Source organism: Oenanthe melanoleuca, chromosome 2 (assembly GCF_029582105.1).
Source record: "Oenanthe melanoleuca isolate GR-GAL-2019-014 chromosome 2, OMel1.0, whole genome shotgun sequence".
NCBI lineage: Eukaryota > Metazoa > Chordata > Aves > Passeriformes > Muscicapidae > Oenanthe > Oenanthe melanoleuca.
The window spans coordinates 58574448-58815770 of record NC_079335.1 but is presented as its reverse complement, the minus strand read 5'-3'; the positions used below and the strand labels follow the sequence as shown (position 1 = coordinate 58815770).

General features: G+C 40.6%; 5 protein-coding genes across 6 annotated transcripts; 3 read left to right on the top strand and 2 right to left on the bottom strand.

The window, feature by feature from the left end:
* The first annotated feature begins 33992 nt into the window (after window positions 1-33992).
* On the top strand, window positions 33993-85545 carry RIPOR2 (RHO family interacting cell polarization regulator 2). The gene is made up of 22 exons (XM_056483833.1): window positions 33993-34191; window positions 50601-50727; window positions 51826-51981; window positions 52618-52696; window positions 52910-52933; window positions 53958-54011; window positions 56762-56911; window positions 57810-57873; window positions 61461-61504; window positions 62755-62880; window positions 64235-64383; window positions 65433-65562; window positions 67584-68273; window positions 70902-71086; window positions 72827-72995; window positions 74393-74528; window positions 75407-75568; window positions 76526-76684; window positions 77699-77901; window positions 79372-79455; window positions 81357-81447; window positions 82583-85545. The coding sequence occupies exons 1-22, from the start codon at window positions 34104-34106 to the stop codon at window positions 82681-82683; spliced, it is 3171 nt and encodes a 1056-aa protein (XP_056339808.1). The 5' UTR covers window positions 33993-34103; the 3' UTR covers window positions 82684-85545.
* An 840-nt stretch (window positions 85546-86385) lies between these two features.
* GMNN (geminin DNA replication inhibitor) lies at window positions 86386-94386 on the bottom strand. Of its 2 annotated transcripts, none has more exons than XM_056483832.1 (7): window positions 94273-94386; window positions 93725-93789; window positions 91991-92089; window positions 91526-91655; window positions 91048-91130; window positions 90862-90972; window positions 86386-89300 (listed from the first exon to the last, which is right to left on the bottom strand). In XM_056483832.1, exons 2-7 carry the CDS (start codon window positions 93779-93781, stop codon window positions 89097-89099), a joined length of 684 nt encoding a protein of 227 aa, XP_056339807.1. In that variant the 5' UTR covers window positions 93782-93789; window positions 94273-94386; the 3' UTR covers window positions 86386-89096. The 2 variants fall into 2 exon arrangements, with proteins under 2 accessions (XP_056339807.1, XP_056339806.1); XM_056483831.1 differs by having other exon boundaries at window positions 94295-94375.
* A 6125-nt stretch (window positions 94387-100511) lies between these two features.
* Window positions 100512-109843, top strand: C2H6orf62 (chromosome 2 C6orf62 homolog). Its single transcript, XM_056483693.1, has 7 exons — window positions 100512-100608; window positions 100737-101107; window positions 101698-104508; window positions 106409-106585; window positions 107130-107252; window positions 107942-108076; window positions 108549-109843. The coding sequence occupies exons 3-7, from the start codon at window positions 104380-104382 to the stop codon at window positions 108672-108674; spliced, it is 690 nt and encodes a 229-aa protein (XP_056339668.1). The 5' UTR covers window positions 100512-100608; window positions 100737-101107; window positions 101698-104379; the 3' UTR covers window positions 108675-109843.
* Window positions 109844-116553: 6710 nt separating this feature from the next.
* On the bottom strand, window positions 116554-122794 carry ACOT13 (acyl-CoA thioesterase 13). The gene is made up of 3 exons (XM_056484680.1): window positions 122333-122794; window positions 119395-119579; window positions 116554-117255 (listed from the first exon to the last, which is right to left on the bottom strand). Exons 1-3 carry the CDS (start codon window positions 122708-122710, stop codon window positions 117099-117101), a joined length of 720 nt encoding a protein of 239 aa, XP_056340655.1. The 5' UTR covers window positions 122711-122794; the 3' UTR covers window positions 116554-117098.
* Window positions 122795-123826: 1032 nt separating this feature from the next.
* On the top strand, window positions 123827-127916 carry TDP2 (tyrosyl-DNA phosphodiesterase 2). The gene is made up of 6 exons (XM_056482806.1): window positions 123827-123867; window positions 124808-124975; window positions 125630-125721; window positions 126160-126278; window positions 126644-126814; window positions 127635-127916. The coding sequence occupies exons 1-6, from the start codon at window positions 123827-123829 to the stop codon at window positions 127914-127916; spliced, it is 873 nt and encodes a 290-aa protein (XP_056338781.1).
* The last annotated feature ends 113407 nt before the right edge of the window (window positions 127917-241323 follow it).

The following is a 241323-nucleotide window of genomic DNA, read 5'->3' as shown; positions in this document are numbered from 1 at the left end:
TTCTTTTAAGTTACTCTATGAATGAGATTCTCAGCTTTTTGTGCACTTTATTTTCCTGGATTGCCAGAATTCTGCTGATGAGGAAAGTTGCTGAGAGTTTATTTTGTAACGAGAGGGCACACAATGTAGAATACACCCTGGGATTTGTGTAAGGCGGCTGAGCACAAGCTGCAGTAATTTGTAGTTATTTTATTGTGTCATCTTTAAACATTTTTCCTGCTCTTTAAAGACTGAGTTACTGTCAGGAGAAGAGCTAGAAATCCATCCATTCAATGCCGTGGATTTGTCTGATGACAAACCTTTTTGGGTAAACCTGTTCCTCAAGTGTCCCTGGGTTTTCTCAATTCTCAGATATTCACAAAACGGTTATGTGCTGAGTGTTTGCTGGGGAGATGCAGTTCCATGCATGACCCCAGTTTTCAGATCAAGAGGAAATTATGACTGATGATGGTTTCTGCCTCTACTGGTAAACTGCTTAACTTCACTGAGATGCTACAAATGTCTTATCAGAAAGTTATTTGGGATCTTTTCTGAGAATGAAATTTTCACCTTCAGGTGAACTACAACTTTCATTTAGGGTTTTGGCATTTCTTTCTGTCAGGAGGTGTCTCTCTCAGGCCTCTTATACAGCTACTGAGGCTTACCTGGACCAGGGGCATAATTTGGCTGATGCTACACAACCAGCTCTTCGAACTCCTTCCTTCCTTGTCCGTTTTATCTTCATCCTCTCCTTCAGCAGAAAGGTACAGCAAAGATGTATCCAGATGTAGCTACAGTACCTGGGGGTCTTTCTCACTCTGCTTCTGCAGTTCTATAGTCCCGTGATTTATCTACAAATTACAGATTGTGTTCCTGAAAACCATATTTCCAGCTATAACCAGATTAAGTGATTGCATAGCCAGTAAAAGCTGGTGTTTGGCTAACAGTGATTTCATTGGATTGCTCTCCAGCATAGTATATTTATGTTAGTTAAACTTGACCTTTTCAAAAGAAAAGTTATGTCTTCTATTCTTAGATAAGATTATTAATTGTATACCAAAATGATGTATAGCTCTGTATTCCCACCATGGGCCTTTTAGGGGGTTCTTTTGTTGGGGCTTTTTGTTGAATTTTTTTAGTTGGTATCCTTTCAAAGTGTTGCAATTGAAAATTTGTCTTCAGAGTCTCATTCCTGACACCAAAGTAAAAAATTCTCCCCACTGTTTGTTAGTAGGAGAGGGAATTTCCTTTGATGAAGTTGTGCTCAAAGAGCTATACCAATATACTTTTATTTCTCATACAGTTTAAAGTTTCACTCCTTTTAATAGAGCTGTTTCCCAGGCATCACTTCCCAATTACTCTGGGGTGATTAAAGAGACACATATCCCAACTCTTTCTGCTGTCCTCCTTCCCTCCCCATGACACAGAAAGCCATAAGAGGAAAAGTTGTTTCTCCACCCACCTTCAGTCTGCTGGCAGCCACGAGGCTGTTTCATACCCAGTGGTTGTGGATGCTGCAGTCAAGGGTGTGATGCTGTGGCTTTCCATGTGCTACTCTGGAAGCAGCTGAGATGGATGCAGCCACCATCCTCCCGTGACTCTCAACAGCTTCACCTGCTCCTCTCTGCTGTAGGCTGTGCGGCTTCTCAGGGTGGTGTCTCAGTTGTCACCACTGCTGGACTGCCCTGAGGAATGTCACTGGCACCTTGTTGAAAGCCTCTGGCTGAGGGATTTTTTTGCTGTCTGCAGTCTGCGTGGTGTCCATAAGTGCCAGGATGGGCTTGGAGTAAAAGCTGAGTGTGGGAGACCAAGACTTCTTCCTCAGCCCAGGAAAAGCCAGGAGGCTAGCCCAGAACCAAAATGCTGACAGCTGTGTGCATGGTGCATTACTTTTGGTGGGACTAGTGTTTTCTCAGTTTCGATCTACAGTGGTTTGTGTCTGATGGTTCCTTGGCCTATGGCTTGGGAGCAGAGGAGACACCTTAACTGTAGCAGCCAGCGTGGATTTTTGGTGCATCCTGCCATTAAAAGCAGCTATTTCTGTGCAGCTTGGGATGTGAAGCTTGCAGGCTTCCCAGCCTCAAGGGAGAACTGAATAAAGGACGTTACACTCTCGGATCTTCCTCAGCACTAAGATACTCAGCAAAAGAGCTGTGCAAGTAATACTTTGAGAAACAAAGTGCCACAATGCATTAAAGAGAACATTGTGAACATGATCAGAAGTGAAACCATGCAAGCAAAGCAGAGGAAAGCTCTAGGCAAAAATAACTACCACTGAGTCCTTGGCTCTGGCAGTGTGTTTCTGCCCAGGGCAGGTGGCAGCAGGGCTGTGGGGCTCAGGCAGAGGTGTGAGGAGCAGAGGGAGAGCCCAGGGCTGAGCACAGAAGGGTTGAGCATACAGTGAAGGCATGCAGGGCATTTTCTAGCCATGCTCCCAGCAGTACATTTCCACAGTCTATCCCCGGGGACACTGGTGCACAATACCTCCAGTGCCTCCCAGGTCTCTGTGACTGACTGCTGAATGAATGAATTGGCCATCTGGAAAAGAAGTGCTTTCTGCCTAAGAGTGTTGCCATCTCATGGCTATTTGGGTCATGCCCATCTGACTGTTCCTCCCATCTCCATGGTTCTGAGATAACTGTGCAGGTCCTGGCAGTGCTCCAAGCAGCGCCATCTTCATTTTGTTCTCTGTTCCATGCCCAGGCAAAAGTCTTGGTACTGCCTGCAGGTACCAATATCCTCCTTGACAAAGAATACCAGTCCTATTATTACATGTCTGTCACCCTGCAGTTGCTGAATGCCAGCCACACGATCACCTTCAGAAAGGGCAGGTTGTTTTATCAGGTGGGTTGGGGTTTGTGGGTTTTTGGTTTGGGGTCTTTTGGTGAAAGGGCAGGATGAAGCTGTAGGACTACAAAGAAACTGAAAAGATGTCTCTTCATTTATCCCCTTTTAAACCTGAGTGAAACTTCTGACCATCTCACCTGGTTTTTAAGGCCTGTACTTCTGTCACAGACAGAAACAAAACCCTGAGTGACAACATTCCTGAACCAGGAAATTTTGAACTCTATATTGCCTATACCCAAATGTAATATCTTCTAACATTTCATTTGAATTTGAACAGCAGATAGTAGACAGGAAAACAAACCCAGTTCTTTAAGGTAAGACTCAGATTAAATCTTTCATTTTACACTCTGTGCAGATTTTATCTCCTAAATATTTTATGTTATCCTTTAAATGCCTACTTCCTGGCTCTTCATTTTGCATGTGATGAGAACATATCTAGTCTAGCAACTCTGTATCTTCTGAATACATCACACTGTATGTGCTTGTGCTGGCAGTCATTGCTTCCTCGATGGAGGAAATTAAAGGAATGAAGTTTTTCACCATCTTGGTGATAAGAGAAATTCAATACCTTCATTGCCTACGCAAGCAGAGAGTCTCTTTTTAATCACAAAGTACTAAAAGCAAATGAGTTTACCTCCAGATCTCCTACCATGGATTCATAACACATCCCACATTCATCACATAGAATAATGAATAAATAATGTAGGAAAAATGCTTCTAGCTATGAGTGGCATCCTTATTACAAGAGCACACAGCATTTCAGACTCAAGAAATCTGAGGAAACTCACTGAAATGACTTCTAAAATAGCTGCCATAAAAATTCACAGAAGGTTGGTATGAAATAGAGGTGGCTTCTTCCCACCAGAAGTATCAGCAGGCTCCGAGCAACTGGAAAAAAACTACTGTCACTGAAACACAGAAACAACAGGAGTGAGATCCAGCAGGAGCACCTCACACCCTGTTCTGCTCCTGGCTTTGCTGGGCAAAGGGCAAGAGCTCACTTCAGTCCTTGCTGTGAGGCACCAACCCAGCTGCCAGCCCACAGTCACACAGTAGTTGGGCTTTTATTAATGCATTTTAATTACAATGTGCTCAGAAAAAGAGAACCTCTCCATTCCCTATTTTCACACCTGCTGGATGAGGGAATGTCAACCTCACATGAAAACTCCCTGGCTTTAGCCTCAACAGTGGCACCAGGAGCCAGTGCGTCTGGCTTTTATTGGTGTTTTTAGGTTGTGATCTGGGAGCTGCATAGCTGTTTCAGCTTTGGGCCTCTCTCAGCCCCTTAGGTGACAAGTGGGTCTGTCCCTGGCATGCACGTACTGCTGGCAGCTGGTCTGATGGGGCAGAGCTGAGGAAGGCAGGGTGCAAGGAGGCGCTGCCTGCGCAAGGAAGAGTTGCTGTGTGCATTGCCCCATCACCTGATGCTGAGCTGTAGTGCTGTGGCAGGACTTGCCAGGGATGACAGAGAAAGCAACAGAGTGGAAGCACTAAAAAACCCAGTCACAAAATGAATGCATTGTGTAGAGGTACTCATTTATCTGCTGTTGGGTTTTGAGCAGTGAAACGAATAAAGACAATAGATGAGGAGTGAAATTTAGTATAAGTAGTTTGTAAGTCATTCAGTGAGAATCCTATGTCTTTTTGCATGCAGAAAAGTTCTCATAGTAACCAGCTTTGTAGCACCACCCTTGATCACTAAGGTTTTGTGTATTTTCAGCAAATCTCATATGTCTTTTGTTGGTTCTCTTAAACTAACTGTTGCATGTAGGCATCTTCCTGACACAAGCAGAGCTGTTTCACTGCCCTCTGCCTCGCATAGTGCTGATGAAAAAAGTTATTTGTCCCTAGCTAGAGTTATTTGAGTCAGTTGTCCCAGGACAATGAATCCTTCATGAACTTCCGTTTGTATTTAGGTAAGTAATCAAAGGAATTATTTAGCTGTTCCCAACGCTTGCAAAGTAGCAGCAATACCGTAAATCAACCATTCCTGCCTTAATACACTTTAAATATTCAATTTCCCAAATACAAGTCAACTGTATATAAAAAGGGAGCAACACCACACATGAGTGCTCATTGTCAGTGGAAATGAGTGGTATGACCCTCTGGGATGCTGCAACTCTGGCTGAAAGGATGAAAGACGTGGAAGACCATTCCTAGTTGCAAAGTAAGAGGAAAGGACTGAAAAGGGATCTGCTGCTTAGTGTATTCTGTATTTTCTGCATAACAAATTGCATTTTTGCTGAGTATAGTCCCCCATCCCAGCAAGGGGATTGGGTCATGTTGTCTGAGCCTTCTGCACAACAGTCTTTGGACTGAATCACCTCAGTTTTCACTTACAGACTGTGAGAATCCAAAAGGCTTTTTATGTCGTTCCAGTTGAAATAAAACCCTCTTCTTGCTGAAAATTAATTATTGAGTGTTCTGCTGCTTTATAATATATTTATGTGCTCTTGGGAACCTCTTTCTTTTAGAGCACAGAAAGTAACATCTTAAACGCAGCTCAGGCAAGAGTAGTGCCCAGCTCTGCTTTGTGATGCCTTTTCTGCACACAGATCAGGAGGTGATTCTATCCACAGGCAGTGGACACTGCCCACCGTGGGTATGCCTGGATGTCCTGAGTACTGGCTATGAAATGGAAGATAAAGAGAACCCTGATGTTCAGGATGGGCTGCTACTCCTATGCAAAATGCTTTGCTCTATGGGCTTCTCTCAGATTCAGTTAAATGAGCACTATGCAAGCCTGCAAGGAGCTGTATTCTGTTTTCTGCTGAGGTTTCCAGATGGACTCATGCCCATGACAAGTGCACGTTCCAGGGGTGTGACAGGCACTGTGGTTGGCAGCTGCCATAGTTCCCCTATTCTTGCTTCCCATCCCCAAAGGGACAAATGGGTGAAGTGGAGTGTTTTGGTGACGTTTTTACTCCTGGCTTGTGCAAGTTTTTTTAATGAATGTAATTTTACTGTAATGCATATGTTAGGGAAGGCCAGCTAACAAAGAGCAGTCTGGGCTGGGACTGAGTCACAGAAGCTCACCAGCTCTTGCAGCAGTCTTCTCCACCAGCACGAGCCAGCCACTGAGGAATATGTGTCCCTGTCTCAGGTGGCTTTGCTCTGCTCAAGGGGCTGTGGAGCAAGCAACTGAGAGGTGAGAGCTCACCCACAGACAGGTCTCACAGATGGAGGCTATCCTGTGCAGCACAGCTTTGCTCTGCCTTCCCTATTTCCAGAAAAGAGGGCTTGAGCAAGCAAGGATTCCTCACCCTCGCTTGCTGAGACAGGCAGAGTCACTTGACTGACTGAAGGTGGGAGATGAAGGAACAGGAGAGCATGGGCTGAAATCTCTGTGTATTGCTGCTCTGGTAGCTCACTCTCACTCTCACAAAGCAATTTAAAAAGTAAAATTCACAAACTCATAGGGCTAGGTCAGTCCTTCTGTTGCTGTTATGCTGTTATGTTAACATATTTTGTGATCCTCCTACGCTGAATTTCTTTCTTCTTATGCTTAACCTTGACCTCGAAGGAAAAAAATCATCTAGAAACTTCAAATCCAGTGATTCATTCCACAAGTTACTGCATTTTCTAAATCACAATCTACCCTGAAGTCCAAACTGCAGGCTTATTGCCTGCCTCAAAAGTTTGTTTTTGGCAAAAAGAAAATGGAACAACCATATTCAGGCGCACTTACAGAGCTGGGCCTGGAAACACAGCAGTGATGGATTGCTTACCTGAATGCTAAAGCAACTGGGGACCAGAGGGGATTTCATTAAAACCTTCAAGAGGAGGCCTTTTGCTTTGCTTTAATCAGTCACAAATCCTCAGGTGTGGCACAGGAACAAGTGGGCACTCTTGAACAAGTGGGAAGAGGTGTTTGGGTGAATTGGTATTAGGCAGTGTCCCAGCCTTGTGGTGCAAGAAGAGTCAGAATCAGGCTATCACTCTGACAAGGCACTCAGAGGGCAAAACTCAATAAACATGAAGAAATAAAGATTAAAACTCTGTGGATGTTTCATGTATGAGAAGGCTTGTACATGTATGAGGAGTTTCCTTCCCACCTCCAGTTCCCTACTGCCACCAGCAACATCCTCCCTGCATCTTGTTAGCTCCATTCATCATCTCCAGGCTGGATTAGCATACTTTTTTGGCTGAAAAAAAACATTGCTCAGATGCTAAAAGGAAAAAAAATCATTGTTTGCTTTTAGGAAGGGAAACACAGCAAAACCAAAGGGCTTGGATTCACTCAACTCTTTATTCAAAATGCAAGCTCTGAATATCAGGTTGTGAGAGTAACCAGATTTGGTTCATGGCCAGCTGCACAGGCCTGGCTGTGTTTCAGCCAGGGGGCTTTGCCTGCTCCCCCTGCACAGAGGAGGTGTGTGCCTCTGGAGGAGATCCCCCCATGTTTCCCACGGCAGTCTCTAAATAACTTCCCAGGCAGTGCTGGCCACACCTGGAAACCCTAACATAAATTTGTCTCCCTAGCATCTTTCTTTAGTCTCTTCTAAGTCTTAAATTTACCAGAAAACTTGCCAGCAAGATTCAGAGACCAGATTGAGATTAATTTAAAATCTGGCCGACAAAAGAAGGCTCAGACGGAGCCAACGCTGCACTGAATATGTCACCAGCTGCCTTTCTTCTCTGCTCTGCTCCAAGAGACAGCCTATCTACTTCAAACAGGCAGCCTTCCTTTTCCACCTTTCTCAGATGTTTTTATGCAACCTAGTTTCACTGGAGAGCAGTCCATGGGGGCTGGGGTTTCTTACTTTGAAAATGTGAGACCATCAGCTACCAGGAGAGTGCCAGTCACCAAAAGCAGGAGGTTTTGGAGGGTTACCAAAGCTGCTGCAGAGGCAATTCTCCACGGGGAGGAGAGAGGTTCAGAAATTGTTCTCAGCCAGCTTGGTCCACATTGTGAAACCCTTGTGAAAAGGAAATGGTCTTCCTATGTGTCAGTTTTGACATTGCCATCCTGTTTCTTTCTGCATTTCAGCATGCTAATTGCTTGGAAAGGTGGGGGGTAAAAGATCTTATACTTAGATCTTTGTGTAGGTGCTGTTGCTAAGATGCATGATGGAAAAAAAAAAAAATCCTTTTTTCTTTTGATTTTATTCCCATCCTGGCCATACTCTGCAGAGAAGCAGGGAGGAGGGGTACCATTCCCTTGCACACCAACCCAGGATCTGGCAGGAGGCAGACACGCTGTGAGAGGTGGGGAAAGGCTTTTCCTGGGGCTCTGCCTTATACCCCAGTGATGGCAAAGATGAGCTGCTGTGTCCTGGGCAAGGTCCAGCGCTGCTCACCAAACCAATCCTCACTCAGCTGCTCCATCCTTGCCATCCTCCCTGTGCAGTATCATCTCTCTGTCCATCTCTAGGACTGTGAAGTCAAATAGAGATTAAATATACTTTCCCCTCACCCCCAAGTTTTTTCAAAAGTTTTTGCAGCAGTCTGCACAGAGTGCTTTTTACTTCATTATCACCAGTTTCTTCTGCACTTTTGAAACCTGTGTCAAGGCTATTAGATCAACCATAATGCTGTCCTGTCCTGAAAGAAAGACCTCCCCACAGGGATATGCTGTTTGTTTCTGGTTTTCCTTCTTTTTGGCCAGTTTATGTTATTTTCTATCAGCCATGAATATTATTTCTGAATTGTCCGTTGTGTAAAATACTAAAACTCATTAACATCAGACTGAGCCATTTCTTGCTTCCTGTGAGAAACTAACTCCATGATACACTGCTGTTTAGAAGAACCTCATACTAGCTTCAATATGTGCGTGTGTCATCTCTAAACAAGAGTTAAACTTGCTAGAAAAAGAAAATTCAGGAGATGCAAACAGGAAGAAAAGTAATTGCATGAAGTGCCACATTTTGCAGAAATTCTTGTTGCTATTTTTACTTTTCTGTGTTGTACCACTCTCTCTGAAGTTGCTCTCTCAGCAAACAAGGCCAGGATGAAAGACAGGCTGATTAGCAAAATCAAGGCTGCTGAAGAATCACTGATGCAGTGGGTGGTGATCCTTCCCTGAGCTAGCTAAGCATTAGTGCAGCAATGCAGCAGGAGGGACCCAAAATCCTGGCAGTGTACAGACAACGGAAGGTTTTAGGTACCTTTTATGACTGAAGTTTGTTTGGGATACCACAGCCAACAACTGCCATTATTTAAAGGTGGAAAATCTGTTCTTTGCTTCCTGTGTATGACTACTTTATATTTTCAGGGTAGAGGACTGCAGATGCATGCAAATGTTTACAGAGGTTTCCTCATTCTAAGATACTCTACAAATGCTGTCATTGTTTGTCCACCCAGCTGCCAGAATTTCATCCTGAAAGATGTGGATGTGACTTTTCACTACTTTCTCTTGAAGTGAAGAGTCTCAAGTCCACATTCCTTCAATTAACCCCCTATGCTTTGCAGAAAAGGGAAAACTCTTACTCTTCAGTTAAAAGCAACCAATTCCAAAAATGCCAAATAAGTCTGCTATGGGCATTACACTATTTCTGAGCTGCTAAACACTTTAACAAATTTCAAAAAGGGAGACACTGTGCTAAACAAGTCCTCTTTTCTGCCCTACTTTGTAGGATCAAAAATGAAGCAATCCCTGCAGGAGAGCTATTACCAGCCCTGTGTACATCAGCCCCTGCACATGCCCTGTGCCACTTGCTCAAAGAGGAAGGCGAACAGGGCGGGGATGCCTTGCAGTGCGATTTCCTTTACCACAGGTTCCGTTCTCAGCTATGCTTTTTTTCCTAGGGCTTCAGATAAAGGAGAAGTAAATCCTGCTGTTGCAATTATTCGGAGAACTCGATCCCAGAGTATTACCAATGTACCAAGAGGCTGCAAACACAAAACAAGGACATTTTTCAGAACAATTTCTCAAAAAGCTACCTGAAATACAGAACAGAATAAGCCCATCTCAATTTAACCTTATTTTGTCCTTAACAAAATTGCTCTCCTCTGCTGACACATGCACAATAGGCAATATGAAAGTTTATCCATCCTTTGGAAACAACTCCTTGTTTTTCTAAAGCCAAGGTGCTCCAGTTTTAATACAACCCCTCTGCTGACTGTGCCATGGCCACCTGCAGTGTATGGGCTGGAACTGGGGAAAGATCAAAAGCTTGAGTGCTCAAATTGCCACTATGTAGGATTAAATGCTCAGAATCCCTGCGAGGTGACATGTCAGGGACACATGGCCTAGGGAGACCTAAGTCAGGGCCAGTGTCAGCAAAAGTTTCACAGAAAACAGACTGGGCTTGAAACCAAACAACCTCACTGGTGAAGCTGATGTTACACCACCTTTGTCATTACCTGTGTGAGCTCCAGTGAAGTGATGCCTGCCAACAAAACAGAGGAAGTTCAAGGTTTAGGGCTGTTTCAGCTCTTGGAGATACAGAATCTGTGTTAATGAAACTTTCCCACCTGGCCATTCAGATGCCACTCTGACAGTCACAATCCCACTGCCCAAGATTTTAACTGCTAAGACCGAAGTCCTTTCGCAGGGGGAAGTTCCACTGAACCAGTGGGTCTCCCATCTGACTTCATCCACACACCTTTTGCTTATCCCTTCAATCCTAAGTATCCCATAGCAATATGAAGCCATATCTGGCTTCTTTAAGTAATTTATTGTGGTGCTGTGGCATGGTGACAGCTCAAGCTGGGGGGCAGGGGGATCCTAAACAAAGAAATTCCTGGACTTTGATACCCTTGCAGTGTATGCACCCACTCTTCACACTGCCTGAATTTCGTACTCCTGCGTGCAGCTTTATTTGCAGCAGCAATTCCTTATGTCCACTAGTCCCTGCTAAGTGCTCTGCAAGAGACATGTTAAACAGTAATTTATAGCATTTTAGGGACTGATGAGAAAAATGCATTGTAGGCAAGGGTAGAATGCTGAGACTTGGCAGTATGCTGGAGATGGAAGCAGCTAAGTCAGACTGCCTGAGAGAATTGCATGCTGGCTCCTTTGGGAGCAGCCCTAGGCAGGATCTGAGCCATCTCACAACTGAAGCTGCCCATCTCACCCACAGTTTGCTAGAATATGGGAGAATGTCTTTTAAAAAACCCCTTTGGCAAAGGAAAAAAAACCCACACTGTCTTGCAAAATACCCTAGATCAGTTCAGCAAGAACACTGCTGGTTGGAGCTGGAAGAAGCAATGACTAGGGGAGAAGGCCAGCTCCTGAACTCATTCCAGCAGCTGGAGAAACAGTAGTAATTTTACATTTTAAAATTTGTTCACACTGACAAAAGTATTATCTAGTTGATATCTGACTCTTAGTAAGACACAAGGTTTCGATGCTTAGCAGGATTGAGCGTAGTTGTTGGTTATGCTGGGGATAGCAAGCTCCCATATTATTATGGTATGCAGACTGCTTCTCTTTAACAATTTATAGAAAAAAATCTGAGGTACTTTTGAGAAAAACCCATGGGATTTAATCATCAAAGGATGAAAAATCCATCCTCTATTCTTTGCTGATGACAATGACCTCACTGGATTATAGAGGAATAGGTGACAAAAAAACTAGGAAGAAAGAATAAAGGCAAAAGCAACCAGACATGAAGACTTCTTACAGAAGGAGAAAGATAGTAGGGATACTTAAGTTGCTTGAAATAGCAAAAATATTCCCATCCCAGTCAAGAGCCACTGGAATGTGCTGGACCCCTCAAGCAGTGGGAAAATTTAGCACTTGGCTAAGTGTCACTGAGAAATAAATTTAACAAGTAGAAATCCAGTATTACTCAATAGCTGCTCTAGCAAAACAGCGCTGATTCTAACCTCAAGAGATCTCCTATTCCCACTACCCTCCCCTAAGCCAGAATCAACCATTCTTATATTATTCCCAACAGCTACTTTTCTGTTCTGTTCTTCAAAAGTCTTGTACATGCTTTGTAGGTTAAAGCAGCACTCTGATTCACTCAGCACTGACTCACCCAAGCACTGTCTTTTGCTGCTTCTCTGTCTTGGCTGTTGGAAGGTGGCTTTTCCTAACTTACTTCTTCCTATTCTGCAGTATCACTTCATGACACCTTGTTTACAACGAAGGTTAAGAAGAGGGCTTGAGTACTGCTTATCTCCTGTATTTGTTCTCTCTCCCTCAAATGAAGTAGCTACAGTTTCTCCAATTTTTTCCTTAAATTCCCGTTTCCTACCTCTCAGAACAGTCTGGTTGTTCCCCTCAGGAGCATCACCAGTCTCGACCCCCCTTGAACTGAGATGTCAGAAAGCGGTGTCCTGCCTTGGCAAGACGCCTTATTAACCTCAAACACTGCCTGAACTGCTTTGTGTCTCTGCCTTTGATCACACCTGATGGCAAGCTGCCTGCTGGTTTTGGGTTCTGTTGCTGAATCCCCTTCTGCTGCCTTCTGCCTTCTTTCTGAAAACATGCTACTAAAGTAGCCATCCCTCAGCTTGCATTTATAAGGATTATTCCTGCTGGAGCATAGTACTTCACAGATCATTCTCTTGCATTTAATTGTTTCCAGACTGCTTCTCCAGTTTGTCACTATAAGCTTGAATTTTGATTCTGTCCTCCAGTGTACGCATGCTGGAAAGCCTGGCATCTGCAAGTGTAATGAGTGTGATCATATCTATTCTGGGATATTAAATATCATCTAGGATATTAAAGTATATATTGAATAATACCAGATCCAAGGCTGAGCCCCGCAAAATCGCGCTTGACCGTTTTCTTATCTTTTGATAATGAGCCACTTGGGAACTACTTAACTGAGCACAATTTTCAAGATTATATTCATTCTGTAGGGGTTTCATCCAGTATGGTTTGCTTCCTTCCTTTGAACTGAAATAATATTTTGCTAAAGAAGATAATAGGCCAAGTGATACTGAATGAAAAATGTAGAATGAAAAAAGGGGTACACGATGGGGTCTCTGCTCACAGTGGGGTGGGGAGCATGAATGGACACCAGTAGGGCACCAGCAACATGAACAACACGTGTGCCATGGTGCCTTATGTACTACAGGGGTCCTAAGGAACAACTGTCCTGTCTGCTCTGTGGATGGTTCCTGGAGCCAGCCCTTTTTTCAGCTCTCCAAAATACATGGTGTATATTTCACAGCCTTGTGAAAACTTGTGCACAGGACTCTTAATGTCTGTGAAGTTGTTTGCAGTGAGTCATGTCTTCTACTGGCCTGGCCTGCTGACTCTCCTTCTGGACAGTAAAAGGGAGAAATTCTCCTAGGTTTTCCCTGGAACTGAATATCCCTACTTAAAAAAAAAAAAAATTTAAAAAAAAAAAAAAAGTGCTTAGATTTTTGGCAAAAAAGTGCAAAAAGTTTCAAGAGTTGGAAAGAAAAAATTATACTAAGCTCACTTAGACACTGACACAGACTGTCTAAACATAATCTAAGTCTCTGGAGTCCCTGTAACTTGCAAATGAGTTAATAGCTAGACAAGTTATTTTAACTCTATTTTTGAGGTTTCTGAGGAGCATGTTTTGCTGGAGGACTGACACTGCACCAATACCCAGAGCAAAACTTTTACAAGTACTCCAAATGCATATGAGCACTCACTTTCCCAAACTGACCAGTGTCAGCCGCCTTTTTCTACGTTCTCTTTCATATTCCACCTCAGAGTCATCTGCCCTTCCTTTATCACTTTTTCCCCTCCTTGTTTTCCATGTAGCAAATGGAATCTTCACTCCCAGAATAGCCTCAGAATAAAGTAGGGCACTACCTACCCCTGTGACCCTCAACTTTCTGTATCCTGCGAATCTTTCTAGTGCTGCAACAGGGGGAGATGTGAATAGGGCAGAGCTGTTTCAGACACAGAAAATGGCCAACTCATCCCTCCTGCTGCTTATGGAGGTGTTGGTAATTTAAGGTAGGGCTGCATTAAAACAACTCCAAAACTTCTAAATGGCACAATTTTTACACTTCTTTTTCATTAGGAATGGATTTAGACTTGTATTTGAAAATAAAACATCAGAACACTTGACTTTTTCCTGGATCAGAAATTTTAGTAAACTAAGTTGCAGGGAAGAAGGGTAATTTTGGAGTAATTTAAAGAAGCTGCTGTAGAAGTCTCCTTTTGCTTGATCCACCCTTGTTTTTGACATTTCCCCAGTCTCCCCTATTTTTTGTTGACAGGTTCTTAGAAAATGGGTGGTGGCTTTTTCTGAGAGCAGCATCAGATGTGGTTACATGAAAAATATGCACGTGAGAGTTTTGCAGTGGATGCAAAATTGATTGGGAGGTTTTATTTTTGGTGTGGAGTAGGTCTTTATAAGCCAACAGGTGAAAAGAACTCACTGTTTTTCAGAACAGATCAACAAGAACGAGAAGAAAATACTTCTTGTGGTTACAGAAGGGGAAAACCCCAGATGTGCTACAAAACAAAGCAGGAAGGAGGTTGCTTTGTTAGGCTGCTGGTTGAGATCAGGAAGCAGCAAAGACACACTGCCAGGACAAAATCCTGCTACCCCAAAGGCAAAGATCCAGCAGGGAGAAGGGGAACCTGGGCATCCATGTGAGGTGGACTGCTTTTGTCTGTGCTAATTTATCCTGTCTAGAGGGAAAGAGCACTGTGCTCCCCCGGGGGACAGGTCTCTGGAGGAACATCACAAGCTGCAAGCAGTGTAGGTGAGGCTGCTGTCAAGGGACAACGTGGCAAACGGGAACAAGTCAAAGCAACTCCTCTTTGTGCATCTGCAATGGAGGCTGAGTCATTACCATTCATCACCAGCTCGACTGGTGTGTTAATTCTGGTGACAGTTGTTTTCGGGAGAGAGGACAGCTTTTGATGCCTTTTAATTCCTGAAAATAAAAGAAAAAAGGGCTGTCAAGGTAACAGGCATCCGGAGAGGCTGACTGAAAACAGTGGGTAAGGAAACAGCTTTAAGTCCCAGGGAAATGCAGCATAAAAGGGAGCTGCCACAATAACCAGGACAGTGTGGCTTGCTCCTTCATGTTTCTGAAGGAAGGGGTAAATGGCTAAAACTTCCCATGCCCAAGTTACAAATGAGTTCAAATTGCAGGACAATGCAGGAAAGTTAGCACTGCTGTATTTTCTCTGTGATTCTTCCTGCTGGGCTGTCTGTCTGGTTTGAGTATTCACATCTGTATTTCTAGTATCATTCATCTTGAAACTTACTCTAACCAAGCTCAAAACCCTTCCTCAACAGAGCAGAAGCCTCTTATGGCCCATGTCTGTCCTCAGAGACTGACAGGCTCCACAGAACTCTGGGGCAGTTTAGCCATTGGCTTTCCAATGGCTCAAGATTTCTGCCAACTACTTCCTGCTGTTTCAAGGAAACCATGTGCAGCAGCTGCCCATTGCCAGGAGTAGGTCTTGCCAGGAAGCTTTAAGACAAGATACACCCTGTGGCTGTCTTTCCTTCAGCACTTCTCCTTTCCCTCAGCCCCAGAAATTATTTTACATGCTGGCCCCACCAGCCTCTGCAAGCTCAAGGGTTCTCAGCCCTGACCCTGGGAGGCAGTGCCTGGAGAGGTCCCAACCTCCTGTGCCAGCATTCCTTCTCTCCAGACTGATGCTTCTGCTCTGCAGCTTTCATGTCTCTTACTATTCCTCTTTTTATACCTTTCTCTCTTGCTGATCCCCTCTTCTTCTCTGCTTCCCCTCATCACCCAATAATGGTGTTTCTCTCTTTTTATGACCTTCTCCATCTACTCAGCACCATGGCACAAAGGCTGTACTGAGGCAGAGAGGGATGCTTTTGTTGAGCATGATATGGAGCAGTTACCATCTAATCAGAGATTTGAAAAAATAATTTCAAGTAAGCAGAGCAAGAAAAACAGTGAGGGAGTATGTCTGAAAAAGGATGAGTGACTTCCCCAACGCTGTCCAGCACAGAAACAAGTCCTCTTCTCTTGCCTGTTGGGCCAAGCCATCATGTCTGTGGGGATTTGAACATGTGTAATTTTAAAGCAAAGCCAAGTTTGAGGGGGGTCTATTGGAATGGAGTTCCTTAGGGAGTCTTGCTGTCATGGCAGAGAAACAACCCAGTGGGAAAACTACAATGCCCCACTAAAAACCAGTCCCGGATGGTCTTGGCTTCAATCACATCCACCTAGGAAAACACAGCTTCCCAACCCTGGCAAGGCAGCAAATCACAGTTTGTTGTGCAACCAAGACGCCTGACACGACAGTGAGGGGGAGGCATGAATAAGTGGGATGCAGCATCACTTTCCAGGGACCCTGCACCCAGAGGAAGGCTGTGCCTGAGCTGGAAAGGGTCTTTTCACCTTCCTCTAATGACCAAAGTGCCACCATAGGCTAATGAACATGGTCTGGGCTGGGGTGAGACCAGGTGCTTCAAATGGACTTGTCTCATCTTTAGTTCAAGTTGTGCAGTGCCTTGCAGACAACTCACTGGGAGAGCTTTAAAAAATCCCAACATAATAACTAGAGAAGAGCTCATTATATCTGTGACTCATCTGCCGGAAGCTGCAGCGAACACGGCTGCTGTGCTGGGAGTCTCTCTTCCAAGGGTGTGGTGACACATGCAATAATTACTAGACTGAGTAATCACTGCTCAGTTCAGGTTTACTGTCATTACATTCTAACTTCTGATTAGAGCTGTGGGGGACTGTCTGTGCTAGGCCCCACAGTGGACAGACATATATATGAAATACCCCTGAGTGGACCGTTTAAGACAGCAGGGCTATGCAAGGCCCACACACTACCTAAAGGCCAAACATATTTTTGTACAAGCTTAGAGTAAGTTAGTTTGTTGGTAAGGTCCTCTCATAAACTGACAGACCTGACACAAAGGAATCAACTTGCTTTATAAAGTTCAAAAAACACCGTGACAGAACAGACCAGTGTGATGCTGAATTAGTAGTGACAGAGATACTCAAATAGTGCAGACAGAAATGGCAGACAGCAAGTTTTACTTTGGTGTTGTTCTGTTGTGCACTTGATCAGAAAGGTCCTTAGGTTTTGTAGTGCACCACAGACTGTGACTCAGATGAGTGTAACTGAGAATCATGTCCCTGCCCAGGCATCTGCCCATGGAACCATCACCTATGATTTTCCAGCTTGTCCACATGTCCATTGCTTTGGGCCACTCTAGAGTGGGTGAGAAAGGGATGCCACTGCCACCGTGCTAAGAGAAAAATTAGTTCCATAAACTAATGACAGTGAGAGAGCCTGGGGGTTTCCTCATGTCACACTGTCCCTGGGGTGAAAGGGAGGTGTTGCTCTGCAGTCTGAGCAGGGTGAGTTGTGTGAGTTGTTCCCCGGCTCTGCCTCTGCCACCAGAAAACATTCCCATTCATATGCAAAACTTTTAACACCCCGGGCTGACAGGGCTGCCGCTGCGCAGTTATGGCACTCAGCAACAGGGCAGGGTGCAGCATTTCGAGCCTGTCCTGTCTCCTCTGCTCTCAAAATCAACTTCCCTCTCAGCAGTAAGGACACCCCACCTCAAAGCTCATCTCAAAGGCTGACTGTAAAAACAAGAGGCGTCATTTCTATGAATGAGATTGTTTTTGTAAGAGCAGATGCGGAAGCTGTTACCACCAAAATACTTAGGAAACTGGTGAAAGGAAACAGTCGAGCTGTAGCGTAGGAACAGGTTCAAGCACTCGGCTCTGGCTGCACCCTGAGCTGCGTCCTTGCCACGATGCAGCACTCCCAAGAAGATTTGACTGCACTTGGAGAAGAAGATGATTCCTTTGGGGAAGGTAAAGTCATCTTTTATTAAACTAATGCTTCTCCTGCTCCGACTAGAGACCGGTTACTAGCCCGGGTGGTATTTCTTGTGTAAATCTGAAGTTGTCTGTGGGCTTCAAGGTCACAGGGTGACCAGACTCTTTTTCTCCTTAGAGAATGGAGAACAAAGGGACCAGAGATACAAAAAAATACTTTCACACTGGTTCAGCAGCTTCAAGGAAGTTGCTGCAAAAGAAAGCTGGGGGGACATGCAGTGTATTTTCAACAGTGGCCGCACTGTGCAAAGTAGCACATTGGGCATTCAACAGCACAGGTGCAGCTGTCATTACAGTAGTAGGGGCTCTTAACAGGGGCTAAACTTGACTTGATGTTTAAATTATCTGAGCAGAATTAGCGTCCTCCTCTCCAACTGCCACAACCTGGGATACAAAGCCGGTGTCATAATTTCTTATTCCTAAAACTGCTTCTGCTGGTGCTTAATTCCTCATTGTTTGCATCCTGTATCATCATTTACTGAGTGCTATCAAGTCAAAATAGCAGAAACCCAGATAAGGAGGTCCAGATGAGGAGGAGGAATCTGGCCCATGGCGCTCAATTTCTGCTGCTGCTCACTGCTCCCCTTTGCACTTGAGCCGGGGGGAGAACTTGCTCATGCAAATCTCCCAGCTCCCAGCCCTACACAGTTTCTAAGGGAGTTAAAGGCACAAAGAGCTGCCTGGATCCACTCCAAAGACCGTGAACCTTTAAACTCACTTTCAGCACAGCTTCAGCAAGCCTCTTTTAAACAAAGCTCAGCTGTGGTTGGTATGGAAAACTTAGCAGTGAATAGTGCCAAATCTAGTTATCTGAGCCCCAGTGAAAGGCATCAGCTCAGAAAAGAAAGCAGTTTCAATGATGTTCTCTCTGTATTCGAATACATTTCTCACGTCTCTATGCCCCCACTTCTCACCCTGTTTCCCAGTCTGGGCTCAGAAGGGCAATGAATTTGCAGAAAGGAGAGGTCACTGCATTTACATTGTGGAAGAAATCCTGATAGTCCAGGAAACACCTCATGCCAGTGGGCAAATCAGCTGGCATTGAGAGTATCCCATTGCATTTGCTGCATCCTGCATTCAACACAGGTGCATGCTGCTTCCCAGGATAATCATCCACATGCTCTGACTTGATATGGATATATGCAGGTGCTCTGAAGAGCCAGTGGGCTTTTAAGCTTCTTTGCTGTTTCTGAAACCTTTAGCCCATGTTCTTAATCAGAAATGTAGAAGGAAAGGAGAGAAACACGGGCAGGTTAGTTGACATATATATTGTGTCATCTGAAGGGAATGATACACTGTTGGAGAAGATGAAACTGAGGAATCTTGCAAATATGAATGCTCAGATTCTGGGAATGTAGAAACCATGGATGAAATAGAAATGAAAGCCACGTTTGAGATACCAAGCCCTAGTTACTGAATAACCAGGTATACAATGGGATGGCTCACCGAAGCCAATCCACTCTTAACTAAACAATGCTTTTGGCCAGAGGGCAAGGCCAAAAGACACAAAAGACTGACCCGCACCCAAAGACTAGATCTTAGAGTTTAGAATGTCACATGCTATGCTAATGTAACATTTCCTATAGGCTGTATGTAAATGCTATAGAATTAGTATTTTGTATTAGATTGGTTTTTAGGAATTAGAATATTCATGATGGAAGTGGATTTATTGTGTTACAAACGGGAAGTCGCCCTCTTTTCTTTTCCTCTTCTCTTCCTCTCTTTACCCTCCTTCTTCTCTCTTTCTCTCCCCCTTTTTATCTCTTTAATCTGCACGTGGCTGTGCCGGGCAGCTCCTTGCAGACTCCCTTATAATAAACTGCAACTGTAGCTTTTAGCATTTACAGAGCGTCTGAGTCTTGTTCCTCGCGTCCACCCTGATACAAAGAATCCAGGAGTCTCCCGCAATACACCACTTCAAGAATCTGTTCCAGCCTTTCAGCTAAGTTGTTTCTGGCAGGGCTGATCCAGAAACAGCTTAGAGGAGGCTCTGCTTTTCAAAGGCAGGAACATTTTAAAAACCTCTCCATGACCCTTCTTGGAGCAGGAGGTTGAAATAGATGATCTTCTGAGGTCCCACCCCACCTAAGGTATCCTACAAGTCAATGACTTGGTGACACCCTCTTCAACTCACCTACACATAACAGGGAACACTTGTATCCCAGCTGCTCTCTCAGACAGAGGGATTGTTGGCTCCCAAACCTGCCAGCTGGAGAGCCCAAACAACACAGGCACAGTGCTAGACTTCCCCTTCAGCCCCCTCTCCTCTCTCTCGAACGGGTTAGCAAGGAAACATTAACTTTTTGGCTGCTGTTTCTGGAGCGCTGCTGACCCAGGTCAGTGCAGGGCACTCCCTCGGGCTGGGTGGGATCCGAGCAGGGAGGAGCAGGGCCCGTTTCGGTCACAGGGCAGCCCCCGCCCCGCTCATGCTGCGCACTCAGCGCCAGCCAAAATTTAGTCCCGGCCAATGCTTAGAGGCAGATTTTCAGGCCGGATTGAGGCATTTGTCAGGCATTGAACTTCCAGCTCAGTGCAGACCTCAGCTCTTAGGGCATGGGCTATTTTTTATTATTTTCCACATCCAGCTTGATTTGGAAAGTGATGATGGCAAATCTCTGTCCACCCTTTTAACTCATTCCAAGGCTTAGCTACCATCACAGTTAAAGGCAGTTACATTTTATTTCTTCTAGCACTGATCTGTCTACTCTTTTGGAGTTAGTTTCCCTCCTGTTCAGGAGAGCTAAGGTTTCACTATTGCTCGTGCATATAAAAATCTCATATAACTATCTACAGGCAATATTCAGACCATTCTTATCCTTTGCCAAGCAGACTGTTATCAATGACTGTTTCCTTGTAAAGTTTTAATCTGTTAAGCATTTACATGGTTCTCGAGACCAGTCCCTTGGAGAGATGTGGACACCAGCATGGAGCCCACTGCTCCAAAACTGTTAGACCAGGGACAAATCCAGAAGTTACATGATATGTTTACTCATACTTTTAAAGTATATATATAATATATCAGGATCAGTTCAAGGATCTGCTAAAGTCCTTTCGGGTTGCAGCATCACATGAGGGTCTGATCTTCTCAGATCTTTCTCTTTAATCCTCAAATCTTTCAGAGTCAAATTTCTCAGGACAAAGTCAATGCTATCCTGTTAAGATGGCTTATCTTCTTTGCTCCCAGCTATGCCCATACTAAAGCCAGATGAATCTATCTCACTTCTTCAAGTAGTCTGTTTTCCACTTCTTCAGACATTGTGCCATCTGCATATTCAGTCAATCACTGTTTAAAGCTCCCTTTCGGGACACTGACATAAAAATAGTTCAATCCCAGGGAGAAGAACTAATCTTTGTATGTCCTCCCTAGAAACTGGCATCCTTGATGATTTCTCAGCTGGGTTATGTATGTATAGATCTCATGCAGCAGCAAGTTTTATTTGTTACTAAAGTCCAAATACACTATCAATACAATTATTTTCTCTAAAATATTGCTTATATGTCTTCTACATCAGCTATTCCTTGATGAGGCCAAGACCACTGCCAGGCTATCACATCATTAGTGACACATCATTAAATTACAGCTCTCTAGAATTCCTCTGGTGTTTCAAGTTTTCTGAAATGTCAACATGAAGTTCCTAGGATAACATTTCTTAAAATTACTGTTTTAAATTCTCTTCTGGAAAAGATCAAGGGGGAAGTATTTTCCCATTGATGTAGACTGTCAGATGGCACTGATATTTTTCCATATGCAAACCAAAACATTTGTTGAAAGCTTCAGTGTTTTCTTCAGTATAATTCATAATTCCACAATTTTCACTTGTTCTTCAATGGGCATTGTTTTTCCTTGCTATACATTGAAATCTCAAGTCACAGAACTGGGTGTGACAAAATAGGCTAGAACTATCTTCACAGAAATGCAATAGGTATTCAAAACTTTGAAATGTTCATTCTCAAAGAAACTTTGTTAGCTCTTTCCCTTGTTTTGTAATAACAGTGCCTTGCACTGACATGGTGCCCTGTCCTTCCTAGGTTTTGCAGAGATTTTGCAAGTGACTGTGCTTAGGTTCAGTGAAGCACAACTCCCTCTCCCCTGTGACATTGTCAGTGTTGAACAGGTGCAGCTGTAGTGTGCAAAAGTTTCAAAAATAAATTCTTTTAGCCTTTTGAAAGCATAGGGAGTGATAGATTTAATTTCTTTTAAGCCTTACTCACTGTGTTAACTCAAAGCAAGTATCTTCAGTTAGTCTTACAATTTTGTTAGGTCAAAACACCCACTTTGGGGAAAATGCTGTTTAATTTTTAGTGACTCTAAGTGCATGAGATTATGATATTATATTTCATCAAAAAGAAATCCCTTCCACTAGCCTAGGCTTCCCCTCATCACTGCAGCCTGCAGTGATAGTGTGGATTTTCTCTGACTCTAAGATGAGGAGCCAAGCCCAGAGAGTGAGGGAGATTTGAGCAGGAGTCAGCTTTCTTGGCAGACCCTGGTTTCCCTGGAAGGAGAGCTGAGGGCTCACACGGAGGCATGAAGTCATTGTACCAGCACAGCCTCTGAGTGGGACCACAGGCTCAGCACACAGGAGCTCCTAGATCAAGCAGACACATCCATGAGCAGAATTTGCAAGCAGACAGCAAATATGGCCAGCATATCACAGAGTCATAGGATATGGTGAGTTGGAAGTGATCCATCAGGGTCATCAAGTCAACTGGCCCTGTACAGAATACCCCCAAGAGTCATACCTTGTGCCCAAGAGTATTGTTCAAATGCTTCTTGAGCTCTGTCAGGCTGGTGCTGTGACCCCTTCCCTGGGGAGCCTCTTCCTGTGTCCAAGCACCCTCTGGGTGAAGAACCTCTTCCTTATATCCAGCCTAAACCTCCTCTGACACAATTTCATGCAGTTTCCTTGGGTCCTGTCACTGGTCACCACAGAGAAGACATCAGTGCCTCCTCTCCTCTTCCCCTCACAAGGATGTTGTGACTGCAGTGAGGTCTCCCCTCAGTCTTCTCTCCTCCAGGCTGACCAGACCAAGTGACCTCAGCTGCTCCTCACACGGTTTCCTCTCAAGGCCCTTCACCATCTTTGTTACCCTCCTTTGGATGCTCTCTAATACCTTTTTTATATTATGTCACCCAGAGCTGCCCCCAGCACTGGAGGTGAGGCTGCCCCAGCTCAGAGCAGAGCAGGACAATCCCCTCCCTTGCCTGGCTGTGATGCTGTGCCTGATGCCCCCCAGAACAGGGTTGGCCCTCCTGGCTGCCAGGGCACTGCTGGCTCAGATTCAACCTGCCATCAACCAGGTCCCTTTCCACAGCTCTTCTCTCCAGCCTCTCGTTCACTAGACTATGCACACAACCAGGGCTGCCCTTCCAAGGGCTTGCTTGGTATTCTTTTGAGAATATTTTGTTAGCACTGACCACCCTATCCAAACTAAGAATGCACAGGGAAAGTAGAAATTAAGCTGTGATTCATTGCAGATCTTTTCATGCTGCTCTACACTGACCTATCCTCACACCTCCAGTTCCCACCTCCTTTATATGCCCTCTGGTTCTACATGGGGCAACCATAACCTCCCTCTCAGGTCAAAGCTGACACAAAATCCCATCAGTGTTTCCAAAGAATTCCCCCATTCTGTCTTTTTCATTACATTCATTAAGTGTGTGCTCCACTTCAGTAGACCAGAGCCCCATTTTAGATGGTGCACTGCACAGTGTCAGAGTCCCAGTGCCCTTTCCTTGCCCAGGACTGACATGCTGTTTGTGGCATACAGATACATTCCAGCACTGCTGCTCATAAAGGCTCCCAGGAGAACAGTAGCTGCATCAAATGTTTAAGATGTGCTTCAAAAATGTACCAGATGCCTTTCCATCCTTGTGAAGCCTGCCTGTCTTTTATAAGAGAGAACAGAGCTTTAGTTCTGGGGTTTGGGACCAGCTTTGAGGCTTAGTTGAAATGAAAGGTAGCTGCTGTACATGGTTATGTGCACTGCCTGCACATAATGAGGTTAGAGATGTTAGAGAAAACTGAGGATGAAGCCTTGGATGTTAACTTATAGTTGAGACTCTTTATTCAGCAACAATTCAGGTTAAGCAACTTTTCTCTTTCCCTAAAGCAATACTGTGCTTTTCTCGGACATACAACTGCAGTGGCTTGTCAAAATGTCACACAGGGACATGCATGTCACAGCTTGTCTATGACCCATGGGACCAGGTTTTTTTCCATGTTTCCAGGTTTCTAGCCCTGCTGTGGTGAGACCCCTCAGGTATAACCCCTCCCCACAGAGTGCATCAAAGTGGTGTAACTTTTACAGAATTATGTCTTTTAAGGATAGTGACGTGTTCATATCAATATGGTATTCTAGCAGATGCCTACCTCAGAAATATACAGAGATACTGTTTTTCCTGTGTTTTTACCCCAAAAAATTTGACATCGCTGCTTTTTATCCAGCATATGAGTTCCCATGCTTCAGGAGGCTGTTGTAAGGATGAGCAGCTTTGCAATGTATCAAGCGTGAGAGCTTCTCTTTCCTGACTGCTGGGAGACTGCTGATCAGTGTCCTGAAAATGTTTACAGGTCCCACCAGCCCTACTTGTCCTTTTGGCTTATCTCACATTCCTGGAAAAAGTGTGTGCTATACTCCCTGCAGCCCAGAGGATGAGAAGTCCCGTCACCAAGGCAACAGTGTCTGCTTCATCCAGATAGGTGGACTGAAGTGAGATATTTGGCCTATAAACTCAGATTGAAGCACCTTTCTGCAAGTGCATGATCAGACTTATTTAACATGCAGGGCAAGGATGGCAAGGAAAAGAGGCTGCTGTCATATGGAGCATTTTTGTTATTCCTATTTAAATGCTCCACTCACCTGCTTCTCACAGCTGCTTCATTTTGGTTGTGGTCCATGGGCGGACACAGAGTTATGCAGACAGGGGAGGGAGCTTTTTGTGGTCAGAGGAGTCAGTGTGAGACGCCCATCCCCACCCCAGGCGCCCCCACACTGACCCACCCGCAGTGCTCTGGCACTTCCAGCTGTCCTGGGCAGCTGGAGGGTTATTTTTAACAGGGCATCGCACTCCATATATGAAGCAGAAAAGTTTGAGCCTGAGAGGTCCAAATGAAAAATAAAAAAAAAAAAAAGAGAGAGAGAGACTTTCTGCTTTGTTCTCTCCCTATTTTTTAATTGAAGACTTTTGATCTTTTTGGTGTTTCCTTCTCTGTTTCTGGAAGGCAGCTTTTTTGGTTCATATCTGTTGACGATATTTCTAGATCACTAATAATAACAACAGTGGGGGGGGAAATCCAGGTCGAATAAACAAGTGGCATTTAACCAGCCCTCAGAGAAAAGAGGAAGGTATTACAAGCCAGATACAAACCACTGATCAGGTGTGCTTGGGGCACCTTCTAAGCTTGCAAAACAAGTGCTGCACCAAAGGCTGAAGCAAAATTGCCTTTCTTTTCACACATTTCCCCCCCACCCTTGTTTTTACATAGCATCTTTACGAAGTTCCAAGAGACACAAGCTTTTTGTCACTCAGTCCCGTCATTGAATTCACAAAATAAATGTGTCTTGGCTAACGTGAGTGGGTGGCGTAAACAACTTCACCCCTTTAATAATTCGAGGCATAGCTCAGCCGCCTGTGAAATGAGCTTCCGCCTGCCTGGATGCTGAACCAAAGCCTTGTGGTTGGTGCACCATGGGTGTGACAGGCACAAAACAACCAGGTCAGGAAGTGCAGAGTTAAAAGGCGAGGAGTGAAAACAGTCTGTGTGCATGGATGAGGGGGGGAGAGAGGGGGAGAGAGTAGTCAAGCACTTGACAATGTCACAGAGGCACTAAAAAGTCGATGGTGGGCAGATTTCCCAATAGTAGAATTTCTCCTATATCTCAGCATTGCTCGTGGGGTTGAGGGGGATTATCGGGCCACACAGAATTTTAAGCAGTGTGGTGTTGTTCTGGCATCTGGGAGCAGGGAAATGGTTTGAATCAGGGGTTTATGCTGTGAAAGATATTCCTGTGTCTTTGGCAACCAGAAAACAGGTGAAGCAAAACTGCTGTGGAAATCCTGAGCATAAAAGGCTTCAAGCTGTGTAACTTATGGGGGCTGGCATTGGCTTACTCTGGTTTAATTGCAGGTAGTCTGGAAGTTGGAAAGTTCAGAGATGCAGAGCTTGGAAATGATACCTTGAGTTCTAATAGTTGATAAAAGGGTTGGAAGACAAGAAGTGAAGTAGAAAGGAAGCCATAGAGAGTGAGAAAATAAACGGGTATTTTGGGGGAAAGCCCACTGTGACCAGCCCTTGCCTGAACAGATTGTAGTGGATAAACACATCTGGCTGCACCCAAACTGGGGCAGTTTGAATGATCTCTGTTCCAGCCTTCTCTGAGATTTAGTGTTCTAGCTCCTCAAACTGGTTACCTTATGCTCCTCTTAGTCAATAGTGAGTGTGTGTGAGAAGGAGAGAGGGCAAGGGTGGAAACAAGAAGCCCCTCCACATGCCAGTTCAGGGCATGGAAATAGGGATCCTTCACTCCTGGAAGACCTGAGCTCTTTCTCTGACCATGGCAGTCCCCTGGTGCTAGCAGTGGGCACAAGTGTGGCTGGTGCCCATTGGGATCCACAGCCCAGCATTCCCACCCACAGGGCAGCAGGAGGCAGATCCACTGCAGGAGACTCATCTTTGTGACAGCAGGTTCAAGGAGGAAGACCTGCAGCAGCTGCTTCCCATTAAAGTGATATTTACTTGGGTTTTGCCTCTAACCAGGGCACAGTAGCTAAGGTAATGCCCAGACAGGCCTGGGTTAGGTTCCCCCAGTGCACAGAGATGCTTTTAGTTATGCCCCACTGGGAAAACTGCCTGCACTTGGTGCTGCTCTGTTGCACTGTGGTGGAGGAGCTCAGCACCCAGGCTGCTCCTGTAGCATCACTAACCAGAGCCCTGCCTTATATTTACTGCCCATATCATGGCATTGCATGAGCCTGCCTACAATTGACCACAACCCATTCCACAGAGAAGAAAGGACACTCAAGATAGTCCAGTGAAATAAATGCTTGAGCCCAAAATCCCAGGTGAAATGACCACCCTGGGAAGCAAACCCCAAAACTGCCCCAAAAGCTCAGACAGAGCTCTCTGAGGTACCTATAGCAGTGCACACAAGGGGTTGCAAAAGCTCCCCTTTCATCACACCAGGCTGCCCCCCAGGCCAGCCCTGCCTTCCTGTCCTCCCTGTGCCCAGCTCGAGGGGAAGTGACCTGCAATGATGAGCTTTTGTGCAACTGATCCTCTCTTCTTGCTGTGTAACACCACAGTGAAAAGCCCCCAACTCTCCTCACTCCCTGAGGAGTGCACCTATGGTTCAGGTATGGCAGCAGCTGAGTGGTATCCAGGAGGTTCCCTGGAGGGGTGTCACAGCCACCTGGGCAGAAGAGAGAGGGACAGCCCCTCTGAGGGGCTAGGCATGACGGCTAAAAGCACTGTGAATATATTCAATATATGTCATTAACACAGACATTAAATTTTCAAGGATGCCTGCAGGACCTCAGGGAGATGAGCTTATAAAATCTCACACATGAGCCCCATGGCTTTCTCAAATTTGTGATTAAGATGCCAGTAGCTAACAAGGTTGGCCAGCATTCAGGCTCCATGGCATAAATGGAGCTTTGTTCACATCCTTCTCATTTCGTGGTAGCTCAGAGCTGTGGAAGAGCTCTGTTGTGAACGTGGCTATTGTCTACAAGGCACTGTGCTCTTTTTAGCAGCTGGTTGTGACTGTGGAGAAGTGCAGTTTGCCAACTGAGAGCTTCTGTAAGTTTTGGAGTCCTGCTCCTGCCTTCACACTGAAATAACAGATTTCCTTTTCTTGAGGGTCTTGGAGAAGAGAGATACTTTATAGATGTATATAGATTTGAAACCAGCTAGCATCTCTGAGGTCCTTCTACAAACACATGCAAGGAGTGCCACACTAGCAATCCCAGCACACACTTAACAAGGGAGGCTCTTTTTTTTTTATTGAGAGGGGTGGGAATGTTGAAAAGAATCCATACAAAATATTCTCAAAGAAAAAGAAAGCCACAGGAGGAGCAGAGCACTCCAGCACTGCTGAGCTCAGCTCTGGAGTTGGATGTCAGTAGCTTTTTTTTTCTAATTTCCCCATTGAAACACAGGCAGCTCGGGAGGTCCTGATGTGCTCTGACTCTTCTGTCACTCTAGGGAGCTTCCTGCCCACTCTATTCCTGATGCCTGTTGTGAGCCAAGGAAGAGTTAGCTTAATCAGCAACACCAGCCTCTGAGTAGTGCCAAGTTGTTGTCATTAATCACTTCAAAAATCACTGCACTGAAAATAGCACACAGGGTCAGATGTTCAAAAACTGGCATGCTTTCACTGGTGTCATTTAACCTCAGCCACAAAGCCAGAACACACCCCTAAAGAAACTCTTCTTATTTGCTTTATGTATTATTTGTGAATTTTAAATCCACTCACACAAAGCTGCTTTTCACCTTTCCTAGAGGAAATAACTGCTGTGAGTGGTCAATCACCTCCAGGTGAAGGCAGGCTGGACCAGCAAGGAATGTGTATCCCCCCAGGAGATGGCTGGGGGTACTGGTCTGAGGGTTTGGTTGGACCTTCTCTATGCTACAGACCACCCCCTCTCCCTTGGAATCTCAGTCCAAATATTTGGCAGATGCACTTGGGGCTCATTGCATTACAGAGGCAGCATGTTCATTGCGCTCCCCCGAATGGCATTTTGTGTGCGCTGCACTTGTTTTGTATTTGCTATATTTAAGCCACAGAAATATGCACTGGGGAGGAAAAGAGAGAAGCGGAGGTATCTTGGAGGCAGGGAGGGAATGAAAATTATTTCTCAAAGCTGCAGAATTCAGTGCAGAATTTTGGCCCACAAGAAGGAAAGAGGAGCGCAGGGTCTGCACCAAGGACCTCGCCAGGTCACCCATACTGCAGTTTATCTGGGAATGATTACAAGGCTATTCTGGTGTTACACTAATGTAAGTAAGGATGGAAATTGCTTGGAGCCTTTGCACCTGAGGACTTTTTCTGAGTTTCTATTACGAAACTGTTAGGGACATGCAGGAATACAGGTGTGCAGCACTGCAGGATTCATACATGGAACTAGATTTTTAAACATGTCTGGCATTATTTGCCCCTTTGCTTCCTGCTTCCACCCCATCCTTTGTAGCCTTCTTCTACCTGCCCATCATTTTTCCCAGACCATGCTCACCACCCCTGCAGCTCCTCCCCTCCTTGCCATGACCAGTGGGGCTCACAGAGCAGCAGGAAGGCAGGGCCTGTCTCTACACTGCTGCTGGGAGTTGCAGCAAGGCAGGCCAAAGTCCTGGCTGCTCCTGACTTGCTCTTTTAATCATGGACTTAGGATATCTTTGATGTTTGCTGACATGTCCTATAGTGTCTTGCCCCATCCTTCTAGGCCAGTTGTCTGCTTTATATCATGGGGTAGAGGAGAACCAGAGTGTGCTTGGGCATGTATTAACAAAAGTTTTCTCCTCTTCTGTGCTTTAGAACTTCCCTAAAATTTACCTCTCAAGTGCAGGTGAGGGTGCAAGGGGAGTATGGAGGTGGACATGGGATGGGACATTTTAACTCTAGTCCTGATGTCAGCAGCAAGTTTTAGCAGCAGGCATTACTACTTGATAACATGGGAAGAGATGGTCCCAGTGCCTAAGAGAACCCCGAACAGATTCAGAATCTCAGCCTGCTGTCATTATGGATGGTGAAGATTGTGACAGGGAGACAGGTCTGGGCATTTGAGAGCCAAGAAACAAGTAAGAGGCAAGAGATTACCTAATGATTCCAGAGGATCCCAGTGAGGAAGCTAGGAGCATATTGACTTCCTGTCTTCAAAGCTGAATCCATTCCTGGAGATGGTCTAACAGCTCCTTCTTGATCTTAAGCATGTTGGTTGTACTAAGACAGGCAGGAATCTCCCATGCTGCAGACCCATGGAAAGCAATGTGCTCCACTCTCTGCACTCCTTGGGGCAAGTTGGTTCCATGGCTGTCCAGCAGCAGGACTTCAAGCCAGCCCATTATGAGCAGCATGAATGACATTGTCCTGCAGTCATGCTCCCAAAAAGCAGGCTGGTAACACCATACCTCTCTCTCCAAGTATCCAATCCCTCCTGTAGTAGCTCTGATCATCCCATAGTGTAGCTGACTTTCAGCTGTCCAGGAAAGTAAAAATTAGTTTCCAGCTGCTTTTCAGGTGCCTTAACTAGAAAACAAGGAATGATTTTCAAAAACAAGAGACAGGGAAAATAAGGCTAGAGCTGCAGTACTAGACACACAGTCCATGCTCTTGGTGTGCACTTAAAAGCAGCTCAGCCAGCACTGGTTGCTAAGCAGTCTGAGAAACTGGAATGCGCTGCTCTCTCCAACCCTGCATGAACATTGCCACACAAAACATGCCCAGAAGAGGCATCAGTGCTGATTTTGAAACAGGTTCTGGGGGAAAAAAATGCAATTAGTGGCTCCTTCATCCTGCTCTCTCAAGTTATTTACATGAGGGTAGGTAGGGTGTATGCACAAGCATACCCTTCCAAACATCAAACATTGCCAGAGGTACAGGCCATTGTGAGAAGTGTTCTTGATCTCAAGACAACTATCTCAGACCACCATAAATGCAGCCACGTAGGACAAAGAGCAGATAAAAGAAGGATTAGTATCCTAGGGAAAGGGTTATCTCTGTGGTACATCAAAAGCTACAGGTGACTCCTCTTTCTGTCCCTGTCCCTCTCCCTCTATATCCATATCTGTTCCTTGGCATAGCAAGTGTGTCCTGACGTGCCACAGGACACAACCACTGCATTAAGCTTCAGTAATTCCTAAAGATCCAGCAGTGCTGAGCATCTGGCCAGAAGTCCCAAATGGAATTTGTTCCTGAATCACTGCAGAAGCAGCACTAGTAACTTTTCCTCACAAAGTGCCCCAGAGGAGCAAGTGGAAAGACTTGCAAAAGCACCATCATGAGAAATGAGGAACTTGAGGGTGGATCTGCAATATAGTGATGGGAAGTAAAAGGGGGGAAGTGATTGCACAGTGGTTAGAGGATAGAAAAACAAGTGGGTATCCAACTCTTCTAGAAAGAGAGCAAGTGTTACAGGATGACATCAATGTCCAACAAACTGGACAGAGAAGGAATAAGGAATGGAGTCAATCCAAAAAGCAGCATGGGCAGGGTGCAGTAGGAGAATTGTGGCAACACTTTAATATGTAGAGTTGGAAAGAGTAATGGCAAACCTGCAGAATTTTAAAGCTCACATCTTGCCCAGATTGCTCATGGAAGGGGTCAGGGTCTTGTCTTTTATCTCTCCCCTAAAAGCTTTCCTAAGTGTTGATTCCAGTACCTGCCATGTTCCCCACTCTCAAATATGATCATTCACTTATATTTTTGGACCAAGATCCCCAGGTAAGAGCAGTCAGGTTTGCACCCTGTGTTGCCACAGAAGACTTCCCTGAGTGTGATACCTGCTGGAGATGTCCTGTGGGATATCCATCAGCAATATGCCTTGTGCATCCCTTTTAAGCATGGGAGTTACACAGAAGCACAGCAAAGACAAGTTACATCAGGAAAAAACAGGTATAAATTGTCTTCCTTAAAGGCTAGGGCAGGCCTGATCTACCTCAGACACCCAAAGCTCAAAGCTGTGGTCTGCCCAGCCATCCTCCACCTCCTTTGGCCTCTTGCTGCTCTGAACATGCTAACAAGAGACCTCCATGCAAATTGCTGTCTGCACAGTCTGCTGAGCACTGCCACCCACCACCAGCCCTTGCTTTCAGGTGAATAAAGTCACCCAGGCCTGAGCTAAGTCTTTGTATCTGCATAACAGACATACATCCCCACAGCAAGCAGGGAAATTTCAACAATATCCCACTTTTCCAGGGAGGTCTTTCCCGTATCTTATGAGGGAAAGAGTTTCCCCTGGATCTTGTCCAGACTATTGGGTTGTGCTCCCCTTTCCAGGTTTGTCTAGGTCTGCAATGGACCTGAAAGCCTGCTGCTCTCTTGATTCAGGGGATTCAGTGGGCTGGAGTCTGTATGGCAATGGGAAAAGGTGAAGTTACTCTCAATATACCCACCCCCCAGAGCGAGGTGTAACTGATGCATATCAGCCAGAAAATCCTGCTCAGCCCTTTCAAGAAGCTTTCTGAGTGCCTGGGAGGAGCAGAGCATTTAGGTATTCTCAGACTATAATCTCTTCTCTGATAATCCTGATTTACTCTTTGGCCTGGAAAGCAAAGGCTAATAGAAAGCAAAGTGCTTCAGGAAAGCTCAGCAGGTAATTTAGTAGCTCTGGTTTAGTTGTCTCAAGTATAATGTGGGGTTACCATTGCTGAGAATCAATGTCTGTGAAGGTGCACTGGAGCTGTCACAGAGATAGAAGTACACCATAACTGTCAATTACTGTTTTGAAAAGGTCACTTTTTTCTGGAGACAAAGCTAAAATCAGCTGTTGTGACTTAGAATTTCACTGGGGACACTCATGATGACCTATTTTTAACAGAACAGACGATTACACTGCAATAGCGTGAATAATTTATAGGCATGGTAACATGATCACAGCCACAACACAATGGCAGCTTCAGTTCCTGCCTGATGATGGAGGGAGACAGAGCTCTCTGGCAATTTCCACTGAATTAGCAAAACGAGACACACGTGGAACGACTGTCCCAGCCTTTCAAAAGCATGTGTGTCAGGATGAATACATGTCCAGAAGGACTAAGTGGGGCAAAGATTTTATCTAGAGCATCCATAAACCTACTCAGTCTCCCAGCTGTTTCAAAAAGGGCTGGGGGCAGAGAAGTGGGAGTGTGTGTAGGGCTTGGCATGATGGGGAGGAGGAGAGTAGCCTTCTGCATTTGCTATGCTAAACTATATTGAGAAACCAAGAGAAACAGCTCATACATCCCTATCACATGTATTTGCATAGGATAGAGGATATTTCCTTGAAAGAGGAGGCTGCAATATGAATGAAGTAATTTGCATCTGCAACCTGAAGTTCAAAAAATCTTCTACAAGATAAGATCAAAAAGGCCAGAGGGAATTGGTAACAATTGACCAGAACTGTGGAGGCTCCAGGTTGAAGTAAGATGTTGCAATTAGTCTAAGGCACTGAAAACCTTTAACACTTTACCCAGGCTTCCACACTGAGAGCTGCCACCCCCTAAAAGGCTGAAATGGGCTCAAACACATATTAAGTGTGCATGATGAGACATTTATAGCTTTCAGCGTTGCCACAAATATTTCCTCTCCTCTTTCCCTGGCATTCCATAGCCCAAAGTGCACAGCTGCTTTTTCCAGAAAGCAACTCCTCCGCCTTTGCCTCAGAGTTCACATCCTATGTGACACACATGAAATGGGGCAATAGTTGATTCAGTCACAGATGTAGAAAGGTCACCCTTAAAATTTTGCCTTGGAGCTACAGCAGTGACAATGTGTTGGCAACAGGCCCTACACATTTTCTAGTGGAGAAATGGGTGCCTCTGGAAATACCACAGCCATGATTTCTGTAGAGCCCATGTGAACTCAGAAACCTTGGAAACGGCCTGTAGGCCCCAGAGGTCTGCACACCAGTGTGAAGAGCATCCTTCTTTCCTTGTACTAAAACTGGAGTAATTTTCTCCCATTTCTACTTTCTCAGGCAACAGGGTTTATTTTTGGCATACAATATAAATAACTCTTGTTCATTATTCCTGCTGAAAATTACTTAAGATGATAGGTCATCTAGAATTGGCAGCTTGGATTTTTTATTCAGGGACAGTTTTGGGGGTTTTACGTGCACAATGCTCTTTTAAAACCTAGCTCTGTCTTTCTTGTCATTTGCTTAACTTTTTCATACAGTATCATTCTCTGTGGGATAAGTCAGTGTACTCAATGAAAACATTTGCATTCGAAGTGGTGAGTCTACCTATTCTGACCCAAATGGGGAAAGATACAGGGATATGGGGAGGGTATCAGCATTGACTTCTCAAGCCTCCTTCCAAATTGTGTCCATTTACCAAGAAACCCTTGCAGCTGCACAAGAGGCACAAGAGAGAGCTTGTTGAAGGACCCTACAACAGCTTTAAATGCTGGCAGAGGAACAGCAAATAGTATAGAAAATACAACGTGTGTTTCGTACTTCTGCTGGCTGTTGTAAAGTCCAATATTAAAAAAAGTCACAGAATAGAAATGAAGTCTTAAGGGTATCAGAAAATATATGCAAAATCCATCTTTCTCTAGAGAGATATATTGATAGTAAATAGGACTACACATTTTGGAAGGAAGACTAAATTTGAAGAAAATACCTCACAGTCTCTGGGAATATACAGTATTCTTGCCTTTTTTTCTTGGGGTAATAGAAAAGCTTCTTAAAGGTCCATTCATTGCAATGTTCTTTCATTTATATTCGCCTTTAACTGCTGTCTTCAGCCCGCCCAATATCCAAATTTAGAGCTTTCACACACACGCTACTGACGGCAACGGAGGCTGCAGCGGGTGGTCCACGGGCCGCGGGGAAGGCAAGCGACGGCAGCGCGTTCCCTGCCCCATTCCAGGCGGGAAGGGTCAGAGGGATTTTGCCGATGTTCCGTCTTTGGAACAAACGGCCCGAGGGGCCAGACGCATCGAATGGGAAAACAGAAGAGCCGCACGGCCGCCTCTCCCAGAAAGGTAGGGAGGCACGGGCAGCGCCGGCTCGGCCGCATCCCGCGGGGTCGGGCCGGGCCCGGGGGCTCCGCAGCCTCGCAGTGCCCGCGGGCGGGGGCGGGCGGCGGCCGGGCAGCAGCACCGCCCCCGCCCCCGCCTCCCTCCCTCCCGCAGCTCCGCAAGGAAAAGCCGGCAGCGGCTCCGCTCCCTGCCAGAGCGGCGGTGCGCGGCGGCGGGGGGCGAGCTGCCTCGCTTCTCCTCGTTTTTAGTTTTTAATTTCATTGAAAAACTTTAATTTTATCCTTTTCCAAAGCGTTATTATTCGCCGTTTATTAGCTTTCCAGCTGCGGGCGCTGCCGCCCGGGATGGGGCACCGCGGTGCCCGGGGAGCGCTGGGCGGCGGCGGGCGAGCGGCGTCCCGGAGCGGGCTGTGAGCGCCGCCGGCAGCAACAGGTACCGGCGGTACCGGCGGGGCCGGGCCCGGGGGGAAGCAGGAGGGAGGGAAGGGGCGCTGCCGAGCGGGGACGTGGCCGAGCCCAGCTCCGGGCTGCGGTGCTGGAGAGCCGCGCTCACAGCTGCGGGTCCCGACCCCGCTCATCTGCCGCCGGCGGCAGGGTTTTGAACAAGGCAAAGGTGATATTTTGGGGCGTCCCGGGCATGGTTTTAGGCTATGATTGTGCAGAAAATCTTGACCGTGGGTGTTCGCTGAGGGGCATGAAACTGGCTTGATATTTTCGCACAGAGCGTGGAAGTGCTTAGCCCCGTTTCCATAAAAAAGTCTCGGCGTTTCCTTAGGTCTTGTCTTTCTATTTCCAGCGGGCTTTTATGGTATTACTGGTTAGAGGAGAGCTTAGACCCTCTTAAGTTCCCTTTCCAGTCCTCTGGCTCGTTCCCAAGGACTGATGCGAACACATTACACACTGGCATTGCTCTTCAGTGTACCTTTGAATGCCCTGGTTACAAAAGGTCACTCTAATCCTGTGACTGGTCTTTCCATTGCTGTGTTAGCCTAGCATTTTGCTGTCTCTCATTCAAAGTTTCAAAAAGCTTTCTGGAAACTGTGTGCTTGTGGCCATTCTGCCGTTGCACCCTTTCATCCATCTCTGGGAAGAGCTGAGTGTATTCCCAGTGTAATTTCAGCATTCATTAATCTGGCCATGCATTCAGCCACGCTCGTTTTAATTACCGTGTTTGAGCTGCTGTCACGCAGCTGGAGCCCGGGGCAGGGAACACGCTCCCAAACAGAAACATCTTCTCCGGTGGTTAATTACGTTTCACAAGTATCCTCTCCTGCATAAACAAAAGCAGGAGCATACCCAAACAGAGAGCTTAAGGAACCAGACAGAAGGAAGAAGGTGTATTTCCTGAAAGATTTCTGTGCTGGTTACCCAACTGTCTTGGAGACCTTTGCACGCTGGGAAGAGACAAAACGTGATCTGTTTTTTGTGGCCAGACTCAGAAAGGTATCCACTGGGATGTGTTCAGAGCCCTGCTTTATAACCATAGTGGGCAAATGTGACAGCTTGTTCCACGGTTAAATGAGTGTGGGTGGGTATATATGTTGCACAGTGGGAGTCTAAAGGAAGCAAAGTTTAGCTTTTTTTCCCCATAAATCCAGCGTTTTCTAAGCTTGTAACTGAAGATTAGGACAGTCACTTAAGATGGTATCTGTGCTGCTTGCAAGTGCAGATAAGCACTTGTGCAATGTGAACTTTAACAATCCCAGCATCCATTACCTGATGTTGGTTTAACTTTTGGCATCCAAGCAATATTTCTTTGACAAAGTGTGGGCCTCGGGGGTTTTCTTTGTTTTGTTTTTAAGAAGCAACGTGTTTAATTTCTTTCCAGGATCCTGCATAAGAAACCTTTGCCTTCAGCTTTGCCTTGTTGCTACTCTTCTCTAGAATGATAGTACAGCTATACCTTAGAGGTTTTTCTGCAGCAGAATTGGTATTTCTTACATGCTTGGGAACGTGTGAGTGGAGAAATGTGTGGTTTGTGAAGGAGCATCTGTAAGTGATAAAGGAGTTTTTCTTCCCTTGTGCTTTCAAGGCACATGACCGTTTTATTCACCTGTATCACAGAACAAACACTTGGGCTAAGAGTGGTACAAAGCACGGCCTCAGAGCTCATAGTGCCATGTTTACATGCCATGCAGGGTTACCTCTAGCTCTTTGATATTTTTAAACCTGAACAGGCAGAAGGGTAACTTCCACACAAAGTGCACTGCTGGAAAAGGTCCGGGGAAGCTGCCTTGTTTTCCTGCTGGGAGAAGTGGGTGTGAAAACTAAAGGCAGCATTGGCTTTTTCCAAAAAAGGGATGGCTGGTTTGACACTCTTTTTTTTCCTGATGTGGCAGTGACAAGCTGCTCGCAGACAACCCACTTAAGTGGGGTAGTTTTCATCAGGCAAGCTAGGCTGTGAGCAGCAGGGAGATAGACAGCTTGTGTCTGTGGCCATTCAGCCTGCACGGAGCATCAGCTGAAAGCAGACTGGGAAGGAAGTGAGGACAGCAGTGCCTGAACACACGCTCCTGGCACAGGCTTGTTGGAGAGGGCTGGGATGTGAATTAGTATCAGATAGGGGCCTGTCACATCTCTTTCAAGCTGTGTGGTTCCTGGATGACTCTATTAACAAAGTGGGAGGGGAAAAAAATGGTTATTTTCTCACTTAGCAGGAGCTTGGAGGTCATTGTTTTGTTCACTCAGCTTAGGGTACCTGCTGATTTTCTGAAAGGGAGGTTGCTAAAGAAGTTTCTTAGAGATTTTCAAAATTAATCAGGAAGAACACACACTGATTTTTTTTATTTTTTGTTTTCCCCTACACTAGTTTTGCACAGATTGTTGCATTGACTTTAAGATGTGCTTACCCTTTTAGGAGGCAGAGAGAAAGAACTGGGCCCACTTGGAATTTAAATCAAATATGAAGTCTTTTGAGAGCAGACACAATTTTGCCCTGGGAGACTTTACAAACTGTGCTGCACTTTAAACACATAACAGAGTCAATGAGAAGGGCAGTCTGTGAGCAGGGGAGCCAGGCTGCTGGAGGAGGAATGGCAGGGTGGGCTTTGCCAACTCCCCCTGAGAGAGCTGCAGGGAAATTGGCAATGGAAGCCAACCCTGGATGCAGTAAACTGGATCATATTATATCTCTCTGCCTAATGTCAGGGATGGCTTAGCTAAGGCTGGGCAGTCAGCTCAGTTTGAGCTCCACAACTGTCCTTCCCAACATATCCCAAATCAAAGCAGAAACTGCATTTTCTTGTCCACAGCTGTTCTGCAGCTTTATTTCTGCTCCTCAGTGCAAACCCTGCTCATGCCTTCACTTATCTGCACCCACGTGGGCTGTGTGGCTGGTCTGGGGCTGACTTAATCCTGTCCTGTCCCTTTCCATAAAGCTGCTGCTCTGACACCTGAAATACCTCCAGGCAGGTATTTCAAGGGGAGAGGAAGCAGTGGGTACCAGGTAATCTTCTCTGGGAATTGGCATTATCCCCATTTGGCAGCCTAGGGACAGGCAACCTTCAGCTCTTGTTTTACAGCAAGTGGGCACCAGTTTTCTCTTTCAGCCTTCACAGAATCATATAATGGCTTAGGTTGGAAGGGACCTTTAAAGGCCACCTAGTCCAAGCCCCCTTCAATGAGCAGGGACATCTTCAAATAGATCAGGTTCCTAAGAGAACTATCCAACCTGACCTTAAATATTTCCAGAGGGGGGGCATCTACCACTTCTCTGGGCAACCTGTGCCAGTGTTTCACCACCCTCATTGAACAAAAAAAAAAAAAAGTACTCTCATGTCTAGCTTAAATCTGGTCTCTTATAATTTAAAACCATTACCTCTTCTATCACTACAAGTCTGCATCCAGGGGATTTGGATTAAATCCCTTGAATTTTTGCTCTTCAGCTCTAGCTTTGAAGTATTTTTGCTGCTGGGTCTGGTGCTGTTTGGAAGAAAGAAGGTTCTCTCTCCCCAGTCCCATCCAGGTTAATTAAGGAGCTGCAGCAAGTCTCCAGGGACCAAGCCATGATCAGAAACAACAATCCCAGTACATGCTGTACATGTACATGTCTGTACAGCATGTCAGTACATGCTGCCCCATGGGATTTGGTAGGTGTGGAGAAGGGCGAGTTCCAGGTGTACTTAAATTGCTTTTTGGTGACCATAAACACAGACCTTGCCTTATTTTTTACATGCAGGCACTGCACCCAGTGGCCTCAAAAAGCAAGTCCTCTAAGCAAGAAATAACTGGCCTTTTTTTCTTAAAGTTATCTTTCTCTTATGTCTTTTTATGTTGCAAGGATATCCTGGAATTTTTACTTCCCGACCAACACAAAAGAAATGATGGATTAGTGCAGAAGTATGTGAGCATCTTTCTTCTTTTCAATGGGAGGAACAAATTGAAGCTGACAGTTCCCTGGAACCAGTGCAACACATGAAGTAGTCACAATAATACATTTTATCTTCCAGCCTTTTTAGAGCATCAGAAGCTCTCTGGTCTCTGATGCCTCTAGTAAGCTGACCTTGGCTGGCAGAGCCAACCACCTCATTACTGCTGTCCCACTGCTCACAGCCTGCCCTCTCTCCTGCCTCTCAAACAGCCTGATTAGCTGCAGTAGCAGCTATTACTTTCCAGGTTGTGCAGCCTGCTGGTAACCCTTCAGTAATACCAGAACTGTTCAAATAATCCCTTCTAAAATCAGCTTTTTTTTTTTTTTTTTAAATTAAAAAATCTCATCTAGCTGCAACATCCAGATATTTGTCTTAGATGATTTTATCCTGAAAAGCCTAATCAACAGGAAAACTTCTAGTCATCCATTAACTCCAAAAAGCAATTGCAACAGAGAAAACCTATCTGGTCATCACTGAGGTTCTGGTTTTAGCTTGTGCCTTTACCTCTAAAAAACACCAGTCTAGACCAACCCTATCTTTTACTATTTAGACATTCCATTTGAGCTGACCAAAGGAACTCCTTTTCAGTGAAATCTGTAGGAGATAGGTAAATAAGAATCTGTAAATAGTGGCAGGAGGTTTATGTTTCAACAGACCGTGCAAGGTTGAACACCAGAGCTTCCGTTCTCTTTCCCCAAATTAACATCTTGCTGTCTGAACGGCCAAAGCTGCTTGATTTGTGCCTTAATGAGGTGTCTTTCTTCACATTTGTCTTCCATCTACTAGAAGACTGAATCTGAACAGATGAAAAACATTTTTGCTTGTAACAAATGCACCCTTTGAGGATGCCTTAGGAGCCTTGAGGATCAGGGCTTGTGTTTGGGGTTGAGATGGTGACACTGGTCTGTGATCCTGCTGCAGGCAGATAGGGTAGACAGTGTAGCTTTGTATTCAAAGTCTGGTAGGCATAGTCTTGTGTAACGTGAAGGAAAATGCCTTTTCTGTAATTAAGCAGCTTAACATCTTCTGTTAGTATTTAATATTAAAATGTTCGTTTTTAAAGCTTTTTAACTCTAGTGCAGGAGTAGTGGCATATGTAACAGCTTTGTGCAATAATATCCTGCATGTAGTCCTTGGGCAGTGCATCAGCTAGGGTATGGACACACCTTTTTCTCTGCTCACCCCTGCAAGCATCGCTGGATCATGGCGGCAACACCATCCCTGTGCACTTTCCCAACCATACAGGCACATCAGTGGGTGATGATGCTGTTGCCAATGCTCAATTAAGTGTATAATGTGTTGCCCTGCATGACTGACTGCCCTTTCCTGGTCTCATTCAGTACATCCACAAAAGTGTTCTGTTAGTTCAAAGAAGGTCTTGGGTTTTCACAAAGAGGTGCTGGTGGCATTGGAAGAAGTTGGCTGTGAGGTGCTCTTTGATCCATGAGGCTTTTTCTTACATTGTGTGACACTTGCAGGCCACATCTACTTAGATATGTCTTGTATATAAGAAGAGATGTTTGCTAAAATAAGCAGAGACAAATGTTTAGCTTATTAGATGCTTGGATTAATAAAGCCAGGAGCTGGAATTGCTCACTGCAGTAACTCATCTGTGCTACACAAAACCAAACCAAAGCTATATTAAAAATGCCAAGACTCAGCTGAGACCAGAGAATAATCAGCTTAAAATTCTGCCTGCATAAAGTAAGGTTTTGATTTCTTTGAAATCAGAGGGGGACGTTGTCATCATCTCCCCAGGTGACAGCTGCACCACAAAGCCTTGTTCCATCATGCAGGTGCTGGACTGGAAATGCTTTCAATACATTTCATTTTCGTGCCTTACACTGAAAACAGAATCTCCCTGAAGGTTAGATCGCTTTTCATATGCAGTTATCCAGCAAAAGGTTGCTTTTCCTCCATTCTCTCCCAGCTCTACACTTAAAAAGAAAATAATCTTCCTTCCTAGTAGAGAAGGTGGCAGCGCTGGATCCAGTGTAATAGCTCCTATCTTAAAATGAACCCTGTACACAGAGTTCCTCCAGGCACTGGACATGTGGGCATGTCATGTTGCCACCAGCTGAGGAAGACAATTGCCTTCACTGGCAAAAGGGCAAAATAGTTTTCTATCCTCATGAAAAGCCATGATATCCTCCTTTTCCTGTATCCTTAATGAGGTCTGTTAATATGACGTGAGTTGGAAAATGCAGAAATCAACAGAGAAGGAAAGGAGAAAGGAAGGGCAGCAGAGGACATGCTACTGGGTCATTCCTCAAATCTTGTCATTAGCCTGCAATGGCCCCAGTAAGTCTTTCTTTTGAATGCCATACTGTGGAATAGCAGGGATTTGCCAAGATACGCTGCCTTAATTTGTGCAATGAAAAGTTACACAAGATAATTACCTTGTGACAAAAAGTGCTGGCAGATCTTTTTGGGTCATGCTTGGGTTTATCTGTAATGTCTCTGTCTCAAAAACTCAAATGGTGAATAATCCTATAGCATAGCTGGAGCATATGGCATTTTAAATTCAGAATTTGGGTTTTTTTTTAATGTCCACTACAAATTAAATTTACCAATTAACCCTGGCTAGGTCTACCTGCTATAGGCTGAAGGGTTTCATCAGGTTTGCATTGGCATTGTCTGTGACAAACTTGTATTCTATGCCTTCAAGAGGTTTTTAAAGCTTAAAATACTGTAGCCAAGAGAATAATAAACTCTGCCATAACTTTAAATAAAATTTCATATATGTAAGAAGATTGAAGTTTTGAATTTGAAAAGGAACTGAAGCCAAGAGAGTTGCATCAGAGCAGACAGCCATTCTTGGTTGTGCATGGACAATGTTCAACTTCTTGATTTACTGGAAGAGAGCTTCAGACAGATGCTATAGCCAAATGTAAATGAAGTAACACAGGACTTTTATGGCAATGCTCTTTAAGTGGCCACACTTGTAAGGTGTCAAAAAGATTAAATAAATCTACTTCTGCAATGCTCAAGTCAGATCTTCATCCTAGGATATGTAACGGTGTATCTTCAGCAGTATTTTAGTGAGCAGTGTGCCATTACGACACTCCTGGAAATAGAACGATCACATAAACATCCATGGAGCTTTAAGTCACCCTAATCCCCTGTATTTAAAGAGGAGCAGCAAAGCGTTTGTATCTCATTAGTGGCTGAAAGGATTTGACAACAATGATGTTTTACTTTCCTTTCAGGGATGAAAATCCTGTCTTACTTGTTTAATTTAGCTCACTCATGCTTATATTAGAGTGTACCTGGAGTGGATACTGAGAACAGCTAGTTTGTCTGCCTTGGCTGAGGCAAAACAAATAATTTCTAGAGCAGCCCACTGGTTACCTAAACCATCCTGCATGTATTTACTTGCATTTACTTTTCTGCAGATTTAAAGAAGTGGTATCCTCAGCTTGCTGTCCTTGCCCATGTTGCTGCCATCTGTGTTAAATGAGGGTTGTAAGCAGAATAAATACTGGTGAAGAGTAATGGAAGAAATCAGTGTTCTCAAGGACAGCTTTGCTAGCCATTGCTTTTTTTCTCCTGTCACGGAGAAGATTTTTATATTCATTCCTTGCACAGTCTGAGAAAGTGAAGCCACTCTGTACTGCTTACACTTGACGTGCAAATTTAGGTCACTGCTCAGATTCATCATGAATTTTGCCAAAGGACTCCCACTGGAGTTGCTTTCATTGACATCAGAGCTGTCTTAGCCCACTTATGCTCAGATGTTACTCCTTGGCTTGCCCAGATATTACTGTTGGTCAGTAAGGGTCAGAGGAGACCACCCACAGCACTCATGGGTTCCTAGGCCTCCCCTAACACTAATTCTTGCCAAAATGGGCAATAAGTTGGCCACTTTTTGTGGTCTGAGCTAAGAAATTAAAATTCCACCCAACATCTGTGGTCAACCAGGCATATGCTAAAAGAGGTAGAGAGGTAGCCAGGCTACTCCTAGATGGAGTTGTTCCCACAACCTGTTTTGCATCCTGCTAGTCTTACTACTGCTCACAAGATTGCTCCTAGTAGTTAATCTCCTGTTGCAGGGCTAGATAACAGAGCTGCCCAAAGTCTTGCACCTTTATTACTGTGCAGCACTGCCAGAATGCAGTGTGGTTAGATGTGTGCTCAGGCTGCTCACACTGAACCGCTTCTTCAGGATTTTGTGCAAGGTGGATTTAAAGCATGTGAGGATTGTTCTCAGCTGGGTTTCAGAAGTGTTTTTTCTTTAGATTATTTGCCAGCATTTGAATGGCAGTGGGACTTAGTTTTTAATTAAATCTTACATTGACATAAAGAATTATCAGTGATGAGTAGAATTGGAGTTGACTTCTAATCAAAGAGAATTCTGCATACTGGGGTGGGTTTGAGATGAATGAATGTCAAATGTAATTAGATGGTCAGATTCTGATCCCTCAGCCACGCTCTTAAGTACAGTTATAGACCAAATTTTGCTTATTTATGCTAATGCCAGCTGAATATGATTGCCCTGTGTCTCTAATGCTCTAGGGAGCAAGATTAGGGAGAGCTCTATGTGGGCTCCTGCGCATGCTCACCCTAGCCACCAGTGTGAAATAAATGTTGGAACTGAAAAAAAAAAAAAAAGGAGGTCAGCTGCCACGAACCCATCTGTTGTGTGCAGAGCCATTTAGGATCAAGTTTATTTTCCTTGGGTTTATTACAGTGAAATAACTCATTTGCATTTCCCTCTCCTTAGATTTTCAGCTATACCAAGGGGAAGGTGCAGTGTAGGTCTTTCTCTGAGGGGAGGTTAAGCAGAGGCTCCCTGGCAACAAAAATAGAGAAACAGGAGCATTGCACTTAGAGCTCTGATGAAGGAGTAGCTGCAAAAAGGGGAGGAGGAAAGCTAACTGTGGTATGAGACAAAGCTGCTTTCACCTTAGCCACTGCCAATCCTTATTTCTGTGTTCTAGTAAGATGATGAGAATTAGAGCCAAAGGCATGTTTTACAATGAGAATGAAATGAAATGAAATGAAAAGTCATCACACTGACTATAGTATCTATACTGGTGTGAGAGATGACTTACAGAATTTATGGAGCTATATTGCAGTGGGAGCATCAGCTATCAGGTTCTATGCATTTACAGTCATATCTACTTTACCATTTTGCTCTTGACCTGGATTGTTAGCTTTTTCCTTACTGTTACTATTGCTTTTTGGTTTATGTACATCATCCAGTTTGGGTAGGAGGAGCAGAACAAACAACATGGGCTGTTCCAGATGGTAGACAATTTGTATTTCTGCTCAGGGTGTCTAGTGATGAGCTAGCAAATACTGTAGCATTTGAATTGAAAATGCCCTTACATGCAACATTAAAAATGTTCTTAGAGAAATGAGACCATAAAGTATGAGCCTTGCTATTAATCTTTTTCCTAAGGCTTGATACTATTTGAAACAAAAGCTGAAATTTGGTACTAAAATACTACATTTATTAGAAACAGGTAATGGTACCTTGTGCCCACTTGCAGGGTTTTCTGTGTGTAAAAGTAAAGCTCCCAGCTGTGGGCTTAACAGCTATAAAAGATGCATCACTTGCATAAACATTTTTTTGTGCATTGTAAAAACTGAATCCACCCAAATAGAAGGTACTGAAATCCAGCTAATGATAGAATGACTGTAGGTGTCCCTGATGGACATAAAGTCATCAGGGAGAAGTGCACTCAAGCCTTCAGAGAGATCCTGCTGGATAATCGGTGCTGAGGCTGTCCATGGTGGGAATTGACCACCTCAGCAAGAGCAGGATGAGCTGCAGTGGGCTGGGCTAGGATCCTTGCTGCTGCAAGAGATGGGGCAGAAGTTTCCCTTCCTGTGCTGTGGCTACCAATGGCTTTGGTGCCCACCCAAGTGTGTCCCGTGTGCTCCCACATCTCTTTGGAAGAGAGGGCTCCATCTCAGCTGCATCTGCTCCTCTGTGCAGCACTGCTGTCTGCAGCCTCAGGGGTGAGCCCACGTGGCTCTTCCTGTGTGCTAAAATTACCGTCTGAGGCTCACGGATGCGCTGGCCTTTCACCGGCTGGTGCAGGCTTGGGAAGTGAGCTTGTCAGTGTAGCCATATGCTGCTGTTTAGGAATATCTCTAAGCCTTGGGCTTCAGGGGAGCAAATGCACATGATTTTATTCTGGCAACCAAGAATAGTCCTTCAGATGGAGCTCACGTGTCTGTACAGCTCTAGCAAATGCTGCTCTGCACAAGGGAGGAGCAGCCCAATCACTGGGAGCATAAAATGTGCCATGGAGTTTGTGATTTGTGTAATTGATTGAACAACAGAAGACACCTCTCTACAGGTGCTTCCAGGAGACCCCCACCCCACAGAAATCTTCCTGACACATACAGAAATTATGAGCCTGCTTACTCATGCCTAAGAGTTTTTGTCCTGAAAGTGTAAAGACTCTTGTGCAAGAATTAAATTTCTTGTGAAAGTTTTTATAATGCTTCTGAGCACTCTTACCTGCATATCACTGTCAAATTTTTGTATTAAAAAACCCAAAAGGATATCTACTTTCTCATCCAAGATGTATACCTCTGTTCCTTCTAGGAGCCTAGGGAATATGTAAATCATAAATTCCAGGTGGTTATTTGGGCTACTGGCCATGCTGGCCTTGTATTGTCAAAGTGATTCAGCTAAATCAGAAGGAAGAAGTTGGAAAATATTAATAATTAAAAGTTACTAGACTTAGGCTACAAAAGCAAGCAGCATAAGTTTAAAGTGCACTGAATGGGCTTGGCACTGAATTGAACATGTGTAAGTTTAGGGCTCTTTGGGCTTATGAGTGCAAAGCAGAAAGAATTGGCTGGTTGGGAGAAGGACATGACTTCTAGGGCATAACAGTTCTTCCCTTATTGTGGTTGTCTTTTGGAGAAATGCGTGGTCCTAAATGTCATCTCATAGCATTTAGAAGTTCTTGTCTTTGTAGGCCAGCCAGCCCAATAAGCAGAATATAGGCCTTGGCATAGATGAGAGAGGAAAATGTTTTTTTCTTTCATTAGTCACAAGGATATCAGCTCATTTGCCAGACATACCCCAGGTTTGCAGGTAAGAAATGTTTCTAGCCCACCAAACAGAATCAGTTGACCTTTGTAGCCATCCACTCATATTAGTTAATGGACCCCCTCAGCTCACCTTAACCTAAATTATTATCACTTAATTTTTAACAGACAGTCTGTGGACCATCATAAATCAACAAAAGAATCACATACAAATCATCTCACTGTAGGGATTACCTCTCCTTATATCCAGAACGGACCTTGAACCATGTGTCACACAAGAAAATAATATAGGGAAAAAATATTATCAAGAATGCTTTCAGTCACTCAGTTCTACTCCACATTCCCATTTAATCAGTGATTATACATAATCCCGAAGTGTCCTCAAAACCTCAGCTGCAGACAGCTCCCTAACACCTTACAGCATATTCTGGACCTGGAGCTATCACTGTAGCTTCTACAAGGAGAAAACAGGAGGAATTAAGGGCACCATCACCACTGTATATTGCAGCTTTACACGATTGCTAACACATGTCTAGCAAAACCAACTTCCCCTCATGTGGAAAGCAAAAAATACCATCTCCAAACAGGCCATGGGGAAGAAGCAAAGAAAAAAGTCAGACTAGATTTAGCAAATGTGTTTCTGCCTGAATTTCCTCTCTTAGCTTGATTCAAAGTCCACACTATTTATCAAATATTTTGGCACTGTGGGAGGTAGAGGTCTGTGCTGAGGGTGATAAAGAGAGGGCAGCCCTGTGGATGTGATTGTCCCTTCCCCACTCATTAGCTTAGGCTCAGCTGTTTCCCCATTTCCAGTCTGAAAGGAGAGCTGAGAGAGGGGACTTTTATTTCCCTGGGGACAGAGACATCATCAATTATCTGCCATTCTCTGCTGCAAGCTGTCAGCGAATAGGGCAGAGGAGTACTGATAGGATTTCACCTTATCCCTTGACTCGCTGATGGGCTCATCATTCAACGGCTGTGCACTTAGCATGGGCAGTACTAATTATATTAATTATACTTCTTACACTTCTACACAGAGCCTGCTTATATTAGCAGTAAAGAGACTGTTTTTTTTTTAATGAAACATCCTTAGTTCATTAACTGTATAGATTTAAAAGTGTAAGTGTAGTCATATCTGCTGCTGAAGTGGATCTCTCAAATCACAGAAGCATTTAATATCATTTTAGATATGCAAGTTGCATTACATTGGGAGCAAAATTTATACTGCATGTAGAAGACAGTAGCATTATATCACATAACTGCTAAATGTGGACTGAGAAACGTGATCTCTACCTTGGCATAGCACCAGAATCCCCGTAGCAGTGTTTGGCTGTGGGGATACCCATCAGGCCAGTAAGAGATCTGGGTGAGTCTTCATGGGCTGAGCCTTACTGAAATTGTACTAGCAACTGCATCCATGCATATCATCAGGATACTGCTGCAGTATTAAATTCAGAAGTAGGTTTATGTAGTTGATAGCAGAGAGAGCTGTGAGTGGCTTAAGAGGCAGGAAAAGAAACCCCTCTCAACAAAGGATATCATAAGAACATGACAGATATCCAACTCACAAATACACTTTGAGTGATGAGTATCATTAATAATCCATTGATGCAGTGCCCATATGCAGCCATTGTCTCTGCAAATCTGGGCCAAGGGGGTTGATGCAGAGTCTGCAATTTTCTGAGGTTGTGAGGAAGTGTCTGAGGTGTCATATTATGAATATTGGTTTAAATCCTAAGAACAGATGGTGTTTGTACAATAGTCAACCTTTAACCTGACCAATGGAAAATAACTGAACAGAACTGTGAGATTTCACCAGTTCTGACTCTGTTACCTCCTTTTATCTCAGCTTTCTTCTGTACAGAAATTAAACATACATTATTCACCAAGATTATATATAATATATAGGGAGAGGCCACCAGCCTATCTGGGCTCTGAGTTCTGACCATTTTATGAAAAAGCAAAGCAAAAGTAGCTCCAGGCAGGTCTTCAATTTGCATTTCAATTGCATTTCTTGCACATTTTTTCTGGTATCTTGGGGAAAGTCTTAGCTACTAAAGCCTTTCAAAGCCATTGGAGTGCTTGAGCAAAATAAAGAAAATAAATAAGTACATTCCTTTTCCAAGAATATTTATTTTTTAAGTTTGCCCAAAGGAAAAGAAAAACAAAACAGTTCCAGTGTTTCTGCACAGTCAGATCTGGACACTAAGATTCTGTTCAGAGAGAAAGCCATTCGTATTCTGTTCATATTAATAGAGAATCATGCAGAAGATCATGCATTTTCACAGAAGTTTTGAATCTAAAGCCCTCGTCTTTTCATAGCCAATGTGGTTGTGATTAGCACCCAACTTCAAGTTTTGTTTTATCTCTCTTATTTTTTGAGGGATGGTTGATGTTTATGCAGCTAAATTTCCTCTGACTGTCAGTGTTTTTTAGCTCCTCCTAGATCTCCAGATGTTGTCAGGGTGTCTGTGTTAATCATCCTGCCAAGCGATGCAAGTGCTGAACACTTGCAAGGGATTTTCTGCTCCTTGGCTCTCTAGACCTGATTTTTAATGCAAATCCTTGTATGGGAACATGCAGACTGCAGCCTAATTGTCTAAAGGTTATTTGCAAACCCGAAGGGAACTTGCTGTGCAGACCCCAGAGTACTGTGGTGGGTGGTTTCTGCTCTGTCTCTCAGGATGTGGCTCTCTGTGGAGTTTGAGCTGTTAGGCATAAGCTGGCACAAGGGAACTCTGTACCATCTATAGGGTTGTGAGGTTTGACCCTGTAAGCTGCAAAATGTCTTCTGGCAAGTGCTGTGCCAGATATCAGCAAGCCTGAGCACAGCTCAGCCCTGCAGAGGTGTGCTGAGAGCCTTAGGGACATAGGGGTGAGTACAGAGCCAAATTTGGGCTCTCACTGACCAAAGACTCAAGTACCTCCAGCTGTGGCTGAAGTATGTTTATCCCTGTATGAGTTAGCCAAAGTGCATCCTCACTGTGGTATCTTCTGAGTTTGTGAGGAGCAGCTGTGCAGAGCCTCTCTGCTCCTCCACCCTCTCCCCTACCCGTGGGTTTCTGCCCAATGCAGGTGCTCATGGTCCTGGTATGCCTGAGAGCAACTTCTCTGTCCCAGGGGTTTGTCCTTGCTGTGGTTAAACTCTGAGCTCTGAGCTGGGTGGCTGCACCTGGGCCAGGCCAGGGACACCATGTGGTGTCTCTGAGGCTGTTCAGTCAGGGGGGCAGCCCTCGTTTCCAAAACAGGAAGATGTACTCTGGTTGGGTTGTGCAATAGAGAAAATGTCTCATTAGCAGTAGTGCTGGCAATCCTGGGACTGGAAGAAATGTTTCTGGCAGAAGTCTTGCAGAAATATTTCTGAAAAAGCAGCTCCTTGGACTGTGCAGTCTCCTCCAAAGAGAAGTAGTAGTTCACCATGGCACCTACTGCCCTCCCAAACAGTATTTGCCTAGCTGAATGCTGCAAATTAAAGATAACTAAACAGTGCACAATGTTTCCCCACATATTTGCTTTCTGCAGTGCATGTTTGCCATGCAAGCACCATGTACTCTGGTGCTTATCATTAATAAATATGTTCAGTTGTGAAGGCTCACAATGTAGATATCTGGCTTTCACAAATGGCTGGTTTTTTGGCACTTGCAAGCATTCCTGCTCTGTGGAGATGAGAGAGTGGTTTAGACTTGCTGTCACCCCCTCAGCCCTGTAGGTCAGAGTTTCACAGAACATCAGCTCCACTGCCTGCAGGCAGCTCCAGCCCCTGCCATGCCATCCTGCTTCATTACCAAGCTCATCCCTCAGCCCAGCTACTGGAGTGAAATGAACTGAGGGCATGGGGCAGGCTGGGTCCAGCTTTTAAAATAGATGGAAAAAACCTGCTAAAACTCCTCTTTTTCATTTTCTGTCAGGTTATTTTTAAGCTGGCCTAGTTTCTCAGTCCGTTTCACAGCACACTGGTGTCATCAGCTGAACTGCCATCCCAGGAAGAATGGAGGTGGTGAGAGGATGGGTCCTGCAGGATGAGGGAGCTGTGTCTGGCAGTACCTGCTGACCAGCTCCCTCTTCTCCAGCATCCCCGTTTTCCTCCTTCTCCCTGCCCTGCTGCCTGGCCTTGTTGGCCATGGTGGTCCTCACAGATTGTGGGGCATCCCTCTTACCAGAGCAGCACAAAACCAAGCCAGCAGAAAAATCAATTTAATTGTCTGCCAAGGGCAGAGACAAGAAAAACAGTGGATTAAGGAGAAAAGGAAGATAAAGGCATCCCCCTTTTCCCTTGTGGCAGCAAACAGAGCTGCTGTGAACCGTAACACTTCTCTGCTATTTATTTGTGGATGGATTGAAATCATCCTAGTTTAGTGCAGATGCCAAGCTGGGCATTGGAAATGAGCACACAGAGGGCAAGGGCTTCCTCCCTGCTGAGGCCCCCTGGACACATGAAATGCAGAGCATACAGTGCCTGCAGCTTGTTTCCTCCTTTCTCTTCACAGTGGAGGGCATCCCTCTCATCACAGCTTGTCGTGGCTGCACATGCACCCACTGGGTCTTCCTTCTCAGCAGCCCCTGGGCTGAACAGCCATGGCATCAAGGATCAAAGGGGAGCTGCAGGGCGTTCCTGATGTATCAATCCTTTTAAAATTATTATTGTATATAATCACAGTTAGCAGTGATGGTGAGTGCCTCCCAAGAGCTCTGCCCGCTCCCATAATAATTCCTAGGACAGATGGGAACACTGGGGCTGGGGCTGAAGCATGCCAGCAAAGGCAGAAATTTCTAGTCCCACATCCAGCCCCTTTTTGTGTCTCTGTTACATTTTCTGTAGACCCTGGGCTGGAAGTCAGAAGTTAAAATAGGACTGCTTTGGTTTTGAGTGGGAATGTTTGGAAATGCAAACAGGTTTGTGCCCTGGCTTGGAGCCCGTCGCGGGGTTCAGGTACCCCTGAATGTCCCGGATGGACACCAGGCTCTCTGGCCTCACTGCCTGCTTTTTACCGGGACTCCATCCTCACTGACTGCTCTCTTTGTCTTTCAGGAATATCTCCGAGGCTCCCTGACATCATGTCAATAGGATCACATTCATTCTCCCCAGGAGGTCCTAATGGGATTATTAGAAGCCAGTCCTTTGCTGGCTTCAGCGGGCTTCAGGAAAGACGGTCCAGGCAAGTCCTTGCTCTCCAGGGGGAGTTTCAAAATCAGGCTGTGAGGGAGTCCTGGGCTTTAGGGGATGAAGGGGGAAAGGAGGTGAAGAGGACTTTCTCTCTGACTCTCTGCCAGATAGTGTCCTAGGCTAAAATGTCTCTATATATTGTTTGTATAACTAAGCTGTTACCCTCTGCCTGTTTGCCTCTCCTCTGTTAATGCAGGGCTTCCTCACATGCCTCAGAGCTGTGAGAGAATTTCAGAGAATCATTTTAACTTATGCAGTGATCTTTTCAACATGTGAAATGTGCAAGAACACTGCATGTGATACACTTGCCACCACTTCCTGTTTAAGACTACTGCTGCCTAAAAGACAGTTTTCTCATTGCTGCACCATTACAAATTCAAAATAAAGCTGTTTCCCCAAGTTATGAAGCCTTCCTGTGCACCTTCCCTTAGCTAGACAGCACTTAGGGCTTTGAGTCAGGCATGCCCAAGCCATTCAGTCCTAGGTGCTCCCAGAGGCATTTTAACTTGTGTAGTCTCCCAGTGCCAGACCACCAGTTAGCAGTTGAGGAATAACAGAAGGCAAAGGGTTGCCTCCCACTGTCACGCTGTTAGATGCTGACCTACCCACCAGCAAAGTCCCCAAAGAGGCACCTGTGTGCAGCACAACTGTTCTCACTTTGCCATACACTCCAAACTCAACACCAGTGATGCTGTTCTCCAGAAACTTTTTCAAATCCCAATCTTCCTTTATGACCTGCAGGCTTTACGCCTGAGATTATCTGGGCTCCCCTTTCTTTTCTGGATATAGCTCAGCTCTCTCATGGGTTCTCTAATGTGGGTTAGGACAGGCATAGTATAAGACAGAGAAATGTCTAATCAGCCTCAGACTTGGCCTTGCATTTCCAGACAACCATTTATGTCTGGGGAAGCACATATCCCAGGCTGTTCAGATTCTTAACCTGTAAAAAATGCAGTCCTTTAACTGGCAGGCACAGAAGCAGATTCATTTTTCCTAGCAGAGATAATATCAGAAGATTTCTTCAAGCTACACTCCTTTGAGATTTCTATGATTTATAGGGATTTCTTCCTCTTTGATGTTCATTTTGCAGGTGTAACTCCTTTATTGAAAATTCCTCGGCACTCAAGAAGCCCCAAGCAAAGGTGAAGAAAATGCATAATTTGGGCCATAAGAACAGCACCACGCCCAAAGAACCCCAGCCTAAAAGAATGGAAGAGGTCTACCGAGCTCTGAAGAGTGGCCTGGAGTAAGAGCTTTTATCCTGTTTGTTGATTGAAGCTTTCTGTGACATTTTAGAGTCTAAAGAAATAAGAACAGGGATCCTTCCTCATAAGAGATGAACTTACACCTTTGAGGTCTGGATTGTGATGCTTAGTCTCTAAAATGTTTGTATGGGAAACAGGAATACAAGTGGCAGAATCCCATTTCTATTTCCATTTTGAGAAAAGTTCCCAAAGTCTAGGACTTCAACATCAGATTTTTTTTTTCACTCTGAGTTTCCTAGAGTCCTATCAAAGGCTTGTATTGCCTTTCAGATAACATCCCAGATGATAACAGGGTTTTTATCAGCCAGATACAGGCGCAGAGACTGAAAGGCACCAGCCCATAAACTAAGCTGCAGATTAGCTTACTTGAAACTGGTTGTTCAGTGTAAAGAGAACACCAAACTCTTATACAGAATTAAATAAGTGGGCTCCTATTTATTCCCAAAAAGGCAGCAGGGAGCTGCTTTTAGGACAGATCAATGGTAATGAGTTTTTGTCTGTAAACACATCCAGTGAGGAAAAGCAATTTGTCAGGCAGATTTTCTTTTAGGATGGTCATCAGCCAGCTTGGTATGTGCTGCAGAGCTCACACATTGTTCTCTGGTTTGTGTTTGCAGTGAGTATCTGGAAGTTCACCAGACAGAGCTGGATAAGCTGACTACTCAGTTGAAGGACATGAAAAGAAACTCACGCCTGGTACGTGCCATGCTCTTTCATGGTCTAGATGCACAGTGGCCTTCTTGAGGTGCTGGAGCCAAGGGATGGGTGTGGAATACAGGGAATTTGCACTGATGCTTTTCTTCCCTTCTAGCCATGGTCTTGTTTGTGATTTCTGTTGAGTGTCAAACACTACTTTCTCGTGGTGCTGTTGTGTTGCAAAATTAATCAGTTTTGTGTTCTCTATTGCAGGGAGTCCTGTACGATTTAGATAAGGTATGCTGCTCTCTTTAACACTCATTTTGCAAGGAAGCATCAATATCCATACAGTGATCATGGAAACCTTTCTCAGAGGGATCTGCTAGCCATGCCAACACCTGCATTTTCAGAGGAAGAAGTACCACTCCCCTCCTCTTCCCAGGGGCTCTGGTATTGCCCTCTAATGCAGCATCAAACACAGTGTGCTCACTAATCTGGCATCAAACATATTCCACCAGCCCTTTTACTGAGGTCTGCTAGGTCAAACTGGCTCTGGGATAGGCACAGACAGAGAGACAGAACCCTGCCAGGCAAGGAAGGAAGGAGGCAGAGGAGAGACTTCCTTTTTCTGTTAGCTGACAGCCATTAAATCCTATTCCATGTGCAAATTCTCTCAGCCAGCTCCAATCAGATGGGGGCTGATAGGGCTGCACCAAGGGGCTGGGGGGATCCAGGGCAAGTCCCGGTTCATTCCTGCTCCTGCCAATTCTGAATAAAGAAAAATTGAAAATATATTTTCCCTGCAGGAAATTTTGGGTGAAAAAAAGCCTTTAAAAATGTTTCCTGAACAAGTCTGACTTTTTTTTTTTTTTTTTCAGTCAAAATGCCAAGCTTGAGTTTATTCTCAAAACCAGCTTCTTAAGGAAGACAATGGATCTTGAAATGCAAAATCTGATTATTATTTTTTATGGGATTTCAAAATACTGAAAATATTATTTTTTTAACCTAAAAAACCTCTGCTTTCTTTTTTTGTTGTTTTTTTTTTTAAATAATAATTAGAAAAACTTAGAGAAATCCCATAAAATAAAAATTCTTTTTAAATTTAAAAATATGCATTAGGTAAAGAAGTGAAGGAGCTCCATTGTCAGCAGTAGTTTAACAGTAGTAGGGTGGGACAACTGATTCCAGATTCGTGGTCAAAGAAATCAAAGTGTTTTGAGGAGGAGTATCTCAGATCCATGGGGACTAGCAAATCTAGCATGGCAGTGTCTTGCTGATTTATTGAAAGGTACCTCACCCTCTGCCTTTTCCTTTATTTCAGCAAATCAAAGCGGTTGAGAGATACATGAGAAGGCTGGAGTTCCACATTAGCAAGGTAATGAGCTCTCTCCTATCAACTTTCTTCTGCATCTGTTCCTATATTATTGAGGAAACAAACCCTTGGCCTCCTGCTAGCCCTTTGTGCTGGGGAGGCCACTCCCAGATTTGCTGGTTTTTCCACGATAGGCTGGTGGTCAGAGCCCACATAGACCCCAAGGTTCAGCCATGCCCCAAGACACTCCCACATGCTTTTAAGTACAGAGAGAACATAGGGTTGGAGACTTGCTGGGGAAAATCTATCTCTCAGCATGCTTATTGCCAGACTTTAGGTAGAAAGAGAGTTGCATCTGAAAGCAATTTAATTCAGCAGTTATCTCTAGCACACACAGCAGCTAGTTTGGATTTATTCCTGGATTTCACTGCTAATGCTTTTGCTGCGTGGTCTGGGGCCCACAGCCACTTGAAAGCATCGGTGAGAATATCAGTGGAGGTAATTGTGATTTACACTAATACATTTTAGAGCTGGACAAAACCCATGGCATGTATTTTCTTACTTATAAACATATCTGCTAGTGATTAGTTGCTTTTTTGAGCCTGACAAAGGAGTGAATTATTTTTGACACATGAAATGTCTTTTGAGAGTCTTTTGAAAAGCATTTGCACAGCTTCAAGTCCTCTAATTACGACAACCTATCCAAACCTTTTAATTTCAGTCCTCTCTTACTCTTGGAGCTGAAAATAAAAATATAAATCATAAGGCGATAGACTGAGATTTGGTTCCTCAAACCTCCTACTCCCTTGCTGGCAACATGAATGGCAAAAATTAGTACTTAAGGAACATGTCCATTCAAATCCTTCCCACTTCAGCCTGTTCAGAGCTAATGGTTTCTGGGTTTATAATAAGAGTGAAAAGCACCAAACGCAAGAGGTAATGCCGGTCGGTGTTACTCAGGCTTGCCAACTCCAAGAGTTCAATCTCTGTAACCCACGGCAACAGAGACAAAAGGAGCTGAATGTGTGGCATTAAAGCCCACAGGCTTGGGCAGGTGGAGAAACATCTTTGTTTCTAATGATAGAGAAGGTTTTTTTTCTGCAGTATTTGATCAGGGACACAGAGATGCCTTCTGTCTTTTACCTGCCACTGCTCTGTAAAGGAAGCAAAGCAGGGAAAATAGGGTGCACAACAGCAGATCCCACATACCTGGGGAGCAGATGAGCATGTCCTAGCCACACTCACATGGGCAGGAATAGGACATCAATCCCAGACCAAGGCTCCACTCCGATGTCAGAAGTAAATACCAAGTGACAGCTATTTATAGTGGCTGCAAGAGAAGCAGGAATGAGTACAAGTGCAGAAAGCTTTTTTCCTAATTTCAAACTGGCAAAATGCTCCCTATGTCTTTATTACCTTACTCTGAACTCTTTCACTTTGCAAAGCATTCCCTTTTGGGTAGGGTGCTCTCAGATCAGAGGCTTCGGCCACCAGTTACCCAAGATAGCCTTGTAAAAACTGACCTAAGGCTTTGAAGCCATCAGGAAGACAAGTCCTGTTCCAAACAAATTAGCAACAGCACTTTTTGTTAGAGGTTAAGCAGGCTTGGAAAATGGGATTTGGAACATGCCTGGATTGTCACATCAGGCTCATCTCTAATGCAGCACACAAAGTCATAGACTGATGAAGCAAAGGTGCTGGATGCTTTCATTGAGAGAAATTCTGCCATGAAAATCCATTACTGAGCAGGAGCACTGTGGGACACAGAGTGACCTCTTGATTTCAGAGATAACAATGGAAAGAGTTATTTTATGTAAACCTAAATACCATCATGTTTTAGGAGGAATGTTAGAAGCAGAAAGAAGAGACAGCTTTTTCCATTTCTGTCCTCCTCACCCTGATAGTCAGGTTGGATAGCCCACATCTCCTGTATCTGACAGATTTAGTTTATGAAAATATAAACCACTCTATATAGCTGGTGTATACATGTACATATATTACTCAGTTGGAGTAAGTGTATACATTCAGTACAGGGCTTGGAGACAAAAGGGAAACCAAAGCACAAGGCATGTAAATCCATTGCCCCTCTGAAGCTAGATCCAGGTGAGACTTCAGTGTGTGACTATGTTTTGCAAAGCTTTCAGAGCACTTACAATATGTTGGGTCCCTAACTTATGTCAAAGGAGTGTAAGAAGATGACTAGATGTAAATATCTGGGGCGGGGGGGGTTGAAGTTCAAAATACTTTTTAAACTTGATGTCAGCTGTTTGTAAGTCCTTTACTTGTGCTGATTCCTTGATTGGCTCCCAGTTTCTGAAGGATGGACAGTAAGAGTTCAAAATATCACTCTCATCTTCCAATATTACCTATTAGTCAAATATTGCAACAGCCTTGATTCATTAGGGAATTCATTAGCCACTGCTGATCCTGTTAAATGTGCCGTTTACCACTTCCAGTCACACTGGCTCTGTGGGCATTTTAAAGAGTTCTTCCACAGTGAGAAGCTGGCTGCATTCCTGCCTCACTGTTACAATGGGGAGAATGAGTAGCAATGCTTAGAGGCACACAGGGCAAGCAGGTGAATTGCTGGCATCTACTGGAGCTCTATTGAGATTTTTACTGTGGAAGTTACTTTTATCTTGTGTTTCTTTTCCACTGACTGTAACACTATCACAGCTTCACTTCCTTAGTCCCTCCATTGAATATAACAGTTTGGCTGAGTTTTCTTTTAAGGCAAATTACTTCATTGTGTTGGTTTTATTTTGCTGGGTTTTCTGGGTTTCTTTTCAGTACACTTTCCTTGTTCCCACTAGGTGGATGAGCTTTATGAAGCTTATTGTATCCAAAGACGTCTCTGTGATGGTGCCAGCAAAATGAAGCAAGCTTTTGCAATGTCTCCTGCCAGCAAAGCAGCTCGAGAGAGTTTGTCTGAAATCAACAGGAGCTACAAGGAGTACACAGAGGTACATCCTCATCAGTTCATTCTTTTCTCTCTCACACTGTTTGAAAGCCATGGGAACATTGCCATTAGTTTTAGGGAGAGTTTCACTCAGAAGAAATAAAAGTAAACTCAGCAAAGGAGAGTTAGTATTTGCTTTTCTTCAGGTGAATACCTGATTACTGACAAAGACAGGTTACATAGGCCCAAAGAGTTTCTTGAAATAACAGTTCAGACTCTATGAGAGCAGGGTTGTAGCTAGGAACATCAGCACAAAACCAAAAACAGAAATCTGCCCCAAACCTACTTAAACTTCAACTGCCTCCTTCCCACCTGCAGGTTTAGGGATGGCAGGTTGACTGGAAACCATGTGCCTGCAGACAAATGCTGTATCCTATGTGTTGTACTTGCTGTGATCAAAATCTGTTTTATTAAACAGGCAGTAGATGATAAACAACAGTCTAATAGTGTTGCAAACATTCCAGCACACAAACTGTGACAACCTTCCAAAATCTGAAGGAAGAACTGGAGAGGGTTTGATACCCATTCTCTCACAGTCTTCTTTCTTAAGGTAGTCCATGTTTCTTGAGAGATTAACTCATGCAGGGAGCCACTTTGGTATAGAGTTGCTGCTGTTGTACGAGTCCTGGCTGGAGAGTACCAGTACAGTGAGCAGGTTATGCTTCAAGGGCCAAAGCTTCCATTTTGCCATCAGGATTAGCAGCAGAGAGACACAGGGTTGCAGTGTCAAAAAAAGCAGGTACAGCTACCATTTTTAAGGGCCAGACCTAGCTAAACAAGAAGGATGGCTCTGAGTTTGATTTTATAGCAAAATATCTTGAATCTATCCTTACAAACAGACATTAAAAAAAAAAAATCCCAAAGAAGGTTTTTTGACCTCGCTGTTCTCTTTTCCAACACAGAACATGTGTACCATAGAAGCAGAGCTGGAAAACCTACTGGGGGAGTTTTGCATCAAGATGAAAGGTAAGTGCCTTTTCACCTTTCCCTTCTTTCTCAGAAACAGTAGCAGTTTCTGCACACATTGGTGAGGGAATTGAGACATGCTGTGTGACATGCATTTATGAGAGGTGGGGTTTCCCACACCCCTCAGTGCTGAGCCTTCAACTCCTAATTTACACCCTTGCTCTAAACAGGAGCACCAATGCTTTCAGACTTTCTGAGATTCTGGTTTTTGTTTTATAGACTAATTACCTCCCACAAAGACTCCTCCCAACAGCCAAAGCAATTCAGTTTTGAAGGCTGCTGTAATTTTTCCCTCTATTTCAGTAATTCTTTGAGAAGGTGATTAGGAAATTCTCTGAATCTCCATGGAGCTGAACTTGAAATTTAAAATAACTGCTTAATTTGACATCAGCTATTTCTAACTCCTTTACTTTTGTTCACTGTGACCAATACTATTTTTGACCAAATGTAAAAAAAGCAAAAAGCTGGGGATAGTTTTCCTAGATAACTCTGTGATGGCATTCACCTTTGCATTTTATTCCTTGTCTTTATGACAGGGGAGTTTATGGGTTTGAATACAATGGAATCAGTTTTACTTGAAGCCTCAATGGATCATCAGATATTGCTAATGCTGTTATCCATTTAAGACTCAATGTCTTAAAGAAGAGATTGGGAGGGGATATCTTTTTTGGATCTTCAGTCACTGGCGTAAGAATAGTTTTATAAAACTATAAAGCATATAAATATTCATGAACTCTTAATTCTTCACTTGATATCTTGCCATTTAAAGCATCCACAGTATTGCTGGTGGACTTTTGAGAGCTCACAAATCTCATACAAGGTTTTGATTCTGCCTGCCTTGTCACAGTTGTTTCCTATGATTGCATTGCATAAGATTAGTATTAATCTTAGATTAAATTAAAATAGCTATCCTGCGCTCTCATATTGGAGAAAGCAATTGCAGCAGATGTTGGAGTTCTAACTCCATCCCTCAGGTTTTAGATGAGCACACAGAGACTGAGCCAGATATTTCTGTGCCCACAGCAGAACCACAGTATGGACATGCTGAACAAAACAATGTCACAGTGTATAAAGGGACTTTCCAGCTCCCTTGGAGCATTTCTTTACTTGCTGTAAATGCAGTGCACAGTTCCTGACAGCAGGACATGTTGCAGAAGGTGTCACAGTGTCACAAATGTCTTGGCTGAAGAGGTCTGGCCCCTTCTCTTTTGGATGCCAAATCCTCTGGCAGAGCTCAGGGGCTCTGGAAAAGGCAGGTACTGCACTCACATGTGGGAGCAGAGCACAAAGCACAAGCAGCAGCTGCTTCTGAACACAATTTGCATCACGTAAAGAAGCCCAAATTAGAAAACAGCAAATAGAAATGCTGTATTAAGTGTTCTCTAATTAGGGCATCTGAGATTTCTATCTAGATAGTTTTCCCTAGGAATAGGAATCCTGTAGGACAATACAGCCATCCCTATTACTAAGGCTTGCAACAGCTCTGGGACAAAAGCCTGCAGATCACACAGCAAGTTTCCCCCTTAAGATATACTGCAGCATATCTAGCTAACTTTAGGATCTAATTTAAAATCAAAACATTCCTCTCCCCAAAGCTTATCTGTTCCTAGCCATTCCACTGAAAGTTATTTTTATTTTGTGCCCTCTGTCACTTACACTGAAAGCAAGCCAACCTACACAATGCTGTCAGGAAGCAGGGGAGCTACATAGAGCTTTTATGACTGATATTTATAGAAAAAAAAAAGCCTAATCATTTTTCAAAATCAAGATAATAAGTGTGGCAGCAGGCTTAGCTAACTGGTCAGGATTAATCAGTTGTTGAAATTTACCAGGGAAACCAAATGTGGAAATTCCTGTATGGAATCTGGGTGTCCTGCTGTGATGCACAGGAAATTGTATGATAGAGCCATTGGTTCCTGCCTCTTTCTTAGTCCCCAAAAGCCATTTGTCCACCAAAAACTTGTTCCCTGTGAAAGTACTTATGCCTTATTGTCAAATCAGTACTTAGCCTCCTCTTCATCATGCTGAAAAGTCTTGACCAGCCTGGTTGGGCCAGTCACAGCTCACAGACCTTGATATCCATATGGAGCTTTAAGATGGAGTTTCCTCACCCCTTCACCCCATCCACTGGGCAAAAAAAAGGACCTTTTATTTTCCTCACATGCTTTTGGTGATGTGTCCCAGGAGAGATCAAATTCGTTTATAAAGCATGCCTGGGGAGAGAGAAGCAGTGGTGGAGGGCTAGCAGTCTTAAATTATTTATAAACAGTAAATAAATTAGAAAGGAATCGGTAATATGAGCTCTATGCAAGGGCCTCTCTGCTCTACTAAACATTAAGATGAGCAAAGAAAACTATTTTCTGGTCAAAGAAATGGAAGAGGCAGATAAGTAGATCATGGGTACAGTCCATGACTGCATGCAGGGATAGAATTGCTCCTACAGTACAGCTAGCAGGACTAATTCATCCCTGCAAATACAGCCAGCACTAGGGTTCCTCATATTTGCCTTGATTTTGACACACCCCTGTGTGCAGCATCCCTTTCTCTGCCACAGGCTTTGTATGTGGCCTCAAGATGGTTTTTTTGGGCACTGCAGCACTATGGAGGCATACATTTATATTCACACAGGCAAAGCTGGGTGAGTTTTTATACCAAAACAAGCGCAATGGCTACATACTGAGGGGATCTGTGAGAAAGGAGCAGCTCTCTCTGTGGGAAAAACAGCCAGTTGAATCCTGTAGAAAAGCAGGTCAGCAGGCCAGGAGAGGGGTGGTAATTCCCCTTGGATTTTCTGCTTGGATTTCAGCATGGTCCCTCAGGCAACTTTTGTTTCATATGCACAGTGCTGATATAAAAATAGCATTGTTATGTCCTACCTCAAAAAACCTCAAAACCAAACATAGATTACAAGTGCTTTGCTGTGCTACTTCTCCCACTCTGGGGAAAAATGGGATTAATCTGGTATTACAGATGTCAGTCATATTTTGTGATGCACTTACTATTGAAAGACACTGATCTATTATGAGAATGATAATGTTATGGAAATGCCAAGCAGAAGGAGCCCCTATTGCTTGCTGTGTCTCTCTGAAGATGCACTAAAAAGGAATCTGTGTTAAAGCACGGAGCTCAGTTGGGTCAGGCTGAGCAGCACTACACAGGGATCAGCAGCTTGCCTACACCTCACCATGGGAAGGGCTCTCAGCTGAGTGTCTGAAGCCAGATGACATCAGGAAGCAGTTTCTGCTTTTTCTGTAGTTATTATATAAAAGGAAACATGAGGCTCTCATAGGGAAAAAGCTGGAAGGTATAAATCTTTCATGTGCAAGAAAGCACAGCCCAATGAATTTTATACAAAATAAAGAAGAGAATAGAAAGTTAAGATGGTAGGCTGTCTTGGTTTGGAGGGTGCACAGGCAGCAGTAAGAGGGGGGATATAAACAGCAGCTGGGGGCTGCAGGAGAGTCTTGCTCTCTTCTGTCCAAGTGTGGCAGTGGTAGCCCTGGGCACCCCACTGCACCCCACTTCTGGGCTCAGCCACGCTTGGCAGCCCAGGCTCTCCCACAGCCCCTCTTATCTTTCCTTCTCAGGTCTGGCTGGCTTCGCTCGGCTCTGCCCAGGAGATCAATACGAGGTATGTCTGCATGAGTTTATTGTTTATTAAACAGCAAAAGAATCAAAAGGAAGGCATACGTCTGCTGCTTTTTACATCATGATGAAGAAAACCTTCTCACATGAGCACCTCAATAAACAGCTATTATTTTTCCCATATGTGCTCTGAAGAACCTTGCAGTTTTCTGTATGTCTGCTTTTGTCAGGGCATCTGTCAGAAGATGTGGATTTTACATTCAGAGAACTGAGTGATGGCTATTCAAAGAACTATGAGCTTTTATTTTTAACTTTTAAAAATCTTGTTTGTGTTATCAAATGTTTATAATTCCCCTGGAAAAAAGCATATTTCCCATCCCATGCATGGAGGGCAAATGGAACACATCCTTGCAAGCATCCTTTAGTGAATGCATAGGCTGTACTTCATCACAGATCTAAGTAGCAGAAAGACACTGAATAACCATTTCTCGAGACCCAGATGCTACCTGCTGTGAGGCTGCATCAGGATCTCTGGTCATTACAGTATTTCAGTAGAGATTATCAGGAGTGTATTAATTAGAGATGGATTAAAATAAAAGCCTCCAGCTCTACCAGAACAGAAACAAATTTACAGTAGATTGGTAGTGGATCCCCTCAACCAGTACTTCCTAGCTGCCTTGATCATAGATTCATTTGTTCCTGCTCTCGTTCCCTGTGACAAGTTGCTCCTGCTGCTCTCATTCCTGCTTTCTCTGTGGGGTCAGTTAGTTGGTGCTGGTGTCTCCCAGCTGGCCCGAAGTCTTCCTGCTCTTGATGCTTCAAATTGGGTTACTGCACTATGGATGTCATTCATTTCCATCATCAGCCTGCCAAAACCTAGCAGCTGGGGAGGTCTCTGATAGGGAATGAGCTGAGAGTCACCTGCCTGGGAAGGCAGAAAATCCAGCAAGTTGTAGATGTTAGGATAGACCACAGGTGTTCTCATCCTGCTCTCCCAAATCTCTCTTGTCCTGCCACTTTCCCTGTAAATGGAATTAAATGCCTTGCAGCTTTGTTATGAGTCATCAAGTTACATGAAGTTAAAAACTTGGGTGAGGGGTACAGTACCAAAAGGAGCAATTAGGAGAGCTGAGAAATAGAGATCCTCCAGTAGGTTTTTCCTTCTGACTCAATGGGAAGTGGAAGGGCAGCACCTGTGCCACTAACTCTTCCAGCCTTTCTCAAACCCCTTCTCCAGTTCTGTTTGTGATATTTGTGCAGATTTCTTGAGAAAATAAGAGGATTTTTCATGTTTAGATTTTCATGCGTTACGGTCGCCAGCGATGGAAACTGAAAGGCAAAATAGAAGTGAATGGCAAGCAAAGCTGGGATGGAGAAGAGATGGTTTTCCTCCCTCTCATTGTTGGACTGATCTCCATTAAGGTATGCATGCTGACTCCTTTGCCTGCAAGCAAGGCAGGAGTCAAGAACCTGCCTTCTCTCATGCACCACAAGCGAAAACACAGAAGCAGATCACTAAGCTCTTTAGAAATGAGCCATAATTAGTATTTCTGACACACATACTAAAGTGCTGTACTATTGTCCAGTTTAGATACCACAAGACTAGTCAGTATGTGAGAGCTGTGGGAGAGATTTTCTTCCCAAACTGGAGTCTTTCCATCACTGTTCCATCTCTTCATTGCCCCCAGCTCCCAACGCAGTTTTCTCCTGGCTGGGAGTCCATATGCTTTCTTTCCAACAAGCCTCCAAACTAGGGATACCCATTCTCTGACCCCTGTCTAGAAATTGCTGCTAAAAATCATTCCAAATATCCTTGGTTAGGTAGCTTAAACAGAATAATGTCTTGAAAGTCTGAGGAGAAATGGCCCCCTTAGACACAGCAAAGACTTTTTGAAAAAAAATACAGGTGATTACAAAACCCACAACCAAAATAATCCCAAATGTGTGAGACAGTAGGTTTTCAATGAAAGGCAAGTTGTGACACATGGTGAGTCACTCTCCTCAATCTAACACACAGATTTAAGGTGGAAAGTTAGGAGAGAGCCCCTTTTTTTAGTGCACAAGAATCCCAGTATTATTAAGGTTAATATGTATATTCTCTTCCCTTTTTGGATTCTGTCCAAACACTTTCACATAAAAGACTCAAGAATTGACTTTCAAGCAAACAGCCAAAGGCTGGTTTGTGTAGGAGCTGCATATAGAACTGTCACTCTGAATTTACAGCCAAATATATCTCTAAATATGAACAGTGCTCTACTCTTACTGTAACAACGAACACTGAGGTGGTTCCTCAACAGTAGATCTGTGAAAGTCCTCACCAAAGGCAATGGTGTATCCTTGGTTACAAGAGAGAAATACCTGGAAGAGAGCTCCCTTGGGAATTATTAATTAGGCAAGCTACATCAGGAGATTCCCAGTCAGGAATCTGTCAACTGCTGAGACACTCTGTGCCCTTCCTGTTCTCAGTCTTCCCTTGGGTTATGGTGCAAAAGATCAAATGCAAGGCTAGACAGACCCTTGGTCTGAGCCAGTATGGTTGTTCTCTTCTGATTCCTGTAAAAAACATGAAGAAAACATGGAATCATGATCACATGGAACTATGCATTTCTTAAAAAACCCAAAACAAAACCACCACCAAACCCTAGATTTTTCCTTAAGTAGTGCAACAATCAATGTTTAGCAAGGGGGCCAGGCCAGGCAATCAAAACTATTATCTTGGGATTAAGCATTGCAATGCCTTGTGTGGTCCTGAGCACTCTGTTCTTGTCTCTTACAGGTCACAGAAGTTAAAGGGCTTGCTACTCATATCCTTGTGGGAAGTGTAACCTGTGAGACAAAAGACCTGTTTGCAGCTCGGCCTCAGGTGGTTGCAGTAGACATCAATGACCTTGGCACAGTAAAGCTGAACCTTGAGATCACCTGGTAGTAAGTAGAACTCATTGGTCAATCAATCAATCAATCAATCAGTCAATCAATCAGTTGTAAAACTTCAGCCTTAGAAAAATGGTTCAGCCATGTGGGTCATTCTCTCCATATTTTTCCCTGCCAGGGAAGATTGTGAAGGAACTGTGACCCACATTTTATATATGAGAAGTAGGTCATGGTCAGCCACAGTTTGCCTGCTTTTCCTGTGGTAAAGTGGGTTGTGCCTAGTTTCAGCTGTTAAATTAGGTTTGGTAAGTGCTGACATTACAAGGTATGGGAACTGCTTAGTGATGATAGCCTAAAGCTTACTTCAAAGCTTAAAAATGGGATATAACTGAGTGCTCATATATATGTATATATATATAATATTCTAAAAAATCAGTGCTGGATTTATGGATTTACACTAGCATAGCAAAGTTCAGGAGTTCATGCATATCTTAATGGCCATCTAAAAGCTGGCTTTTAAGGGCTTCATACACCACAAGAGTGATGGGAAATCTCTTGGTGTTTTCTATTCACATTGGTCAGCATAGGTGAGCTGGAAGCCTTAGGACACAAACCAAATTCTCACTGCATTTTTTATGAAATAAGTAAATGTCATTTCTGAAGAAGCATTGATGCATTTAACTTTTTACAGTCATGTGTGCTGTTTCTTGTACTGCAATAAACATGAAGCCAGCAATAACAGCTCCTGGTTTCCTTTATAATGCAACAGCTCTATTAACAGTTGAGCACCTTTCTCATTAGGACGTGTGACACTTGGCAACTCGAATCCAAGAATACTTTTCATGTGAGAAGAATAACATCAGACTACACTACATAAATGATTTCTGAGGGAACACTTTCATCAGAACTGAAAACCATGCTTCTGAGACTGCTGTCTAATTAACAGCATTTTCTTTAAACACTTCAGTTTAAAAACTTGTTACCTCTGGGTTTTGATGTGCTAATAAACCATCCTTTCAAAAATGCTTTCTATGGACCTGAAAGTCCCTCTTGCTCAGCCTAACAACCTTTTATTTTCTCCCCTCTTGCTTGTGTATCCATAGTCCCTTTGATGTTGAAGACTTGACCCCATCCACAGGAAATGTGAGCAAGGCATCTGCTCTCCAGAGGAGAATGTCCATGTACAGCCAAGGCACTCCTGAAACACCAACCTTCAAGGACCACTCATTTTTTGTAAGCTCTGTTTGGCTTCGTGTTTATGTAATGAGAAACCTTAGAGCAGTTCAAACACTGCAAACATTTCATTGCTTTATGTGTCTAAGCTTTTTTTCCCCTGGTGGCAGCAGGTTACCCTTACAAATACTTATAAAGCAAGTGCATTCCTAGCTGCTGATCCTAAAAGAAGGTGACCATGATCCTGGCATCTTTGAAACTATGTGGCCAATTAATACATACCTATCCTTCCTGCCTGACTGCTGTGACACTTGAATAATCTTTAAAAATGTGTTTTCATTTTGCAACAGTAGTTAAACAACCATTATAGCACAAGTATTTTTAAGTATCCTGTGATAAAATTTGCCCCTGTACTGCAGATATTCACAGGGTGTTCCTACATTTTGCATGAATCGAATTCTGAATGCTTAATCAGGCCATCTGTACAGAGATTAACTTTACAAGTGCTGCATCCCATGCCTGTAATTTAGTACTCTGCTACAAAGCATTCATTTAACTTGCCCTTCCTCACACCCTCTCTGCTTTAACTGTTGAAGAAATGGCTGCATCCCCTGCAAGACAGGCCAAAGTTGACAATCTTAGATGCTCTTCAAGACACTTTCTTTGACAAGCTTCGTCGCAGTCGCTCTTTTAGTGACCTGCCATCGCTCAGGCTAAGCCCAAAAGCAGGGCTAGAGCTATATGTGAGTCCTGGTTTTGTTTGCTGAAGGATTTCTTTCAGTTCCTGTGTGGCGTTTCCATTCCCACGCATGCTTTGTGTCTTGCTCTCTGTTGCAACTCGCTCATTTTGCTGACTGATTAGAGGGCAGGACATAACTGTGAGCCCATGCAGCTCCTATTAAATCAAAATTCCTCTTGGTTTCTACAGAGATAATGATCAGAAGTCAACTATCTGTGGGCAGAGAGCAGGGCAGGAATACAAGGCAACAGTGTTATTAAAAATCACCTGCTACACTGATTGACGCTCTACATTTCCCTAGTAACATGACTTTCAGAAGCTAAAAGCATACCCATGTCAAGGGCAAGAAGAAATATACCTTTGACTATGATTATGTTTAGGGGAAAAAAGGCTGCTAATAATACTAGAAAAGAAAGTCAAGTTTTGGACATGTAAACCTTAAGCTTAGCAACTTGTGAATGTCAACAGTTCTTTCCACCATATTGTCAGCAAAATAGTAGTTGCCTTCCACCTGTGCCATGCATTTCCATGAGCTGGCCACATTACAGAGCAAGGTTGTAGGTCAGATAGGTAGATTGTGACTCTTAGAGTGATTTTTTTTTTTTTTTACCCAATGTCAGTCAGAGATTAACATACATATATATCTGCCCTGATGAGTCTGGAGTCTGCATAGGCTAGTTGTGCTTCTTAAATGATCAGAGTCCTGCACCATACACCACCAATTTTGCTGACTCATTTCAGCAGAAACTCATATTGGATGGGACTCCTGTATAACTCTTGTTCAACAGTTGTTACAGACATCCATGTCACATGCAGGAGATTGGATAAAAAGCAGTAGCACAGTACTATCAACATTTAACCACTATGACACTAGAGAAACTTCTGGAGCAAACTGTTACATTTTACAGATTGCTACTTTACAAGTCAGGAAATAAATAGAACAGAAATCTATAATAAGGAGGAAAATGCAGACAAGCTGGCTTACATACAATCCCATTAAAGAGAGTCATGGTACAGGAACTAGAGCAGTACACGAAATGCTGTTTGAGAGACTATAGTAGGGTGAGCAAAATTCGTGTCTCTCTTCTGGAGATCATTTCCTAGAGCTCTCTATTTAGCAGAGAGATGCTGAGCCCAGATTCTCCAGCAGTTTTCATGCTGAAATTGAGGAGCTGTGCCAGGTGAAAGCGGAAGTTTGATTTGAAGTCTTTTTTTCCATCTCTCAAGTCTTGAATGCTTCTTTAATCTTTTTCCTCGCCCTTTTCTTTCCTGGGCACATGCTGCATTTTTTTCCTCTTTCCAATGCTGCATGAAAAACATTTTCTCCCTGTTATCTTTTCAGTCGAATTTGCCAGATGATGTCTTTGAAAATGGGACAGCAGCCACTGAGAAGCGGCCTCTCTCCTTCACTTTTGGTGACCTGCCTTACGAAGACGCCGTGCCCCCTGCCAACTCAGCAGAGTCCTCATCTGCTCATGTCAGCTCCAGCCCTGACATCACTGTGACCCCCACCCAGCACCGAGCCCTCGAGTCCTCCCAGAGCTCGAGCCTGGACTGTAGCAGCAGCGACTCCCGCAGAGACTCTGTTGCTGAGCCAAAGGACCTGCCATCCCACGGAGAGGGAGTGGTGGCTGAGAACAAGAACACCCCGAGGGCAACTCCTGAAGTTTGCCAAAAAATCTCTGATGCTGGCAGCGATCATGTCTTTGTAGAAACGAGTGTCCCCGTGTCTCTCCTGCAGGACACGGATGAAGGTTCAGAACTCAAGCCTGTGGAGCTGGATACCTACGAGGGCAACATCACAAAGCAGCTGGTCAAAAGGCTGACATCAGCAGAGACACCCCTGACCCCAGAGAGGCTGCCATGTGAGGGATCCATTAGTGGGGAATCAGAAGGATATAAGTCTTATCTCGATGGAAGCATCGAGGAAGCCTTGCAAGGGCTTCTCTTAGCTCTTGAGCCACATAAAGAGCAGTATAAAGAGTTTCAGGACCTGGATCAAGAGGTGATGCATCTAGATGACATCCTAAAAGTGAGTACATTTTCAGAAAATACTACCCCTCAAGAAAATCTGAGCAGGTAGAATCTCCTTACCTGCCTCACAAACATCAAAATAGGCTTTCTGGAGAATGGCAGAATTCCCTGGAAGCAGTAGCCTTGCTCCTGCTTGGAGCATCCTTTCACAATGTTGCATTTTTAAACTTTTGTCAGCAATGTGCTTATCACAGCCTTGTGTCCTCAAAGAACAGATCTTATATCAAAACCTGGGGGAAAGAGAAAAAGGTGCTATGGCAGAAGGGTAATTAAATTATACCCTTCTCTGAACATTTTGTGAGCCATTGTGAATCACCACTTGTGAACCCATTGCTTGTGCCATAGTGGAGATCAAATATAGCCAAACTTCTACCTTTGAAATCTATGAGTCACATCCTCGGTGGCTGTACTTTAGCATATTAGCCCTGAGCTCTGTGGAGCTGTGCAAAACTACACTAGCTGAGGATAAGGCCCTTTAGCCATAGAAGCTGCATTTTCTAAATTGCCAAAGGGGTTTAGAAGCACAACTTTCACTGAAGGTTGCTGTCCCTGTGTCACCTAGGCATGGCCTTTTCCTTTTTCCCCTCATCCATTTACATAATGAGACACCCTGTCATTACATCAAGATGCAGAGAACAATGTTAAAAATTGGAAGGGATTTGCATGAGTGTTGTTAATATGTTTACTGTGGATCACTGTTACTCGTATCTCCCCCATGAATAACAACTCATGACACCTTACTCTGCAAACAGTATTATATGGGAAATAATCATTTCAAATACTTCATATTCATATGCAAGTTGGTCTGCTAGTCATTTAAGCCTCACCATTCAAAATCATGGCTAAGGAAAAAGTAGGGAATCATTCATTCTTCTGCATTATCTTTTTACAAAGAAACTTTGTTCACCTCCTTATTTCCACTGGTGTTTACAGCTGCACAGTACTTTCCTAAGTTTTTTTTTTTTTGACAGCCTGCAGCCCCTGTTCCTTGTATTATTTATTCCTAAAGAGGTTTGAGCAGGCAAAGGTACCATTAAAATGATTTTCTAATTTGGTACAAAGAGGTCAACTATCCAAAGGGCAGAGAGACAATGGAAACTGTTTATTTAGGCTGCTTTGATCAGAAGTTGCAGACAGACAGACATGGGATGGGGGCAGAGAGGATGGACGTGTGCAGACAGGATTCCTGCACACTTGAGATGGATACCTCTTCCAGATTTTTGAAAGTCTGGGTGTCACCTATTGATCAGCTCGCAGACTGACACTCAGCATCACCAGCAACCATGCAGAAAGGGGCTGCTCTTGCAGAAAGGTTGAGCTGGAATCCAGCTGTGGCTGAAGAAACCTCTCTTGGTCATATTACATGAGCGAGAAAATAGCCCACATGTTGCTGTTTGCATTTGCTTGAAGAAGGTGCACTACCAAACCCTGAAGACAATGGAAGCTGAAACTGTTGGTGCTGCACAAGAAGCAGGATACAGCACTCATCCTTGTCACAGACGTGTTGGGAAGTGTGTTTGATCAGCTAATGACTGTACAGTCAGTTTAAGGACTCAAACATCCTAAGTGCAAATGTATGACCATTAGTATTGTGTGCAAACGAATTGCAAATGGAGCTCCAACTCCCTTTGGCACTAGAGCAGCTGGTGCTGAATCTGAACTCCTTGGAGGCCAATGTGTTTTTCTGTGAGCTGAGACAAAGTCATAGCTCCTGCTTGGGACTGGAGGATGTGGCTTGTGTAATGGCACCACTGGCTCATGTCTATTTCTGATCTAATAATCACATAGTGTGAAAGATGCTGAAGTCATTGCACCAACCAATAGAGATGAACCCTCAAGTCACATCTGATTCTTCAGGATGACCCTAGAAGCAATTCTGTGGATGAATTGCCACATGGGGCCAGGATATTTCATACTTCCTACAGCAACAGCAAGGTTTCCTTTGCGTTTCTTCCCTGCAGGGAGGTGGGATGGCTTCCCCCCATCTCTCTAGTACTGTTGATTTCTGAGTTACAATACTGCCTTTCTCTGTCACCTGGAAATCTGATGCCTTATTGGCTTTTCCTTGATAATGCATTTGGCTTCAAAGTTCACAAAACTCCTCTCATTCCATGAATAAATGTGCAGCTATGGGACCAAATTCATTGCTGGCTAAGGTCTGTTAGAGGTACGTCTGGAATAAATCAGGTAGTGCCATTGGATATGTATAAATTGGCTCGTGTAGCTAGAAGAGCAATTAAGGAATGCGCCTTCCCCTTTCAACTTCCATTGCATTAATTCCCGTCGTTCCTTTTGGAAAATGCCGAGAGCTGCAAAACTTGGATTCAAGAAGTACTTCTCATTTTTATAAAACACGCTGAATTTTGCCTTTGAGGATTTTCCTTTGGGGAAGAGAGTGGGTAGCATGAGGAGGGGAGGAGGAATGAAAGGCTTTTCCCAGTTCTCAGGCTTTGATTGTATATGCTATGAATATGAAGGCTTGAAATGAAACACCCAATAAAATGAAGTTTTAAAAATAAAATGAAGAATTTGAAGTTTTAAGCTTTATCTTTTCTTTTTTTTTTTTTTTTCTTATCTTGTAGTAGCTAATATCTGGGGTTTTCATTGGTTCGTTCTGCCTTTGCAGTGCAAGCCAGCAGTAAGCCGAAGCAGGTCCTCCAGTTTAAGTCTAACAGTTGAAAGTGCTTTAGAAAGCTTTGATTTCCTGAACACCTCTGACTTTGATGATGAGGATGGTGGTGGTGTGGAGGTTTGTAATGGTGGAGGAGGTGCAGACTCGGTATTTTCAGATACTGAGATTGAGAAGAATAGGTAAGTTTGTAGTACCTGCCAGCTGTGCTTATGCCAAACTGACACCTTGGCTTTGTCGCTAACAGGGGATCCTGGTGCACAATTTATTCAAGGAAGACTGACTAATCCTTGATGAGTTTTAGGGTCAGAGGGCTCCTCATGGCTGCTGCTTACAAAATCTTTAGTTTCCAGGACCATTTTTTTCCCCTGTTCAAATACATGCAATCTGTCCTCCAAAGGAGAAGGGTAAATTAAATTAAGCTGACCTCAATACTGGCAGAGCCTCTTCCTTGACATAGGTTTGGACCTGGCTTTCCTTGGATGTAATTACTAATTCCTCTGTGGTTTTTCCCCCCTCCCTTTGTCTTTTCTCTCTAGCCGAATGAGTCTTTGCAGTGGATTAAGCTTGTCAGTAACAATAACACAGGGCCAGATTTAAGCAGCATGATGTAGGTTGCCTTTGGAATGTAAGAGTGATGACTGGTACTCTGTTCATGGCCCTGCGTGTTACCTGCCCTTCTTTCATCACTTTTGGTCTTTCTGAGAAAAAAAAAAAAAAAGAAAAAAAAGAGAAAACAAAAAAGCTGTGGTGTTGTGCCGTGGCCTGCCATTGTTGTGTGACTTTAAGATGCTGTGCTTCAATCATTAGATCTTAAAAGCATGTTTGCATCCTTTGAGCTGACACGATGCCCAGCAGGCACGTAAGCGGCACTAGAGCTGGAAAAAAGGAAAGGAACATGGTTCCCTCCCTGCCTGCACTTTCCAACCAGGGAGCTATACTACTCACAGCTTGCTTAAAGCAATTTGAGTGCAGCAAGCAGCCACCATGCAGTTCCCACCATCTCAAGTCCTCATTCCAGAATAAGACTTGGTGGGAAAAAAAATTTGGGAAATTGTGTTGCTTGCTAAACCGGCCCTCTAACCTCAGTCCAGTCGGTGCTGATTTAAGGATCTAGCTTCAACCAGTTAAAATAGAAATTAAAATCTCTTTTTTTCCCCTCTGGCTCATCCCCAGACAGTGCAGATTCCCACTTCCATTTTTAGATGTGTAAGTGTGTGACTCACTGTAAAGATTGCAAGTGTTGAAACTTCTGAACTTGCAGCCAAACACACTTGCCATCTGGGGACTGACCTCAGGCTTTGCATTTAAACACAGGGAGGATCATTTGTACAGCAAGACAATATTGGAAATGATGATTTAAAACACAGTAAGACTAGCTCTACACTCTTGCAGAAACAATTGGCAAAGTAAGCTGTACACATTGTGTCTAAAACTGCATATGAAAACATCATGTCTCTTAGTTCAGCAGTGGTTTTCCTTTCCTTCTGCAATGAGCTTTAAATTTGGCAGCAGGAGGTCTCTGAAAGCACAGAGCTGCTCATAGCAGCTATGTGCATGGGGAGGTACAAATTGGCATGGTGCTTAATCCAGAGCAACTGGCCAGGTGATTCATCACGATGGGAGAAAGCTGTCATTCCAAGGGACAGTAACCATTGGTTAGCAAAGCTTGCTGTTGAGGGCATCACATCACTCAAGACAAGCCAGTCAGGGGACAGGTCTGTCCCCTAGATGGGTATGTCCCTGCTGGACCCAAGCCAGGGTGATATGATGTGCTCATCACCAGGTTTCTGGGTGCTTTCAGCTCTTCTGCCGTGCTCTTTGCTCATCACCTTGTGTGTGAGTGGGTGTGTGGGTGTGGGTGTGTGTCTGCTGGGGCAGCTGCCAGCCCTGCACTGACCTGCTCCCTCCCTCCTCCCCAGCTACAGGACGGAGCACCCAGAAGCCAGAGGCCACCTGAGCGAAGCTCTCACCGAGGACACGGGCGTGGGCACCAGCGTGGCTGGCAGCCCTCTGCCCCTGACCACAGGCAACGACAGCCTCGACATAACCATAGTTAAGCACTTGCAATATTGCACCCAGCTCATTCAGGTACCTGCCTCACTTGGGGCATTTCTTTTAAAATCACTCCTGCCTGCAGCTCGGGTACAAGCAGGCTGGCAGGTCACTCTGCTCCTGTGAGGCAGTGGGAGCACAGGGCTGGGACAGGCACCCTGCTGGGCTGGGGATGGTGACACCCTCACCCCAGCCACAAGGGCCTCCATCGTTCCCATCCTGGCCCTTTCCAGAGCAGACCTGTGAACTATGGGGCACTTGGCATGAGCTGCCCAGGGGGTATAGGGGCATCCCCTGCTCTGGGTTACAAACTCCTGCTGGCCTTGCTGGGAGGTCCTCAGTGGAGTTGGTTCCAGTTAAAGCAGCCCAGAGGTAAAACAAGCACTCTGTCTCCACTGCTGAACTGAGCTTCAGGTGAGCCTGCAGCATTCAAGGGCAGAGATGAATTTTTGCACATGAGGCAGAGATTCTGTCTGCAACAGGTACAGTGCAAGCAGCATGAGACAGCCCCCCTGGGACATCAAAATTGTCAGTTCATGCTCACAACTAGAGGGTTTTTTCTGTAATTTTTTTTTCAGAGCCCATGCACAGCAAATGCAAATTTAAACACCCACTAAGTGAGGTCATCAGGGTTTTCCTGACGAATCGAAACATGCTGCAACTTCCTCTTCACAATTATTTTACTCTTCCATCTTAGATATAATTAGCTTTGTTTCCCCAAAGGTTCCTTGAAGCAATAGAGCACGAGCCTGATTCCAGCACCCTTAGTGCTGAGCTGGAAACTCTTCAGACTCACAACTATGAGAAAAAGGGAGGTTTTTTAGTTTCAGTAAAGAATACACAGTAAATATGCAGCTGAGTGAGGTGAACTTGAACCATGTCCACACACAGAGCAGATTTGATATGAACATTATTTATGTAGACTGCTGAAGAAGATGTGGATATCAGCAGTAGGGAGTATTAGCAAGCATTAATTAATTAATAAAATTAATAATGGCACCTAAGCAATTGATCAAAGCTGAAATGGAGTGGAGAAAGAGCAACCTGTGGTCTTCCTCTATGCAGGTTGTCCTGAAACTTTGCAGCCTATGTTGCGTGAAAGACTAATATTCTTGTCTGGCTTTAAGTCTTGTGGTGATGGGTTTCTTTAACATTGTGGAGTGTGTAAATCAGAAATTAGTTATGCAGATGGGTATGTGGATACAAAGGCATTTGGATCTGGATGTAGATATTGAAGGTAGAAGCAATGATGAATATCAACTAGGATGAAAAAATATCCCAAAGACAAGGAAAAATTTAAGGAGATTCTGTGGTTCCAGGCAATGAATTTGTCATTGCACTTCAGGTGTTCCAGAGTTTTTTGGTTTTTCTGAGGCTGGGTTTCTTTTTGGTTAAATGACTCCTTTTTGTCTATTCCCATTTGTCTTTACCAGCAAATTGTGTTCTGCAGTAAAACACCATTTGTGACAAGAGACCTCCTGGATAAGCTGTCCAGGCAGATCCTTGTGATGGAGAATATTGCAGAGATCAGCACTGAGAACTTGGGAAACATCACCTCTCTAACTGATGGTAAGAAACAGCTTAGGGGCTTTTCTTCTGACAGGGATGTGCCTGGGCACGTGTGTCTGCTGAAATAATCACTGTGCAGAGCTCTCCAGCAGTGCAGGAGATGCCACTGTGGTGAGGGCTGGCTCAGGGTCACCAGGAGTTACCACAGCCAGGCAGGTGTCACCTACATCCCTCCTCAGCACCGGTATCCAGAAACATGCAAGTGAGAACAGGAAGAACTTCTTATCCAGCTTGATGTGCAGAAGATGGACAGATGTCATTGTTTTTATGGGGTGGGGATACTTCCACCTCTAAAAACCCAAATTCTTCTTTCACCTTTCTTCCCTGAGGAAAGGAAGGATTTGCATTACAATATCAGAGGCATAATACAACTTCTTGAACATTTTCATATTCAGTCATCTGTCTAGAGGACTTCTCTTTTTTTTTTCTTTTTGCATCTATTTTAATACTTGGAAGAGTTTGACAAACAGATACTTACCCTCATGTCCACTTTGACAGAATAGGTAAATACTACAAAGTATATCTACTATATCAGAAAATTGGGGCAAAAATTGAGTGACTTACTTGAAGCCATAGAGCAGTGCTAGGACAGGGACCAAACTTTCCCCTAGTATTTTGTTCTATTTAGAAGGAAGAGGCATCAATGCCAAGAACTGAATCAGGGGCACATTTTCTCACATTACCGTGGGAAACAGAAAGAACATGTTACAAACCTGGGGTGAGCACATGGTCATGCTCTGTGAAGGTAATGGCTCAGGGAGACCCAGCAAACAGTAACTGTTATCAGTGGGATAAGGTGAGAGTTCCTCCATTCTTCTTTTCTCAAAGTTGTTACTTCTAGCATGTTTTTGTTTCATCATTCATTTTGTCTTCCCCAGCAATTCCAGAGTTCCACAAGAAGCTGTCACTGCTGGCTTTCTGGATGAAGTGTACTGGCCCTTCAGGAGTGTATCATACCTCTGCAGACAAGATGATGAAGCAGCTGGATATAAATTTTGCCACCACTGTGAACGAGGAGTGTCCAGGACTTGCAGAAACAGGTACAAACTGCTGCAAAAAAATGTGTCAGCCATCAAAATGGAGAACAATTGTGTACTGAGCTTTGTTTTCCAACCCCTTGGAGATCTGTTTGGCCACAGTTCCGAGATCTCATTTGAAAACTAATGCTACAACTCTTAAAAGAATTTTGGCCCCAGATAATGAAAAAAAAAGGTGAGGTTAACAGAAAAGAAAATACTGTTTTAAAGTTTATGAGCTAATCAGAAAGAAAGTCTATTCCCAAATATAGATTTGTAAGTGATTCAGTGAATCAGAACTCTTTGCACTTAATTTTGTGTATCTGTAGAATTACAGTGCACTGGGATGAAATTAATCCCTGTTCAAGTGAGTTTATCTGAGCACAGGTTCTTATCTTGCATGGGATGTCCCACACCTCAAGCTCCAGCTATACTGACTAGCTCTCCCTTGGACAGAATGGGGAAGAGGCTGATTTGCCCAGGTGTGGCCACCTGCAATGTGGATACCTGCACAGGCAGTGTCCTCCTTCCTGCTCCATGCTGCAGCTCTCACAGACAGCCTCAGATCAGCTTTGTGCTTGCCACAATACTGCAGGAACATAAACAGTAGCAAAGCCAAATTCTGCCTCAGTGCACATCTCCCCTGCCTCAGAGGTACTGTGGGGATGTAACAGACAGTGCATGTGGAGATGGGTTTACAATTCAGGACATTGTTTAGGTAGAAATGATGCTGTATTGATTGCACAGGAAGCTGCACTAGCCATCTGTAAGCTGGCAGAGGCTCATCCTTACAGAGATACTCTCTGCTAATGAGACCAGACAGGGAGAAGCCTGCCCAGCTTCTAACCTAACACAGTTGAGTTTAGAAACATTGGGAGGTATGTGGCCTTGCAGTTCTTTCTGGTTTTGAAGTGGAGTGCATGATTTTGCCAGTGGCTTTTGCTCTCACTAACCTGTCCCTTTGTCCATGGCTGCCTGCAGTTTTCAGGATCCTGGTGTCTCAGATCCTGGACCGGACAGAGCCTGTCCTCTACTCCAGCATGTCCTCCGAGACCATTACTGTCTTTCAGTATTACAACTACTTTGCCAGCCACAGTGTCAATGACCTTGGAAGCTATTTGCTGCAGCTTGCCAAAGAAGGTAGGGGATACAAATTCTGCTGGCTACTTAGGGAGTACATCCCTGTCCTTCTGGGCTCAACACAAAGCAGTTCAGCCCTGAGGCTGGTTTTACAAAAGGAGAAAAGAGACAAAGAGGTGTCCTGGCTATTAAGTGAATGCACCTGAACTGTTGTACATGTCAAGGGAGAGGAGCTGATGCAGATAGACCCTCAGTCATTTCTATTTCCATATTCAAATGGGAAAAAACTGCTTTGAAAGCATTGTTTCTCAGGAAATGGCTGATGGTGTTGGGCTGAGCCCAAGGTCTGGGAAGTTTTCTGTGCCCACAGCTTGGATGATGTCTTAGTCTTTCACCATCTGTTACAGAGTGCTGAGCAATTCTCAGGAACCAAGGGATCACAGCACCTCAGAGTTTTGCAGGATCTGCCACCAAGAGCTAAAGAGAGAAGCAGACTCTGCACAAAGTGTGCTGGACTGCAGCACATGGAAAGCCAAGTCTCTATTTGAGAGGGAGTTTGAGGAACCTTGCCTAGTTTTCCTTTTTATTTGGGCATACTGGGGAGCTTTTGCTCAAAAGCCTGGAAGCAAAATGGCATTTCAACTCACCTCTAAAACATATTAGCCCTAGCTCTTGTTGGCAGACATCAGTCTGTCCAGGAAAAGCTCTCACAAAGATGCTCTGGAAGTCAATACACTGGCAAGGATATTTGGTTTCACTTGTTAGAGGGAGAATTTACATCTTCCAGCAGAAGGTAGGGCTTTAGCTCTGGGTAGGCCTAAGTGCTGCACTATCCCACAGCCCATCTACTCATCTCCTCACTTGAAGAAGGTCTAAGAAAGTGGCCCAGCTTAAAGCCCAGACAATTCCCCATGCAGACACATTGCATGCTACAGTTGCTCAGATGGGGATATTTTCATATCCTCAGTGTGTGTAGTATAAATCATGGATTGCTAGCAGGAAAGGATCAATCCAAAATAGGGTTATTAGGAAAGGATAAAGTAAGTAACATGGACATTTTTCTTGCACTTCTAGCATCTGTGGTTCAGGTGCTGCAGTCAGTGAAAGATGGAAAACTGCAGCAAAATGTGTCCAAAATAAACTCCAACAACCTTCTACCACAGCAGGAAGTTTTGAGAGCTTTGGCTTTACTTCTCAATGAAAATAAAAATGAAGTCAGCGAGACTGTGGCATCACTTCTGACAGCAACTGCAGAAAACAGGCACTTCAGGGAGAAGGTAAGTGGCAGAAAATCACCTATCTCATGAGAGACCTGTGTCATCATGACTTTTTTCTACCTGTATGTCTCAAATGTCTGTTCAAATAAAATAAATTATCCAAGCTTGATTTAAACTGACACAGAGGGACATCCTGTCTAATTTTTCTGCACATGTGCAGGTCTTTTTCTGTCTTTATGCGAGTCTGCTTCTACCTGTTATTATGCTAAACAGGTACTAACCCAAACTGCAAATATTTACTGAGTGCTGTTCTCTCCAGCTATCTTCCACACTTCAGTATTTTTGCTGCCCTGTCTCAGACTTGGCTTCAGTCCAAGGCTTCAAGGGAACAGTCCCCATCAGCACCAACATGCAAAGACGTAGGTCTCCGATTTTTTTTTTTTTCCAAAGGAGTCTGCCATCTCTGGGACTTCCCACCATTTCTGGAGAGGATGGGCTGCCTTGGGCAAACAGCTCAGCTGTGAGAACTAAGATTTGAGTCTATCTCTGATACCAAATGCAACAAGCAGGGCCAGGTTAAACACAGAAATTAAATAGAGGGGGGAAGGAGGAGTAAGAAGAAATCAGGGGTTGGCTCCTATCCTTTCATGGCAGACCTTTCCTTACTATCCTTGTTCTATGTCAGGAAAAAGAAAAAGAAAAGGTGTCTGGAAGAGGAAGAGTGGCAGAAGGAAGGCAAAGGGAAGAGAAAAAGGAACTCAGTCTTTGCTTCTCTTGTCTATCAATCCATTTCTTTATTTGCTTGCCCTCCCACTTCATCTTCCATTTGTGCAGCCTGTTGGTATTTCATACCACCCTTCTCCATCCCCAGCTTCCTGGAGGCAGCATCTCAGGGAAAATGTAACCTTCTCCTGGAACAGGCATGCATAGCTGATACCTGGTGGTCCACTGCCTGCAGGCAGGACCACAGAGTGGCTTCTGTAAGGGTATTATGCAGCCTTATGCTGCACATGAGTTCACTGTGCAGCTGAGTGCTGCTGAGATTTGCTGCTCAGTAGCAGCTACTAATTTCTAGGGTCAAGAAGTAAAATGGTCTAGCAGCTCATGCTGACATTGTAATCATTACTTTGAGTCTCCCTGGGGTCTATAACAGCTAGTTCATTATTATCCCTACATTAAAGAGACAGTCCCAAGGCCACCTCTTGAGATATTTAGGCTCCAAGGCCCATTCAAAGCTCATTGGTGATGTATGGTGAAAGGCCTTCAAAGTGAGATGCCAGATGTGCATCTCACTTCATTGTGAACTTTCCCTCACCAAAAGCTGGCCTGAGACTGCTGATCTATGACTAGAAGTCTGGCCTGGATCTGCTGTAGGGAATTATCCCACCTGTACCATCCCACATGCTCACTGTCAGGGAGGCAGGCTGCAATTGCTCTCCCTTTAACAGCAGGTAGCAATACCTCCATGCTCCACACTCCTCCATGGAGGCACAGGCATTTTAATTGCTATTCTTCTTTATTTGTTTTCAGGCCTTGATTTATTACTGTGAAGCACTAACTCAGCCCAACCTCCAGCTGCAGAAAGCAGCTTGCTTGGCTCTAAGATACCTCAAGGTAAGAGTCAAGGAATACACTGTGGTGCTTGGCTTTGCTTTATGGAAAGGACATCTCATAGGTACAAACAAGAAAATAGAAATTGCAATAACAGCAGCAGTAGTGTTTTTGTTTTGTGTTGCTGCGCTCCATTATTTTCCAGAGAAAGGCTTAGAACCTTCTAAACCACAAACACCTGGGCTCTGTGGCCTTGGCAAAGTTTTATCTTTTGCATATCTTTTCCTCCCTCTCATATTGGCTTCAAGAGACTCAGTTCCACATCACAGAGAAAAAAAACGTTATTTCCGTGAAGTACTGACTGGGAAGGATAAACAAATGCTTTCCCAGGATGAAATGAGCTCTAATGCATGTAGGCTGCAGTACCTGGAAAGAGAGATCACAGCTTGTTTTGTGACAAATAACTGGTACATCTGGGCACTACAGCTTCAGCTAGCATCTGGTACCATCTTTGCACTTTAGCCTGTGACAGGATGTGAAAAAGCACTTTTGTTTTGGTTGTATGGATCCATGGGGGACAGCAGCCACCCAAGCCTGGATGGTACAGGACAAAAAATGTGTTTCATGAGACAGGTGCACTTTTGACTGACTATTTCTCTCTCTAATCAGTCCCCTGAAAGGCAGCTCTAAACTGTAACTTCATCCCAGTCACAACTGATGCCATTGAACAAATAATCCAGTATTGTTTAAATATGGAAAAACTTTTCCCTTTAATGAAGCTAGCAGGCATCCCTGGGAGGCAGTAGTGGGGGACATTACATCTCTGCTGCATGCATGGTGCAGTGGAGTTTTTGATTGCTCAGGAAAACTCAGACTAGGAACCAGGGGTGGGAACTGGTGCTAGACAAGTTTAACTTGAGTAGTGTGGCTCCAATGAGTCTTGAATAGTGAGAATGGCAGTGACTGGGGGCAAAAAAAAGCTACTGAGGAGAAGCACCATCATTTAGGATCTTCAAAGAAAAAGCTGAAGCTGGAAGTGACTACTTCAGAGATGGAAATGCTGCAGTGGTTAGGTGGCTCTGGATGGTGTAACCCAAGGGCAGTTTAATCCACATCACTTGCACAAGGTCCCACTGAATCTCTGAGGGTTTTTTCAGATTGCAGCAAGCTCTGTGTTGCTGTGGCCCCATCACTCACAAGCATTTGAGCTGCAGTCATCAGTGTGCACCAGTGCAGCCTTACCCAGAGTCACACACAGGTGACCACACTGAAGACAAGGTGGTGAGATTCAATGGCTCTGGCAGCAAAGCCCTCATTCTGAGCATGTAAACCAGACCTTGTGCCCCTTGGATCGACAGGGCTTGTACAAATACTGACTCTGTGGCTCAGTGCCTCTGCCAGGTGTCACACTGGGGCACTTCCTGCCCTTCCTTTCACTCACCTCACTTTGAATAGTGAGCCAGAGACACTGGGACAGCTGCTCTCCCCAAAACCAGACATTTTTGTTTCACAGAACAGGATTATTCCTTGCTTTCTCCCCAGAAATAGCAGAGACAAGGCAGAAATCTGCAAATATGGTAGAGCACAGGCTTGACATGCTTTATAGGAAACCAATTCACTAGACCCCTGTCTCCTGTTCATTTCCCTGCTGTACCTTTACCTTGGCATTTTATGGCCTTGGTCCACAGCCCATCACCTATCCTACAGTCAGAAGTGGCAGACACAGCTGGTCTGCCAGATTTATGTATGTGTGCATGGGGTAGGAGAATTAAAAAGGGTCCACACAAGCAGCAGAAAATATACCTCCTCCAAATGCTTCCCTCAGGGAAACCCCATTCCTCCTGCCTCCACCAAAGCCTTCTGCTTGGAGTGGGAAGGGCAGTGCAGAGGATGGTCACTATTTCCATGCAAGGACCCCAGAGTGTACTGTGTGGTGCTAATGCAGTTCTTTTTGCACTTCCCAGGCTACTGAGAGCATTAAAATGCTGGTCACGCTCTGCCAGTCTGACAATGAAGAGATCAGAAAAGTGGCATCCGAAACCCTGCTCTCCCTTGGTGAGTTGCCTGGTTTAGAGCAGTATTTAATTTTATTTTTTAGCAGAGCAGCATGTAAGACACCTGAGTTATGTGAATGTGAGACTGTAAATTGAAACAAAACTTTACAGAGAGACTTAAAACAAGTCAGAAAACACAAATTCTTAAAAATCATGCATTTTGAAAATGAGTCAAAAAGAGAGAAATTGAATTGTGTTAGTGTGGAGGGGGAAGTAGTAAAAGGAAGGATAGCAAAGGAGAGGTTGAGAAACAGAAATAATTGATAATTAATCTGCACAGCTTCCAGGCACCAGTACTTGAGTGGCACAGAAAAATTGTGTTTTTCTGGCCTTTCGACTAGGCATAAATTTCTACTCCATAGGGGAGGTGTCCTTGTGTGATTTTAATTATGCAAACCCTTCAAATATGTTCTCTTCCATTCACCACTTCAACAGGAATTCAGGTCTGCCATTGGACATGTTATTGCTCAATTTATAAAACAACTAGCCTAAGGACACTTGAAAACTCTGATTGTTCTGCCAGTCTTCTAGACAACATACAGAGACCATTTTTGGTTCCTAATGGCCAGTTCAGCACATTAGGCTCAATGCTATCTTCATTAAAATGCATATAGATGGCAGTAGCTAAGGAAAAAGGGTTTGAAAGACACAATTATATTTAGCAAACATACTGCTTCCTCTTTTTCAGTAGTATAAAAGTAACTTCTTTAAAGTGCCAGGGAGTGGGAGGTGAATAAACTTTATATTTTCCAAGCTTGAAGTGGATAAACATCATTTATCTCAAGTACATCACAGCAGCAGCAGCTGAGACCTTGACAAGCACAATAGGTCATTCAGTAAGACAAGTGTGCAGATACTGTTTCCTAATCCTATAAGTCACATCTGCTTCTGTTTGGCTTTAGATAACCAAGCAAGTTACATGGGAAAATAAAATTTTAAAAAAATGAAAATTTGAACATTCAGACCATGTTTTACTTTTCCAAATAATTTCTGAAGTCGCTTCTAACAAGATAAATTTTAAGAAGGGGTAGAAGTTACTGGCCAATCAGTACTTTCTAACAGCAGAGGACCCAGTATTTGAAATGTTCTAGGGCAATAACATAATACATTATTATGCTTTATCATTTTGCATTCAGGTGAAGATGGGAGACTGGCATATGAACAGCTGGACAAATTTCCCCGGGAATTTGTTAAAGTTGGAGGCCGCCGTGGAACTGAAGCTGCCACGGCTTTTTAGATGGAAAAGGACCTGCTAATATTTAACAGGCATTTAAGTAGGATGGAGCTGCACTTCAGTGTGGGAAACAGAAGGAGGACTTTAAAGAATTCTATGAGAATGTTCCAAAATGTAGCAATTTACACACTTCTCAAAGAAAAGCAAAACCTAAAATCCAGCTTAAGGGTTCCTATTGGCTCCTCGTTGCAGCTCATGATGGAACAGTTGGATGCTGAGGAACAGTTCTCTCTTGACTGGTTCTAAACAAATAATGTAATTGCAGTTATTCAGCCTCAACAGACTTCTGTGAGGTTTTTAGAATTTGGCATCTCCATATATTTTCCTATTATATCTGCTTCCTTGAAGTTGTTGTGAAAGCTTGAGACGTGTGATACCGTACCTAACAAGGACAATCAGGAGGCCATCTGAGCTGGCATGCAAAGAAGTTTCCCCTTGAATCCCAAATGAAGTGTCTGCTGCCATGCAGTGTCCCCAGCAACGCTCCAGTGGCAGGAAACACTGCTTAGCTTTCTCAGTTGTGTCTTGGTAATGAAATACAGGGAAAGTTCTACAAGTTTTGCCTTGAGAAACAGCAAGGAACAGCGTGATGTAAACCCTGGGAGGCATCACTTTGGTGACTCATTCTAAATGCCTCCACTGGTCTTTTATTCCCTTCTCCTGCCCTCCAGCAACAAACCATCATTAATCATGGTTTCTGAAAATCATGTCGGTTTCTGAAAACTAAATGAAAAGGTAAAGTGCATTTATTTATGCTGAGAAGGAGTGAATACCGCTAATTGCACGATCCCCGAAACCATTTTGTCCTGCAAGTTGCAGGCAGGATTGGATTTCATACCTTCTAATTAGAGGAGCAGAGTTTCTATAGAGTGATTTCAATATGAAGAACAGAACAAACTCAAGTGGACCTCGGAGGCAGTAATAAACAGAGGGGGAAGTGAATGCACCTCCCCTCCCTGCACTGCAAGGTTGAAAGACAGTGAGAGCTTCAAACCGTTGATTACAAGCCTTAAGTTAACAGAGGAGGTGAATAGAATTTAACAGAAGAGTGTTCCTGTACTGTGTTCATTATGCATGAAATGCTATTTAGATGTCAATTGAAGTATCCAAATTTGCATAGACAACATAGAAAATATTGCAAACAGTTCACATCAAAAGGAAACCTTGTGAGCCAAACACTTTGGCAGGCAGGGGTCATTTGTTTTGTTTTTTTACTGTGAATGTTACAATAATGTACATATCTGTATATTTATAAATATATATATTCTCCCTTTAATTAAAGAAGTACATTTTGTACAGTGCAAAATGCTTACTTGTTTACTGAGGGATATAAACTCTTTTTGCAGAAGGTGAAATAGCCATGTTATGGTTTTTATACTACACCTGTCCCATCAGTTGAATTCTTTCAAGGTGTCCTTTTGTATCTACTTTTTTTTTTTTTTTATTTTTTTTTTCTTTTAGTTTTGTGGCATTTGTACTCACCATATTTCCTATCACATTTAAGTTATAATAAAATTATTTTTAATTACTAAGCACATCAGTCCATATGTATAGTCACTCTTTCCATCAATAGTCCCTTCACAATCCGGCTCATAGTTTAAGTTCAGAGCAAGCCAGTTTTGTGTATCATTCAAAATACTTATCAAGAAAGGCTCCACAGGGACTACTAAAATGTGCTTTAGAGGCTCCAGGATTGTTACCAAACTTGCACTGATTACTCCTCCCTTCTGTGAAGACAGACTCTCCTCTGACAGAGGACATTCCTTCCATTAATTTTTCCTTTTCAAACATTCAGGCTTGCAGCACACACCATGGGGAATGTAGATCTGCCTATGGAGCAGGGAGTCAAAGCTGCAGAGAACAGGGGGCAGCTCACACAGAGAGGTACTGCATCAAATGGAGGGTGTATCTCATCTCATTGTAGTTTAAAGCCACCCTTTGAGAAGTTTATTAGCCTAAGGCTGATCTGCTACATGATTATAACCATTAAAAAATCATGCTTTCAGTTCAGAAGAACCAAATAGGAGCAAATTATGCTGTGAATAAAGTCATTGAGTAAATGTGAAAAAGTGGATAGACCTTAAAGCTTCCAAAACCTGAAGGCAAATAAAAATGACCAAACCATGTGCCTCATAGCTTGTACATTTTTATGCTTGCAGAGCTGACAATGCTGCCTTTTCCTGGCATGTTAATGCACTCCTTTGCAAAGTAGGAAAAACCAGGTGAGCATCACAAGGCTCATGACCACCAACTAGTAAAGGAAGCAGCAGGCAGTAATTACAAAAGCTCTTAGGGCTGCAGCAGGCTTACTTGGGCAAATTTAAAGGCCAGGGCCACCCCAGGAAAATATGCAAAATATGCTCAGAACAAGGTCCCATACCCAAGCAGCACACAGCAGTGCAGGTGGAAGAGATGGGCAGCTCACTAAAAGTGCACTTGGGAAGGGGGTTTATCTGCTGGTAAAGGTATCCTTACTGTATGCTGTGGTGGTTCTTACTACCCCTGCCATGCTGTCAATGCCTCAGCATTTGGCCCCATAAATAGAAACCTGTAGCAGCCCTAGACTACTGCAGCTACAGCAGCAGCATGTTAGGCTGCCCAGTTTCACACTGCTACTGGCAAGGCTGTTGCATCCATCAGACCTTCAAAAAGTTATCCTCTGCAGCTTCACCCTATCCTGCAGTCTGTGACACACAGATTAATGTGGACTTCAAAATCCGGAGTCAATACAATTGTCAGACACTGTATCTTAGGTATGGCTCCCTGCTTTGCAGTGGGATTGTCCTGAGGAGAGGATCCACAGCACCCAGCTTCAAATGGCTGCAGTGCTCCCGAGGGTAGGGTTGATGTGTCCCCACAACTGATCACTTTGCATTACAGTTGTCAGCAGTTCAACTAACAGCAGCAAATTAAGGTTCCTCATAATGCCATTATCAGTTGCTAAACAGCTTTGTGTTATTACAAGAATGGAAAGATAAATGAGTAACACAAACATTTTCTACTGATGAAAAACATTGACTATGCAATTCAGTCTTAAGAACACTGGAGTGCAGGAAAAGCACAGCCTTGGCAAAGTTTGCACATCTTCTTATTAAATTCTCAAATCCAGTTCTGAAAACAAGCTGAGATGGCCCTTGAGGAAAAGTAAATTAATATGCATCACACATTCTTAAAAAAAAAAAATTAACTTATGACTAACTTCATTACTTATGCAGAGGCCACAGCATAAGCTGGAACACAGGACAGTGCTGCAGGCCCTCACATAAGCAATCCAATGCAAAAACCCAGTGAGTTTCAGCTGCCCAAGCAAGTAACTATTATGGTCTAATTAATTTCTCCACACACTGTCCTAAGTACAATGGGTATTTAGCAAAAATAAAAATTTTTAATGTAAACCAGTTACAAGTTCTTCCTCACACAAACAAGCCACCTGCCCCATGGTTTGCCCTGCACAGCTGCTCATTCTTGAAACATCTACAAGTGATCCAGCTCCCCATACTTTACTCTTGCATGACTGAAATTCAGCCCTGTTCAGCCATGCACGTTTTCTGGGAGAAGTGCTAGGACACTGTAGGTACACACTTCCACACAGCCTGAGCCTCTTCAGTGAAAGACAAGATCGTGTCTGTACCCTCTGCAGTAAAAAGGGGTCAACGTGCTGGCTGCACAAATGCATGACTTCTTGAAAAGAAACACATTCTGTAGTTAGGTTCCAGAACTAATAATTTTATTGTGCTAGATAGAATGTTCTCTCTCATTTAGCTGGATACAAAGGTTGTGTTTAGTGATGTTGATTTTCAGCTGCTACATAGCTATGTTTCAGTGATAAATGAGTTTCCCTATATCCTTAAAATGTCAGATGGTTTTAAGAAAGTTAATCACAAAAAAATCTCTGTATAATTTCTACACCTTTGACAAGCTGCTAGCACATAAATACAAAGTTCCTAGACTTAATATATTGAACAGTGCAACTGCATGCATGTTCAAAAAAAAGCACTCAGGAATTTTCAGAACAATAAACTCCATCTTTTCAGAACATTTTTAAAGAGCAATTATTGCAGCATCCTAAAACTGCTGAGAACATTTCCATACATTAATGTCTGATACAACAGGCACAGTCAATGTCTGATCAAGTTCAATGCACCTGTGACAAAGTGTGTATATAGGTTTTATTACTATGGCACAGTTTGGCTCTCACACCTGGGCTTCTCTTGCATCAGTTTTTTTCAGTTTATTCAGCAAGCTATCCTCTCTGCTAACACACTGCACTTAATAAAACCATAGTAGTCTTACAAACATTAGTATGTATTACTGAGTGGCACATGCCTTTTTGATGTAAAAATTTATTTTATTACACATGGGCCAAATGCTGCAATACACCCATCAGCCTACTTGCAGAACTTCCATTATTTATTTGTACACAGTTAATTCAACAGAATGATCCAGCATAAAGGGACTCTCACATCTTTTATTTAAATAAAATCAATCCAGAAAAAGCATTAAGATTTAAACCTAATAAGCATTCTTCTTGATCAACCTGAAGAAACATAGACAGATACCAAACACAAATTCTAGATTTGTCTCTTTCTGGCAGTTCTGTTCCAACAACAGCAGTTCACAGAGCAGGAAGTGAAACAGTGGAAAAGCTGTACACTTGTCTCATTTTGGTGTGCTAGTTATGCCACAGTCCCCTCCTCCCTTCTCCAGCCTCTGCAAATGCAATATGCCTGATATTTAAAAATAAAGCCACCTCTAAAAAATTTAGATTTAACAATTAGTAACTTAAATTGAACTGCAAAAACTAATTGTATCAAAACAAAGTGTTTTCTTATTTACTAATGTTGAACTACTTTAAGAAAGTTGCTTAGAATCTGAGATAGGAGAGGTCTGAGTCACTTGACAAGCATTATCCACTTCTCCTTAACAGAAAATCAAGGTTGCTCTACAAAGCATTTGCCCAGCACACAGTTTTCTTTTTTCTTCAAGGCAGCATCAGTGCAAGATAAAGGATACACTTTTATCACCTCTTCATCAGTGATGGAAAGGAATGTGTCCAAGCACCCTCTGGAGCACACACTGGAAGATACAATCTTGTGTTTACAAAGTTCTCAAGAAATTATGATGCCTCTTTTTCTAGTTAGCATGCTTGAGGTAAAATGGCAGCCAGGAGTATTACCACCTACAATGGTTTCTGACATTCCCTGGATGTCACAACTGAAATCAGTTGTAAAACATCTGTTAACTTATCAACAGCCACAGGAAGTAAAACAGAAGGAATATAAAGGTGCCAATATGATAGCTCCAGAGTCATTCACACATACCCTGAAGCAATGGATCTTTGACCAGATAGATCCATGAACCAGAATCCTTCTAATCCCTTTTGCCTCCTGAAAGCCACTCAACGTTAAGCTCCTCCCAAGATGTGGCAACAGGCACCAGTGTCAACTCTCTCCTTAGAGGACCTTGGTACAGAAGAACTGCCCAGAGTTCACTCAGTAATGGACAATCTGTAAGGCACTGACTCTCCTGTTCCAGCACACCCCATGCAGATGCCAGATGAGGTGCTCAAAGTTTTAAAGGCCACTTTCTATTCCTGCAAATCTTACAGGAGCTAAGTACCTTGGTAAAAGGGTGTCTCACCTCTTGGGAAATACAAGAGCAGTACCTTGAAAACACTGAGCTTCCTCTCAGAAGAACTCTGAAGTATAGGCTGCTTTGTCTCCACCTAGTTTTCAGCATAGCTGATACCAGGACTAAGAACACATCACCTTCTCGCTGTAAGTCAATGGAAGTATTGCTAAAAGAAATGGTCTAATATTTCCTACTTAAGCTCTCATTACACAGCTTACAAAATGGTTTCTTAGAAGGCAGAAGAAATTTTAAAAAAATCTGAAAATCATAAATCTGACCTTTAGATTGACTCTTATTACCCAATCTTGACTTTCTGAAACCTAACCAACAGCACAATTTTTGCTTTTCCCTCCCCTCTATGCATCAAAAGAAAGCAACTTTGTTCTCCAGAATTCTGTAAAACAAAAAACTTGAAAGCTTCCATCTACAGTAGTCATAAGTGATTTAAACCTAGGATTAGCCATTCCCCTGCCAATTAAGAGGCTGTTTTGGTAATGCAAAGATTTATTTATCAATTTTCATGTATTGTGTCAGACAACTGATAAGAAAGATATTTACACAATAGTTGAAATACACAGTATTTGTGTTTCATACAAGCAACTACATGCAGCCTGTAGTAATCTTCCATGCAGTATTCAGATATTCCTCCCACTGCTACATAATTCCAGTTAAAAATACCAATATTTGTAATGTTCCCACAAGAGTTTCTATACCTGAGGTTTAATATATCCTTTCAAGAGGAAGTCTGCAATTAAAAGCCACATACATAACCTATTTAAAGGTTGTCATTCCAGTTGCAAACGGCTTGCTTCCTCTGAAGGAACATCTGATCTATTCTCCCTTAAGCCAGACAATACTTCTGATGGCTCTTCTTCAGAAGGGTTGTCTGCCTCATCTCCACAGTTACGCTCTTCATTTTCCTGTCTGGATTCCTCTAGAGCCAGACTCTCCAGTGTCTCAAGATTGTCAGGTGCTTGTCCAGTTAGCCTCTACAAGGAGACAGAAGGCAGTGCATTTAGTATTTTTTCTACTTTACTATGAAATAATGAAATAAGACTCTGCATATTAACTTAGGCAAACAAATTACCTTCATTTGGGGGTTGTTGATATAATCAAAACATTCCTCAGTTACAAAAATCTTAAGACACAAGTTCAACTCAAATTACTACCTCTTAATTTGCAGACCACATTTGCTTTGTTAACTGTGAAGTTTTTCTTAGGATCTTCAGTAGGACAGGTTTTATCTCAGGCAACCTAAAATACGGGAAACTCGTTCCCAATTTAATTATTTACTATAGTTCCATATAGGTTTAATTTTAGAAAAAATACTGTATGACCAATTTATTCCATTTTTAAAGATAATGAAGCTACATTCATCTAGATGAACTTGAAGATGCAGCAGTCTCTAGCACTTGAGCAACCTAAAGTTCCTCACCTAACCTGATCTAAGGAAGACAAGCAGGACTGTAAAGAGCCTGGTTTTGAAGCTTCTGGTTGTTTGATACATCCCTTAAGGCTCATTTAAGCCTCAGAAGGGAACAGCTTGTAACTAATAAGTGATCATAACTGTTGATAAACTGTAGAGAAGTTTCCAACTACATTAGTTCAAGTCCTCAAGTAATGTAATTTCTGCCCATGGGTTTATCACTAGCAAGCAGTACTCCCTGAATACCAAAAAATTCAAGTGTAGCACAACAGTAGTCTTTCAAGGCAGATCTAAACTCCACTAACTGAAAATTAACTTGAAGTTTCTTTCTTGATCAAACAAGTTACTTGTAATATTTCGTTTTGTTTCCACCTCCCACTCTAGTCATCACAGAATCAAAGTATTTGCAAGGCACCCAGCTTCATATCTCAGCTTAATGAGAGCTTAATCCCTGCAAAAACAACCTGAAAGCCAGAACCAAGGTTGCACAGCTATCTGTATTTATTACAGCTTCAGAGGCTCTTGCAAACAATCCACTTCTGCCAAAGGAGCCATGGAATTAGTGACACAACTACTTGCATCAAGGAATTCTCAGAGGGAGCTGTTAGGAAAGTTACAAGTTTATGAACCTTAGGGACTTCGTGTACAGCCCTGGCACTGCCTTGACAAGAAAACCTTGACCTTAAAGCAAATAGTGCTCCCTCTCGCCACTCTACTTTGTGACTGTTTCAAGTTTAGTTTCTCAAAGGACACAGCCAGTATCAGCCTATTAAGCACATAAATTTAAGTCATCCCAAAAAAATTGAAAAACCAACTCTTCCTTCCCTTATCACAATCTCCAACATGCAAATCCTGTTCTGTTAAGAGAGTAGGCTGAAGCCCTCCTTCAGAAAACATGCATCTTACTACTCTCCACACTCCTATAGGCTCTAAGATGGGAAAAATCCAGCCCCTAGGAGCTATATGACTCTAGAATTGGAGCAATCCTGCAGGAAACAGGTCAGATAAATTTAAAATGACAAGTCATGTGAGCACATATAACAAAAGTCATGATTCATTATAAATACCTTGGCTGGTTCTCACTTTTTTGTTCTACAACATTAACTGAAAATTGCTTTAAGTACCTCAATCACACTGGTCATATAGTGCACATGCTCAGCAAGGGACAGGAGCTCTTCATTTTCTTCTTTTAGGCGGGCAATTTCACCATCCTTCTGCTCGATTTCTTTGTGCAACTGAGTTCAAATAACAACATGTTAGAAGAAGACAATAGCCAGTGATGAAGCAGTTAGTTATCCTTGAGTAGCTACCTTTTCATTTTCTTGAAGCACTTCATACAAAGCTTTCCTCCTTTCTTCAGCCACTTCTTTCCAATACTGAGATGAAGGACTTCCTGAAGTTAGAGGCTATGGTAAGTCTGTGGTAAGACTGACTTCTTAAGAGCACCTAAAGATATCTAACTTGCATACAAGTATTCAGAACAGGCTCTCATTTCAACTTAATTATTAGTCACTGAAAAACTTATTGCCCAGCCAAATTAAACTACAAGACTCCTTAATACTGCTGCACACAATGCTTCTCAGCCTCTGGTTAACATGAACTCATTCTTAGATACTAGATACCCTTATTTTATTTAATATAGGGATCAGTATCATCAACTCCTGCTAGACATAATGAAAACCCCACAAAGCCTTTATCTAAAAGACAAAGGAAATATGTTCCAAGTAGTACTCCAACAGCAGCATAGCATTTGAAGTGCAAGAAAACACTTCAGGAATTACCACATACCTTTCATGAGATCTTCAGCCTGAATAACATCATTCTCATTCTCTTGCTCCTTGTCCACAGACACCTCAGCTTTACAAGCCTTTGAGGCAAACTTGTTATTCCAGAGTTTCCTTCTGACTGAAGACTTCTTCTGCATAAAACATGGGCAGGTTTCAGTTTAGAGTAACACCTCAGCCTTCACAAAATTCAAACTTCTAAGCCTGCACACTCATGACTGCAAGTAAGTCTCTAAGTCCTTTCTTCACATTACAGTCCTAGTTCAGAAATCTTTCTTAATACCCAAAGAACTCAGAAATTGCTAGTTTTTTTATTGTTTATTACTAGAACAGTAGTAAGCTTAAGTTGCCACATTAGTTAGCACATTTTATTTTTTTCAAATACATTAGTTTTCCAGTTAAAAGCTCAAAATCATTTCACTATGACTAGAAAAAATTCCATATCTACAGATTATCTTTTAGTTCATACCTCATTACGTCTGCCAACCAGGCTACCTGCTGCTGAAGGCTGAATCATTTTAAGAGTCTGTCTTGGGGCAGCACTGCATGTGGTGTCTGTGAGGTACTTCTGAAAAGACAAATATGGTTCAGACAGTAGCCACTCTTCTTTACATAAACTGAAAATTAGGAATCCCTCACGCTTCCATTAAGGTAATACAATTCATCTTTTCAAGAAAAAAAAGACACTATACTATATTAAGGCTTTTGTAAGGAAGGGGATCTAATTATTTGTAGCTGAGACAGATCTTAATCACATGAAGCTGCCCTCTTAAGAAACATTTACTTTTCATAAAGGAACTTGAGCAGAAACACTCTGATTAGATTTCAAGGCCAGTGACTTTAGCTGGGACTCTCAAAGTTGAGTCTGAGAGCAGCAGTCTCAAACCCTCGAGGAAAGGGACAGAAGTGACAGCAGTTGCAAGGTTAGGTGGTAAAGGCACATCACTTCAGGCAGCCGCTGTTTTTGTAACCTGTGAACACACCATCAAGTAGCGCTCATTTAAATAGATGTGTTACTTTGATTATCCATTAAAACGGATAAAAGCTTCCTTGCTTCGATCCAGACAGGCTATTGTTTTGTCTAACCGGACTGTTTGCCACCTTTCCTATCATGCATAAATACCTCTCTCCCGCATCAAAGCCTTCTGATTGGGCTGGTTACACTGCCACCATCGGATAGCAAACAATGGCAGACAACCAAGCAAGAACAGCCAGGATACAATGCCACACCAGCGTGAGAAAGTTACCGATTCACACCGTACTTCCTAGGACAAGAGCTCGCCTTTCCCACGGTAGTTTCTGCCACCAATTATCCTACTGTTCCACTAGAGGACAAACATTAACTGCTGTGGGAACAAGAATCACACCGTGTGACAGACACTGCTTGCTACAACTTAGGATTAGAGTTAAGTCTACTCTGCCAAGAAATTACTGACCAATACTCAAGTCAACCCATGAAAGTGCAAAAAGCCATTCAGAGCAATTTATACCCTAGATACACTATGGGACAAAATTGCCATAAATCAGACCTATCAATTGGCAATTTTCATTAATACCTGAGTTTTCATTCCAAACACTGTGCCTCATCATACAAGAGCTGCTAGTCTCTGTTCTATACAGTTTCGTACCATTCTGATTAGGGCCTACATTAAAAGGTTTACCAAGAAAAGTTACTAAGGTTTGTACCTAATCACTTAGCTCTTAAAAATCTAACTTAAATATTTCCACCAAATCCAAGGCAACTATGATTTATGAGGGTGACTATAGAAAGTGAACTGTCTGCTCGAATACTTCAGTTCAAACATGTTCAACACAAAACAGATAACTATTCAAAAGTTTCCCACCCATAAAGCACAGCCTACAAAACCTACTCTACAACCCCTAAGCATAAGCCAGACAGATTCAGTAAGCAAAGGCACATAGTCAGGACAAACAAACCAAACCAACTCTGAAAAATAAATGGAGGGACAGTAAGCTCAGTGTCAAAGTAAAAAGGACCTGCTGAGCAATAGGAAAAAAAGCAGTCACAAGCCCAAGCAGGACAGCATGTTCCCAAGCCACCCTGTCTGCCAGGAGGTTACTCAAGCCAAATGGACATAAGCCAGGTGGAAGCACATTGCAACAGATCCCTTTATATTCCTTCAGTGGACAGAGAAGCTTGTGGCAGACAGAGGTACTAGCTTCAAGGCTTTAAAGCCTATACCTGCAAAGATCCTGAGGACTTTTCTGCGTCCAGCTTCTGTTTCATTTTGGAATTCATAAGATCAACTGCGACAGAAAAACAGTAAAATTAATACAGCATCCGTCTACTGCTGAAGTTCGGGAAACACCAGTTAGAGAAGACTACAATTTCGGATTATTCTACGGCAGCCCTGAGTACTCAGCCACGCACGGCGTGGCCAGCGGGCCCCTGCTGAGGCTGCACCGAGACACGAGCGGCGGGAAGGCCTTCCCGCGGGGATGGACACCCGAGAGGGCCGGGGGGAGCCGGACACCCACCCACACCATCACCGGGCCCCGGCCCCGCTCCCGCCGCCCGGGCCCGCGGGCCCCTCCCTCCCCGCGCGCCGCCGCGGCCAATGGGCAATGGCGAGGCAGGAGCCCGCCAACACCAAACCCGGCCATGGCAGCTTGCGGCCCGGCCCCGAGACGGAGAGCAGTCCCGGCCGAGACGGAGAGCGGCCCCCTCTCGCCCTCCCCGCCGCTCTCCCAAGCCCGCCGGCCCCGCTCTCTCCCTCCGGCCCCGCTCACCGCCGGCCGCTCCCACACGCACCCGCAGCGCGCGCTCCCGCACCCAGGCACCCTCTCGCGCCCGGCGCGCGGCTATAAGGAGCGCGCTGCGTCACGTGACCCGGGGGCCGCTCCGAGCCAATCAGCCGAGGCCGCCGCTGAGGGGGCGCGCGCCGCTGCGCGGTGCCTGTCGGGGTTTGCTCGTGTCCGCTTTTTGGGTTTTGTTTTACTAGTAAAGGAGTTGTGCCAAATCAGATTTAATCACGTCTCCGCTTGTTCTCATCACTCCTATCTAAACACGGTGCAACCTGCAAAACCGGGGAAGAAAGTTAGCAGTGTTAAGACACAATAACTGCTAAACAACATTAATTTTATGCGTGGTATAGACTACAGGCCTTATTAATTATGCCTAAGGCGTGCTGTTAAATTTGTTAGAAGCCACTTGACAATTATATTCTTGCAAATATTTGCACACTTATCTTTTATTTATACTAACAGTATCTTCTGCTGACTTGTCAATAAACATTTTGTCGAGTGAAGGACACATTCCTTGCAATCGAGGTCTCACAGAACAGCTATCAACATTTTTCCCAGGCAATATGATGGAGCTATTAGAAATCAGGATAATTACAGAGAGAAGTATTTATTTAGCCTGCCATTCTGTCAGTCTCCTGTTTGGAAATAAATTCTGTGGCACTTACGAGAATGTTTTAGGTAGAAGGACATGGTCCAATGAAAGCAAGAAAAGCAGAACATAAGAAAAAGATGCATTAGGAAATCTTTAAACAAGGATAGGGAAATAAAGCTGATCTCTCTTGCATAAACTTGTTCAGTCACTCATTGACCCATTTAAATTTTCATTGTTCACAATATCCTTTGGCGAGTACCTCTAGAGCTCAAATAACCTTTGGTTTGAAGAACATGATCCTTTTTTTTTTTTCCTTTTGAACCTGATTCCAATATTGTCACTTGATGTCCCCAGTCCTTGTACTGGAGGGGACAACAAACAACCTGCCCTCATCGAGGCCACTGTAACACAGACTGCTCTCCAGCTCTCTCTCCCAGGCCCACTGAGACACCCCTGACACGAAAGCTTCCCCATCTTCCTGCTCTTTTGTGAACTGTATGGCATTCCATTTGCCACTGCTCAACACTGGGCTGGCACTTCTGTGCAAAAATCTGCCATAACTCAGATCTTATTCTTGAGTGATGCTTAGTTCTAAGTTTGTCATTCAGTGCATGAAATTAAGATTTTTTTTTTTTCTTGTGCATTGAATTTCATTACTGTATTTGCCCATCACTCAATTCCATAATGTCCTTCTGCAGTTTTTCAGTCAGGTCCCTTCTCGTTATCTTGAATAATATAGTGTCACAAGCAAGCTGTCACCTCACTAAGCTATGTCTTCTATACAGAAAATCAAAATAACACATGCAGAAACGTCATCTAAACTAACATTGTTCTGTTACAGTATTAAAAAAAAACCAACTTCATGCTCTTAAGTTAGTTTGATTCTTACTGATTCTGAAAAAAATGTGAAATTTCCACCGGCAGATATGCTTAACTGATTGTATATGCACACAATTCCAGCATTGAATGTCCTTTCAGAAAAATCTCAATACAAGTAGCACCTATATAAGCACAATATAAAAACATTCCTATTTTTATATTTTTTCTTATTCAGAAATTTAAAAATCCAATAAAAACTATACTAAGCATTTAAATCTATCATAAATCATACATAAGAGGCACTTTGTGCATTTTATGGCTGCAATACATAAATCGTGCATCTTGTAAATATTATGTTTTCAAGTTAATCTTTCTCAAACATCACCTTTTAGAAATGCAGGTTTAATTCATAAAAAGTTTTCAGGTGGATTTACAGTTCAGAAGTGGAATAATTGCTTTTGGAGATGTCGGTAATTGGAAAGGTCCAAGGTAATGGGAAATGGGTAGTGATGGGATAGTCCTGTTTGTTTTTCCTTTTAATTTGTTCCTTGCTGGAGGCATACAATCTGGAGGTTTATTACAAAGCTGCCATTCCTTCAATTTATCCAGCTGAAGAATGTGTTTTCTTACGAACCACCATGTCCCAAAGCTCAGTCTCTTGAGTTTGAAAGGTTTCTAAAGAACCCCATCTCAGAAAGAACACGGAGACTTTATTATTAGAAGCTTATTCATAGCCTCAATTGTGGAAAACCAGTATAATATATAAAAAACCTCACAAAAAAAAAAAAAAAAAAAAAAAAAAGCTTACTTACCAGGCTACTTTACTGTAATATTTCCCCTTTATGTAGCCAAAACTTTAATTTAAATAGGCATTCAAGAGTTTTTACATGCAAAAATCTGTCAACCCAATGCTAGCAGAATACACTTTTCTTCAGGCTGAGTGCAATATAATGCATTTCAGCTTGTTTGTTTCAAAAAAAAATAAAACCCTCTGTCATGAATACTTATGACTATTTGCACTTCAAGTGAGCCTAAGCAAACATGCAGAGGTTCCCACAGAGCTCGGCCAATTTGTTAGATTATTCATAGCAGCAGAGAATATGTACTTTTTAGAGCTTTTGTACTCCGTTGCTGTTGATAAATGTTACCAGTTTTTACAGAAATGACAACTTTGAAAAAAGCTCCTTGGAGAATTTCATGTGCCTGGGAACATGGGAATAGGTGGGTCTCCAGCAGCTTGGGGGTCTTGTATTGCTTACATGCCAGTGGGTGAAGACTTCCTAAGCATTGCAGTGGGACAGTCTGCACTTGGCTATCTGAATCAAGTGCTGGCAGAGATGCATTTGTACTTGACAGTCACACCGTGCCTTTTGTCAAGGCCCTTTTTGTACTCTGCAGATAATGATCTAGCTCTGCGTTGCTTAAAGGCTCTTTATTTCTACCTGCCACATTAAGCACAGGCAAACCACATTGTGATTTTTTAAAATTTTGTGTCCTATGTAATTACATAAAGATAATAAATGAGCTGCTGTTTGTTAGCATTTACTGTAAAGCAACGACTGTGTTTGGGATGCAGAGGAACACCCTGGGAGAGGGTGTTTGGAATCTCTGGATCAATTAAGAGCTGTGGCTCTCCGGGTCCCTCGCTGATGTTCTCTCGACCCTCCTGCCCAATATTTATTTCAGGGATGTCACCTGCAGTCCGCCGGGTGACAGTAGGTGGCAGCGTGGCATCACACTTCCCCTCCCTCTGCCTCTTGTTTTTCTGTAGTGCTTCGTGTGGCACCGACAAGAAATTCACGGTTTGACTTCTTTTCCCTGGGTTAATCGGCATGGAAGGCTGCATGCTAATGAAACTCGTGGATTATGTACACGGCACAATCCAGGTATAATTCTTAAGGCCAGCTGGGTTTCGATAATGGCCACTGTTAAAAATTAGATCTCTACAGAGAGTACACAAATTTCATGTACTAGAACAAAAGATTGTCCTGTGAACCGTAATCCTGAGTGCCTCAGAGATGAAAAGTTAAAAGAAAAATCTATATCTCATCTGGTTATTTTTTCCCTAGTTAAGTACTGTGTGAGCCACTAAGACATCCCTTGAGACACTTTTAGATCCTAACTCACAGCTTCAAAAAAATTGTTTATAAAAGTGCTTAAATATTTAAAAATTAAACATATAGCTCTATAAAGGCTACAAATTAATAATAAGCTAAAGCTACTGTTGACTGCAAGTATTTAGAATATTATTTACAGGCTGAACAAATAAAATATTTTTTTTAAATTTTACCCTTATTCTTGCAAGCATCTGCTGATCAAATACAAACCCTACATTATTTAGAACCAATACCTCACATGCCCAAGAACTTATGTCCCATTTTTTGACCACAGCCCCATGAAACTAGAAGTTTCATAAGGAAGTGCTAAATTAAGCTTAATATTGTTGCAACAGCTGTGCAGTAATGTGCTGGTTTTGGCAGGGGTAGAGTTAATTTTCTTCTGTCCACTTCTGTCCATCACAAGAAGAGGTGGACAGGGATGGACAACCTAAGTCCTTCTATGATTCTGTGACTCTAACTGGGTCCAGAACATGATATAAGCAACATTGTACACATTAAACACTGATATTTCTTTGAACAAAAGCATTCCTGTTATGCCTTAGAAACGAATGTTTTCTCTGAAGGCAGAAAAGAGTGAATCAGTATGTTCTGAAGTATATGAAAGAGTTTTAATTGCCACCTAATTTGTCTTGTTTGAATTTACAAAGAATACAAATTTTTGTCTGATGCATAAATATTTGGCACTGAATTAATCATAGTTCTGTTTTTGAAGCAAGTAGCTTCAGGGCTGATTCTACTTCTAAAATACAGTACAGTATGTACTGTATGCACTGTGAAACATATAGAAGAAAGATAACAGAATCTATCTAATCTCTTCCTAAATTTGTCCATAGCACACTTAACAATTTGCAGCAATCTACTAAAAACTACTTATTAACACAAAATTATAATTTTTAAGTAACTAATCATTAAGCTGGAAATTAAGAGGAGAAGTGTTAAGAGTACAATCTTGCTCACATGCTTATGAGTAAACATGTAATTCTGAAAACAGGTATTAGACTCTGAAATTACAGAAATTTTAAGAAAAAAGAAACCCGAAACGACAAGGTATATCTATAAAGTTATCAAATCTTTTTAATTTACAGAAAAAGCACAAGTTATGCAAACAAGTCTTTGATTTCACTGAAAACAGTGAGGATATGATAACATGGTGACTAGAAAATGCCAGTTCTTTAGAGAAGGATAGTCAGCAACCAGATATATTTAAACTTTCAGTGCTTCTCAAAATTTCATGATTCACTTTCTCTCCCAAGGAATATATTTTTGCCACAAGGTCCTTCCTACCTTCACATGGGTTATTGCCCATGCTGCTGAGTCCTCCTCACTCTGGGGAAAGCCTCAAGGACACCAGCTGATTTGTCTGTGCAGTGCTAACCAAGCAGAAGCTGACCTACTCTGCTGGCTGTTTTGCTCAGCCTGGATTTAACATGCACAAGAAACACGATTTTTGCTGTGTTAATGGGATTTAAGCCTAAAAAAGACAGAACTATTACTGCATATAATGCCACTACCTACTTGTCAGGTTTGTTTTGTATAACGTGCACATTCCTCTCTTCTCAGTGATAAACCTCATATTATTTTACAGCAGATTTGAAGAGAAGCAGAGAAGCAGTCTGTCATTGGATCAAGTGTTATAATTGCAAAATACACACCCAGCTTCCAGGGCCACAAGCTTCTCTTATAAATGATGCAACATTGCATAACCAGAATGAAGCTTAACAAAAACATGCAAGTACGTAGTCAATTAGAATTATGTAGTCCATAGAATTATGGATCAATAGCATACAAATACTTACTTTGCTAAGTCTTAACTCTCCCTTCATTAAGAGATGTTAGTTTTTAACATATGTTTTAACTAAGATGATGTTTTTCTACCCTACGAACTTCATCATTGTGCATGATGGAGGAAAAGAAGCACAACTATATAAAAGTAGGACAAGACTCAGCCATTACTTATTAATTTAATAGTGCAAATATTTCTGCATGTAAATGTATAATAAACATACTTGGGTTGGTTAATTTACTCATTTGTGTAAATGTTGTCAGGGTACCTTTACTAGATAATGAGCCAAAAGGAAAAAATTATTGTCTTTGAGCTTGCTAAAGAAAGGAAGTTATCTATATAAGAAGGAGCAGCAGTCTTTACAGAAGGAACCTGGAGTGATTCCAGCTCCCTATCCCTTTCTGAAAGGATTTGAGCAGCCTGAGTTTGCAGAAGACAGGTGGTGGCTGCTTAACACGTAACACTTTGTACTTGATCTCCCTTTTCCTTTACACACAGAGACACACACACACACACACCTATATATGTACATGTACATTTAATCTAAGTATATATATTCCTCTCCTCATAGCTCTACTATAAAGCCCTCCAGAAGAAGAAGTGCTTTTACACCAGCACTACATTTGACAAAATTCGTTGGGATGCATTCCTCAGCCTGGGGCTGGGAGCTGCCCGATCCCTTGTGACTGCATCCCTAAGTCAGAAGGGCAGCTGGAGCCCTGGAAGCTGGAAGAAAACTCCCTCCGTTCCCCTCGGCAGGAGGCGAGGCGCCAGCTCCCCCGGTGCCCGGGCAATCCCCGCTCGGGCGGTGCCACCACCGAGGGTCACAGGCCAGGCGTGAGTCATGGCTTAAAATAGCAGCGGGAGCAAAGCTGCGGCACAAAATGTCGCACAGGGCAGCGTGGAAAACAAAACTGGACCGAACTGGCTGGAAGAGAGACTGTCTCCTTGAGGACAGACTGGTGTTATAGTCAAAAAACTCAGTCGGAAATAGCCACAGAACTAATGTAATCCTCCTATTTACCTGCCCTTTTTTTTACCACCAAATAAAGGGTTATTGCCCTTTAGGACTGAACAGCGATCTCTAAGTAGGTAAAAATTACCTCTTTCTGTTCTGTTCTTGTTCAAACAACAGAGGAATGTTCTGGGCAATGCCCGCGCCAGGGAAGGCAAGAGGACTGTTCGCACCGGAGGGTCTGACTAGCACCCGGGGAAAATAATGCGGTCCTGGAGCTCAACACTGCTGCTGCCTACAAGACAGGCAGGGGAGAGATGTCCGAGGGAAAGTACGTAAAGAAAGGCGTGCTAAAGGAAAATAACTAATTTGAGGGTCAGGAGAAAAAAAAGGGGATCGACAGGGATCAAGTAAGAGACTGGGGGAACAAATGTGGAGTTACTGGGGAGTGTCATTGCTGTGTTGCATGGGCTTTGAAACACGATCGAGTGAGAGAGAGGTGCCCGCACTTGTCTTCTGCCTGGAATCTCCGTAGTATCGCTGCTGTTCCGGTGAGTCACAGGCGCCAGCTTCCAGGGAAAGGTGGGAGACGCGCTCACCCGCGCTGGCAGCCCGCGCCTTGCCGCGGCACAAGCCAGCCGGCCCGAAACCACAAACCAGCCCTGGGCTCCCGCACCAACCCGCGCTGCCGGCTTCGGGAGCGCCCCGTGTCCGGGCATGGTGGGCAGCCAGGTTTCCCTGGCACACAGGGAAACGTCCGGGCCAGCGAACGGCCTGGGATGGCGATTCCTCTCATTTCTCCTAGGCCCTGGGCCTTCCCGCAGGGAGAGCGCCCAACAGCAGGCTGCGTCCTCGCTTCGCTTCCACGCCATTCCTCCTTCCTTCCAGGGAACGGGGAGGGAAGGAGGGCATTAGCCTGCCTTGTAGCGCAGAAGTAAAACCGCTCACTTCTCTCCAAGGATTAGTTAGTGTCTCTGGAACAGCAATCCCTTATTTATAAAAGCTAGCCAGCCTCCTCGGCCGCCACGGAGGAACACGGACTGTCACACTGTCTGCTGTGGCCAGATCCGTGCTGCACACAAGCCCCTCGCCATGTCAGCTTTGAACACATGTTGGACTTTAATTGTTGTTTTATTTACAGTTGTACTTCGCATACGTGGGATGGGCTGAATACAAACCCCGACGGACCAAATTACACAAAATACGCCACTACAAGACTTGTTTACCTATAACGTCACCACGCCTAAGGCTGGAACAAGTTTAAGTATTCCCGTAAGGTGACGGAATTTGGGGATCAGGCTGCCGTCGGCTGGAGGGCGGGGACCTGCCCCGGGCAGATACCACCTCCTGCGGGGGCTGGGGGGGCGATGTCCCTCCCTCCCCTTTGCCTCACACCCTGCCCGTCGTCCGTCCCCCCGCCCCCGCCCCGAACGGCGTTGGGCAGCCCCATCCGGGTCCTTGTCCCGCGGGCCCCACGCGGGGCGAGCGGGCGGTTACACGAGGCGTGACCGCGGGGGTGGAGGGGAAGAAAGCGCAGGACAGTGCGGATTCATGGCGCGGTGAGAGCTCGGAGACGCTCCAAGCCGCTGTTGTACTTTGCTTCCTGCCGTTCCCGACAAGACGTGTCCACGGTGGTTACCGAGGTTGAGTTCTACTGCCTCGACCACAACAGTGCCTCGCCCCCCCGGAGGCACGAGCGCTTGGTACGCGCCGGCGGTGCGGGTAGGGCGGCGCCTGTGTGACTCAGGCGCTGCCATTTTGAGGGGTCCGTGGTGGCTGCGTAGCTGCACTCCGCGCTCCCTCCGTGCCGAGGCACAGGCACTCCCGCTCCCTCCTGCCCGCTCCTGCCGTCGCCCTCGAGGACGTCCCGGGACCGCCTGGGCGAAAAGAGGCTCTTCTCAGCCCTTTCATCATTCTTCCCGGCCGTCCCGGTCCTCCTTCGACGCCGCTCCGGGATCTATGCCCGCCGCCCTCCTCCGTAGGAGCCGCTAGCGCAGGGACAGCGTTCTCTTCCTCCTCCTCCTTCCGCCGCCGTCGCCTCTTCCTCCTCTTCCTTCTCTCTCCGCCACCATTTCCCCACTCCCCGGCCCCGGGGCGCTGAGCTAGACTATGGGGACCAGGTCGGGGCCGAGCAGCGGCAGAGCGGGCGGCCCGGTCACCGTGTCCCCTGCGGCAGGGATGGGGGGGCTCCGCGGCTTCGTGGCTTTATCTTGACATGGCTCCTCTCCGTGCTGCCAGCACCGCCGCCGCCTCCTCCTCCTCCACTGCTCCTGCGCCCGCCGGCTGCGGGTAGCGAGCGGGCCACGGTCCCGGGCTCTCGTCGGAGCCTCTCAGTCTCTTGCTTAACTTGGGGGGAAGCTTTGGGAGGGGTTCCTTTTTTTTTTTTTGTTTTTGTTTTCCTTTGTTTTTTGTTCCTTTCTCTCCAGAGAGAGAAGGGGGAGAAGTACTTTTCTCCCCCTCCTCTTCTTAACCTGGTCCGACGAATTTGCTAACCTAAAAACTTTTTAACCCCGATTAATCAAACACCTGGGGAGGGGAAAAAATGTCTGGAGAGAGGAAGAAAATAACCTGATAATTGGGGATTTGCTTTTTTTTTTCGGGAGAGAGTGATTTTGAGGTTTAAAATTGCAACTTAGATTGCAATTTTTTTTTTAAAAAGACCAAAAACCTCGCAAAAAATTCTGTCACCGTAAAGCAGGAGCGAAACGCACTCCATGTTTTCCGAGTCGTGGCCATGAAGTGAGAGGGGAGAGAGGCGGTGCTGCTGTGGGTGTCCCGCTGCCCCGGGCGCGGCCGCCCTGCGCGCAGAGAGAAGCCGAGGGGAGAGAAAGCCAAGAGCGCCGGCCATGCACAGCCTCGGCTGACCGCGCTCGCAGCAGGGAGAGAGGGAAGGATCTCCGGGGATCAGCAGCCCAGGGAGTGCAGGAGGTGGGGGATGTAGGGCTCTCCCACTGCTAGGGAGCCCGCGTTTGGGGCACTGATTCAGGTGTAAGTCTCTCGGTGAGATAGTACTGTCCTTTGAACCCCTGTCCGCCCCTTGTCAATGGCCATCATGATCCCTCTCCTCTTCGGCAGCAGTAGCCTCAGGGCAAGGATGAGCAGGATGAAGTTAGAAATGACTCCGCTGTCTTTTCTCTTTGCTCCCCTGCAAACCAGCGCTGTGTTGTCTGTAGTTGATTTTGTTGTTGTTGGCGGCAGAGAAATGTCATACTTCCCGGGTTGTGCACTCATCCTTTGCACCCTTTTCTCTGCTCTCCACCAAGTGTAATAATTCTTAAGAAAAAGACGGGTAACATAGCAATAGTGGAAGGCTGAGAATAATAATCAGTAGAGTCATGAATCTGGCTGGGGTAAAACGCAATTTGTAATTTCAGCTTCGGGTTTTTTTTTTTGTAAGCAGAGCAAAAGTACCCCCCCATGGATTGGGCTTGTGCCAGTTGCTTTTTATTGTACACATAAATTGTGATAAGATTTGTTTGGGGTTTTGTTTTATTTTCCTTCATTCTTACCCACTTATTCCTGCGGCTAAACTGTTCAAATTTTTCTCTTCGAAATTCTTCGGGGTTTTTTTTTCTTGATTTATTGTAAAACCTCTTGTCCAGCCATGGCTGGACAACTACTTTCTTTGTTTCTTGACCCCTCCAATCCGCCATTCTCGTAAAATATTGCCTGAGGTGCGGGTTTGGGTTATATTAGCGTTTGATCTATTCAGTTGTATTAGCAGGAATCAAACGACTTGTTTCCGTTGTACTTAAGTCTTACGAAAAGGTGCCCATAGTTTAGCGACAGTTTCCAAAGGCTTTAGTACCACCTGTATTACAAAATGGGGGACCCAAACTCCCGGAAGAAACAAGCTCTGAACAGACTTCGTGCTCAGCTTAGAAAGAAAAAAGAATCTTTAGCTGACCAGTTTGACTTCAAGATGTACATTGCCTTTGTGTTCAAAGACAAGGTAACTTGGTTTTAAAGTGTGTCTGTGTGTTTGTTGCATTTCAGATGTCCTGTGCAAAGTCTTGCTGCCTAATTGCATCAGATGTTTTGTCCTTAACAGATTCCATTGACTTTTAATTGTTTTAATTGCTAATTGCTATAATGCTCCCTTAGTTCGTGTTTGTCATTTTGGCTCTTTGTATTTTGTGGTTTTGTAACGCAGAGCGTTCCAGTGCCTCATTAAATGATTACTTGGTAACTTCTGCATTGGGTAGATGTTTTCCAAAGTTAACACTGTAACTCGTTAAGCCTAATTGGGGCCTGACCTGCGCAATTGCTGGCTGTGAACAGTTGGGCTGTGAAGGGAATCTGGCTGGGGCGATTGCTGAGCGTGTTTATCTGGTGAAAGCAGAAGAGAAGACCTAGCAGTTGAAGGGAGGAGTCACAAGATGTGGTGTGGAAATGGCCCAAGTGCGCAAGCACATGTGGAACTCCTGCTGTCATTTTGAAATGGAGCGGGGAGGGCGAGGAGGAAATCTTCATTTGCTTGGCTGCCTCCTCTGCTGCTGGATGCTGCACATCTGGGTAGGGGTCCGGGGCTTTCTAAAGCCAGCTATAGACCCGCAGTTGTGGGAGAGTTTTTATCCACAGAATGTTAAGGAAAGTAGGTACCTAGAGGAAGTAAATGTGCTGAACAAATGATGAGGAAGTGAAGGTAGAAGCAAATGGCAACAAGTGCGTAATGCACAAAAAATGCATGTAGATGAGCTCTGAAATAATTTAATCTCCCCACATGTATAGACTTTGCATTTGCTGTAATAATTAGGTGTTTTGAATGAAGACTTTTCCTTGAAAAGCTTCTTTAAAATTCCTGAGTTCAGTTTGCTTTTGTTAGTCAGTTCTAGTGCTAGGAGAGATGGATATATTGGGGTATAATTTCTGTACTGTGTCATAGTAACAGAGAAATTAATGTTTAAGCAGTGGCAACAGTTAGATTTTCTTAAATGACACAGCTTTAACTCTTTTAGTTGGACTTTGGTATTACTTTCTGGTTGCTTTGTAGAAATTCATTGCAAATGCCTGTTTAAAATCCTGTTATGTTTGCTTATATCACTGTGAACTGAAGATGTCCATCCCATATCAGTTTGCCTAAAGTAGGAGTTTAACTCAAGTTAGCTTGGTCAGCAAATAGTTGCCTGTTACCTGTGTTCTGATGGTGGGGAAGGGAAGTGGAGCATTATTTGGTAAAATGTACTTTGTCTCTTAAATAGATCAAGACTTCTAATGAGCTGTAAGAAAGCTGTTGGAAACAGACATAGAACTTCAGTGATTTTACACGCGCATAATATTTTGGCCTTGCTTGAGAGATGCTTAAATATTTGTAATGAGTATAAAAGTGATTTATTTAGCAAATGAAAATCGTCCTCCTTTGAGAAGATTATAGCTAACTTCAGATGCGATCTCAATCACCTGCTGTCACCAAATGTGGCATTGAAAGATTTCATTTTTCATAGAAGGCCAACTGTAAAAGGACAAAAAACGTGTTATTTGATTGATATTTGCAGAGAGAAGCTTGTAGAGGTTCTTGGTCATCCCAGAGTCATGTACTCCACTTGAAGAAGGAGGAATTCTGTTAATATTTAAATATTTAGACAGAATTTTAGTATTTGCAAGATTGATATGTAAATCTGCATTTTTACTGACTACCACAACTTGTTCAACTTTTATAAAAGTTGTCAGTCTGATTCTGCTTAATTTATAAAGTTTTGCATGTAAATTTTAGCATGGTTTGTGTCAAAGTCCTACCCTGTGTGGTGTGTACTTTATACATTTATACAGAAAATCACAAATCCCAAAATAAACTGTTACCTATAGTTTTCTAGAAAGGATTATAATCTTAATGCAATCTCTGCTTTTTTTAGAAGAAAAAGTCAGCGCTTTTTGAAGTGTCTGAAGTGATACCAGTCATGACCAATAACTATGAAGAAAATATCCTGAAAGGTGTGCGGGATTCCAGCTATTCTTTGGAAAGTTCCTTAGAGCTTCTGCAGAAGGATGTAGTACAGCTCCATGCACCCCGCTACCAGTCCATGCGCAGGGTAAGGCTCCTTCTTACGCTTGCTGAATTATACTTTTTCAACACTTGTACTTTTCCTTGGGAATCTTAAGGCTAATCCTGCCTTTTTGTTTTCTCCTTTGCTGCATGAGGGCTCTGTGGACCTATATGGGGTAGCAGTGGGGTAATAACAGTTCTGAAACTGTTTAAATATGTAGTTCTTAAGTTTTACCTATCATTTCAGAGATGTGCCTCAGGTATGCCCATCTTTGTCCTTTAGGAGGCTTCTGTTAATAATTCTTGCAATGACTGCTGTACAACTAAGTGATTTTGCTTTGTGAATATTGGAAGACAGACAGTCTAATGTTTTCTAAAAGTTGTAGTTTATATTAAGTGGGTACTAAAGTGATACTAAAATTCAGTGGAAAGCAAGAAAGACCTCAGTTATGGTATAAGTCACACAAATGGAAAATCAAACAAATGCCGTATAAGTATCACCTCTGAAGTGTGTGCCTGTATAGATAAGTTGCTTATGTGTGTCTTTGACCACTGGAGGGAATGTAAGTAGAGAACTTTACTGCTCACAGGATGTGATCGGCTGTACCCAGGAGATGGACTTCATTCTATGGCCTCGTAACGATATTGAGAAGATAGTCTGTCTCCTGTTCTCTCGGTGGAAGGGATCTGATGAACCCTTTAGGCCTGTTCAGGTATTTCGTTTTGGGTTTTGACTTCAGTAACTAACTTGCTCCTGGGGGGAGTGTTTTCTTTAACCGTTAAGTTGATAAGGTATGCCAGTTCTGTGGATGTTAGAAAAATATGCTGTCTGGTTTTATTTGTAAAGCAAGTCAGTTTTCCGAATGCCAAGTTCTGTCTCCTGTCCTTATGCACCATTGTATTAGCCCTTCCAAAATATAAGTTTCCAAAGGGCCTTTGCAAATGGCACAAATGTGTAAGTGCATACAGTGTGTTTGTATAGGTAAGAGTGGATTACACGTACATCTTAGTACAATTGAATCTTTGTTAAATGTGATGCTGTTGTTAAGGTTGTGTCAGTATTCCAAATTGCGGTATTTGATTGGATGGAAGAGTGAGATGGATGGGAACTTTGCATTATAATTTTCCCTGTAAATTGTTGCACAGGGATCTTCTGCCACAGGAAGGTGTAAATTGGGTTTTATGTATGCTGCAGGTAATTTGAGATGTTTGCAGAATGAAGTTAGGGTATTCTTTAAATTGTGTCAAGACCCTGCCATGGTCCCCAGTTTCTGTTTTTCAGAATAGATCAGAAAAGGAAAAAGCAGAAGTGGTTGTAAAGCCCCAGATTGAAGGAAATTAATGGGTTACACATGAGCTTTATCTTGAAAAATATTTTATTTCCGTGCCTCACACCATGCAGGCCAAGTTTGAGTTTCATCATGGTGACTATGAAAAACAGTTTCTGCATGTTCTGAGCCGAAAGGACAAGACTGGAATTGTTGTCAACAACCCTAACCAGTCAGTGTTTCTCTTCATTGACAGACAGCACTTGCAGGTAAGTTACTTTTGTTCTGGTCTTAACAAGTGTAATTTAATCACAAAAAGCTTTTTCTTCTCGGTAACATCAGTGATTTTGCTGCGAGTTACTCAAGTAGAAAAACTGATCATGCATTCATGATTGCATTTTGGCAGTTTCAGGGAAAATGCTATAAATAGGACACATACGTGCAAAAACTATGGGCCGCATATGTGTTCGCATAGAATTAACGTTCTTGTATTAAAAGTTAAATAAGTTCTAAAATAGGCCTAACAATGTTTAAGAAAAATTAAAGTATTGGTTTGGTAAGGGTGACAATATGGAAATAGTGAAAACATTTTATGCATTAGAGTTTGCAGACTGACTTTATGCTCAAGCTTTTTATATGTATGAAATAGTGAATTTTAAATGTCTTGGGGGGGGTCTTCATATTAGTCCTGAGTTAGCTTCTAGGCTTAATACCTTTTATTTGGGTTTTCTTTGCCTCTAGACTCCAAAAAACAAAGCTACAATCTTCAAGTTATGCAGCATCTGCCTGTACCTGCCACAGGAGCAGCTCACTCACTGGACGGTTGGTACCATAGAGGATCACCTCTGTCCTTACATGCCAGAGTAAGGTACTGGCCAGCAAAATGGGGAAGATCACAGAATGCAGCAGTGGATTTTCACTTTCCTCACCACTTTATTCTTTCAGAATTTAGAAGAAAATGGACTCATGTTCAGAACACTATACATTGTGAAACTTGATCATCCTGGATTTTTTTAATCATTTGTATCTCAGAACTTTGCAGTTGTTTTTTTTTTTTTAGATGTTTTCTGCATGGACCTTGTGAAAGAGAGGATGCTCTGCACTCTTCTGCACTGCATCAGCATCTTACTAAAATGTGAAATGAAGGGACTGTACATTGAAACAAATGTATCCGAAAGCACAAGGTGATCGTTTGTGGTGGTGTTCCCATTTGTGCTGGTCATGCCCCCTACCATCTCTAATGTTAACCATCAGTATTTTGAGGGTGAGAAGTGAATGTAACGGGTATAAAAGCCTTATAGCTTTGCTGTTAATGATTGTATCGAAGAGCACTATCATTCATTCTAATGAATGAAGAAGTGGCTATTACAATAGGAAGTGTGGGAAAGAAGTCTTTCTTTAAAACAAAAAAAAAGGCATCTCATTTAATGTATAGGCATTTTTTGCCTCTTATTTTGCTGGGCCATGTCTTAAGTTTACTGGCACTTCTGTTTTGGATCTCTTTCCCCAAGTTGCTGTATAATTGTATGAAGGTATTCTTTTGAGTTGGATGTATTTATACAGATGAGGCAAACCTGGAGTCTGAAGTTGCTAAAGCAGCTCAAAAAAAGGGTAAAATAATAGCTGCAGAAACAATGTTGGTAGAGGATTATTTTTTCTTGAGAGTTGAGACTTGTAAACTTGCAGGTGAACTGTGCAGGAAATACTGGTTTCTAAAACATTTCTTATAAAAACCCATCGAGGTTTGTTTTTTTTTCATTTGGAATAGACATTATAAAGCAATGTAAAATAGTGTTTGGAGTGTCAAAAGTTGGTTCTGACAGAACATTTTAAGATTGTGCAATGATAAAAGGAAGACTACTGTATAGTTTTGATGACAAAGAACGCTCTGCTTAAGGGTTGAGTACTTTACTGGAGTAAAACTGCATAAGCCTACTCCCTTTGGATAAAACTAGTGCTTACCTGTTTAAAACTTGTATTTAGCTTTTGTTTGGAATTGGAAAAAATTGGAAATTAAATAAATTAGGTGAAAGATGGCTGGTGTTATTTATGGAAATCCTATAAATTGGATCTTAGTAGCATCTTGCATCTTAAGAGTGTCACCCACTACAAACACTGAAAATGTACAGACTGTAAAATGTTAAGATCAGCAAAGATCAGTGGCAGAGGTGTTGTTGCAAACGTAGGCCATGTTTTGAAAAGTCCTGGTCAGAAATAATGGCATTACTAGTGTCTTGCTGTATTGGTACTGAAGTATTTTTACTTCCTTGATTATAAGTTCCTACAGGTTCCTAGAAAAACACCACCTGAAAGCTCCAACTTAATTTTCATGGTTGCCTTAAGTTACAAAGAAATATCTTGAAAATGCTGCTCTTCAGAATGCTAAGACTTTTTAAAATATTTAGTAACCACCATACCTGCTAAGAGCACTGAAAATTTCTCAACTTTAAGTGTTTCTTTGAATGATCTGTAAGACATAAAATATCCACATGAAGCTTGAGCTAAGTTTCATAGGGTCTGGAACATTCAAGTTTCAGGAGTTTAGAATTTGCTTCCTAAGTGCTATGCTTTGTTCTTAATCTGTCATTTTGGACATCATCTCACCACAGTGAGAATAGGGCTATAGTTAACCTTGATTAACAAACAAGTGTCAGTTCTTGCATTAGGAATTTTGGTTGTCTTCAGTCTGATTTCTCTTAGAAGATGCCTCAAGATGTTGGCTAAGTGGCTGTGTACAGTGCTTTCCAAGTATCAGTAATCATATGGATTTTAACTTTAATTCTCTGTATTACATGAAACAACCTTTCATTTAAATTCATTTTTTAGTTCTGTACAGGGTGTGTAAGATAAGATGCTCATTTGTTCATCGTGACAAACCATACCATGCTTCCTTGGGAGAGCATTGGATTAGAGGAAACAAAAAATTGGAAAACTAATTTTGTTAAATGTGGTCTATACTCCCCAACTAGCAGACCTTCTACTTTTGCTGTGCTATCAGAGCAAGTTGAGAACACATCTGCATTGTCTAAGTAGTGGGGGAAAAAAGATAAAGGGGACCAATAGGTTTCAGAGCATGAGAATGTTGAGGAATATGTGAGTTCTTTTATCATTTGGCATCTTTGAAGAGTTTCTCCCCCCCCTTAAACAGGACAGCTTTTGAGGGAAGAGATTCTTCTTGTTCCACTTTTTCTCAATGGAACTTCCAGTTCAATCTCAAAATATTCTTCTATTAAGTTACTTCAGCAAAATGCTCTTCAGAAGTGAATGGAAGTAGTTCGTAATATCTAACTTCTGGTTTCAGGCCCTCTTTATATCAGCTTAATAGCTTTTTGGTAGTCTTTTTTCAAAATGTAGGCTTTATCTTACAAAACTAATTTTCCAAAGTACAGTTTGTGATAGTGTGCGCCTCATTTTTGGAGCTGTTTGTAAATACAGAAAGGCTCTCTTATAAGAATTTTAGTTAGAAATTTACTACCTACTGTCAACTGCTTTTGTGGCTCCCTTGGACATACTAATACCAAGAATTGAAATACACTCAATATTGCACCTGAATATGGGAGTTTAACTGGGCTGTTGCTTAAGGATTTGTCATGTGACCTTGGTAACTGCCAGGGGGGCAGGGATAAATTAAGTAGACAGAAGACCGTTAAATGTTGAATGCATCTCAGTGAATTGTCTGGTGAAGGGAAGCTTGTGTCAGGTGCTTCCTGGATGATAAGCTTCTTAAATGTTACAGTCTGTACATGACTGTGAAGCTTCTCTTCACTTCTCAAGGTTCTTCGGCTGTGCAGGAATTACCAAAATATGGTGAGATGGTCAGAGCTACTGTACAGGTACTGCCAAAATGCAACAGGCCTGTAGTCAGTTGGGAGTTGATGGCATTTGTCATATGTCTCAAAGTATAAGTTTCTGCTCAAAAGCTATTTTATTGAATTAGTGTTACTTTATAAATGTGAAAATTTATGTTAAGTGTTACATCAGGTAGTAGAAACACACTGGGATTAGTCAGTGCTCCTCTTAAAAAAAGGAAAAAATGGGTTATTCGGTTACTAATCTCTTGAGCATTGAAAGTTTTAGATCAAAGGTACTGATCTCTCGCTGCAAGTTCACTTTTTTCATTGCAAAATGTTATTTCTGCTAGAAAAACAGCAATTGGAAAGATGAAAATTTGAACTTGTCAAATGACCTAGACTTTTAAAAAATTGGCATTTCCAAAAGACCTACTTGATTGTACTTTGAAAATACAAGCCCGAGGATCAGCCTGCACTATAGTAAGTGCCTGTGGTCCTTAGGAATGACTGCATCTTTCCCTTGACACATAAGGTGCAATGTCTTAGCTCTGAAATTACTTTAAAACATCATACAAATGCCATAAACACTTGGGCCTTGCACATACTTGCAGCTTGTGAGCTCTGCTGGCATCCTTCCCTTCCCAACCCTGTTCTGCCAGGAGAACGCTGCTTTTTCTTGTGCTTGTGTGCTGAGTCATTTAGGCTTCTTGCAGTTACTGAACACCAGCTTATGTTGAATCAGGATTTGTGGGGTTGAACAGTGAGAAGAGTCACTTGAAGGGTTTTTTTCCTCTTAATAGTGAGATTAGTCTAATGGACTGTTAGAAGTTTCATTTAATACTGCATTAATGTTACTGCCATTGAGCATGATACTGAAGTCCAGAATGAGTAGTACATTTACATTCACTAAGCAGATAGAGATGCCATGTGAGTTTACTTAATTGCTATTTACTTTTATTTGCCTGGAAAATCATCTCAGATTTTTCATTTTGCATTTATTGCAGCAGTAAATTCACAAGCTGTGTAATCCTACAGATTCTGGAATAGCTTTTTGGAGTGAAGTAAAGAGACAAAACATTATTAAAACCCTTTAGGTCTGCAGCAGCTGTTTTCTGCTTTGTGCCCCACAGCTGGGAGGGAGCTCAGGAAGCTCACTGGGTAGTGCACGTGCTGTGGAGAGAGGGCTGTATCAGCTCTACAGGTTAACTGAAGCTAAGTGTAATTTCTCTTCTGCTTGGGTGACAAATGCTTTTTAGGGCTGAAGATATCCGTGGCCTACTTCTGCTTGGAAGGGATTTACATATGGAAAGGTCCCTTTATTTAAGCACAATTACTGTATGCCAGAGCACCCACTGAACAAATTGCTTTTCTGGACTCCTGAAATCTCTTCAAGCAGCTACTGCTTTTAAGCAAAAGAAATCAAAGATCCAGAATTTTACTACAGTGTTACAAGCCCCGGGTACTGTCTTTATTAAACAAAAATAGGGGTCTTTTTGTTTGGCTGAGTTAATTTATTTTTGTTTTGTTTTTTTTCTGAAGGATAGCAAAAGTGGTAAAAGCTGGCAGGTTATTTATTCTGTTTTAAGCGAAAACTGTATATGCTGCTGTGTCCCACAACCATGGCAGCTTAGGATCCTAGTCTGGTGGTAGCAGTGGTTCAATGAATGCATTGCAGAATCATGAAGGTGGTAACTGTTGGCCCTGAACTCAAGTAGCAAAATAGGCATCTAAGTGATTCTTTTTTTCCTTAGCATGGACTATGAGGTAAGGGAAAGGCTTGGGGGGGTTCTGGCTAAATGTTTCTTTTTGCAGATGGAAATTCTAAAATTGTGAATGATATAATGCAGTTGGAAATTCTTCCGTGTGCCCTGGCTCAGAGCCAGTCACTGAAGCTGAAGAGATTTGAACTGCTGTTCAGAACAGTTACTTAACAGCCTAATTCGCCTCACATCCCTGCCCTCCCTGCCTCATCCCTGTTAGGTTTGTGGTTTGTGAATTTGAGAATTTGTAAACTAGCAGCTCAGCCATGAGATCCCTGTGATGGGTGGCTCGACCTAAAAGACTTAGAAGGAGTTCTGATAGTTCAACACTTGGTTCAGCAGTGACACCCTTCCTTACGCTCTCCCTAGTTTATCACTGACATCTTCCCAAGAGCTGAAATCCTTAATGACTGAACCCCTTCTCACTGTGTCTTAATCTGTGATCTGTATCTGCCCTGATTAGCATCAGCACCCCTGGTTCCAAATGCCAGTGGGAACAAGTCTGTTCTGATTCCTTATTTTCTCTAGGCATCTGTAAAGCACAGCTGTACATAGTGCAAGCCCGTGGGTGTCAGTCTGAATGCATTTGTGCAATAGCAGTGATGTGAAACCAGCATGAAACACTTGGCTGGACGGGGCACTGCATGAAGTGGCAAGCTGAAGTTACTTTCACTGAGAGAGATAAACTGTTCCTCAACGTTTTGTACCACTACCTGACCTCCATAAGAACAGACATCTAGACATAAGTATAACTTGGGTGCTCAGTGTATTTAAAAGAAAACCCCAAAACACAACAAACTGCAGTATGGGAGGGCTGGTCTCATTTTTAGCTGTTAAGATATGGAACTTGCAGTTGTCATCAGTTAACTGGATACGTAATCAGGTATACTACTAAGACTCACAAGATGAGCTCATGAAATCACTTTATTTTCTTGCTTGTAAGGGAATTATGCCTAAATCTGCAGTGATGGAACTAGGTCAACCCCACAGGAGGTCTGTTTGTCCTGATGCCAGGTGGAGCCATGTACCACTTGTCCTTATTATGGTATTTTGTTTCCATTACTTTGAGATTCAGCTAACGTAAGATACAGATTTTTCAACATGTAGGTTAGAGTGAAATCAGTAAAGAACATTTCCAAGTATTAAGTCTGATGCTTGACAGTTTACTCTCAAAGCTAGGCAAGCTCAATGGTGGCAGTTCCTTCTACGATCATCTCTGTGCCTGAGTTTGGTTGTGAAATAAATTACGAGGTCAACATACTGCTGCGGGTGAAGGATAACAGACAAGGTTGTCTTAAAATAATCCATTTAATTAATTGCTTCCGAAATAACTGGCCTGCATATTAATGATGTCCCTCTTATTAATTAGGCAGTACGAAAATACTGTCTTGAATAGTCTGTTCTAAGGGAGAAGAGAATTCACTTGTTATTGCAGGAAGTTTTATTTCTGTTTCCCTCACAGCCTGAAACAGTCCTTGCCAGCGTTGAATGGGAGCAGGATACTGTTGTTTCCGTGTTGAGGTCTGCCACTCTCAATTGGCCTGGACGCTTTTCAGTTGTAATTATGTAGATATGATGAATGCTAAGTGATAGAATGGGACCACTTAACTCTGATAGGTTCCTGAGGCAGCCAGTGCTGATTGAGGGAAGTCATGTTAAGTTGCAGTGGGACAGTTACACAAGGATAGAGTGGCCCCAGCACACAGAGCTGAGAGTGTTCTCAGTATTTTGGAACATACTGAACTTGGCATCTCCTTTGTTCTCACCCTCTGCCTTTTATTTCAGGTAATAGTCAAAATCACTCTTGTGTTCCAGTGAGGGGAATGGGCTTATAGCAATTGAAGGGGAGTGGTTTTAAATATTTTCTTGCACTCTACTACATGAGTAACCCACATAAGAAAACTGGTAAACTTAAGAATGAGAAAAAAGATAACTGGAGATGCCAGAACATGTTCATAGGAAGATAACCAGAGCAGTAGTTGCCAAAGTCAGTAAGTGCATCCAGTTGCTTTGGTGGTTCCTCTCTGCTCGTCCAAGTAACAGCAGAGATGCTTAAGACTCCAAACAGTGCTCAAGGCTGAGGGAGCTGTAACATAATTTTGTACAGTGCAGCATCTAGCTCTGATAAGCAAAGATTTAAAACAAAAAAGGTACTGCTGTAGTATGCACCTTTGCAGAACTTTTAGCAAAGCATTGTGTTTCTTTAAATGGGATTCAGAAATGATTACTGAGTATGAGTGAGTGCAAGTGCTGGGGGAAAACCAATCATGAGTGTACTGCTAAAGAGAGCATGCTACTATTAATAGTTCAGCTAGCCACAGGCACATAAGCTGTGTATGCTTCTGAGGCAGCCCCAGAGAAAAAGCTTTTCTGAGAATGTGTATACCATGAAAAACTGTTCTAAACTTGCAGCAAAAACACACACTGGTAGCCTGAGCCCACTGTAGGTATTTTTTTAGAGAACTTCCACTGAAGGGTTAGTTATCTGCTCATATTAGTTATTTAAAAGTAATTTTGGAAAGATTAATGACACATTAGTAAACCTGTACAACTGTATTGAAATTCAGTCTGCATGAACAGGTCACCTAATTCAGTGAAAATTGCTTCTTTAGGTTTAGGAATGCACAGAAGGAAACCCTAACTGCTCATCACAAAAGTCAAATGACTGAAGACAATGACTCAACTTCCACAACAAAAAGGACTTACATATGCCCTTTACTACTGTAGATTAGCTTTCTACTAGGAGAAAAACATGCACTGCATATGTGGCATTACTGTTCTTATTGCAGCTTGAGAGCCTTGCAGTGGCTTGTTTGTCAGGAGTTTGAAGAAAGCAGTTAGTGCAAGAGGAAATCAGGCTTCAGCTGATGAACAGCAGCTTAACTTTACCACATTCAACCCTGGTGAGATGGTCTACAGCCTTAGCCTGAATGAAAGCTCACCAAAATTACTTTTTTACATCTGTAACATGCATCTGATGGATTTTAAACAAATATAACCACAACCTCAGGCAGGGAGAGGTGAAAAGCCCACATGATATAACTGTATTTTCACATTCAGGGATCAGAGGGAGATGATGACATCTCAGGTGAATTTGTGTACAAGGGTTCCACCACACCCTCTCAACCACTCCATGCTGGCTAGCTTTTAATTAGTGCAAAGAGGCTACAAAACTACAAAACAATCTTTAAAAAGGTAGTTTCAGAAAGCTTTATTGAATACTTATTGATTCGTTACAGCATCAGTAAATTACATTTTACATTAGCCTCCTTTACACTTTCAAACCAGTTCTGGATGATGTTATAGGAACTCTGTACTACCATCTTGGGGAACAAGTAGCTTGTAAGCACTTCTAGTGGTGTGTGTTTGACTGTGACAGGCCTGAAGAAGGGTTGCTTTGTCACATGACACCACAGGTAGAGAAAGCAGGTCTCTTAAAATGCCGTCCTGCTGGTTAACCATATGGCTGGTCCAAAGGCTCTTCCCTTCTGCTATCTTGACCAAAAAAAGACAGGTGCCTCCCTAGGCTGTCACACTCTTGTTGTTCATCTCAAACCCAGGTTTGTAGCATTCTGGTGGTAATTAAAAAGTCTGTTCCTTTTTTATAGAAGTGAGACAAATTCACTCGATAGAGACTATCACAACTTTGTGCAGATGATACTGCATAAGCATCATCTTATGAAAATAATTCTATACAGGATTCTGAGGTCCAACATTAATATTTAAAGTACTTTTTCATATTAATTGCCTATGAACTTTGTATGTCTGCCTTGTGCAATTAACTTTCCTGTAGCCTTATTTGTTAAATCCACGGTGGCAAATGCGAGATTTTTTCCTTGCTTCAAAATCTGAGCTGTAATCAGTATCTCTTCTCCAATCTTAGCAGCAGAAGTATATCTTCAAGGAAGAAAAAAAGGAACAGGTAAGAGACTGTATAGAGGATAAATCCAAGCATATTCCTGCATTTTACATTACTATGAAGGGAATAGCAGAAGTGGGTAATAAAGACACATCTCTGTCTGCCTGCCTATTTGCAAACCCCCACTTAATGGATTTTAGCTTCTCTATCTACTGGAAGTGGTAAGTATAAGAGTTCTCTGAGAAAATGGAGGCTACAAAGAAACCCATTGGCTTGGTTCTGAGGAAAAGTCCATTTTAGAACAGAAACAAGGAGGTATCTAAGACTTCAGTTAGAAGTTCAGCTCCAAGTTCTATTCCAACCACTGCTGGTTTCCTACAGCCTCACTAAACTAGTCTGGCTGCTTTAGCTGCAAAATGTCACTGTTGCTAAGGCTCCAGAAGGTCATTTCTGTATGGAACTGTAAGCATAGGTTAACTCTTCCCATGCTCTGGTTAGAGGAAAGTCATGGAAATCTGGGCAGCCCTCAAATGTTGCTTCCATTCATTAGACAACTCTTTGTTTTTATTTACATGGGCAGGAGGGTGTGGTTTTAAAACACACTCTTTGGGGAATAGGAAGAAATTTCTGCACAAAGAATTCCCCTGGAAAGCATTAGGAGGAACAAGATCCAACAATGATCTGAGGTAAGGGAACACTATTCACATGTTAGAGCTGGAGAGGAAAAAGAAGAATTGCTGGATGTTAATCTTGCTGAGATAAATTTCATCAACCAGTCCATTTTTATACACAACACCATGTCACAAGAATGTCAGTCACACCTAACTCTGGTGTAGCACCAGCTCCATTGCTTGACAAGGACAGGATTTCAGCCTTGTCTCATTTCCAGAAGCTGCTGCTGATCCTCTTGTGGTTACCAAAAAAAATTCTCTGTTTCTCTCTGTTCTTTCCATTACTGAAATAGCTTCCTCATGACAACTTTTTAAAAAGCTCCTTCCCAAAAAGGAAAAAAGTTCTTGTAACAATATTTGATACCCAATCTCACTTGTTCTATGAATGCAGTAGTCCAAGTTAAAAATGCTATTAATATTGCTTCATGTAACATTGCTTAAAGGTAATTTTGGATCACCTCCAGAGAAAGCACTTTCTTCAGATTTCAGCCCTTATGTAATTGGGTGGACATAACTGTTAGTGTCAATAATTCAGATGTTGGCCTCTTGTTATACTACTTCAGGAAAAAACCCATAATGACAGAAGTAGTTTAGGTTTTAATTTCCAGTAAGATCCTAGTCATCACAGTGGTAGCATGAAGCTTAAATAGCTCTTTAATCCCATCTGCCCAGTGGAGAAATCAGAAGGTGCTGGGAGAGAAAGGTAGGAACCTGGTAAAGATGCAGACCACTCCCCACACACTTTTAAAGTTGTTCTTTTTTTTTTTTTAGGCAGTTCTGATGCAGGGTTACTTTTCTAAGATTTTTAATGCTCTGTGTTAATTATTCCAAGTAGGATTACTTTAGTTCCAATTGGTCATAATTATAAGTAATGAAGCAAAGCTGACAAGCTACAAAAAAGAAAGTTTCAGAGCAACTGTTTTTTAAAGACACCGTGCTTTGAATATTAATTACAGGAAGAACTATTTTCAGTGTAAAACTACCTTAAAATTACCTAGAGCAAAGGGTTCTTCCACTGAGAAATTCTGATTCAATCTGTAATTTACCCTCTATATGAGCACACAACAGAGGTAAACTCTTTCCTCCTTTAGTATTTTCTCTGGTTTATAGAATAATACTAAAAAAGTGTATAGACAGCTGCTTACCCTAGAGCTTGGGTTTTGAGGAGACATTAACATACCTGCACAAGCAAAAAGTGAAATCAAACCAATTTTTTAACAGTAAAATCAACCATATATCAACATCCCTTCATATTCTCTGAGAGAATGGGCACTGTCTTGTAAACACATGTAAGAAAATCCTAAGGAGGTCCAACTCAAAATTTGAAACCAAATGGCAGTCTCCAAAAACACACATGCAACCCCTTTAATTTATCAAAACAGAACTTCTGAAACCAAAGAGAACACCCATTTTTAGTGAGTGCCACAGCACAGAGAAGATGTACAATGGAGTCAGTAGGGGAAGAGAAGTTAGCATGTTTTGGTAACCACAGTGGATGATACCTACGTGATGTTCATGTCCACACTGACCCCAGGCATTGCTCTCTCTGTGTACAGCAAGGCTGCTGTTGACACCACGTCCACAAGAGTGGCTGTCAAACCTCCATGTAACGTGCCACCTCTGTTTGTATGCTCCTCCTCTACTTTCATTTCACAAACAACTTTTCCAGGAGCTGCAGATTGAAGTTTCATCTGTATAAGCAAAAAAGGAATAAAAAGCTTAGTGACAGTAGTACCAACACCAAATATTGCCCTCAATAAAACTGAAAGTAAATTTTTCTGACTCTGGACTCATGAGAGAAATTAAAAGATGGAAAATGCAGTAATTCAACTGTCCCATTAGGTATTTCCATAAATTTTGAGCAGAAGACTGTTGCCTTAGAATAATCTGTACTTCTACTGCAGACAAATATTTAAACTGACAGTTTAACAGAACTTCAATACGTGCTATGCTGTCAGGAATTCCTTAGGAGCAAACTGTCTTCAGTTTTCCTTTTGCTTTAATCTGTAAGTGAAAGACTGTATTAGAGGGAGCACAAAACTGCTCTAAGTATCTGTGTGTACCATAGTTGTGAAGGCATATTTGTTAGTTCACAAAATGGAAAGGAGACCACAAGTAATTATTTATTATATTAGAACAACCTCAATAAAAATCAGTATTTTGAAATGAGCATTGGAAATACTAATCAGATTAGCCTCCCTGACTGTAAATTCATATTCATGAGTGGAAGTATCCAAGGCTGTATCACAGTGTTACAGCATCATTATCTGCATATACAGTTTCATTCCACTCCACAGGTGGTAAATCCAGAATTACAGCTCACCTATGATACCATGCTTCCCCCCATAACCAATACAAAAGCTGGAATTTTGAGACCAAGAAGTTACTGCAATTCAGTATTTTAAAATTTCTAGTTAAATTTCTTCAGTCAGCAGCACTATATTCAAAATCTGAGTGCAGATGCAAGACTGGGCTAAGATTCACATATGATTACATGCATAACCAGGACTTTGAAGTGCTTTTAGACTATTAAAAGTGAAATGTGGACATATTTATTATATTTATTCCTACTAAATTTCAGGATTTTTACAAAGGCTTTTTTAAACTTGAATGTTTCCATTCTGTTACCAGCTGAGTTGATTTAAAACTTTTTTTGATCTTAAAAGGTATTAAGGTTGAAATATTTCAAGTTTCATTGTTCCTTATTTATAATACAGAGCTGAGTTCACCCTTTCAGATAAACCGAAGTTTATCCAAATTTTGCAGACAAATGATACTAAGATCAATGATGATGTACTACAGTCTTCTAATGGAAAAACTGGTATTAAACAGAGTGGAAATTACTGAGGCAATGTCCTGACATAGAAACAGCATCTGTATCAATGAAAAAAACCCAAGTCCTAAATCAGGCATGCTACACTGCACTGGAGGCCTAAGCTTCTGACAGAATTCCTGAGGAGAACTTTACTGATGCTCAACCCTGGGAGCAGATGGCTTCCACTCTGTCAGGGACTGGTGCTCCAACCCACCAGCACGGTGAGGAAAGCATCTGGTCCCATTTGTCATTGCTCTGATCTGGCACTACATGCCTGCTCTCCTTGACAAAAATAGTTCAGTACTCGAACACTTCCAGGACCTACTCAGCTAGAGCCGCTGGTCTGTGCTTGTCCCAGCCCCGCTGTGCTTGTCCTCCCACGCGTCTGCCTCGGGAACAGCACACTGCTCCAGCTTCCAGGCTTCAAACACACAGCATTAAACCTGGGTAGATACCACACTGGAGTCAATCCAGAAACTATGTCTGGGGCTGGAGGTGAAAGGTTTCAGACTAAAATGTCTGGAATAAGAAAAACCTTGAGTCATTTACTCATGGTAAGAGATTCCAGGTACCTCCAGAGAGTCCAGGCTCACTTCCAGCCAGCTACCTTTACAAGCTGAAATGCTAATATTTGCTCACCACTTACCAGGATTTAAAAGGAGTGTACAGTTATCACAGTGGAGTGGTGACTATGGACTCTACATCTTTAAGCTTTATACATTTTTAAATAACTTTATACTCACCAACAAGTCTTGGGAAAACGTGACTGTAAGAATTACTTTGCGAACAGTTGATTTCTATTAAATGTATCAGATCACAGAGCTGTCAACGAACGCACTGCTTCCATTATAACATTTTCTCCTCCACAATGCAAAGGATATGAATTTTTACATGGTTGATTTTCTTAGATATATTTACGCCATCACTCCATGTCACAGTTACACAACCAAACAAAAATTAAAGGGAAAATTTAATGAGAACACTGAAACTGCTTCACAAGAACTTTCCTACACAGCAGCTATGCTACCGCATACTACACAATTTAAAGTGTAAATGAACAGTAGCTTTAACTTTTTTTGGAGCATAATGCAGTACGACCGTGCAGCAGTACCAGTGAATTACATTTCTGTACACCAGAAGGTGCAGGGAAGGCACAGTGCAAGGCTAGAGTAGAAATTCAGAGAGCACTGGGGCGCACACTGTGCTTTCAGTCTGACTTCAGGCTCAGGTGCGAGATGTCATAACGAGGTATCTTTCTCATTTTAAACAGGGAAGAGTTTATTTTACGGTCCTAGAAGTTAGTGGCTTCGCACGTACTGCGAAGGAAAGGACGCGACCTGCTGAATGACTCCTGAAGGTTATTCAGTGCAGGCACCTTCAGGAGCTGCAGGAGTATTTAACGAGAGTTATGGACAACAGTTGAGTTACTACTGTTACAACAACTGTGTACCCGGTGTAGAAAGGGTGCCGAGGGCTGGAACGCGGGGAAGCACCGGCCCCGCCGGGCTGGGGCCGTGCCGCAGGCTCGGCGCTCTGCATCCCCGCGGACCGACCCCTCCGCGTTCCGGAGGGCGCAGGACGCCCCACAGACCGCTGTGCCGGCGGGCCCTGCCCTCCGAGGGCCCGTACCTTGCGGAGCACCCGGTCGAAGCCCTGCGACTCCAGCATGTACTTCATGGCCTCCCTCAGGCTCTCCACGGTGAACCCCATGCCGCAGCCCCGCTGAACGCCGCCCGCCGCGCCCCGGAACGGCAACCCGGGCGGGCGGTGCCTGCCGCCGCCTTCCGCCGCAGCCATGGAGGAGCCGGCCGGGGCAGCGCCGAGCCCGCCGCCCGCCGAGCACCCGCGGGAGGGTGAGGGTGAGGGTGAGGGTGAGGGTGAGGGTGAGGATGAGGAGGCGCTGCACGTCGCCAAGCGGAGGAAGGTGCTGTGCTCCGAGTTCGCCGCCATCACCAGCAGCGACGCGGCCGTGGCGCGCCGCTTCTTGGCCAGCAGCGACTGGCACATGGAGGTACGGCCGGGGCCGGCGGGGCCGCGGGGCTGCCCGGCGGCGGCCCCTCCCTGCCAGCCGCCCCTGTGTTTCAGAGGGCGCTGAACGCCTACTTCGACCCGCCGCGGGACGCCGAGGCAGCGCCGGGCGGGCCGGCCCCGGCCTGCGCCGACACCGGCGGCTGGTAGGTGACGGGGACGGGGGACGGGTCCGGGGAGGTTCCCCTCGGCGGGTAGGGGGGCAGGTTCCCTTCCTCGGGTAGGGGGGCAGGTTCCCACACGCTGGGGCTCCCACACCCGGCGGGAGCCATGGCCGGGCCGAGGCGTGGCTTGGGCAGCAGCGCTCCCCTCCCGCCGGGCATCGCACCTGGAGTAGCGAGGCAGCGGGTTCCCCTTCCTTTTCTGCAGCCCACCCTTTCCCGACGTTTCTCTCCTTTGGAGAGGCTCTCAGGCTTTTGGGCTGCATTTTCCCTCTGTGGATCCTCTGGAGTGGTGGATTGTGAGCCTTTTGGATAAGGCATTGGCACATTTCCGTCTCGTTGCTGTGTGTTCTGCAGCAATACATATGCAGATTTTACCGTACACACATTTGTGTATGTGTAAATTAGGCATATTTGTATAATACCCGATGTATGCATTTTTTTATTATTATAAATAAAATCGGCATGTACACACACACACACACACACCTTGTTAAATGTACCTGTGAAAGTTAAGATGCAAGATCTGTGTCTTACATGCACCATCTCACAGCATACCTGGACAATGTACTGAGTGTATTGATCTGCATGTGGAATTGAACTTTCCAGATCCCCAGATACCAACTAAGTAGCATGCACCCACTCACTTGGACACCCTCACATGTCACCAACCTCTCAGTGGGGTGGGAAAAAGAATTGAAAAAAAAGATAAAACCCATGGGTTGAGGTAAAAGCAGTTTTAGAGTATAAATAAAATTAATGATAATAATATTAATTGCAATGGAAATGGAGATAACAAAAAGAGAGAGAGGAATGGAAGCCAAGAAGGATAAATGACACACAGTACAATTGCTCACCACCCACTGACTGATGCCCAGCTCATCTCTAAGCAGCAGTTGGCTCCTCCAATTCCCTCCAAGTTCATTCATTGAACATGAAGACCTATGGAATGGAATATTCCTTTTGCCAGTTCAGGTCAGCTCGCTTGGTCATGTTTCTTCTGAGTTCCTTACGCACCTGGCTGAGCATAGGAAGCTGAAAAGTCCATTAATTTGACCAGGTTTTCATGTCAAGGTTTTGGTAACAGGTGGCTACTGGAGTGGCTCCTGTGAGGAGCTGCCAGAAGCTTCCTCTGTGTCCAACAGAGCCAAGGTGAGCTGGATTCAAGGCAGACCCGCTGTGAAACAGTGTGGTAGTGCCCTGGGATAATGTACTGAAGGTTAAAATGCTGCACAACAGCATCTGCAGCGGAAGAGAGAACTGAAAACAGCCCTGCAGATGCCAAGGGTCAGTGAAGAAGGAGGGGCAGGAGGTGCTCCAGATGCAGGAGCAGAGATTCCCCTGCAGCCCACGTGCAGAGCATGGTGAGGCAGCTGTGCCCCTGCAAGCCCGTGGAGGAGCACAATGGAACAAATCCACCTCTAGCCTGGGGCAGACTCTACACTGCAGCAGATGGGTGCCTGAAGAAGGCTGATCCCATGGAAAGCCCACGTTGGAGCAGGCTCCTGGCAGGACCTATGGGCACATGCACAGAGGAGCCCATGTTGGAACAGGTTTGCTGGCAGGACTTGTGACCCCGTGGTTAATCCACTCGGAAGCAGCCTGTTCCTGAAGGACTCAGGGATAGAGTGGGATCATGGGGGAAGAGCTGAATTACTCAAGTGTTTTGGATTACATTGGTTACTGTCTGATTAACTTACATCAGCATATGTAATGTTATCTTGCCTTTGTAAGGAGGAGGAAAAACCACTTAATTCACCAATGCGCCACAGCTGTGTGTGACTGGGGACTGTGTGTTTGAGTTACTGCGCTTCTAAATGATGTTGAGATCAATGCATGCTTTAGAAGATAAGTGAGGCAGTCACAGATAGATTGGTATTATGCATGTTAACAAACAAATACACTCTCTCTTTAGCATTGACCTCACTGCAGATGCAACTACAAGTAATGCCGGCGTCAATAGTGAAAACTTGCCGCAAAAAGAAGATGACAGCAACTTCTCACTGATCACCTGGAACATTGATGGGCTGGATCTAGGAAATCTGAAAGATCGAGCTAGAGGAGTCTGTACATACCTGGCATTGTGAGTACAGCCTCCTCTTTGTATTGTCATGTACCTGGATTCAACAGAAAAATAAAAAAAGCTTCTTGATTTAGGTATATACAAATCTTCATGTCCCAGTTATCTTAATGTTAGATGCAGCAGATCAGTCACCCTAAAAATCCTAAATAGCTGAGAGTTGTTATACTGACTGTTAGAGGTGTGAGCCTATACAGCATTCCAGAGGTTAAATATTTTGAGATGGCTACTTTAAAAGTGTAATAATGTGCAATATTGTTCAAGTTGCAATATTGCATCACGAACATAGTACATAATTGCATCCTGTACATGAGAATCTCCTGCAGAAGATGTCCCAAAGCTACTTTGCAGCTGCTTGAGTTGAATTCCTCATGTACGTAGTATACAAAACCTTCAAGGTCATGGTATAAGGCAGTTATGCATTTTATTATTTCATGTTCATAAGAACAGTTGTTTCCTCCCTTTTAATAATGGTGTCTATGTGCTACTAAATACAATGCAGATAGTTTTTTCTTTTTTAAAGAACAGATTCTTACAAAATGTAGGAAATTGAGGCAAGGTGCACATGAAATCCCTGACTTTGTTCCATTTGGCCTCAGGGTTGCAGTGCTACTTCTCAGTAATTAATTGAAACTTTTCTTGCCTTGCTGATTTCAGATACAGTCCGGATGTTGTGTTTTTACAGGAGGTCATCCCACCATATCTCTCTCTTCTCCAGATGAAAGCAGGCAATTATACTATTATTCCAGGTAAGAAAAAACCCTCAGGTGCTAAAGACAAAAAACAGAAAATAAAGTTTGGATTTATTCTCTCTCTTGCCAAGACCTCCAACCATTTTAAAGAATATAAAGAGTAAAGGGAAGAAGGAAGCACATCTTGATGCAAATAATGCCTGTGAAAAGCTTGCTGTTCTGGTGTTTTCCTTTGTATTTCTTTTCTGCATTTTGAAAGATTGGTGGCAAGGATAGTCATAAAGTGCCATAGATAAGTAATTCTTTAAATATTTACATTTTAAAAATCTGAAAAATTCAGATCGTTATTATGCAACTTTTTACTAATGACTTAAAAATCAACATATTCTCACAGGCTGTGGTGAAAAGGTCTCTTTCAGAACCTTAACTGCTTTATACAGTTCTGCTATGGCACAGCAGATGTCCTCAAGCATTTCTTTGCTTGGTCCTCTCTAGGTAACGTAGATGACTATTTCACTGCTGTAATGTTAAAGAAATCGAGAGTGAAGCTACTGAAACATGAGATAATACCTTTTCCAACAACTGCCATGAAGAGGAACCTTTTGGTTGTGCATGTGAGTGAGTCAGGATGTACTAAGCAGCTGTACTTCTGCCTTCCAAACAAAAAATCCCAGGAAAGGCTGAACTGGCTTTTTCTCTATGACAGTCTCAAAGGGCAGAAAAACTCCTCCAAGCATATAAACCCAATTGCATTTGAAACTGGCAAATCTTTTATGCATGTTACATACCATTCTTTGTTTTTGGGCCTCATAACCTCTGAAAACAAAACTAAAAGTCTGTTATCCTTCTGTGAGCCCCTTTTCTTCAATGTAAAACTAACATTAACCAGAGCTCTGTTATTCATTCATTTGCTTTGTGATTAAATGTAATCTTTGATCATGATGTGGATAGTAACACTGCCTCTTTGTTTCACATATAGGTGAGCATATCTGGTATTGAACTTTGCCTTATGACCTCTCATCTGGAGAGCACTAAAGATCACTCCAAGGAACGTATAAAGCAGCTGCAGATAGTGTTAAACGAAATGAAGAAGGAGTCTGAGACAACCACTGTTATATTTGGAGGGGATACAAACCTCAGAGACAGCGAGGTAAATAGAAATAAGCAACTTTGTTGTTTAGAGAAGGTATTTTGACAAAACTTTCTCAGGTTTTTCAGCTGTCTTTATGAGAAATAACCTGCTTAGGCAGAACAGAGATATTCAACACTTATTCTGAAAATGTGGGACTGTGACTAAGTAGGAGTAAGCATTGTTATGGCTGAGTTAATTTATATTATTTTATTTTATTTAATTTATACCTTCCTAATAACTAAATGCTTTAATAACAATATTTGTATCTGAGCAGAGGCAGGCAGATTTGATGGAAGTTTTTACTTCAAAAACTTCTCATTTTGAGAACCTGGTCTTTACTTGTTCAACTCTCCAATTCTCAGAGTTTGTAGAATCCATGAAGGAAGAGGGTGCTCTGGAGAAATAGATATTAATCCCTGGTAATCAAGACATTCAAAATTAGAAGTAGTTTTTGGCTTCTAGTACTAAAAGGGAAATCTGTACATTATTACTAGAAGGTCAGAGTTTCACCTCTGCCTATCATTAAGTTCCATTGCAGTGAACTAGAACGACATTGGTTTAAGGAAACATGGTGTTGGCCCCTATGCATCAACATTTCAGAGCTGAACATTTATTTTGGAACATGCTTTGGATTTACAAAGTGCTACAGGAAATGGTCATGCTTTAGAGTATCAGGACAAATACCATAGTTTAGAAACATCTCCAAGATCTTTGATTCTTTAACAACTTATGTTTTGCGGAAAAAAATCCCATGCTCTGACAACTCAGTTCTATTTTTTGAAGGTACAAATTGTGAATTCACCATCTTGTGGAATTTTTTTCCTCCTTCTGCCTTCAGGTTACTAAACTTGGTAGTCTGCCTGACAGCATTAAGGATGTCTGGGAGTTTTTGGGTAAACCCCAGCACTGCCGCTACACTTGGGACACGCAGTCCAACACCAACCTGAATGCAGCCTACAAGTGCAAGATGCGGTTTGACCGGATTTACTTTCGGCCTGCGTCCGAAGGGGGACATTTCATTCCACGAAGCATGGACTTGATTGGTTTGGAAAAACTGGAATGTGGCAGATTTCCTAGTGATCACTGGGGCATTCTGTGCAATTTTGATGTTGTATTATGAAAAAGAAAAAAAGACTCGCATCAATAGTTTTTAGGTTAGTTATTCTTGTTTTTATAAGATTTTACCCTCTCAGTTTAAGGTAGGGCATATTTAAGTTTTCAACCCTAATACATTCTTTGTTCTTGGCTTCTGCAGGAATGGTTTAATTTCAAGCCAGGTTTCCCTTTTCCTTTTATATGCATCTTTCCTTGAACCACATTTTATAATATTTGTTTTTAAAAATATCTGCAAAACTAAACAAATTCTAGTTTTAAATGGCAGGACAAACCTGTAAATACAATTCCTAAACATATTCAGTGATTTAAAAGACACTTTTATTTTGGCATGTACTGTGATCTCATAATAAAGGCTTCTTTTTTGTATTTTAAAACTACTTTTATTGTGCCTTCCTTGTTTATTTTATTACCATTCCCATCATCCTTTACAACCTTGTGTTTCATAGGGTGTTCGTTCTCTTTTAGCTTCTGAAATTTGTGTTGAGTGTACACACCCTTTCAAGCAAGACAATAAAGGAGCTGAGGAAAGAATGACTAGATTCTCACAAAATTAGAATTTCTTAAGTAGAAATTGAACTACTATTGAACAAATTTAGGAACAATATGCCTTCTATTTGGCAAGAAAAATAGGATATAGGCATATGCATGGTAGTTGCTCACTTGGGATGGGGTACACTTTTCTTTGTGTTTATTACCCTGGATATGAGGTGCAGATTAAGATTGCTGTGTTTCAGTGAGCTCCTAGAAGCTTTAGAAGCTCCTAAAGTGCTAGGCAAAGCCTGAGCAGCTCAGGGCCTTGCTGACTTGACAGAAGATCAGCTAGGCCTTCCTACTCTAAGAACTGGGTAATCAGTCTCATAGAAGCTGTTGATTTATAGAGGTGCAGTGCTGATTTAATGCTGCTTTAAAAGGGAAAGCCTACTACCTTTCTGATGTGAAGTTCAGTGCACAGGCATGGAGAAGAAGGACAGATAACCTGTCAGTGATGTGATGTGAATGGAGTTTGACAGCCTAAATTTTTTTACTTTTTGTTGTTGTTTGTCTTTGGTCTTGAGCCCAAAGCTTACAAACAGCTGTACTTTGCTGCACTACTGTGGTGGCTTGGTTCCACCTGGTAGCCAGGCTGCCACCCAGCCACTGTCTCAGTCCCCTTCCCCTGTGAGGTGGGAGGAGTAAATCAGAAAAAAAAAGAAACAAGAAAGCTCCTGGGTTGAGATAAAGACAATTCCCAATTACTCTCATGGGCAAACCAGACTTGATTTGTGGAACTTAATTTGTTTTGGAAACATGCGAGGAAGGAAGTTCAGCTGGAACATGAAGGAGAACTTCTTTACTGTGCGGGTGGTTGAGCATGGATCAGGCTGCCGGGAGAGGGGGTGGAGTTTCCCTCACTGGGGATATTCCAAAGCCTTCTGGACACTCCTTACTAATGTGCTCCAGTGGACTGACTGTGCTGGAGCCAGGAGATTGGGCTAAATGACTGCTGGTGTTCACTTCCAACCTTACCCATTATCACATTCTGACACTAATTTACAGCCAAAGTGTTTGACCACTCTCTCAGTAAAGATATCCATCCTGATGGCCTGTCTAAACCTCTCCTGGGCAAGGTAACCAGCTCTTCCTTGTTGCAGGAGCAGGGAGGCCTGGGGTAGGTGTGGTTTTCCTTTCATTCAGCAGGAGGCCCAGGTGACCTTACTAAACAAGCAAATAAACCTCAGGATGTTGATTCTTCTCTACAGATACCAGCTGCAGAAGTGCCCTGTTCTGCTTTCACTTCTTTAAACAGCAAATTCCTTTTATTAAAGGTGAAAGAGAACAGCCTGTTCTGGGAAGGATGTCCAATCTTTGCTTTGCTTTCAACATATCCCATTATTTTATAATGACTCAGCTGCAAAAGCAAAGAGGGAGAAATCACTGGTATGATTTTAAACTCATGTTGAGCCCATAGTCTCCTCTTTCTATTACCAAATAAATAGTTCTACAAGAAAGTGAAAAATAGGTGCAACTGCCAGGGTTTTCCGATTGCCAGGCTTTTCCTTCTGGGCTGAAATGGGGTTGGCACAGATCATACACTATGACTTGCTCCATGATGATCTTGTTCCTTACCAAGAGCCTTTGAAGAAATGTCATGGGATTTGTTTGCAGGGCTTACACCTCCTCCCCCTCCCTGGTAGTTCCAGCCAAAGGATTTGTGGGGAAGGTGAAGGCAGTTTGACTTTTCTAACAGTGTAAATAGTACAATAAACTCATGTTTCATCTCCAAGTAAGACCAGATTATGTGGCCTTCTGTATTATGGCTGCTTTTGTTTATGTGGCTGCACCTTCTGGAGGATTTTGGAAGACATGAAAAAGGCTGACTCATGTTGCCTGGAATAGGTTTTTTAATTGGGGGAAAAAGCTGTTTAAAAAAAAGCATTCAGAGTAGTATGTGATCTATCTTGATGCCTAAACTCCAGGTCCATTTCTAGCATTGACTGATTCCTCCTTTGATCAGCAGCCTTTCTTAACCTTTGAAATAGATAGTGAGGGGGGACTTAAGAGCAAGCAAAGACATAACATTTGTATGGGTCAATTAATTTTTATAATTATAAACGGTAGGTAAGAGGAAGACTCAGTTCAATTAGTGGTTATCATTCTTTTAGAGTGAGGAAATTATGCATACATCCTTTGAAAGCATTCTTGAACTACAGGAGTGGTAATACTTTATAAGAAGACATAAACACTAAATGTTTCACTGATGACTGGATGTGAAGCAATACATCTTTAATTAAATGTACTTTAAACCACTTAATAAGCATCCAAATTGCTGACAATCAAGAGCAGTCAGAGCCTTTAAATTAATTTGCCTCTTAATTTAATCAGTGATGTAAAAGGTAAAATATCTGCTGAATACAGCAACTAAAACTTAAAGGGGTAGGAAACAGCAAAGTTAAACCAAACAAAACATTTATTGGCCTGCAATTTGTAATTTGATTTATTTTCTTGATTCAGTAGCATAATAGTAGGGCATCTATACAGCCCAAAGGATTTATACAAATGCGAATGTGAGATTAAAAAATTAATAATCAACATTAACCTTGTATACATGTGGAAATCATGTACAAATGGAGGCATTATATTATTAATTCTTTGATCCAGTTATCAAGAGAAGAAATTTCTTCTGAGAATCCAGCCAGTTGTAAACACTCCTACACCAAAAGAGTTTGAATCTACTAAGAGAGAAGAGATATGCCTAGAATTAAATAAAAAAGTGTTAAACATATAGAGAGTTAAATAATAAATAGATGGATTTAAAATGAAAAAGGGGCGAAGTAGCGGGTAAATTTCCCAGGTTTTTGTTCACTAAGAGTGTAATAAATATTTATTAATGAAGATGCATAGATTTTTATTTCTTGGAGGCAAAGCTTGTTGTGTAACATCAGCTCAGAGGAAGAGACTCCCAGTGACTGAGAAGTCTTAATTGTAACACTGACATTTGAGAAAGTAGGAGGCTTAAGCAGGAAGCACAGTGAGCTGAAACACTGCTTAATTACAACAGTGGAAATGGAAGTTATACTGTTTCTACAGTGATAACACTTACATGAAAAATGAAAAGGAAGGATTACACCATGCCATTATAACATTTTGCACTATAATACTCCCTGATGCTGTTACTGGTGGGACAGAGGAGCTAATGAAAACCTATTCAGAAATCATTTGTTAAGGCAGAAGCTTTATCTGGACTTGGAAGCAGATACTGCATGCAAGTGCAGCTGGGAAGGCTAGACAAATATGTCCTAGAAAGGGAACTCACTTTCTTGTGGCTTTCAAAAATTCTCCCAGCTATTGAAAAATCAGAAAGAAATCTGTCTTGGATGCCCTGGAGGTGAATGCAATCATCCTTTTCAGTGTTGGCAGACACTTCCTTGGACTGAAACAGGTCAGAATTTTTTTTCATTTAACATGCAAGGTGGGGGAGAAGGGTTTTTCTGCAAAAGCACAACACTGTCTCACCAAGGTTTGGTAACCAAACTTGTGCACGTTCCACACTTGCAAGCAGATGTCTGCCTTGTGAACAGGGCACATGAGCAGGGCAGAGCAGGGTTCAGGGTGCCCAGAGGGCTGCACCAGGCCCCTGCAATGGGAAAAACCTCCCAGTAGTGCTATGCCTCGAGTCAGGGCTTCCCTGCCACCAGCACCAAGTGGGTGGCAGAGGGACCATTGGATGTTGATGGTGCTTGCCAGGTCTCCTGACCAGCCCTGGGTGTCTGGCAGTGAGTTGTCCTGGTTGATAGCAGTTCCACAGGGCTTTGTCTGCCCAGCTGAGTGCAGCTGCTGTGGAAAGGAGCTGGAGATGCATAAACATTGATCTAGTAGGCTGTGGTTTAAAGCTTCCATGGTAGGATAGCTTACATCACTCAGCCTATTAGTTCATCAGTGTTAAACCTATTAGCTCATCAGTGTTATGAAAGACAAGAATTGGCTCAGCAGGAAAATATTGTCTTAGTCTTTGCACTCTGCAGTAATCTGCTTTCTCGGTTTTGTAGCATTTCTGGGGTTCACAGGCAGTGAATGGGCAGCAGGAGCTGCTGCTGGGGTTCTCAGTCGGGAGCTGTTTGCTCTGATGCCTTTGTGTTTGCCTGGGACTGGCTGCATCCTGTTTGTTCAAGGGAGGAGGAAAGTCTGCTTGTGACAAAGCCAAGGGCACTGGACCAGCTACTGCTGTGCAGAGAAAGCAAAGAGGGGCATTTGCTACTTTTATCCTTTCCCCTGCTTTTACTAGGATGGTGGGAGGTGCCTCCTGGCAGGACGAGAAGAGGGCTTATCTCCATCAGCCTGCACTGCACCAAAGAGCCCTTTGCATGCTGGCACAGATGGTCCAAAAAGCTCTAGCTTTGAGTATCCAAGTGAGTATTTTTTCCTGCAGAGGAATCTGAGGCTATATCTGGTGCTTTTCCAGTCAGTAAAATTAGGAACTCACAAGCATGCAAAGCATTGGAGGACAATCACCTTCCCCCACTGGCTCTGTAAATCAGCCCAGGGTGCCAACAGGAAGGCTGCAAATCATGAGAAATGGGGCTGCCTTGCTAAGGGCAGATAGCCAGGCTTCCTCTCTCTACACTCACTTCCTTTTCAAAACCAACCTATCTCAGTCAACATCAAAAAATATACAACATTATCATTGATATTTTTCTGTGTTATTATTAGAACAATTATTTTTACATCAAATAAGCAGACTTCAACCTCCCTAACTGTGGCCTAAACATGGAAATCATAGAAACTGAGGAACAACAGAGCATGAAAGATATTTTAAATGCAGTCAGAAAATTTCAGAGTTGCAGTTCAGAGATGAATATTCTCTCTTTACAGATCTTTCACCAAGGGAGATTTGACTATCTTCAGGAAAAGTCATACAGCCTACTGTTAAAAAAAATGGTAAGGTGGGAATCAGAGGGGAAGTAAAAAGACAAGGCAGAACAGTTGTATACTGAAGAGATGAAATTTCTCGTTGCCTTTTTGACTAGTAATGAGAATCACCCTCATATTGCCTTAAAAAGCTAAATTAGTCCAGCACTGCAGGGAAGCTTGTGGTTATCCTTTCATGATGACGCCATTATGGACTGTCCTGTGTCCTTGTTTTGGTCTATCATATCAAAGCTTATCTGATGGGCCAGGAGCCAGGAAAGAACCAGGGAGAAAAAATTTTACTGGAGCAAAAATTCTATTAAATTTCAGCAGCTTTCACTTCTTCACTGGCTTCTAGTGGTAATACCAAGGAGGAAATAAATTCTATGCTACTCACATCTCTCTTCTTCATCTAACTCCTGCAAGTTCAGTACAGAGTTTCCACAACTACAGTATAAGTGGTCTTGTGTTTTTGCTTTTGAGGAAAATCCTTTTTTACTGACATCTGGGGATAAACAGAGGGAAAGAGTCAGGTCCATGAAAACCTGGGAAGTAGGTTTTGGAGCAGAGTTGGAAAAATTCCCTTCTGCAAGGAACAGATTATGACTTAGCACTGCAAGGCTGTCACTTTTCTGGTGTTTAGAGAGTGGAAGAACCAGTATTTTAATATTTCCCTGTTTTGCAGAAAGGTAACTGGTAAAGCAACAGGGATCATTCATGTGTGTGATGTGTTTTCCACAGACCACTTGCTCCACAGGTCTGCAGTCTGGGATAGAAGACTGAAATATACTCAGCTATTAAAAGTTCCCCCATGGCTGTGTGGCTTTGCAGGGCACTGGACATGCTCCACATTGTAGTGTTATGTGCCATTACAAAACATTCTGAAGAGAACAAGGGCACTGAGTGAAATGTAATGGTTTTTATTAGATTGCTAGGAGGGGGAGTTTATTAGGACTGGCTGACAAAGCAACCTCTCTGTGTTAGGCTTCTGTTAATAAACTTTGCATGCTTTCTGCTTTATGAGCATGAACCCAGGAATAAAAGAGGGATTCTTTTTGTTGCAGCTATTTGCAGTCTAATTTTTCTGGCCAAAAGATAGTCTGAATGATCTTAATTATAAATATACAACAGAACCACACAGGTGAAGCACAAATCACAGAGGATCCAGTAAGTCTGTTTTCAATGGATCAACTTCTCAGACAGTATCCTTTGGTTGAGGCTTTTCAGATTAGTTAACTAAGTTGAAAACAAAATGTTCTTTCACAATGTATTTTTGGTTTGAAAGGGGGTTGGTAGCTTTCCTCTGTCTGCTTGAAGCCTGCTGAGCTGCATGTGCTGTACTTTCTCAAAGCTTGGTTCTTTGCAACTCTGAGAATAAAATACTGCACTTGCTCCCATTGACTGACTGAAATAAAATAATCTATGATGCCTGAACAAGTCTAAATGAAATAATAATATCATTATTAGTGAAAACCAGATTGTTGATACGATAATAGAGCAGATTTATTGTCATCTCCTTGGACTAGTCTGCTGAAACAGCCTGCTGTTTTATTTAATCTCATATCAGAGATTGCAGGCTGGTAATCCATCATTAAACAACATTTAGAATGATGGATGAAAATGTCAGCTTTCTCAACATAATCAATCCATATCTCATTAAAACATATTATTTATGTTCCTTATAATGGAACCTGCAGGAGTTTCCAGAGGAAAATGGAGACATCAGCTGTTGTTGAAAGATGAGATGAGATATACTGCAGTTTATGAATTAATCAATGCATGTAAAAATACTTATCCACACTATCAATTGTCCTTTACCATTTTACAAATAAATTGAGTGCCTTGGCTTTCCTCTTGCTGTGTACAGCAGTGCTTTGTAATGTTCATTTTGCTAGTAATAATTCAGTGAGAAAAAATATTAACAAGCATGCAGGAAAGACCATTTTGACCAAATTATTTCCAAGACATGGCATGGGGAAAAGCCCTTGAATGCAAATTAGCAAGAAAGACTTTACTGATCTGTTGCTGTTTGCTAAGGACAGCTTTTGTCCCTGTTAGTACCCATACAGACAAATCAATGCATTTCTTTAACTACAACAGAGTTCCACTTTAGGGATACTTTCTACTGTATGCTGGCTCAAGGATGAATAAAACCTTGATTTCTGTGGTTGTGGTACTGCTGTAGTCGTGGTCATGATGGCAGCTCTTGCCTCACTTTAACTATGTTTGAGCATCACTTTGTGCTTCAACTCTTACACATCAATAAAGGAAAATGAGTAGTAAATGACTGGCTAGTGTGCAACTCATATTTCAGATGGAAATGAAGACAAAATGTAGCTTTGAGTTGCCTGTGGAAGTGCCATTATTTGCATCACTGGCAGAAGGGAGCTGGCCAGAGGAAACCTTTCCGATGTGTTCAGCAGCCAAAAGAAAAACTGTCACGGTGTGATCTTCATAAGGTCATCTTCATTGCACCAGACCAGTGACAAGTGCATGTGTTGGCCAGCCAGAGGTGCTTTGAAATCCTGATCCTATATGGGCTCTGGGCACAATGCACTTCCAAATTTTGTTTCTGAGTTTATTTTACCAAAGGCAACCGATGGCTCTGAAGAGAAAACAAACAGTCTCTACAAGCTGTTAGCTTTCAGATGACCTCCTGTGTGTATGGAAAACCAGATATAAGACATAAAGATCTTATATTTTTCTTCTCCTTAGGCCTGCAGAGCAGAGATATTCTACTTCTTTTCAATTTTCTTTGATCCATATAACTTCACCTTAGTGTGTGTGAGGTGAGGATTTGTACACACAAGACAGCAATTTTGGCTTGCTTGGTGCATGGTTCTTGGGAGAAAAGGTTTTCAGAGCACAGCACAGATTTTTAAAATGTTACTACTTGTATATCCTAAAGAAGGAGAAAAAAATCACTTCTTCATGCAATGATGACACGAATTACATTATCAAATCTCCTAGCCAAATAATAAAAACAATCACAAATTTTCACACTTACCCAGAAATCTATCCATGAGCTACTACAGAACTATGCAGACTATACTCCTTGAAATTACAATGATACTGTCTTCAGATTAAATAAAGGTACATTTTATGGCAGCTGGAGGAGCAGCTGGAAGGCAGAAAAGATTTCCAAATCTCAGCAGTGATGTCCAGAGCAGAAATGTGAATTTATTATAAAAAAAGGCAGAAGTGAGAAAACATATTTGGTTTCTGTCAATAAACCAGAGAATGTACATATATATCTCTGGTTTAGTTCCTGTCTCTGAAGGGCACACATGCATCACAACATTTCTTAAAGTCACATTTGGGGAATTTTTCTTATTCATTCTTCTCAGGCGAGGGAAAAGAGAATGAAAGGTTGCATTTTTTATTATGTTCTCTCCCACCACATTTTTCTAAGGGAAAAAAATCTTTAATCCCTAAATAATTGTTCAATCAGCTTTATGGTAACAATGGGGCTGATACTGCCCTTGAGAACCTGTATGAAATGACTGTAAAAGTATCAGATGAGGCCATCATGCAGAGCCAGCTCATTTCAGTAAGACTGTCACCAGGTTCTCTTTTAACAGAAAAGAAATATATCAAGAAAAGGAGACACAGTCAGTCTACCTTTACTAGTCACCAGAATACTTTTCCACAAACACTCAGATTTTTTGAAAAGGCATGTTTATCTTTTCTCCAAGCTTATTTTTGACAATATTTTAAAGACTTTTAAGTGACTTGAGGATTCAGTAAAGTTGTTCCTGTCTCTTTAGCAGTATTGTGCCTTGCCAGCAAATGAGTCACTTTCAATAAATATGCCATTTAACTTCAAAAAAACATGGAATAATGTTAGTCTGATCCTTTTAGTTGAATTCTGTATATTTGTCTGAGCACAGGACAAATAAAAAACACCAGCAGTGTGTGTGTTTTGGAAAGAAAAATCTGGGCAGCACTGATAACATTGAGGCAATCGGTGAAGCTAAATTTGATTCTGCTGCAAAGAGAGGCAAGGTTTCAAATAAGCACAAATTGAAAACATATGACAATCAAAAACAGTGTCAGAAATGAAAAGTGTTGAGAAACCACAGGTATCAATGACCCTTTTAATATTTCACTTTTAGTGAATGAAAATTATCTGTTTATTTAACCACAATGCATTCTTTAGAAAAGTTGGCACAGAGAAAGAAAAGTTTTTGTGTTTATTGTTATCAAACTAGGTATAAGCTTCAGACACTTGGGGGTTTTTTTGGTTGTTGGGATTTTTTTGTTGTTTGTTTGGTTTGGTTTTTAATAGTCCTATAGTGATTAAATGTAAGAACTTAAAATAGGCCACTGAATAAAAGCAAAGAGGAAGTGGGACAGTGGATCCAAAGAGCAGAGAGATTGCAAGTTATTTGGGGTGAGAGTTCTGCCAGATGCAATTAGACAATCTCTTATTCCTCTGTGGGATGTTATTTGGTGATAAATACTTCAGGGTATTGCTATTTTTCATAATTTGTTATATGACTTATAATTAAAGCTAAGTTACTATTTTATCATTAGACTGCAGAAATAAAGGCATGGCCTTCTTTAATAGCAATGAGTGATGTTTTAATGAATTTTTGAAAGAGTGGATGGTAGAAAAAGGAAGAATTGTATGATGAGCTTTGAGACTGCTCAAGAGCTGCCCCAAACATATTCAGGGCACAGCTATGACACAGGTGAGTGTTGTTCTCAGGCACAGTTAATGTGGCAAAAAGCTTTCATAAATATTTTACATAAAATTTTAAAGAATATTTTCATAGACATTCTACAATATTTAGTAGTCTTGCACTAAGTATTTGTGCTGAAGTATTTTCTGCAGTAAGATAAAGAAAAAAAATAGCACCAGTTTTTATTCTTATATTCATTACATGTATTATCTCTATGAGCCCACAGTATTTCATATCCAGTGGCTTTTTTAGAATGAGTGTCTTTTTTAAATCAATTTCACAAATAAGCATTTCAAGTCAAAACAGTAGAGTATAAATATTTACTACTCTATATCTCTAGAAATCAGTTTCTGACTTATTTTGCTAGGAAGAAACCATCCCTTTTTGCACTTAGTGGGTATGTAGTCTGCAATATTGAATGAAAGCACCATTATGCACTATTTTATGCTGCAAGCTATCAATAATATGTACCCAATATATTGTATTGAATGAAAGACTACATTAATCAGTTATACAAGAAATTGTACAATGCTTTTAGTGGATTTCCAGAGAGTCATAAAACCTACAAATCAATGTATTTTTTACAAATTCAGTGTCAGTTTGTTTAATTAATTCTATTTGCCTGAATAAAATGAATATGGTTTTAATATTTGGATTTTTAAAAATAATATTCATAATTTTATAATGTTAAAGGATAAACTATTAGTCAGTTAGTGGATACTGTGCATCCACAATGTGCCAAGCTCGTTTGATTCAAAGTTGAAGTCTCTGGAACTGAATTGTGAGAGTAAAAGAAGATTAAGACATCAGAATGCACCAAAGGAGGATTTCCACAGAGTAGCTGGGTAGATTTTTCAGGTCATTTCCAGTGACAATTTGAGGAATACAATTTTTGATAGTGATGGGTGACTTTGGCTGGATGCCATGCACCCACCATAGTGCTCTATCACTCCTGTTCTCAGCAGCACAAAGGGTGGGGGGATAAGGTAAGAGGGAAGGAAGCTTGTGGGATAACAAAAAGGCAATTTAATAAAATAAAGGTCATAGAGAAGCAAAGGGATCATTGGGAAAGAGCCTCTAGACATGCAGAGATGCTCTAATCTAGGCTCCATCAAAGGACAGAGCACCCTGCCTGGAGTGTTTCAAGTGAAAGGATCCAGTAGCTTTGAACAAACTTCCACTTGGGCACAGCTGTCAGTAATTATTAATCTCATTGCAGATGGGAAACACTATGGAATCAGTAACCCATATTTCCTTCTCAGAGAGGTAGAAGTTGTTGTAACTCTAGGATGAATTGCTGTGGTCTTATCTTCTCCCATAGTGATTTGTTCCTCTTGATAAAATACAACATGCAGTGCAAGAGGGCAGAACACAATATCATTTCTGTGGAATAGTACTTTCAGATCCCATGCAAGTGCTTTAATACTGCACTGTTCAGGTGAAAGTTACAAAATATTTATGTTCACTACTAGTTTGGCACAATTGTTAAGGTTAGCACTTTGTTTAGGATGTTGATGACAAAAAATTAAATGCAGTATAGCCTGTGGCTTTCAAGGGAGACAGTTCAAAAATATGGGAGAATAATATTCTTTCTCTGAGCCTCACTGAAAAGAAAAACTATTTTAGTAGTTAAACCATCTATCCATGAGCTTCACAGAATATAAAAACATTTGACAGCAAATTTGATATTTCTTCACGTATATCTTCAAGCAAAACTTTAAACAGAATATGAAGGAAATACTTCTAATGCAAGGATAGTAGGATTTGCCTCTTGATTCTATGAAAACCCTAAGTAAGTGATGGCACATGTTGTGGGTCTGATACAGAGAAGTCCTCATTGTGATAAAGGCAGAAGTTTCCTAGCTCCAGACTCTCAGTCAGTAAGCAGGTGATTTTTCTTGCACGTGTATTTTTGCTAAGATTCAGACATAATAACAGTTTGTAATTTGACTTGACTTGATTTGATAGAACCTTTATGCTCATTGCAGAGAATCTGGAGTAAAACCAGTTCAAGAGAAAATAAAGAATTTTTACATCACTTACCAACATCTATATCAGGCACAGTGTCAACATATAAACTGCAAGTATTCAATACATTTTTTATTGCACTGCCTACAAGAAAACAGCATTGAAAGAGCATTGAATTTTTACAATAAGATGTTGTCTAGTCACTGCCTGTGTTGAAGGTCATCAATATTGTCTGCTCCTTGGAACAGCTTGGAGATACCACAAAAGCTGAAGACCTTAGAGATGGAGGTATTTTCACTTGAAATTCAGTAGAGTTAATGACTGATTACTGCTTATTTGAATAGTGAGAACAACATACTTATGACTTAATAAATGTTTATGGGTAAAGATGGTGTTTTAACAATGGTTATTTTAACATTGAGCTAGTGATTAACATATGCCACATGTGCTTCATCATCATAATCACTAGGAAAGATGAAGCACTTTTCATGAAATGAAAATCTCAGGTTTATGATAGCAGTCAGTCCATGCTATATTCACAATATCTCAGATATTTTCATTTGTTTGTATTTTTTAGCACTGAATAAATCAATTCCATCTGCTCATGCTATGTTTCCTGGGAACTCATTCTCGACCATTTGTCAGCTGGTTGCTGTTTTTTTAGAGAATGATGCTTGCCATAAATCCAGTGAAAGTTAATGGGTTCTGACTTCCTGGCTCAGCTTTGTGCACTGTCTGCTTTAACACGGTGTGCTATGATGAGCACACAGACCCTCCTGCCTCCAACACTCCTTAGGAAGCTCTTGCTGTGGTGATTTGTGGCAAAGTCAGACATTGCAGGTTTAAAGAAGGAGTTGCACACACCTATCTAGGGCTCTGTGTGAAGCCACTGCTGCTGGGACAGAACTAAAACACATGGCTTCTCCCGAAAATATTCTGGATATTGGGACCACAATATGTATAAACCTGATAACACAGAAGCCTTGATACTGGCACAGACCTAGCAGGAATTTAACTTGGGATAGCCTTCTAATATCCAAGCATTTGCAGGAACAGGGTAGTGGGTAAGAGCTGTGCTACTCTCTCTTACAGTAAGGTGGGATCAATGCTTTTGTTCTCAGCCATAATCTTGAATGTAAGAAAGTCTAACGGGAGCACTGTATACTTCCAGTCCCACAGACACTAAAAGTAAGTACTTCTTTTCTGTTCTTGCCTTTCAGAACCTGCTTGATATTTACCAGATGCAAAGACACTGGTCTTGCTGAGTTATAACGTATTAAAAAAAACACTGATAATTGTAGCAGTTTAAAACCCTTGACTGTTACTATAAGCACCACTTCTGGATTAAATTTGGTACCACTTTTTCCAAATAAGTATTTTCAGCAGGCCCTGCAGTTAAGTGCATCATTATGATCAATTTATGCAGAATGAAGCAGCCTTTTTAATTGATAATGATTAGTGAACTTTCTAAATTTGTAAAACTTCAGTAGGCTTAAGTCTCAATATATAGCACTGTCTATTTTTACACCACAGGCTTTCATTTAACAGAAGCAGGAAATGTCTCATCCTGAGACTGCTGATGCTGCAAGCTCCAAAAAAAAAAAAAAAAAAAAATTAAAAAAAGGCTTTTACTTCACCTACAGTGCAGCATGAGTGCCAGCCCATGTCAGTTTTTATCTGACCAAAAAGCAGAAAATAAGAATTTTTATCACAGCATCATGTAGAAATGAATAAAAAAACCCCTCTTGCTACTTGCTTTTTGCCCCCTAGTGCCTAGGATAAGAAAAAACCACAAACCTGAGGTGCTTCATGAACTAATTGCTTTTATCTGAGGCATTAATGTCACCAGAATTGCTACTTTAAAAACCATATTGCTGAATTGTGATTTGCACAGGAGCTACTATAATTAGAAGGGGAAGCTACTGGAAAAAAAAAGTTTAGAAGTAGCAAGCAATAAGGACAATGTTTCCATTTAACTTTGTTTAGTGCAAAAGACATAAAATGACAATAACATTCAAACTCTGTGCATATTACTCAATCAAGGGTACTTTATCTCTCACAGGTTAACTCCTTTGATCTGTTTTGGAAAGATGCTACATGGTAACATTATTTTTGTCTTTCTCTAACAATATTTTTTCTCACAAGGTCAGGTTTACCAGCAGGACACCAATATCTACAGAAGTGAACTAGCAAGGCAAAGGTGGACTTGATGACATTGAGTTTCTCCCCTCCTGTCTCAAATGGCACTTTTTATGTGGGTGAAAATGATGTGAAGTGACAATTAATTCCATCCTGAACTGCTGTATTCTGAAGTGAAAATGAGGCAGACATAATTCAATCTGTGAAATGACTCCTGCCTGTGCAAGTTCAGGTGCAAAAGGAGTTACTTGATCAAAGTGGTCCTGCTCTGTAAGATACCTGCAAGTAAAAGGAGAGAAGACAGGATTGCATTTTTACCAATTATTTATCATTAATAGAAAGTCTACTTGATTAGAACTGGGACTGTTTCATTTAAAGTGATCATTACAGTTTATAGGGTTTGTCAGTTCCTTTCTCCAGCTTGATTTCTCTGACTGCTCCACTAGAATTACCTTCTTCCCAAGAAGAAAAGTCCTTTCTCTTTCTGGCCTTGACCTACAGATAGTCTTTGAAATTTAATGATACTGTGCCTTGTGGTAACAGAAACTGCAGAACAGGATCTTCCCAGTGGCCTCAAGCTAAAGTGTTATTGTTGGCTAATGTTTAGAATGGAATGGTGACAGCCATGGGTGAAAGAAATCTGACACTTTGCATTGCTGGAAGCCTGAAATCTGAACAAAAAAACTGCACTGAAAGATCCATACCCTTGCAAAAATTTATTGATTCTTCAAAGAAGAATTTTTACCTCTTTGCAGTAAAAATTTATTCAAATATTTTTGTTCACATATCTTAACATCCATTTATGTCTCAGTTGTACAAATAAGGAAAGCATGGTTTCTAGGGAGAAAAAAACCCACAACTAATCATAAGCTCAGGTTTTTAGCTGAGGTAGAGAGTCAATTTTTGATATAGATGCAATAATTCATTGAAATAGATAGTCATAGAATGAAAAATTAAAGACAAACTTTGACCTGTAAGCAAAACAGCTTTTCTTCTAGCAAGTCAATAAAGTGAAATATATAGTCAGTTAATGTCAAAGTGCACCCTTCACTCTGCCTAATACCTGGCATAATTTCTCAGGCTGGAAAAGATACCAGGCTCTGCTACACAACATTTTGACCATGCAAACTATAATTGTTGGTATAATGATGCACCTTGATACTTACATTAAGCTTTTGGTGCCTGACAGTAGTAACCTGACTTTCCACATTGAAGTTTATGATCTGCTCCTCATTTTCCAGTTAAAAAGTTCTCATTACTTACACAGCTTGCCTGGAAAGAGTGGTGACCACCATTACCCATTCTCAGCCAGTGCTGTGCTCCTGTGTTTGGGCTTGAAGGCTCTGATCCACCCTGAGGATGCTTTTCTGGGCACAGGTCGTTTGTGAATACACAGAATTGCTCTGGCAACCTGTCAGTGCTGCACATGGCTGTGGGTCCATCTTAAGGGAAAATGTTTGCTAGCTGAGAATGACAGGAAATTTTGTGAGAGGAGGACATCTAGTGATCCGATCTGTATTTGCATGAGCTGTGTCCTTGCACAGCTGAGTCAGCCAGCTAACCAGCTACAGGATTTTTTGCAGAATAGTGAAGAAAGGGGCAGAAATGCTTTGCTATAAATCCTGGGCTTTTGCTGAGATGACACCCAAATCAACAGCAGCCTTTTAACTGCTTAATTTTCAAATCAAGGCTCTTGAAATTAAATGTTACACAGAAGTAGTGATTATGGCTTCTCTTCCCATCTATAGCCATGCATCTCCCAGCCTGTATTTTCTGACATTAATGACCACTTACACATTTCTGGCAGAATGGCCATTAAAATCCTGACATATTTACTTTCCCATTGGACTACACAAGTGGCCAGCAAAGCAGCATCTCTGAAATACACTGACAGCTCTTTTGTAAAGAATTAATTTAAAAATTCTTCTGAAATCATGGTTTGTTCATCTGAGAATGATGAAAATCAGTTATTCAGCATTGTAACTGCAATGGGAGAATATCTCTGTAGTTCATTTAGCCCTTGACAGACTGGACTTCTCCCTCCAGATTTCAGCTTTGAAAAAACCCTGCTAATATCATTCAGCTTTTTGTGTTGTTTTTCTGTACCAAACTAGTAACTGGTGGGGTTTAAGCTCTGTGTGTATGTATGTTACAGGCAAACACCAACATGAGTGATTCTCAAAGTCACAGGGAATATTCAGAAGGGTTAAGAAAGTCTCTTCAAACCATGTTAAGATATCACATTCCTGATTCAGGACTGAAAGCCACCCATTCATATCAGAACAAAACCTAAACACCTAAGAATCAATTTTTTAAAGGATAGCTTATACTTGTAAATCCATTAAAATATGAAAGTTTAAATCTGCTTTGAGAGGGATCAGTCCTGCCCTACACAGTCTTGTATATGTATACACACTACACATTTGTTATGCTGTATGATGCTTGTAGATAGCATCCTCTCACCTTTCTAATGCAAATATTCCTTTGAACATCTGATTTTTCTAGGAAGGTAACAGCAGATGACACATGATAGCACTAATATTGGTGTATAAGTCATATAACCATTTTATATAGAGAGACAATTACCTAATTTTTTTTCCCTCCCATTTTTGCCAGCATATCCCATGGAAGTTGGCATCAGCAAGAACATTTTAAGCAGCAATAATCCTGAGTGTCTTATCATACCTTTTTCTTAAATTCCTTTGGCTATTGAACAAAGAATTCTAATTTCCCTGAGCATGGACAATTTCTCTCAGGGTTAGGCAAGGTTTGTCATGCAGAACATTTTCATTCCAAAGTTTGATAAACAAAGTCAGCATTGACCTTGCTGTGGTTATTAGTCAAGCTTCTGGCTTTTAGTATTTTCAAGATGACTGATATTTTGTCTTATTAAATAAAGAAAAATCCTTCTCAGAAGAAAAAAATATAAAAATATATAGCTTCCTTCTATTTCCTGATTCTGAAAATTACCAGGTGCCAAGCTCTGAATGTAATAAAATTGAAGACACTTGAGGATGACCTAAAGAATCACAATGGTGAAGAATTGTGATATGGTAGTTAAGCTAATTTTGTAGCAGCTGCTTGACACTAGAAAAATGAGAAATGAGTTTTCTGTAGCTAAATATAATGAATTCCTTTTCTGTCCTGTCATGAATTGTCAAACTTTGTAAATGAAAACAAAGATCTGGTGCATGCAGATACAGAGGTTAATATGAATTTGCATATTTTAAATGGAGAAATGCTGCATATTGCCACAGGAGGATTTTCTTGCATCAGATACTGCATAATTCTTCTAAATAAGGTATTTTAAATTTAGCAGATTGATGTAACACAACTTCCACGTCTTCAGAGCAATTTTCTATTATTTGCAAAAATGGCTGCATATTCAAGAGCATAAATACAGCTGAGTGACTTCATTTCAGGATAATTTTTAAGCCTCATTTACTTCTTTTTGCTACAATCTGTGAGTATTCAATAGAACAAAGCAGCCACTTCCAGTCAGAATTAGATTTTAATACCTTTCTGAAGCAGACCATGAAGCACCTGATCCTTTAGTAATAGCATGACTTACTCTTTTAGTTGTATTTGCAATTGTGTTAAATTCAGTGTGACTCAGCTTGATTTTGAAGGCAGAACTAAGGTGTTGTTTTTGTTTTATGCCATATATGAATAAATGTACTGCAAATAAATGGTGGTCAGATTTCTCTTGATGATCTCTCTAAAATGCTTATAATTACTATTTTACACAGTTATGACAATATTAAAACTGGAAACTTGCCACCTTGGGCAAATTTCAATGTATCCCCAGCCTCTAGGCTAGGCTTTTGCTAGTCAGACAGTTCTGGGTGTACTATGGCAGTCACTAGAATCCCCCAGGACCTAACACCCCAATATTCCATAGAGCTCTCTCAACCCAGCTGATGTCCCAAGGGACATCATGAATTCCTGAATTCCTGCTCAGGATGAGTTTCCCTGCGAGCCAAAAGCTTTTCTGGCACAAGACCCAATTTGCATTTTCCAACTCTTGTGATAACAAATTAAACTTTCCAGAATGTGTAAGTCATATTTATACATTTAGTAAAGGTAAGACTTTGGCACTACAGAAATTATATGTCATTTTCTTTTATGGTCTTTGCTGGCAAGTGAAAGACAAGAATTTCTTCTCTACAAAACTGGAGGGATGCTGGAAGTCATCAAGCAAGTCACACGAGTGAATGTATTCTTTGGAACCCACAAAACTGAATTTAATTTGTTAAACCAATCTGGTAATCAATCTGTGCTCTAAACAAATGACATAAAATGTTATTAATAGGGCCTTTGCAATGGGCCTGGGAGCAGCCAGGGCAAGTTATTGTGGCTCCTCCTGCTACCATTGTCCATGCTCCTTTGTGGATGTGCACTGGAGCTTTTACCACCTTGTCTAGTAGGCAGTGCATTTTTATTTTGATAATTTTTAGAGTGGCTTATGAATATGATCTCTCATTAAAGTTTTCCCCCAAAAATTAGATGTTGTCAAAATTTCCTTCACTTAAAAAAGTACACTACATCGAAGTTAAATTAAGGTTTATTTTAAATTTGTCAAAATTTTTAAAACAAAGCTCTTCAGGAAATATTAAGTTAAAATATTCCATATTTGCTAAATAAATACACTGCTTTGAAGCTTAACAGATATGCAAGTCTGAAAAAACACCACTATATCCATTCCCTAATCCATGCCACTTATCTTTGGTTTAGTTTTAATTTTAATTTTAGGTTTTGGTTTTGGTTTTGAGTTTGAGGGTTTTATTGTGGGGGTATTTTTTGTGGTTTTTTTGTTTTTTGGGTTTTTTTTGGTTGTTTTTTTTTTTTGTTTGTTTGTTTGTTTGTTTGTTTGTTTGTTTGTTTTGTTTTGTTTTGTTTTAAAGCAAATAGACCAAGTGTAGGAGCTGCTTACAGAACACTGCCTTCAATAATATTTCTGGATGAAGACCTTGAAGTGTTCCCTGAGCAGACCCATCCTGGATGCACAGTAGTGACACTGAGAGTCTCTGTTGGGAACAGTCCTGGAGGAGCAGTCCAGGCTCCATCACATGGATCATCCCTGTCGAGTAAAGCTGCTTTTGTAGGGCAGCAGACAACAAAGGGTGGCACCCTGAGGGTTTGCTGCTTCTGGGCTACTGCTGGTTATTCAGTAATTTATTTATTTAATGAATTCTCCTGCCAGTTCCAGTATTTTTTTCCAGTTACACAAAAGTGAATAAAAGGAAGACCACACACATTTCTCTACTTGTGCACTAAATGTGCATCTCAGCATTTTTTGGAACACAGAAGGCTTTTAGGACCTGGCATATATTTCTGCATACAAGTGCTGAGCACTTTGTGCCTACAAAGAGCTCCAAGGTCATGTCTACACGATCTGATAGACTGCACAGCTTCCATTTGAAAACAGAGGCACAGGGAGAAATAACTTTGCTTTGCAAAGGCAAGAGAAGCCTGAAGCAATAAATCCCCCACCTCCCTGCAAGTAGAATTGGTGCCAACATGGTAGTAGCTGCTCCAAACATTAATACTAGAATGTAGAGAAAATTTTTGCATAAGATCCAATGGTAAAAAGTCAACGACTAATTTACACTGTCATGATTATTTAAGTAGCATTTTGTGTTTCCTAGGGACACAACATAACTTGGATAACACCGACTGACAGATGACAGATTGTCTCCATAGCTTTATGCAACCTATGCTCTGCAAAATACTGTTCACTACAAGCAAAATCAGTACTTAGGATAAAAACAGATGAAAATATTTCTTTCCTCTTTTGCCAAGGTTCTCATGTTAAAACACTCTAGCTCAACACAGTTAAAAATGGAGCAAGTAATGTAAATTCAGTATTATAATATTATACAAATTTATACACAATCAGGTGCCAAAAGACCGAACACAGATCTCATTTTCTTCTGGATTTTCACAGTAACTAGATGTTTACATTCTTCTCTTCAAGAATAGTGTAACCTCAGGACATTAAAAAATGAGTTTCATATTATAAAAACAGTATTAGGTAATTAATTAACTCACTCAGAATTTCCTGGTCGTATCTCATTTTGGTTAGCATGATAAAATGAAGAAACCTATCAGGATTTTCACAGAATGAAATCTGTGAATGGGATCTTAGTAACAGTTAAATGTTGCACAGGTCTTGTCACACAGGTCCTGTATAAGAGTTTTATTTTAATTGTTATTTAAGAGTGGCATATTTCCTTTGCCATTTATCACGACCTCATGTCCAGATTACCTGAGGACTCTGCAGCATCTTCCCTCCCCTGTCTCACCTGAGCCTGAAGGGCTTTTTCCTGGCATGAGCTTATTTCTGCTGAGCCAACAGGCTGGTACTCTTAGCTGTGCCAGGAGCATGAAATTGTCTTTAATGAGTGAGAGGCAATGAGTGGGCAGAGGTAAAGCAGTTTCTTTCCAGAGCAGACAGTGCTGGGAGGAAGAAGATTGATGGCTGGTGTTAACAGCCAGGATAAACCCAAGGCAGAGTGCCAAGGGCTGCAGAACTCACACACTGGAGTCTGGCAGCCCTGTCCCAAAGCCACCTGAGATCTGCTGGGTCCTGCTGGGCTGTGGGCAGCCAGCTGCAGTTTTGCTTCTGCCACACACCCCCAGTGGGCAGAAGTCTCCAGCAGGTAACCTTTTGTGTCTGCTTGCTTGAGTTATTCTATGTAAAACCAGCCAGGGGTCGATTGTAGTTCTGGGCTGGGAGACATCCAACACTAAATAAGATAGAGATTGGGAGAAACTGGTAAAATAAAACATCCTAAGATGCCACAGGCTATTAATTCAGAGGTTAGAGAGCAGCATTACATTCCTTCAAATCAGGTGTGTGCATTCAATAGTTTCATCTAGTAGGTGGCTATTCAAGATTTTAAGGCTGAGTGGGAGTTGCTGTTTATTTGGAAAGGGAATATTATACCAGTAAGGGAGAATGGGGTCCAATTTATTGATCTATTTATTTATTTATTTCCATTTTAATCTATCCTTTATTTATCATTAATTGTTTATTTTCAGTGATCCTAATGTCAAACCTGTCTCTGGGAAGTCTGATGCTGTGTGATGAATCCAGCTCTCTCAGTGTTTCTTGTCTTTCCCAAAGCAGAAAAAGCCTGAAATGTGCAAGGAGGTTAACACAAAATGCATCACAAATATAGATCTTCTGAATTGTGGGTTAGTATAAAATACAACACTTTAGTAAGCCCTAATAGCAAACCATGACATGTCAATCAGTATGATATAAATGAAAAAGTTACACTATTCCCCTGTGAACATTCTATGAAACTTCTCAGAAATAGAATAAAACAAATGGTTATCTCTCTCTTCCTCACAACTGAAATTAAAATGACACTGTGCTTATAAAATTACATTGACCTCTTTTTTAGAAGTCAAATATGTGAGTGGTGAAGAACTGCAAGATGATATGTAGAAAAGACAATAGGCAAATGAGTCTTCCCTGAAGAATTTTTGGTTTTTCTATATCTCAAGCTCTAAACCTCATTGGTTCACAGAAGTATTCAATTTAGTGATCCCATGCCTTTGTTTCATGTTCCAGAAGATGGCAGTAGTCCCACAGTATCTTATGGATATATAACAGCTGTTTTGTCTCCATACAGAATGTTTTTTTCACCTGACTTTCTCTATTTTACTACTTAAGGCTAAATATTCATTAGCATGACTTCAGTGCTAAAATGCAGGTTGTACTCTAACTTTTTTAGCACTTATTCAGAATTTGCTTTAAAAAATTAATTTCTAAATAAAACTAAAATAAAAAAAAAAGCACCACATGTATTTAAAGTCTTATTTAAGGCCATGTAAAAAGACATGCAATACTATGCATCTACTACTCCACTCTAGGGAGATATTAATGTCTGTTCTCTCTTGGGCTGGAGAGCAGAAAGTCATTTTTAAGCTAATGATAGTTAAAACAGATTTAATTGCAGCCCTGAGTAATTAAAAAACTTAAACATTTGAGCAAATATTATCTGTGCCTGCATAAACTGAAATACAAAGAAAAGCTTTTTTTATTTTCATATTTGTGCTGCTAATTCTCCATTTCATCAGAAATCTTGTATTTGGCATCCTCTCAGACTTCATAAAGTCAAACCATAACAAAATAAAAGAAGAAGTGTATTACACTGTGGTTGAAGCTGAAACTGAAGATATAAATCTTCAGAACCTGATGCCAGGTGGTAACTGCAAAAGATGATGTAAAAAAAAAGATGATCTGTAGGCAGCATCATCATATTTTGGAGATCACTGGTATGGCACAAGGTTTAGTGTGGCCAGAAATGCATCAGAGGAGCACAAGAACATGGATGGAATGTTCCCAATGACACTGCCTGCTGCATTTTTGGTCTCCTGCTCACTGCTGAGGTTCCTGATTCCACCTGCATCACTTAGCCCATAAACAGTCTCTGGTGCACCAAAACCCCAGAGAGTGTTCCACTGACAATATGCCCTGTCTCTTTGTCTGCTTTTTCTCAGCACTTAACACAAAAAAGTCTTCAGTTTGATTGGAACATTTGGACCTCACTTGATTTAATGTAATATATAACTTTAATACCATCTCTTTTATTCCTGAAGATCAGCTCCTTCCTGAGTGTCTTTCAGAGTCTGTAGTTTCTATTTCTTATAATCTAGGAGCCAGCAATTCATTCAATTGTGATTAATACTTTTTTTTTTTGCCCTGCTTGCTGTGTGAACTGCAGAATACCTGGAAGTTATTTTTTTGACAATAGATGAATTGTAAAGCAGCCATTGTGAAATTACCATGGTGAAATCCTAGCAAGTTTTTCTCCTCTCTTCTTGTTTTTCCTCCTCTTTCTTTGTTCTCTGAACTCAGTTGAGTTCCTGTCATGATGACCTAAGACTACTTCAAGCATGAATAAAGAATGATTTAATCAATCAATAATCTCTCTTGACCGTGTTTCTGAAAGAAAAATGTGTTCTGAATAATTTCAAATCCTTTTCCTGTAACTGAGCTGAATACATCTTCATTTTTTTGGAAAAATGACTTAAAGCCCCAATTTCCCTCTCTAAATCCTCTTGAATGCCTGCCTACCTCTCCTGTCCTCTTGAACTGCACTGAACTTAAGGCATTAGAGACTTGTGCAATGTCATGAGGAGAAAGATGAGCCCAGTTTCAAAAGTCTGACAGTTTCAGGTCCCTAAACTATTACCAAAAGGTGAGGATTACCTGGTGAGACATGACTTTACACCCTGTCCCTATGACAAGCTGTAATTTATTTCATTAGTCACCCTTTTAAAAGAAAGGACAAATTTAAGTTCTTCAGGGTCAGCAGCTGATGGTGACTGGTTTAAGTAGGACTTGGAACCACCTCTGATGGGACTGAATGTGGCCCTGTGGCTCTGGCAGGGAGAGCTGCTGGGTGTGTAAGGGGGCAGAGACAGAGACAGGAAAGACATTGTGTTCTATGGCAAAGCTGCTGAAGGAAAAATGAGAACAAGACAGCAGCAAGGGTACAAAATTAAACATTCACACAGATATTTAGAGCAATTCATGAAGGCTCTAGAGCAGGACAAGACCTTAAAGACCATCTAGTTCCAATGGCCCTGCCATTGCAGGGACACCTTTACTACACCAGGCTGCTCAGAGCTCCATTCCTGATGTGTTTGTTGCTGGTGTAATGGGTCAAAAGCTGCTGAAGTTTCCTTTATTCCTCATGAGCAGGAAAAGGACTCTATCCTTTTGTGAGGATGCAGGGAGCTACAGAAGGGTTCTGCTCACCTGAAAAGTTATAGAGAAAATCTCCCTGGAGGTCATGTACAAGTACAAGAAGAAAAAGAAAGTGATTTGGAACATCCTAATTTGCTTAAATAAAGGCAAGTTTGATCTGACTAACCTGATGACCTTCTGTGAGGCAGGGACAGGTTCTGGTGATTGCAGTAATTGTTTCTCACCTTGACCCTATGAAGATTTTTTTACAGTTGCATACAGTAACCTTACAACCAAATTGCTGAAATAAGGTTTTTGATAGGTGGATGGAAAATCAGCTGGCTTACCAGACTCCAAGGGCTGCAGCCTGTGGCATGAATTCCTACTGGCAGCCAGCCCTAGTGTTATCCCTCACAGGTGAATATTGGCACCAGGTCTAAATCCAAAGATTTAGACATCTTTATGAAGGGCCTGGACAATGGGATGTAGCACAACCTCAGCATGTTCACAGCTGCCAGCCTGCAGGTAGCAGTGGATAGGCAGGAGGGCAAGGCTGATGCAAAAAGAGATAAATGCCATAAGAAATCTCAAAAGATAAAGCAAGGCCCTCATTGCTTGCTAGCTCACTGCTATCCCCTGCTGTCCCTTCCCAAGAACACAAGTGGTTCTTCCCCTCTATTAGGCATTTGGGGTCCCTTCTGGAGTACTGCCCAGACCAAGAAAAACTGATCTACTGAAGCAAATCTAGTAGGTAGAAGCATTTGATATGACCCATATGCAGTTTCCTTTTTCCCTGAAAAAAATTGCTTATGGGGCAGTACAGAAGAGGTAATTCTGAAACCCAGATTGTAGACAATATCTACATTTGAATCTAGTTGCATAATAGTAAGAATAGAAGAATTCTCAACCATTTTCAACCCATGTGCAATGCCTAGAACTGCTTGCATTCTCTTTTAAACATCTAGGTCTTATTCTTTTTATTGAAAATTCAAATAAAGTCAAGAATTCCCCAGCCTGGTCAGTAAAGAAATAAGAGGATTCTTAGTTCTTTCTCCAGAGCAGGAGTCTAGGGTTTAAAGGTGACCCACACACTAATATGAGTCACAAAACACAATCCATGTAGAACACATTGATGATAATGTTACAAAAAGTTAGGAAAACTGTTTTCCCCTTTCACTTTTGGCAGTCTGTAGCTAAATTAGAGGTGAAAAAACCTAATATGAAGCTCCATGTTGTCCCCTGTTGCCTTGGCTGCTTTCTTTCACCTTGTAGCCTGCATAATGTAGGATAACTAAGATAATGAAGTGATAAGAGTTGAATTTACACTTATTATTTGATATATAAGCACATGCAGCCTTTTGAAATTTCATACTTACTGGACTTAAACATTGCAGTATTTTGCTTTTTCATAAAAAAGAATGAACCAAAGGAATGCTTCTTTCTTCTTGCCATGCTGTCTTTGTGCACATATTTATAGCAATAAACCACAAATTTTGTGGCAAGTAATGACATACACCGAAGGGATTGAAATTTTCTGCTCAACAGCTTCTCCAAACCACTAGAGCATGGACATTGTTACCAGGGGAAGATTTTTATTAAAGGAAGTACACAGAAGTGTGTCTGAAACTCTTTGAGGTATGTCCTTCAAAATTGTTTCAATTTTCCCTGTCTGAGAGATATTTTCCCAGTGCATGCTAAATTGTTGCAGATAAATATCTCTCTCTAGCCACTTAACTTTTATCTTTGCTTTCACTCTGCTCAAGAAAGTGAAGAAGGGCTGATTCATAGAATCTGTATTCTCCCTGCACAGTTAAAGCAGCAAAGCAGATTTAGAGGTGAGGAAAAAGGGGAATTATCTGGGACTTCAATCAAGGCAAGTTATCAACTAGTAGCTAGGACAAGGGAAAAGGATAATTAATAGCATTAGGCTGCTGTTGCCATTTTGCCAGTTTAATGCCACCTGTGGCATTAAATTTTCTTAGCATTGCATCTGTGGTTCAAGGAAAACACAGCACAGGACTGCATCCAGCACAACAAACCTTGCCATGATGAAAGGACATCACAGCTCACTGGTGCTATCAGAAACCCATCAGTTTATTTTATCTGTGTAATACATGCCCAAAACAAAAACTGAAGTATTAATAGTCAACTAAGACTTGGAATTTGCCAGACTAGGAAACAAAAATATCCCCTAAAGAATGCATCACAAAGTGAGCCATGTGAGACTGCTGTGAAGGGAAAGCAAACACATCAGTGCACAGGTCCTCAAACCTGGATTGCCACCTCCTAATCCTGACCTGACTGCATGTGTCTTCACAAATCATTTCATCTCCATTCCTGACACTCTGCTCATATTTCCTACAGAAGCTGTGAATTTTGTTTTAAGTGAAGGAGCTTATTAGAAGGAAGATGTACATTTCTGTAAATTTTTGTAGAAAGACAAGTAGCTGATGAATCTGTCACCACTGATGGGAAATAACTATTTTATGGTGACAAACAACAGAGAAGGTGAAGTGAGAGCAGAGCCAGAGGAAGACCTGAATGGAATGACAAGTGCTTTATATTTGACACAGTGCCTTTGATTTAATGAGTCTGCTTACAAGCTTCTGTTTCAAAGTATACTTGTATGAATTACAGGAGTGATGCTGCAGTTTCAGGTTGGATCAGTTATGGAGCAGTTTTGATCAAAACACACAAAAACTGTGAGAGCTGGATAGTCTGTGGGCCTAGTATTCATCAAAGCTCACAGCAGTCTTTCTTGCTTATCATCAGCTCTGCTCTCTCTGTCTTCCAGGCTGTAAGTTACACAAATGGGAATCCTGAACTTGTAACCAGATTTCTCAGACACACCCATTTTTGTTATCTTTCATTCCCCCCATTGTTTTTTATCTAGCAACAATTTTTGCCTGCAGTTACAACTATGGATTCAAACCTTTGAGAAATTTCTCTATGTTTGAGTGTTGCAAAAAAGTATGCAGTGCTAATATTCTCCCTTTAATTGATGCAAGCTGTCATTATAGAGACAGACTTAAAATTGCAAAAAATACAACAAGTTCCTGGTACTGCAGATTTCAAAAGAGCTCAACAAATGAACAGTTTTGTAGTTTAAATGCATGTACCAGTATGATCATGGGTTCCTCAGTGTCTTACTTCTTCCTAGCCAGATGTAAGCACTGTGGAATATGATGGGTGCACTAAAGGCTGCAAGTGCACTTCAAGGTAACACTTGGATAAGTAAAGGAGGGGATCACAGGTTACTGGGTGGTATTCTCCAGTATTTTCACTGAAAACTTGGCTGACAAATCAAAGGTTGGTAGGGAGTGGTGATATCTTGAATTAATTTTAGTCATACAGGTTGGAAGAAACACAGGAGCTTGCTTTCAGCACAGCATCCTTACTCCTAGCCTGAAAAGAAACATTTCCTCATCCCTAGACCTCATATATGATTGGTTTTTCTTCCAAGCTACAGTAGTTTAATTTAAGAAATAGTTTTCTTATATCTTTAGACCTTTGTAGTAACCACAGCATTGTGATCACTGCTGTAAGAGCAGTAGAAAGAGGTTCTGACTCCAAAACAGCTGCAGAGGGCAGCATTAATTCATCATTTAAACCCTCCAGTGACAGGGAAGGTCAATGTCCCTTGAAAATTCCAAATAATATTTTATATGCAAATAACCCAGGGTTTCCATAAGCAACTTTGGCATGTGTTGCCAAAAGCAAATATGAAAGGATTTTGTGATGCACTATTTCTTGGAACAGTATGTAGCTACATTACACTAAAATTTTCAGATTCTGAATAGACTGAATAGTGTGTTCTGTAAGAACCTATTTTGTTTATGCTTTATTATAATATGTTACAATACAGTGGCATTTACCAACAACTTTTTACAAGATGACTAAAACCACAAAAGAAAAATTGGAAGGAAAACAAATTTGACACTGTTCTTGTTTGTATCCTGGTGAATGTCAAGTTAGTAAGACACATACCAACTAGAAGCTAATTCTTTTTAACATGATGTATATTTACACAGATATCCAGTCTTTAATACTAGTGAAGTTATTATTCTCTTTGCAATTCCTGGGACTATAAGATGTTTTTTCAGGGCAGCAGGCAAACTTGCATCTTTGGTTATGAGTGGGTAGTCTTATGAGCACACACTTCATGGGAAAGACTTCAAAATAGGCTTATCCTTTGTTCATGAAATAAATTGCAGACTTTTTTCTCATCCTGTAGTGCTCATCCCAGACATCACTTATTTCCTCACTTGGAAGTCTCTGCTTTTATGGGTCTAAAAATATCAGCAAAGAGCAGAAATAATGCACCCTCCCTTCAACAGGCACCTGTCAGATTTCTCACTCTTGCTTGGTAAATCATTAATTTTCTAGGAGCTTTTCCAGAGCCCTGCTGTAGTTTGGAGAACTCATCCAACAAACCTTCCTTTCTGTTCTTATGGTAGTGGTCATTCCATTTAATCTGACCTTGCCTTCTCCCTTTCATTACTGTCTGACCCTGCTTGCAGACTAGGTATTCTCTGGTTATTGGCTTTAGAACATGTATTTGCACATTTTTCAGTGCCATACCAATGGGAATTTGATGTTCAGTAAAACAAAATGTTTCTGTTTTTGTTTTTACAGTGTTTGGGGTGTGTGTGTGTGTGTGTGTGTACAGATGTGGCCCATCTGATATGTATATCTGATATATTTCAGATGTGGTCCATGTGAAAATGCTCTGAATCTCACTCCTCTGAATACTTATCTCTGTGAATTCAGGTTATAGAAGTCTGATGGGAAACCACCATTTCTTCTGAGGATTCTTCAAAACAGCTACTTGCAGCTGCCATATCTGCTCCACTTTTAAGTCTTTTACAGAGAAATTTCAATTTTAGTTTAAGTCTTTCATTTGAAAGATCAGAAAGCAGACACCGAATCTTGCCACTAAATTGCAATTTTAAAAGCATGAACTGCACCAAGATAGATAAGTCTTCCCACCACAAGGAAGGACTCCAGTTCTCTCACATTTGCAGGACAAAATGGGCTGCCTTTAGCCTCTGACAATATTTGTTTCAAATTTATGGCCCTCACCCATCTGCATTTCCTATTTCATAGTGTGTATGTGTATGGTGAGAGGGAGAGAGAGAGAAATTCCTCCTAACATTTATTTTAATAGAAAAGTCCCCTGTTTAAAACAGATGTTGATGCAGAGTTTTACTTAGAATTTATTTACAAGAAGACTCCACAGATGCAAGCAGATGCTAAGTGCCTGCTACTCCAGTAATATGTCCTGCAGCCTAAACAGGTCTAATCATGCCTGAAGAGCCAGCAGCATGCTGGCTAAAGCTGCTTCATCCTGCTTGCTGTGTAGAGGCTGATTGCACTGGGGCATGGTGATAAGAATGGGAATGGATTTAAATGGCAGCCAGAAACTTCTTATCACTGGGAAAGAAGATAGAGCTTTTCTACTTTCTAGCCTTGTCATGTGTCAACTACAAAAGTGTGGCCAACATGGAAATTGAAATAATAAATAACAGTACTATGATATTTGTTGTTGTTTTCCAAACATTTTGTCACAATGTATGTGGAAATAGATTTTAGGATCTGGGAGAATTTTTTGTTTTCTAACAACATGAAACCCTGTTTGGAACCTTGGATGTATGAGTTAGAGAGGTTCTTATCAATGTATGTAAATAATATATATGTAAAGAAAGGTGATGTGTTTCATGGTAATAGCATCACACTGCAGGCTGTTTGTGTTAGGTTTGAAACACATGCAAACCAGGTAATTAATGTATTTCAACACCAAGAGTCCTGATAGACATAAAAGGTGCCTTCTTAGTTACTATTTGATAACAATAATAATCCTGATGTCATTAAGGGAAGCTTTGAGTGGAACATTTTTTCAAGAAAAAGATATATTCTGTATTTCACTAGCTAAGCCTAGTGGATTATAGATTAAAAACTGTAACTTTGGGTTTTTTATTCTGATGAAGGAATGGCTCTTTTGATAAGGGCAGGCAGCTGCTGCTCATTTTTCTATTCTCCACAAATCCAGATAGACTCTAAGCATAATAACACACAGTTAACATAATGTTATCATCATATGTTTTAACAAAATGATAGCTGCAATGTTATAAGAAGAAATGTTAAAATATGTCTTGTTATTTTTACTGTACAGTAATTTCTAAAATTGTTCTCCCCAGTTTCGTGTGACTGCTTCAAAAGATGAACCTAATTAAGGACTAGCTGATTAAACAGCTGACATAACTTGTAGCCAGAAGGAATATCCCTCCACAGCTGCCCTGGCAATCAGCTCTGTGAAGGTCGGCCCTGGCTGGACTCCAGGTTCCAAGCAAAGCCACTCTATCACTTGTCTTCTCAGAAGGACAGGGGAGGGAAAGAATAACAAAATACTTGTGAGATTAGGACAGGGAGAGATCACTCACCAGTTACTGTCACAGGCAAAACAGACTTCACTTGGAAAAATTAGTTTCATTTATTATCAGTCAAATGAGAGTAGGATAATGAGATAAAAAAACAAATCTTAAACCCTCTTAATCCTACATTTCCTTCTTTTCCTTCTCAGCTTTGCTCCCGAGTTCTATCCCTCCTCCTGTCAGTGGCACAGGGGCACAGGGAATGGGGCACAGTCACTTCATCACACTCTAACACTGCTTCCTCCTCACAGGGAGGACTCCTCACACTCCTCCCCTGCTCCAGTGTGGGGTTTCCTCCCACTGGAGACAGTCCTCCACAACTTCTGCAATGCAAACTGCAAACTGCTCCAGTTTGGGTCCCTTCCATCTGTTACAGTCCAGGAGCTGCTCTAATGCAGCTCCTCACTCCAAGGGACCACAGGAAGCTACAGTGTGGGCTTCCAAGAGGGTCACAGCCTCCTTCATGCATCCACCTGCTCCAGAATGGGGTCCTCACATCTCCCTCCTTTCAGGGGCACAGCTGCCTCAGCACGGTCTTCATCACAGGTTGCAGGGGAATCTCTGCTCCAGCACCTGGTGAGCCTCCTGCCCCTCCCTCTTTGTCTGCAGAGATGTTTCTCTCAAGTATTCTCACTTCTATCCCTGCTTGTACTGCTGTTTTGCAGCAACTTATCCCAAAGGTGCCACCAGTGTCACTGATGGACTCAGCCTTGGACAATGCTGGATCCATCTTGGAGCTGTCATTGGCTCTGTTGGACATGGGAAACCTTCTGGCAGCTCCTCACAGAAGCCACTCCTGTAGCTGCCCTGCTATCAAAACCTTCCCATGCAAACCCAATACAGGCTTGTACTTCAGAAATTTCCCAACACCTTCTCTATGAACTCCCACTCCACTGCTCACCTGACCTGCCCAGGCTGAGACCACTGGGGCTGTGGGACCACCACAGTGAAGCAACTTTGGGCAAGACCTATTGCTCTTCAATGATTCTAGCAGTGTTTAAGCCATTAACCATTTCAGTCTTGCACACCTCTCTGGGGGATATAGCACATGGAGCTATTCAGGATGTTATTATATGAGATGTACTGTCACAGTAATCCAGCTGCCAGTGAAGGTGTGAAAGGCTCCGTTGCATGCATCAAAAAGGAGGCAGGATTTTAAAGCAGTAAGTTCAGTAAATTAATCTGTATCCAAGGTACTAATGGAGTGTGTGTCACACTGACAAGCAGTGGTGAAGCAGGAGCAGCATGAGGGCTGATGGCCAGTGAGTCAGTGTCAGAGGCAGAGCTGAGCGCAGTGGCTGGGGAGGCTCTAACTTCTCCATTCTAGAAGAGGAAAACATACCTATGTTCATATCAGATGACAAATAGGAGCCTTGTTCTGCTCTCTGTGAGATAACAGAGTGAAACCTGTAAGTAATTTCCCTTGTGGCATCACTGGATGCCTTGTTATTACCATTGCAATTAGACAAAGCTTTTGTTGATGGGGGTCACACATGGCCCATTTTTCTGTGGTTGAATTCACCTCCCTCAGTTATATTGGCAAGACAAATTCAGAGTCTTTCAGGAATGCTGGAAGGTCTGCATGCACCTTGGAGAGGAAATACAATCATAGAATCATTTAGGTTGGAAAAGATCCCTAGGATAATCAAATCTAATTGTTAACCTAAAACTGCAGTGCTCACCATGTAACCACACCCCTAAGTGCTACATCTACATATCTTTTAAATATCCCCAGGAGTACTGGCTCTACCTTAGGCAGCCTGTCCCAACACTTAACAACCCTTTCCATGAAGAAATTTTTCCTAATGTCCAACCTAAACCTCCCCTGATGCAACTTGAGGCTGCTTCCTCTTGCCACATCTCCTGTTATTTGGGAGAAGAGGCCAACACCCACCTGGCCACACCCTCCTTTCAGGCGGTTGTGAAGAGTTATAAGGTCCCCCTGAGCCTCCTTTTCTCCAGGCTGAGCACCCACAGCTCCCTCAGCCACTCCTCATAAGATTTTGCAGATATCTACAATCCCTAAGTATTTTGTTTACCTTACTTACCTGCTATGAAATAATAATTTTCAATATGTTTCAGTCGATTTTTTCTGAGGTACAGCATATCTAGCTAAAGATGTCAAAGAGCTCTTCTCTTTTTAATGTATATTTTAGTTATCAGGTTATTCTTTTGTAGATAGAGTAGTTTCAGTTATTTAAAGTGAGTGTCTATGACACCAGAAAACATCAGGATGACATTTAAACCAGAAGTTTTTGAAAAATAAATATATACTAGAAAGTCAATTTAGTAATTAGTCATCAGTTATCTTCTGAAATGGACCATCATAATTTGCCATTCAATGTAGAAAATAGTGCTTTTTGAAATGCAAACCAGGTAACTTTCATCTGTTGTGTAACCTCAGAATCACCATGCAGGAAATAGAGAAATTAATGTATTTGTAATAAAGAGTGTTAAGTACCTAACATTTCAAATGACAAGCATGCACCATAAATAAACATAAATAAACAGCATTACTGCTGTTTAAATGCCATTGGTGTGTAGGGCTAGCTGGAACAATGTTTGCAGACACAATCTTGTTATGGAAGGATGAAATGGAAATATCTCATGATTGAAAGGTGGGCTGAGAAAGCTTCACCCAGGAGTGCCCTACAGGCATTGGATAAAATGTTGGAGCTGTGAAGGGAAGGGAAACCTGCCTTGACAGAAATGGATGAAGTGCCCTCCAAAGTGACTCTGAGTTTTGGGTGTTTGCTGATCCTTCCTTTGAGCTCATAAACTGTGAGGGGAGGAGGAGAAAAGTATTGTAGCTGCACCTATCTCTTGCTAACACAAAATAATATCTTGGCTACCAGAGGAGGAACTTCTGAAGGGTCTAAATGTTGACCTGCGGGATCAGATAGCACCACAGATGGGAAACTCAGAGCAGTGTGACAGAGTTTGGCTCTGCAGAGCCAAGCACCAAAGACCCAAGATAAATTATCATCTCATCCAAGTCTTTATTTCCCCGTTCCAGGAAATTAACTTTAGAATTTTTTTAATAGACCCTGAAGAAGATTTTATTGCATATGTGCATATAATTGATAACAGGGGAGATTTTCCAGATTTTATAGCCCTTGAGCAGCACTATAGGATATATTCAGGATCCTTACTGGTGGTTGATAGCTTTATCTCCATCATCCTCCATCTACTGATAAACATTTGCCTGATCAGCTGGTGTGGCAACAAAACATGGCATTTTTGTTCATTTCCTGTAACAGGTGCTTCTATGAAATATTCATAATACTGCAGCTGTCAGTGGTTGGTTGCTGTCATCCAGGCATAAAAATGTCCAGGGACACAAAGAACAATCCAAATAATCTTCCTGTTTTCATAATTTTCATTGCTAAAACAAGCAGTAGGATTCAATGGATCAGTTGTGTTTATTGAAAAGAAATAAAAATACACTAAAATGTAAAATAGGAAAAGTGAAATTAGTTAGTTGGGATCCTTGTTCTGGATGTTGCTGATGATATTAAGACTTTAGGCACTAGGAAAGCACCACATGGTAATTTTTTATATCCCCCATGATGTGGATAGTTCCCTTTATTAATGCATGCTTGATAACAATTACTTTAGCCAAGCTGTAGATGAATATAAGGATGAAGGACCACCCTTAGTTTGGACTATTAATTGAATTTGACAGTAGAGGTAATCAGGGTAGGAGGAAGCACTGTAAGAGCAGAAGCAAGTCCAGTTGGCCAGGCAGGAGAGACAGGCATGCGTGACATATGGCAGTGCCTGGGAGCTTTGGAAACTCCGCAGTAGATGTCACCAGCAGCAGGAATTTACAGCCCCTGAGCAGCCCTGAGCCAACACAAACTGCTAAGGAGAAAGAGACCATCATTTCTCCTCTCAGCATGCAGTGTGCTGAGCATTTCTTGGGAAACAGCAAAGTGCAGATCACTGATCTGACTGATTACTCTGGCACCACACCATCAGAGTGGCAGTGGTCACTGTGGGAACACGATTTTCAGATTTGCAGCTTTGCTGGCTGCAAGTGTGCAAGGGGAAAGGAAGGGGTACAGTAGCTCTAATGCAGGTGCACAAAAGCACACCATGGCTTGTGACAGTGATAGCAGCAGGCTCCACAGCAGTAGCAGCAGGCTGCCTCCACCCATCTGGGCTCCCCAGGTTGTCAGCCCCCTGTCAGTGTGGAGCATCCCCCAGGAAGGATGGGGTACAGGGCACCAGGGACAGGGGTGCTGCTGCAGCTGCTGCTGCCACCCTGCTGTCCTTGCAGTGGCAGCTGCAGCAGCATCACAGGGAAATATCCTTGGCAGCCCAGCCTTGCCTTTGGATGCTCTCCACTCTTCAGCAAATAAAGGTGATTTCCCATGTAGTTGATTGCTGGGTGCCTCATGAGGATTAACTCTGGTAGAAGAGCTTCTGCTGACTGCATACAGGTGACATGGGACTGAAACCTCAGAATGCCTTCACTGCTGTCCTTGACACTCTACAGCACCCCAAAAAACTTGGCATGCTTCTCAGGGTGCTGCTGGCTCTCCCAGGCTCCTCTTGCTGAGTGTGCTACGAAACACAGGGGCTACAGATTGTGGATGTTTGCCTTCCCCAGGCCCCTTTTGTAGATGACACCAACAAGATCAAGCAACAGCAGCCCCAGTTGCTTAGAGGTGTGGCCACTAGAGGCCCAGGGAGAATCTTAAAGGATTTTTCCAGTCTGGCTTTCTCAGGCTTGGCTGGGATTTTTCCCAGGCTAGAGGCTTTTCTCTAATGTAAACATAAGAGAAAGAATTATAACAAAAGATAAACACCTGTTGGATCCATGAGAAAGCCTGGGACAAGAAGTGTCTCCTTCTCTGACCAATGAACTGTCTGTGGTTTGTTTTTCATGAATTGTCTTATTTAAAGCAATGGCTTTCTTCAATAAATTGCTCTTTCTTGCTCTTCCTTGCTGCATGCAAGAGGGAGTCATGCTGCTGTGTCCTTTCACCACGCTGTAACCCCTATACAGTAACATGGAGGTTATGATTTTTGAAGAAAAAAATACAAAAAAGCAGGTAAGTAGTGACCATCAACTGTCACAAACATCAAATTTGGATCTTTCTTAGCCAGTAAATGAGATGGCGAATCACAAAATTCCAGTTCCAGTAGCTCTCCTAAATTGGCAGCTAATCCAGGGTTGAATCAAAGCACAGATGAGTTCACTTTACAAATCTGCTGCTGGTAGGTCTCTGAGCCAAGAAACTCAGACAACTCAGAAACATCTCATACAAATGGCACAGGTGATAGGTTTGCAGAGTCTTGTGTCATTTCCAGCCCACTTCCTTTAACTCCATTTTTAATTTCAAACCTTCGAGTAGTCCAGCAGAAGCAAGCTGGCAATGGTGGGGGCAAAAGCCAGAATTTTTAAAATTCAATTTCATGGATGACAACAGCCAAAACACAGTTACTACTGAGATCTAGTTTAAAATAATCTCCTTAATCTACTCTACATCCTCATTCTCTAGAGGCTTTATTCCTCCTGAGGTTGCTTTACTCAAATTCAGGGACAGTAATAACAGGCACAGTAATAACAGGGTCAGTAAGCCTAAGACAAACTGGCAAAATAGAGATCTCTCTTTTCTGGAAGCCAAACAAGAAATATCTAAAAGCCAGGTTCTTTTCAACATTCAACACTTAAAAATAGCTAGTATAAGTAGGAACCAGGTTTTCTTAAAATCTGTTTTTTTCTTAGTGCCTCTGAAATTTTAGTGATTTTTATAGACTTCTAAAATTGGTTGAAAATCATCATTCAGATGTCTGAATGGCACCAGTCAATGGGATCAGCATCTTGAAGAGGCCTCCTCCAGCACAGAATGATAAATTACCACCATCTACTCCTACAAACTAGTTCTAAGCAAAAGCTGTAGCTCAACTGGCTGTGTTAGCTGCTCCTCTCCAGTTACCCCTTTTTTGTGCTAGTAATTGAAAAACGGAGCACAAAATTCAATAAAAGGTAACCCAAGGTACTACTAGTCCTAGGAAAATATTTTTGTACAAATAAAACACACAGAAAATGTTAAAGAGCTCTCAAAGGTAAGTTGCAAATTAATAATCAAACTCACAAAAGTTACAGGGAGGAAAATTAAGTTTTAGAGACTTTGGTCTCTGTCTAAACAGAACAGAAATGAAAAGAAAAACAGAATCAGAGCATATCCAAACTCAAAACACATAAAAAATAATAGCAGTGACTAACAAGAATGAAATTAAAGATATTTCAAAAAGTCTGTTAATGAGATGCATACGGCAAACTGAGTTAAATGTTGAAATACATTTGGTTTAATAAAAATAAAGCCATTGGATTGGGGCTTTCCCCATGTTCAATTTTTCCTGTTCCAGATCATAATTTATTTTTGATAAATGTGGAGACAGATGTCTGGGAAAAGGAATTGTTAACCTGCCACATGGCTGAAATTGCTTTTGCTGTTGCAATTTTATGGTGAATGCAAATGGGACAATAAGATTCTGTATATGTAATTGCTGAATTTATTATTCATTGTTCTGTTTTTTTAAATACATAGAGGAGATGATAAATTTGCACTCATTTATCTATTATCTGAGAGACCCAGATCCATTCACTTTGAAGACAGTCACAGAAACAAATAAGGAACAGCTATTTGCACAAAGTTTTGAATAAATAAATAGATTCAATTAATTTATTTGCCAGGGACTTGGGTCTTCACTGCTACCTATTCCTGTTTTCTCATGGAAACACAGACTGCTGGTTGTCTGTCCCAGTTTTCATTTCCAACAAGTTTTGCTTGTTCTGGGGCAGCCAGTGAGGTTCTGGACTGGGAGGCTCATCCTCCCAGGCTCTCTAACCAAACCTGTCCCTATTGCAGCTCACAAGGCTGCACTAATGGTCAGTGACCTGGGGAAGACATTGCCCAGCAGCAGATTACTCACATGCTTTGGAAATTCAGATAATGCTTGTTTTCAGATGAAAATACCCTTTGCTTTGAAATTTAAATTTCTTTCTGTGTCCTCTGTGTATTGCATTCTGTGTATGAGCATTAAAGGCATCTTTTTCAGACTGTCTAAGCTGATCCAAAACCATGCTGCTACCAATGATTTCACACTTTTCCTGACTGTGACTCTAGATTCACATATGATGGCAGAGCCTTATGAGTCTGACCATTTTATTACTGTGACTGAACACAAATCCTCCTTTTGTGCATAAAATTTGCTTTCAGTTCTCACACAGCTAAAGCAAGGTCTTTAGTTGAAATAGGAGCAAGTGAGTGGGAACACCAGCATCTCCTTCCCCCATTTTGGTGGTATCATGTCTTTAGATTGGAAGGGAACAAGCCTCCTACCTCCAGTCAGGATTTGTTTAGTAAAATGTGTTAAAATTTGTTTAGCACCCAATGTTTTGCAACTGCAGCTAACATTTAAACTATCTAAAATGAGGCTGATGTTCCATTAAAACAGATTTACTTTTCCTCACAGCTGTTCCTGCACCAAATTTTATTCCTTTCTTATCATGCAAGACTGTCTTTTCATCTCTCCCATCCCCCAGATTCCTTCCATCCTGGAATACATCAATGAAATCACGTTAGGTTTACCCTAAAATAATTTAGTAGCATTTAACAGACTGTGGATTGAAACTCATGTCTCACATAATTCTGATTTTGCAGTGCAAATTATCCTGGCAAATACGGTAGAAAACTGCAGGAATTGACAGACCAAGGCAGTTGTTACAAGAATCTGTGGTCAGGAATATCACAATAATACATGGAGGAAGAACACAACCGAGCTGAAAATACAGAACTAATCTGTCCCATGGGCCATTACTCAGCTGCAGTGCTTGTGCCATACATCAGAACAAATGTCCTTCATAAGAATGTTATTTGACAGGACTTAGGGGGCAAACAGGTTATTGCTGCTGCAGTGCCAGTAAATCCTCCCCAGACTGCTCCTGACAAGTGTGCTGCTCATTCCCACCCACTCTGCCTGGGGAACAGCCCCTGGACAGGGCCACCTCCTGCTGGCTTGGGCCAGAGGACTGAGGGCTGAACACTCTGCATGTCTGTGCTCAGACCCCCTGAACTCCCCAGGATGAGACAAAAAAGAACTGGGAAAGGGGAGCATGTGTATGCTATTCCTTATGGGAGACCAAAAGGAACTGGGGAAATCTGACAGAAGCGTTTGTGAAGGTGGCAGGCGGCTGCTGCTGGATGAGCACTCACAGCAGAGAGCAGTGCTGCTGGGTGAAGGCCAGGAGGGCAGCAGGGAAGGCTGATGCAGTTCAAGTGCAGGAGGCTGTTTGAGGGGAGTCGTGTGAGCCATGCAACAGGACTTCTGGCTGACCTCTCTCCAGCATTCCTTCTCGTTACTGGGAGATCATATTGTTGATGCTAATGAGTGAGCTGGCCCCATCCATGTCATACTGCCTCTCTCTGCCAACAGATGTGAACAAAATTAGCAGCTGGTATTATTCTCTGCTGTTGCCCCAGCTCTCATTAATGAGGCAGCCTGAGTGCAGTTCTTTATTCTTGCTTCCCTGCCAGCCAACCCCTGGGCCAGGATAACAGCCCTAGCCTTTCTCTTGGCTTCATGCTGTAGTCCTCAGCAATTTTGTTTCAAGGTGTTTGGAGGCTAGGACTATTTAATTTGCTCCCTCACCATTTTAGTTTGATTCCTGCTATGAACTTTTTGTTCATGTGTCAAGCTCCAAGTGAACACTATTTAAAATGTGAAGTGTAAAAGCACCAGAGAGCTGCAACGGCACAATGTGTTATTCTTGTCTATGTAATCTGAATAATTCGTTAGCTGAAAAGTCCAGGAGCGAGTTTCAAATTTGCCATTCTCCCCTTTTTCTGCAAAAACCACTTTTTTGAGCCCAGGCCAGCTAGTGGCTTGATGGCATTGAAGGTTGCTTTTGTAGCTGAGGACTGAAGAGAACTCCAGTTGTGTTGGGCTGTAGTTTAAATGACCAGATACTGGGTTAGATACAGGCAGCAAAGGCTGAACATGCACTTGATTCATTCAGACACATCCTAGCTGTGCAATTACCAGAGAGCTGTGGTTTATTTCAGTTATGTATTGCACATGTTTATTTCTCCAGCATGGTCTGTCATTGCCAGAAATGGGAACTAGCAGGGCAGTAGATTTGTGGCCACTGGTGAGTGGGAGAAACAGGCATATGTTTGTTTTGCATCAGTTTTTGTAAGTGATATTTTTTATTTGCAGAGTTTAAGAATTAAAGAAGTGATGTTGTGGCCAAAAAGGTAAAAAAGTCATCTCTTGCATAGAAATTCCATAAGAATTGGTGTGGTTAACATACAGAAAGAGCAGGTAATTTTATGTTTACCTACAAGGCATTATAGTATTGTTCTGACAGATACTTGTGGAACATTTGGAAATCAGCCATTCTTTCAAGTGCATGGCAGACAAGAAACAAAGATGGCAAACAGCATCAAAAGAAACTATCCCTGAATTTAGGACTCTCTGGAACCCCCAGATACAGAGCCAGGAGAGTCCTGTCTTCTGCATAGCCATTTTTATAGCTTTGAAGACAAATTGCTATAATCTGTGCAAATATGCACAAATATACACAAATATACACACAGAAAGCAAGGCAAGATCGGGCTCAGCATTTCCACTTTCAGGGATAATGTAGTGTTATCTCTTGAATTAAACCAGTTTTCTCTTAGTTGAAATTTTGTTCTCTTATGTGTAATTATAGGAGAAGGAGGTGTGGATGTAAGAAGTTACATCAATTGCTATGTTAGTACAGAACAAACAAATACCAGGTTATCCTTAAAAACTTCTTCTGTTCCAGTGACAAGAAAAAAAAATCAATTCATACTTTGATGTTGATGAATGCTTTTTATAAAAATTAATGCAATTTCTCACTCATTTTTATATTAATACAATAATTTCTAGATTTGTAATTGGAAACACTACTTGATTATTTCTGTTGTAGTGACACAATAGTCATCACAAAATGTTGTTTGAAATCAAATTCTAAACCTTTAGTTCCCTTTTTGTCACCACAAAAGGTCAAGCTGGTGGTAGTAGGCATTTGTAATCCCAGTGGGACATGTTCACTGCTTGTGTAACCAGCATGGTCCTGCTTTAGGTTCTCTGCTTTCATTTTTATATCAAAAATCATAGACTCTATCTGGTACAAATTTACAGTCACAGACTTCTGCAAACAAGAATTTCTGCTTTGTCTTTTTGCTTTCTTTCAAATTAGCTCAATTTGAAACATCAGAGGATTATTCACACCAGACAAAAAAATCACTGTAAAGCACAGCTGAACACTCCCCATCTTGCCCTGGCTACTCCTCAAATGTAAAACATGAGCAGGAAGCTTTGTGCTTAATTCCAGTAATCCAGAAAATAAACACATGAGCCAGGATGGAAAGTGCGCCCTGCTCCCTGCTCATCAGGTACCTTCTGGGGAGAGGAGAGGAGAGGAGAGGAGAGGAGAGGAGAGGAGAGGAGAGGAGAGGAGAGGAGAGGAGAGGAGAGGAGAGGAGAGGAGAGGAGAGGAGAGGAGAGGAGAGGAGAGGAGAGGAGAGGAGAGGAGAGGAGAGGAGAGGAGAGGAGAGGAGAGGAGAGGAGAGGAGAGGAGAGGAGAGGAGAGGAGAGGAGAGGAGAGGAGAGGTTTCTCTTTCAAAAAGGATCAAGCTGGGAATTTGGATCAGCCCATCTCATAGTTGACCTGTGGTACCACAGTGCAGAACTTCAAGCAATGAGCCTCCCAGTTAATATTTTCTACTTTTATTGTCCCATACCTGAGTGAAAAAAGATTTTCATTTGGCAATGACTTTTGCATAAGTGAAATAAAATATGAAATCAAGATAAACAAATCCATGGATCAAGCGGTCAGTATTATTAGAATCTTGCCCTAGAAATACAAAATTATTTCTAAGCTCAGGCTTCTACATGCATGCCTGTAATTTAGTAAAAATAGCACCATAAAAATTAAATGCCATTTCTATTTATGTTTCAGTTAAAAAAATGTGCTTATACTTGTTGTTGGCTGTCCAGGTCATTATAAGCACCTTTACAATTTCTAGGCATGAGCTAATTCTTTTTTTAAAACCTAAGTGATGGAACAATCATATTTTGTTGATTTGTAAATATTAATTTTTAAAGTCTGTAGAACGAAGCAGAGAAAACTTAGGCACTATGACACTGAAAATTGCTCTGCTGTGTTATGAAACTTTAAACTTTTTGAACACATTAAAAATTCATTCTAACAATTCTCCCTTATCTCCCCTGTCATCATGGAATTACCAAGGCAAGTCCAAAGTGACAAAAAAAACCTCAGCAAAATGAAAATTATAATCTCCTATTACTTGCTGAGCTTCAACTTTATTAATAAAAGTTATTTATCTTTGAAGAAGATACATGCTGCTTAACTTCCATCTTTCTCATTCAGGAAGTATAAATATTTTGCCATTTCCTACACAGTCAGCAAACTTTCCACACCATTTTGTGAAGACACCTAACATTAGATACATTTTCAAACACTTTCTTCAGCACAGAGAAACATTTGCCAGTTAGAACATAGCAATCTTACTTCTCATCTTACACTCTACATCTATCTTAGTATCACTTAGATTAAAGTTTTGCTTCACTAAATGGTATAATTAAAATATCACAGTGAGAGGGCTTAGTTTGAAATGTTTCTGTGATCTAAATTAATTGTGTGTTTTCAGGCTGAAATTCACATAGAAGAATTCATTCTGTTGAGATATAGTCTGACACAGTATTCTGGGGAATGCTTTGTCATTGGGACATTCTCCTTTAAAAGAATCACTCCTCAAAAGGCAAAGTGTTATATTCATGTGGGCTTTCCACTAACCTTCTCTCCACTAAGAGACAGAACTAGAACCACATTTCACACAATCTCTTTTCAAAGGGAATGGCTCCAATGGAACCAACAGAGTCAAAGCGATATGAAAATGGAAAAATTTAAAAACAGGTGCTCATAGCTTTTAATAGAACCACAATTAAGCTCCTTTAGCTTGGCTATCTGAGGCTGTATGTTCAGCTGTAGCCCTGCACTAGGTGAAAGCCAGTGGCACTGTCCTGTCAGCAGGTTGTGACCTGGCACGTCTGTGGTCGTGCGTTCTGCGTGCATTTATTGCATGCATTTATCCCCACAAGTAAATCAAATGGAATTATCAGGTTATATAGTTCATGTTTGAGGGCCATCACAGGAGGTGATGTGATTTTTGGTCACCATAGCCCTGCCCTTCCCAGCACCCCTTTCCTCTACTGTGCTTTCACCTCGCCCTCTTGGTGCTGGACACAGCATTCATCAGCCTGCAGTGAGCTATATCAGATCATTAACCATGCAAAAAAACAATTTATTACTCTTTGTAGCTGGATTTACAGTGCTCAAAAAGAATTTAAATGAGCTTCAGAGCTTCAAGTACAATACTCACTGTTTTGTCACCATCATACCAGAAATCTGATTTTGAACCATCCTTTATAAATCTGAAGAGAGCAACCCACTGCTCTATCTGATTTTAGCTATTGATAGACTGCATTCCACAGCACATGCAGAAGAAGAATTGTTGTGAATGCATATTCCTTTCATAATAAAGCACCCTATAATTCAACACTTAATTTTCCATCCTAACTGAGAAGTTCATCACCAATACTTGATTTCATTTCAGCACATAGATAAAATCATTATGCATTGGAGGCTGAAAATCTCTGCAGGGTATCCCAAGAAGAACAAGCACTCAGTAATAATTTCTTATTTATAATTACTGTTGGGACTTGTAATTTAATCTGTCCTAAGTTCATTAGTGCCATGTTGATACTGTACCACCCTGGATAATTAATCAAGATGTCATGCAACACTAAGTCAAATGCCTTGCAGGAGCAAATCTGCTACATCAATAATGCTGTCTTTATCAACTAAATTTGCAATCTCATCAAGAAGTAACTGTGCTGGCAGCAGAGAGAGCATCTTTAAAACTGTGAAAGCACATAGAGGCTGTTGTCTTATTGTGTTTACTTTGTTAGCAAAGTCAGCTTGTGAAGTTGATATTGAAGAAGAGTTCAGATGGTCTGTAAAGTGAATGAAACTTCCAGGAGTAACTAACTGGAGCTTGTGTAATATTTCTTCTGACTTTTTGCTCAGCTATTTTGTGCTATTTTGATGATGAGCTGTTGTTTTTTCAAACTTTTCAAATCTTCTCTAGGTAATAATAATATTTGGCTTTTGGGGTTTTTCCAAAGAAATGGTGGCTACTGACCCTACTTACTGGTATCCTAATTTAATATGTTTTACTGTGCATGACCTTTGTGAAATCCAAAACTGGGCTGCTAGGTACTTCAGCTTTCCAATATCCAATTGATCCTAGAAAGAATTTGGACAGATTTTTTTATTTTTTTAAAAAGATTATGGCTGGATAAGGTCCCATGAAGTAGGTTTACTGAGTCTGTAAATCTAAGACTTGCCTTTAGATACTTTGCTCCTCAGTGGTCTCAGCCCCATCTTTCCTAACACCTGCAGTCCCTTTGCAGTCTGGGATCATCTGGCTGATGGACTAAACAACTTTTACATATGTTTTCCAAATTTGTTGACTATTGGTGCAATGCTGGTCTTCTGTCAGCTCAAGGGTCTTCCTGGACAGCCGGTAGTTTAGAAATCCTCTGGAGCTGCTGGTTTAGAAGCTTCTGTCTTTATTGATCAGCCTGGTTTGTGACAGTTTAATTAGCACAAATTTATTAATCAGTCTTCTTCAACATAATTTGTTTGTTTCTTCTAAATTCAGAACATAAGCGTCACTGAATTATTGATGTCTTACAGACATCTCCACAATATTTATCTAATGACATCTGATGCTACTAGTCAATTTTTTTTCTAATCACTAGAATTTCTTTTGACTGCCCTTAATCCTTCCTACTTATTTTTTGCTTTATTTATATATTTTACATCATTCTCTGCATAAAACTCACAGCTTTTGGTATCACTGTGCAAATTTTTCCATTTGAGTAGTGTTGGAGGTCTTATGGTTAAGATTATGAGAGCTTCTAGTTAACACCGGCCTTACTTGAAGTTGAAAGGCCAGCCAAAGCATTTTTAATTAGTGTGGCAGACAGAGAAGAATAAAGACTAGATTGTGGATTTAGAGTATCTCATTTTTCCTTGAAGAAGTATTGTTTTCCTTTTTTTTTTGAGTCATAGAATTATAGAATGTCCTGAGTCAGAAGGAACAAGAAAGATCATCCTGTTCCAGCCCCCTCTGCCCTAGACAGGGACTTCTTCCACTAGACCAGCTCATTCACAGCCCCATCCAGCCTGGGCTTGGGCACTTCAGGGATCAGGCATCCACAACTTCTCTGGGCAACCTGTTCTGACACCTCACCAGCCTCACAGTAAAGAATTTCTTTGTAATATCTCATCTAAACCTACTCTTTCAGTTATTCCTCCTTTACCTGTCACTAACTGCTCTTGCCAAGAGTCCCTCTCCATCTTAAAAGATCCTTTCAGGCACTGAAAGGCTGCAATTAGGTCATCTTGAAACCTTCTCTTTTCCAGGCTGAGTAAATCCAGTTCTCTCAGCGTTTTCTTGAAGAAAAGATGCTCCACTCTAAGCATGAGCTGTTACAAAAAGATTTCTTTGATCATGACACACATTCATTTGTGTGTGCATGTGTACCTTTCCTTCAACCATAAACCTGCTAATATTTGAGCCCATAGCTCAGTTCTCCTCGTTTTGCAGGGATAGGATAACCCCAAATGGGCAACAAATAAATGAGAATGGAGCAGCCAAGGTACAGCAGGAAATCCACCTGCAGAGGTGGCTGCCACCATAACCCCCTGTCCCAGAAGATCCATGTGGCATTATACCTCACAAATGTGAGAAGTGCTGCAGCCAGTGTTCATGCATTGTGAGAAGGCTTCCTCAGTTTGTGTCATCACACATGCAATCTACAGGGTTTGTTCAAAAATTACTTCTATTTGATGGTAATTGCTTTCAGTGCTGTGAATTGGCCTTGCCCAGCACTGACAATTTGTATGGCCCTCTGCCATGTTCACTGTGAAGTTGTTTATTTAAACCAACAACTTAGTTAACTAAGCTAAACTAACACAGTGCAATAGGCACTTCTGCAAAATAAATCAGAATAGTCACTCTCCAGAAGTGCCTTTATCTCTGCTGAATTCCAAGGACACTTGGACAGCTGGCTTATACCAGGCATCTAACTTCTTGACAGCTACAATTAGTGAGGAGAATCTGGGCAAAAGGCCTGGACTGGGTCACTGCAATGTGCATTGTGTGTGCCTGCTTATTTTAGCTTAATAATAAAACTGTCAGAGTCCTAACACAATCTTATCTATGGTGCTTTTCCTACTACACTAATATTAGGTTTAGTAGTTTAGTGGTATCAAACAGGCTGGAACATAACAGCATGATTTATGAAGTGGTAGCATATTTGTACATGTTTATCTTTTTACAGATCTCCCTCTCTCTATATATACATCATAATATATATAGCAGTATATATTTATATGTATTTAAATAAACACACACACACACACACACACACATATCCACACACGTATGTATGTGAAGTGGAACAGCCATTCATACAACTGGGTATATAGGGATACTGACTCATCTGGATTATGTCCAAAATAAAAATGTATTTATTTTTGTAAACCCAGGATACCAAATACATAAATTTCCAATTACATAAAATGAGCAACCTGTGGCCTATTTGCCTTCTATGGTTACTTTTGGATTTCCTGTTGAAAAATATAATGTCTTAGAGAATCACTAAATGCCTAAGCAAATATTGTTTCTACTCTCATGTATTTTGTTGTGATTTGTTCATCTCTACCACCCAGGGATTATTACTGTTTGAAGAAGCACATTGATTTGCAAACAGCATATCTTCTATAAACTGCTTTTCTATGCAAGCACTTAATACTGGAAAGTTTTAACCCTTATAAATATAATTCATAAATAAAATATCTAATTGATGTTTTTCCTAAGTGACAATACTTTCACAGGAAAGAAGAAAGCAAAGTTTCAGAAAAAACAATCAGAAGCAATTCCTACTCAATATGTGGTTTGATAAGAATTTGCTAACATGAGCAAGACAGGATTCTGTGAAAGGCTCCCTAAAGAGGCAAAAGGAGCTAATGACCTTCTCCAAAATGTAAAAACACTGCTTTGCTTAATGTTTCTTCATCAAAATCTGCCAGACAGTACTTGCACCTGTTCAGTAACCCAGAAAAAAACCAAGATTTTATCTATAAATGTAATGAAAAATAGAAATTAGAAGAAATATAAGCAAAACCATCATTGAATTGTTCAAACCATTTTTTCATGCCTTCATTATTGGACATTGGCTTATTCCATAATGTCTGAGAGTCCTTGTCCATTTAATGTGGTACTGACTAATACAATTGAATACACTTACTAGCCATAGTGAAAACAATATTTCATGTACAATGAAGGCACTTGACATTATCCCAACCTTACCTTAATGTGTGTGACAACATAATTTACATCTGCTCTACAATCTCTTTTATGCTGCCATAGTGGCATTAAATGATCTAGCAGACATGAAAATCTGATTCTGCCTACTCTCAGCTATGCTGTAGGAAAGAATACTAAAGGTAAGTAGTGTTATTCTAAAATTTCATGTTTTTATCAGTCTAAAATATCATAATGAAAATGAAGAAGGATGTCTAATTTATTCTTTGAATTCGATGTAGCCTTTTATTGATTGTTTTAAAAGAATGAGCTTCTGCCCCTTCCCTCCCACGTGGCTCAGTGACATTCAGTTTTGCTGCATTATTTCTCCACTGGGTTAGCAGGTTGAGTGGGCTGTCTCAGCAGTCAGACAAGTGTAAGCAGGTTGTTTAACTTGCTTCCTTTTCAACTCTCACTTCCTCTGCACTGACAGAGAGGATCAGAACTGTACCTTCAAGAGCTGGGCAAAGCATGTATCCAAACAATGTCATCATGCCCTTTCTTTTCTCATCTGTTCTCTGCCTGGGAATTACGAGCTCTTGATTTGCCTCTCAAAGGTCAGTTGATTCATGTGAGACTTTTTGCAAATTATACTCTTAACTCTGATGAATATGAGAGTGCTTCTGACTTTACAGAGTCATACGGAACTCCCTGTTACATTCTAAACATTTAAGGGGGAAAAATAAAAACGAGAAAGACCTGAGATGCATGCCCCAGTCTGATCCATATCTTGGAGAAAGAGTCAGTCACACAGCTGCCCTCCTACTATTTGCTTTCCATGGTATGGAAATCTGAGCATTCAGGCTATATGTCAAATGCAGATCACACAAGTAGAAAATACCTATAAAATAAGGGGGAAAAAAGATGGATTTCACTATGTAAGTAAAAGTTACATAATCATAATTTAATTTTCTGCCTGATTCCCAACAAGTCATATTTGCCTTGATTAAAACAGAGATCTCCTTTCCAAGTGGAAACAATTAAAATATCTCAGTGTCTCTGAAATGCAAGCTTTAAAAACATTTTGCATGCTCCATTTTTCCCTCTCTGTTTTGTGATCTAATGCAAGATATTATTTCTTCTCACAGGTCTATCATGATTTCTGGATATTTACGGTACTCTGGCAAAAGCAAATATTTATCTTAAAACTACAAAGTCAGAATAAAAGATAACATTGCCACTTTTGAATATAAACACATTCTTTTGAAAAGTCAGTGAAATCCACCTCCCTGAAATGGATGGCAATTTCATTTGGCAGTGACTGTGATTTTTCAATGCTTACTTCTGATTTTCCATATTGTCAGCGTGGAATATCCTCTTAGGGAAGATCTTTGATTTGTTTTCCTTGGCATACACAGTAATATATCTAGAAATTCAGATGGCCTCAAGGAATTTTTATGTGTAGCTACTCTGGACAACAGCAGCAGCAAATGTAAACTTGTTAAGATTTATTTTTAATTACTGTACAGTGATGACTGAGATTTGCTTGCTTCTGTTTATGTGACATATTTCTCAAAATATATCAGCTGCCTTTTAATTTGCTTACTTTTTAGGCTATTTTTCCACATAAGATTTGGCAGAAATTTTATAAGCTTGCTCATATTAAGGAAAAATTTAAAAATCTATCTGCTGTAACAGAAACACTGTTTTGACAATTTTTTATTTAACATCAGTAAAAAAAAATGTATCCAATAAATAGGTCTATTTCCCGCCCACATGCACACTATCATTAATGGTAATTATCTTGATTAATGAAGGGCAAGAAAGAGGAGTAAGAACTGAAATGAGAATTTAAATGGAAGAAGCCTCAGGCTCTCACAGAAGAAAGGCAGAACTTAATTAGCTAGCAGAAAAGATTTGTGGTGAAATGTAAAGAATCAAATTAATAATATATTTTTTTTCTTTTAGGTAGTTATAAGCTGATAAGTTAAAAAGAAACTCATCCTAAAAAATGTGCAATTCCCAGATTCTCAAATTATGTAAGCTTGACTTTCCCAACTTGTCCTTTCATTCTTAATGCCTTTGTATGCATCCTGTTGATCTGAAGAAAAAAAATACAGGAAAATAAGCAAATTAGTACATTATTCTGACTGTCTACAAATAAACAGAAGCAAAAGTACATATATTTTAATTTCAAATGCAGCCAAGACAAGTAACATTATTGGAGTTTTTTACAAGGCAACAAGTTAACTAAGCTGACTCAATAAGATATGTGAAAAACACTTTAAAGCACTGACTATTGGAAGATGAAGAGAAATCAGGAGATCAACAGGACTCCATAAGTAAAAATTAAATGACATATTTAGTGCCAAGAGTAGTAAAAGCTATATTGTTGCCTCAAGGTGGCTTTTATTTTAACTTCCAGACGTTGACTAGAGCTGTGTTATTTGTTGCCATAGTACAAATACATCTCTAATAGTCCATAAAAAAGAAGGAAAAACGTGACAATTTGATTTTCTTTTATTCTTTCCACAGTGTTTCATAGCAGGGCCACTTATCACATCCAGAGAACAAAAGGAGCTAAGGATGTACCTGGTACAGCTTTAAAGGGTTCTCATCCTCCCAGCTGTGAATGCTCCTGGTTCTGGTCAGGCAGAGGAGATGAGGGGCTCGCATGAGCTGCCTCTCCTTTGCCTCTGGCTTCACTGCTCACACTGTTCTTAACTTGCTGTACATAGCCTGGGCTTCATTGTCAGTTATTTCCTTTACCTACAAGACAAAAATTGGAGACAAGGTAATTCCTCTTTGTGATAAACCAGAGTTTGAGGGAGAGTGTAATTAAAGAAAAAAAAAAAAAAAAAGAAAAACAAAACAAAACAAAAAGACAAAAATCAGCAAACATTGGTAGGGATTTCTGTAGCACTGCCACAAACAGCCAAAACAGGCTGCACAAAAGGAAATGTGGATTCACTTCTTGTAACTGCAAGTACCACTGGTTTGTTACAAGATAAACACAACTAAATGAAAGAATTGAGATGTCATGCCTTGAATTCACCCTGTTGGCTCAATCACTAATTTTTCTAGTGTTCTCCCTTTTATAGGAAAGAGAATAAATGATTCAATTTTCATTTTTTGTTTTATGAACCTGTTTTAAGATGCTAGTCTTTTCTTTAGGCTTCACATCAGATTGCGCACATGCACACACAGACATGCAAAACATTATGCTGAATCAAGTTTGAAAGTGATTTTTTTAGGCTTTAGAGTCTTTAAACTTTTACTGACCTTGCTGTTACAGTACCTCCTAACTGGGTGTGCTACACTTACCAGAGAGCACCAGGGAGCAAGTGAGAGGCTTAAATCCTCTTGCTTCTGGGTCTGCTTTGTAATGCTCCTACAGCTTTTCTCTGCAGAAAAGCCTGCAAACAGTTTTGAAGATAGAGTTTGTTCCATTAAGCTCTCACCTAGAGCACAGTGGATGTGACTGCATCCTCCACTGCTCTTCTGGCAGCCTGTGCACCTCCAAGCACCTCCAAGTGCCTTTTAGCAGCAGTACTTGCAGAGCACAACCTGCTATAAAATTTCAGCCAGGGAGATCCAAGGCAATCCTCTGATGCTCTGAAATACTTTGAACTGAAGGGGAAAAAAAAGAAGTGAGAAAGTAAGAGAAAAGGAAAGATATTGAGAAGTAGCATGCTGAAGATTATAATACACATTTTCAAGGAACTTTTAGTGCATTCTAAATATGTGCTCTAGAATTGAGTATATTAGTATATTAGGTATATTAGAATTTTCTTGCTCTCTATTTAGTTAGTTTAACTGAGTCTGTTCCACTTCTATTAATTGCAGCATGTACACAACCATATTTTTCCATTATAAAATGCTGGGATACTATCCAAAAGGCAGATTTATTTATTTAAAATTAAAATGAAAAATTAAGTGGCAGAACTGATAAGTAGTGGTCAGAATTTCCATATTTCTTTTAAATCAAATGGCAGAAATGCCTCAACAGCTTTGTTTTAAATTTAAACAAGCTACTACTGCAGCCTGTAAGTGCCACACTAATGGCTTTGCTTGCACACACTAATGATCAGGTCCATATCAGGACACCTGGTTCTACTTTCTGCTATGTGCTTTTGGGGCAGGCACTGCATTTCCAATGATGTGGGCTTCACTCTTGTCCTGTCAGGAAAGAAGTCTGTAACCAAGTCAAATCAAACACAATTTAATATGAGAGGGAGACAGCTGTCCTTGTAAGCTGCACTGAGAAGAATTTAGGCTGTGAAATCAGCACTGTGACTAACGTAGAAATTTTCATCTAAAAGTATGTTTTCTAACCTAACCTTAAATCTAATATATATTCTATTTCCTCCAAGAATGAGTTTCAAACAAGTGAGATTAAAGAACCACTTCAAACTATTTGCCTTAAGGAAAAAAAGAAAACAAAACAAAAGAAAAGCAAATCAAATCCACAAAAGGAGACCACACAGTTGAAATGTTTTCAATAATCCCAAATATGAAGGAAAAACAGCCTGAGGCAAGAGAAAAATCAGCCTGAGTTTGATCTCACTTTGGAAGGAGTGAAGTTGTACAATTCAAGACTCACAGACTCCAGAAATTCTGAGCAGTCCCCTTGTTCTGGAGGTGCTTTGCATTCTGCTCTGGAAATCATGGGGTATCCTGGAAAGTCAGAAGCAGGATTCATGTCAGGCTCTGATTCTGGGCACAGCTTCACTTAGTCAAGGCTGATTTCTTTCTATTTTCTTAGATTGACAATGTGAATGAGGCAGAGAGCTTGTCTTGACACCATATCATTAATCTTGAATGCTTTTATTGCCTCAATCTTCTTGGTGCCATTCTACTACAGTTACGTATTAGTAGAACATTCATTGTTGCTTTCTTCTTGACAAACTCATCTGATACTTCTTCTGACAGATTCTGTAATTTTAGATTTGCAATCTTTCATGCTTGATTTTGTCCCCCATAATTATTCACTACAAAGTAACCATTAAGGGTTTAGACTCTCAAAATAACTTAATGTAAATTCAGTAACTTAACATTGCACCTAATAAATACAAATTTATTTCTGAGTGTGTTTAGCAAAAAAAATAGGGTAGTTTCTTATCCCTCTCAAATGCATTACTCTCTGTTCTCTAATAAGATTTCAACAAGAGCACGAGCACAGTCTTACTGACATAAAATGAAAAATACTTTCTCTGGTATCACCATCATTTTTAGCAATGAGATCGTTTCACAAGAGATTTTGTCAGGATTCTAAACGATATGCCAATGGCACAGATGGCAGAAAAAGATATGATCATCATAAGAAACACAAAGATTTACTAAAGTTTACTTCAAATTTTTGCTTGTGTATAAAAATCTAATAATTTGTCCCTCATAATTTGCACGAGGTTTTCTTTAGTGCAAAACCATTTTAGCTTCTTCCCTTAAAGGAACTGAAAATTTTCATCTTTTACTTGTCAAAAGGTAAAATTAGTTGTCCATTTGTTCCATAAGTTACCTGAAGACAGCAAACCCAGTTTAGCTTTAACATCTCAGACATTTTACGTGCACTGAGGACAATGTGTGTGCCTGACCATAAGCTAAGAAATGTGCAAGGACCAAAGAAACCATTCCTCTGTCAGGAAATCACTGTCTTCAAACACCAGTGGGATAGGGGATGTGGAGCATTAACGACTTGGAAAAATGTTGCATCAAAAACACATCCACATCTGTCTTCTTCCTTTTGTGAGGCTCTTAAAACCACTTTGCAGGCATTATTTTTCAGCATAGTGTGAAAACTCAAACATAAGATTGTATGTAACTATCAGCAGCTGACAGAGAAATTTGTTTATTTTTGTTCATCCAGCATTCATTTCATCTGGGAAAGTTTGCTGGAAGTAGAGACAAAGATGTTGCAACAAGTTCTTTGTGGAAATGAAAACTTGTCTCTCTTTGAACTCCTATTTCTCTGAGGAGGTCTCAGGATTCTGCAAAGATTAGTAACTTCAATCCACCAACAATGGAGCACTATTCACCCAGAAGCTCTGGGCTCTCTGGATGAAATCAATCTTAGGAAATCCCAGGCCTGACTTTGCTACTGCAAATGCTTTGGGGTACAATCCTTCCTTTTGTAATATGTTCAGTCTTTAAAGAGCGGTAGCAAAAAAAGTGCAGTGCAATAGCCAGGAATGAAGCTGGTGTGGCAAGAGCATTTCCATCATGTTTCTCATTTGAAAACCTATTGTTCCTTCCTGTTGAGATCCACTGGCATTTTCACTGATTTTTGTTTGCACCCAGATCCTCATCCCTTCCAAAACAACCAGTCTTCTCTGTATCACAGAAAACTGCAGCAGGAAATCTTTTGCCTTCCATTATCCTTTGGCAGTATTTCTGTCAGTCAGGTTCCTAAATGTAATGACCACATTTTTGGGAACAAAGACACTAAATAATTTTCCTGTTATCTGTCTAATGCAGGACTTACTCCTAAAAGTAGGCATTTTGAAATGCAGGGACCTGCTGATTATGGTAATTTTAATACCCTTTTATCTTCTGAATTTTAAGATAAATTTACATAATTTGACTCTGACAATCTAGAGTGCTTTTTGCAGTGTGACATAAAAGTATCTATTGTAAAAGCTTGATTTTTTGAATGCTTTAAAGATTGCAAAAGATACAATATCATAAAACGCAGAGATTATGAAAATCTGTGTTATAAAAGCTGCCAAGTTCATAATTAATAAAAGTTTTATTGTTGAATCTGTTAAACAATGTAGTTCAGGAAAGTTCATTCACATAAAATGTTGTTTAAAACAAGGTAGTTATATAGTTTATTTTTCATTAAAAAAAAAAAAAGAGAGAGAGAGAGAGAGAGGGAAGTGAAGAGATTCTCCTTTGAATTCTTAGGCCAGATTTGAAACACTTGCAATGCAAAGCTTTGAATTGGATCTCCAGATAGAAATCTTACTTCAATGACTCTGTAAAAATTTGCTTTTTTTCATGTGGCTTGATTGTCTGTGTACACTGCTGACTGTAATAAAGGAAATAAGTTCCTTATTTTTCTTGAAGGCTGAGTGACCCTGCACATGTATAAACATATTCATGTGTTTAACTGAGAGAATAATGGAGTTTCCAAAGCTCTAAAACTGATAAATCCAAAAAGAGAGGATTTAGAATTTATGGATATAAAACATACATACAAAATTTGAGAGAATTCAGATTACATAGAATTTATGGAAGATGATAGAGAAACAGATCTAATGTATTTTCCTTATATTAAATCCAAGAAATGAGCTTCATATAAAACTGTATTTCATTTCGATGAAAAGTGGCTATGCTTTTTAGCATTTCATTTTCTGAGCTAGAGAATCTGAAACCTCTACAGAAGAATAAAGCTGAGGAGTCCCCTGTGTTAAATATGCTCTTGAAAAGGTGAGTGACATCAAAGATTCTGCTATTGTATTCCAAAGACTCAGAAAAGGAAGTTTGGATATGTCACAGATTTAAAGAGACTCTTTTATTGCAAGTGTAGTGCTTATCTGAGGCACTCCAATAACCAGGCTCTAGAGGAAATGAGATTTTGTAGGGTTTGTTTATCTACAGATGAATGTAGGTCCATCCTGAGTTATCCAAGTCTACATTTCACTATGCTCTTCAAACAAGTTGTTCTCCTGAATAAAAAGCCTAAATCTTCTCCTTAATTAAAACAAAACAAAACAAAAACAAACAACCAAAATCCAAACTAACCAAAAGAAAACAACAAAACAAAAACCAAACCAAACCAAACCAAACCAAACCAAACCAAACCAAACCAAACCAAGCCAAACCAAACCAAACAAACCCCTACACAACAAAAAACCAAAAAAGCAAAAAACCATAAACAAAACACAAAAAATTTAAAGGTTGGTGTTGGGCTTTTTTCTTTCTCAATTGTGCTGTATTCTTTGTTCCTTAGTAGTTTCTCTGTGGCACAGCTGGATGACAAAAGACCTATTATAAACCTACAGATGTCACAAAAAAGCATCAGATTAGTGTTTTTGAGGATACCATTATAGTTGGAACCACTTGAATAGCATTTGAACACAACAGAAACTGGCATGATTTCCAGAAATAAGAGAAATAACAGCAGCACAGACATAAATTAGGGAATAATCAGGCAGACAGTATTTCTACAGAAATGAACATGAAGGGCATATTCACCACACTCTGATGTGAAGAAAGATGCAATGATAAAAAAGGATGAGGGCTGTACCTGCAGGTTGGAATGCCACAAGGAATGATGGGGGTATTAGATGAGGTTGGGTGAAGTAGCTGATCTCTTAGACCCCCACTTCACTTTATTATTATGCTTTCTGCAGAAGAATGCACTGTCTGGGTAATCTATGGATAGTGCTGCCCATTCCTTGCAGAGACCTTTCCAGTAAGTTGTTTCTGCACTCTGCATCCTGGTTCTCCACAGCTGTGGCACTGTGAGCTAAGGAGCAGCACCATCCTCCTGCTGCACTCCTCCAGAAAGGCAAAGCACTGGAGTAACACAAGATTCAACCAAACACTGAAATGGTTGTAGAGAATATTGGGGTTAACATTCTTGGCCTATTTAAAATATATTTTTTAATAAAGGTAAGAAAACATTGAAATATACAATATGACAGTAACAAAATGGAAGATCTTCTTGGCTGTAGGAAAACATCTTAAGAACCAAAAAATATCTGAGAGATTAGCATATCTGAACAACTTCCTTATCCTGGTTTGAAGGACAGGTGTCTGCTAATAAAGGCAGAAGCTTCTTTTTGAAATGGAGAATGTAAACCCCCCCTCCTCCAAATTATTATAATTTTGAAATTAAGGGCCTCTCAGGCAAAGATATGGGAATTAGGAATAAAAGTTCTTTACTAGGAAAATTAAAATAGAAATACAGTATTACAAAGAATAATCCCAAAACACTGACAGAGTCAGAATACAACCTGACACCCTGTCAGTCAGTCAGGGTGTTGGTAGCAGTCCCATTAAATGGTGGCTGCATCCTCCTGCAGTGGCAGGTGTGGTTCAGCTGAAGCAGTGCTCCTGTAGAAGGTGCAGTTTTCCTCTGAAGGTCCGGGGATGATGTGGAAAGGTCCAGCTTTCCTCTGGAATCCAGTGGAAAGAAGGTATCTTGCTGTCCAAAATCTCAGTTTTTATCTAGGTAGGAATGGCTTGGCTCCTCCCCCTGGCTGGAACATCTCCCGTGGGATGATGTAATTTTATCAGTCATACAGTGGGACTGAATGGCCCATTCAGCAGATGATATCTTCCTGGAGGGAGGATGGGTTGTGGAAAAGATAAAGATGATTGCCCCACCTGGTTTTAAAGATGGCCCATTAGCAGATAATATGTGCCATGGAGATAAGGAATCACTGCCCCACCCAGCTTCAACAGATGGTGATAGAGCACACATTTCTGGCCACATCCTGTATTGCAACCCAAGACATTCCTCTAGCCAAGGAAAGTGTTTACAAACTGCCTTTCATTTCCTCTCCACAGATCTTGGATGTATTTGTAAGATTATTTTTAAATGTGTAGTGTTTAGCTCTTGTCTTTGCTATGCCTACTCCTTTTCATGCAGTTCTAAATTCTGCCTCTTTGTTTATATTTCTGCAATTTGACATGTTTGCAGCTTTGTATCATGGTTTGCTCTGAATTTTTTTAACTTTTGGAAAAACAGCCATTTTCCTTATACTCTTTAGTTAATCGTTTTTCAAATGAACAGTTCTTTTATTAGATTTTAATAGTTGATAGGGAAAGTTTTCACAGATAGAATACACATTTTTTTCAAATAATCTGTCCCTGCATTAAAAAAGGGGATGTCCATATAATATTGTGGAAAAAGTAGTTATCCTAGGATTAAAAGAAGTAATTAAGATATACAATAGAGCTGGCAAAACAATTTTTAAAAAATGAAAACTATGCATGATATAAAAAAAAAAGTCATGAGGAGTACTGCAGTTTCATTTATCCCAGGGCATTTCTCTCCCTCTGTCTATTTTGTTTTTATTTGCCTTTATATAAACAATGATAAATGTATCTCATTATGCAAACCAGCTTTGCATAGGCAGTATTACTCTGTAATAGGAAATTTCGCATTTTATCATGCTGAAAAAGAGATTGCTAAAATCGTGTAACTTGCTACCATACACATTTTCAAAATTTATGTCATGATCGTTTATGAAGGCAAATAAATAACCCTAAGATGCCTCAGAGAGTGCAGTAGTTTTTGAATTGGAGTGGAACTTCTTGAAAATCTCTATTAGGATGTGACCCATTATAGTCTCATGTAAAGACACTGTAAAGCATTTAAAAAGTTATATATTCTTCCTTCATGTCTTCCAATGTATTTCTACATGAAGTGCAAATTGTTGGAATTTTAGTAGAATTTAAAAAAATCAGATTTAAAGGAGACATGCATGTTCACTAAGTAATCTGGGTATGCATAGATTCACAGACAACCCATTTCAGTTATGTTATTCTATGTGAACATTTTCTTTATCAGAATTCATAGAACCTAACACAAAGAACAATAAGAGCTATTATTAAAATATTATTCCTATTTTCCTTTTCTCCTTGTGAAATTTTATGAATAATATTCTGATAGGTCTGAGTTTTATAACACATGGATTGTTCTGGAAAAGCATTTCAATTCTTTCTTCAGCTCTTCTTATGGAATCAATCTTAGGATACACAAGAAATTTCTGAGTGGAAAATAAGGTTGAAGAAAGGAGATAAGATGAACAATAATATCATCCGAAAAGCAGAAAATATGAGAAATGGTGGAAGTATGTTATTGTTCATGACTTTACTGATGGGTCTCAGTAGTGAAGCATCAAGTCATATCTCTTCGAAAATGAGATTTTTGTTTTATCTTTCATGAGGTCTAATAAGAACAACAAAACCATGCAGAAGTTCCAAGAAAAGGAAAGCTTATCTGTGAGGCAATAATTTTGTCAGAAAAGAAATTTGCCTTTGTCAGAGAGAAGTTTGCCTTCCAGAAAACAGCTGAATAAACAAGAAGAAAGCATTAGAAGTACTTTGCTCCTACGTCCTCTTACATTGTCTGAAAATCTGCCATTTGCTCACTCTGCATCATTTTATGGCCATTGCCACGCAAATGTGTTTTCCACAGCAATAACTCACTGGTTGTCATGGCAGAGTTCACATGTTCCCATGAGCAGGAACTACACCTAGAGCTCAGTGAAAGTTCACTTGTCTGTGGACCAAGAGGCTTCCTGAAACCTGTGCTCCATCCTGCTGCTTTCACATCCTATGCCATATTTTTGCAATTCAGGGTGCTTTTGCTGCACAAATTTCAGTGTGAATTGCATTCATACTCTACTGCAGTGCTCTGGGTTTGGGATTTTTTTTGCTTAGTAATTTGTTGAGTTTGTTTTTCCTAAATGTGTGGTGTTATTGGCTAGAACAATTAGCAGTCTGTTTTTCTTCCACTCTTTTACATGAATAGTAGGTTTTGTAAATTCCAGGATACAGAAGAGCAATTAATCACTTTAGCAGTGATTGTCGCCTTTCTCATTTTGAGAATTTTTTTGTTTAGATTCCACATGATGGAATTTCAAAAATGCCTATTGTCAGAAAAATAAAGGTTTTTACTCTGCAACATGGTTGGTTAGCATTACTAGGTAGCAATCTTTCTGGATGAGACAGCAATAAAATATCTGCAATGTAGATAATAAAATTTTCACCATGAGAAGTTTTCCAGTTGTCCAGCTACTGCTGATTCATGGCCTGTTCTTCTCAACAAACTTGAGAGACAATTTTTTCTCTCTGCATATTAGGATAGGGAAAATATCAAGGAAAGTCTTACTCTGATAATTTTGCAAGAGGAAAATCTGCTAGCAGTGACCTGAGAAATGACAAGTCATGATGAATGACTCTGAAAACTTCAGCACTTTTTCCATCTTGTTCTCCAATAAAATAAACAGAGAGCTAGCTGAATTAAAACCACCAAAATTTGTCAGAGAAAGAGGAAAATGGTGGAAAATAAAATAAGAAAGTAGATAAAACTAATGCTAGTAAGCTTAAAGAATTGTATAAAATTATCTCAGAGAACTGAGAAGCATAATGTTGCTGGGAATAAAATGATGGCTGTTAGAAACAGGGAATAAAGGAGAACCAGATGATGCTGTACGTTGTACTACACTGTCTGCAAAAATAATCCAGTGAATTTTTTGTAAAGATATGGAAGAAAAAAATAAAAAGTACTATCAAAATGTATGCACTTAACAGAACTCTCCTAATAACATTGAATAAATCAAATCCCCTCCTGTGATGGGGCAAAAGGCCTGAGGAGGCCACAGATATGCATTCCCAGACTCTGAATCAAGCCTTTAAAATACAATCAGATCTTCACTGGCTGTGTCTTATAAGCAGGTTTTCAGATACCAAAAATTTAGAAATACAGGTGGGTGCAAAACTCAGAACTGGGAAGTGCTGCCATCCCACTGTTGGGCAGGATCAGGTGGATATGTATGAACCAAAGGAATTATTTTGCACAGGCTTCTGTGTTTAAGCAGGAGCAGCCAACTGCACTAAGACACAGCTGGTGAGCAATGGTTTTGTGGAAGAGGAGTGGGACATGCTGGAATCTTGCAAGCTGAAGGTGCATCAGCATCATTGTCTGCTTCCAAGATCATACTGCCAAGAAGAGGAAGACTTCTAATTACACCAAGAAGATGATGTGTTATATCCAGCTGTGAGTATCACACTGCAAGTAATGGGTAGCAAAGAGATTTCAAAGTGAAAGCAGAAAGAATAATTACAGCCCTGTATAAAGGTTCCACAAAAGAAGGATAAAGCACAACTGAGATTTTAGTTCAGAGCTGTGAAACTGAAGGACAGTCCAGGTATGTTAAAAAGTCTTCCCTGTGTCCAAATGGAAAAGAGAAGACACAATGCACTTAAATCTACAGAAGGGATATTTAGCTTAGACACTGAGAAAAGGTTCAGAACTAAAAATGTCCTACTTTGACATATACACATGAGATGGGAATATTTAATAGTTTAGGAAAAAAATTGTTCAACACTACGGAATATTTTCATAGCCCTGTTTTCCTTCCCCAATTCAAAACCAATTTAGGCTACAGAGCCTAAACTTGCAGATAATATGGCACAATGAGCTAAACACTTGTGAGGTGATTTTGAAACAGAAGAAAAAGCCCTCTTTCCTCCCACCAGCTATAAACAGTTTTGGAACAGTGGGTACAGTGCAGAGTGCTCAGGCTACTGAGTTTTAGTTAAGACATTTTTCAGTCTGATTGGAGAACTTGTTTGGAGAGATGTCATTAACTACAGTTTGCTTGAACCCAAGCTCTTTATAACTTTCTAGAAGCAATACCTCACTCTGGCAATCTCTGGGAACATCCTGACCAGCTTTGCTCTAATGTGCAATCCTGATAATCATTATCTGAGCATGAGTGGTGTGCTGTACAGAGCATCAGGTGCAGGCATGAGAAAGCAGCTGAAGGAAACCTCTGCACTGAGCTGTAGATGCACTCCTGGAGGTGACTGTTCCCCGAGGATAACCACCTCCTCCCACACATTAGATGTGTCATCTAATCAGTGCCTGAGTGCAAACATCTTAACCAGCTTCTGAGCCTCACTGTTAGGACTTAAAGTGTCTTGTATTTAACAGCATTCTGTTCTAAAATATAAATGCTTGAATTTGCTAGGGTAGTAAATCAAAAGCAAAAACTTTCTTTCCTGCTTCCAAACTTGCACAATGCTGATCTAGGTACAGCACAGTATTTGGTCAGAAGTGCTCTGCCTACAAATCAAGAGGTTTACAGCAACTGAAAAGCTTCTTCCTAAGGAGGAATAACCAGATACAGCAAGTTCATATCCCAGCAAAAAAAGATATTAGAGCACCTTAGTGTTCAGTCACTCCAATATTAATTTCCTTTCCAAATTGCCTTTTCATAACTGGGATTTTAGGAGTTTTGTCCCCTCCCAAGTTAGAGGGCACTGATGTTGATTTTCATTATGCCCTCCCAAAACCAGAGGAAAGCTTGGGTTTTTTTTATCTTGCTGGAGATTTTGATCAATATATTTTCCAAAAGGGTAGAAAAGGGATGTTTAAATTAAAAGAGGATGCTAGCAGCAGAACAATGGGTAGAAACTGGCTGTGACTGAATTTAGGCTAGAGATTGGAAAGTACTTTCCAATCATCACACAGTGAGATCCTGAACCACTTTCGCAGTAGGAGGAAACACATTCCCTTCTTATTCTTAAAAAAAGTGTCAGCAAGTTGGAGAATCTATTATACAACAAAATTACTCTGTCAGTAGGATTTTTGGATGTTTTTTCTTATTCTGATTTTTCCAAAAAGTGTACTCAGGAGGGATCAGAAACCGGGTTAAGCAAGGTGGGAGATGCACAGGAGACTGCAAATAAAAATGTCACTATACACTCTCTGTCATCATTGTCACTCTGACTCCTGCAGATCAGTGGTTTTTAGGATAACATTCACAGGCAAATCTTTTCCAAATAGCTTCTGTGTGTGCCCCAGAGGAAATGATGGGCTCTGCTAATTAAGAACATTATGGAGGATGTAACTTTCAGGTTTTTGAAACAAATTTATTTCAAAATCCCACATGGCCTTCACTCTTAGTTTATTAACAATAACACGTCATTCTAAGCCATAAGCATGAATTTTATAATTATTGGTCTGAACTAGCTGGGCTTCAGATTTATTTTTAAAATATATTTATGCTGCATAATGAAAGGAACACAGACATACTAAAGCTGATTCACCAGATAAGTGTGAGTATGCTCCAACAAGCCAATGGCTCTCCTCCAGATGAATTTAGAAATGCATTCTCTCAAGATCAATTATGAGATTTAAGAGTCATAATGATACAGAGGAAGAAGATAATTATTTAATTTTTTTCATCAGCTTAATACATTTTCATACTTTCAAACTATGTGGGTGCTAATCTTTACAGAATTAATCTGCTAATCTGAGCAGAAACCTCAGGCAATTCTTACTTTATTTTTAAGAGCAATAATATTGTACATTTGAGTGCTTTAAATCAGCCATTTACTTAATTTCTACTACTGTTTAAATTTCTTTTATGCTTTACTTCATTGTATTACTAAGATGTAAGTTTCCATGCTGAGCAAAATCTGTGCATTTGAAGGGAAATACCTCTCTTAGGAAAAGGGAAACAAACTTTGCTTCTGATTCTTAGGGTTCTTTAAGCAGTGAATGCTAGGCAGAGCTGGGTGATATTACAGAGATGCTTAAAAGTGTTTCATTTTCAGAACCAAAACTAAGAATTTCAGTAGGCTGTCAAAATTTTCCTTTAATTGAAAATGCAAGAAAGATGACATTGGTAGAATAAGATAAATAAAGATCATATACTTCAAATTAAAAACAAGCCCCACTAAATACAGAGTTTTATATGAAATATCACAAAGTAAACCACAATATTAACTATGAAGCAAACTAAATCAGTAGACTACATGTCTGCTGTAGCTCTGACACTTGAAAACTCTGGGTTATTCTGTGCTGGCATAGCATGGTGATGAGAAAGAGGCAAGCAATTGCAACTTATTTTAATTCAGAGCAAGTGATTCAGAGGGTGACTGCACACTGATTGTGCAGGTTGGTGAATTTGAAACTCTTATTTTCTTGGTGAAGAGGCAAGAGATATGGACACTGCTTGAAATTTATGTTACTGAATAAATAAAGCTTCAGAAGAAAAACCTGGTTTTCTATGAACTTGTTATTATCCTCAGGTGGTAAGATGAGTTGCCAAGAGGATTACAAGTAGTTCAGTTCAGATCAAGAGAAAATAGAAGAAATGAAAAGAAGCATATTGCCTTACACACTCTGAAATTTTGATTGGGCTGGATAATGGAAAGAATGAAACTCTCACTTCTCAGAAGCATCAGAAGTACCCTAACACCATAAGGTTCTGAGTTCCAGATTTGTCTTCAAAGAAATAAAAACCAAAACATAACTTACTAGCATCTCTATGCTGGTACTGTGAACATAGCTTTCATTGTGAATCCTATCTCACAGTGAAATAGGAATGTTTACTCATTCATCTAGAACATATTTTTGACTGTTTTTCCCACAATAAATACTAGCAAGATCTCACAAAGACAAATCAGGTGGGAACTGTATTTACCAACAGAACACATTGCAGATATGTTTTATAAAATACATTCAGTCTATTTTATATTTGGGCTGGTTGTTATCTATTTCTAATCAGAGAATGAATCCCATGAGAGAGAGTACAGATGGTGTAAAAAATAAGTCCATGATATATAAAAAAGCAACAAAATAGGCTGGACTAAAATCTGAAAAGCTACAGAAGAACTTGCAGATAGAGGGGAAGTTACGCTCTGCAATGCACAAGAAGAAAATATCAAAATGTTGGTAATTTGTAACCTAAACATATTTTTTTGCAGGCAGTTTTGTGTGAAACATTTAATGTTTTGAAGAAGGAGGGCAGGTTGAAGGGCATTCTACAAATTTCATGGAGTTGGTTTACTTGAGAGATTTGGGCTTTTTTTTCTTGAGGAAAAGCCAGTGGCTTTCAGATGCTGTTACTTCATGCACCCATCTTGCCTCACACTCTGATGTTGCCTCTAGCATTTCCTTTCACAGACTGCAATATCATTTTTCTCTTGAAACTATAATTGTCACCTCATTTTTTCAAGTGAGCATTAGCTCATTGAAGCTATCTGTGGTCTTATTTCTTTACAAAAATAAAGAGTTCTGCTTTTTCTAATTTTATGGCAGGAAAAAAGTGCACTTTGAGAAGAAATTAATATTTGTACATTTGTAACATTGCATCAGTTGCTATTATTCACAATTTCAAAATCTCAAGATCTTCTAACATTTTGTTAATCATGTTAACATATTTGCCAGAAATTATATTCATCATACATTTCAGAACACAGAATACATGAAATCACCAATCTTTATGCATTCAGATGGATTCATAAGCAGTTCTACATCACCACAATGGTATTCAGAGAACATTATTTTGTTATGAACCACCCTATGGCAGTATTCATCAATAAAACCCAGAAGAGCTGAATGAATCCAGCTTTTAAATTTTTTTTGAGTCTTCTTTGCCTCCCATATATTATAATAAGTATACATCAAATCCCCAAGCTTTATGTTCCTACACTTTGCACAACATACAATAGGAAAAGAAGGGCTTCAAGAAGTAATTAAACTCTCCCCTGGTAATCTTGCTGGATTATTATCTGGAGATCTTCATCTGGGAAAATTTCTGATTTTTGATGGTCCTGTTTAATTTTACAGAATTGAGTCAAATCAAGAATGTTTTTTTCAGTAATTTAAAATTAAGTATGTAGCATTTAAATTGATTTGGGATGAAAATATATTGAACAAATTGAGTTTCCCTACTAGTGATTTTAAGACTAATGTTGCCTGAAATCTTTTTTTAGCAGTACATTGATGTGAAGCAAAGTATTGCAGGTCACCACTGGCACTGATCTTTCTTAGGAATTAGTTATATTATTTTCTAATAAATCTCTTGGCATGTAATTATGGAATAAAAAAAAAAGAAAAAATCTATAGAGATAGTGTGACTTTCTACTATAAATATAGTATTAATGACTTGCTTCTGATTACTTGTATATGTTCTTTCAATTTTCATGCTAAAGTAAGTACAGAAATAGATTTTAAACTTGAGGAATTTAAAACATTGCTTTTGGAAAGGAACAACATAGAGGTGAAAAAATCTGTATAAATTAGAGATAAATTTTCATTTTCAATTAAAGATAGATAGATAGATAGATAGATAGATAGATAGATAGATAGAGAGAGAGATAGATAGATAGATAAATGATAGATAGATACTTCTGAAAGAGAAATACTGTCTTCTCAGCTTCTCTTTTTTCTTTTTAAAGAGCATTTTGGATTTAAAAAGTTATGAGAGATGTGTGTCTTTCTTAGTCCTGGTGAAATGAACATTGAAAGAGCAGAAATCTATTTTTATGAGATTTTTATTTCCAATCAATGTAACAGGAACACTTATCCTTGTCAAGTACTGCCACTTCTGCATGTAATCTTGAAATATCTGCCTGGATATGATAGCAGCATGAATCTAAATGAAACCATTTGTTCAGACTTGAACCAGTTCAGACTTGAAGAGAAATACAATATTGAAGCAAAACCTAATCCAGCACATCTTTTTGTCTCCAAAATAATTTTTTTTTTTTTTTTGCTCCTAAGAGCAAACTAGCTGAGATTTGTATCACAGGTGCATAGATAACACTCTGCCACCTTATCTACCCTGCTGGATTATCTTTCCCTCCTTTGCATATCTAACCAACATAGCTGCAAGTTGGGGGGCTTGGATAATAGCCTCTAGGTTGGTGATTGTGGAAGAGTTTTATAGACATTTTAAAATTTTTACTAGGCCTCTCTTGCTGCCAATCAAAGTCTAAAAAAGAGTTGAACTAATACTTCAGTGCTTTAGCATTATTTTTAATTGCCTTTTCTCTCTCTTTCTCTATTTTCTCTTTTCTGGTTGGATTCAGTATCTTTCCCCATTGAAATTAATGATAAGATTATATTGATTTAATCTGTGGCAGTTTAAACTCCAAGTGAACATAAATAAAATTTGGACTTCACATCTTCTCATCACAGTTTTCAGACATACTGTCCAGAGATGTTGTGGAGTGTCCCCCAAGAACTATCTGGACACAGTCCTGTGCCATGTGCTCTAGGATGACCCAGCCTGGGCAGGGAGGCTGGACCAGGTGACCCCCTGTGGTCTCTTCCAAGATTATCCAGCCTGTGATTCTGTGTTTATGTGAGCATTCCACTTAGAACTCAAACTTACAAACATCAAATCAACCAGAGGTGCACATCTGACATGCATTAAAGCTTTATGTGTGTACTTTTTTGTGGAAGTCGAATGGCCATGTTTCAGCAAAGACAAAGCACAAGGGTTTTGTTTCTGTGGCCCTGATCCAGGACAATCCAACATTTGCACTGTGCATACAATCCATAGTTCATCAGACATCTTGGAAGGAAGAATTCTGATTTAATAACTCAGCTAGTCAAAATCTGTGAAATAAAAAGCTTTTAAATGGATAGAAACTTCACTATTAGTCCTAAAATATATAAAGAACAGCATGTATAAAAACCACAGACTAACTCTATAAAATTCTAATGAACAGACACATGAAGTTACTGCATACCCCATCTAAGTCTCTGCATCAATGCAATTCACAGACAATTGATAATGGCATTTTAAATTATTGCAAGGCTCTAACAAAATGTCTAAAGTAAAAAAAAAGGAAGAAGGGATAAAAGCATGCTAGCTTAAATGGAAAGGACCAAATGATCTTACCAAATCCCTCTAACTACTGACACAAACTGTTAAATGTCAAGGTCTTTCAGCTTGGCTACCTGCTTCTCATTGTGATATTTGATGACTCCTTAAATTCCAGCTCCCTGCTGCTGGAAAACTACAATCCAGAAAAGAAATCAGTCAAGTCTTGAAAGCCAAGATTTGAGCTTGCAGAAGATTAAGCACGCACCAGTGAACAGAATAGAAAAACTGCCAGAACAAAGTCACTATGTCCTCCTAAAAAGAAACTAACTCCTACTCTCCATGATGATGTGGAACATTTTGGGCATCAGTGTTTTTAGTTTAGAATAGTATCTGCTGTCATTAATTAATAAGACACATGGTATTTCCATTAAAACATAATAGAAGTATAAATTCATTTTATTCAGCTTTTATTAAATTAGCTCTGTTCTGTGTAGATTTCAATTTTGTTTGCAAATTGTTGTAAACTTGTTGTTTAACCATTACAAACTTTGTAGTTTTATACAATTTCTTCTCCTAGGCTTCCCTTGCAGACAATTTTCAAGCAGTTTTCTTATACATTGCCACAATGCCAGATTATAAAACTGGCATTTTAGTTCCTCTTGCCTTTGGTTATCCTGTTCTGATTTTGCTATTTTACTGTCATAGATATTATCTTAGTCTCTGCTGCAGCTGGGAAGGGATGTGGCACAACCATTCTACTGTTACATAAGTCAAGATAACAAGATAATTTCTTAACTGAATAGACTATTTGTCTGGCAATTGTTTGTTTTTTGTTTTTTTTTACACTGTTTACTATATATTGAGAAATGAAAATGTAGTATCAAGACACAAAATGAAGGGATTTAACCCTAGTAGAGAAACTAAAAGCTCTTTTATGTTTTTTGGCCTGAAATGAAAAGATTAATTCCAGAAACAATAAAATATTTTTTATTTAAGCTACAGTTTTCTTATGAGTCATCAAGAAAGTGGAAAGCTTTACTTCTGAATTTTCTAGGAAAGTATTTATCCTTACCTAAGTAATATTTTTCTATTATGAAATCACCAAAATGTTAGCCAGTGTTGCAAATTGTTTTTCCAACCATGGCTATTTATTAGCAAGTAGTTCATTTGACTGGTTAATACCTTAAATTTTTAAGTACCACAGAAATTGCTCATCAAATTTCTGTCTGGTGGTTAAAAAGACTTTGAGATTGCTCAGTAGTCTCATTTGTCATAGGTGGACTTTGTAAACTTGACAAATTTCTAGTAATTGAAAGTCTTGCTATTATTTGCATTTAAGTTGTCAGTAAGTGCTGTTACTGCACAGTTCCTCTACTTAGGACAAACTACATTCTGTTACACCCCTTTATTTCCAGTCAGTTTTAATGAATATAAACATGATGAAAAATCAATCTTTCAGATGATGACTTGTGTGGCTTTGGCCCTCCAGAGCAATAGCTTTGTACAGAGAGCAGCTTCTGTGAGTCTAAGTTTTAGGGAAAACTAAGATAAATTTTTCTAACTCTTCTTGTAGGAAACGGTCTCACAATTTATCCTAGCAGTGCTGACACAACCTGCAAGTGCAGTTTAACAATTAAGGACATGAAGCTGAGTTCCATCATTCATTACTAATAGGTCTCTATAGCCTTTGATCACTGAGCACCAAGAAAGATGATAGGATACTTTAACTATGGGGAGAATATTTTTACTATGACAAGAAGCTGATGAAGGGAAAAAATTTCGAAGCATTTCTCATGTTAATGTCAAAATAAATATTTCTAATATTTTGTTTGTATCTGAGGAAAATATGCAGAGCATATTGCTGATTCTCAGTTTCCCTCATGGCAGTGCATGTGCTCATACATTGGGGATGCATTAGGTCAGTTCTGTGATTTATTGGAAAGCTATCTATTTCCCTTTGCAGAGACAAAATTACATTCAATTGTTGAAGAATAGTTTAAATGAACACTATTACTAATGGTTTTTTGGTATCATTTAACAAAACAACACTTATCCAACTTTACTAAGAGAGAAGTATTTGGTAATCAGCTGAAAAACTGTTTCTATATTATTTTCTGAATAATTGGAAGAAGTTAACAAGTCAGTTAAATTTCTAAAACACCACACAAAGAAAAGCATACAAACACCACGAAAAGGATAAATTTTTTCTTTCTATTGCAGCATGGTTAAAAGGCAAGTGAATATGAATATGCAAAAATTTCAGAACATGAAGTCTATTGGTAGGCAAAGCCTCTGCCACTCAAAATATGCATTGCCTCCTGGTGAGTGGCTTCACCAAATCACAGAGGTCATTACAGTCAATGTTTTGTGTTTGCTTTCAATCCCATCTTAGAGAGGAAACAGCAAAAGGTTGTTTTGGGAATACCAAAATTTCATGCAGCAATCTTCTCTTTAAATTTCTATCTTCTTATGAGTTTTATTCAAGAAACATAGAGTGACATACACCTAAAGACATAATTTGCTCTTACAACAAATACAAACAGTATAAAGGGATCACTTCAGACTCAGTTTTTAATAAACACTTCAGTGTGTAAATGCTATGGAATAAAAATTAATCATGCTTTTTTTTTCATGAATCACAATCCAGAAAAGCAATAAGCCTCTGAAATAATATACTTCTTGAACAAAAGAAATAAACAATGGTATTATTTGTGTAACTGTTCTTACTGTAAGTCAATGATGAGATAGAAAGTCATTCTAAATGTCACTGTTCTCATGTCTTCTATGTGGTACAGAATATTTATAGAGAAGAGTTGTACACATGTACATTGTGATGTCAGACTTCCTTAATTGACTTCTGACTTTAGCTGTGAAACAAAATTTCAGGACCAGAATGAAGGATTACTGTACCATCTAAGTCTGACTCATTTAACTATTATTACATTTCATGTTAAAATTCAAGTTACTCAGAGCTTTTAATTGGGAAATAGAAAAAGAATAAATCCCCAATTCACTATAATATAGATACTCCTGTATTATCCATCCCTAACTTTCTAGGGTTATTACCATTCTCTGTGTTAAAAACATCACTATTTCTTTAATAATGAACTTTATAGTCTCTCTTTCATATACACTTAGCTACAATTTTAGAGAAGCAAGGGGTACTGGAGTTGGGTAGTTACCCAGTGTTTTGTCAAGGGGTGTCACATTAAACCACATTCTCTAGGAATATTCCCTGAAGAGTTACTGAAGGTTAAAATAGCTGTATAAATAGAATATTTTAAAAAATATTATTTTTAGGTACAGGATGAATTCTTATAAAGAAAATAAATATTGCCTATAAGAAAAAGATTAGCAAGGTATTTGTACATCAAATGCAAGACAAATTTGTTTGGGATATTCAGATACTCAGAGAATCATAGAAGAAAGCATGGGGAAAATTCAAATCCTTGATAACAATCACTACTGAAGGGAAAAATTAATTGGTTTTCTGCTGTAAAACATATTAAATATTCCAAATAATAGTTGCCTAAAAAAATAATTGCCCACAAGTTTGAAGCAGTCCTTTGGATGCGATTTTCTTGGTAAGTTTTGTAGTTAATAAGAAAGTAAATCCAGAAAATCTTATTGAAAGAAACAAAATCAATATTCCCTTCTTAAATAATATGAAAACTTATTGTATTTTAGCACTTATAAAAGCATGACCTGACCAACATGACTGGCCAGGGTGGCTTGGTAAATGCACAATAGGTAAAATTTACATACTGATACATGTTTTCTACTGTTCCAGCATATTTAAAAATAATGCTGAATTATTTTTTTTCATAATTATAGCCAAAGTAATCAAATGTAATTTTGTGAAAGGAAAGATAGATCAAAACCAAAACAGTGCTGAGGGCCTTGTAAAGGCACAAGTACTTTGAAACCAGAAGTAATTTCCTTGAAGAATGACAGCCACCAAAAGGACAAGAAGAGAGATGCATTTCATTTTAAAGTATTATGAAAGTTCTGACATTAGCCATATGGTCTCATCCACAGAAGTGAGGATCCTATTAGGCTGAGATAAGAAAGGCTGAATAGTCATATGTGCAAATGATTTTCTGCTGTACTTACAGACCTAGAAACTTCAATGACCTCCTTGATGAAAGTCACTGAGAGATTCAGCAGAATATCTCCATAGTGGATTAACTTGAATAAATTAGAGATAATACATTATGGGTTTGTAATATCTCTGGAGTGTCCTTGTGCTACATTATTAAGTTAACTCCAAAATGATTAACAGAATTATGATATGAAATCTCCTGGGGCACTGAGGAAGATCATGGGATATACCTGCATTCAATCTAGACTGTTCTCAAAGAAGACTAAGTCAACTTTTCTCCATAACCTTATTTTTATAAAATGTCTCTCAAAAAAAGGTTATAAAAAAAGCCTTAAAATTGATACACAGCGGTAATTCCAGAGGAAGAGAAATGTCAGAATGAAATTTGCTTCTGGGAAGATTAATTCACATGATCATACAATAAAATGATAATATTTCTAAGTAAATTTATTTTAAAAGGGAATGTTTTGGTTGAAAATATATGTTATTTTGATAACTATCAAAATTCTTTGGTCATTATATGAAGTAGTTTTTTCCTACCTTCTCTGTCTTCAGTTACATAATTTAGTAAACAAACAGATTTGGAGGGCATTAAAATTTTGATTTCTCTTCAAGATCTTGTTTAGAAATCCTGCTCTCCTTGCCATCCCAATTTAAGTCCATGCAGCAGCTCAGCTCCATGCAGCCTCATGCTTAGTCCCCTCCTGTTGGGGTGGGGAAGAGGATTGGAAGACTGAAAATGTGAAAACTCATGCAGAGCAAAATAGGGAATTTATTCATCACTTCCCATGTCCAGGTAGGTGTTCAGCCATGCCCAGGAAATCGGGGCTCCATAATGTGCTAGAGTGACTTGGGAAGCCAAATGCCACCCCTCCAAATGTTCCCTCTTCCTTCTATTTCCCCCAGCTCTGTGTGCTGAGCATGACACCATATGGTATGGAATGTCTCTTGGGTCAGCTGTGTCCCCACCACCTTGTGTGTCTCCTTGTTGGTGAGGTGGGATAAGGAGCAGGAGAAGCCTTGACTCTGTCCTAGCACTGCTCAGCAGAAACAAAAACATCCCTTTGTTACCAACATTGCATCCACACAGATCCAAAACACAGCCCTGTACCAGCTGCTGTGGTGAAAATTAACTCCATCCCAACCAAAACCAGCACAGTGGCTCACAGGAGCATGCAACCCAAAATCTGCCTGCATTTTGTGACCTTGCTGAGGCTGTTCCATGCTGAGCTGAGCCAGCACTGAGGTCTGCTCAGACTTCTTTTCTTTCTTGGCTGTCCAGTGAAGTCTTCTAGTGCTAGTCCAGATCAGCTTGCTGAGACCTCGCTGGATGAGGATGTTTCTGTTTTGGGCAGGGTGTGCAGACAGTCTGCTCAGTTGGTTTCCATCAAATACCTTCTCAAGGATTGGAAGAGATGAAAATAAAAGATTAGGGTTTGTGACAGAAGGATGGATTCTGACCATTTTGGTAACAGCTCACCTTAAAACTGCATCCTCTTTCTTGTGAATTCAACTCTTCTCATATAAAGTCTGTGCCTTTATATGGAAAGCCTCTCTCTGAATGGTTTTTAATTCTTTGGTATCTTTCCTGATCTCAGAACAGAAGGCTTGTAGTTTACACCAGCAAATTAAAGGAGAAACCAAATAGAGCAAAAGTTCTTAAGAAGTGGAAGTAAGAGTGATGTTAGAAAGTAGAGGGGGGAAAGAACCTAAGGTACAAAAAAACCCCTCATCTACATGAAACATACAAGACAATAAAAAGGTTATTTATAACTATATAGCTGGAATAATTTTACTTAGGAAATGTAAAACATTTCCCATGTAATAGAGTTAATGGATAACAGGTTATCAAAGTAATGAGTTACTTTTGCACACCCACACATCATTTACTTTCAAATAATTACCAAAAATTTAATTTGCTTCCATTTACAGTGCATGGCATAGCTTTTTTCAGTGCTCTAGCATGCTTACAGTTCATGAGTCACAAAGACTAAAACATAAGAAGTAGGTCTAAAAGATTAAATTTCAGTAATTAAATTATTGCTGTGTAATTACAACTCTGACCTTAAAAGTCTAGCAAATTGTTCATAATCTTCAACTTTCATGTTTAGACAGCATACTTGGACCAAACATTGCATGTTTTATATTTATTATTTTATATATACACATATAAAACCCATACATTAACCTTCATTTTAAGCATTGTAAAGTGCAATCTTCCTCAGCTGAAGATTAAGCTGATAGGAAACTGATGCAAAATTGCCTGCATCTACTGAGCAGCAATTCCTCTGAAGATAATGTTGAGAGATATTAGTGCTTTAGTCTAACAAGAAATGTTTAAAGAAGAAAAAATCACTTGGAGTTCTAACATTGTGTGCTTTAGAATCCTGTTTGCTTAGCTGTGCTTAGCATGGGTAGCCAGGCTTGCTGAAGCCTCGGGCTGCCAGCTGTGAACCTTCACTAGGTAAGATTTTCTCTGGAATGGAGTTAATTTTCTCAGTAATTTTCCTACTAGCTGGTATAGTGCTGTGTTTTGAATTTAGTGGGAGAATAATGTTGACAACACACTGATGTTTTAGCTATTGCTATAGTCCTTACTCTAAATCAAGGAATTCTTGCTTTCCCATGCTCAGCTGACTGGGCTAGTGCACAAGAGGTACACATCAGAAGACAAGGAGGCTACAGCCATCAGAACTGGCAGCTTGACAAGGTAAGAACAATAAACAGCCCACCTGAGTGGATACCTGGAGAAAGAATCCCATAAGGGTTTGTCAGACACCAGACCAGGAATCATCATTGGACCAAAAAGTGAATGCAAGGCACATGAAGAGCACCTGAAGAATGGGTGCATAGACTGTGAGGGTACAAAAATCTGGGGAATTCTTTGTTCTGGGTCCCTCTCCAGAGGCATCCAGCTCAAGCTGACCTGCTGTTGGACCTCCATATTAAATTATTAATTTATATATTTTTATGTATCCACTGCCTGAGTCTTTGCTGTTGGAAACCTAATATTCCTGAGCAACTCTGTAGTTACATCCCCAGCATATGGAGGCATTCTCTGGATGTTCCAGACAGAGCACCTGGTGCCTGGGATAGTTTGGGCTGACCACCATCCTAACTGTCCCACACATCCAGCCTGGGATCCTTGGTCCACAACCTCCCAGTATTCTCTTTTGGCCACAGTCTTCTTTAAGCAAGCAGGCTGCTCAACACCTGCTTGTCACAGTTTCTCAGCTTTAGCTGTGACCCACATTCAGAGCTGATGACTGCAAACACTGAGATGCCAAGGCTCTAGATACTTCCCCCTTGAGGTGATTAGGCCAACTAGACCATGCATTTCCTTGATCCCTACTGCAGTCCTGTGACACCAAAAGAGCCCAACCCAAACTCACAAATAAAAAAAATTATCTTATTCCAATCATACTTCGCCAGCCAGCTTCTGGTGTCAGACCCAGGTCAGTCCCCATTCCATCTGTTCTCAAGTGAAGCCCTTATTCTGTCACAGCCCTCAAGAGCTGATCTTCATGACTCTGGCTGGGAAAGGTGAATTGTGTCAGATAATCAGCCAAGTGCAATTTCAAGACACAGGGAGGCTGCCCAGAGAGGAGCTCACACTTGCTGTGCTCAGGCTGCAGCAATCCAGACTGGGATGTGCTTTGCTGCCCTGCTGAGTTTCTAACATATTTGGCTGTTGTTGCTACACAGCACATCTGACCACCTTTGTGACAGGGTGAGGTTCCCTTATCTCTCTGGGCAAGGGACAGAGCAGGAGGACGGAAAGAGGGTGTGCCTAGGACTTTCCATACACCTCTACCCTTCCCCATGTGCCTCTCAAGCAGAGCTTGTCTGGTCCTGACCACTAAACCACGGCACCTAGATTCCCAGCAGACCTCTGTTCCTGCAATTGCTGTTTGCTAACAGATACAGAAAGTCCCTCTGATGGATCCTGATATGCTGGCAGCTGAACAACAGCATTGGGTGGATCTTTCACTCCACCAGCAGGCAGTGTGACTCCTGAGAAAAATCCTTGCCTTGTTTCCCCAGCTTCCCTAGCAGTAGAATTGTTTAACTTCTACTGATAAACTGCATTACTCATCACTTTTACCTAAGGTTGCCTAATAACATCTCTGGCAATACTGATTACCCTGTTATTAATAGCTATTTACTGGTATATATAATATAATTATGCCATTATTCTCTAATTATGCTATTAAATACTGCTTCATGTGAAACCATTTTGTTTGGACCGAGAGAATAATAGACCACAGAACATTTTTCATTTGCTAAGGAGTTAAACATATCTCAATCATATGATGCATTTTTAAAATCACTCTTAAATTTTAAAAAATTTTTGTAATTTACTGGCATGGAGTTCTGAAAGAAGATTAGAAAAAATGCATTTTGAGAAGATTAGAGTATTGTCAGAGAAGTTTGTGAGAATTTGTGAATCTCCTTTCTGAGTGATATCTACCCATTTCAACCTCACTCTTTAACACTGTGTATATAATAGAAAACACTCCAGGGAAAAATGGATACAGAATAAAATTTCTTTAATCTTGAAAGTAAGCCTTTTAAAATATAATTATTGCATTTAATATCACTTGTTCAATATGATATAAATACCTGAGGTGCTTATAATCTAACATGAATTTATATGTTAAAAAAATTAGGAGTTTCAAAGTATTCTAATGAGACAATAATAATTCCTCAGCTTTCCACCTCATGTATGAAAATATCTTAAAATTTACCAGATCTACCTGTTCCTCAGGAAAGAAAAAAGAAATGCTTACCAGCTTTGTCATATAAGGAAGAACTTTTGCCAAGTTTCAAAATTCACTCTACTTACATTTCTGTTTAAATTTAAAAATCTCTCTCATAGATGAAAGCATTAATAAATATAATATTTGAGATGCGAACAAATCCAGTAGTCTATCCAGATCTTGAATTTTATTTTTTGTACAAGGAATGTGAATCCAGAGATAGGAGCAGATTTTTTTTGGAGCAGCCACCCTCATACTCATACATCCGAGTAGTTTGAGTGTAGCACCTATTTCAGCCTTCTTCATGTGTTTCTCATGTTAAATAAATATTTTTCTTTTCAGACTTTGAGGATCAAAATGCTTATGAAACACATCTTATATGTGTTAGATATTAGATGACATCCACTTGATTCTGACTGCCAAGGTGGTTATTAGCTACTCCTTACTAGGGGTGACTACAATGAAGGTGAATTTTGGTACTCAGCTTGACCCCAACTCATGCTTATGCCTTAATAGAACACAACACTTTTATTTATATATACATCTTATATATATATATATATATATGTATAAAATATATGCACATACATATATGTATATATATGCACATATATTTTATGAAGAAATTGAATGCAAAATCTTCAACAACAGGACAACAGGATATATGAAATCATCTATAGTCATCACAGTGATCATTGATCAAACACCCAAAGGCTAAATTATGTGTATTCTTCTGGATTTGTAAATTCTCAGGACCTTTGGACCCAAAATCCCATTGAGGAAAAATCCTAGTGAATGAAACATATTTAGTGACTTTAAGACACACCTATGCTTAAACATCAGGGGCACTTATGGAAAGGTGGAGCTCAGAACATTGCAGGAATTAATGTGTGTGTGTGGCTGACAAGAGTAGGAAAGACAGATTTGACATGATGAAGGTTCCAAAACCAAATTAGCACATTGTAAGAAGTCACTATTCCAACATCTTTTAGTGCCTGAAGGAATACATTTAGGAGGGAGGCAGGAGGACCACTCTTCAATGCAGCTGACGATTTTCATCAAACAATCCGGCGTGCTCCCACTGCCAAAGAAACAAAAACAATCTGTGCAGCATCAGAAGGCAAATTGAGGATTTTTATAGAGGCAAAAAATTTGATATTCAAGATCTTATTGAAAATCTGTTAGCACTAAGAAGATAATCTCATGTGAGAGGTACTGAACTGCATTAATCTCTGTCATAACTCCATTTCAATCACTAAATTACTCTTGGATGAGTTTAGGCTGCCTGTAAAGAAAGATACAAACCACCAGAGTCAGGGTTAATTGAGTTAATCTTACTTAAAAACTAAAAAAACCCAAGCAATAATGACAGAAATAGACTGTTTCCATTAATGAGCTGAGATTTTGTAGTAGTTGTATTTCCAGTTAAATTAAAAAGTAAAATCAGAACAGGAATTTTGGCTTTTTTTTTTTTTTTTTTTTTTTTTTTTTTTTTTTTTTTTTTTGTTGTTGTTGTTGTTGTTGTTGTTATTTTTAAAATTAAAATCTATTTGCATGAGTTCACAGCAACAAGGAAATTCTAAAACCCAGAATTTATTATTGAATTAGAAGAAAACACTTCAAACGAATTATACTTCAGTCAATAAAATAATTCAAAATGCAAATTGAAACAGGACAAATGAAAACACTGAATTAAGAGAAAACTGAACTACTTGCAGCCATCCAAAAGTTAGTGCTATAACAGCAAGTGTACTGGACTTTGGGTGTAAGAAAAACAGAGTATGACTGGCCATAAATTAATAATAATTAAACCATGAGAAACAGATTGTGGTAAATACTCCATTGTCTAAAGTGTTTCCAAGTTTTTAAGCCAATCAAGGAAAGAGATATTTTTAAGTTGTAGCCTGTAAGCTTCCTGAAAGAGTAAGACAAAGGAATCAAGGATTTTTAGTGTGTCTGGATGTAATGACATCCAATGGAATACTGATTTATTTGGCAGACAGAGCCAAATGCCATGCAATGCTTGAAAGGAAGAGTAAACACATCTGGAGACAGGATCACAGAGACCTGACATGGAGCTCTCATTCAAGCAAGGCAGAACAAATATGGGTCACACATTTCGCTGATGGGCTTAAGGTGGAGAGGCAGGAGGATGAAATAAGTGAAAAATTGATTTCTTGAGCCACAGTGAAAGCTGTTACTGCCTCCCTCTGCACCATCAGGGCTACTTGAGCAGCTCCTGCCTTAGAAACCAAAACCAGGTCTTAGAAAAGGCCAGGGAGAAAAAGGGCATTCCTTCCTGAGAATTTATGGCCCTTTCTTATCCTTTCAGCTCTGACAGCAGTTGCCATATAATTTTCTTTTTTTCTCCTTCATAACTTTACTGCTACAGGAAAAGATGATTTTCCTCAGTGGAAAGCAGAGGAAGCCCTTTCCTATTACTGGGGTGGGGGTTAGTGCCTGTTCATATAATGCCACATTATTGAGATAATTTTGAGTCCTGGGAGTTAGCAGATCTAGTTTCCTAAAGAATAAAGCAAATATGTCATTTTCCCAAAGAAAATGGAAGTAGAACCAGCTTGCTAATTCATCAGGCTGACTCAGTGCAGAAAGCAGCTCATTTACTCCTAAAATTTCAGCAGTCCAGGAAGCCATTACACCTGGCTGTGCAGAGGTAGGAGCTTGTCCCTGAAAAATGTTCCTTGTCACAGTGTTTACTATGTGCTTGTTATTACCAGCAGCACTGATGCCTTCTGTAAAGTACTTGATATCACTCTGCAGGAAAATAATTACAGGATTTTCTTTGTACTGAATCTGGTCCTCAAGAGAGACTGATGGTGTTGCATGTGCACTTCTAGGCAGAATTTCCTTGCACTATTTTCCTGCTCTATTAGTTTATAAGAGTACTGTATTGAAAGTCTGACGTACCAGTTTTATTGTTCTCATACTGTATACCCACAGTGCATTTATAAGGGCATGGGAAAATATCAAAATATTTAGATTGATGTGCATATTGCTGTTTTTTCTAATCTAAGCATTTTTAACTGCAGAAAATAATGCAAAATGAAGATAGAATTAATCAATTTTAAGTGTTTTGCTTGCAACTGTTATAACTCAGGCCATGGTTTTATTATTCAAGCAAAATAAGAATTTGACATATTGGGATCTGAACATGAACATAAACATAAAATAGACAGAAAAAGTGTGGATGCCTACACAAATACAGATTTACACTTTTTGTGAAGTGAAGCTGAAATCCTTGGGGTGTTATGTATCGTCACTCCACATTAGTTTAGAGATTTTTTTTTACTTTGCCAGAAAGTCTATTATTGTTCCACAGAGATATAGAGTGGTATTTAATAAATAATAATATACCATCAAAAAGGTGCCTAGTGTTCACCCAGCAGCATGAAGGAAATAAGCTCTTCATTTCTCTCTGAATAATCACTTGAATGTTTAATACAATATATGTATCCCATTACATGTGTCTCTATTCCAATCAAATGTCATTTACAATGAAAGCATCATGGATAGTGTCTAGCAAAAAGGTTCTGGTGAGTTGACTGAGCTCATACAATTCTTTGAAAAATCTATCTTTAAGGAATACACATAAACGAAGTTACTGATCATGCATTTAACGTATATTATTATTATCCTTTGCTTTCAGGACATAAAATCTGTTTTACAGTGTACAGAATACTGTTTACACTTACAGGTTATAACTGTTGTCTTTGGCAGAAAAAGGAATTTTTAGTTGAAAAATGAAATAACAATCCTGGAAGATAACAAGTAAAAATTTAAAGCTGAAATTTACAAAATTTACTGCTCCTTGTCCTCATACTTTCAATTTATCATGGATTGCATAAGATGGACATAATAACTTCAGAATTACACAATTTTATGCCATGGAACTGCACTTATTTTGCTTTTGGCTATATGAAACAGCCTAGAGCAATCAGTTTGATAAATATTGTCACAGGGAGAGCAACAAGCAGTGACATTCTCAGAATATTTTGGTATCTATTGAAATCCCCTCCCACTATACCAGGCTATTATGAAATTAAGCTAAATTTAGGGAACTACACTACCTCACCCTACAGTGAGCAAACCAGCTGGCAACCTGCAAAGGTTCCCCTGCTTTTAGGACCACACCTTGTTCCTGCTTTCCTTCTGTAGATGCTGAAGTACCATGACAGCTCTTCTATAGCTGGGTTGGTGTGACAGCAATCAAAGTTTTTAAACATCCTTCACTTGTGGACTTCCTGTAAACAAAAGAGAAAAATAGGTTAAGTTGGTGAAAAGATACTAGACAGTGGTAGACCTCTGGCCCATTTCCAGAAAGGTTTCGAAGAACAAATTGCACATGATAATTCATTTATAAAGAAAGCAAGAAACTCAGCTCCAGGGTGAAGAAAATGATAAAAAATTTATCTGTAAAAAGGTACCTAAACACAGAGCCTGGGTAGTGGCCACAGGACTCTGGACACCTCTTCAGATGGATAAATGCTGGAGTCAGGACTGGTGACCTTCCCTTCCCTTCCCTTCCCTTCCCTTCCCTTCCCTTCCCTTCCCTTCCCTTCCCTTCCCTTCCCTTCCCTTCCCTTCCCTTCCCTTCCCTTCCCTTCCCTTCCCTTCCCTTCCCTTCCCTTCCCTTCCCTTCCCTTCCCTTCCCTTCCCTTCCCTTCCCTTCCCTTCCCTTCCCTTCCCTTCCCTTCCCTTCCCTTCCCTTCCCTTCCCTTCCCTTCCCTTCCCTTCCCTTCCCTTCCCTTCCCTTCCCTTCCCTTCCCTTCCCTTCCCTTCCCTTCCCTTCCCTTCCCTTCCCTTCCCTTCCCTTCCCTTCCCTTCCCTTCCCTTCCCTTCCCTTCCCTTCCCTTCCCTTCCCTTCCCTTCCCTTCCCTTCCCTTCCCTTCCCTGTATTAATTTACTAATTACTTAGTATTAATTTACTAATAAAAATTACTAAGTTTTTGGGGACCTTCTGACTTTTCTCATTCTGTTTCAAACACAGGTATCAGTCACGCTTATTCTCACAGGAGAGAAACTCCACTATATGAGAATTTCACCAGAAAAAAACAATTTCAAATTACCATGGAGGGATACAGGCTTTCTCTGATTAAATTCTCTCTCTCCCTCTCTCTTTTATTTTGCTAATGAGTAGCAAGGAAATAAATGTGTATGTATTTGGACATGTATTTTTTTTCCTCTTTGGGTAAATAGGGATCTCTATTCAGTTAGATTCAACTAATAGCATCCCACAAAAATATTTTCTGAGTGTTTCCATCTGGCCCTAACATCCTATCAATGCAGCTTATGAGCGTAGGAGTATATAGATAATACAGATCCTGACATTCTGAGAACTATAGCTTTAGTTTTCACAGATCAGATGCAACACCTGCCTATGCACCATTAAAGCTGCTGCTGTCCTTTCCTCTTACACTTCATTCATAGTTTGTCTGTTCTTTCACTTCCCATATTTTGCCTCTTGTGAGTTAACCTGCTAGTCTCCACATTACCATGCCTATCACTGTCTAGATTTTACTGTAATAAAATCTTTTCTCACATCAACAGCTCTGACTCATTCCTACAAATCCCTGTACTGGGCTTTTAAAATCTCCAGATCTCTTGTCTCTGGTACATGCTGGAAAGTGCTGTCCCTCCTTCCAATTCTCCACAACCATAAATCAATACAAAAGCACTACCTTACCCTTGTAATGTCTGCTAGCTCTTATAGTTATATCGACTCTGTGATGAACATCCTCAAAATTCTAGACATTTTGTACTTGGCATAAACCTGGTAAATGAGTTCTCTTATTTTACTACAGATCACAGTGAACAATCCAAATGCTGCTGTACCCTTTAACAGGCATGCAGGCAGACTACTTAGACTTGGGAATTCTTAAGTCTCCATTTTGATAACATTACCAGAAAATTGGCATTTGCCAAAATAATTTCTGACTCATTATTCAACTATTAAGATGTTCAGAGACCAACCAATATCAAAGCTAAAATAACCCAGTGAGAGATTTTGAGACTGAGTAGATATCAGTCCCACAACTAGGTACAGTGCACACCAAATCTATGTGCTTTGTATGTAGTTTATATACTCTTGCAAAGTACTATAAGAATCTGCAGAAATTATTTTGTGAAAAGAAAATTTGAAGGCAGAGTGAAATCTGGCCAAGCATCAGACAGATACTGAGACAAGTGACAGCTTTCACAGTGGGTACAAGTAGAGCAATCTGGCAAGACTGGTTTAAGGATCCCCAGAAAAAAAAGTACAGATTGTTTGGTTTTAATTCCTTGGGAATTGGTTTTGCCCCCAGAGGAAAGCCTCTCAGAGTCTCTTAAATCACCTAAGAGCAGCACAATGACAGTGGGATTGCCAGAGCTGCAGATAGAAGCAGACAGCTGAGCACTGAGCCTCACTCCACTCCTGCCTCTGTCAACTGCCTGGTCTCACACAGCAATGCAGATCCTGTCTTCAACATCCTTTCTTTTTTTCCCAGCTAATTTAAAGGTTTCTCCTCAGACTTACCAATTGTTTACTGGTTTCCCCATCATGCTATCAGTGCAAATACTTCCTTTACCTTTGAAGCAGCTCTTTAACTGTGTGAGAAAACACCTTGCAGTCCTGACACTCTGTCTATGTGGATAAATCTGTTGATTGGCATGTAGTCAACTGAGTTTTTTGCCAAAAATTAATCTGTGTGAATTCCATGCAATGCTTACAGATCCTAAGAGAAAGAGCATGTGACACAAAAGTACATGACACCACGGTTGGGGTACCTTTGTCATGGTCTCTGTTTTTTATGCAAGTGTGTCTGGTATCCCTCCAAATTCACAAGATCTGTGAACAGAAGTCCATTGATCAGGCTATTTTTTTTGTCTAAGTATCTTTGTTGAAGAAGTCATTGTAATTTTTCAGGAACTTTTTTTTATTAGTAGTATGAAAGCTGTCATGACCAAACTTATTAATAGAGAAGCTGAAAGCTCATTTACCAGGATCTCTATTTAACTGCAATATCTTACAACATGTAGAAGGAACCATCCTTTCTCTAGAGGGAAAGTTGTAAGGATAACTCTGGAAAAATGATGTACTTAATGAGCCTGGGCTTTTTGTTTTGCTCTGTATGATTTCTCCATTAAATAAAGCAAGAGCATAAATATGTATTTCTCTTTTTACAGCAGAGGAAAAAAGTTATGAATGGCTTAGCTTAGTTGTTTCTTTGCTCTTGACTCAACAAGAGTTCAAACTTTCTCTCACAGATATTTATGGGAGAGGGAGAAACCTCCAGATACAATACAATACTGAAACGAGGAGATGATTTGGTAGAAGGAGGAGAATTAACCAGCCTAAGCATTTGCAGGAGCATTCTGACAAATACCCTGATTTAGCCCATAGTATTTCCTAAAGACTGAAACTTACAATTTCAGAAAGAGGCTTTTAAATCAAGCTAGTGTTGATTACATGGAGCAGTGGAAGTTTGAGGGAAATGAGGTGACAATTGCACAGAGCACAATGTGCAAGTAGGCACCTGAGCAGGTGTGTCTGATGTTTATTGAGCACTTTGCTGTAGTGTCCTTACCTCCAAGATGTCATCAGACACAGGAGGGAACAAAGCTCATGTTTGGATAGCTGTGTGCTTCCTACATCACAGATCTGGCCCTGGCTCTTATCAGAGGAGTTAGGGAAACCTTAATCCATTCTAATTTATGTTCCTTTACAACATAGCCCTTGTTAACCTTTCCCTAATAGGGAATAACTGGAAAACAGCAGGACTGGGCTCTACTCCAGACTTTTCCCAGCATTTTCCCCAACTTGAGACCATGTTTTGAGGCATATTTAAAAATCTGCAATGGCTGGTTTTTATCAACATGAGCTTCAAATTCAACTGCTGTCTCCTACGTATACTCCAATCACACAGCACAATGCCCAGGAGAAAAAGAATGTTTTGCTATTGACGTAGGGAAAGAAATGCAGTTGGCACTAAGTGGTGTTCTGTAAGCCTTGTTTCAGCCCAGAGCAAATTTGAATGGTTAATTTCATGTCACAACAACAACAACAAACCCTTAAACTGATGCAATAAAACTACAAGGATGTGAACTGTATTCACAGTAATAGTATTAAAAGTTACATCCTCAATTAGCTAATATTATTTTACTGCCATGTAGGAAACTTGGTTTAATTGTATTTTTCTTGGCTTTTTGGACAAAAATTTGGTTTTTTATTCGAATAGAAACTCTTTATGTTCTCAGTGTTTGATGCTCAGAGTAGATTGGAATGGGATATGCTATAAGAGAACTCCGTTACTGTGTGTTTTTTGAATATAAACATATTTTTAAACTACTAAAAATACAGAAAATCAGGACAAATAAAAGCTTTTCCTTTAAAGATATCAACATGTCTCTACATCATGAACAGATTGTGTCATCATAAGCAAAAATGTGTGGATTTAACAGTGCTAGCTTTATCAGCCATCTCAACACAGCCAAAAGCCTCACTGAGAAGGAAATTGTCAAATCTAGCTACGGACTGTTCCCATAAGATTTCTCTACCGCCTCCCCATAACAAAAGCCCAAACAAAAATGCCTGAAAAGCTCTTTATCTTGCATGCAAAGAAATTTTCTTGATGGTACAAAAGCTGCCTACTTTCCACAGTGTTACTGGAGCCCTGTGACAGAACTGTTCATTTACAGAGATGCTGCTGGTCAGCTCCCACAAGGCTGAGTTTTCTGTTTGAAGTGAGCCTTTTCTGAGCACAATTTGTCTGAATAAAGTGAGCTTTCTGACTGATAAATATTTTATTAAGTTCTCCTTTGCTAAAGTCCCCCCTACAGGTTGTGTTGACAGATATAAGTTGTCATCTGGTGATGTACCTTGTTCTAAAGGACCATGACTGGTACTTGATCCATAGGTTTGTTTTTCTTTTATTTTCCAACCAAAACAAATCTCAAACAACCCTTTGAAGCCTTTCTGAAGTTATTAGACCTAAAAACAATTGGGTGATGCTGTAAGGACTTATCAGATGTGCCTCATTGTGTTCCCATAGCAACATTTTAGAGGATAAAGCAAAGAACATCAGGGGGAAAGCTCTCCATGGGTCCAGATGCTGCAATATGTTGCTGAATTAAGGGCTTAGAGGGACAGAGCAGGGCAGGGCAGATTCTCAGCATATCTTGGATTGAAGAGCACTAGGGAAAATGGGATAAACTTCCCAGAAAAGCTTTCACAAAAATATCAGAAAATGTCAGTGCTACTGGGCAAACAGCAGGAATTTGGACAAAGAAACTAAGAAATATGTATCTCAACGGATATATATCACTCATTATATTCTCTATAATCAATGTATCTTCAACACTGCCAAACTAGATTGCACTTTGCATTCCCTTCACATGTATGTGAAAAATTACATCAGATGGAAACAAAAAGACATTTTATGTGGTGAACCTGAAGGGAAGGGGTACAAAAGCAACTCCATTCAGCAAGTATGTTCTGTTTCTCTGGTTCAACTCTTGCTGATTCAGCTGGTAGCTCTTAAGTGAAAGATACTGAGCTTTGGCTCCAGCATTCAAAGTATGGAGATAGACCAACCCTCCATCTTCTCCCCAAAATAAAAAAAAAAAGCCAAAAAAACCAAACTAAGCGAAATAGAAAAGACCTTTCAATTTCACTTACAAGAGAGGAGACTTAGAATGAAAAATCAGAAAGAATTAATTTTGTAAAATATATTACCTCCCTGGTTATGTGTCTGGGTGACATGGTTTGGACTGTGAGGGCTTCTCAACATTTTCAGCATGGAGTCAAGCTGCCAACTTTACATCACAGCTTGGACTTGAGGAAAACTCAACATGAGCTTTTTTCTGTTTTTTTTAATGGTACTATCCTGGTAAGGGGGAAAGCTCTATGGCTATTTTTAAATAAATATCCTAGCAATGCATTGATTTAATGCAAGGTGTCAGTTAACCCACATCCACAGGTGTGGTGTCCCATCAGCTGCATTCTTAGTGAAGAAGTATAAGATCACTTCTGCTGTTTGGTACCAATAGAGAGGCTGCTGCTTTTCTGCTGTTAGGAACTGCCTTTCATTGAAAACATAGCTCCATTTACAATATATTTCTTGTGTCTGAGACTTAATCACATGTCAAGTATAAGTGAGAATTTGGCCTCAGGGAAGAGTTTGCAGATTGCCAAGATGAAAACAAGACCACTTCTGTGCAAATACCTCCCCCTCAGTCCCCATCTCATTTATAATCCTGATCTGCACTGCCACTGCTTCATTGCCTCATCACAGCTTTGCTCTCACAGGTCTGTGCACTCTCATCATCCTTCCCCATGCTATTCCTTTTATCCACAGGTGCTTATACATTTATACATTATACTTCCTCTGAGGCAAACAACCTCCTCTCCGTTTCCTCTCTTCTCACATTTCTCTTCTGTATAAATTTCTTTGTTACAATTTCTTCCTCCTCGTTTCCTGTCTCATCATGAGCCACTGTGACAAAAGCAAAATAAAGTCACGCTGACAAGATATGTTCAAAACTGAAAAGCCACACTCCTGGTTGCTGTGTGCTGCATTACATTAATTTAACTGGAGAGCTGCAGTTTGAAAGGTACATGGGTGATATCAGGCCAGTCCTCCATCACCTTCTTTCCTAGTGGGATGTTTTTGAAAACTGTCATCAAGTTATTGCTATGGCAATGAATATTCCTCTTTCAAAATTGGTACATTACTAATAGGAGATAATGATACATACAAGTAGCTGCTTCCCTGCCTGCTCAAAGTGCTCTGTAAATCATCATTCATGACTTGCCCAAAATGTCACTGTTATTTCAGTAGTTAATGACATTGTGATATTTTCTTGGCACCAGTATTACAAGACTCAAATGGAAATGTTTATGAGTAATTTGAGCAAATCATAGATCATTCTTTTATGTTTTTATTTAATTTTGCTGGCTATATCTGTTGCATTAAAAATCAACATTAAATGTTACAAAATGGTAACTGTGCAAAAGTCTTTGCAGATGTATTGCATGTGTTTATATATTTTCCCAGTAAATACAAACTTGCTGCTACACAAAAGTTGGTTTGTGTTGGTCATGCTCTGGTGATGGGTGTGTTCCCCCTCTGTTCTTTGTGGATCTGAGATTTCACCACTTTGCACACAAACTCTCCTCCTCCTTTCAGCCAGACCACCTGCTGTTTGTGCAAATGGCTGATTTTTTGAGTCACTAACATTTAACATTTCAGTCTCTCACACCTGGTTGGAAGAATGAGAGGGGAGCATCCTTAATTTCTTCTGGTAATTACTGCCATCACTTCAAGAGGACCGAGAGGTCTCAATTGCTCAGTATCCTTTTATGTTCATTTTTCCCCCTGATGCAGCAGGGACTTGCCCCCAGAATTGTAGCCTGGTGTTGTTTTAAACACATAACAAGGCAAATGAAAGTGAATAGTGAAAATAAAAAGTTACAATGAACCCTCTACATTTGCTGAAATATTTAACTCTTAAGGATTGCAAGGCTCACACTTCAGGATTGTGATTGCAGTCAGTAGTGAGACTCCATGATATTTTATCCTGTTTTGTTGATTCAGTCTACAAGATATTCACTCAGACCTAGGAAAGAGTTGTGTCAGTGTTAGCAGTCTTGCTGTTTTATTGGAAAGAGTTAAATTGCACAATGTTCATATTGTATTAATGAAAAAATTACAATGTAATCAATGCTCTTAACTCTGTTTCTGCACAAAGATGATCCAGTAATAAAAAGTATTGTATCACAAATGATGCAATGTTCTTTTTTGTGTGCGCCATTAATCTCTTGGAAATAATTACAGTTCTGAAAATAATAGGGTAGTGCTTGTTCTAGGCTCTTCTCAGGAGAACTGTCTTCAGGCAGTTGCTCCACCTTTGTTCTGTAGCTGATTTCCTGTATTTTTCCTTCACATTCAAGTTCAGATGCAAAGTAAACCTTTTCATTTGCATAGGGGTAAGATTACAAAGGCGTGAACAGGATTTTTTTTTTATTTTTTATTTTTTATTTTTTTATTTTTTTTATTTTTTTTTTTGCTGCTGCATATAAATGCTACAGGGATTTGTGTCTTCAGGATTTTAACACATTTTGATTGATGCTGTCATATGAAAAAAGAGTTTCATATAACAAGAGTGTTGTTATTTGGTTATTTGGTTGTTTATTTGATTTATCTTTCAAGTGGTTTATGTCAAATAAGTTTTGCTTCAACTAATTCATATGTACTACTGAACTGAGAAATAAGTTTTGAAAGATATTATGAAGCCAAAATGGAAGATGCCAAGATGTTAATTGTATATTCTTATCTTACACTGAAGTGCTTAGAGAGTTTTAGTAGAAGAGAGAATTACATTTTTTGCCAGGTATATGAAGATCTGAAACTAATGACTGATGAAAAATAGAAGACAAACTAAAGAAATGATAACCCAAAATAGCATGTAATAGGCACTATTAGGTAAAAATCAATAAGCTAACTTGAATCATTGCAAAACAGCAAAGCTACTGAAAGCCTTGGGAAAAAATTAGTAACCTGTTTTCACCACCATTCTGATGGAGATCAAAAACTCTATCTAGATGCTCTAGCACTGTTTAAGAGCAACTTTCTATTTAGGCCTATCAGGCAGACCTGCCTTTTGTAATCTGGATGAAGGAATAAGAAATCTAACTGAATAGAATAAAAGGTCAACTGATACTTATTTCCAGTTCAGGGAATATAAGATAACCTTATTCTAAAAGCACAATAAATCAGAGAACTCTGCTTATGTTGATTATGTCTGAAGTCACCCAGATTTCTGTGACTGTAGAAAGCCTTGCCAACCACAGCTTGTTACAACTTATAATGAACTCCTAGACAGTATTAAGCCTTTGTATCCAAATCACACCAAAATTCAGCCCCTGCAGGCAGCTCTGAATGGATTCTGGTGCAGCAGCTCAGCCTGCAAGAGGGTTGAGTCAGAGAGAAGAGGGCCCTGGTGACACAGCCGAGACAGGTTTACTGATGGCTGGAACATCAGCCATGCAGGAACATCCTGTCCAGACACATTCTGATCTTTCAGGTTTTTTAGAATCAGGTCATGTGAAGCTCTCTATTTTCAGACCTCTGTGCCTAAAATTCCTCTGTCGTGATGTTTCAAATTGCAGCACATAATTCTTCTGTCCAAATAGCCTCTTGTTAAGTAAAATTGTGAGATGTGGCCCAGTGCTTTTAGCAATCAGGTTTTACATTAGATTACTCTTACAGGAAGTTTTTAATGTTTTTCTGAACAATAGCTATTGTGGTGAATGGCCTGAAGCCACTAACAAGAAAGGGCATGTCTGTACCATCAGAGAGTGCAGGTGAAGTGGCTCAGAAGTCATTAACAGAGCTGAAGACTGCACCTCATTAAGAGCATCCCTGAAAATAGGGCATTATTTAGGTTTTTGAGAAAACACAATCTCCTAAAGGGATTCTTCTAGGCCACAAAGGCAATCCAGAGCCCAATCTTACAGTCATTGTTGTGATAATTAAAAAAAACCCAAACAACTACAACTGATATGAATCTTTGCTGTTTAAAGAGACAAATAATCAAAACCTGAACTTTCTGGTAGCTTTCCCAAAAGACTCCTCAGGTATTAGCAGGTCTTCAGCTGGGATGGATTATCTTGGAGGCATGTACTTTTGGGTCAGGATTTTCTTTTGTTTCTGGCAAATGAGAAAGATACTATTACACATTCGTAGATAAACTGTGCTGAAAGGGTGAAAATTCTTGCCACCTGCCAGGAAAGGAGTTGCAGAGGTGAAGCTTGAACAAAAAGGCTCTGTTTCTTTGCAGCTAACTTAAATGAGAATGGAAAACCTTGCTGGTTTGTTAGGAGAGAGAATTAGAGCCAGCCAAGCCCTGATTTAATATGGCTGGGCTTTGGAATGCTTTGGTCTGAATATTTGCTCAAAGCATCTTCCTTGTAACCAACTTCCTCATTTCTTCCTCACCATATTTTGTTTTGAAAGTAATAGAACTTGCAAGTGACAATGCAGTATTTTCACACTGATATAAGAAGCATCTGCTCTGAAATATCTGAAATCCCTGATGAGAATCCCACATGCCAACAAGCATATGAAAAGCACGAGGCAATTGCTAAGCCTAGTGACATTTTGCCTGAATGGCTGATCTCTGCATAAAGCTTGCAAATGTAACATCACAGCTGGCCCCAAACCCTTCTAACAAAACTAGGGAAGGATCAATTAAATGAAAACCACAAGCAGTAGCCTATCCAGATTGAGCAGCTCTAAGACTACCACACTCAACATCCACTCTTTGAGAAGTAATGAACACTGCCTGCATGTAAAAATGAGATTGAATGAAGTGACACATTTTATTTCTTTACAGCTATGAATTACCTAACATAATCTTGCAAGTGGAAAAATCTTACAGAAATAGGAATAGTTACAGCAAAATCAGTCCAGATAAGAAATAACTCTCCTAAAGTACTTTCTCACAAGACTGTTAGTAGTATATAGTTTTTTATTCCTTCAGAGGCATCCCTCTCCTCTTGACTTGGGCAGAAGCTTCAAAATATTATCTGGATGCAATCAATCCCTCAAATTCTTCCCACCCAACACAGGTTTTATGGCAGAATGGCAATGGGGAGAATCAAACTTATAGGCAAAAATAGAATCATAGAATCACAGAGTGGTTTGAGTTGCAAAGGGATATTTAAAGGTCATTCAGTCCAATCCCCCTGCAACAGCAGAAATATCTTCAACTAGATCAGGTTGCTCAGAGCTACATCACACGTGGGTTTGAATGTTTCCAGTGAAATACATTCAAGGAAAGGGATTTTTACCTTTCCTTCACAGACCTTCTATCAAAGTGTGTCAGAACAACTTCCTCCTGTGCAATGTCCAGACTTTGGGAAAATTATTAGTAGGGAGAATTATAATTACTGTAAGAAAATTGATTGTCAAAATTGCATGCTAGAGAATTATGTATTGCATTTATACTAATATTCTGAGGACAGGTTATCAGCAAGCCTACCCTATTCATCAGAACACACAGAACACTGTAGGTATTTCTGCACATAGATGTACATATGTGCACATTCAGAGTGTGTCTGGTCAGACTGTTACATTGAGCTGCATTAAGAGCATGTGCATCTCTCCTGTTCTTTTCACTTTATCCTTAGGGTGTAGATGTTTCAACAGCTTTCTGGTTTTACTTGGCTCCAAATCATCAAACCAACCCGTGCTCCTGAATCTTAAATTTGTATTTCACACCTTCCTTTCTGCCTTGGCAGGACTAATGGAGTCTGTAAATCAGAATCTGTATTGGAGACTGATTACAACTGAAGTTGTTAAATCAAATCCTGACTTTATGACACCAATAATGGTTTATAGCTGATTTATAGTTCATTATTATTGTTCCTGTTAGTAAAGCAGCGTGAAGTAAAGAAGAATATAGATGAATGGGTATTTGCCTGAATAGGGAGAAAATAAAAACTAATTTAAAAATCATATGTAACCATATATAAAAGCTTATTGAATGAATCCACATGCTTTCAAGACATCTGTTGCTTTGTAATTTCTTTGGCAGGGTTTGACTGCTTATTCCTTTTTATTTTAATAAATTCCATTTTGAATAATAAAATACTTCAAACATAATTTTCTGTTTCAGCATTTCCAATTAGATAAATAAAGTCAGTGATTAAATATTTCTCTGAAAAGCATAAAATACATTCTGCAGATGCTTGGTAACATCAAAGTAGTGTAAGTGTATGTTGCACATTAAATTGCATGAAAGGGCATCACATGGTTATAAGAAAAATTTGGAGTTGATTGGTGCCTGTTTGATGACTCCATTTGATTGGAGTAAATGATCAGTTCACACTAAAAGCATTAAAAATTATTGATCTTCTTTATTCTAATGAGGCATGACCAAATTCACATAGTTTAAAGTCCAAATTTGCCTGCTTGATTTGTCTTTATGTTTCTAAATAATGCAGGACTGATGAGGGATAAATACAGCTCATCTAACCAGAAATCCTGATTAGAAATCCCAGATCTATGTTTCGCTCTGTTTCCTAATTCCCCAAATAACTCTCAATGCATTCAAACTTCCACTCTTTATCTTCAATACCTTCACAGAATTTTCCCACATTTATTCTATGAACTGGTCTCTCTCCTCACAATAAATGCATGCTACTGGAAAAGTCAAACTATTGACCCTTCTTGGGTCAAAGACAATTTTTCTGTAAATGAATTTAGAAATGCCCCATTCTTTTCAGCTGTAGTGACTCCAATACAATGTGAAGACATAGGCAGACCTTGCCTTCCTATGAAACTCCAGCAGAACCACTCAAATGAGAAAGGCTTGTTATTTAAGGTAAAAAAAAAATAAAAAAGATAAATACATCCAAAAATGACCTAAAATCAGGCTTCCTATTTTTCAGAAAGTCTTCTCTTAATAAAAAAAAAAAAAAAAAAAAAGCCATAAAATTAACTGGCATAACTTTTACTGTCACTTGTTCTAGGCTACTGTGTTTCCCATGAATAGCAATGTTCATTTTGCAACATCTGGTGTACTACTTTTGGGAAAAAAAAAAGATTGATGTAATAATAATTTTTAAAAATATTATATAGGACATGCCATTGCAAAAATCCAGTATTTAACTTCAGAAAAGATTACCTCAGTTTAGCATAAATTATTGTGTTTCCCAAAAATCAATAAGGATGATTAGCTATTAGATTGAAAGATGCACACAGCTGTGATGCTGGATTGAAACACGATTGTGTTACGTCATTCATTTTACCTCTTTGTGAAAATAAAAAGCATCATGAGTCAAATGCCATGTCTCAGTGAATTCATTTTACTGATGTCAGAATGGGAAAAATGGAACCACTAAAGTGCAATAGAACGATTTCCAGAAGGCTGAAATGGATTCATTTTGTCACTGCTTCCTTTAGTTCCTGCCTTTATGTGTCCTTTAGCCTGTGAACTGTGCTTCTCAGCAAGCCTCATCTGCTCAGGTTAACATAAATCAAGAGAACACAGTCACCCCTTCTTCATTTTTCTGCTGGCACTCTGGCTTCAGATGCAGCACAGAGAGAAATTTGAATGTCTTCCAGTTGTGATCTTTTTTCCGGGAGAAATGAATACCTAGGAAAATTTAAACTCCATTCTTGCAATCAGTGCTGGGGTTTTGCTTTTCTCTTTTTGCTTCTGTTATCAGACTGTGGCTGGTGACGCAGCAGACCTTGACATCTCTTTTGAGCAGGATTAAAGCCAGGCAGAGTGTTCTGCACCACTGCCACCCTGGTCCCATCCCTAAGCTCTTGTGCTGTTGCTATCAAGCTAGAATGAAGCAAAAAAAAATATAGCAAAGTGGTTTTCTTCTGAGGCAGAAAAGAAGCAAAAGCAAAAGGCCTTTATTAAAGAAGCAAGAACACTTTTATAGACTAGATCCTGGAACTGAGGATAGACTTGATTTCATTGGTGCAAGGAATATGCTTTTACCAAATCATCACATTTCCCAAATACTCTTCTATGCACAGCAGGTGCTAGCTTTGTTATTAATTCTTTCTCTAATCTTTTCCTTTGAGCAGCCAGAGAAAATCCAAGCTGTTTTCCCTGGCTTTCACCAGTATCCCACACTCATGCAAACAGATAAAAAAGCATGGCTGTCTGCAGCAACCTGGGGGGAGTCTGCCCCAAGAGACTGTGCCTGGGCAGGGGACTCTGAGTCGTGATGGTCACAGGGAAACACTGAGGGGTTTCTGACTCTGTGGCTGAGTCCTCTCCCACCTCTTGAGAGGGTCTCTGGCAGGTCCTGACCAGCTGCAGCTCCCCGTTGAGGTCAGCTGTGACAATGTACCTGTCACCACTCTCAGCTAAACTCCTTCATGGAGAGCAGCCCACAGGCTGAGATCACAGGCTCCTTTAGATAGGTGACAGCTCTCTGTTAAAAGGCAAAAATATTGGGAAACGTTTCTCATCTTGTCTGGTTTAGGCAATATTTTGTTATATGATAAATGAGCTTATAGGGACAGACATTAGTCACTTTAATGCTTGAAGGTGCAGGTGGATTTATAGCAGTTTTCTCAGCTCTCTAATAGATTGTACTGATACCACAAAATGGAAAATCTGCTTCAGCACTTGGGAAATACTAGTAATGGTTTGCATGTTTTTAGGTATGTAAACCACTCCAGGCACAAGGGATACTGTGAGGAAATAGAAAATGTTTATGAAAGCATGACAGATACACAGGTAATTCCTTGAGTGGATGAAAGAGAGTGATGAAAGAAATATATACTAGTTTTGCACCAGTGCATAGTCCACCAGTGTCAGATGGGATTATCTCTTGTTGATATTCCCCACTAATTTTTTTCTTCTTCATTTTGAATAACAATATTGAATGGTGTTAATGTGCATTTCATTTCCTACTAAATTGCTATTTAGTCCTTTTTTTGTTGTTGTTAAGTGCCCACAAATTTCTGCAGGGATTCATGGTCCACCATATACATACCATGGTTCTCATAAACATAGTTGCTCATTTATAGTTTTGTACACCTAACAATGAATACACAAGAAAAAATCTGATGGTGAATACAAAACAACAGAAAGCAGGAAATACAATGTTTGCTTTTTTACTATCTACCTCCAACAAGTTTTAATAAGGAAATCAATTTTTATCTTGTGTTCAGCACAACATTCTCCCAGTAAAATTATGAGTTGGTAGGGAGGATTACTTCTATGTATAACCCATATCTTTGCCTTATAAGAAGTCAATATATTCTTTATTTACTATGACATAGAGAAAAGGAAGACACATGTCAATTTTGAAACATTACAGATAAAACCCCATGGGCAGCAAACTTTCACTGGTTCGAAAGGCAAGGACTGGCATGGAAATTAACTTTCTCCTTCCTGTTTTCTTTTTCAGCTACAAGGAAAAGAATTAATTATGTTGACATTTTAATTGCTTCTCTTAAAAAATGTCAAGAAATATAAACAAACAATTAGGTAAAAAATTCTTCAACTTGTTTTCTCTTATACATAACACCACTAGCTGTATAAATTATTAGAGTGCTGTTGTGGCACTTATGTCCCAAGGTATACATATGCTGAATGCAACAGAATACTTCTCAAATTTTCTTTGAGATGAATGGGAGATGGAGAGATGAAAAGTTATCCAGTTTTCAATGGCAGGACATAAATTTGCATCAAATTCATTTTGTGAGCTAGAATTTCATAATTTCTTTTTACTACTTAAGGCCACTGAAAAAAATTAAGTTGTATACATAGGTTTAAACATAGGTTTAAATAGGTTGGTTTCACTCTGCTTAAAAATTCATAACTAAAAGTTTTGAAACTTTTCCTTTATGGTTTGTAAAATTTCTCCACTCTATGCATCTAGAGAAAAAAAATAAAAGCAATGAACTAAGTGTTTAAAGCTGAGTGATTTTGTAATACGGTATGAACAAAGAAATGGTTAAAGACTTAAAAAATCCTGGGGGGACACAGAAGGAAAAAAATACTCTTCTGAATACAGAATTCCTTTTATTTAGATTAATATACCTTAATTTAGGGCACCCTTTACAGAGTAAAGTACAGTATTTTGGACACTGAAGTATCTATGGGGTAAGGCTGGTATGCACTGAGCTAGAGAAGAGCCAAATCCTGATGGAACTCTGAGCAACTTCCCTTTTCATGGATGTCACATTACCAACACCAGACCATTTCAAAGGGAAAGGAAAAAGCTCATTATAATCTTTTCTGTCACTATGTGAGTTCCTAGGGACTTGACAAGTTAGAAGTAAAACATAACCTATTTCTATTTAACCCCCATTTATGAATTGAAATGATCATGGCTTTGCTGTTGTAATGATAAAAAGATGTCATACTCCACTGAATTAGATGTAGAGGATTGTTAGTTAGATAGTTCTGCACAAAATTATTTCTATTGTATTTCACTGAAAGAGTTCTCTTGCCAAATGATCATAATTCACAATTCCAGACCAAAAAGCATTTCCAGATAAAATGGGCTCAATCATGTTGTCAGGAGGGAAAAATCTTGGGCGCCAGATTAGCGTGTGCACAATGTCTGGCTCAGAACCTGCTATAACATAATTCTTTATGATCTGAGCTAATAAATTAGCTCTGTAGCAAAGAGCTTGGCTTACACTTCCAGCAAGGCATAAAGAACAACATAATGCCAGCTAAACATGAATACACACCCATTGAAAAGAACTACCCTAACACTCTAATGTAAGTTTCAAATAGGTTGAAATCAAAGAAAAATCTTCATTCTAAACTCTTGGCTTTTAACCAAGGTCCTTAAAACAAAATGTAGGCATCTCTACAACTGTACCCAAAGGGTTGAAAGAGGTGTTTGGAACTGGATGCCAAGTGGGTTATGCATACCTATCCAGACAAACCTAAGTACAACTGAGGATGTTTTAAAACTAAAAAAAGGTTGCTTTGAAAGATTTTGTAAGCTGCTTATAGTCAGATGCTGTCATGGTTTAACCCCAGTCAGCAGCTACAGGCCATGCAGCTCATTCCTCCACCAGCAGGGTCAGGGAGAGAATCAGAGGGTGAAACTTGTAAAAATACTCAAGGATTGAGACAATGACAGTTTAATAGGAAAAGCAAAAGCCACACATGCAAAAGGAAACAAGGAATTATTTTGCTGCTTCCTGTAGGCAGCCAAGTATTCAGACACCTGCAGGAGAAGAAAATTAATTATACTCCAGCCAAAACCAGAACTGATACTTGGCTTTGTCAACAGTATTTATTGATGCTTAAGTGTTTCCTTTATCACATTTATAATTTCCAGGTCCTTCATCTCCTGGTCTTTGAAGAAGAGGTGTGGGACATCAGCTTCGGTATCTGCACTTGGAAAAGGTCTCTGACAAGTCTTAACACCATCATTTTAGACATTTTAGTCTAGCAACAAAATATTATTGTCATTAGAAGAAATTATAGTAATTATTGAAGTGCTCAAGCATCTTGAAGAAAAGAGTCAGAAAATTTAAATCTGAGAGAGAAATATCTCACTTCTGGGGAAAAATGCCATTCAATATTCCATAAAGCAATAAGCTGTTAGAAGCCTCTGAAAATCCTCCTTTCTACCTGCAACACCCACAGCATGATTGCCAAATTTTAAAACATTGATTGAAAGGTGAAGGAGAAAAACTCCCTGCTGGAACACTACACTAGAGGAAGGACAGAGATTAAGTGCAGTGCTGCTGGAACAAGCCCTGGTTCAGTGTAAGCTGTCAGGATCCATGCACTGAAAAGGGATCATCTGCTTTTGGCATGGTGTCTGTCTGTACCAGACCTTTGACATGAGATTCTGGAGACTCAAATGCTTCTGGACATTGTCAGGACAAGGACCAGCAAGGAAGAAGAGCAGTGTTCCAACAAATGTGATAAATGTAAACTGAAGCATTTTCTTTCCCATAAGAAAATCAAAATTTGAGAGACTTTTTTTTTTTTTTTCCTTGACTGATTCATATTTTGGTCCATACTTTCAAATATTTCAATTACAAATTAGATACTGGATGTTACTGTGAGGTATGTTTCTGCCTCAAAAAATCTCCTCTCTAGCTTAATCTAAGATAAATAATTTCTTTATTGTGGAAGCCAGAAGTTTATTTAAATTTTACCATTTGTGGTTTCCTGGACATGTTACAATTCACTTCCAGATTTAATCTCTGGACAAGAAAAGTCAAACTTTCAAAATAACATTTATTCTGTAAAATAGAACAAAAATAAAATGTGATCTTCTATATTAACATATGAAATTAGGAAAATCATGAGTTAGGTAAAAGATGGTAGTTAGATGGCTCTTCAGATACTGCCATTGGTTTGGTTTAAAAGAAACATTTCCATCCATTGAAACTTACTTTTACACACCCTTTAAAGTAGGATTTCCTTTTCACAGATTGTGGTTGTTCTCATTTTAAATAAAAACTTGTCATATTTTCCAAATGTTAATGTTAGATATAATGTTTGGAAATTGCATATTTTAGTAAGGTGCTCACATAATTACAATGTGCAATCCCACAGCACCATTTGTCCTGCAAAGTTATTGACAAATACCATTTGCCACGTCGAAATGTGTTTAACCAAATACCGAGCTGATTATTTACACTGCTTGCTTTCTGGGAAACATCAGGTTGCTTCAGGGTTATTTTTGATCCTGGGCTGCATTACTAGCAGAGAGGTAGAGATCTGATTACCCAGTTCAAAGCAGGGCCATGAAGATAAACAAAAGGCTGTAGAGCCTGCTCTGTGAGGAAAGATGGGAGGAGTGAAGTCTTCCTGTCTGAGAAAAGATGTCTCAGAGGGGATCTCATCACAGTATTCCAATGTTTAAAGTGTGGCTACAAAGAGAATGGAACCTCTCTCCTCATGAAGATCCACATGGAAAAGTCAAGGAGCACCATGCAAAGCTGCACCAGGAGTAGTTTCACCTTGACATAAGAAATAATATTTTTATGGTGAGTAAAACCATTCACGGGAACAACCTCCCCAGAGATGTGGTATAATCCTCATTGCTGGAGGTTTTCCAGATGCAATGGGATGCAGTGCTAGATGATCTTCCATAGGCTCCCGTTCCTGTGCAAATTTGGACCAGATCTCTTTCAACCTGTGCTGTTCTGTGATTATATAATCAAAACTTACACAGAATCACCTGATGTGACTAGTACCGGCTATTTTAGAAGACTTTCCAACACATCAAAGCGAAAGAAAAGTCAAGTTTTAGATCTTTTATAGGTAACAAAAAATGGAAAATTTGGAAAATCCCTGGAGTAAGTGGGATTTACACCTGCACTGCCAGAATTGCAAAACCACCAGAGAGCAAAAACAGAGTAAGACCCTTTAATCTTGCAAACAAACAGCTTGAGGACTTAAAATCACCCACTAGCAGAACATCCTTGGGTCATTTTGGTTTAGGTAAAAGTCTCATCCCACAAAATATGGACTCTGTTTTGACACAGTATGAGTGCTCCAGAGGGGAACAGTGGAGATCTGAGTTGTTAGTAAGCTGGAAAATCACAAATTCTCAGAAAAAAAAATTTAGTGTTGTCCTACATAAACAAAAATGAATTCTGAATATGAAAACCAGGAAACCAGACCAAACAGATGTACTGGATGCAGATGTTGAAGTGCTGATTCCAGCTGGCTCCAAGGAACCCAGAGCAGAAGCTGAGGAGAGCTGGTGCTGTCTCTGCAGATGATCTCCCCAAGTACTTCAATATTTGTCATTTTTCTTTCTCAATACCCAATTCAGTAATTAAATTTATAGGCAAGGAATTAAGTTAACTTTCCCAAGTTGAGTCTGTTTTGATCCCAACAGTAGATAAAGAGTAATTTTGTTTAAAGATCGGTTTTTTGAATTATGTTAGCATGAAAAATAGAGTAGATCTGAAATTTGTTTTTGCCTTTAATGGGAATTTGTCCTTAAATATGAGCAGTCTAGGACTGTCAAGTTAATTATTAATATCTTGCATTTTTGTAGAGCTTTTCATCCTAAAATATCCCAAAATATTTTATAAATTACAGCCTACTGGTCATCCAGCTTTCTGCCATTTACAGCATTCCCAGCAAAAAAGGATAAAGAATAACTTTGGCAAGGGAAATGACAAGCATATTTCACTTAATATAATTTTTTCAACTTGTTTTGGAATAAAAAGCCCCACATTGTCTGCCTTCCAGGAATAAGAATTCATCACTGGAAAATTACCCCTAATATATTGCAAAAAAGAACATTTTGTGGGGTCCATCTAGAACTGGTAGCAGTAGCTATTTAGCCTGTGCTTCATGAGTTTCTGCCACGAGGAAGGAGCTTGTGTGGCAGCTCAGGCATGGACAATGGGTAAAGAAAATCTCTGCCAGGTGCTGTGATGCTGAGAAAGGACCAGGGAGTCTGAGGGGTTTAAATAAGTTCCCCACCAGTGAGAAGCTGCCTCAGATGAGCCAGTGTGCTGTGAGCACTGGCCAGGGAAGAGCAGATTTCCATGAGAACAGCTGGGATAATTTCCCATGTAAACAAGACATTAGATTTATTTTTGCCCTGCAATAGATGAACACATAGATTTCTAATAGCTTTCTAAACAAATAGTTACATGAATTTTCACCTTCTCTAACCTTGGACAGAATGCTTTGTTCATCCTCAAAGCAGCAGCAAGCCTTTCCCTCCCTTTTTAAATTTCAGGCCAATAGAAGAAAAAAAACCAAGATCTGCTACTTCTGGGAGAAACCTAGTTCAGGATTACATCTACTTTTCTGAGGAAGTATCAGTATTTGCATCTTTGATCTCCATTCAGAAGTGTATGACAGTTTCTAGCCACACTGTGATGGAAGGCAGAGCTTTTCATGGTAGCAGATTAATATAAATAAATACATAAAATTGATTTTCTTTTACTGAAAATGCATAAGGTAGAAAATGTTTCGAACTTTGCACTGTTTCCTTCAGCATTTTGAGTATGCTTATGACTCATATATATAAAACATGAAGAGAAAAATTATATTTAACAAATTTCTAGTATGTCAGAATGAAGATTCAAAAGTTAACTAGGGAGTTTAAAACATTATAGTACACAAATTTCTTTTTCAGGTCAGTGTTAAAAAGATCTGGTTTTCTATCTTGTTTAGCCTATGTCAAACAAAATAAAATATTCTGTTTCTCTTTCACATTCTTGACAAGTAAAGATCTAAGAGTAAAACTTTTAGGCAATAGCACATGCAAATTTCAACCTTTGCCTATAGAAAATGAAATAAAAGAGAGGATTTTAGACAGAACATATTTTTTCTTTTGGCACTTCTTGTCTATTTAAAAGTAGCAAAAATTGCAAAACCGTTGCATGAATAATTCATACCAAAGCAGATTTTTGTTCTCTTCATGCTCTGAATTCAAGCATAAATGCCCTTATGTGCCTTTGTACACCACTTTAGCATTTACTTTCTTCCAGAATCTTCCCTGTGTACTTAAAATTTCAAAATCTAATGGTTAAAACAGAGCCATGTGCAGTTCTAAGCTAAAAGGTAATATGTGAATGTGAATATGTAAGGTGTGAATAATAGAGAAGATATTTGGGGGAATAAAGGAAAAAACCTACTCCTATTCTCTGCTTTGAACATGAGAGTGCAGTGAGATCTCCTTGTCATAACTACATGTAATTATTATCTCTTTCTCCTCTACAGCAGTTCATCCCCAGCTTTCAGGGTACTTAGAAAAAAGTTATTTTTTAGTAAGCTTATTATAATAAGCTGGGAAGTTGCAGGAAATGAATTCTTCCTGCCTCTATTTCATTTTCCCAGAGCATTTGCTACAGATGACTGATAGAGTTTACTGATTTAGGCTACATTATTTCTCTGCTGCTGATCCTGATATTGGAATAAATTATTAGCTTGTACACGGTACTGTAACCATTTAAAGCAGTTAATGCATTCCATCTACTGTTTTCAAATTATTTGTTTCTGTTGTCTCTTGATACACAGTTGTAGGAGGTAGGGAAGTTCTTTGTCAAATACAACACTCAATATTTTCTTCTTTGAAGATGTAACAGAGTGGGGGAATAATGACTTTTGCTGTAGGAGTAGTGAGTAACATTCAGCCCTGTTGACATCCATATTAACCCCTCTTTTTTAATTTATTTTTTTTAGCAGTGCAGTTGTCTTCACTACTGTTTCAGAGTATTCTGTTTGACTAATTGTACTTTTCACCACACAAACACAGCAGACCACAGCTGCCATACACCTTTCTAGCCCCTTGGCTGGCTTCCCATCTCACTCTGCCAAAGCATGCCCACTCCACTGGAGCTGGTGTTATTTCCACTGCTGTTAATTTTTAGTGGTTACACAGTGACAGATTTTGCAATCTCACTGCAAACACAGATGGATTCAGCAGCTCTTTATGGGTACAACAATGGCTGGTAGTTATGCCTGGCATTTATTTATGCCAAGTTCCCTAGTTTTTTTCCTGAGTCTCTTTTTTGCCTCTCTTGAGTTGGCCAGTGGTTTACATCAAAATGAGAGCAGAGAGCACAAATGACTCGCTCAATGTGAGACAGCAGCGTTCACTCACAGCACTGAAAACCACCTGTATCCTGGGCTGGATGGAAAGCAACATGGCCAGAAGGTGGAGGTAGGTGATTCTTCTCATCCACTCTGCTCTTGTCAGATCCCATCTGGAACACTGGGTACAGCTCAGGGGCTTCCAACATAAGAAGGACTTGCTGGAGCAAGTCCAAAGGAGGGCCACAAAGTTGATAGGATGACTGAAGTCCCTCCCCCATGAAGACAGGCTGGGAAAGTTTAGGCTGTTCATCCAGGAGAAGAGAAAGTTTCCTGAATATCTCAGATCAACCTTCCAGTACCTGGAGAGGGTCTATGGGGAATCTGGAGAGGGATTCTCCAGCAGGAGCTGTAGTGATAGGGCAAAGAGTAATGGGTTCCAACTGAAAAAGAGGAAATTTAGATATATGAAACAAATTCTTTAGTGTGTTGGTGGGGAGACACTGCAACAGGTTGCCCAGAGAAGTTGTAAATATCCCATATCTGGCAGTGTTCAAGGCCAGGTTGTATGGGACACTGAACAGCCTGGTCTGGTGGAAGGTGTCCCTGTCCATTGTATGGAGTTGGACATAAAAGTGTTTTAGGTTCCTTCCAAAACCCAAACCATTCTATTATTCTAAATAAAGCAAAGTTATTCTCAAAACAAGTATTTGATGTGTAACAGCCTGCATCATTTCAAGGATGCCACTGACATGACAGTGGAAAAGTCCTTGCAAGTACACAGAACTAACTCACCAGAGAAGGTGAAGAAATAAGCCATTAAAGTTTTTCCAAAGGCTTACAGATAGCAGTGTGTGAGAAGGGTAATTGGAGCAGTTAAAGTTAGAGTTTAGCCACGTTTGTCTTCCAAATTCCATTAAATTCAATTAAAGCAAGCTAAGACCAGAGGGTGTTAGTAGCAATTGACCCGTATCAAAATTTGTTTTGCAAAGTAATTTAGCTTGGAAGGAGCTCAGAAAAAAAAAGCCAGCTTAAATGTTCAAAGTCTGCCAAAATCACAAATCTCCTACAGGGGAGAGTGATTGCCAGCCTTAAAAATAATTGTTTCCATTCAGCAATAATGATACAAAAGGGAAAATAGCCCACAAATCCATAGTTACTTCTGCAATGTATTTAAAAATGCTTTTAGGTTCTTTGGCACTAAAACTGAAATCTGGCAGTTGCTTTAGATTTTAGCTTGTTAGGGGTATTTAAATTTACTTTAAGGTCTTTTTACTCACCTGAAGTGTTAAATTAGAAAATCTCTCATATCGTCACTAGTGAAACAGCAGTTGAATATTTCTCAAAATAAATTTTGGTGCAATTTATCATATAACTAAATTAAGGAAGGTTACAAAAAAGGACAGGTGGTGCACCTTATATTATCCTCAATTTAAAAGATTGCAGACAAACCCTTGTGGCACAGCAGCTGTTTACTGTCATGCTTTTTTTTTAGTAATCAGTTTACATACCATAGTTTTGCTCACATCAGCTTCAGCTAATATCTTCTAAATAGCTCAGCAGGTCAGATTTCAATCTTTTGTGATGTGATAATTCCATTAGATCATCATCCTTGCACTATTTCCTCTGTTAGTTTTGCTACTGACATATTTTGTTTATCCTACCAATCAATTCCCTTTTCAAGAGCCGTCCTTCCACATGACTAAGCTTTTCCAGTTTTCAAATGTTCTCACTGATTTATTCCTTAATGTTCCTACATTTATTTTCTGAAACATCCTACAAAACTCACCTTCATCCTAAGGATAATTAAACTGTTCTTTGTCTCCTGTGAATTATAGCTCAGACAAACTGTATTGTTCTCTTATCTTTCACTTTTCAGACATTTCTTTCATCTTGATACTGATGTTTGTATTGGGTTTGCATGGCAAATTTTTTTTGTAGTGGGGAGTCTACAAGGGTGGCTTTTGTGAGGAGCTGCCAGAAGGTTCCCCATGTCCAATGGAACCAAGGACAGACCCACACTGTAGCAGGGGAAATGTGGGAGACCTCCCTCTGGGAAGGAAGGAGGGACAGAGACAATGTATGATGAACTGACCACAGCCACCATTCCTCGTTCATCCTGAGCTGCTGGAGACAAGGAGATAGTGAAAACCAGGAGTGAAGCTGAGCCTAGAAAGCAGAGAGGGGTGGGGGAAAGGTGCTTTTAAGATTTATGCTTATTTCTCTTTATCCTACTCTGATTTCATTGGCAAGAAATTAATCTAATTTTCCCAAATCTAGTCTGTTTGTCTGTGACAGGAACTGGTGATGGATCTCTCCCTCCTCTTCTCCCAAACCAGGAGCCTTTCATTATATTTTGCCCAGCTGAAAAAGGGAGTGATAGAACAGCTTTGGTGGTCACTTGACCCCCAGCCCACATCAACACCTTCCCTTCTGCTTTCTGACATGTCTTCCATGTCAATAACATATTTTTTTTTCAGCAGTTAATTGGACTTAAGGTATTTGATGTTTCATTGTAAAATCCATGTCTGTAATTATCTTTCTATCCTTTGTCTTAAAGCAGATGTGTTTGCACCCTAAATCTCTACTGGTGATTTTGCCTGCAGTAAGCTTGATGACATTGTGTATAGTTGACATTCATTCCAACACCTTCTTCTTTCATTGCCACTGGATTCAAGCATCTCCTCAGTGAATATCTGCCATCAGTGATCTTCTCATGGCCCTGATGAAAGAGAAATAATTCATCAGATACACTCTGTGGGCTGCTTGCCAACATCCCGGGCTCACTCAGGTGTGCCTGGTGCTTCCTGTTTGGGTCCAGAAGCTCTGGCCACACGAGGCAAAGGCAGTTCTTCTCTTCATGGAAACCTTCATTTGCAAGTTTAATTATCTCCCTGAGGTAATGTCCCCTCTGCTTTGCCTTTTGATATGTTCTCTCACCAGGGTCGGCAGGAAGGACGTTAGATCCATAGACAGATGCAGCTTGAGGATTTCAGGTGGAGAAACAAAGGATCAAGCCATCCACAAAGTCTTAGATCTCCTCTCTTCCCAAAATATATTTGTCCCCAAATATTGGTGTTTTGTTCCCATTTTACTTCATTTCTACAGGGTATTTTGTTCTGGTCTGCTTTAATGACACTTCGTTCTGTTTTATCCTGAAGCAGCTCCCACAGTGCAGTTGAAGTTTTTGACACATTTTATTATTTAACACTTCAATTATACAAAAATACATTGTGTGGCTGAGGTAAATAATAAATACAGTTTACTTTTCAAGACAGATAAATAAATTCTAAGCCTTTGTACATGCTTTGCTTATATGATACAACATAACATGAATTTAATGAACTGTAAATAAATTTTGTTTAATATTTGACATGTTTTTTTAAAGATCTTTTTAAAGCCTTTTCATATGACAGGAGACAAGGAAGGAGAGGCTATTATTTGCATCTTCTCTCCTTTGATGTAATTCACAGGTGTAACAGCAAAAAGAAGTAAGTTAGTACTGCAAAAGGAGAAAAATGCTGATGGTATGGTCAAAACTCTACTTGTTCCAGACTTTGCAGTAGATATTGAAGCAGAAAACTGCATCTGTTTTTCTAAAAGATTGCCTGTTTTCACGAATGATTTACCATTGCTAGTGTATTAAATTACATCCCAAAATTGCCCTTTCCTGTCTGTGTACAGAACCTCCCTGGCAGACAAGCAGCATGCCCAGGCTCCAGAGGGAAGAACATATGAGCACAGGGTGAGTGATGCAGGAGTGAGGACATGCACAGTGTCTCACTGCCCAACAAAGGGAAAATATTTTCTGCAGAGTATGCTGCAGTAAGACTTTAACAAAACCAAATATTTTTACTGACGCTCCCTCAGCACTCTGAAGGAGGGTTTATTAAGCCTGAGACTGTTGTCAGCTTTGTGGTCTTTTGGGACAGTGCTGCAAAGGAGCAATGGAGAAGGAATGCTGGCAATAGCAAGCATTTGAGACAGGAAGGGTCAGGGGATATTCAGGTGTCTGCTCTCAGACTCTCCTCACCCGTTTCTTAAGCAAACTCGGGGTCTGAGTTGCTTTCTCAAAACCACAACCAATTTTGGAAGTACTTTATGTGATTTGATTACTCTTGCTCCTTCAGGAACATTTTCCTTGGATGACATAGAGAAAAAAATAGTCAATTACTAAGCCAGAGCAATACCAATTGAAATTCAGTAAATCTCTCAAATACTTAATAAGGAATTTTACAGAAGCATTACATCAATTAGAATAAAAATAAAGGAAGGGTGGGATTTTTTGGTTATTGAATGTGCAGCCACAATGGTCTAGTATTACATTCTGGAACTGTGAGTGGTTTCATTTACAACTGAGCACCTTACTTTCAGTTCCAGCTGTTCAATATTATGACCAAATATTGATATCACAAAATATGAAGAATTATTCAGTTCATTGTATTACCCAAAAGAAGTATCTCTGGCTCTCGTTAATAAGCATAAAAGATATCCCCAAACTAATGATAATAAAAATCCCATTAAATTTGTTTATTACAGAGAAGAGAGATCTTATTATTCTTTGCTGTGCTCCTATGTAGCTTTTTGCTTCATGCTTTATAGTGATAAGACATCACTTGTTACAAAGATTAACATCAGGAGAGTATTAAATATGAGACATCTCATGCCATGTAGGTAGCTCAGTCTATCCAATGGCCCATAAACATTGTTTTGGTTTCCATGGTTACATTTTTCTTCAACACCATAAGTTGCCAAGAATACAACAAGTCCTTAAAAAACCCAGCAGTTACAAACCCAGATTGCAGGGGTGTAGTCCTGCATTCAGAAATTGCATGCTGTAAATCTCGTATGATGCAACGTTTGAATCCAGAATGTTTTCTCAGCACCATTCTTTGGATTAATCAAGATACTAAGATTGAAATAAGAAGCAAAAATCACAGGACCATTTATTCATAGGATGGTTTGGGTTGGAAGGGACTTTAGAGATCACCCAGTTCCGACCTCTCTGCCATGGGCAGGGACACATCCTGACTAGAGGCTGCTCAAAGACCCAGCCAGCCTAGACTTGAACACTTTCAGGGGTGGACACCCACAGCTTCTCTGGGCTACTTGTTCCAGAGCCTCACCATTATCAACATAAAAAATTTCTCTCTAATATCTAATCTAAACCCATCCTCTTTCAGTTTAAAGCCATTCCTCCTTCTCCTATCACTGCATGCTCTTGTGAAAAGTCCCTCTCCAGATCTCTTACAGGCCCCCTTTAGATGTTGGAAGGCTGCTATAACTGAACTGTGCTCTGAAATAGAAACCCTTAAGGATCTGTATCAGGTTATATGCAAAAAAAAGATATGCCATTATTCTCAATTTTTCACTTCAATGTATTAAAAAAGAAAATCCCATCTTTTCATTAGTATAAGTGATGCCTAAAATCTAATTTTTAAACTAATTTAGAAGTGAAATAAGAGCTTTACTTTTTAGACACATGTAACACAATACAACTTGTCAAATAAACAATTTGCTGAAATAATTTCATATTGTGTAAAGACTAAACAATTTCTGCAATGTGCTATAATATATAATACAGACCTAGTACCTATAACATTTATTTTAAAAAAGATAAAGGAAAATATAGTTATGGACTACACACTTAATGAGCAGGAACACAAATGCCATTTTTGTCCAAAACAACCGATCAAATTTCTCAGGCATGATAAAACTTTGGTTACCTACCATGAAAGAAAAACTTCTTCTCTTTCTTTCTTTTTTATTTTTTTTTAATGAAATGTCACTATTTTGCCTTCACAAAGAGTTATAGAAATGCAGAATATCAAGTATCTAAAGTAAAATCCTGAGCTGTTTTTGTTCTGGTTGGAGAATTTTTTTGGGCTGTGCTTGTCAGTGGATATCTCTTTATCGACTTTGTAAGATAGTTTATTTAAATCTCAGTTCACATTTTCAGTTCATTAGTCAGTTAAAAATGCCAGTGGCCAGCTGATTAAAGAACTGCATGAAAAGATTTGCAAGTTTATAGCACAATACTTCATCTTGGACTGAATCTATTTTCAGTTGAAATACATGCATTGCTAATATTCTATTAACTGTAGCTGGGGACTGACTTCTTCAGCTGCCAGTGCAGCCTTTGAGCCTAAGGCATTCAAACATCTGGAATTCATCAGACAATTGCAACATTTATGCTGGAGCTGGTCCCCAGCAAACCATGAGCCAAGCAGAAAATGTTCTGGTAACCCTATAGTGTTAATATAGAGGATAGAAGCAAATCTTTCCTATCTCTAAGGCTGCCCAGGATCTGAAAAGCAAATCTGGGTATTTAACTATGTTAGGACTACCCTAGGCAGCTCTCAAGACCAGGATTTTGTGGTGACCCATTATTCAAGAGCTGCCTGGAACCAGCTCTATAAAGGAGTTGCTCTCTATGTCATGACACATGCTTTGTTCCACAAAAAATAGCTGCATAAATAATACAATAAATATCACATACTGCAAAAATTCAGCAACATGGTGGAAAATTTTATGAAACAGGAGAATTCTTCACAGTTTACGGTGTGGTATATAAGGAATCTGACTTTTAAAAGGCTTTTTCCTGTGCTATTTTTCATGGTGTGATATTTAAGAAATTGGACTTTTCTAATGCCTTTTCTGAGCTACCTCTGAAAACTTCACCCTCCCTGTGCTCTTTATCAGCTCTCAGTTTGTGTGAGTTAGCTGCTATCAGGCTTTGTACCTTCCCACCAGTGGATGTCTGGAAACAAAGAGCTGACTCTGCTGTTAATACACTGACAGCAGCTCATAAATCCTGGCCCAAACATGGCTCAAAGCCAGGTCAATATTAAGGCTATAACACAACCTTTTCCCTGGCAATCTGCTTTTGGCAACTACCTGGGACAAGATACTGTATCAGCCAAACTTTTGTTTTGACTGCACTTTACGTAAGAAATATTTGAAATTCAGATTTAATAAGGAGCTCTCCAACATAAGAAAGGGGAAGAATGAGTTTGACATGAAAGATCCTGCTCAAGATAAATTTGTACTGTCAGATACAAAAACACCTGAAGCTCTGCCTGGTTAACTGCAAATAGCTTCTGCATTTTTTTTTTTTTTTTCTGGGCCCTCCATCCCTCCCTATCACTAAAAACAGTATAAAATTTAGTCAAAGTGAAGCAGCTCTTGCTCTTAGATCAGACACCCTTCTTCCCTCCTGGCCTCAACAAGGAACTCAGGCATGAGGATAAAATATATTTAAACACAGCTCTTCATTATTGCTGACTCTTTGAAGGGCCAGCATGATATGACAGCATCTTAAAATATTGTCATAATAGTTTAAAGGAACTATTCTCAGCATACCCAGAGAGCTTCTCAGCAGTAACACTGGGCTAAGGAACATCAGCAGGAACTCTCATGAAGGTTAAGGCAGATTTATCACTTGATTTATTCGGTCATGTTCCCAAATAACTGAAAACTCATAAAATCCTAAGATACATATCACTTTTTATGGAAAACTATCAAACTATGTGAGCAGAAGAGAGGGTATTTGAGGTGATTGTTGTTTTGGTTTGGGTTTGGTTTTTGTTGGTTTGTTTTTTATTTTTTATTTTTTAATTTTGAAGAGGTTTTATATTTTATATTTTATATTCTTAGACTTGTAAGGCAAATGGTGATGAAAAGGAAAAAAGAGAAGTGGGTTTAATCTCTCTCACAGTTTCTCACTTTGCCATACTGTATCAATTTTTTGGTTGTGTTTTAAAGGTACTGGTATTTTACACAGTGGACCACGCAGAGTACTAGGAGGAAGCACTCCCTTGACTGCATGTCTTTGCAGAAAGAATCAGATGTTCAATTCAATTCTTTCCCCCCACACCTCCTATTAAAGTGATTTGGAACCTTAAAGTCGACTGGACTGAACCCTGTGGAAAAAACACTGTTTCCTTTGTTTTATTTCAGCATGTAACAAACACTAACTCCATAAAAAGCTTCTTAATAATAAACTAGATATGCCAATAGAGACCCTATTTTTGTAAGTTTAGGAGTGTTGACATTTAGAATTTCAATTTGTTGTAAGATTAAGTACCAACCTTCCTGAAACTGGAAAATCACACTTGCATCGACAGAATTCAGGTAAAGACATAAGTTCAAAACCTGGATACAGTGTCCTTTCTCTAGTTCTTCCCAAAGTGAAGAAATGTCAAAAATGAGAAGTCTTGGTTTAGTTTCAGCTATATAAAATAAAGTACCTATTAGCAGTGTGCAGACTCTAGTTTCATTTAAGGTCATGATGAGGAATTATCTCCATCTAAACAAGGCACAACAGACTTTTTTTTAAAGGTTTCTCTTTGCCTCTGAATAAAACTATGCTGCAAGGTTCTGATTTTTTCTATTATTCTATTATATAATATTTTCTATTATTATGGTCTCAGTACACTTCCAATGATTAACTATTTAAGCAAATGTTTGTCATGTCTCAATTCAGTAATGTTTGCAGAGTGCTGCTGTTCCAATAGATGGACAAACAACAATTTAATTGCAAAAATTACCACAATGACATGTCAAACATATATTTCATGGAAAGCAAACAATTAAAACATCAGCTTTAGTCATTAAACCATATTTGTTTAGTTCATTAACAGAATAAAAATGGATATCATTGCAGCAGTAGAAAACACCAAGGTCTTACCTACAGAATAGCAGTGCCTTAGCCTTGGTCAGCAAACAAATGTTTCTGCACAGACAGTCCAAGGTGGGGGCACTGCCAGGACAGCACAATTTGCAGCTCTAAAGCTGGCTGAGAATTTGTGCAGCACTTTTTTTTACCTGATAAAAATACAAATTCACATCCTACGAGTCTGAAAGCTACAAGCTTTCAGGATAAGGGTACTTGGTTCTTAGATTACCAGTTCTGCAATGTTCCACGGATTGTGAAATATATAATACCATTTTTGTCTTTTTTTTTCAGTACATATTTATAACTGTGAAATAATTTAATACTTATTTAAGGTCTTCTATTCCCTTGAGCCTTGAAGTGTGATTAGGGAGGCAGGATTTCCTGTAGTCATATCAGAGGAATAAAAAATTGTGCTGGACAGTGCTTGATGGGTTTCTCTCTTCAAGGGAAAAGCTTTTGAAAAGCCAAAACCCTTCTACTTTTTTTCCTTGATTTCCCCAAACAGAGGAGTTTCACTTCTTTTGAGATGCATGAGCATTTTGAGCATGATGCATATTTTAAGTAAAAATAGTATTCTTGTCTCCACACAAACTTGAAATTATTTTTCTAGTGGTGTGAGACACACTGTAAGTAGATTGCAACTTGGAATGATTGGGAGTATATAGAAAAAATAACAGATTTTATTAGATTTTGTTATTGTCTGTTTATGTGTTACTTTCTCTGCCATATATGCCCCAAACAATTTCAACTATAAATAGATATTTTGAAATTCTGTAGAAAATGTTGTATTACTGCTTTGTTAAGCAAAGCTGCATTGTTTGATACTTTCTATACCTGGTGTTTATAAGAAGACAAGGTGGCTAAGAATAGATTCTTTCATTGTATTATCCAGAGTTGAACATAAGAAATGGAGAACATATTTACTCATCAAAACACCTTTTTAATTTGCAAGTAAATTATTTTGGAGTCACAGTTTTTGTCATAGCCTACTTTGAAAGAAATCACTTGCTTCATAACTACTTTCTTGCTCTGCATGTTTCTTAACATTTTATTCCCAGAACAGTGTCAAACCTGGCTTGGCATAACACAGTAAAGCTACAAGAAAAAAAAAGTACATCCTCTTATACTTTTATTATCACTCATCAACCCTACATATATATGCATATGGTTAGAAAATACTGAACAATCCAGAATATCTTAATGAATTTGTAGCTGCATTTTCCTTTCCAATAAAAATTATCACAATAATACAAAATACCAATGGCTGGATCTGATACAGTCATTTAATTTGCAAGTAATTCACCAGTGTCCACTAATGATTGAAGAATAATCATTTTGCTGTCTCATATACTGTGAGAGACAAACTCTGATCCATTTTGACATTCCATTGGTGGCTAGATTCTGGGGTTACATGCAAAGAATTCCTCTTTTGCCTGTGGCTGTGGCCATGGTCAGAAACACCATGGCAATTTACTGTGCTCAAAGCTGTTATATAACAAAAGTCACTGTTATTGAACATAACTACCTGCTTGGGGGGTAAACTAAACTGTGCCTTTCTCATCCTGAATTTCTCAATAAGTATGCAATTCACCTGTCTAAAAAGAAGCCCTAATGTACCCTCTTTTGTGTGGTCACACTCATTTGAATGAGGTAAGAGTGAATGGTGAACTTCTAAAATTTATTTGTGCTGATGGCAAATACAGTAAATTGGCCATAAATACTTCATTTACCTATAAAAATGATTAATATTCTGTATGTTGCAAAGGCCATTTGCCGAATTCATTTTGGCAGTAAACATTGATTGCCCTGTAGGCAAAGGCAAGAACTTTCCAGTTCCCATTAATCTAACATTTGCAGTCTAATGCTATTAACACAAATGAATTACATACAGTTGTCCAGGAAGGCAGAGGGAGGGAGTGCTGAATTTAATAAAGCCTCCCAATACTTCTCTGCTGTGTGCTGTGTGGCATTTTTGCATGAATGCATCTGGTGTTAGAGCAATCCAGTACTGTAGTACCATTTCAGAGACAGATCCCTTTATGCTCAAGGCTCTAATAATATTGAACACCTATTCAGTGGACAAAGAATTTCTGAACCAATGTGGAGCCCTAGTTTTTATCTCCTATCTCCATTTACACATATTGCTATGTACTGCCACACTGTCAATATTACCTTTCTAAATGTTAATATACTTCTGGTTAGGCATGGTATTTGTTTGTGACAGCAGCCAAGAACCTTAGGTATTTATATCCAAGAAACACTGCAGAGAAATTTTTTCAGTATAGAACTGGAAGGATCACCCATGGGTGATTCAAGAGTACATATGGCAAGACATTTAGTCATATTCTTTGGCTGAACTTTAGTTGCCTCAAATCTTACACAGTGCCTTTGAAACTGTAGTTATCTCATATCTTGAGTGTGGAAACCAAAATTCTGATACTTTACCAGGACAGAATGGAAAGTGTGAAGATAAATGTTTGTCTAGATTGAAAGACCATGGAAAGAGTAACTGTACTGGATCCCACATGCAAGGAGATTGTTTCTAGATGAACAGTCACAAATTTATAATTCAAGGTAATAACACAACCAAAAGGTCTTTTGGAGGTCCTGCTTCTGCTGTTATCTATACCCAGTTCACACTGTAATTTTAAAAATCCATATTTCTTCATCTGTCAGATCCAGACAACATTAATAAGATCATTATTGGTCATTTGCTGAATATGGAAAACAAATTTCATTAATCCACTTTTTTCTGAACCACTAACCAAAGAGTTTCAATGTCGATAGATGGAAACATGCAATGCTACTTTTTAAAAACCCTGTTCAGGGGAAATCCATAATGAACTAATAAAAGAAGTATTCAGCAAGGCTAATAATTCAAAACATGTTTTCAGTAACTACAGGAGAAGTTTAGTATTTCCCTATTTTTAACTCAGCAACGGAGAGAAAATGTTTCAAAGAAAGACCTTTTCATAATTAGATCAATAAGGACAAAATGTTTATTATAGTCAGACTTCATTTAAAGAGAGGTTTATTTCCTTCTTTGAGTAATCACTTAAGAAATGTGATGGCAAAACAGATATGAACAAAAATTTAGAAGGTAAGACAAAGTGAAGGAGAGTTTCTGGTGAATTAACCATGCAATGTCTAAACCTGCTTTTAAAATTCTGCTCAATCCCAGGTCAAATGCCAAATCTCTGGGTGGTGGTTAGTCAGCCACCTATACCTTGTCTGGTAGCAGCCATTTAAAACTACATTAAATCTCACAAAAAGTCTTGCTGCAGCTTTCTGCATGGAACAAACATGGCCTTGTTTGTTTATCTTGTGTGTAGAACTTGTTTGACTTTGTCTTTTGCTAGTGAGTGGTAACCAGATTGTCAGTGAGCAACCTCATCTGTTTTCACCTGGCATGTGAAGAAAACCACCACCTTAAAATCCTAAGTACTATATTAAATTCTAGATATTTTTAAATTTTGAGGTGAATTTTAAACTGATAATAATGCTAATAAATCAAATGTATTCATTAATCAGGTGAATAGTGAGATTCATAGCCTTACTCCCAGAAACTGAGAGAGAAAAGCAGGTTTCACTAGGCTGCTTTTATTTGCTCTCCCATAAAGCCCAGGACTTTGCTGACATTTTGTAAATAACTGGCAGAATTAGATGCAGTAGTACAAAGTACACAAAACAATGAGCAGACTCCCAGTGATGTGGAAGACAAACATGATTTGGAAAGTCAATTACTCAGGTGATCCTGGGGCTTCAGCTTATCTCT

Bases quoted from the DNA above. Each gene is read 5' to 3' on its own strand.
- RIPOR2 (XM_056483833.1), top strand. From the start codon at position 34,104: ATGTTCCGTCTTTGGAACAAACGGCCCGAGGGGCCAGACGCATCGAAT. The intron at 57,874-61,460 runs GTAAGTGCCTTT...TTTCCTTCTCAG, and splicing joins GTTTTGCATCAAGATGAAAG to GTCTGGCTGGCTTCGCTCGG. The intron at 72,996-74,392 runs GTACCTGCCTCA...TGTCTTTACCAG, and splicing joins ATTGCACCCAGCTCATTCAG to CAAATTGTGTTCTGCAGTAA.
- GMNN (XM_056483832.1), bottom strand. From the start codon at position 93,781: ATGAATTCCAAAATGAAACAGAAGCTGGACGCAGAAAAGTCCTCAGGA. The intron at 92,090-93,724 runs GTATAGGCTTTA...TTGTCTTTTCAG, and splicing joins AGTCCTCAGGATCTTTGCAG to AAGTACCTCACAGACACCAC. The intron at 90,973-91,047 runs GTAGCTACTCAA...ATTTGAACTCAG, and splicing joins TGCTTCAAGAAAATGAAAAG to TTGCACAAAGAAATCGAGCA.
- C2H6orf62 (XM_056483693.1), top strand. From the start codon at position 104,380: ATGGGGGACCCAAACTCCCGGAAGAAACAAGCTCTGAACAGACTTCGT. The intron at 107,253-107,941 runs GTATTTCGTTTT...CACACCATGCAG, and splicing joins AACCCTTTAGGCCTGTTCAG to GCCAAGTTTGAGTTTCATCA. The intron at 108,077-108,548 runs GTAAGTTACTTT...CTTTGCCTCTAG, and splicing joins TTGACAGACAGCACTTGCAG to ACTCCAAAAAACAAAGCTAC.
- ACOT13 (XM_056484680.1), bottom strand. From the start codon at position 122,710: ATGTGCCAGTCGCTGCTGGCCAAGAAGCGGCGCGCCACGGCCGCGTCG. The intron at 119,580-122,332 runs GTACGGGCCCTC...TTGCTTATACAG, and splicing joins TCGACCGGGTGCTCCGCAAG to ATGAAACTTCAATCTGCAGC. The intron at 117,256-119,394 runs GTAGGTATCATC...TCTTCCTTGAAG, and splicing joins AGTGTGGACATGAACATCAC to ATATACTTCTGCTGCTAAGA.
- TDP2 (XM_056482806.1), top strand. From the start codon at position 123,827: ATGAAGACCTATGGAATGGAATATTCCTTTTGCCAGTTCAG. The intron at 124,976-125,629 runs GTGAGTACAGCC...TGCTGATTTCAG, and splicing joins GTCTGTACATACCTGGCATT to ATACAGTCCGGATGTTGTGT. The intron at 126,279-126,643 runs GTGAGTGAGTCA...TTTCACATATAG, and splicing joins GGAACCTTTTGGTTGTGCAT to GTGAGCATATCTGGTATTGA.